General features: G+C 42.5%; 1 protein-coding gene across 1 annotated transcript; it reads right to left on the bottom strand.

Annotated features, from left to right (window-relative positions):
* Positions 1–110951: 110951 nt before the first annotated feature.
* On the bottom strand, positions 110952–234936 carry SUSD1 (sushi domain containing 1; the record flags this gene model as incomplete). The annotated part of the gene is made up of 17 exons (XM_082842320.1): positions 234816–234936; positions 223639–223752; positions 220806–220961; positions 209717–209902; positions 208930–209109; positions 195841–196020; positions 186030–186127; positions 185225–185411; positions 177095–177204; positions 172994–173186; positions 147373–147464; positions 146018–146204; positions 134794–134890; positions 130115–130373; positions 122817–122856; positions 111248–111387; positions 110952–110969 (listed from the first exon to the last, which is right to left on the bottom strand). Exons 1-17 carry the CDS (start codon positions 234919–234921, stop codon positions 110952–110954), a joined length of 2343 nt encoding a protein of 780 aa, XP_082698446.1. The 5' UTR covers positions 234922–234936.
* Positions 234937–251736: the final 16800 nt, after the last annotated feature.

Below are 251736 nucleotides of genomic sequence, written 5' to 3'. Positions count from 1 at the left end.
TTTGAATACAATCAAAACATTAGCAATAATGTATTTTCATTTCTTGTCTTTTATATTTTTATAAATAATCTAACATGTTCCACCATTCACAGCAGAATTATTTGAAGAATTCTGTAGTGTTAATTTTGAAATCGTCCCTCTACCCATGCTACAGGTGAGATGTATAACTTAAAAGTCAGGCTTTTCTGTATTGGTTGCATGTTAGAATCACCAGTAGAACTTAAAAAAAAATACAGATGCCTGGGCCCTGCCTGCAGAGTCTGGTTTAATTATTCTGGGTGGAGCCTGAGCACTGCTCTTTGCTCTGTGCAAGGAGATTTGAGAAGCTCTGGCCCATTATAACATTTAGAAAAGACTCAGTAGTCCTTTAGTCCCTCTCGCCTGCGCTTACAACCTGAACTCAGCCTTTGAGATCTTACCACCCCAATGGCGAGGAAAGGCAGATCCAAGGAAAAGAAAGGAATGGCTTTGCTGCTGGACATCTAACAGAGAAACAGACTACGTGTCATCCCACACACTGTCCAGGGTCAGGCTCCTCCCAAGCTTAGAGGCACCCCCAGGCCTGTTTTACCACCAGCCCGTGAGACGAATGCTCCTATGGAGAGCTCGTCCCAGGGGAGAAAGACTCTAGAAGGGGTTTGGCTGTGGCCTGCCAGGGGCCCCACTCCTAGCACCTTGACCCAGTAAACAAGCTCATTCCTCCTGGTTTGTAAAGTATGCTTCTAACACTAACGTTTAAGAAACGATCAACAAAAAGTTGGTGTAAGTCTTTTAGAGTTTTATAGCTAGGCAAACTTTGAAAGGCCCTTGCCCTTATTTTAGAGTAAAAAGCTGAGACACCCACTGTGAAAGCTGTGGTCACAGAGGGTAGGTGGACAGTTGTCGGCTGAGCTGGGTGTAGCCCCTGCATCTATCAGGTCCCAGCATCGTCGGTCACTCCACTAGATCCTGTTGTTTAAAATTCTGCCTACAACAGCTTTAAAACTCAGTATATAAACCTTAAAATTTTTTTAAAAAGCCATAATTTCAATAACCATCTATATTCCAACTCTTACATTGTTTTAGAGAACCAGATTCAAACCTGCCAAACAAGAATAATTATAAAGCTAGTTTAAGGTAAATGCTTTACATATATTATTTGATAGATAAGATTAGTACATACCACAAGACTGTTAATGTTTATGAAAATAGTTAAGACATTTCCTTCTCATGTTTAGTAGGATATAGTGTTTGGATTATTTATTCATTTCAAGCTATAGTTTATGACTACACCAACTTCTTTTTGTTGAAAAGGAAACAAACATTGCAAAATGGTGAGCAGTTATCCCTGCAGAGCTGCAAGGAATGCGTTTGAGTAATTTGCCTTAAAAATACTAATATCTGGGGGCTTCCCTGGTGGTGCAGTGGTTGAGAGTTCGCCTGCCAATGCAGGGGATGCGGGTTCATGCCCCGGTCCGGGAAGATCCCACGTGCCGCAGAGCGGCTGGGCCCATGAGCCATGGCCGCTGAGCCTGCCCGTCCAGAGCCTGTGCTCCACAACGGGAGAGGCCATAATAGTGAGAGGCCCGCGTACTGCAAAAAAACCAAAAAAAAAACAAAAAACCTAATATATGCAAGATACCTTACAATCACTATCTCCACATTTTCTAAAAACAAATAAAAATGTATAACTTTAACAGTTTCCTAAGCAGCTACTTGCCTAAGAACCAAAATATGCTAAACACTTTACACGACCCCTGCCCTGTCCAGGGAGAGATTGGCAGAGACTGTGGGTAGTGTCATGTGCTTTGCTGTTTAGTCGATTCATCATTAAGACATCCGTGCTAACAGCATGGACTTGTAATTAAACAATTTAAGGATATCATTTCTTTATACCAGGACTGGAAGTATCTGTTCTGCCCCCACTGCTGCCTCCACACCTCTCATTGCCACCTTGTTTCCATTGTTTTCTTACCCTTGTCATCAGCCCTGGAACCTCTGTCATCTTCCCTCATGGCTGACCAACACCAGGCCAGTGGAAGGAACATAGGCAGGATATTAGAGAATTATGCAGACCATTGACAGGCTGCTCTGGAGCACAGAAAAGAGTAGGCTTGGAAGTGGAGACTTGGGAGTCCTTTCCATAGACGTGATGGTTGAAGACAATGAATGTGATAACCAAAGATAGAGTGTCAATGGACGAGAATCTTGGGGACCTATTTAGACATACAATGGGAGAAAAGCATCCAGGGAAAGAGGCTGCCAATGTGGAGTCAGACAGCCTTCTGGTAGCTATGGGATTTAGGGCAGTTTACTTAATCTTTCTGAGCCTACGTTTATTAACCATGTGGAAATGGGGAGCTAATGCATATAAAGTGATGGTTAGCTCCTCTCCCCTTTCAAAGAAGAAGTAGTGAAAGGAGTGCCACGGGTGCCTTAGAGAGGTTTCAAGAAGGAAATGGTCAGGGGGGTCATGGACGAAAAGGAATGATGGCTGGTGAGTTCAGGAGCAGACATACTTCCTGCAGGGTCACCAATGTTGTTGGATTTCAGGCCATTGTGAATCGTCGCATAATGATAGGTGAAGTGTCAGCATGTGAGAACATAGCTTCTTTATGGATGGTCTGTCTTGTTTTACATTATACTCTCTTCAGAGAAAGAGAAAAGGGTGGGACGTTCAGATAGAGCCAGAAATCGCTCCTGACCCTGAGAGTAACCATTGTGCCAAAAAAAAGTTTTAAGAATGGCTGCTCTGGGAATTCCCTGGCGGTCCGGTGGTTAGGACTCAATGATTTCAATACTGAGGGCCTGGGTTCAATCCCTGGTTGGGGAACTAAGGTCCTGCAAGCTGTGTGGCATGGCCACAAAAAACCCAAAAACAAAAAACATGGCTGTTCAGTAGAGTGGAAGGAGCAGAAGTCAGATTATTGGGATTTAAGGAGCATGTGAGGAAGAAATGAAAGCTATGGGCACAGATATTTGGAAATTGCAACAGTGAAGTATTGATACATGCCACAACACAACCTTGGAAACATTATGCTAAGTAAAAGAAGTCAGATACAAAAGGCTACATACTGTATGATTCCACTTGTATGCAATGTCCAGAGTAGGCAAATCCATGGGGACAGGAAGTAGATTAGTAGTTGCCAGAGGCTGGAGGATGGGAGGAAAGAGGACTCCTAACAGATTCAGGGTTTCTTTTTGGAATGATGGAAGTGTTTTGCAATTAGATAGTGATGATTGTTGCACAACAACAAAACAAACAAGAAAGCACCTCTGAACTGTACATTTTAAAAGGCAAATCTTACGGTATGGGAATTATATCTCAATTTTTTAAATAAAGAAAAAATAAAAGTCACTGTTAATGTATTATTTCCTTTCAGTGTGCTGACACGTATTGCCGAAATGTTTCAAGAGAGGTTGTGTGTAAATGCTCGTTACTTGGCATTCTTGCTAGAACTCGGGACTGCCATTTTCTAAATCTTTTTAAATTTGACAGATGAAAATATTGTACCTCATCGTCTAATTTATAGATTTTTAAGTGACTGGTTATGATTGAGTATTCTTTATGTATGCTTTTTAGCCACTGAAATTTCTTCCACTTCTTAACCTTATTTACCTGAGAGTCTTAAGGCTTTCCTATTGCTTATTACACACCTCTTTTCTTTTTAACCATATGAAACAATTTACATTGCCAACCAGAACACACGGCTAAAATCTTTGCCTTTCGGATATTTCCCCAAGGCAAGATGGGGTAGGCATGGAAATAATTGATTAACATTTGTGCAACTAAATGGCCCACGCAGGTGTCCAGATCAAAGATCAGTTTTCCCAAATGTTATTTCCCTCCCTCTTTTAGCACAAAACCCTTTTCAGTTCTGAAGTAACATTATTTTCAGAGTCTACATATATTTACATTTCTGAAATAAGGCTTACTTAAAGCTTTTGGGTGTGAGCCATGGCCGCTGAGCCTGCGCGTCCGGAGCCTGTGCTCCGCAATGGGAGAGGCCACAACAGTGAGAGGCCCGCGTACCGCAAAAAAAATAAAAATAAAAAAAGCTTTTGGGTACTGTTTTTCCAATACATTTCTGAACTTTATTTGCTAGTATTTTATGAAATATTTTCTAGGCTGTAGAGTGAGGTTATGCTAACTACATAGTCAATTGGCCTTTTATTTTTTTTCTTTTTTAATCTATGCTCTAGAAAAAAAATTTATTTAGCTAGGAATTATCTGTTCCTTGAAAGCTTGAAAGAATTTATCCTTAAAACTTTAGGGGCCTGGCACTTCAATAACATTTTCAGTTTATTTCATTGGTAATAGTTCATACTTTCTACATTTTTTTAAAAGTCAGTTTTAGTCAGTTACACCATAGAGATGCACATAGCATTTTCATAATTCCTTACAAACTCTTTCTGGACAGATATGCTGTTGTCCAGGAGGTTTGTGGCCCCTGTGCCAATTGAACTTGGGCCTCTGTGATCTGAGAGCTGAGTGGCAGGCAAAGCCATCATCGCTCCTGTGACACCAGTATCCTTTTAATATGAAGAAAAACTGACCGACCTAGTTACTCTTCCTCTTAAAAAGCTTGAATGGCTTGGTGTGACCTTCAGGATAAAGCTCAAGTTTTTCTCACGCAGAGGCCATTTAAGTTAGGTCCCTGCCAATCCCTCCAGTCTTGTCCCTTGCCACTTGCCTAGCCCATTCACATAAACTCTCCTGGTAGTAAACTTCCTGTAGCTTCCCTGACATCTGCCCTTTCCTGCTCTGGGCCTTTGTTCTGCTCTGCTTCCTTATCAGGGTCCCCCAGCTCCTCTAACTAACCCCCAACCCTGACCTTGGGACTCAGAAGCCAACTCCTCCATGACTTATCTAACTGTGGGTTAGGTACCGTCCCCCCACCCCCCCGCCCCCGTGTCTGTGCCTCCATAACCTCACCCCTCACTTAACGCTCATTATTATTATTATTTTTTTTTTGGTATGCAAGCCTCTCACTGTTGTGGCCTCTCCCGTTGTGGAACACAGGCTCCAGACGCGCAGGCTCAGCGGCCATGGCTCACGGGCCCAGCCGCTCCGCGGCACGTGGGATCTTCCCAGACCGGGGCACGAACCCGTGTCCCCAGCATCGGCAGAAGGACTCTCAACCACTGCGCCACCAGGGAAGCCCAACGCTCATTATTTTAATTGACCTTTCAGTTGTTTGTCTTCATCATTCGTTTGGGAATGCCACAGCAAGGAGGGTCAGTAATATACGACTTTGTGTCCCAAGCACCCAGGTTACGACCTGACACCGAAGTCCATTATATTGAAGGAATTAATGAATAAATAAGGATAAGTATGCCTTGATCATGAATCTTATGCCTATAGTAATCACACAACAGTTAGGAATGCAGACTGTGGAGCCAGACTGCTTGCATCCACTTGTTGGCATCACCACTTGCTCCCTGTACCTCTCTGTGCCTCGGTGGACACCAGCGTTACCTCCTTTTCAGGTTGATCTGAGAATTAAAGGAGATAATATATATGCAAAGGCACATTCTCAATAAAAACTTTGTGTTAGTATCATAAGGATCTCCAGTGTTAGGCTGTGGTCACTAAGTAAAAACGAAAGTTTCGCTACCCAGTCGACAAAGTAGCTCTTCTTTCCTTCAAGGCTCGAGGAAGAGAATTGTTCACAATCTAATGCAGAGGGTTGCGTGAGCTTTTCTAGGACAACTGACCCTCAGCCCTTGATGGTTCAGAGTGAATATTCTAGCATTCAAGGAGAAAATCAATCTGATTAATTTGAATTATTATAAATAGTGCTAGTGTAGCCCATATAATACTGTCCAGAATGTTAGCACCAATGGACTGAGCTGCAAGGCATGGCAGGCAGTTACAAGACTTCAGGACACAGGCCTGCATTCCTGCGAGAATATCCATGAAATCCCAAGGCTGAGAGAACCTGGCGTTTACGGCAGGGCATTGCACATGCTCTGTGGAATGAGTTGCACCCACGACGTGGGCAACACTCAAGGAATTTTACCCAGCTGGAATGTTCCCAGCTATCATTCTTTTAATGGACAACTGGTTTTGTATAATTCAGAGGCAGTTTCCCAGGTGTTTGCTGACTTGGGGCACTCAGAGCAGTGAGTGCGGGGGGCTAGAACTGGCCATCTGAAAGGGAATTTTCTTCCACAAGGCTGTATAGCTTCCATGGCTCCCAGACTGCAGTATGAAAACAAATTATTTAAAATGCCAACCACAGGGCCCTACTCTCCTGAGATGAAATCGAGAACTCTCAGCCTGTATAAGCTCTCCTGAGATTCTGATGCGTGCACCTTCCAGTACACTTTGAGAAACATTTCAGTGGAGGTCTATCACTTGGGGATGCACTTTATGGAAGTCAAGGACAGTGGAGCAGAGGAGGGTGGTGGCCTTGGGCAGAGGAAGGTTGAGACTCTGCTCTTAGGGCCTCATTTCGTCGATCTCTAGGTGAAGTGCCTGTGATATTGTGGTTTATGATCAGAAACATATATTTGGTCTTAATCCCCATTCCTGGCACAAAGCTCCTAAAACCCTTAACATTCCCTAAGGGATGAGAGCCACGAAGGTGTCTTTTGTTTTGTGAATGAGGTGACTTTTGGACCACATCTAAGATGGGGACTGGTTGCCAGGAGAACCAACCCTGTGATTAGAGTGTTGGCACTTTTAGCTCCACCCCTCCCACCCCAACATCCGGGGTTGGGAGAGGGGCTGGAGGTTGAATCAATTACCAATAGACAATGATGTAATCAATCGTGTCTTTGTATTGAATCCTCTATAAAAACACGAAAGGACAGAGTTCGAAGACCTTCCTGGTGGATGAACACATGGAGATCTGGCGAGAATGGCAGGCCTGGAGAGGGCATGGAAGCTCCACACCCCTTCCCCATACTTGCCCTATGCGTCTCTTCCATCTGCCTGCTCCTTTTCTAATAAGCTAGTAATCAAGTAAGTAAAATGTTTCTCTGAGTTCTAAGAGCTGTTCTAGCAAATTAACTGAACCCAAGGAGGGGGTCGTGAGAGCCTCCCATCTATAGCCAGTAGGTCAGAGGCACAGGTGACAACCTGGACTTACAATTGGTGTCTGAAGAGGGGGCTGGGCAGTATTATAAGACTGAGTCCTTAACCTGTGGGATCTGATGCTATCTCCAGGTAGATAGTATCAGAATTGAGTTGAATTTTTGGACACCTAGCTGGTGTCCTGAGCATTGCTGGGCAGTGTGGGAAGAAACCTCCCCCTCCACACGTTGGAACTGTGATCCGGAACCAGACTGTGGCCCAGTAGGAGTGTAGTCCCCAGAGGTTGCCAGGACACCCAGGAGTCTGCAAGGCGGGCCATTCGAAACAGCAGATGTTGATTGGCAAACAAGAGGTCTGGTAACGAAAGAGATGGAAACAAAGGAAAACTAGTTGAAAAGTTAACAAAGTTTTCCATTCAAACATCTTTTCCTGGGCTTCCCTGGTGGCGCAGTGGTTGAGAGTCCGCCTGCCGTTGCAGGGGACGCGGGTTCGTGCCCGGGTCCGGGAAGATCCCACATGCCGCGGAGCAGCTGGGCCCGTGAGCCATGGCCGCTGAGCCTGCGCGTCCAGAGCCTGTGCTCCGCAACGGGAGAGGCCACAGCAGTGAGAGGCCCGCATACCGCAAAAAACATCTTTTCCTTAGAAACTGCAGTATTTTTTGTCTTTTTAAAAAATTAAAGTGTAGTTGATTTACAATGCTGTGTTAATTACTGCTGTATAGCAAACTGACTCAGTTATACATATATACACATTTTTTTCATATTCTTTTCCATTATGGTTTAATCAAAGGATATTGAATATAGTTCCCTGTGCTATACAGTAGGACCTTGTTGTTTATCCATTCTATATATACCAGTTTGCATACGCTAATCCCACACTCCCAATTCATCTATCTCCCACACCCTCCCCCTTGGCAACCACCAGTCTATTCTCTATGTCCCTGATTCTGAGAAACTGCGATTTTGAACTTATCACCAGTGTAACCGGAATTTACAATTTTTACTGTGTTTTCATGGACCAGCCCAGGGGGAAAAATGTGGTGGAGGAGTAACATTGCTGTATCTAATGAGGTTGAACCAGAGCTGCCAAGGGAATGTAGGAAGCAGTCTCTGGCCTTCAGAGTCCCACTGATTTGGGCCAGAAGTGCTGCCCTTGCCCATCCTTAGGGAATTCTGGGAAAATGACAACCTGTGCAGTCACTCCTCATCTCAGCCCCTCCCATCTAGGACAAGTCAGGAATCAAATGAAGAGTCCAGACACAGCTAAGAGCTTATTGTTTGACACCTAGGGGTGAGGATCCCGATCTGGCTGCCTTACCTCCTCTTCCTTGCAGTAACCATCTCTGGGGGAAACGGAGGTGATTCCACTGATGCCAGGAGCGCTAGAAGGGAGGTTTAGCTTTCTTACATCTGAGAACAATGACCTCTCCCCACAACCTAAATCCTAAAGTGAAAAGTCCCAGTACTGCTGGCCCACGTTACAGTGGCAATCAGTCCACTCTGCTTGAGGGATTCCAGCGGCCAAGTTGCCAAATGATCAGGCAAATGGACTACAAACAAAGGGAACATGTCATTTTTAGGGAAGAGCCCAAACTGAATGGCCAGAAGACGTGGGCAATAGAGGCAGAATTCATGGGAGACACAGAAGCGAAATTCAATTAAAACATAATGAGGGAAAAACCATAATGAGAACTTTTGAGAAGATAGAATTAGAGCATAAAAAATGAAATCATGCAACTAAGGAACACGATTTCTAAATTGAGATTCAGTGCAGAAATGAAAGAGAATGATAGTTTCTGAAAACTAAATTAGTATTTGGGGTGGGTGTAGGGGGTTGTCCCAATAACCCAAAGCAAAAGAAAACAAAGCATACTAACTACTAAGAAAAATGCACAAATACAACACATAGAGGACCAATTAGGCAGAGACTTAGTCTAATAATAGGAGTCCCAGAAGGAGAAAGGAGAAGATAGAAGAAAACTAAAGAAAGACTTGATTATTTACATTTAACGGACTCCCCTGGTCCCAGGTGGGTTTAATGAAAAGACACACTCACACAAAGAAGTATCCCGGTGAATGTTCTGAGCTTCAAGGATTAATTTAACCCTCATCAGCCAGAAAGAACAAGTTATTGACAAGAAAAAGAGAGAGGCCATCAGCAATACTGGAGGCGCTTGAGAGACAAAGGTATGATATCTATAGGCTATTTGGGGGGAAAAAGGATTATGATCTGAAGATCTTATATCCAGTCAAATCATTATATGAGAGCAAAAAGAAGGCATTTTTTTAACACACAGTGCCTTGGAAAATCTACACCCCTGTACTCTGAGGAAATTTGTCAAGAAAGTTCTCAAGAAAATAACCCCAAACAAAAACCTCTGCATGGAAGATGACAAAAATACAGGAAAATGGTGGTGATTAATGAACCTTGTATTAGTCATAATCTAAATGGACAGTGCTAGTGTGACATGGAATAATAAGAATTTTTGAATAACATAAGACCTACTCTAGGGGAAATTTCAATAGCCTTAGCTAAAATTCTTTTCTCTCAAAACCTAGGAGTAGGGATGTGAAAGAAGAAAATGGAGAAGTAAAAATGGTTCAAAGTTTTATTTAGGTTTGTGAGTCTTGAAGGAGGGGGTGCAGTGCACAAAAAAACAACTTGAACTTGCCTCTTAGACACGAAAAGTCCTTTGTTCTTTTCTTATTTATTTATTTTTGGCTGTGTTGGGTCTTCCTTGCTGTGCACGGGCTTTCTCTAGTTACAGCGAGTTGGGGCTACTCTTCCTTGTGGTGTGCAGGCTTCTCATTGCTGTGGCTTCTCTTGTTGCAGAGCACAGGCTCTAAGTGAGTGGGCTTCAGTAGTTGTGGCTCGCAGGCTCTAGAGCGCAGGCTCAGTAGTTGTGGTGCATGGGCTTAGTTGCCCCGCAGCATGTGGGATCTTCCCGGACCAGGGCTTGACCTCGTGTCCCCTGTATTGGCAGGCGGATTCTTCATTGTTGAGCCACCAGGGAAGTCCCAAAAGTCCTTTGTTCTTTCACTGAGGATTTCTTACTAGCAGTAGTATCTCTCTCTCTCTCTCTCTAACCTAGCTGTCTCCTTTCTTTACCTTCTCAGCGCCTCGTCTTTTTTTTCTCCCTACCCATATTCATCTCACTCTTCACACAGGCCAAATTAACTACAGATTTCAGACTTAGCTCCAGGCTCACCTGTGCACATTCAAAATCCATCAAGATGCTCAGCTGAGCAAAAGGAACAATTTCTCCTTTAGAGATGAAAAGGCCTAGCAGAAAATTTGTGATTACGGTCTTTCTGTTGACAGCATCCACCCTCATTAGAAGGCTTTGCATTTTTAAAGAACATTTCTCCCCATCTGCTCCAGAGTCCTGTAAGAAGTTCAGTGTCAGCTTTCGGTGAAAAGCTGTAGGGTTGAGAATAGGGGTAAGGATGGAGGTGGGGACAATGAGATGAGGATGGAGAGGTCGGCAAGGATGCAGCCTGCTGAGCCTTGAGAGCCTAGTTAAAGAGTTTGGGCTTTACCCTGAAGGCAGAGTGGAGCCATTAAAGGTTTTGTGTGTTAGAAAGATATCCCTGGGACTTCCCTGGCGGTCCAGTGGTTAAGACTTCTCCTTCTCCACCCCAGGAGGTGTGGGTTTGATCCGTGGCTGGGGAGCTAGGATTCCACATGCCTTGCGGCCAAAAAGCCAAAATGTAGAACAGAAGCAAAGTTTTAACAAATTCAGTAAAGGCTTTAAAAATGGTCCGCAACAAAAAGAAAGATATCCCTGGCTGCTGTGTGGAGATGAATGAGCCTCTAGAGAGAATGAACTTGAAGGTAGAGAAGCCAGCAGGAAAGTTGTTGCTCTAATCCCAGTGAGGAATTCTGTTTATTTACAGAAATCCTATCTACCCCTGTGACCTAAGTGTGGGTGGAAACTTTTGTTTTTTTCCTTTTGTACAGGTCAGATGGGAATGTGCCACTTGTAAGCTGCCTAGTTTCTGCAATGAGAATCCATCTTTGTTTCATACCAACCCTAAGTCTGCCTTTATGAGCGTCTTACCCCCCCCCCCCCGCTCCAAAGGTCCCAGGAGGCTGACACCCAAGACAAGTCCATGTCAGGATCACAGCCATTTCTTCTGACTTCCCACCTTTACCTGAGCTCTCCCGGACATCATTCTCCAATTGGTTCTGCGTATGACTGGCTCTCAGTGCTACTGGCTCTGTCTCCCCATCCAGTCTCCTACTCACTCTTGAATATGATGACCAACTTGGCATTCCCTGCTGCTTCCTAATATTCAAAGTTTGATTCTACAGCATGTTAAATTCAAACCTCCATTAAATTCAGAGCTTCATCAGGTCTAGGGCAAAAGTTAGGGCAGTGACTAGAAAGAAGTAGGTGCCAAGCACTGACCTGGGGGAATTCATGTGACTCAGAGTATCCCACATCCCCACTGAGCCTCTCTTGGCTGCAGGTCCAGCTCCTCCTTCCCCCAGCTATCTGCCCCTTGCTCTCCCCTCCCCCTCCCCTTCCTCCTGCCCTTCCGCCTCCCCTTTCCCCTCCCCCTCCCCTCCCCTCCCCTCCCCCTCCCCTCCCCTCTCCCCTCCCCCTCCCCTCCCCCTCCCCTTTCCCCTCCCCTCTCCTCCCCTCCCCTTCCCCTCCCCTCTCCTCCCCTCCCCTTCCCCTCCCCTTCCCCTCCCCTCCCCTCCCCCTCCCGTCCCCTCCCCCTCCCCCTCCCCTCCCCCTCCCCTTTCCCCTCCTCCTCCTCCTCTCCTGTCTGGGAGCCCACAGAGATCTTGCTATAGGGATTTACCTTGCAAAAGGGAGCCAGTTCTCTCCATGCCCCATCCTTTTACCATCTCTGATTGTCTCCAGACTTAGCATGAGAATTATAGCCTAGCCTGTGCCCAGGGACCCAGCAAAACCCTGGAGAATGTATGCGAGATTAAGGGTTTGGCCAAGGAAAGAGAGACATAAACAAAGATTAGGCTACATGTTTCGATCTGATATTCTTTCCAGAGATTGTTGGATGAAAATGGTAGCTCCAGCAGCTGGAGTGAGTCTAACTGTTTTTCCTCAGTTGGCAGACTTCAAACTGACTCAAAGATGGACAACACCAAATAAAGCCAAGAAGTCAGAAATTCCTGGATATAATAAAGAGGGATGAATAAAAAGACTTAGGAAGACAGGAATCTGGGAATGGATTTTCCATGGGTGATTCAGCCCTCCTCGCAATAAAGATCAAGAATATATAGTCAGGGTTTCCCTGGTGGCGCAGTGGTTGACAGTCCGCCTGCCGATGCAGGGGACGTGCTCCGGTCCGGGAGGATCCCACATGCCGCGGGGCGGCTGGGCCCGTGAGCCGTGACCACTGGGCCTGCGCGTCCGGAGCCTGTGCTCTGCAACGGGAGAGGACACAACAGTGAGAGGCCGGCGTACCGCAAAAAAAAAAAAAAGAATATACTGTCATCCCTCAGTATCCAAGGGGGGATGGCTTCCAAGACGCCCCCACCCCCACCTCCCCAGGCCCTGTGAGTACCAAAATCTGCAGATGCTCAAATCCCTTATATAAAATGGCATCGTACAGTCGGCCCTCTGTATCCGTGGATGCAGAACCCATATACGGAGCCCCCTGTACTCATATCACCAAACCATTGAAAAATACTTTGGTGCAGAAGACCTAGAAACTTTGAAAAGCACATGTAGGCCAAGAATGCAGATGGGAGGAGCTAGCTGTGCTGAAATTGTCTCCTTGATTCCGACAATGGTAATAGGATGAGGGCAGGACACTTAAGCAAGGCCAAACATCAGACTTAACACTCCGAGGCATGGTGTGTATAATTATCATAATTGGCAAAGGTGCTACTGTGGTAATCTGATTGGTCTGACTCTTTGGAACCAATTAACAAAACAGAAGATCCAGAAGTGAAACATAAGCAGCCAACCACAAGGTTTTACTTGATTTAGGAACCACTCCTCCACCCGCCACCCCTCCACCAAAAAAAAACCAGTCTGGTGAAAAGAGACCTTACTTGGGCTGCTGCAATAGAGAATCCCACTTCCTCATTCAATTCCCAGGCCTGACTTATTTCAGAAACTCTGAGCCCCTTAAATGAAAGGAAGGTTGCATACCCCTGACAAAGGACTCTGATAACTTAACAGGTTTGTATGTGCCTCTTCCTCCTCCTCTTCTCCAAAAGACAACTGTTGATCAGGGTAAATGTACACGTAGGGAAAGAAAATATCCCAACCTTTGGCTTTGAAATAATGGGAAACTAGAATGCCACTATCGATTACCAGTCAGTGGCAACCTTATGGCGATCAGATTATAAATGCTTTCATTTTAATCTGCCTCACCATGGGCCCTATGAGACCCCAAACTCATCTTATGGTGACCATAGAGCTGGAATAAATAAATTCAGCCATTGGCATAGTTTCCAGATTTGTTTCCTAACCTCTGTCAAGAGGGCTATTACAGTAAGAAAAGCAAATGAAGCCTTCAAGCAGTACTGCCCCATAGAAATATAATGTGAGCCACAAATCTAATTTTAAATTTTCTAGTGGCCATAGTTTTAAAAGAGAAGAAGAAACAGGTAAAATTAAGTTTAATAGGACATTTTATTTCACCTGATACCTCCAAAATACTAACATTTCAACATATAATCCACGTACAACTTATTAATGTACTTATTTTTGTACTAAGTCTTCAAAACAGGGGGCACATTTTGCACTTACAGAACATTTCATTACAGACTCACCACATTTCAAGTGCTCATGTGACTAGTAGCTATGGTATTGGACAGCATAGCTTTAGAGCTTCCCCTCCCCACCATGAGAACAAGCCAAAAAAATGTCTCATTCCTGGAAGATTCTCAGAAATGCATGTGCAGTCCAATCAAAAAGGAGCTGAGAGTTGCAGGGGTTATGGTTCCTTTCATATTCCTTTTTAACATATCTGTTGTCTATGCAGTTGTCAGATAGATGTCGAAGAAATACAGAGGATTATTTTTTATTGTGATTTTTTAAAAATTGAAGTATAGTTGATTTACAAAGTTGTGTTGGTTTTAGGTGCACAGCAAAGTGATTCAGTTATACATACATATACATCTAGTTTTTTCAGATTCTTTTCCCTTATAGGTTATTACAAAATATTGAGTACAGTTCCCTTGCTGGTTGCAGAGGATTATTAAAGGTTTAATTAGGTAGTGACTCAAATTGTATCTGCTGTTTCAGATGTGGTCTCTTTGCTGGAGTAAATCAGCACAGTTCCTAACATCTGGTATGCAACTGTGGATGCAGTAACTGTTCTGTTCATTCAAAGAGGAAGAAAGCATTAGTTGCAATTTGCTTTCACCTGGCAGGCAGAGCCGTCCACCTCCACTGTTTTGCCTTGGGATTATGTCAACTCTGCATCTGTGCTGTGATTTAGTCTATGCTTAACTTTCTCCCTATTTCACAGGACGTGGTGTTGGCTCATTATGTTGATGACATCAGACTAATAAGGCTTGGAGGCCAGGATGTAGCAGATGCTTTAGATACTTTGGGTAAGATACATTTGTGCCTAGGCACTTCTCTGGTGGTCCAGTGGTTAAGAATCCGCCTGCCAATGCAGGGGACACAGGTTTGATCCCTGGTCCAGGAAGATCCCACATGCCTCAGAGAAACTAAGCCTGTGTGCCACAACTACTGAGCCTGCGCTCTAGTGCCCGCGAGCCACAACTACTGAGCCCACGTGCCACAACTATTGAAGCCCGCGCACCTAGAGCCCATGCTACACAACAGAAGCCACCACAATGAGAAGCCTGCACACCACAATGAAAAGTAGCCCCCACTCGCCGCAACTAGAGAAAGCCCAGGCACAGCAATGAAGACCCAATGCAGCCAAAAATAAAAAACTAAATTATAAAAATGAATTATAAAATTAAAAAAGCACACATCTGGGCCTAAAGTGAGAGATGTATGCCCTGAAAAGATAGGGGGCTGCCACCTCATTAGAGTACAAATCCCTCATAAAGTTCAGGAATTGGGATCTCACCCTCAAAGGAAAAGATGAGTGACTGTACCTTGTAACTTCTACCATTAAGAAAGAAGCACATGTGGGATGGAGGGGTGTAGGAATAAATTAGGAATTTGGGATTAGCAGATACACACTACTGTATATAAAATAGATAAACAACAAGGACCTACTTAGAGGACAGGAAACTATATTCAATATCTTATGATAACCTACAATGGAAAACAACCCGAAAAAGAATAGATCGATAGATAGACAGATAGCTGAATCACTTTGCTATACACCTGAAACATCGTAAATCAACTATACTTCAATAAAAAAAAAAAAGAGAGAAAGAAAGGAAGAAGAAAGAAACACATTACTTCTTTAGATTTTAGAGGCACTATATACCACAATTAAGCATGCTGTTGACCCCTTTACTGCTTTCAGGATTGAGCAGGACCCAGAGCAAGGAACATACTCCACAGCTGTTTTTAACACTCAGCACTTGGGATTCCTGCGGACCCAGTGGTGTCTGAGGTGTGTGTGTAGATATAGGATGCTCTATGGCACCTGTAGTAGACCTCAACTGGAGAACCACAACAGAGTCCCCTGGGTTTTGGAGAAAAGCCAAGCACTCTTTGGCAAGTAACTATTCTCCTTTGGAGAGGCAGTCTCGGCTTGTTACTGGTACATGGTGATTGGATTCCTGTCAGTGAACACCGAGTTCATACAATATGGACTGTCCACTGTGGACTGGAAGTTATCTGATCCACCAAGCCGTAAGGCCAAGCATACTTAATAACACCCCATCAAAATGTCCTGAAGGCACAAATTACAAATTCAGGTTACTCGAATTCTCAGTGTGCCTCTACTCGTCACACTGCCGCCTCTTCCTTGACACATATCTATGATCTCATGCAGAGTTTCTTATAACTAGTTGGCCTAATGCAGATGACTCTGTGATGTTCTGGCATCAGAAGGAAGTAGAATACTAAGCCTTTTAGGCCCCCTTAAGGTTAGGCCTGAAAGACCATCCTTAAGTGAGAGAGAGAAATCCTCCAATAGGCAGAACTTTGCCTGTAAAGTAAGGTGGTCTCAGCATGGATCTATAGCGTAGATTCGTAGGGAACGTGCAATGTAGATTCATGGGAAATGGCTAATGGTTTGGCCAGATGTTCAAGAAGTTGGAATGACCAAAACATATTGATGGCAAAAAGTTAATGGAAGAAGTTTGTTGAAGAACCTCACAAGATATGTGAGAGTGTGAGGCTGTGTCCCATGTGAATACTCACCAAAAGCCTCCACTGCAGAGGAGGTCATGCTGGCAAGAATGAAGGTTTTGCACACCTCAAGAACATGGATTCCCCTCATCAAGGCTGGCCTGGCTACTGCTATTACTGAATGCTCACTTACTAGCAGTAAAACCAAACCAAAACCCCTGATGTGATGATATAACGCAGGGGGACCAGTAGGCTACCTGGTGGCAGGTTAATTTCATTGGACTCCTTCCATTACAGAGGATAGTCCTCCCTGGAGAGACATTTTTTCTGGGTTTTAATTTGTCTTCCCTTCTCTCCATGCTTTTTCCAGGCGTCACAGACTCGATTGGTTCTGACCAAGAAACTCATTTAAACATTTAAGAAGAAAATGGGCTGGTGTTCATGGGATTCAGTTGTCTCACCATGTATCCCAGTCACCCAGAAGCAGCCAGCCTTAAAGACAAGTGAAATTGTTTATTGAAGACTCAGTTATGGCAAGGGTGAAAGACAAGACCTTGAGAATTTGGGCTGAAGTACATGCTCTGAACCTGTGGTGCTATTTCTTCTATAGCCCAAATACGTAGGTTCTGTAGCCAAGGGTTAGAAATGGTGGCTGTAGCATCTTTCACTATTACATCTAATAACACACTTAGAAAAAAAATGTGGTGCTAATTTTCACAACTATGAACTCTGCTAGTTTAGAAGTCTTCATAAACAATCAAGAAATCTGTCCACCAGGGACACAAAAAGGATGCCACTGAAGTGAAAGCTGAAACAGTTACTTGGCCATTTGGGGCTTCTTATATTACTTGAAGAACAAGGGGTTATGGTGTTGATGGGAGTGATGTATCCTGATAATCAAGGAGAAATAGAGTTGCTGTTATAGAACGGAGGCAGGGAAGAGTACGTCTGAAGTCCAGTATATACTTTATACCTCATACCTCCCAGTATTTCTTTGTCCAGTAAAATTTAAGTGAAAACTGCAAAAAACAAATACAGGCAAATAAAGATTTATGTCACCACAGCATGTATAGAAGCAACTAGCCAACATGCTAACTGAGGGCAAAGGAGCATGGGGTAGATGATGGAGGAAAGAAGACATATAAATACCAACTCTGACCATTTGACTAGTTGTGGTGAGGGGAGGATATAATGTGTACTTGTAATTTTTCCCTGATGTGTCATAACTAGTTATCCTTTTCCTTCTTTTCTACTCCCCTACTAATTTATATGGAGGGTGTGGTGACGGTGGCTATCTTTACAATATAATGCATAGGTTACAGGATATAAAGATAGAACCCAGATGGAACTAGAGTAAGAATATACATCACACAGAGATCCTGGGCTTGAAGCTGGATGCCCTAACTGATGAGAACTTGACTTGACTCCTTTTTTGGACAGAGGATAAGCCTGTTTTCATTTGAGGGATAGTTGCGTTATCTCAGGCAGGAAAGTTGTTATTGGTAAGCTTAAGAATACAAAAATGGTATATGCTTTGTTCGCTGGGCAAACAAAAGATTGACTGTACTGTAGATATTTGTCACATTTTCTAGCTGCACAGTAAATTTTTGAGCAGCCCTGGTATATTTTGGAAATTTACCACCTTCTAAGTCCCACTTAACGTCCCAAGGTGAAAGCCCAAAAGACTCTCTTTCCCAGCTTTTCTGGCAACTGTGGCGTAAAATGTAAGTAACCCAGACTCCACCAATAAGGCTTATCCATGTAGACATAGATTTCAAAGTGCCCAACGTAAGGAAGCAGTACTGCATGGTTTTTTCTGTCGATAAAGTAACAAGTAACTTGACTCTCAGAGCCCTCAAGACTGAATTCTTGGTAAAGAGATGCCACAGATACTGGCAGCAGTCGTGTTTGCAATAAAATCGAATTTCTCACACAGAAGTGGCAGCAGAGAAACCACAGTATTTGGTTAGTGCCCAGGGGAAACAGCTTAGATGATTTTCTCATAAAACCAGTTCTGTGGCATGGTTTTGGGTCCCTGGAAATGTGGAACTCTGGCTGATTCTCTTGGTCTGCAAACTGCCCAATATCCAGAGACAGTTTCTGTTGCTTGCAACTGGTGACCCTGCCTGAGCCATATAGGGACTCGTTCCATTGAAAGGGTTGAAAGATACATGAAAAGAAGGAATGGAAGGAAAGTCTAGAAAGTGTAATTGTGGAATTGGTTCAGGTTTCTGACCAGGGAACTGACAATTACATTGGGAGAATTAAACTGGTAGCAGTAGGGAAGCTATATAAAGGAAAGACTTGAGACAAGTTCAGTTAAGGTCACGACAAGGCCAATGAAGAGACCTTCACTCTAGTCTGTGTTGGGACACTGAGGCTTAGACTAGATCAGGTGTCTAGATCCAGGATAGCAGAGATGCCTTGCAGTCTCATTCCTGGTTTGACTGTGGGCAAGGAACTCACATGGCTTTCTAATCACAATTTTTAATCTCTTAAAAGTCACTGCTCATCATTTTTTCTGGTATTTGAATGAAAGAACGATCAAACTCAAATCTGTCTAGAGGTCACATGAGAGTATCTTCTCTGTGTGGATTGAAGGTTGTCTTTGACATTCCCTAACTTCCTTTGTTGTGAGGTCCTCAAAAGTTGCACTTATGCAGAACATGTTCCTTCTATAGGAAACATTTCTGAAGAGTAGTGTCTTATTCAGTGTTTGATGGAAAGAAGAGAAGTAACATTTGATGATCTAATCACATGCCAGACCCATGAGCCTATTTATTCCAAGAATCTTATGAGGTTGGCATGATTATATTCATTTTACAGATGATAAGAGTCACAAGTGGATTCCCCACTGTTTTCAGAATTCCCACCTGCCAGGCTAATCTAGCCCCAGTTGGCCTGGCTGAGGCCCCTGTTCTTCTTTTGCTCTATATTAAGGGACTCATGGGAAACTTAGAAATGCTACAGTCATGGAGAGAACTACTGTGTCTTTTTCACCTCCTGCCTGGGACCACAGGGACCTAATAGGAAAAGCAGAGGGAGGAGGGTGGGTAAGGAGAGTGCGCTCATCCTCAGGATTGATGGCAACCACTCCCATCTGCAGCGTTTACAAACGTGGTTCCCGCTTGTTTTCTCTTGAATGAAATCTTCACAAGGACTCTCTGAGGTGGGTATTCCAAGGCCCTTTTTTTTTCTATACACAGGCCTCTCACTGTTGTGGCCTCTCCCGTTGCGGAGCATAGGCTCCGGACGCGCAGGCTCAGCGGCCATGGCCCACGGGCCCAGCCGCTCCGCGGCATGTGGGATCTTCCCGGACCGGGGCACGAACCCGCGTCCCCCGCATCGGCAGGCGGACTCTCAACCACTGCGCCACCAGGGAAGCGCTCCAAGGCCCATTTTAAAGATGGAGAAGCTGAGTCTCAGAAGTAGACTCACCTGCGTGCAGTTATGCAACTAGTAACCAGCCGAGCTGAAGTTTGAGTTCAAATCCCCTGACTCCGAAACCAGTGTGTTTTTTCAATACATTAAGCCACAAAGGAAGATGAGGGAAGGAGCATCTTTCTGGATAGAGTCATGCACCTGGGACTCCCTGGTTGGAGGCCAGTATTCCTGCGGGATGTCCTTCTTTCCTCATGTTGCTTTGGGAGCCTTAAGGCAAATCGCCATATCCTGTACTCAGAGCTGGTGTGGCATATGCTCTCTCAGCATCGAGGCCTAGGGATGGCAGTGTATTTGGAAAGAGGTAATGCTCATTACCCATACTCCTCCCTCCTAAGCCAGCTCCCAAAGCCACTGAGATTTAATCATAGGCATTACACAGTCCAAGATCAAAATACTAGCTCTCTGGCTGATAAAGGAGACCATAGCTTCACCTCCGAGACTTCCTACTATCTAAACCCTGCATTTTAGTCCTCCCTCTATGAGGGGCAGAACACTGGTAAGTTCACTGCCTGAAGGAGCAGAGAACCTGCGTTTGCTGACAGTAGGCTGCTCCAAAAGAAGATTTCCACATTCTCACTCTTCTGGTTAATCAATCTTCCTCCCCTCAGGAAGCACAGAGGACCTGGACATATCTGCCCATACTTTCTCCTCTTCTCTGTGACAGTGTAAGGGAAGGGGAGCACGCATTCGTCCCTCTCAGCACTGTGCCTCCTACATAGCAATATCCTGAGTCATGGATCATCAGCTGATGCGATCGTATAATCCCTTCTGATGAGGAAAGAGAGACAGTGGTCTTTGTCTTATCTAGAATAGTCAGTAAGTGAGGCAATCATATAGGAGGGAGGACTAGTAGCCTGGACGAGTAGGTGTGTTAGTTGGGGACCGATGGAATCACCAGTCAAGGAAGAACCTTAGAGATGATATACAATAAATACCTGCATACCTGACAGGCCTGTCTGTCAAGGTCATGAGGGAAGCAGTTACCATCATATGGAAGCTGAGATGCAAACCCAGACTTTTAGTCAGTTTGTCCTAAAGAAGTCTAACGACTTCAGCCCCATACTCATGAGCCCCTTCTAAAGCTTTCTCGTTTTTAGGTCCCATGCTCACACTGGTGACCCCTCTAGCCTGGCCATCCCTGAATGGGTATCTGATACAAGGGTAGCCAGGTTATATGCTACTCTCTAAATTGGGCAGTAGGCACTCCAGTGACCGATTGAATCAATGAGATTCTGTCTTTTGAGGATTTTTGAATATGAGACCTTGGACATTGAACAGTTGAATGGAGGGGCAAAAGGCACAGAGAACAGGCAGCAAGAGGCATGAGCTGAAACCATGAGTGAGCAGAGGCTGTGAGGTCAGGTGGAGAATAAAGGGCATTTTTTAGGTAGGGCTGTGGACAGTAGAAGAAAAGATGGAAGAGCCGGATTCAAATGATGGTGAAGCTCTAGGGTAGAAATCAGCTTCTTCTGCTGCTGAGGGAGGGTTAGAGATCACCCAGTTGTCAGACCCACGTAGGATCCTGTACTACCCTCCAATTACCAAACTGTGTTCTGAGCCCTGGGGTGGCTAGCTATTGTGCTGTTTATAGATTCGCCAGAGATCTGGCTGTATGGTCAAGATACCACCCTTTCTTTTTTTCTTTTTTTTTTTTTTTTGCGGTATGCGGGCCTCTCACTGTCGTGGCCTCTCCCGTTGCGGAGCACAGGCTCCGGACGCGCAGGCTCAGCAGCCATGGCTCACGGGCCCAGCCGCTCCGCGGCATGTGGGATCTTCCCGGACCGGGGCACGAACCCGTGTCCCCTGCATCGGCAGGCGGACTCTCAACCACTGCGCCACCAGGGAAGCCCCCACCCTTTCTTAAAACGTATACTTCATAAACTACCAACACTCAGGGTAGCCTAGGTGAACCCCTTTGTACCTTACAACCCAAAGGCGCTAACCCACTAGCTTTTATACTGGCAATGGCACCTGTACAAACCATATAAATTAGTATTATAATTTTTGATCCAATAGTTTTATCCCCTCTGAGGTCTTCTGATTAACCCAGAACTCCCTGTGGTCACTTCTTCCATCTCAAATAATCAATGATACAGCTTTAGAAACCTTCAGCTATAGCCTCACCAGCTCCTTTTTTTCCCCTGACACTCTAAGCAGGGATTTCTTGGGCAGTCATTGCATGCGTGTCTAGTGTCTGTCCTAAGGTCTAAGATGGCATGAGCAGTGAAAATGCTTAAATGCTCAGAGCATAAACTCCCTATTTACAGGAAGTGGAGCTGCTGGGTGGAAATGTTTGTGTTGGATGGAAGGAGGTAAGTTGAGTGGGGAGAGAGCAGGAATGCCCCCATATTAGCTCAGAAATATAACCTCTAGCTTCACTCTGATTTGCCCCGACTGCTACGCTACTTCCTTATCCTCCTCACCCCTTTTTTGCACTCTGCCACTCTTCTCTCCTCTTCCATCCCTTGACCCTGGGTGGTATGAGTAACCCTTAGGAAGCATCTGCAAAATCCAGGTCTCCTTCTCCCAAAGAGTCTCTGGTGGTAAAAACATGAATTTTCACCGTTAGGTGAAATTTAATTTTTAAATTTAATTTAAAATTTAATTTTAATTTTTTTAATTTTAATTTTATTTAATTTTCTCACCTATAAAATTGGCAGTTTAAAAGCTCTTTTTATTTACAAAGGCACAGGAAAACAAGCACTCTCATAGACTGTTGGTGGAAGTATAAATTGGTACAATTTGGGGTATGAAAATTACAGATCACATGCCTTTTGACCTAATGGTTCCACTTCTAGGGATTTAGTCTATAGGTGTACCCCTACATGTAGCAAACTTTATGTTGAATCTCTTTCTTTCAGGGAGTATCCATTAAGGATGGCTCTCATGAGGAAGAAGCAGTGTTTGGAATTCTCTGCAGTCATGATATGAGATGACCAGTGTTGTAGCCCACAGCCTGTCTGGATGGAGAATGGATATAGGCAAGGTGACATCTCTCTCCATCAAACCTTCCTCTGATTTCTCCAGTAGAATGACGTAGACAGCACCTCATTGACCTCTCTTACAGATGGCAGTTGGAGAACTCAAACTGTTCACCAATTCTTCTGCCTTTCTGACTTTCTTTTTTTTAAAATTTTTATTGGAGTATAGTTGATTTACAATGTTGTGTTAGTTTCAGGTGTACAGCAAAATGAATCAGTTATACATATACATACATCCACTCTTTTTTTAGATTCTTTTCCCATATAAGTCATTACAGAATATTGAGTCGAATTCCCTGTGCTATACAGCAGGTTCTTATTAGCTACAGATTTTATATATAGTAGTGTGTATATGTCGATCCCAATCTCCCAATTTATCCCTTCCCCCTGTTAACCATAAGTTTGTCTTCTGCATCTGTGATTCTACTTCTGTTTTGTAACTAAGTTCGTTTGTACCCGTTTTTTAGATTCCACATATAAATGATATCATATGTTTTTCTGTGTCTGACTTACTTCACTCAGTATGACAATCTCTAGGTTCATCCATGTTGCTGCAAATGACGTTATTTCATTCTTTTTTATGGCTGAGTAATATTCCATTGTATATATGTACAACATCTTCTTTATCCATTCCTCTGTTGATGGACATTTGTGTTGCTTCCATGTCCTGGCTATTGTAAATAGTGCTGCAATGAACATTAGGGTGCATGCATCTTTTTGAATTATGGTTTTCTCTGGGTATATGCCTAGGAGTGGGATTGCTGGATCATATGGTAACTCTATTTTTAGTTTTTTAAGGAACTTCCATGCTGTTCTCCATAGTGGCTGCACCAGTTTACATTCCCACCAACAGTGTAGGAGGGTTCCCTTTTCTCCACACCCTCTCCAGCATTTATTTGCCAGAGGAAGAGAGAACTGTGACCATGCAATAAGAGCTATTGGGCAAAGGGGGATTAAAAAGCAATATCTCAACTTACTATGGCTGTAGAGGCATTTAGTAACGGTGCACAGGAGATGCCAGAGCCTTGTGCAAATGGAGAAGTCATTTTCAGTTCTGACCTCAAGCAGGAAGGAACTGTTTTGTCCAGAGAGCATTTAAAACCCCTTTATATCACCACAATCTGTAATGAATACAACTACTAGAAGAGAAGGATCCCAGCAGACTGCATCCTAAGAGTCCCTGGGCTAGAGATTCAGAGTGCCGGCCTCACTCAGCTATTGTCAGACTCAGCATCATAGTACCTTCAAGAGAATTCCCTGGCAGTCCAGTGGTTAGGACTCTGTGCTGCCACTGCACGGGGGCATGGGTTTGATCCCTGGTAGGGGAACTAAGGTCTTACAAGCTGTGTGGCACAACCAAAAACAAAAACAAAAAATCAAAAAACAAACAAAAAAACACAGTACCTTCAGCTTGTGCAGAAAGATGATGTATAGCAAACAGATCCTATAGAAAGAGGCAGACCTCCCAGTGCAGGGCACATGGTGTGAGATGGGGAAGCAGACGCTGCCTACAAAGAATTAGACCCAAACTGCCCCTCTGCTTTAGGGTCATCCCTGGAATCGTCTGAAGAGCTGGGGGTCAGAACCTACCATGGGTTTTTACCCAGTGTATACCATAGTCCCCCTTCAGGCATTCTCACCATTTCATTTAGCTTTTATTCATAAAGTTCTGGGCTTGGTGACTTCCAAGGCAACATTAGAGCCTTCTAAAAAAATAAAGATAGGCACTGCTTTTTACCAATTTCATTCCCATCATTTCTGACACACATTACAACAGTTCTTCCTTTAAGGGAACATGGTAACTGGGTGTCAAGAGCATTTCACTAGCTCTTTTATGTAAGACGAACCTTCCTCTGCTTTATTTCCTTATCTGCAGTAACAATTTTTACGATCCTGTGGTGAAATTACTGACTCGGAAAAAATTTGGGTAGGGGTAAGGGCGGGAACAAAATGATGATGGGGTTTAGACTGCCCGGATGGCAGGGAGATAATTCAGATGGAAAAACAGCAAGTCCAAAAATAAACTGTGCCTTTGAGAGCCTAAAAGGAAATGAGAGATGAGTCCCTGACTGTAATTTTAGCTGTGCTCATTGTGAGGATAGGTTTTTACCCTCTGATAATAAGTAGACTTTAATCCTAGATGTGAGTACATGTCAAGTGGGTGGCTCCAGAGAAATTCAAAGGAATTGCACAAAACAACATCAGCCCACAGCCAAATTCTCACACTGGATTACTAGCAGGTAGGAATGGCAGTCTTGTTATGGCTCATTAGGTAATAGAAAAGGCATTGATTCTTCCAAGTCAACAAACATTTTCCCAATGCTTCAAGAGCCAGCCAGGCCAGCTAATCCAGCAACGGAAAGGCGTGGCTATAGCATGTGGTGACACATGGTGCACACCCAAGCACTACCGTGCCGATTACTTGTGTAATGGATGGATGAGTCAAAGATCACACTTCCCGGGCTTCTCTGGTGGTTCAGTGGTTAAGAATCTGCCTGCCAATGCCGGGGACATGGGTTCAAGCCCTGGTCCGGGAAGATCCCACATGCCACGGAGCAACTAAGCCCGTGCGCCACAACTACTGAGCCCGAGCTCTAGAGCCCACGAGCCACAACTACTGAAGCCCACACACCTAGAGCCCGTGCTCTACAACAAGAGAAGCCACCGCAATGAGAAGTCCACCCACCGCAATGAAGAGTAGCCCCCGCCTGCCACCACAACTAGAGAAAGCCCACGCGAGGCAACGAAGACCCAATGCAGCCAAAAATAAATTAAAAAAAAAAAGATCACACTTCCCAGTTTATCAGCTGCGTGATAGCTCCCAATGACTTGCTCCAGGCTGTCAGTGGCTCCAGGCAGGCAATCCTGGGGCTGACTTATGAGCCTACAGAGTCACCATCAAGACCTGGGTTTCAGTGTCTTAGGTGAAAAGGCAGGATAGAGAGACTCCTGCCTCACATCATTTAATCCAAAGAGGTAGATTCCATCAGGGACTGTGTTTCTGTGAGCATCCTCGTTCTCTTCGGGGCATTATGAATTGATGTTGACAGCACAAGAGAAGGAGCGAAGTAAGAGTGTGGTCCAGCAAAACGGACTCTGGCAACGTATAAAATCTTTCCTACAAGGCATGGGCACCACTGGCCAGTCAACAGAACCCACAGCTATGGCTCCATGTTCTCTCCTGTGAACTTCCTTCCACAAGTCCCCTGACTGTAATATTGATATCGACACTGGTCACCCGGTTACCCAGTTAGTCCTAGAGAGGGTGAAGTGGTTAGCTTTCCTCCCAACCCCCAGTGGTCCAGGAAGAAACAAGGAGTCATATAATCCCAGATTTAAATACTGGTTAAGCTACATAGTAATTGGATGACTATGGACAAATAATTCATCTGAGTCTCAGTTTCTTCATCCGTAAGTTAAGGATAATAGTATCCACTTGGTAGGGAGGTTTTGAAGATTAAATTAAATCAGGTATACAGAGTATCTAACACAATGCCTAGCACAAAGAGAAGCTCTATAAATGATAGTTGCCATCTTTTGTGTTAGTGAATTTCAGAATTGGAAAAATATTAAAGGTTATCCAATAAAACTCTTCTGCTTTTCTGTTGCCAGAATCACCTATTGTACCTCCAAGACATGTGACCTTCCAGCTTCTGCTTTGAATCTATCCAAGAAGTTTCGAGGTTCTTGTTGAAACTGAGCTGAAATACAATCTCAGGGACTTCTGCTATGTGGAATAGCAACCCCTTGCCCACGTGCAGGAGTAGCGCTCTGGTTGTGTAGACACGCACTGCACAGCTCCGGGTGCTGCAGTTCACGTAGCCTACAATGTAAATGGTGCCCCCTGGAGTTGAGCAGTGTGATGGCCCTGTCTCTGTAATAGTCATCCAAATATTTAGTGTCAACATTATATTCCTTTGAGTCTTTTCTTCTCCAATGAAAACCTCCAAATTCCTTCTATCACACCTCACGTAACAAGTTTTATATCTCCCATCACTCTAGTCACTCTTCTCTGAATGCTCAGCTATGTGGTGCCTGGATGTGGACACAGTGCTTTAGTCATCATACGACCAGTTTGGAGAATTGAGACTCACTCTTCACATCTCATGCTGCTAAGCTATATTTTCCCACCGCCACCCCGTCCTGTACATGCATGATTAGTTTTTTTTTTTTTTTTCTTTTCTTTTGTGGTACACGGGTCTCTCACTGTTGTGGCCTCTCCTGTTGCGGAGCACAGGCTCCAGACGCGCAGGCTCAGTGGCCATGGCTCACGGGCCCAGCCGCTCCGCGGCGTGTGGGATCTTCCCGGACCGGGGCACGAACCTGTGTCCCCTGCATCGGCAGGCGGACTCTCAACCACTGCGCCACCAGGGAAGCCCGCATGATTAATTATTTTAGTTTTCACTTATTCCAACAACAGGACTTTATATTTGCCTCTGAAATTTCATCTCACTAGGTTCAGCTCATCCTTCCAGATGGCAAAGACTTCTCTTTTTTTTAATAAGAAATAGACATTTTTTATTGAAGTATAGTTGATTTACAATGTTGTGTGAATTTCTGCTGTACAGCAAAGTGATTCAGTTATAAATATATATACATTCCTTTTTATATTCTTTTCCGTCATGGTTTATCACAGCATATTGACTATAGTTCCTTGTGCTATACAGTAGGAGCTTCTTGTTTATCCATGCTATATACAATAGTTTGCATCTGCTAACCCCAAACTCCCAATCCATCCCTCCCCCACACCTCCTCCCGCTAGGCAACCACAAGTCAGTTCTGTGAGTCTGTTTCTATTTCATAGATAAGTTCATTTGTGGGTGAAGATTTCTTTGTATCGTACAACATACTCATTCTCTCCTGGTGGTACAAAGATTTCTCAAGACTCACAGGACAAAGGACAGAGCTTTTTATTCCACTCTTAGAAAATTCTCTCCAACTTGACGTAGATTCTTTTTCCTTCCTTCCTTCCTCCCTCCCTCCCTCCCTCCCTCTCTCTTTCTCTTCCTTCCTTCCTTCCTTTCTTTCTTTCTTTTTCTTTCTTTCTCTTCACCTTTTGATACTTGTTGCACTGGCAACCAGTTAAGATGTCTCTTTCTTGACCACAATCATACTATGGGACACGGTGCCAAGCTTCTTATTCAGGTTATTTATTGCTTCAGCCAACAGTTATGCAGCACAAGCTTTGTCTTGGCATTGTGCTAGATACTTGCAGTACAGGCAATGTTGTGCTGGTAAATGTTTAACAACCAACAGCCCAGGGGGTGGGCGGGGGGGAAACACTTGTAGTTTGTTTGTAGTACTTGATGATTTCCGTGGTGTGACTACTTCCAACATGGCAGCTTCCAGACTATAAATGTGATGCCACTGAACATGTTATTGGGAAGAAATGTGCACAGATAGCTCTTGTGAGCCAGCATGAGCCAACTCCAGCACACCACTGATGACGTACAGGTGAACCATACAAAACTCTGTGACATATTTACAGTCTGCTGATGTATGATGTCTATCTTCCGTCTAGATCTACCATGGAGAAGCTATGTCAGTGGAGGAAATAAGATTTGTCTGATATGTTTTGTTCTCAATGAACCCATGTTGTTTCATAATTGTGATGAACTCTTCTAGATGCTTTGAACCATTCTTTTCCATACTTCTTTCAAAATTATTTCCAGAAGCAATGTTGAACTCATTCACCTACAGTCTAGAGAATCTATCTTCTCCCTTTTAAAAATTGCTACTTGGTTTTGTCCATTTCTAACTCTTTTACTAGCCCCCATAAATCCTCAAACTCTCCATGAGCAATTTGGAAATCTCATTCTTAAATTCTCTTAGTATCTTGGGGTGAATTCCATTCTGATCCAGGAGCCCAGAGCTCATACTGCCTCTTCACTTATCTTGAGCTTTGAGTCCAAACAGTGTTGATTCTTCTCTTTTGAATCCAAAGATCTTTTTACTTGATGAGAATGATAGAAGGAAATTAAGGATAAGGATACTTTCTCCATTTTTCTATGGCAGATAGTCTTTGTTTACTGTGATAGTCAGGAAAAGCTCCCTCTCCGCCCCCCACCAAAGATGTCCACATTCTAATCCCTGGATCAGGGGGGGATATGTTATGTTACATGTAAACATGTTCTATTGTATGGCAAGGAGAAATTAAGGTTGCATGGGGAATTAAAGTTGCTAAACATCAGGTCTTAAAATCCAAGACATTATCCTGGATTATGCAGATGAGCCTACAGTAATTACTAAGGTCCTTTAAGTGTAGAAGAGAGAGGCAGAAAAGATTTAAGCATGCTATATTGATGGCTTTGAAGATGGAGGAAGGGACCACAAGCCAAGGAAGCAGGTGGCCCCGGAAGCTGAAAAAAGGCAAGGAAACAGATTCTCTTCTAGAGACTTCAGAAGGAAAATAGCCCTTCTGACACAGATTTTAGCCCAGTGAAACCCATTTCCGATTTCTGACCTCCAGGATAGTAAGATAATAACTTTGTATTTTTAAGCCACCAAGTTGGTGGTCATTTGTCACAGCATCCATAGAAAACTCATACAATGACCATCCCAGACCTCCTTCTCCCTTGCCGTCTTCCCTTAGAGAGGCTAGAAATTCCAATACTTGCTATGTCCACAGTTCTGTGCTGTTCTAATCCATCAGCAAAAACATGATGGGGATTAGACACCACTTTCACCAATGTATGGTGTTCTAGAAACCCAGAGGACCTTGGCGACTGAAGAAAGTGCTTTGACTATCAAGACATTCCCTCTAGGGCTTCCCTGGTGGCGCAGTGGTTGAGAGTCCGCCTGCTGATGCAGGGGACACGGGTTCGTGCCCCGGTCCGGGAAGATCCCACATGCCGCGGAGCGGCTGGGCCCATGAGCCATGGCTGCTGAGCCTGCGCGTCCGGAGCCTGTGCTCCGCAACGGGAGAGGCCACAACAGTGAGAGGCCCATGTACCACACACACACACACACACACACACACACACACAAAATGCCCTCTCACCAGAGCCTGATGGGGGATATAGTGCTACTCCTCTACAGTGTTATGCTCAGCTGTTGTCACATCCGATGTGGGAGCCCTCCAGCTACACAGCTCTATCTTTACATGACACATGCACACACAGCCCCTTTTCTCAAGGTGTCTTCATATCACTGAGTGTTACATCTGACAAGTTTCCAAACTTGGCACTTGGCCATCTCATCTACCTGGAACCACCTTTCCCTACAATGTCAGTGTCCCAGCCCCTGAGAGCAGAAGTCTCACCTCATCCCAGTTATTTCTTTCAGAGGGGGGAAAAAAACACACCCTACCTTATGACAGTAAAAGTGCATCTCTGCTTCCTAATCCCCCCGAGGCAATGACCCCATTAGGGCATGGTCTCATGATTCTCATAACTGTCACTTCACTCTTTGATTAGTATTGCTTCTCCACTCTTGCTTCTCTAACCGCTTCCTCTCCCCTAGCCCCTACCATGAAACTATCAGCAAAGCAAGTAAGACTTGGGGTCTTACACGAATGAGAATTTCAGGAGAGGGTGGAGAGGGAGCCATATCTGGCCCTTTCCTTCCCTGCAGCTGGGTGGGCAGCCCACAGTTCTTTCCCACAACCATAGTACTCACTTCTTTCTCCATTTTTGTCCTTCTCTACATGCCCTCCATTGAGTCTCTAGCCTAAGGTAATCAATTTCCACACCACCATAAATTACCCCTTGAGTAGCTCTGCTCCACTCCCTTCCATCTCTGTGTCCCATTCTCTGGTTTCATGCCTCAGAGTCTCTGGAACTGTATTCACTCAGTTGATTACTCATGCTGTGTACTCATGTACCCTCCTTTTATTACTCACTGATACATCCTAGGTGCTGTGGACAATCAAAGCTGCTTCATGTGACCTGAGTCCTGCCTCATAGTCCACAGTCCAGTTGGGAGATTACCAGATGACTATGCGGTGAGGTAGGAAGTGATAGATGCTGTAAGAAAAGAATCGAGGAACTTGCCTGGTGGTCCAGTGGTTAAGACTCCATGCTTCCACTTCAGGGAGCACGGGTTCAATCCCTGGTCAGGGAACTAAGATCCCACATGCTCCGCAGCCAAAAAAGAAAAGAAAAAAAAATTGAGAATTTACAGTGGGAGCTCAGACATGGGCAGAGAGGTCACTCCCAATTTGAAGAGAGGCCTCAAAGAAGAGGGATTTCAAAGGTAGATCTGGAAAATGGGAGTGATTTAAAGATGTGGCATTTCAGGCAGGGGAGGCTATCACGTGAGCAAAGAGGTGTGATAAAGCTGGGCATATCCATGAAAAAGAATAAAGTTTAGCTTGGACAAAGCGTAGAGGGTGGCAGAGTGGGAGATAAGACTAGAAATGTGGACGTGGCCAGACCTTGGAGGGTTGTAAAGTCAGCAAACAGGACTTGGCCTTTCAGCTGTAATCAATGAGAGTCTTGAAAGTCTGGTGAGTAAGAAGTCAAGTCACGTACTTTGTTTTTTGTTTTTTTTTTATTGGAGGATAGTTGATTAACGATGTTACGTTAGTTTCAGGTGTACAGCAAAGGGATTCAGTTATACATATACATGTATCTATTCTTTTTCAAATTCTTTTCCCATTTAGGTTATTATGGAATATTGAGCAGAGTTCCCTGTGCTATACAGTAGGTCCTGGTTCGTTATCTATTTTAAATATAGCAGTGTGTACATGTCAGTCCCAAACTCCCAGTCTAGCTCTCCCCCACGCCCCCAGTAAAGCCAGGTACTTCGAAAAAAAATCTATAATAACCACTACATTTTTTTAAAAAGAGAGAGAGAATGTTGGTGTTCTGAAATTTGACTAAGTTGTATAGGTTGCCATCTAAGTTCTGATAGCTCTCAATTTTTTTTTTTTAACACAAGTTCTGAATTAGGGACTTCTCTGGTGGTCCAGTGGTTAAGACTCCATGCTTCCACTGCAGGGGGCATGGGTTCAATCCCTGGTCAGGGAACTAAGATCCCATATGCCTTGTGATGTGGCCAAAGGAAAAAAAGAAAAGTTCTGAATTTAAAAGGGCCAAGTGAAGAAAGTGTCACTTGGATTCTGAAAGGCCCTGCCTGTGCATACCCCAGAGATCAGGGCTGAAAACACAACCTTACCCAGATCCACCAGGCACTGGCCTCTTCTAAGCTGTGCAGTCGGAGAGGAGGAGGTGGCAATTTTCACATGCAACGAGGGCCGCAGTGAAAATGACCTTGAAATGACATTCAGGAATCCAGTTTTGTCACTGATTTACAGATACCTTCCATTCTCCAAGCCTCAGTTTCCCGTTTGAACCCTGAGGGAGTCCGTCCAGGTGACCCCTGAGCATGGGAAGTTCAGTGACCTCTGCCCTGCTAGCTTCTAGAGCATCTTAGCCTCTCTGCCACTGTCCCCAGCATGGACTTGAAATAAATGCACTCTGCCCTTCTTCCTTATCCCTGGGACTTCTCTTGTCCTAAAATGCTGCACGCAGATGTCTGGGTTCAGGAAATATCAACTATAACCTCCTCTATTCTATTACCTTCCCAGGTAGTTTTGGGCATACATGGGAGAGAATGCAGATGGGAGTTATGCCGGCATGGGAAAACCTTGAAGAAAACCAACTACAACTCTTTCTCCAAGGAAGGCCTGCCATGGAGTACTGTTGAGAAAGTGGCTTTTAGGGAAAGCACAGCTTGGGAATTCCCTGGTAGTCCAGCGGTTAGGACTCCCGTGCTTTCACTGCCAAGGGCAAGGGTTCGATCCCTGGTCAGGAAACTAAGATCCGGCAAGCGGCCAGGAAACAAACAAATGAAAAGCATGGCTTACTCGGTTGTGTTAACCTGAGAAGTGTCAGGTAGGGTGGGAATGACAGTCATCTTCTTTATGGAGTCTGGTCTAGGATGGGAAGTCGCATTAGAAAATGGCCCTTTAAGAAGGGCTTTACTCGTCACAGATTCTTTGGTCCCAATACCTCTAGTTGCAGGTGGGTCTGGGACATATCTAACTGGTTTGGAAATGCAGCTGTCAGTCTTTAGGCATCAGCTGAGGGGCAGGACAATGCTGAGAAGCCGGCAGTGGAGAGAGAGAGTAGAGGCAGAAGTAGGGATGGTGAGGGAAGAGGAGGTAGGCAGGGTCCTAAAACTCCCCAGGATCCTGCAGAGCAGCCTGGCTAGGAGTGGGTCATAGCCCTTGATCTTGCAGAGAAGACACCCCATCTTCCCTGGCAACAATATCTATCCTCCGGAGATAGGTGCCTTCTCAAACCTAAGCCAAGTACTGGGCCGAAGGCAAGGGCTCATCTGTTGGTGGTCTTCCATACAGACCGTTCACAAAAATGATGGCATGGGGCCGAGCCTGGCATGGCTAAGTTAGAGGGCCCTTGGAGGGTACCTAGGTGAAGCCCCCTCTCTACCAAGGGGGAAAATTAGGTTCAGAGACAGGAGGGGGTTTGTCAAAATCATTCATCTAGCAAGTAGCTGCACTAGAACTCGATGGCAAGCCTTCTTATACAAGGTGCAGTGATTAAGAAAACATCGGCTCTTGAGCCGGACAACATGGGTTCAAATCCTGCCTCTACCTCAACTAGCTGAGAGATCTGACCAACTCTTAACCTCCTTCAGGCTCAGCTGCCCCATTTATAAAAATGGAGACTCTAACAGAATCTACCTCGCAGGGTTGTTGCAATGCTTAAATAAAATAATAAATGAAATGCACTTAACAGAGCAGACTCACATATAGTAAGTACTCAGTCCATGTTAGGAGAAAAGAAATCCAGGTTCTTTCCTCAACCCTCTGCAGGAAACACCTCCCACCCTCCATTCTTGCCCCCAGACCAAACTATACTAAGTAGATAATACTGAGTTTTTCCATAGTTGGTCATAGGCACCACTCCTTTGGTTTTGCTCAAAGCACAGGTCAGGGAGAGAAAGAAGAAGAGGGTCTCACTCCATAAGCCCCTACCCCCTTGCATGCTCGGTCTATTTACACTGGGGTTGCAAATGTAAGTATCAGCAGAGAACAGACAAGTATATAAACAAGCGAAGCAGGCCAGGTGAGAGGTATGACTAACTGGAGAGTACAATTTGATCCTGGAGCCATAAAACTGCCTTTGCTTGCACTTCCTGTGATATTGAGGGTTGATAGAAAAACAGCCATATGGGACCAGCCATATTTTGAATCATTAGAATGCTTGCAATGTCACCTTTGTGAGGACAGGTGGAAAATTCTTGACTGATACACCTATCAGTACTAGGTGGGTACCTCTTAACCAATGACCTGGGCTTTTATCACCTTGACACAGTGAACTGTGTAAGCAACAAGATGTACTTGTGTGAGTTGCATTGTTGACAACTCAGAGGAAAACATGTGGCCATGTACAGAGACATGTTGGTCACTATGTGTTTTAGCTTTTTTCCTTTCTTTTATCCTACCTAATTTTTTAAAAATTCCTTACTTCCATTAAGGAAGAAATTGTGCTTAGTGCAATATACTCAAACAAAAACGTATAAAATGAATTGTATAGTTACAATTCCTTTATAGAACCACCCCTTCAGAAATAATCTCAACAAAAGTTTGATAGATTCTCTTCCAGTTTTATGTTACTACCCACACGCTGTATTAATTTGCTGGGCTGCCATAACAAAATACCACAGACTAGGTAACTTAAACAACAGAAATTTATTTTCTCACAATTCTGGAGGCCAGAAGTCTGAGATCAAGGTGTCAACAGGGTTAGTTTCTTCTGAGGCCTCTCTCCTTGGCTTGTAGACGGCCATCTTCTCCCTGTGTCTTCACATGGCCTTCCCTGTGTGTGTCTGGGTCCTAAATTCCTCTTCCTATAAAGACACTAGTCAAATGGGATTAGAGTCCCACCATAACGACTTCATTTAACCTTAATCACCTCTTTAAAGACCTTATCTCCAAATACAGTCACATCCTGAAATACTGGGGATTAGGCTTTAACATATTAATTGGGGGGCAAAGGCTGGGGGTGGGGAGTGGAATCCAACCCATAGTAGTATGTGTGTGTGTGTGTGTGTGTGTGTGACATAACAATAATTTTTCTGTACAGTTCTGCAATTTGCTTCTCTCACTTAAAGTAGTTTCAACATGTTTTCAAGTCAGAAGCTGTATATCTTCCTGAAGAGGCTGAGCTATTGAGTACTTTGCTTTTTCATCCCATATATAGAGCAAGGGAGAAGGGGGTTGAGAACCACCATGGAGCCGACAACCAACAGCTTCAGTCTAAAAGATATTCTGCCTCTTCACCGCCTCTCTTCCTTCTTCTTCTAACTGCTTTTATTTCTTTGTGTTTTCGTCTGAAGTTTACGTGATTTTCTTAAGCTCGTTCTTCACATCTCACATCAAGTCGACTACTGCATAAATTATGCTCTGTTTGCTATTTCTATGATAATGTATTCGTTCTAACATGCTCTTTTGTCCTTGCTTTCTTTTCTTAGCTCTTCTAGCATCCTTGTTTTATCTCATTCAATTGATTTATTACCACATCTTTTATCTCATTTTTTTTTTTCACAGAGGTCACATGCTCTTTCTTTTCTGTGAAAAGTACAAGGCAGGTGTTGTCTGAAAGCCCCTGCTGCTTCCCGGGACATTTTCTCCAAGTCTTCTGTTTGATTCTCAATCGTGGGTGTGGTTCCTCCTTTACTCCCCTCCTGTGTCTTTGGATCCCCTGTAGATTCTGGCTCTAGTTCTTAAAAATGGACAGTGATGTCCTATGTTCAGCCTTTCAATGGTGGGTGTGTGCGTGTGTGTGTGAGTGCCCACGTGCACACATACATGCAGGAGTCTTGAGGGGTTGGTGTTCGTGAATTTTGTCTCAACTCCCTTCCCCTGGAATCTGATCTTGTTGGGGCCCACATGGTCCTGTGGGCACGCCTTCAGCTTTCAGACTGTCCCCATCCCTTTGCAGGCTCAGTCAGGCCCCTTGCACATTGCTTTGATGTGGCAGTCAAAGCTATTTTGGTGTCTTTAATTCCATGATTAGAAAAGATTTTCTTGCCTTCAGATTATATAAATGTTCATCTATATATTCTTCTAGAAAGTCCAAAGGGACTCCAAATTTATATTCTACCCCCCATGGCTAGTCGACTTTTCCAATGTCATTTTTCTGTTATCCAAATCTTTCCTGTCTACAGAATATGCTGAAATGTTTATATATATATATATAGTGTGTATAATACACCGAATAATGTATAGACATAGGACTTTTCTAGGTTTTTCTTTCAGTCTCATTAACATAGCTCTTCTAGCTATATCTATTTTCAGAACACTAATATAGATTCACAATCATATTATATTATATTGCATTGTAGTATGTTATACTTAATTATTGAATAAATATAAAATTTTAGCTTTATGAATACAGGAAATCAAAAATTGGATAAGTTACATAAAATTTTCCACTGCCCTTTCCTACCACTTAGACCCCCATGTGCTAGGTCTCATCAAAATGCTGACCTGATTGGAGCACAATGGATTTGCCCCAAACAAGAAAACCCAGAATTTTTTTCTCTTGCCTGTGGGGAAGGCTGCCTAGAGCAGGGCAAAGGAACCCATGCTGTGACTCAAGAGGTATAAATTTGTCCAAAGTTATCAAATTTTTATTTTAATGTAACAGAGGGGGAAAGTCTTATATAGATATTTTATTATTTTTTTTAGAGATCGTTACTGGAGTATAATTGCTTCACAATACTGTGTTAGTTTCTGTCGTACAACAAAGTGAATCAGCCATATGCATACACATATCCCCATATCCCCTCCCTCTTGCATCTCCCTCCCACCCTCCCCATCCCACCCCTCTAGGTGGTCGCAAAGCACAGAGCTGGTCTCCCTGTACTATGCTGCTGCTTCCCACTACTTATCTATTTTACAGTTGGTAGTGTATATATTGCAGCACTATTTACAATAGATATTTTAAATCATCTCAACAAGTGGTCCCAAAATTTATCTTAGACATGAGCACTCTTTGTTTTAAAAAATATTTCAGAGTCCATTTAAATAGATAACTTTGCTTCTCAGGTTGGATGGCCTGGTCCTGAAGTGTAAAGAGAGAGTTCCAAGGCTTTATAAGAACAAAAGAAATTATTTTAGACTTCTAAGAGGAGAGGACAGAAACAAGACAAGAACAGAGGAAAGTCAGAGGCTAGTGATACAGTAAAGTCCCCAGGGGTGGGAGAGCTAAATGGACTTTTAAGAGGATACCTGATATTCAAAGCTGGGTTGTTAGTATTGTTTTGACGTAAGCTCCACCGTTTCTCCAAGTTCTCGGTGTCATCAGCTCCTCAAATGAAGAGCATGTGTGTAGGGGGAGGGGAGGGGAGGAAAGTATCTGTGTTCATGTCTAGGTCTATGTGTTGTCGTGGGATGGTCTATAATCTAAACGGATTCAGCAGAAACATGGGCTTAGAGCAGAGGTAACCATGAGCAGCTTGGTTCCCCGAACACTTGCAAAAATTTGAAGAAAATCATTGATTTCTACAAGTTATGAAATTGGGACTTTTTTTTTGGCCGTGCCGCATGCAGGATCTTAGTTCCCCCAACCAGAGATTGAACCCGTGTCCCCTGCAGTGGAAGCACGGGGTCCTCACCACTGGACCGCCAGGAAATTCCCTGAAATGAGGATTTTTTTTTTTTTTTTCGGTACGTGGGCCTCTCACTGTTGTGGCCTCTCCCGTTGCGGAGCACAGGCCCCGGAAGCGCAGGCTCAGCGGCCACGGCTCATGGGCCCAGCCACTCCGCGGCATGTGGGATCTTCCCGGACCGGGGCACGAACCCGTATCCCCTGCATCGGCAGGCGGACTCTCAACCACTGCGCCACCAGGGAAGCCCTGAAATGGGGATTTTAGACTGCAATAAATCCTGTGAGCAGGGTGACCCCAGCTGTCATCTTGCAGTTATCTAAAACTTCACTGACTTTATCTGTGTTTGTCTTTCAAAAGAACTGGCATCATTGATATCTTTGAAGAAATGAATCTCTATATTTCTCAATTTACCTCCCAGAAACTAGTGGGGAGAGAGAAGGAATAAACAAAATTTCAAAGTCTCTGTCAATTCTTTGAATGGTCCATTTTTAAGCAGATCAAATTAGATATGATTAGGTTTTCTAATCTATAAAATGTGGCTAATCTTACTAGTTTTTTCACAGGATTGTCATGAAGATTAAACAATCAATCTACATAAAGTGCTTTAGAAGTGCCTGGCACATAGTCAATTCTATTTTTATTTACTATTATGGTTATTAATATTACTGTCATTCTTATGCCTAGTAGGATAAGGGGAATTGAGCTGGGAGGGGGATTCTAAGAGAAAAGGACCCAGAACCTTTAGAAGTAGGGAGAGGATTGAGCCTGGGAAGTTGACTACATAACCCCCACCCCCGATTACCTCAAACCCTTGGACAAGTCTATATTTTAAAAATTCTTTTCTTTTATTTATTTATTTTTAAAAGTGTGGGTAAGATAACAACTATAGGGCTTTATTTTATTTTATTATTTTAATTTTCCCTTTTTATTTTATTTTTGTATTTTTTATTTTTGGCTATGCCATGGGACACGGGACATGTGGGATCTTCCCTGACCAGGGATCAAACCTGTGCCCCTTTGCACTGGGAGCTCAGAGTCTTAACCACTGGACTGCCAGGGAAGTCCAACTATATATATTTTTTAAAAGCCTGTTGGAAGTCTTTTGCGGGCAGTTGCAGGGCAAAGAATCATAGAACAGGAGCTGAGTTATGGAATAGAGAGGAGAGAATGGCTCTAGGAGGTAGGATGCAAGTGCAAGCAAACGTGCTTAGGGAGCTGGAACTTGAACCCAGAGCCAGAAATAACCAGGAGTCAATAAACTTCTCAGGAATCTGTGGGAAAGGACATTAGACCTCCCACTGAATATGGGATTAAAGAAATCATACCAGTTGGAAAAACAGCGCCACCATCGAGTAATGATCTCACCTGACCTAAGATACCATTAAAAATAGAATGTACAAGAAAGTTAGTAAGTTAAAAATATACCAGATGAGCACTTCTGATAAAAGGGGTAGCTTAAATGTACATTTACAAGATCCCTTCCAGCCTATAACCATTAAAATGAACAAAAATATCCAAATATAGAGAAGGCCCCAATCTCATACATATTAAGAAAATTAACTAGCTGTGGTCATTATCCTGCTTCTCCCCCATCTGTGACTAGGAAATTACAACCTAGGACATCACCTCTGCAAAAGATCCATGCCTAGATAAAGTGGTTTAAAGATGGTCTAAGAAGTGGGGTTTCTTGGGGTACTGGGGGTGCACACTGACATGGAGGGATTGAGCCTGCCCATACCACTCATCTGGAGAAGACAGTGACCAGGATTTCACCCCTCCCTGCAGACACGTGATCAACCAAGGTGACCAACAGACACAAAGGAAGATGAAATCACAAGGAAAAAAAGAGAGAGAGAGAGAGACATCTGAGGAGGAAAAACACTATAAAATAAAAATGATAAACTGAAGAGCCAACATCAGAGCAGAATTAAGTGACCAGCAAAATAAATATTCAAATTAAGCATTATAGATGTCCTTGGAAATACAGAGGAGGAAATAGCAATGTGACGGCATAAAAAGATGAATAGATATTATGAGGAAGAAGCAATGCCACTTGAGGAATAAAATGAGTAAATAACTTTAAGTTTCTTGCTGCCTAAGTAAATAATGACAAAACATATTAAAACCAAAAAGTGTGTCCATGACAACACATAACTAGAACTAGAGAATACCATTGGACTTCCCTGGTGGTGCAGTGGTTAAGACTCCACACTCCCAGTGCAGGGGGTCTGCCATCAATCCCTGGTCAGGGAACTATACCCCACATGCCACAACTAAGGAGCCCGTGAGTCGCAACTAAGGAGCCCGCCTGCTGCAAATAAGACCCAGCGCAACCAAATAAATAATTAAATTATAAATAAATAAATAAAACGAGAGAATACCAGCCTGATGGGAGAGAAGGCTGGACCACAGGGATGTGGAATGTGCTAAGATATGTGACTTATTTGGGGAGAAGACAAGATAATTTCAAAAGGTATAAAAAGATTGAAAATAAGGTGACAAGGAGAGACACATCAGATAATTAGAAGCAAAAGAAAGCTGGAGTAGCAGTTTAATTTTAGGCAAAATAGATTTTAAACTCTTCATCCACTCCCGCAAAAAATAGACTAAGGGAAAAAGAACAATGATGTCATAATTGTACAAGTACAGTAAACCAAAAAGACATAACAATTATGAAGCTATACACAACTAACTATTTAGCTGTAAAATATATAAAGCCACAACTGATGGAACTAGGGGAGAAACAGATAAAACCATTTTTGGAAGAAGTTTTAGCACTTCCTTCTCAGAAACTGCTAGAGCCACACAGATTTTTAAAATTAAGGACCCGTATGGAAGATTTAATAAGTATAGGATGGGCCTTTTTAAAACTGGGACTTACCAACATATTTTTCTCTCAACACATCTGAAGGAAGAGGCTCATTATGGCAATGATTCTCAAAAGCAGGAAGCATTGTTGTGAAAGAGACAATATAAACTCACAAAACTCAATAATGATGAAGGAAAATTAACTATAGAATCAGAAAAATGAAAACTTGGATAAACATTTTTAAGTCTGCATGAAATGGGTGAAATTCTAGGACAGTTGACTCAACAAGAGTGAGTCTCTAATATAAACATGGGATAGCTATCTTTTTTTTTTTCAGGTACTAGACCCTGGCTAACTCAGGATTCATCTCCTTTAATTCTTTTATTTTTTTTTAAATTTTTTAATTTTATCTTATTTATTTTTTTATACAGCAGGTTCTTATTAGTTATCCGTTTTATACATATTAGTGTATATATGTTAATCCCAATCTCCCAATTCATCACAGCACCACTTTCCCCCCTTGGTGTCCATACGTTTGTTCTCTACAAACGTATCTATCTGTGTCTCAATTTCTCCCCTGCAAACCGGTTCATCTGTACCATTTTTCTAGGTTCCACATATATGCGTTAATATACAATATTTGTTTTTCTCTTTCTGACTTACTTCACTCTGTATATCATCTCCTTTAATTCTTTTTTTAAATTTTTATTATTTTTAATTTATTTATTATTTATTTTTGGCTGCGTTGGGTCTTAGTTGCTGTGCACAGGCTTTCTCTAGTTGTGGCGAATGGGGCCTACTCTTCGTTGCAGTGTGTGGGCTTCTCATTGCAGTGGCTTCTCTTGTTGTGGAGCATGGGCTCTACGCACGCAGGCTTCAGTAGTTGTGGCACACGGGCTTAGTTGCTCCACAGCATGTGGGATCTTCCTGGACCAGGGATCAAACCCATGTCCCCTGCATTGGTAGGCGGATTCTTAACCACTGTGCCACCGGGAAAGCCCCTCTCCTTTAATTCTTGAAATTAATATTTAGTAAGTACCTACCTTATGCCAAGCACTTGTCCATGTAGAAACCCACTTCATCTTCCTTATGAGCTAGTTACCATTATTATCCCCATTGCACAGAAGAGGAAACAGTGGCCTGGAGAGATTAAGGAGCTTGCTCAAGGTTAATAAGCACTTATAATAAACTAAGTATTAGAATATGAGAGGTGATATTATCACCATTATTTTTATTTTTTAAAATTAAAGAATTAGACTTAGGGAAGTTTAATGAATCTTCCCAAGGCCACAGAGCTAGAGTGGAGCAGGTACTTGAATCTGGTTAGTCTCACTCTAAGAGCCTAAGCACGTGACCATTAATCAGCCTCTCAGAGATCAGGGGTAGCTCTCTATATACTCCTTGTGAAAGTGCCCCAGATACATCATTAGGTGGGGGTGGGCAAGGGGTGGGGGTGGGAGTGAGCTCCAAAAATAGTATGTAAAATATTTCCTTTAAAAATATAACATACCTCTATATATACAATGGAATACTACTCAGCCATAAAAAAGAATGAAATAATGCCATTTGCAGCAACATGGATGGACGTAGAGATTATCGTACTAAATGAAGTAAGTCAGAAAGAAAAAGACAAATACCATCTGATATCACTTATGTGTGGAATCTAAAATATGACACAAATGAACTTATCTATGAAAGAGAAACAGACTCACAGACATAGAGAACAGACTTGTGGTTGCCAAGGGAGAGGGGGTGTGGGGGAGGGGGAGGGATGGATTGGGAGTTTGGGATTAGCAGATGCAAACTATTATATATAGGATGGACTAACAACAAGGTCCTACTGTATAGCACAAGGAACTATATTTAGTATTCTGTAATAAACCATAATGGAAAAGAATATAAAAAAGAATGTGTATATACGTATAACTGAATCACTTTGCTGTACCGCAGAAATTAACATAGAATTGTAAATCAACTTTATGTCAATAAAATAAATTTTCAAAAACTTGCTTCCTATATACATATACACACATTATATTATATATAATACATATTATAATATATAATATAATTATATTTATACACATTTATATTTTTATTTATATTTGCATGTATATATTTATTGATATATTTATAATAGTATTATAAAATTATATAACATATTATATAATTACATTATATAGAAAGAGACAGAGAGAGAGACTGAGATATATACAGCCTAAGAGCTTTGGAATCACACTGCATGTGCTGGATCCCATCTCTGCCATTTATAAACTGGGTAACCTCAGGTGAGCTATTTAATGGCTCCGTGCCTCAGTGTCCTTTTCTGTAAAATGGGGCTGACAGCAATACATAACTCATAGGGCTGTGGAGATGAAACAACTTGCTACACGGAAGTGTAGTTGACCAAGGGCAACTGCTTACTCAATATGAGTTACTTTAACAGTGCTATTTGTGGAGAATACTTCACTGTTATTATTTTTGTAATCAGGGTAAATTATGAAATATTAGGAATAGTAACCCTAATATAATTAAAACCATGTGAGACTGATGCAGAAATAAGTAGATTAATGAGCTAGAATAGAAGCTTCAGAAAAGTCCCGATTATACTGGAATATTAATAGATAATAAAAATGTGAAATCAGTGGAGAAAGTATAGGCTATTTCACCTAGCCATTTGGGGAAAATGCTTGGCTACTTTGGAGGGAAAAGTAAAGCTGAAGTCAACAGAGCATCTCTGTTCCTTCTGCAGATGTGCAGGGCTGTGGTTGGCATCACTTTAGACTAACTGAACTATCCTACTATCTGCAGTGGACCGGTGAGCTTGTTTCATTTAGTGCCACCTAAAGTTGCTTTTTCTTTTCTTTTTTCTGGGGTAGGGTATCTACCTGGGGTGGGAATCAGGTGACTAGAGTCCTGTTAGGACAGTGTTCTCAGCCCTGGCTGCACCTTAGACTCACCTGGTGAGCTTTTAAAACTCCATATCTGTGGGTTCCACATCCCCAGATTCAACAAACCACAGATCAAAAATACGTGGAAAAAATAATTCCACACAAAAGACCCCAAATAGCCAAAGCAGTTTTGAGGGGAAAAAACAGAGCTGGAGGAATCAGACTCCTTGACTTCAGACTATACTACAAAGCTACAGTAATCAGACAATATGGTACTGGCACAAAAACAGATATATAGATCAAGGGAACAGGATAGAAAGCCCAGGGATAAACCCATCCACCTATGGTCAACTAATCTATGACAAAGGAGGAGAGGATATACAATGGAGAAAAGACAGTCTCTTCAATAAGTGGTGCAGGGAAAACTGAACAGATACATGTAAAGGAATGAAATTAGAACACTTCTTAACACCATACACAAAAATAAACTCAAAATGGATTAGAGGGCTTCCCTGGTGGCGCAGTGGTTGAGAGTCCGCCTGCCGATGCAGGGGACACGGGTTCGTGCCCCGGTCCGGGAGGATCCCACATGCCGTGGAGCGGCTGGGCCCGTGAGCCATGGCTGCTGAGCCTGTGCGTCCGGAGCCTGTGCTCTGCAACGGGAGAGGCCACAGCAGTGAGAGGCCCGCGTACGGAAAAAAAAAAAAAAAAAGGATTAGAGACCTAAATGTAAGACCGGACACTATAAAACTCTTAGAGGAAAACATAGGAAGAACACTCTCTGACATAAATCACAGCAAGATCTTTTTTGACCCACCTCCTAGAGTAATGGAAATAAAACCAAAAATAAACAAATGGGACCTAATGAAACTTAAAAGCTTTTGCAAAGCAAAGGAAACTACAAACAAGACAAAAAGACAACCCTCAGAATGGGAGAAAATATTTGCAAAAGAATCTACGGACAGTGGATTTATCTCCAAAATACATAAACAGCTCATGCAGCTCAATATTAAAAAAACAAACAACCCAATCCAAAACTGGGCAGAAGACCTAAATAGACATTTCTCCAAAGAAGACATACAGATGGCCAAGAAGCACATGAAAAGCTGCTTAACATTACTAATTATTAGAGAAATACAAATCAAAACTACAATGAGGTATCACCTAACACCAGTTAGAAACAACAAATGCTGGAGAGGATGTGGAGAAAAGGGAACCCTCTTGAACTGTTGGTGGGAATGTAAATTGATACAGCCACTATGGAGAACAGTATGAAGGTCCCTTAAAAAACTAAAAATAGAGGGCTTCCCTGGTGGTGCAGTGGTTGAGAGTCCGCCTGCCGATGCAGGGGACACTGGTTCGTGTCCCGGTCCGGGAAGATCCCACATGCTGCGGAGCGGCTGGGCCCGTGAGCCATGGCCGCTGAGCCTGCGCACCCGGAGACTGTGCTCCGCAACGGGAGAGGCCACAACAGTGAGAGGCCTGCGTACCGCAAAAAAAAAAATAAATAAAAAATAAATAAATAACTAAAAATAGAATTACCATATGACCCAGCAATCCCACTACAGGGCATATACCCAGAGAAAACTGTAATTCAGAAAGACACATGCATCCCAATGTTCATTGCAACACTACTTACAGTAGCCAGGTCATGGAAGCAACCTAAATACCCAGCGACAGATGACTGGACAAAGAAGATGTGGTGCATATATACAATGGAATATTACTCAGCCATAAAAAGGAATGAAATTGGGTCATTTGTAGAGACATGGGTGGATCTAGAGACTGTCATACAGAGTGAAGTAAGTCAGAAAGAGAAAAACAGATATCATACATTAACGCATATATGTGGAACTTAGAAAAATGGTACAGATGAACTGGTTTGCAGGGCAGGAATAAAGACACAGATGTGGAGAACAAACGTAGGGACACCAAGGGGGGAAAGCAGTGGGGGAGTGGTGGTGGTGGTGGTGGTGGGATGAACTGGGAGATTGGGATTGACATGTATACACCAATATGTATAAAATAGATAACTAATAAGAACCCGCTGTATAAAAAAATAAATAAAATAAAATTCAAAAAAGAAAATTCCAGCAGTTTCCAGAAAGCAAAGCTTGAATTTGCTGGCAACTATTTACATAGTGTTTACATTGCTTTTACAAATCTTTACGCAGAACTTACCTTAGGTATTATAAGCTATCTAGAGATGATTTAAAGTATACGAGAGGGTGTGCATAGGTTATATGCAAACACTATGCCATTTTATCTATGGGACTTGAGCATCCACGGAATTTGGTATTGGAGGAAGGTACTGGATCCAACCCCCTGTGGATACCAAGCGACAACTGTACTGATGCCCCGCCCTATCCCTGAGCATTGAAGTCATCATCTCTGGAATGGGACCCAGATGTCAGTATTTTTCAAATCCCCACCCCTGCCCCAGATGATTCCAATGTGCAGTCAGGATTAATAACTACTGCTTTGCGGGACATTATTTTACCAAAACAATGCATTAAGTGTTGATTTCTTAGGAATAAAACACTTCACACAAGTTGTTTGTTAAGAGGTTCGATTTTCCCACATTCCTCCCCTTAGGGGACCATAGTTGGCAGGTACACTTTGCATTTAAATTTTCCTTCAGGAATGTTAATTGCTCAAACTGTCATAACAGAATGAATTTTTTATGTTTCCCTGGGACAAGTGAGGGAGGATTCTGTACAGCGTGGCTGAACTCTGACCTCTATGTCTGTGTGATGGTCCCTCAAACCCAGCCAAGCAAGTGGCTCTGTTTACTTGCCAGACTTCCGTGCCCCTAGGAACACAAGATTGAGTCAGTTCAGAGGAGCGCTGAGAAATCACCAGGCCACCCTAGAGAGCCTGAGGCGATGAGGAAATCGAAAGTGACTCCAAAGTCAAAAAGTTCTGCCTGTATTTCCAGATCGTCTTGATTTCCAAGCAACCACCACCTGCTCTCAGCTTTCACCTCTGACTAAACATTTTGAGGACAAAGACTATTCTAGCTCAGAAAGGTTCTGGGAAGCTTTAAATAACCTTGCCTCTGGGGAGTACATTTCTTGGCCTCTTTCCCTTGGCAGCCATGTCCATCTTCTGGGTGTGGGAGAAGAAAGCCCTTTATCTTTTCCTAGTCAGTGCCTTTTTCTAGACCTACCTACATGCCCGACCTCAGGCTGAAAGCCCTGTTAACAACTGCTATGGGGAGAGGGGAGCTGCTTAAGGTGAGACCATTCAAGACAAGGTTGAGTGGAAGGTCAGCTGCTGAGTCACGCCTTTATGTATCCACGGCCTCTGGGGTGCCATTCTGTAATAAGCCCACAGAAATAGAAGGTATTGAGGCAGAAATGACAAAACATCTCAGGTCTTTCTTGAAACCCAAGAAAGCTATCCTTCAGAGGTTACGGCAAGTCCCACGTGAGAATGGCCAGATTGAGGCGTTTAAGAAATTATTTGACTCTTTTTTTATAAAATTAATTAGTTTATTTATTTTTTGTCTGCGTCAGGGTCTTAGTTGCAGCATGCGGGATCTTTCATTGCAGTGCCCAGGCTCTTCGTTGCGGTGCGCGGGTTCCTCGCTAGCTTGGTGCTCAGGCTTCTCTCTAGGTGTGGCGTGTGGCCTCCAGAATGCATGGGCTCAGTAGTTGCGGCTCAGCTTAGTTGTCCCGTGGCATGTGGGATCCTAGTTCCCCGACCAGGGATCGAACCTGCGTCCCCTGCATTGGAAGGCAGATTCTTAACCACGAGACCACCAGGGAAGTCCTTATTTGACTTCTTAATATGGACACACTCCTTGCTTTTAGTGCCCGTCACATACTTCTGATCTCTGCATGAAATGGGAGCAACTTCTAGAAAACCAATACTGTGCAGACTAAGTGTTACACATAAAAGTGGAGTTGGCACAGGAAACATGAAAAGAAAAAGTAAAAGATGCATTAAGGCCCCAGCCAGGACTAGGATTCTCTCTCCTGCAGACGGTCCATCCCAGCGGCAGTGGAGTAAGAGTGAGCCCAGGGCTGCGCCAGCCAGATGTGCAGGAAAGGCAGCCTGCCATCTACTGAATGCTTCCCAGTTAATTCCTCAGCTTTATGTCACACACCTCAACTTCCTTCCCCTTTAGAGATTTTCTGGGCCCCAAAGTGAGATCTTTATTATTCAGTAAAAGGACTGAAAGAGTATGAGTCTGGAAAGGAGAGAACCAGAGTTCTGGGATCACGTGACTGAGGACACTACGTTTTCCTTCTCTGAACCTCATTCCCATATTTTAAAAGAACAGAGGCTCGAGATTTTTCCATCCCATCTACGAACATTTACGGCACCCCACACCTCCCTCATCATGACAACTATATTGTAATTGCTTCATCAGTCTCTCCGACCAGATTGAGAGCTCAGTATGGGAGGGGGCCATGTCTGTCTTACTCATCACTGTGTCCCCAGTATGGTGATATGCATATAGGTAGTCAAAAAATATATCTGTTAAGGGAGAGAGAGAGGAAGCAAGGGAGGGAGGGAGGAAGGGGGAGGAGGGTGAGGTATCTCAGTAGGCCACTGGGGGCCTACTTGCGTAAAGGCTCCTAGGAGCCCTGAAATTTACTGCAAAGTAAGAGGCAAGAAAGCTGCTTCTCTCCAATCGCTACAAGAGAAAGTAAATGAGGCAAGAGGCAACTGGCAAAAATGAGATGTGGCCTAGATCTCCAACAGAAGGCTCTGTAAACCTGAAAAAGCAAAGCTACCTTGGGGACCACAATTTTATGACCACCCCAGGCTGGTCCTCCTGAGGGGCTGGCAGACTAGGGGAGGGAAGGGTTTTCTTCCAGTGGTATCAGAGAGGCCTGAGGTCTTGCAAGAGCCAGCAAATGAGGGTTTGTTAGAGCTTTGCAGTTTACACTTATTTTCTTATTCTCAGGAGAACTCTGTAGAATAGGGAGGTCACCTGGGGCTTGGAGAAGCGTAGTGACAGTAGCATAGGGCTGGGCCCTGGTGGGACTGGCTGGAGGGGCCCCAGAGTTTTCTCCCAACCTGGAGGGATCTGGAGGATACTCTGATGCATCCCCTCAACACATGTGCCCTCAGAGGAGTGGGGAAAGGGGAAGCTGGAGGACTGGGAATCTCAGGGCACCTGAGCATAAGCTGGCAAACGCTTCTGAATATAATCTGGGCTCTTGAGTTTTCCAAAAACAGGAAAACTGAGAGAGATTTTTTATTAGATTGTTTTGCAATAACCCTAACCTCATGCTCAAATCACAGTGAGGCATTCATCTTGTGAAAAATGGAAGGGGTGCCAAAAAACCTAGTCATCACAATAAATACTATGTTAATGCAAAACTTTTAAAAAATCAAAATCGATGCCACCCCCCACCCCCAAATTCATGGTGAACAAAATATCAACATGTGAAATAAAGACGGGCTCTAATCCTGCATTTGCTTGACCCTGAGAGTGATGGCTTCACTCACCCACCCTAGTCCTGGCTCTGACCAAACTCCATCCTATTTCAGGGCCTTTGCACTTGCTGTTCTCTCTGTCTGAAATATTCCTCCCAGAGCCTTGCATAGTTGGCTCCTTCTCTTTATTTAGATTTTTGCTCTGATGTCTCATCTCTGCCTTCGCTATTTAAAATCATCCATCCCCTGCCCCCACCCCCGACAACCCCACTCAGTTACTCTCTATTCCATTATTTTTTCACTTTTTTCAGAGTACTTATCCCTAAGAAATTATGTTATTTGTTTATGCATCTGCCGATGTCACTTCACTGCCTAACACGTAGCATATGCTCCAAAAAAAAAAAAAAAAAAAATTAGCTGGTTAAAGTAAATGAATGAAGCATCCATCTATGAGATATCACAGTAAGTCCTTGATGCGTATGATCTCATTTAAGCCTCGAAATAATCCTCTGAGATAGACTTGATTACAGATGAGAAAAATGAGGCTTAGAGAGGTTAAGAGACATTTTCATTTTACATGACAGAAAGGTCACATACCTAGTAAGTGAGTGAAAGCTAAAATCATCCAGAATCTTATTTCTTTTCACCACCCCTCCTCCTCTCCCTCCACCCCCCTTTGGCTTCCTTATTTCTCTCTTCCAAGGAAAGATTTAACTCTTTTATTCCCAAACTTACCTCTGCCTTCTTCACTGAACCGTTGTGAAAATGGTAAAGTCCCAACCCTTTCCTCTGTTGAAAGCACCATCAGCCACCTACACAGGGTTGCAAGCTCAAGGAGGGCTCCAGTGCAATGTGTTCATGGACGGGGCTAATTTCCCCAGTCAGTCTGAGGTTGGGTCAGCTTCCTTCCCGCAAGTCCTGCCTGTAATCACGTAGGGTATAACCAAACTCACCATCCTCCTTCCAACATCTTTACCCCAAACCACTTTTGTGAATTTGAGGTTACGAACTGTCATTCTGACCAATCAGGTTTGATGAGAAAGTAGCACCTCTGGGAAACAGATCATCTCTGTGTCAAGTTAATTTCGTCTTTGGCCTTGTATCAAAGGTGCAATATGTCTGGTTTCTCCATGACGTGTGTGTGTGTGTGTGTGTGCGCGCGCGTGCGTAAACAAGTTTAGATACTGTAAAATTCACCAGCAATTTTACCAAGTTGTGTAACCAACAGCACAATCCAGTTTTAAACATTTCTATCACCCCAGTAAGATCTCTCACGCCATTTACAGTTAATCCCCAGGCAACCACTAACCTACTTTCTGTATCTGTGGATTGGACTTTCCTGGACATTTTGTATCGATGGAAACATTCAATAAGTGATTTTTGTGTCTGGTTTCTTTCACTTAACATAATGTCTTTGAGCTTCCTGCCCGCTGTATTATGTATATATTTCGTTACTTTAATACTGAACAGTGTTTCAGATGTGTGGGTTTGAATGGGACTCAATGAGCAGCTCCTGCCCATGGCTCCCTCCTCCAGGTCTCTTTCCTGGAGAACAAGTCCAACACTGCTACTCACAGGGCTTCCCCCAGCTCTGAGTAAGCTTCCTCCAGTTCTGTCTTCGTGGGAGGGCAAATCTGAGCCATCTCACCTTGCACTTGGGCACAAGTTGCTCTAGACATGTCCTCAACCCAATGTTTTCTGGCAGCCCTGGGTCCGCCTTATCAAACTGAACGCTCTCTGCAGGTAGAAATTGGAGCCTCAGTTGCTTCTAGGTTGTCTCAGTCTTCTAAGAACAGTGCAGAGCAGAAAGCAAGTATTATTATTAGTTTCTGAAATTAATTTATTTATTTTGACCGCTCTGTGTGGCATGCAGGACCTTAGTTCCCTACCAGGGATCCAACCCTCAACCCCTGCAGTGGAAGCACAGAACCTTAACTGCTGGACCACCAGGGAAGTCCCAGAAAGCAAGGATTTGATAGATGCCTGTGAGGGATGCTTGTGGGTGAAGCAAGGATGCAGCGGGGACTGTGGATAATCCCTCTGCTCTTTCCATCCCTTCAGCCCCAGCTCCTGGCACTAGTGTGTGCTTTAACGCCGTAGCACTGAGCGAGGCCAGTGGGGCACACAGAGCAAGAGCTTGGCTGCGTCAGCTACCCTGAGGCCACGGGCCCAGATACCCAACAGTCAGTTCCACAGAATATACTGGAAAGAGCAAGGGCTCCTTCCCATAGGCTCTGGCCCTGAGTGACCTTAGGAAATTTTCACTTCAGGAATGTAGGAAGAGTACCTACCGCACAAGCTTAAGGATTAAACAAGATATCCACGGCATAGGCAGGCCCGGAACACAGTAGCGCCCCTTCCACCCGCCCCCAATTCTTTCATCTTCTCCCCTCCCCTTGTGTGTTCTTACCTCTCCCTTTCCCCCCTCCCCGATTCAGCAGGTAATGGAACTGTGAGGCTGCTTTAGAGTTTTGGGAACAGTAGCACTCACACAATGCCTAAAAGTACTACCGTTCCTGTGGGAGGATTTAACACGTTTGGGGAAGAAGTTCTAAGGACTCTGAATTCAGTTTTGATATCGCCTATAAGTTGCAAGGCAGAGTGGCCGTCGGAGAGCTCTCAGATGTGTTTCATTTGCTTTGTATAATACAAGTCCCAGAGAGACAGTGCTTGTCTGTTTTAATTTTTGTATTTATTGTCCACATTTAACAGCTTAGAGATTTCCTGCTTAATCTGGATCGCTATCTTCTGTTGGGAAAAACACAGAAGATCTGGCCACTGGGTTTCACGCTTTGACGGGAAGCACCCTCCAGACGGCCTCAGCACCCAGGCTTTTCCTTTTTCTTTTTCTTTTTCTTTTTCTTGCTCTGAGGACTGGGGTGGGTTTTTCTTCACACACACTCACTTGCATTACCTGCCTGGCCTGAGGCACTGGAATCTGTGTCCTTTGGCAAGGTGATGCCCAAGGAGGGTCATCCCTGGAATATACAAAGGCTTAGTAAAGAGGTGAGTTGCTCAATGATGCTAGTTTTCCACTTGGGGCGAGGAGACTGTTACTCTGCCTTCATTTCATCTTTACGTCTGATAAAGTGTCATTTTCCTACATAGAGGTAGACGCTAGGAAGAGCTTGAAGGGGGACGGGATGGAGGAAGGATGGCTCACTTGGTCTTAACTTTTGCTGGGGTCTAAGAAGGGGAGGTGTGGTGAATTCCTTTCTATGCTTCAGAGCAGTTGTCCTGGCCGGCCCCACTTAACATGGGACCGCAGATATCAAGCGCTTAGTTTGGTGCCTGGCACAGACACAGGAAGCCCTTCCCACACTTGATGGCCAGTATCACTGTTGTTGTCGTGACCATCAAGAAACAGCCCATTTCCTGCTGCTCCACCAGCTCCCAGCACCCCTGCCTTCCTCTAATCCTGACCCACTAGCAGCCCCCTCCCCTGTACTCTCCCTCCCGACCTCTCCCTAATTCCCGGACTCACTTTGCAGCCCTTACACCTGACCCAGGCCACTACCCCTTTGGCTCAGACCTGTGGCTTCCCTCAGCCACCAGGACTAAACTAGCACAGCCACGGCCTCACTGCTTCTAGCTGCTCCAGCCCAGCAGCTCAGCCTGTCTAGTTCTGCCTCTGGCCTAAATGCAGGCTTTGAGAGCAGTGCCCCCAGTGAGGTTGTTCACAGGACCTGGACATCAGATTCACAACAACCCACCCCCACCCCCAACCCCCAGCTCCCAGAATTGGCTCAGGGGAGCCAGGAATAGCACGAGAGCAGAGGCAGGTCTGTGTCTGACTTGTTCACTGCCGAATCCTCCGTGCCTCAGCCACTCCCTGGTACACAGCAGGTGCTCAATACATACTCATTGAATGGATAAATGAATGAAGGAATCAACGAATGCAGACCGGGGACCAGAGTGGTAAAAAGGATCCGTTTTTTGCTTTTGTTTTTTGCTTTTGTTTTTTGCTCTGTTTACCAAAATTTTTTTTATTTTAAAATTTATTTTTTTGAAGTATAGTTGATTTACAATGCTGTGTTCATTTCTGGTGTCCAGCAGAGTGGTCCAGTTATACGTATATATATTCCTTTTCATGTTCTTTTCCATTATGGTTTATTATAGGATACTGAAGAAAGTCCCCTGTGCTATACAGTAGAACCTTGTTGTTTATCCATTCTATATATGATAGTTTGTATCTGTTAATCCCAAACTCCCACTCTGTTAATCCTACCCACTCCCCTCCTCTTTGGCAACCACAGATCTGTTCTCTATGTCTGTGAATCTGTATCTGTCTCATAGATAAGTTCATTTGTGTCATATTTTAGATTCCACATATAAGTGATATCATATGGTATTTGTCTTTCTCTTTCTGACTCACTTCACTTAGCATGATAATCTCTAGTTTCATCCATGTTGCTGCAAATGGCATTATTTTCTTCTTTTTTATGGCTGACTAGTATTCCATTGTATATATATGTACCACATCTTCTATATCCATTCATCTGTCGATGGACATTTAGGTTGTTTTCATGTCTTGGCTATTGTAAATGGTACTGCTATGAACATAGGGGTGCATGTATCTTTTTGAATTATAGAAAAACGATCAGTTTTGTAACTCTCTTAGATGTGTTGGTTTTGTGATCCTACTGCTCTTTCACGTGGAGCAACACAATCTTTAAAGGGAAGAGGGTCTATGTGCTGGCCTTCTGGAAGAGGAAGCTGGGGAGAATTCCCCCTACACTCAAGCTCTAAGTAAGGCACAGGGTGAGTGGTGGTGAAGTCTGATGGAGTTGGGAAGCAGGGAAGGGAGCACTCACAGCATAGGAAGGATGGGGAGCTTGGGCACCCGGCTAGGAATTGAGAAGCCACCAAGGGTCAAGCAGGAGGGAGGACTGCTGGGGTCTCCTCTTGTGGGCACCACTGGGGAAAGAGCCGCTCTCCACAGATCATAGCCCTGACTCCGTACTGACCTTAGGCAAGGCCCTCACCCCATTAACGGGACACGTGGCTCGTGCTGAGGCTATCAAAAGGCGGACACCTCATAAATGCAGCTGGTTATTGGTGTAAAACCAACAGTGTCACCAGCCACAGTGCATGAACTTCTTCCTCCGCTTCCCTGATCGGTTTCTCTTCCTGCCTGTTTTCTCTGCCAGGCGGGCAGCTAAAGTGGTTCAGGTTGGCCAAGCCCCAGACTGACAAAGCCAGTTCCCTGTCCTCTGAGTGGTCCCAGCGTGGTGAGCCCAGGTGTGGATATTTCCCAGTTTCCTCTCCACCCCACAAAGATGACCCCTGAACCCCTTTGGGCAGTGGGAGCCAAGGTGAAAGAACCAGGCCCCAAGCTCTGGGCAGCAAACTCTTACTGCTCCTCTGTCTTCCGGCCACATGTCTCTCTTTTGGGGCAAAAGTTCATTTTAGCCAACCACCAACTTCTTGAGGCTGATTTCCTTTCACTATGATTTTTCTGGAAATGTGTACTTCCCGATTTCTGGTGCATAGCAAACTCGGGGCGCCCTGAAGGCTGGGGTGGGGGCAGAGTCTGAGCAGCTTCAGGCCTCTGGGGTGCTGCTTTTTCTGCACCCCTGCCTCATCCTGGGGCACGATTTCCCACCACCATGATGGTGCCATAATGGAGGGGGCACCAGGGAAGGTCCTTTGCTGTCATAGGTACCGTTGTTCCACCTTAGAACACTTTCCTCTCCTTTGTTACTCAGGATCTGGAGCGACCGACGTTTTGCCACACCCACATCCTTGCCGAGGTGATGATCAGAGCTAAAAGGTATCGAGCGTCTATTTTGTTTGACCAGGCACTATATCAAACATGCCATCTTCATTCTTTCATTTGATGCTCATGACAATTTCACAAGGCATGTACTATTATTTCCTCATCTTTCAAATGAAGAAACAGGCTTAGAAAGTTTAGGTAATTTGCTGAAAGTCACTAACCAATATGTGGTAGAGCTGGAAATTCCAACCCAGGAAATGAAGCTCCAATGCCCTACATTCTTATTACCATTTCCATGTCCTTTCATAAAGCTGAGGGAGTTGGAGGAGGAGGGGAGATCTACACAGGTGGTTCCTTTCAGGTCTAACCATTAGTGAGCTCTCTCCAGGGATGGGAAACCAACATCTGTGTGGAACCTGAGGCAGCCATCTGGTCTCCCCAGTTCCCAGCCAGTGGGGAATATGTTCATGCCAACTGGAATCCGGCATCCGACACTTACAATACCAGGGCACCTGCTTGTGCCCTCAGAATTACCCCAGCCTTTGGAGAAACATCCTTGAGCTACAGACCCAAGAACAGTTCCTCACCATCCATCAGTCTCTTGCCCCCTGGCTGGCCTCTGTTCATCACTACCTGAGCCACTACCTACCTTCCCTGTAAGGAAACCACCAGGTTACCTGAGATTAACACCACCTGGCAGAACTCTGCCCTCCCACTTATGGGCCTGTAGGAAGACTGATTTAACTGTGCTAAATCTTTTTACCTAAAACTGGGATGGGAATTCCCTGGTGGCCCAGTGGTTAGGACTCCACACTTCCACTGCAGAGGACACAGGTTCAGTCCCTGTTTAGGGAACTAAGATTCTGCATGATGTGTGGCTTGGCCAAAAAAAAAAAAAAAAAAAAAATTGCTAACATACAATCTACCCCCTAGGCGCATGCCCACAGGTGTGCCTATGCACAGACATGCACACATAACAAGTTTATATTTTTCTGGTTACAAAAGTAAGGTACGTTCACTGTGGTTTGAGATGCCTTATGAAGATAGAACTGACAGGCCTGGCTGACAGACTGGATGTGGAAGGTGCAGAGAAGGGAGGAATCAGAAATGATGCTGAGATTTCTGGCCTGACCATGTAGACAGAGAGGAAACTATTGGAAGGAAGTTTCCAATAGGCAGCTCACAATTCCACTACCTGAAAAGGGGGTAGACTATCCAAGAAAAAACAAAGAGTCAACTTGGGAAATGTGTCCCACTCCTCCTTACATGGAAGAGAGAGGCCAGGAAGCACGGGTGGGCTGGGGGACCCGTGGAGCCTCTGTGCCTGCGTCGTCTCTGCCACTGCAGATCAACAGCGGTCAGAAGCAGCTTGCGTGATAACAGCAGACTCTGGGGCCCAGGGAAGGCAGGGGCCCAGGAAGGAGGCTGCACACCACCGCACCAGTGCCTTGAGCAACAGTTGAGAAAGTATACAGGCAACTGGCCCCTGGTGTAGCTGTTTTACCAGACACAGAGAAGAAACTACAGAGGGCAGAATTCCCCAGTTAGGGCTACTCTTGGTCCAGCTCTTTGCAGGTTGCTTTGCACATCAAGTAATGGGTGGTAAAGGCTTCCTCTTACTAAGGAAATATCCCCAATATAGGAATAATATTAATGACAAAAATGCCAGACACAGATGAGGTGGTGGGGCAGATATCTGGGGGCAGTGGGAACCTCCTATAAGGGCATTGCCAATTAGACCACAAAGTGCCCCCTTCTGAACACGGGCAGTTTTTGGAAACCAGTGTAGCTGATGAGAGCGCGTGACACTCCGATGTAAGGAATGTCACATTTCTTTGTTTCTATAAATAAAATCAGTTTGCTCAGGGCCCCACCACTTGGTGAGTGGAATGTTCCATCTCAGTCCCAGTTCGGGTGCTGTCTCTCATCTCATCTCCCTGCCTCATACTCACACATACGCATGCACGGAGGAGGCTACAGATACTGGGGGATTGCAGGGTGCAAGAATGCCAGGGTGAGACCAAGTCAGTCCGGGAGACAAACATTAATGAAAACTCATTGCGGGGCTTCCCTGGTGGCACAGTGGTTGAGAATCCGCCTGCCGATGCGGGGGACACGGGTTCGTGCCCCAGTCCGGGAGGATCCCACATGCCGCGGAGCGGCTGGGCCCGTGAGCCATGGCCGCTGAGCCTGCGCGTCCGGAGCCTGTGCTCCGCAACGGGAGAGGCCACAACAGTGAGAGGCCCGCGTACTAGAAAGAAAAAAAAAAAAAAAAAACTCATTGGGATGGGAGAAACGGGCTGTGGAAACCACTAAACATCTAGAGCAATCAGGTGAGAACCAGATAGATTCCTGCAGAGGGCGCAGCGAATGAGGTGGTAATAAGAGAAGTAGCCCTGGTCCAGGACTCTTCAGGCCGCAGAGTGGCTTCCCCCAAAGAGAGACAGTTGATGTGGGCCCACTAAGCAGCAGGCACCCACCGTGGGTCACACACAGGGGGAGCAGGAAGCAGAGGAGGGAGCCCCGATGGCCCTGCGAGCTGGCCTCCTAGCCAGGGCTCTGGAGGCAGGCCTTTTATAAATGCTCCTTCCCGAACATTCCTCCTGAACCTGATTGCTCTGTTCTCACCTTCAGACCCCGGCTTCGTATCTCATTTCAATTCTCCACTTGACCCCTTAGATATTTAGGCTCTCCACACGCCCTCATGGGGGTTTCAAGCATTAGTGCTCTGTTTCCCCACACTGAACACACAGGGCCTTCCTGCTGACCCCCTTTCTCTGCTGGCTCCAGAAATCAGCCTGGGATAAAGGCACAGCACTCTCTCTAAAGCGAAGGTTTAATGGTTATCCTTGTTGGGCCCCGGGGTCCCTATTTTTCCCAAGCTGCAGCTCACGCTTGCTGTGACACCTCTGAATTGTGAGATCTTTCTGTGGCTGGGCCTCACCCTGTCCTTTTCCTGGGCTCTGGTTGGTTGCATCTCCAACAATAACAAATCCTTCTTACTCAGATGAGGGGTAGAGCAGGGCCTACTTCGGGGCTGGGCTCCCCAGTCCCAGGATTCTGTGCCTACTCTTGAGGGAAAACCACCACGCCCCTAAGGCTAACAACGCCTTCTAGTGGCAGTCATGCACCTGCAGCCGAAGAGGGCACGGAGAGTAATAGCAAACTTTTTTTTTTTTGGTGTTTGTAAGCACTATTTTGTGTATTTTACATATATTAGTAATTTAATAATCACATCAATCCATTGAGAGTGGCATTATTATTATCACTATTTCATAGATAAGGAAATAGGTACACAGAGAGATTAAGTAACTTGCCCAAGGTCACAAAGCTAGTTAGGAACAGAGCCAGGCTCTGAGCCCAGGAAGTCTGGTTCCAAGGTTGCTGATTTAACCTCTATACTACACAGCTGCTCATAATAAACGACAATACCCACCCACTCCACTAAAACCCTCAAACACAGAAATTCCCTTCCCCCTCCTTCAGAAATTCCTCTTATAGGCTCCATTACTCCCGAATGCTACGTATCCCTCTAAAGAGAGAAGCAAGGCTAATAGCTCAGCTGCCAGCTCAGACAAAAGCTAGTACCCAGAAACGCCAAGGGACCACCACAGAGCCTGAAGAGATGTCCAATTTCCAGCCAAGGGTCCCTGTATTCATAGGAGGGGCAATTTAAGGCTCTTCATGTTTCTCTCCCAAGACTCGTCCTGCAGGCTCAGCCCCAAGTGGGAGGAATGTGAAGGGCCTATGAGACGTTCAACTGACCCACATGTGGGGAAGCATGTGATCCCTGTCATTTGAGGATGGAACCCATGACAGTCTCGTGGGCGTTGTCCTCACTCTTGGCTTTCCTTTCACTTTTTCTGCCTGTGTTGCCTGGAGTCCTGCAAAGCTTCATTCTGACTAATATCCCCATGACAGGAGTTCTGGGAAAACACAGCCAACATTTATGAATCTCAAATCCAAGGAGGTATGAAGTCATATTCAAAGAAGCAGACTCCACATGCTAAAAGAACTTTTTAAAGGAAGCCCAATCTTTAACTTGCATCTCTATTGTATTAGGAGGGATTTAATTTATAATTCCCAGCAAGATTTTGTGGGACTGAGCCTTTAAAAGTAAGACTGCCAAGACATAGAAAACAAACTTATGGTTACCAAAGGGGATAGTGGGTGGGGGGAGAGATAAATTAGGAGTTTGGGATTAACATAGACACACTACTATATATAAAATAGGTAAACAACAAGGACCTACTCTATAGCACAGGGAACTATATTCAATATCTTGTAATAACCTATAATGGAAAAGAATCTTAAAGAGAATATATATATGTGTATATGTGTGTGTGCATGTGTGTATATATATATAACTGAGGCTTCTCTGTCCAGCAGCAATGAATCCCTTATCTATACAAACTCAAGTCCCTTCACAACGGAAGACACAAGCAGAAGCGCTCACCTACACAGCACATGAAAAAGGTCCTGCTCAGAATAATGTCTCCCTGTCCCTTTGCAAACTTTACTGCAGCCTTTCCACCTTCTGGAGTGGAGGCCAGAAATCCTCAGAATATTCAGGCAGTTCTGACCCTAAAATGATTTCTGCCCACTTTTAGGATACTTGAGAGATGTCATTTCAGGCCTGATGTCAATCAGGCCTTTCAGCCTCAAGCACAAGAGAGGCAAACTCCAGCTGCCATCACCCATCTCCTACCCACTTCTCACCCTCATCTTCTTCCTACATTGCCCCTTAGTCCCTACCTCCTCCCGGTTGGACTTCAGTCTTCCTAAGGCTGTCTAGGAAGTCCTGAGGATCTCATGCTCAGCAAGAAGGATGCCATCCCAGTCTGAGGTTGGCTAGGCTCTCCAGTTCAGGGAGGGGATGACACAAGACCAGGAAGGAAGGACTATCTGGCTCAAGCCTGCTTCCTCATTGCCACCAACTGTCCCCACATTGACAGTTGACATTTGTCAGCCAGTGGTACATGACTGTGAGGAAAAGAAATCCTTGGTTCACATCAAAACCACTGCACCTCATTTCTGGGTCACAGCTGAGTCACATTAAACCTGATGGCAAAATCCACCATGTCTCATATCCCTATTTTCATTTCTCCTTTTCCATTGCTGTTGGACAACCTGACCTATAAGATTTTTGCTTTGAGGAATGTATGATTATTTTCTTCCCGTCCAAATAAGAGGTGTTGTTGGTATTCCACGGGCAAAGGATTCCAATTTAAAAAAGGCAAATGGAACACATATTTATCTCTCTTCATTAAACCCCCCCTAAAATGACAGTGAAAGGAACGTTCTTCAAAAGGCATAAACCAACAAAGACAAAGAGAATTGTGGAGGAAATAACAGTAGACTTAGAGTCAGTACTACTTTTTAAAATTTTTATAACATTTTTAAAAAGTAATTAATTTATTTTTTATTTTTTATTGAGGTATAGGTGATTTACAGTGTGTTAGTTTCAGATGTATAGTGATTCAGTTATATATATATATATATACATACATATATATTCTTTTTCAGATTACAGTTCACACTTTAGCAGCGGTTTTTGTTTTTCAATTTTTTAAAAATTAAAGTATAATTCATGTACAATGTTGTGTTAGTTTCAAGTGTACAGAAAAGTGAGTCAATTATATATATATATTTTTTTCAGGTGCTTTTCTCTTATAGGTTATTACAAAATATTGAGTATAGTTCCCTATGCTATACAGTACTATTTTTTTAAATGGAAAGCAGACAGAAAAGATCGGAGATAGCAGGAAGGTGGGGAGGCTGCAGGGGGAAGCCAAGAAGAAGCAAAATGATTCCTACCCAAGGAAGGCTTAGGGCTGGAGACATTAGGACCTCTCACAGCAGTACAAGAAGCCAGAGGACAGTTGAACAATGGCAGACAAAACTGCCACAAGTATTCTTTTTGTTAAAGGAAAAAGGTTTGTCTCCCTCATCTTAAGAAAAAAAAGAAAAGCATCATTCAATCAATCTCTGTCATTTTCAAGACTTATCCCCCTTTTTTTTCCTCTTCTGTAGTCAAATTGGTCTTAAATAGTGTCTGCACTCCCTGTCTCGTGTCCTTACCTCCCTCCCATTCCTGAAGGAACTGCAGTCTACTCTTCTCTCGTATCACTTCCCTAAGCTCTTCTTGCTAATCCATTGGGCACTTTGGGCCCATATAAGACTTAAATTCTCTTCAGCCTGTGACATTATTCACCTTTCTTTCTTTCTTGAGACCCTTTTCTGACCTTGGTTTCTGAATCTCCACTCGTCTGGCGTCTGGCTTCTCCTTCTCCTTCATGACCTTCTTACCAAGCTCTTCCTTTTCCTCTCCCTGAAATATTGGTTTCCTGGAGAGATTCTGTGTTGTTCTAGTCTCACCCTGCACACTGTACCAACTATTTATGTATCTATGGGAACTCTACAATGGTTTCTCATTGATGAATTGAAATCAGCTGAATTCATCATCTTCCCAACCATCTTCCATCTCCAAAAAAGGCATCATCACAAAATTCATAAACCTGGAGTTCCTATTATGCTTTTCCCTCTCCCTCACTGTTCTGGTTATCCATTGTTGCATAACAAATGACTCTCAAAGCACAGGGGCTAAAAACAGCAATTTATTTGACTCATGATTTTGTGGGTCAGGAATTCATGAAGGGCTTGGCTATGAGCTATGTGATATCACCTGGGATATCTGGGGTGGGGGATCTACTTTCAAGATGTCTTCTTCACTCACAGTGTGGGACACGTCAGTACTCCTCTCTTTCTCTTCACATGCCATATCATCCTCCAGGGCCTCTCCAAGGCCTTGGGCTTCTCACAGCTTGTTCTGTGGGTAGTCACACTTCTTACCTGGAGGTTCTAAGAGACAGGAAGTGGAAGATACCAGGCTGGTTGAGCACTGGAAATGACACAGTGTTACTTCGTGCATGTTCTACTGGTTAGAGGGGCTAGTCTCAGGGCTCACCCAGAGTTAAGAGTGGGGAGAAAGCCTCCATCTCTTGATCTGGATGGGAAATATTATTGTAGCCATCTTTGGAAATACACTCTGCCATGTTCACCCACACAATCAATCACCAAGTCTTATCCATTCTACCTTCTAAATACCTCTCAAATGTATTTACCTCTCTACTTCTCCAGTGCCATCACCTTCAGAAGGCTGCCATTTTTTCTCTCCTTGATGCTTGTCTTAGCTTCTTAACTGGCTTCTATGATACTTCTAGAGATCCTTCATTCTTGTTCTTTCTTTTTAAAATATTTATTTATTTATTTGGCTGTGTTGGGTCTTAGTTGTGGCACACGGGATCCTTGTTGCAGCATGTGGGCTCCTCTCTAGTTGTGGCTCATGGGCTCTAGAGCACCCAGGCTCAGTTGTTGTGGCCCACAGGCTTAGTTACCCCCCTGCGTGTAGGATCTTATTTCCCCGACCAGGGATTGAACCCACGTCCCCTGCATTGGAAGGCAGATTCTTAATCACTGGACCACGAGGGAAGTCCCAAGCTCCTTCATTCTTGCTGTGACTAATAGAGTGATCCTTCTAAATGGCAAATCTAATTATGCCTTTCCCTGTACTTAAAACTTTTACATAGCTCCCATTGCATTTAAGAAAAATCTAACATAGTTTATTTATAAGTTCTTTCATGACCCTACCCCTACTTATATTTCTACCCTCAACACAGAGGGTACAATGCATTAGTCTATAGCTCTGCATATTTGGAAGCATTTTAAAATAGGTTTTTAACCTTACATAAAATTACTTTTATACTTGTGTTAATGTTTCATCCCTGTCTTTGGGGGTAATTTAATATTTATTATGAATTTCTGGTGCATATAAAATAGCTATCACCCAAAAGGTGCTTAGAGGTGAAGGTAGTATTTCCAAAAGTACATGACTGTGATACCTTTCTATCCTCATACTTTCAATCTTTTTTGGATGTAACTTAAATGATTGTGTTACTCATAGAGATTTTTAAATTTCAACACCTCCAAAACTCTTTGACTGTGTTCATGGCTTCTGATGTTATAACAATAGCTATTTTTGAATGCCTATTTTATACAAATAAAAGTTATTTATCAGACATTAAACATAAATAAACAACAGACCTTTAAAATTAATATGGAAGTCTTTGTCTTTTAATAGGACAATTTCACTCATTTACATTTATTTTTATGACTGATAAATTTGGTTTCTCATCTCAAATTTTGTGTTTTGCATTCTTTCTTATGCTCTTTTTTTTCTTTGTTTTCTATCTTTGGATTTTAGCTTAAAGTTTTATGACAGAATTTTGATAATGCTTGGAAAATAAATCAATGTTTCTAATTCTATTAGTATTTACATTTATTTCTCTGCATGATGAAAAAGTTTTTAAAATTTTGACTAGCTCACATGTTCTTTTCCTCACTGTCCAATTTTGGTTACTGAGAACCTAGCATGTATAGGACACAGATGACACAATGATAGAGAAATAAAAATCTCTTCTCTCACAGACCCTACAGTTTAGCATAGAGATTATAATATAAAAAATGTAAAATAGGCAAGTATAAGTTCTATACTCAGGTTATTGTCATACATGTTTAACCAAACAATCAATTCCAAGAATAATCTTTGGCTTTTGCAGTCACTGTGGAACTATGTGTCCTTATTGTATATACTAAGTGATTTTCAGTGCTTGCATCATGTTCCCTTTCTTGAGTCCTTCTTTATTTCTCTCCTTGACTATAATACACCTTCCAAGTAGCTAGATGAAGGCATTCTTTCATGGGCCCTCCAAGAGCCAGCTAGCAAGGCAAAGGGACCTTAGTACCACACGAAATTGACACTTTCATGATTTTTCACCAGCAGGGGACCATGATACATGCAGCAAGACTGTGGATTAGAAAAGATGAAACTTCTTAGCAAAGTTTTAGAAAGTACTGATCAGTTTTGAAAGGGACATGTTTCTAAGACCTTACGAAACTGAATTGGTTTTAGGAACAATTATTCTTTTTGCATTGCTTACAGGAACAGTTAACAACTCAAGGTTCACTGCACCCATAAAGAGAGCTTAGAGCTAGCCATGCAAAAGTTGAGGCATATTTGGTAGTAGAAGCATGGAGAAGGCTGTCTCAGGAAACCAGAGAGGAACCGAAATGATGGACTCTGATCTCACAGAACCTAGATTGAGGTGGCATCTGTTTCCTCTCTTGTACCAGATGTCTGGGGACTGACACAAGACTGTGGATTAAGGGATGAACTAGATACTTGCATACTGAGTGCTTTGTGAACAGCTATTTATTCTAAGCAAATGTAAGCAGGAAGCTAACTCCCAAACTGTAGAATCCAGAGACTGGGGAAGGAAAAATCAATCTGAGGGTCAAGAAGTACGTGAAGAGATTCAAGTCAGGAAACCAGCCCAAGTTCTATGCCAACGTTGGACACTCTTGCCTCTATGTCAGACACAGCTGTTTACTTTCTGGTTATACAACGCATATTAGCGGCTTGTCTGACTCTGAGAACATTTGGCCTGCTTGCTCATGTGACTCAGCCTCCGGAAGGTGATGGAAGAAAGAAAAATTTAGTGTGAGACAGACGGAAAACCAACCAATATTCAGGCCTACTCTCTTGACCCTTGAAAGGTCTGAAGAAGTTATTACCTACCGCCAAACTCTTAACTTCTCAAATAAGAGATAGTCTTGGAAAAAAAGAGTGGGGGACTTGGGACAGAGGATCATGTCCCAAACTCTTGGGGAAGTCGGGGGAACCACCTGGAAAAGAGGTAAATTTTCTGAAAGGAGACATGTGGACTAATGGTTTTGTGATATAACTAAGGATTTTTTCTGCCAGTATTTCACTCATCTCCCTTTCTGTTCCATTTTCCCCCATCAAACATAAAATACATATTCACAAGTGATTTCCAGTCAAAAGTATTTCCTTTAGGTCTATATCTTTCTATCTACATATCTATGTAGTTTCATATATATTTATAGCTTTACATATATGGTTGTAAAGTTATAAATTTCATTTAACACATTCTATTAATTACTCATACATTTGTCTCATTTCTTAGGAGTTAAAAAAGTCATCATTTTTGTATAGTATATAATAAAGAAACAATTTTAATTTTAAAATATTTTATTTTAGATCAATATCAGTATACTGTAAGTTCATTTTAAGGTACTCTGATAATTTTCATACTATATCAATATAAAGGCAAAACTCTACTTTTTCTTATCTAACAAATGGCACAGTCTAATTTTCTTTAAGTTAATTATGTGAAAAACACTAATTTTAAACAAAAAATTTAAATGACTTGTTATGTTGAGTTTGGTTTGGGGATCAAGCATATACTACAATGAAGAATGAAATCAAGGGTGCATGTACCATCAAAAATAGAAAAAAACATTTTCATAGCTGTTTGAAATTTAAAAGTTTTTTGAACATTAAAAACCCATGGGTGGGACTTATCTGGTGGCGCAGTGGTTAAGAATCTGCCTGCCAATGCAAGGGACACAGGTTTGAGCCCTGTTCTGGGAAGATCCCGCATGCTGCGGAGCAACTGAGCCTGTGAGTCACAACTACTGAGCCTGCGTGCCACAACTACTAAAGCCCACACACCTAGAGTGCACCACAACGAAGCCCCCGCACCACAACGAAGAGTAGTCCCCACTTGCCGCAACTAGAGAAAGCCCATGCGCAGCAACAAAGACCCAACACAGCCATAAATAAATAAATAAATAATCCATGGGTTTACTGTTTTAATTTTTGCATTTTATTTCTGGATAACAAGATTAGAAAGAAAGTTCCAGGCAGCTAACTGGAGACTTTCTCTGAATATAAAACAATCTAGGTGTAGATACTCTTTATTCCCAATAAATGAAAAAGGTAAATGGGACATGAATGTCACTATTTTTTTTTTAACGTCTTAATTTTTCAAGTACAAGGGACTCTTTGTTATGTTATATGAGAATTTGGTTTGGGTGAATGCTACATGATAGGATGAAGATCAGTTTGAGGCAAATTTGCAGAATTATTATTTTATATCCTTCACTAGTTTGTGGCATATATTTCAATGTCCGGGTCTCTTATGCTTTGCCTTTTTTTTTCTTTTGGCTGTGTTGGGTCTTCGTTGCTGCGCATCGGCTTTCTCTAGTTGCGGCGAGCGCGGGCTACTCTTCGTTGCGGTGTGCAGTCTTCTCATTGAGGTGGCTTCTTTTCTTGCAGAGCACGGGCTCTAGGCGTGCAGGCTTTGGTAGGTATGGCACGTGGGCTTGGTAGTTGTGGTTCACGGGCTCCAGAGCGCAGGCTCAGTTGTTGTGGTGCACGGGCTTAGTTGCTTTGCAGCATGTGGGATCTTCCCGGACCAGGGCTCGAACCCGTGTCCCCTACATTGGCAGGCGGATTCTTAACCACTGTGCCACCAGGGAAATCCCCACTTTGCCTTTAATCAGCAATCAGTTGTGAGGATAAATCAAATAATACAGGTGATAAATAATAAAAATAGCGTTTAACCAAGTAATAAGCCCTTTATACAATCCACTCACCAGAGCATTCATCTGATTTCCACTAAATATTGTGAATGTTCACTCCATGTGCTCCTAAAAGCTCTCAAACATTCCATATTGCAGGAAAGATACAGATTTAAAAAATAAAAATCAAACCAGATACCATTAGCCACAGGGAAGAATATCAATGAAAGAAATAGAAATTGAACAAGATGACATTAGCCACCTTTAATGATATGAATCCCTGAAACAGATAACTTGGGAGATGCTAAAGTATTGATGTTCAAGACAGCAAGCCATCAGAACACAATTAAAAATTGCCCAACTTAGAACTTTAAAGCTGATCTGTTTTTCCTCACACATATATAAATGTTTCTGCAAATCATTATGTATGATGATTAGGAGGAAAGTCCCCATAAAATTCCTGGAGAGATGCAAACTTTCAAAATGCATATATAAATTTACCCAAACACGTGGGAGTTGATTTGAATTTAAAATACAGTAATTAGAGACAGGGCAAACCTCCTTCTTTCACTGAGAAAGTAGCCTTCTGAATAATTAATTTTAACCCATGTATTGTTATTTGCATTGGGTTATTGAGCTTATTCTCAAACTGCTTTGTCTGCCCAAGCCTACAGAATATGTAAGACAGGGAAACTGATAGAAGAAGGGCCAGCCCTGGACCATCCTCCGGAAACACACCCTCAATAGCTGATAGGCAATAGCCTAGAGCTGAGAAAGGGATGTGAGTTTTGTCACTGGGAGAAGGGATATTGACACATGTGTTTTTGCATCAGAGATATTTGTTCTTTCAACCTGTAAGGAAACCCATCCAAATTGTCTGTGCTCTAGGGCCCCAAACAGACGACTTAAGAAATAAATTTTGGCATAGTATTTTTTTGTTTGTTTTTCTGTTTTCCTGTAACAAACCACAGTTTTAATACCCTTCCTCCCTCTGCTGTGTTATATTTGTTCTTCCAGCACCTATCATAACTTACTTTAGTAGCAATGACATTGAGTGAAGTAACTTCCCAAGGTGCCCAAAGAAACCAGCCCCCAAACCAAATCCGGCTGCTAACTCAGAATTCTTCTTGCAACAGTGTGCTGCCTCAATTCTCCTGAGGTGTGCGTGGCAGGACTGGTTCCACTACAGCCATGAAGCAGGGGTGAGCTGCGGTTCTCAGAATTGCAGGTGTTCTGCCTTCAGACTAGTTCTTATAATCAAGTAAGTCACTTTTACAAACTTAGTTGGAAACACTTCCAGGAGAAAAGAAAGAAAGAAAGAAAGAAAGAAAGAAAGAAAAAGAAAGAAAGAAAAGAAAGAAAGAAAGAGAGAGAAACAGAGAAAGAGAGAGAGAAAGAAAGGAAGAAAGGAAGGAAGAAAGAAAGAATGGATGGAAGGAAGGATGGAAGGAAGGAAGGAAGGAAGAAACAAAGGAAGAAACAAAGGAAGGAAGAAAGGAAGGAAGGAAGGAAGAAGGAAAGAATGAAAGAAAGAAAGAAAGAAAGGAAGAGAAAGAAAGGAAGAGAGAGGATGGGAGGACAGAAGGAAGAGAGAGTGAGAGATGGGGAGAGAGAGAGAGGGAGGAAGGAAGGAAGGGAGAGAAAGAAAGAAAGGAAAAGAAAGAAAGAGGAAAAGAGAAAGGGAGGAAGGGAGGGAGGGAGGAAGAGAGAGAGGAAGGAAGGAGGGAAGAAAGGAGAAAAGAAAAAAGAAGAGGAAAAAAAGAAAAGAAAGAGAAAGGCACCCAGGAGAGTGTTTGATGTTATTTCACATTGCCTTTTTAAAAGTCCTAAATTAGCCAGTGTCCCATTTCTTTCCCCACTTCAGTCCAGAACGTGGGAAGAAGCATTTCCTGAAGAAATGAGATTGCAGTGTTCCTGAGTCTCCAGAAAGCCCAGAACTAAGTCAGCATCAACTTAGGATGTCTCCTTCCCCCAGCTCGTTGTTCACACTCCCCACCATATGGACACAACTCAGAAGGACAACATCACTTCTGTTTCAGTTTCATAATGATAACAAGAGTGGTCATCAATAAAACACTATCCAGGGACTTCCTTGGCGGTCCAGGGGTTAGGCCTCCAGGCCCTCACTGCCAAGGGCCTGGGTTCGATCCCTGGTCAGGGAACTAAAATCCCACAAGCCGTGTGGTGTGGCCAGAAGACAAAGCAAAACAAAACAAAAAGCCCCCCAAAACAACACTATCCAAAGAAACTGGAACCCTCATAGTCTGCTGATGGGAATGCAAAGTGATATAGGGTGTTTTTTTAAAAAGCCAAACGTATTAGGCTAATTGACAGAAGCCAGACACATAAGGCCACGTATTGTATGATTCCATATTTATGAAATTTCTGGAATAGGCAAGTCCATACATACAGAAAGTAGACAAGCAGTTCTCAGGGGATGAGCTGAGAGAGGAATTGGGACTGATGGCTAATAGGTAGGGGGTCTTTTTGGGGGGTGATGGAAACATTCTGGAATTAGGTAGTACAATGGTTGCACATTGTAGTGAATATTCTAAAAACCATGGAACTGTACACTTTAAAATGGTGAATTTTATGTTATATGAATTATCTCAATTAAATTAAAACTAAAGCACTGGGTCGCACACTCCAAAGAGTCTAAATTAAAGCAACAACTCTGTACGGATATATTCAACTACATAAAGAATACTTTTCTCGATTTGGAAAAAAAAGGAAAAGGAGAGAAATAGAAAGGCCAGACATAGCTGGGAAAAATTATCTATTGTTCTACCTGTATTTTTACAGACAAAAAATAAAGTCAAACAGAAACTTACCATAAATCTTACCATAGATTTCACTCCTGAGAACCTACCCAAGAAAAATGAAAACACGTTCACAGGAATAATTACACGGGAATTACACTCACAGAAGCGTTACTCATAATAGCCTCAAACTGGTCCACCAACTGGTGAGTGGAAGAAAAAATGTGGTATATCCACATCGTGAAATACTAGTCAGCAACAAAGGAATGAAATAATGATACACAAAATACTTCAAAAACATTATGCTAAGTGAAAAAAAAGCCAGACACAAAAGACTGCCTAGTGTACGATTTCACTTGAGTGAATTTCACAGAAAAGGCAAATTTATAGACAGAAAACATATCGTTGGTTGCCTGGGGATGATAAGAAAGTTCTAAAACTGGACTATGGTCAGGGCTGCACAGCTCTACAAACTTACTAAAAACTATTGAAGTGTATATTTACAGCTAGTGAAAGGTGGGAGGAGAGGGAGAGAGGAGGAAAACAGGGAGGGAGGGAGGAAGGAAGGATGGAAGGAAGGAAGGAAGGAAGGAAGAAGGAAGGAGAAAGGAATGGAAGAGGAGGTAGGAAGAAGGGAAGGGAGAGGGAAGGAGGGAGAGAAGAAAAGAATGAAAACACAAATAAATATTTTTTAAAATCAAAAAAATATAAAATAATGTGACAGACATAGCACAAAGTTTTCAGATTAAGACACAGTTAAAGCAAAATACTTAGGAAATCTTAAAACATAGGCAAAGATACATCAAACAAACACAAAAAGGTCCGGCAAGTAATGTACCCCATGGGGAAAATAGTCAATATATTGTAATATCTTTGTACAGTGACAGATGGTAACTAGACTTACTGTGGTTTGTAATGTATAAAAATATTGAATCACGACGTTGTACACCTAAAACTAATATAATATTGTAAGTCAATTTTACTTCAATTAAAAAAAGAAGAAGGCCCTGCAATACTTATAGCAGAAAGCAGAAAAGCGGAATCCAAGGCTTAAGTCTTCAACAAGACAAAGAGCATCATTTTAGATGAATAAGAGGTAAAAGATGAATGAAGAAATATTAAAGCTTGTCATGTAATTTTCTAAATACACAATTGTAGCAGCATGTTTGTGACTTCCTATTGCTCTATCACCAAATGAACAATAAATAAATTTATTAAAGTGTTGACTAATACGTATAATAAGCTTGAATTAGTAGACATATTGAAATGCATATAAAATTGTTTCTTTTTAAATGTCAAAGAAACAGTTGTACAGAGAAAGAGCCCAGCAAGGAAACCTCATTAATTTCTGAGTCCAGAACTTTTTGGGACCATATTCTCTGATCACAGAGAGTTAGGTAGACATGAATAACAAAACGATGACGCAAAGGTAAGCTCTCTACTATATGTAGGGAGGGAACATTTAGCTGCTTCTCCCCATGCCACAGGCTTCTCTGCCCACTTGCTTCCTGCCTCACACTCTTCCCCCAAGCCAGGTAGCTTTACAGCATCTCTGCTCACTTCCTCATCCTCTTCCAGTTCTGTGTGCCTGGGGCTCCCTTATGTCCAGGTGACGATAATCAGGGCACCTCTCAGAGTCCAGCCAGTTCTTGCAGCCGGAGGCCTGAATATTTGGTCCCAAGATTTAGAGCAGGACCTCTGTTAGGCTTGACCCCATTCTAGCTTCTCCAGAGCTTCTCTCTGAACATTACATGAACTGTCTCAGCTATTAATAAAAAGGTGCTTTGATTTCCATTTGATTAGTGTGTGTGTTTTTGTTGTGGTGGTGGGTTTTTTTGTTTTTTGTTTTTTTTTGGCCACATTTCGCAGCTTGCGGGATCTTAATTCCCCACCCAGGGATTGAACCTGGGGGTGGCAGTGAAGCACGGAGTCCCAACCACTGGATAACCAGGGAATTCCCTAGTATTTCTTATATACAGCTCTGCACAAACCTCTAAGGGGAAGTATAAATTGGCTGGGTGAAAATGATTTATGCATTTCTGCAATTTCAGATGTAGATAATATTGGCACGTGTCATCAACATTCCATCTGGATTTTTAATATCCACCATTTGGAAACTAGAAAAGACTTCAGCACTCCCCAACATCAACTTACTGTTGCAAGCTGTTTATAAAATAGAACTTATAAAAATAAATGATGCTTCCATTTAATAATACTTTTATTACTAAACAAAGAATAATGATAAAGGGTGAGCATTTAATGACAGGGATTTAAATAAAATCTGCCCCCAAAGAAATCAAGAAGATCAAAAGAATAAAGATAAAGGCGGAAACTAATTAATTAGGAAACAAAATTGGATAGAACAGATAAGTAAATCCAAGAGCTGTTTCTTTGGGAAAACAAAAAACAATGAGACGAATCTCTGACAAATCTAGTTATTAAAAAACACAATAAGGCCACACAAATAATTACATTTATCTGGAGTCTAAAAGGATTTAATTACGGATACGAAGATTTCGAAATCATTAATGAATACCATAAACTGCTGTGTCCTAATGAATATGAAGATGTCACTGAAACAGACAATTCTCTCATCTGCCAAGCTCCTTTTCACCCATTGCACCCCCTGTGCACCCCAGAACTTCACTCCTCACTTCAACAGCCCTGAAGCAGGAAAATTCCCTTAGAACAGGGCCACTGGTTGACAATTCAGGCTGGACAGCATTGACCCCTTTTTCTATCTAAAAATGCAAGAAGTTCAGTTTACACTGCAAACCTCAGGGCACAATGCCTGTTCCTTTCAAGTAACCTTGACTTTGTCTCTTTTCAAGCTAAACTGCAGCCCCACTTTTAGCCTGATCAGAAAGCCTAACTGAAAAATAAGCTTGGAAAACTTGGAGACCAGAGGGCACAGAGCCCAGGGTTTGATCTGGAAAACACTGAACTAAAGAATTTGTTATAGGCTTCCCTGGTGGCACAGTGGTTGAGAATCCACCTGTCAATGTAGGGGACACAGGTTCAAGCCCTGGTCCAGGAAGATCTCACATTACACGGAGCAACTAAGCCCGTGCGCCACAACTACTGAGCCTGTGCTCTAGAGCCCGCGAGCCACCACTACTGAGCTCATGTGTCACAACTACTGAAGCCCGCGTGCCTAGAGCCTGTGCTCTGCAACAAGAGAAGCCACCGCAGTGAGAAGCCCTCGCACCGCAATGAAGAGTAGCCCTGGTTCGCCACAACTACAGAAATCCCGTGTGCAGCAACGAAGACCCAACGTGGCCAAAATTAAATAAATTTATAAAAAACAATAAAAGACTTTGTTATAGGAGAAGGCAAATGGGGGTGGGGGTGAGGCAAGGGTAATACATGTTCAATGGGGGAAAGTTAAACAATTTTGCATCAGACTTATCAGTTAAATTTCTGATCTAGTTCCACGTTTTCTAGGTTATATAACTTCCAATGTCATCGTTTCTATAAATTGGAGACAATCACCACTTACAGAATTTTTAGGAGGAAATAAGATAGCGTATGTGGAAGTATTTTACAAAGAGCAAAACTTGTTATGATGGTGGTGCAGGGAGATGTCCATTTGGCAATGAGATAGGACAACAGATGCCTGGAATCTGTTCTACAGCAGTCGTGACATTCACCTTTCAAATGCAACAGTGCTTCATCTGCAGCAGTCTTCTTTGGTCTCTCCAGACTGGCCTGCAGCTGCCAGTGGGCTGCTGTGGACTTGAAGACCTATCATTGTCAGAAGGTCCAGTTGTCCCAGTCAAGGAGGGGAGCATACCTTTAGAGCCCAGTAATCCCACAAGGATGTAAATAAGGGCAACACAACACCCTGATTCCTCCCCTCGAGCACCCAGATTTCTTGATCACCAAGGCCCTTGGGCAAGAGGGCCTGCAAAGCTGGGGAACTGACCTTTACCTAGAAAACAAATATCTGAAAACCCTGTCAGGACTCAGACCCTGAGTGGGGAAGCATAGAGCAGCTCAGCCCAAGTGGGACTAGGGACTTATTTATTTGTTTGTTCGTTGGAACTTGATGGAAACCCACTCCTCTGTCTCTTCTAGAAAATATTTAGTAAAATCAGCATTGATCATTAATGGATTGGATTCTTCTTTAAGGACAAGTGCAAAGAAGACTTGAGTCTGGTGTCATGAGAGCAAAATCAGAGGCTGCACTTGGAGATGGAAATTCCTGAAACAGACCATAGTACGATGTGGCTTAAGTTCATGATAAAGGTGCATTTCATATCACTGAAAGGAGGGATTATTCTACAATTGATATGGTTAATCATTTGGGGAAAACTATAAGCTGGCCAAATATTTAGGGGGAAATAATTGATCCTTGCTTTACATCAAAATGCATTCAGATAAAATATAGATTTAAATGTAAAAAAAAAATCATAGTAGCTTATACAGGCAAATATTCATATAATCTTGGCATATGCAAAGCCTTTAGAAGCATGGCACAAAAATCAGAAACCACAAAGGAAAAGAGTAATAAAGCTAACAGTTACATAACAGTTACATAAACATCGCTGTAAAGCAACAACAATAAAAACAATAACAAAGCATAAATAAAAGGCAAACATGAAACTGGGAAAATATTTGCAACACAAATATTTTTTCAAACACCAAATGTGGTTTGAAAAACATATATGTGTGCATATTATATTATATACAAAGATTTCTTACAAATTATAACCAAAAAATGAAAATTCCAACAGAAAAATGGATTAAGTACCTAAATAGATACTTTATAAATGAAGTTATACAAATGTTCATTAATTTGGGAGGAAAAAAATATTCAAGATTAGAGCTATCAAAGAAATGCAAATTAAAACAAGGATTATCATTTTGTTTACTACACTGACAAAGATACCAAATAATTTTAATGCCTAATGCTACTGTTCATATGAGGAAATTGCTCTTATTCATCAAAGATAAAAATATAAATTGACACACATTTTCTGAAGAAATTATACAGTATAAATTAAAAGTCTTTAAAAATCCATTTATTTTGTCCAGAAATGTGATTTTCAGGGATTTATCCTAAGAAAGGAGCAGAATTTTTTATTTTTATTTTTTTTCGGTACACGGGCCTCTCACTGTTGTGGCCTCTCCCATTGCAGAGCACAGGCTCCAGACACACAGGCTCAGCGGCCATGGCTCACGGGCCCAGCCGCTCCACGGCATGTGGGATCTTCCCGGACCGGGGCACGAACCCGTGTCCCCTGCATCGGCAGGCGGACTCTCAACCACTGTGCCACCAGGGAAGCCCTGTTTATCTATTTTATACATAGTAGTTTGTATCTGCTAATCCCAAATGCCTAATTTATACCTCTCCCACCCCCTTTCCCCTTTGGTAACCATAAGTTTGTTTTCTATGTCTGTGAGTCTGTTTCTATTTTGTAAATAAGTTCATTTGTATTATATTTTAGATTCCACATACAAGTGATATCATATGGTATTTGTCTTTGTCTGACCTACTTAGTATGATCATCTCTAGGTCCATCCATGTTGCTGCAAATAACATTATTTCATTCTTTTTTATGGCTGAGTAATATTAAAAATGGAGATAATTTTAACACCCAGTTTATAGGGCTTGTTGTGAAAATTAAATAAAATACACTGTGCAAAGTGCTCAATAATCATGGACTAATACTGCATTCTTCTTTCAACCACATTGCATTATGCTTTCAAACTGACTTTCACTACCTTTGCGGCTAGAACTGATTTTTTTCTAATGATAGTGTTTCGTGTTTCAACATTCCTGCCCGTTAATCAGTCTCTTTCTCCAGTAAACAAAACAAGGATATGTGCTCAATCACAGTTATCTCAATGGGGAGAAACTTTGGAGCCCCCATCTTTGCTCGGGTCCATGTCATCACAGAGCCTGTGCTATAATGAGAGTTTGTAGGTTGCACAGGAATGCCACCAGAAATGCTCTTGGCAGGCTGCCAGGCAGTAATAGCCAGAAGATGGGGGCAGCCATATTCAAGGAGGGCAGGCCCATCCCAGTAGAATCCAGGACAGTGCGGGGAAAACAAAACAGTCATGCTCATCACTACTGCTACCTCCCTACACATGGGGACACCCAAAAGCGTCTGACTTCTCTCTCTACATCTTATGGTTGAAACTAATTTTCCCCCCTCTGGGTTTTTAAGTATCAGCTAAGGGATTGGAATACATTCTTTACCTGGAAGAATATGTAAGTTTGAAACAGAAACTTTTTATATAGTCTTTTTAGTTTCTCTGTATATAGAGACTATGGCTTTGGGGCCACCTCCATCCGCCAGATAGGGGATGCTTTGAAGGTGTAAGTGAAACCCAGAGTAAGAAGGAAATGCTGTGGTTAAACTTTACTTTTTATTAGTAGAATAAATTTTAGTATTCTATATAAAGATCCTAATTTTTATAACATCCTCAAAGATGTTAGGGCAAATTATATTTTCCAAAGATGGCTGCACCAATGTATATCTCAACACACATGCTCTGATTATAGAAATTTGCAAATAACAAGTTTCGGCCAAAAGATACTGATTGCATCTCAGTAACTATTGACCTTTGAGTCATGACCCAAATTTCAGACCTTAACACTAAAGGTCATGTTATATCCTATTCTGCAATAACATGATGTTAAAAGCCCAAGAGGTAAGAGTTAAATTTCCAGGGTTTGATTCTTGATTTACCACTAATTGTATGACCTTGGATGAGTGACTTAACCTTTCTGTGCCTCCATTTCTTTATTTGTAAAATGGGAATAATAATCATTCTTAATTCATAGAGTTGTTGCTAGTGAGTAAATACATGTAAATAATAAACTTAGAATAGTTCTGAAAACATATCATATGCTTAATATATGATACCTGATATTATTATTCTGGGTGTTCTAATTTACGTGGCTGACATGGAAAGAAGGAAAGGAGGAAACAGAGAAATATTGTACCAATATGCAAGTACCAAACTGACATTCTTCATTGCTCTGCTGGGCATTTCTTGGGCAACCATGTTGTAATATGTTATGGCAGGACTGAGGCTACCCCCGGAGGGACGTGGCCTGACCCACATACCTTCTGGAAGCTGAGGTTTGGGATACATGTGGGTGGAGGGGAAGATGGAGAGGAGAGATAAGGACACTGTGAGGAAAGCTAACTCGAAGGAGAGAAAGGACCAAATTCAGGATATTAGCTGCACCAGAGACAAAACACATATTTTATCATTTTTCCCAAGCCTGGGCCCCACCACTCTCAGTCGTGGTTCAAGAGGGGCAAGGCCTGCAGAGTAACTTGTGCCAATGGGGACCCAGGCTGAGGATGCTGGGCCAGGAGTGAGCTTTGGAAGAGAAGAGGGGAAAGGCAGAATGTCCTTCAGAATCTTGCAGCCTCCCTGCTTCCCTCACTGAGGGAGAGGCAGGGGCTGCCTCCCTGCTGCGTCCACCTGAATCCCGCATTCTCAGTGACTTATCCCATCCTGTTCACTCTGAGCACCACGGCATATGGAGACAGTGTCATGGTCAAAGACTTCGTCTGGATTTAATGCTAAAACTGAAACACTTGAGAGGGGGGTTGGGGAAGGGAAAGAAATAGAATTTCTTGAGTGCCTACTAAAAGTCAGGAAAAGAGCTAGGTCCTTTTCCATTATTTCATGCAGCCCTCAAAAAGGATTCTGAAAAGATATATGTATCCCCATGTTCATAGGAGCACAGGACATGGAAGCAACCTAAATGTCCATTGACAGATGAATGGATAAAGAAGATGTGGTACATGTATACAATGGAATACTACTCAGCCATAAAAAAGAATGAAATGATGCCATTTGCAACAACATGGATGGACCTAGAGATTATCATACTAAGTGAAGTAAGTCAGACAGAGAAAGACAAATACCATATGATATCACTTACATGTGGAGTTTAAAATATGACAGAAATGAATCTATCTACAAAACAGAAACAGACTCACAGACACAGAGAACAGACTTGTGGTTGCCAAGTGGGAGAGAGGTGGGGGATGGACTGGGAGTTTGGGATTAGCGGATGCAAACTATTATATATAGAATGGACAAACAACAAGATCCTACTGTATACCACAGGGAACTATATTCAATATCCTCTGATAAACCATAATGGAAAAGAATATGAAAAAGAATATATATATAATATGTATAACTGAATCACTTTGCTGTCCAGAAAAAATTAACCCAACATTGTAAATCAACTATACTTCAATAAAAGAAAATTTAAAAATAAATAAATAGAAAGGATTCTGAGTTTAATATTTTTATTTATTTCCAGGTAAAGTGGGAAACTGAGGTTTAGTATTAGAACTGGAATTTGAATCCAACACCAGTCCCAAGGCTAACGATCTTCCAAGTACACCATGTTGATTCCCCCAGTGAAAAATATTAATGGCAATCTCTATAAATCCAATCACTCCCCTAACTGCAGGCTAGAAAAAGGAGAGAAACTAGTAGATGCCAAAGCAGGACTTGAGATTCACAATAACAGGATGTGCTGAGCACGGCAGAGTTATCTGGTTAGAATACCCGGCAGTCACCTGCTCTCCTGACTGTTTACAAGTCAGGAAATGAAGAGGGGATGGCAAGTATGAGGGGGAAATTGACAAGCAAGCAAACTCTAGAAGTTTCACTGAGCAGTGACAGTTCTCTCAAATTTTGTTAGCAGAGTAGATAAAAGTCAAGGTCACAGCCAAGGTGAGTGTGTAGGCCACGTCTCCCGGTCTACACAGCCTGTAGGCACAGTAAGAGATATGCCATGATGGAAGCTGGCTCAGCAATCTTAGGCAGAACCGCTGGGATACCAGCAGCTCCCTCCCCCAGCCAATTCCTCATTTTCTGACTCAGGGGACTCCAATAGGCTCACAGGCTCAGAAGGATTTAATAGATTCTGGAGGTAGATATATTTGGTTCAAATCTTGGGTCCACTGTGTTCCTTTATAGGGTGGTTGTGAGAAATACAATAAGACAGTATCAGTAAAGGAACAGCACAGGACAGTGTTCACTCACTTCACTTGTCAAGGGTATAATTCTAGACTTCTCCAAACGGTTACAGAGTCCTGCCAGCTCTTAAGGCCTTAAATAGTTCAAACCAGCTTCCTTCCCCAACCTCAGATCAGGCTACCAGAATGCTCCACTGAACCATCAGATCTGACTTCAGCATATAGTCACGGAAATATAGACTTGGAAAAAAAAAGTGTATCTTTCAACTTTAGACCTGTATCCTACTGTCACACTACACACCTGTGGTTCACTGTGAATTAATATGGTTAGAAATCCCCTAGCTGTCTTATAGAATAGCACATTCTGTACACTATCTTAGGGCAAGTTGTCGTTTTCAATCGTTTTGGTAGGAAGAATCAGTTCCAGTGTACAGTTCCTTACCTACTTGTCACAGCTGTGCTTGAATTCATCCCTGGTCTAGGTGGTTTGGTTCAGCTAAAGTGGTTCTTCTTCTGGGGTCAATCCAAAATATATACCTTTTCTACTGTTAGTGACACTTAGTACATTCATACTGTTGTGCAACCATCACCTTTATAACGCGTTTATCACCCCAAAAGGAAATCTCATACCCATTATGCCGTCACTCCCTGTCTCCCCTCCCCCTACACCCTGGCAGCCACCAATTTGCTTTCTGTCTCTACAGAATAGGATTTGCCAATTCTGGATATTTCACAGAAATGGAATCATACAGATAATATATCTTTAAGAGCTAAGGTTAACCCATCTGACTGAGAGGCCCCAGGCCAATCGAGGGTCCCCAGGCCCACCGGCCCCATCACAGTCTAGCCCACCTTGACTGCCCCCAGTGAGTGACTTTCTCAGATGAGGAAAGATATTTCACTGGGTTGCTTCTTCAGTGGTTCTATGGATTGAAACCCCAGTTTCTCTCTCTTCTCTGGGCCTCTGCTCACCCAACCTGACCTTCCACATCAAAGCCAACACCTCAGATACTGCAGCGGGGCAGTTCTGCTGTAAGACGTGAGCTCTCTCGTGGTATTTAAAGCCAAAGAAGTGGATGCAATTTCTTGAGAAATGAGTTTAGGATGAGAAGTGGGTCTAAGACATAACCCTGAGGAACTCCAACCAAAGAAACTGGATGGAGTCGCTGTTGATAAAGGAGACTAAGAAAAAATGGTCAGAGACGTAAGAGAAAAATCCAGGACTGTGAGATGCCACAGAGGCCAAAGGAAAGCATGTTTCAAGGAGACCAAAGGAGTCAACAGAGATCAAATCAACTGAGGACTGAATAAGCCAGCTTCACAAGAGCAGTGCTAATAGAGGCCTCAGCTAGAAACCAGATCGCTGCGGGCTGCAGGTGGAACGGAGGTCAGGAGGTGGAGACAGCAAGGGTAATCAATATTCTCGAGAAGCTTTGCCATATGGAGAGAAGAGAAAGTGAGTTGCAGCTAAAGGGGGGAGCATGGGGTCTAAGGAGGGTTGTTTCAGGGCTTTTCCTTTGTTTGGGGGCATGAAAGAAAAGAGCATGTTTTCATGTTGATGGGAGTCTCCCAGAGAAGAGAAATTTAAGATGCAGTAGACAGGATAACCACATATTATGGCCCCTCCGAAGGCAAAGGACAGAGCCAGGACACAGAGCCTCCAAGAGTGGTTGTGCCCCAGCTGTGAGAGTCTGGAGAGAAGATCCAGACACACAGTCTGTCAAACAGACCTAGAAGCAGGGAGATCCCTGGCCGTGACTATGGGGGAGCAGAAAACAGCAGGTGGAAGGCTCCTCCCGGGACTGGCCTGTCTTCCCATCAGAAGGACTTCCGAGTGTGGTCTTAGACAAGTAATTGGTGCAGGGCTAGTCTGGTTACTGTCAACCACCCCCTCAGGGACTCTCTCACAGCTGTCCTACAGGCAGACAAAGCCCCTCTGTGAGAGGCTCGAATTGTGTAAAGAGTGGAAAAGATGGATTAGAGAAGAAGCCAGAAAGCAGGATTCCTGTCTCCCAAACTTGGATTCCCACCCCGTCTGACAGAGGGGACATCCCTCGATAGAGTGGGCTCACAGAAGTGGACCATCTAAGCCTACAAAGGAGGCGATCAAAGGAAGTGTGTTGTCGAATACAAGTTCAGGTGCCCGGCGCACAGTAAGGCCAAACAAACCTAAAGTCAGAGTTTGGATCAGAGAAGAATTTATTGCAGGTGCCAAGCAAGGAAAACCGGTGGCTCATGCTAAAAAAAAGCCTGAACTCTCCAATAGTTTTGGGGGAAGAGTTTTTATAGGCAAAATTTGGGGGGAGGTCTGCAGGGTGTGTGACCTTCCTCTGATTGGTTGGTGGGGAGGTAAGAGTGGTGTTCCAATAATCTCAATCATCAGCCTTCTGGTTCCAGCCAGTCTGGTGTCCACGTGATTGTGCTCAGCCTAAAGTTACCATCCTTCACTTGGGTGGGGGCCTTAGTTCTTACAGAAGAACTCAGAGATTTGTATCAGATTGTTAGTATATAGACCCCTTGAGGAGAAACTGGGACCCTGCTTCATGCTGCACTATTGTTTTCTGTTTTGTTTTTTTGTTTGGTTGTTTTAAAATAACATCTTTATTGGAGTATAATTGCTTTACATGGTGTGTTAGTTTCTGCTGTATAACAAAGTGAATCAGCTATATGTATACATATATCCTCATAACCCCTCCTTCTTGCGTCTCCCTCCTACCCTCCCTATCTCACCCCTCTAGATGGTCACAAAGCACTGAGCTGATCTCCCCATGCGATGCAGCTGCTTCCCACTAGCTATCTATTTTACATTTGGTAGTGTACATATGTCAATGCCACACTCTCACTTCGTCCCAGCTTACCCTTCCCCTTCCCCATGTCCTCAAGTCCATTCTCTACGTCTGTGTCTTTATTCCTGTCCTGCCCCTAGGTTCATCAGAACTTTTTTTTTTGGAGATTCCATATATATGTGTTAGCATACAGTATTTGTTTTTCTCCTTCTGACTTACTTCATTCTGTATGACAGACTCGAGGTCCATCCACCTCACTACAAATAACTCAATTTCATTTCTTTTTATGGCTGAGTAATATTCCATTGCCACATCTTCTTTATCCATTCATCTGTTGATGGACACTTAGGTTGCTTCCATATCCTGGCTATTGTAAATAGTGTCAACAAACACATGAAAGGATGCTCAACACCGCTAATTATTAGAGAAATGCAAATCAAAACCACAGTGAGGTATCACCTCACACCAGTCAGCATGGCCATCATCAAAAAATCTACAAACAATAAATGCTGAAGAGGGTGTGGAGAAAAGGGAACCCTCTTGCACTGCTGGTGAGAATGTAAATTGATACAGCCACTATGGAGAACAGTATGGAGGTTCCTTAAAAAACTACAAATAGAGCTACCATATGACCCAGCAATTGCACTATTGTTTCTTGACTGCCTTTCCTTTGTTTCTGCATTCCCTCACTCCTCTAATTAGTAGCTGTTTGAATCTGCCCTTTGGAACTCAGGGATGGTCTAGGAGGCTGAAAGCCTTTTTCCTACAAATAAGAAATGGGGGACACAGAAAGACTTTTGGACCCAGGAGGGCCCTGAGGGGTCCTGCTCTATTTCAATTCCCCCCCCACCTTTTTTTTTTTTTGCGGTACACGGGCCTCTCACTGTTGTGGCCTCTCCCATTGTGGAGCACAGGCTCCAGACATGCAGGCTCAGCGGCCATGGCTCACGGGCCCAACTGCTCTGCGGCACGTGGGATCCTCCCGGACCGGGGCACGAACCCGTGTCCCCTGCATCGGCAGGCGGACTCTCAACCACTGCGCCACCAGGGAAGCCCCCCACCCCTTTTTTTGATACTCCTCAATCTTGAGGGGAACAGGTGTTGGACAAGAAAGGTAATAACTTTTTGGATAGAGAGGTTCTCATAAACTCAGCAGAGGATCTCGGTTTTAGGGGGGCTCAGTTTTAAATGCACAGAGCATGTTTCGCAGGAGGAAGTACATACACTATCTCAGTTATTTAAAATAAATGAATATGGAGGGTTTTGAATCATGAATTATCCTGTCTCTGAAGGATGTACATCCTGAGATTTCTTTGGCCTCTCCAGGAGAGTTGGCTCCGTTCCTAAGGAGATTACACGAAAGCCAGGGCCAAGCAGGAGCAGAGAGGGAATTGTTACATCTCCTCTGGTAAAGTCGTCTTATCAGCTGTGGCCCTGGTGACTGGTTGCCTGAGGCTGCAGCATTCAGAAAGGGCTGAGGGGTGGCTGCACATCTGCCCGTAGCATCTGCTGAAGCATTTGTCATCTCTGCTCATCCGCCTCTGCTGGGAGCCCCTCCAGGCCTCCTTCTTACCCTGGCATTTACGGTCCCACCTGGTCCAGTTCAAACTCTCCCCTCCTCTCCTCTTGGGTGGTTCCACCACAGCTATGATCATGTGGTGGTGATGCAACTGTGAGGACCAAGGTGGGGGTCAGAGGGAATGCTGCTGCTTCTCAGGACTAGTCACAACCCTCAGGAGAAAGAGGAAATGCTGGGGCAAAGTGCTCGTTTCCAAAGCCAGGGTCTCATCTTGCTCCCAGTGTGACTGCCACAAACAATTTCAGCAATTTTGGGGGCCTCCTGTGCTCTAGGCTCTGGGTTGGACTGCAAAGGGTACTGGGGCAACTGATTCCTAAAAAGCACTTTCAAAGCACTATCTCATTTAGTTCTTACATCTCTAGGCACAGAGAGCATTAATGGAAGTTTTCAGATGATGAAACGGAGGCCCGTAGACGTTAATGATATGTCCGTGGTCACACAGCTAGCTTTGGAACCAGAATTTGAACTTGGTTGAGCCAATTCTTTTCCAGGATGGCTTAGCAGGCTTAGACTCAGTCCCTGAACTCAGGAAACTCACAAGAAATGTACACAAATTACCAGAATGTGATCATGTGTATCAGAGTCCAATGAGGATTTACAGGATGGAAAAATCACAACAAAACTTTAATTTGGGAGAAATGGTCCAGCTGTCTGAGGAAAAGCAATCAGGATATTTGAAAGTATGTTTGTTCTGAAAAATGTTATTAGGTGGACCTGCAAGCTGAATAAACAAAGTTAGACTTCCAGGGATGGAGAGGAAGGTGAACATTTAAGTTACTATCTGATGGTAGGATTTGGATGTGCAGAGATGGAAGAGACCTATGAGTGTTACTTCCAAAACAGGATCTGTGAAACAAAAGCCAGGAAGGCCTATGAGATAAGAATGAATTTGTAACACAAACCTGAACGTGCAAGAAAGATAATACTGTTTATCTACTTTACATAAAATTACTGTAGGGGTGACACTGAGCCCTATTGTATTCAGCTGTCGGGAAATTAAATTTCAGAGATTGAGAAGGTTCTCTTCCCTCCCCACCTCCCAGTCCCATCCCCACTCCCAGAGCTAATGACCAGGAGTCATGATGTGAAGCAAAACATTCAGGAGCATCTCTAGGCATAGGCGTGCCTCAGGGGCCAGCAACTTTTTCTGTAAAGGACCAGAGAGTAAATATTTCAGGTTTTGCAGGCCAGACGGGACTGTGTCACAACTACTCAACTTTGCCACTGTTGATTGAAAAGAGCCATAGACAATAGGTAAATGAATGAGCTTTGTTGTGTTCCAATAAGACTTTAATTATGGACACTGAAATTTGAATTTCATATCATTTTTATATGTCACAGTCCCACCTGGTCCAGTTCAAACTATATATATTTATATATATATTTATTTATATATTATTTATAATATATTTATTTATTATATATAAATATAAAAATATTTATATTATAAATTATTTAAATTTATTTATATATTATTTATAATATTTATTTATTATATAAATAAATATACAAATAAATATATAAATATAATATATTTATTATTATAATATAATTATTTATTTATATATTATTTATAATATAAATATATATATTTATTTATATATAAAAATATTTATATTTTTATATGTTTTATATTCTTCTTCTTTTGATAGTTTTCAAATATTTAAAAATATAAAAAATGTTGTTAGCTTATAGGTCATACAAGAACATGGCGGGCCAACTTTGACCTATGGTGCAACCCCTTCTCTACATGGTTTCCGCCAAGTTGCCTGTAGACCAAGCTTACACAGATCGTTAAAGTTGGGTGACCCAGTTGCCCCATGGAAATCTTTGCCAGGGCCAAGAGCCTCGGTAGCCAGAGTCCGGAAGACCTTCCTATACTTAACATGGAAATGTCATCTTCCTGGGGTTCTACGGAGGATAGGCCCCAGAGCCCATTACTTACAAAAACTGCAGACATCCATCTCTTCCCTTGGGGAAAAATCTTTGCTCTTTCACAGCCAGGAACTGTATCCTTCAAGCCACTCTTCCTAGCATTGTATGCTCAATCCTTCAGGACAAAGTCAGGAAGGGAGGTGGCCTGCAGACTGCTTCTTCTTTAGGCCCTGCGGCAAGGGAGCACAAAGACTTGGTCACCTGCTGGAATGCTGAGTAAGGTACAAAGGAAACAAAGACGAATACCTAAATAAATTATTCTGTCTAGGACCAGAGCTTTCTAGCCCAGGAGCAAGTTCAGGCCTCTACATCCCAAGCTTAAAAGATCAGGCTGTCCCTCCAGACCTCAGTGGGTACTGGTCTTGGGTGCCCTCAGAAAACCTCTGAAGGGAGGTCAGGATCCTGGTGACAAAGAGGAGAAGTATGTGATTTGGACTTCCCCAGGACACCAGGCTCCACTGAAGATGACTCAAGGTCTTGGCTTGGAAGCAACTTAGCAATCACTTTGAACCAACCACTGGTCCTACCAGCCGCCCACTTCAGGAAGTCCTAGGATATCTTTGGTACAAAGAACAAACACCATCCAATTTCTACTTTCCCCGCAGAAGTTTTTGTTTCTACTTCGGATGAATTGCTTAAGGTCTGTGGGACTTTAGCCATAATTCCAAGAAGGAGAGGTCACATGCCACTTTGGTTCTGAAATCGTCTCCAATCCCCCAGCCTAAAGTGGCCTCTTCCCTCCTGATTTCAAAGCACACATGTGTCCATGTCATCATCATCCCCTTGGCCTATCTCAGACCCCTATGGTAGCAGAACTGGCTTCAAGCACAGTTCCTGCAGCCACCTGCTCCCCAGTAAGACATCCGGACTTACTGGAAAAGAATGTTCTCTACGCAAGGCAATTTGAGATAGGAAAGGTCATCTCAGTGGGTAGGGATCCGGTAGACATCCAAGCCCAGGAAATGCAAGCAGTTTGCTGGGAAATCACTCTTGTAAAGAGCCCACAGGAGGCAGGGGTCTACTGCCCAGACTTGAACGTCATTGTGTCAAGTGAAAACCATCATCCAGGTTGATTTCTCGCTCCTTATCTGTACACCCATCAACCTTTGGCGATAAGCTCACTTTTTATGCTCACATACGTCAAACAGGAAAGACTCAACCAGGCCTTATTACATGGATGAATTAATGAAACTCACTCTCAGGAGCTGAGCCAATATTTGCCTAATTTCCCCCACAGCTCTAGAGAAAGGACATTTTATAATATAGCCCTATTATAGAGCTGTATAAATTCCCCTGGCTTTACTTTTTTTTTTTAACTTGACAAAATGATTCTTAAGTTCAAGATGGCTGCCACATATCTGCTTTCAAGACAGGAAGAGGCAGAAAGGAGAGGCAACAGCCCTCCTTTCTGCTGTAAAATAAAAGCTTTCCCAGAAACTCCCCTCGTAGACCTCACTTCAGCCTAATTGGCTGGAACTGTATCCTCTGTCAAACTGGGGCAACAAAGGAGGTTGGGGGTGGATACCTTGAGTGTTCACTTCTCCAGCCTCTAACAAAAAGGCGATAGAGGATTTGGATGGGGATAGGAGAAGTCAACATGAAATTCTGCCACAAATCGCTAAACAATTTTGAAAAATTAAAGCACCGAAGGGGAAACTAGCTCTGTTGTCTACTAAAATATATTATAAAACCACAGGAATAAAATCAAAGTGGTACATACAAGATTTAACAGAAATACGTAGAAAAGAAGGAATGAGCTCAGATCCTAGTATATGTAACAATTCAATATATGATTGTTTTGTTAAAAATTTTCTCACCCCCTGAGCTGGATGATGAAATATGCTTGATGCTGAGCAAACTTGTGAGACCGAATCGGCCATAGGTATCATTGGAGGGAAAAGTAACCCAGAAGAGGAGAACTCACCATCTACTGCACTGATAGGCTAGACCCCTTCCTCCCTTTGAAACTGACAAAGCGTGAGCAGAGGATGCTGGCACTAGCATCCAGGTGATGTTTGAAGATCCCGGAGTCTACGGCTTCTATCTCCCCTGCAACGAGGTTGAGCTTTCCAAGAAAACTGAAGTGGGAGCTAAGAACAGTGGGGACTTCAGAGGAAGTGGGAAGAAGAGCTAAAGAGAGTTTAAGGAAAAGAGGGCTCTGAGTGGAACACTTTCTTTCTGAAGGTAGTAAGGACTTGCCCCTTAAGTTATGTTAGAGAAATGAGTCACCTGAAAAAAGTCTCAGTTACTGCTCCGTGATAGTAAATTTACTCTTCATTAATAGATCTGTGAGTATCCCATTACAGGCCAGCATGTGTTTGGTCCGTGGGAAAACTCTGAGCAGAAAATTCTAGGTGAAGAGAGCAACCATTATTATGCCACTTTGTCGAGCTCTGGTAGAAATGATCTTTAAAGGTCATCAATCCCCTTATCAATCCCCTTTTACAGATGATGATGATAAAAATAATAATAGCAGCTAACATTTCATGAGCATTTAGTATGTGCCAGCGTTATGAATTATGTAATTTAATCCTGAAAACCACCCCATGGAATTCAGAATTCTGCTGTTGCCAGCCTTTTTTTTTTTTTTCCAGATTAGGAAGCTAAATGTGTTAAGTTAATCACCCAAGTAAGTGATGAACTCACTCAGGATGCAAACCTTGGTGGAGAGACCCCAGACCTCATGCTCCTAACCCCCATCCTGCTTCCTTTGACAGAACCACAGCTGGCAGTGAGAGATGAGATTGACAGCAGTAGAGATGGTTCCCCCTGGAATGAGAGATCATGAGGCCAAATATCCTAATTTCCTGCCTCCTTCCATCTCATAGGTTAATACAAAACACCCGCTTGTATAAAAACAAGGTCCACTGTTACATTCAGGATCCACCCAGATTTACAGTGTTTCAAGTGCTCTGACAAGAACAAGGAGCAGCAGATGTTTTCTAAATTCCTCATATTCAATAAGGAAAGCACATTTCCCTCCTTAAACCCCATCGTTGACAAACAGGGAATTGTCGCTTAATGACTGCTTCCAAAAATCTTAGCGGAAACCATAAGCAGAATTTAAAATGTGATCTATGACATCCAAAACCTAAATGTGACACAGAATAGTAAAAAGATGGACGAAGAAATCGGACGCAAATGCCAACTAAATGCAAGTGGAGACTATAGTTGTTGTTTTTTTTAATTAATTTATTTTATTTGTTTATCTTTGGCTGTGTTGGGTCTTCGTTGCTGTGCGCGGGCTTTCTCTAGTTGCGGCGAGCGGGAGCTACTCTTTTGCGGTGAGTGGACTTCTCATTGCGGTGGCTTCTCTTGTTGCGGAGCATGGGCTCTAGAGCGCAGGCTCAGTAGTTGTGGCGCATGGGCTTAGTTGCTCCGCGGCATGTGGGATCTTCCCGGACCTGGGAACGAATCCGTATCCCCTACATTGGCAGGCGGATTCTTAACCACTGCACCACCAGGAAAACATGACAAAAATATAATAAAAAGTAGTTATTATTTTAGATAAAGTAGAATTCAAAAAAAAGAATCAAATTGTAAAAAGGTACATAATTTATAATTAATATTTAGTAGCTGTTATCTTTTATGTATCAAATAATATGACATCAGCAAGTATAAAATAAAAATTGCTGGAAACTTTTACTTAAAAAGATTTTTAAGTATTTCTACCAAGTGACAAATCAAATCTGCAATAACAGAAAAGAAGCAAGGAAAGGAGGAACTGAATAATAAATAATAAGATGAAGATCAACTATGAAGAGTATGTTGTCTGTAAGATTTGTTTCAGGGCCCAGCCCCCCAAGTCTAACTGACAGACCCCATGCCTCTCCCCTCTGACATTTAGCACAATTGAAGCTGCAGCAAAGATCCTTGTACACATATACTTACATACCAGTGTCCTTATTTCTTGGAGGTGGATTCCCAAATGTGAGATTTCAAAGCCAAAGATAAATATGTTTTTACTTGTAATGGATAAAGCTGGATTCCATTCCTAAAGACTGCAGCAACTCACGTTCCTACCGTATCATTGGTGCTTTAATGTTTTGCCAATCTAAGTGAAAAATGATATCTCATAATTGCCTTAATTTGTATTATCTGCCTTCCACATTTATTGGTCATTTGCATTTGTTTTTCTATAAATTTCCTGTTCATGTCCTTACCCACTTAAAATTTGTCCTCTTGGGGTATTTTTCTATTAATTTGTAGGAGCTCTTTGTATATTAGGGCATTACATCTCTATTATATGTATTACTAATATTTTTTTCCAACCTGTCATTTGTGACTTTGATTTTGACTTTGGTTTCGGTGTTTTTCAGTATATGAAACAAAATTTTTAATGTAGCCAAGCACATCTGTGTTTCCTTTTATAAATTCTGGGCTTTCTGATTTGCTTAAGAATTCTCCCCTTTTCTAAGTTCATGTATACAGTCTTCAAATTTTCTTCTTTTTTTCACATTTAAAGCTTATATCCATCAGAGATATACTTACCATATGTGATGTGTCAGGAAGAGGTCCAATTTCATTTTCCTCATGATGCACAGCGAGTAATTAAATAGATGGGTGCTTTTCCCACTTAATTAATTAATTAATTTTTAATATATTTATTTATTTATTTTTGGCTGCATTGGGTCTCCATTGCTGTGCGCGGGCTTTCTCTAGTTGCGGTGAGCAGGGGCTACTCTTCGTTGTTGTGCACGGGCTTCTCACTGCAGTGGCTTCTCTTGTGGTGGAGCACGGGCTATAGGTGCGCAGGCTTCAGTAGTTGTGGCTCGCGGGCTTCAGTAGTTGTGGCTTGCAGGCTCTAGAGTGCAGGCTCAGTAGTTGTGGAGCACGGGCTCTGCTCTGCGGCATGTGGGATCTTCCCGGACCAGGGCTCGAACCCGTGTCCCCTGCTTTGGCAGGCGGATTCTTAACCACTGCACCACCAGGGAAGCCCCCCACTTAATTTAAAGGCCGCCTTTGTCCTATGTTAATTACTCACGCGTACTCAAGGTTATTTCTGGACTCAATTATGCTTCTCGGATCTATGTATAGATTCTTATGTCGAGTACATATTGTTTTTATTACCATTGCTTCAGAGAATTTTAAATGGTGTTAAATAACAGTTTAGGCAAAATGAAGAGTGAGAAGCTACTGGATTTGGATTTTGGTCCCAAAACCATTGATCACCTTTGTGAGTGCAGTTTCCATGGAGATACGGAGATTGAAGTTAGCTATGGTGGTGTCCAGGAAAGAATGGAAAGTATAGATATTACTCTTGAAGAATTTAGCAGTGGGAGGATGGAAGAAGGTGGTACGGTGGGTTGAGTGGAAAGCAGGAAAAAGGAAAATGTTTTAAAGCCCAGGGAAGATTTGCACATTTGTGGCCCAGAATAAAGGAATCAGCGGAAAGAGCCTAACGGATGACTGAGGATCCACATCTACCAAAGAGTTATAAACATCCCTAAACTTCTTCCCAAAAGAACTAAAATAATGTGATTATCAGAAAATGGTGTTACTTAGTTTCAGGCTCTGTATAATGTATATTGCCATTAAGGTTTGCCGTGGTCTCAATTCAACATTAAGCCCTACATTAAAAGACTGACTGACTGAATGAATGAATGAATACATAAATACAATAAAATCAGCTATATCCTCCCTTTTGGTGAAAACAATGATAAAGTTAAGTACGATTCTGAGGACCAACAGTGGGGGAGGAAGCTGATGGAAGGAGGCATCACAGGGACTCTGCTTCCTGATAACCAAGGTAGTAGGAATGGTTTTACCTAACATTTGCTTGTTCCCTTTTATTCTGTTTCAAACAGGATTGTGGCTAACCCTGCACCCTGGGGCTCTGGGCAGTGGTTTCCAAACTCAGCTGCACAGTAGAGTTACCTGAGGCCCTTAAAAAAAAAACTCAATGCCCAGGTGGCACTCCAGACCGATTAAATCAGAGTCACGTGAGACTTGTGTCAGTATTTTTTTGAAGCTTCCCAGATAACTCCAATGTGCAGTAAAGCTTGTGAACCACTAATCTGGGGCCTTGGAATCAGCTGACAATGTAATGTTGTTTTCTGAAACTGGGACATGTGAGCTTTGGCAAGGTCTAGTGTGAAGAAATATTAGAGACAGATGACCAAGACTGTGTCATGGGACAGAATATAGTCTCTGCGATCCAGTTTACTTAGAATGTCCTTCAAAGAAAATGCTATTGATACCTTGAATGGGGGTGTTTTCCAAGGGGGGTTTAACATGCGCAGGAATCAGAGTGTTTGCATAATGGGGCGTTTTGGTCACTGTGCAGGAAATAAAAAAGGGTTTAAATATCACAGGAAATGAAAGAGAAGCTACTTCTGATATGGAGTTGAATGTGAGAATTTAATTACCAGGAACAAGAAAGGAGTCATTCATTTTGTAGTTTCCTAGGAAGCAAACTCATTTATTTTTCAACTCACTCAGAGGCTAGAATGTTGTTTAAAACGGCTGCCAAAAGGCATTTAAAAATTAACTGTACAACAAATTGTTTTGAAACACAAGCACCTAGAAAAAACACACATTCACACCCACCTTAAAATCAGAGTTTCCAAAACTAAAATCATATTTACTGGGAAACAAAATGAGTCATATTGAAATTTGAAAAAATAGAACACTTAGGTGTCACCCTGACAGCTGAGAAGCAAAAAGAAATGTTTGCTAGTGTTTGAATTTTATTTCCAGGGGTCAGTCTTCTTGTGATCTCTTAACTAGAGAACAGGAAATTGAGTTTCTCACCCAGAGAATCTTCTAATAATGAGAGATTTTTGCTTTTATGTAATTGTGTGCACACAAAGAATTTCCAAGCTTAAGATTTTTTTTTTTTTTTTTTTTAAATTTTGGCCGCACCTGAGACATGCAGGATCTTAGTCCCCTGACCAGGGATGGAACCCATGCCCCCTGCAGTGGAAGCGCCGAGTCTTAACCACTGGACTGCTAGGGAAGTCCCCAAGCTTACAAATTTGCAGTACAAAGATCTGGGTTAGAATTCCAACTCTGCTAGGTACTGGTAGGTGACCTTGGATAATGATTTAACTGCTTCTAAACCTCAGTTTTATCATCTTTAAAGTAGGGATAATGATAATTATGACGATGATAACTTAGATACCCACAGCATACGTTGTTCACAAAGTGCATAACTCCACGCCTAGCACAAGATAAGCATTTAATAGATGGTGATCATCCCTCTAGTCTTATCCTATTTATAAACGAAGAGACCCAGAGAAATACCCCTGTCACTATCTGTTATGTAAAGCTCATAGAGACACAGCTGAAATGTTTTGGCTTTAATAAAAGACACGTGGTGGGGCCACTGGGGTAGACAGGGCAGGGGGCTGGAGTTGCCAGCTGCCTGCCGTTTATTTTATTTTATTTTATTCATTTATTTATTGGTTGCATTTGGTCTTGGTTGCTGCGTGTGGGCTTTCTCTAGTTGCTGCGAGTGGGGGCTATTCTTCCTTGCGGTGCGCGGGTTTTTCATTGCGGTGGCTTCTCTTGTTGTGGAGCACGGGCTCTAGGCACGTCGTCTCAGTAGTTGTGCCTCACGGGCTCTAGAGCGCAGGCTCAGTAGTTGTGGTGCACGGGCTTCAGTAGTTGTGGCTTGCGGGCTTAGTTGCTCTGTGGCATGTGGGATCTTCCCAGACCAGGGATCGAACCCGTGTCCCCTGAATTGGCAGGCAGATTCTTAACCACTGCGCCACCAGGGAAGTCCCTGCCTGTCCTTTTTTTTTTTTTTCTATAAATTTATTTATTTTATTTTTATTTTTGGCTGCGTTGGGTCTTTGTGGCTGTGCACGGGCTTTCTCTAGTTGCGGTGAGTGGGGGCTACTCTTTGTTGCGGTGCGGGGGCTTCTCATTGCAGTGGCTTCTATTGTTGTGGAGCACGGGCTCTAGGCACACGGGCTCAGTAGTTGTGGCACACAGGCTCTAGAGCTCAGGCTCAGTAGTTGTGGCACACGGGTTTAGTTGCTCTGTGGCATGCAGGATCTTCCCAGACCAGGGCTCAAACCCGTGTTCCCTGCATTGGCAGGCGATTCTTAACCACTGCGCCACCAGGAAAATCCCCTCCCCGTCCTTTTAATGGAAGTTTTTTAAAGTATTTCTAGGAAATATTTACTAAACTAATCCCAAGACTCCAGTCCCTTGGGTATTCTGGGATTTGGGGCCAAGCGCAGTCAGGTGCTATCACGTGAGTAGATGGAGCAGCGACTGGGCTCTGCCTCGGGGCTCATGGTGTGATATGAGAAATAACTCAGGTAAATTAATAAATAGGGTGATTTCAGAAAAAAAAAAAAGCCATGTGGTTTCATTTAGACATGCAATATGCTGAATCTTCACTCTGATTCCTCAGCTGTGACTACTCTCATTCTGAAGTCCTGCTCCTGTCTCTTGGTTACCCTAGTGCCCTATATCCAGTGAAAAACTAAAAATACACTGAGTATAAACTATTGGTTTATTTTAAAATTTCCAGATTCCCTTGGAGACATACCATCTCCCATCAGCATATCAGCTCATGCCCGCTTTCTCCTTAATCTCTGCTGCCACCACCATTTCCATGATCCAAACTCCTTTGAACCTCGAATGCCCCATCTTCAGTGCCATCAGGTACTGCCCTTTGGGACATTCATTATTTCAGTACTATTTTCACAGTCTTTCCGTCTGCCCCAGATTCCTCCATCAATTCATGGCCTTTCTAACAGTTTTTCACACTCCCAAATATGGGGACCCTCATCCTTACTTCATTTTATTATTTTTTTAAATTAATTTTCATTTTATATTGGAGTATAGTAGACTTACAACTTTATGTTAGTTTCAGGTGTACAGCAAAGTGATTCAGTTATACCTAGGACTTTATAAACACCTAAATCTCAAATTTTTCAAATATTGCTTCTCCTCCATTCTCTTTATTCTCTCTTCTGAAATTCTGATTATATGTATTTCAGACCTTCACATTCCACCTCCGTATCTCAATCCCTCTTTATATTTTACACAACTTTTTCTGTCTGCGCTTTAGATTTGCCTTCTTGGTTTGCTAATTTTCTCTTCAGCTGTATTTAATATTCTGTTTAACCCATCTACTAAGAAAGGTTTTTCTAAAAATATTTATGTGTTTCATTGCTAAAAATTCTATTTGATTTTAAAAAAATACTTTTCAGCTGCTAAAAAAGTCATACGGGGGCTTCCCTGGTGGTGCAGTGGTTAAGAATCTGCCTGCTAATGCAAGGAACACAGGTTCGAGCCCTGGCCCAGGAAGATCCCACATGCCACGGAGCAACGAAGCCCGTGCGCCACAACTACTGAGCCTGTGCGCCTAGAGCCCGTGCTCCGCAACAAGAGAAGCCACCACAATGAGAAGCCCACGCGCCGCAACGAAGAATAGCCCCCGCTCGCAGCAACCAGAGAAAAGCCTGAATACAGCAAAGAAGACCCAATGGAGCCAAACATAAAATAAATAAATTTATTTAAAAAAAAATGATGGCAGAAGTACATGTTAACCCCAAACCCTACACCAACACAAGCAGGAAAGAAAATGAACCAAAAGCAAGGAAAAGTATTAATACTTTAAGTAGGCTGTAGCTGGGAAAGGCCTCAACACTATACACCCTGAGGAACGCAGCCTTTATAATGCCGTTTGGAACAAACTGATTTGCATCACCTGACAGCAGTTTCTAGCTCGTGACCACAGTCTGGTGTTACTGACTGTAAGTGGAGTCAGTTCTGAAGGTTCCCACCAGCATGGGTCCTGAGGGCATGGATTAGCTGCTGGAAGAATAAGAAACACTCCCACTGGGGCCCACTGGCCCATTATTGATTGCTAAGGGACCCAGTGTTGCAAGAGATACTTGCCTGCCAAGCACATCATTTTTTCTCTGTCATCATTTCCTATCAGATTGGGGCAGTGTCTAGAGGCAAGGACTACTTCACAATCCCAGGGAACATTGAATAATCCTATGCTGACACATTTGGAAAACTAGATGGGAAGAGATGCACGATTACTATCTATCTACGTAGCTGAAGTAGCATATTTTAAATGTCCTCGGCCAGAGAAAGAAGGAATTCTTGCCAATTAACAAATACCAATGTACTGCTGCTTTGAATAGGTAACGCAGGAGAGAAAACCAGAGATATCAAAATTGATTTTTTTTAAGTTCTCAAATAAAGTATTGGGTTGACTAAAAGGATCGTTCAGTTTTTTCTGTAAAATGGTCTAACAGCAGTTAGTTGTCTTTAACTGCATTCAAAACAATTTTGTTAGATTGTATGTGACAGCTGTCATATCAGCGTGCATTTAAAAAAAGACATCGAAATTGGTGAACTTTTGTGTAGCCATTTTAATATTGAAGATGGAAGAAAACAAGCAACATTCTCGGCATATTATGCTTTATTATTTCAAGAAAGGTAAAAACACAACCAAAACGCAAAGAAAGATTTGTGCAGTGTATGGAGAAGGTGCTGTGACTGATGGAACATGTCAAAAGTGGTTTGCGAAGTTTTGTGCTGGAGATTTCTCACTGGATGGTGCTCCATGGTAGGGTAGACCAGTTGAAGTTGATAGCAATCAAATTGAGACATTAATTGAGAACAATCAACATTATACCACGCGGGAGAGAGCCGACACACTCAAAATACCCAAATCAAGCGCTGAAAACCATTTGCACCAGCTTGGTTATGTTCATCGCTTTGATGTTTGGGTGCCACATAAGCTAAGCGAAACAAACCTTCTTGACCTTATTTCCACATGCGATTCTCTACTGAAACGTAACAAAAACGTTCCGTTTTAAAACAAATTGTGACGGGCCAAGAAAGTGGATACTGTACAATAATGTGGAAAGGAAGACATTGTGGGGCAAGTGAAATAAACCACCACCAACCACACCAAAGGCCGGTCTTGTTGCAAAGAAGGTGATGTTGTGTATATGGTGGGACTGGAAGGGAGTCCTCTATTATGAGCTCCTTCCGGAAAACCAAATGATTAATTCCAACAAGTACTGCTCACAACTGAAAGCAGCTACTCGATGAAAAGCGTCGGAATTAGTCAACAGAAAACACATAATCTTCCATCAGGATAATGCAAGACCCCATGTTTCTTTGATGACCAGGTAAAAACTGTTACAGCTTGGCTGGGAAGTTCTGATTCACCCGCTGTATTCACCAGACATTGCACCTTCGGATTTCCGTTTATTTTGGTCTTTACAAAATTCTCTTAATGGAAAAAATTTCAATTCCATGGAAGACTGTAAAAGACACGTGGAAGAGTTCTTTGCTCAAAAAGATAAAAAGTTTTGGGAAGATGGATTTATGAAGTTGCCTGAAAAATGGCAGAAGGTAGTGGAACTAAATGGTGAATACATTGTTCGATAAAGTTCTTGGTGAAAATGAAAAATGTGTCTTTTATTTTTACTTAAAAACCAAAGGCATTTTTTGGCCAACCCAATATTAACAAATAGAATCTGGGGGCAGATTTAAATAACAATTTACCATGACTATGACTGTGTATTACAAGAATGCAAAGGTGGCTAAATGTTTGAAAATTTATATTAATGTTGACCAAAGGGGGAAAAGTATATAATCCCATGATAGATTTCAATAAAACATTCATAAAATGTAATGTCCATTCTTGATAAATGTTCTTTGTAAAATGGGATTAGGTGAATAATTTCCTTACTATCAAAACATATCTTATACCAAAAGCCAATATCAAGTTTAGCGATTAAGCACTTATAATTTCTATAATGTGACATTGCTTTTATGTGATAAACATTGCAATTAGACAAAAGAACAAAATAAGAGGTTTAACTATTGGAATGAAGAAGACAAAATTATCATCATTTGCAGATAATAGAAAGCCTAAGATTCAGCAGAAAATTACTGAAAATTAAAAGAGTAAAAGAGAGTTGAGAAGGTTTTGATGATATATTAATATTCAAAAATCAAAAGTCTTATAATGTATAAGAAATATAACCCAAATTTAATCCATTTTAAAAGTACAAAACATAAAATTATACAAATAAATTTGAATTATGTGAAAAAAGATAAAATTACCAAGAAATAGAAGATAATATATGACTAAGTGAAAAGGCATCCCCTGTGAGTGCACAGAAATATTCTAATATAAATTCTTCCAAAATAATCTAGAAAATCCCTTTTCTGGTCAAAATCCCAACATGATATTTGCAGAAACAAGCATATTTCAAAGTATTGTATGAGAAATATGTGCTATCTCAAATCAGTGGTGATTGGGAAAAGATAATCATGTAAATAATTGTGCTATTTTAACTGCAGTGAATAGTGTGAAAGAAAAATACAGGTTGGTGTGAAATGTTTTAAATAAAATGTGGGTTCTTGTTTCATTCATTACACAAAGTAAATTCCAAATACAGCAAATGTTTTAAAGTAAAAACCAAAATTACATAAGAACTAGGAGAGAGACTAGACAAATATTTTTATAATCGTGGGTGGAAAGTCTATCTGAGCATGTCATGACAGCCGGTGATCACAAACAAAAGATTAATAACCTCAACTATGTAACAATGAAAACTTTCCAATGGCAAAAACAGACAAGAGCCCTATAAGTAAAGTTGAAAGACAAAGGACAAATGTGGGAAAATATGTGCAATACAAATGACAGACAACTTGCTGCTACTCTGGTATGAAAAGAGTTGTGTAGTCATTGAGAAAGCATCATTGTTACTCCCAAGGGAAAAAGTATCGGTTCTTCAGCTGATAGAATTTTTCTCCTTTCTCTACTGACCTGTTCCCACAGACTCTGAAGATGTAGGGAGAGGGATGACCAATGGCAGTTCCTATCACTCACTCCTGCCAGGATCGTCCCAGTGCCCTTCACACACACACACACACACACACACACACACACACACCCCACGTGAACATATCATACACACATACACCACACAATACAGACATGTGCACATACAACAGACAACACACACATGCAGCCATGTACCATACACACACACCACATGAACATACACATGCACCACACAATATACACGTGCGCACACACAACACACGTACCATACACACCCCACTTGAACATACCATACACGCATGCATCACACAATGACACATGTGTGCACACACAACAGGCAACATAAATATGCACACATGTACAATACACACACACTCATGCCCTTTGGGCAATTTATTGAGGAATCACAACTGCCTGTTTGCAGTGTGTACCTTCCAGGAATACTGTTCAGCTGTCTCTAAGCTTTGCATTCTTTCTGGATCCAGAACATTGCCCTGGAATGTTGTTGTGGATGGGACATGTCCTGTCTGCCCCAGAGTGGATTCAGTGCCTAGAGGAACACCGCAGCCTATTTCCCCATTCCAGTCACCAGAAAGGCTTTCCTCCCTCTGCAAAAGGGCTCTGCTTTTGTGAAACGAAGCCAGAATGGACAGTGAGCTGAAGTCCGGTCCTCCTCAGACTCTGCCGTTAGGTGGTCTTAGTGTCCGATGGTTTTAGGAAACCCCCTTCTCTTCCCAGATTTGGCCAGGTCTTCACGGGGGACTTGGGGAAGGGGGTCTCTGATCATGAGTGACTGCATAGAAAGCCAACATGGACCATAAACTGTCATAAGACAACTTGTCCAGCCATGATGACAGAAATTCCCCAGAATGTATCTAATCGTGGGACAAGGTCCCTGTGGCAACAGTCACCTGTGGAGGTCACCTGTGGAGGTCCACATGACTTCAATTCTGTGGAGGCTCAATACTGCTGGAATCCCCCTTTGAAGATTGCCGTCAGAGCCTGAAGCACATTTTTTGGGGGTGTTCTGAGTCCATAAGTGAAATGTTTTTCAGATTGTATTCAATTTTTGGAAATAGGTAAAAGCCATTTGCCACATGTTCTAGTGTTTTTGTTTTTGTTTTTGGCCATGCCAAGTGGCATGCGGGATCCCTACCAGAGATTGAACCCATGCCCCCTAGACCTCCAGGGAAGTCCCCCCACATGTTCTAGCTTGTAAAAGAAATGTCCATAGAGAACAGATCTGTGGTTGCCAAGGGGGAGGGAGGGTGGAGGAGGGATGGAGTGGGAAGTTGGGGTTAGCAGATGCAAAATATTTTATATATACAATGGTAAACAACTAGGTCCTACTGTATAGCACAGGGAACTATATTCAATATCCTGTGATGAACCTTAATGGAAAAGAATATGAAAAAAGAATGTATAGGGCTTCCCTGGTGGAGCAGTGGTTAAGAATCCGCCTGCCAATGCAGGGGACACGGGTTCGAGCCCTGGTCCGGGAAGATCCCACATGCCGCAGAGCAACTAAGCCTGTGTGCTACAACTACTGAGCCTGTGCTCTAGAGCCCGCCAGCCACAACTACTGAAGCCCGTGCACCTAGAGCCCGTGCTCCACAAAAATAGAAGCCACTGCAATGAGAAGCCCGCGCACCGCAACGAAGAGTAGCCCCACCTCGCGGCAACTAGAGAAAGCCCCCGCGCAGCAACGGAGACCCAACACAGCCCAAAATAAATAAAACAAATTAATTTTTTTTAAAAAAAGAATGTATATGTAACTGAATCACTTTGCTGTACAGTAGAAATTAACACAACATTGCAAATCTACTATACTACAATAAAAAAATAAAAGAAATGTCCAACTGGTTCAGTTTTAATGATACATGTTTTATATGCATATATAATGTTTTCACCGTATGTAGAGAAACAGAGACAGAAAACCGTGAGGTAATAAAACTGCTTGATGTTCTTTGGTAGCTCATAAACAAATTCTGAATGCAATTCCCAAAGGGGATTTCTAAAGATTTTTCAAACACTAATAGCACCACTGGAATAAGTGTGTATTTAGTTTTTCAAAGCAACTACTTCGAAGAAGTATATTTAAATGAATAACTAGTATGTTCGGGGGAAAGAAGTCTCATTAGAGTCACAAATTTTGTAGCAGATGTTCTTTCTAAATGTTATTTTCAAAGGCTTAATAAGCATATCTTCCCCTTCCTATATGTACCTCCCTGCATCCCTCCAGCACCCAGCCAATCCAATGCACCATCAACTCCTTCATTTTTACTTTGGTAATGTCTCTCTTATGTTGGTCCATCCCTCTCTTGTGATCTTTAATGTCTCTTCATGAAATTTCCTGCCTTTGTTCATATTTTTATACCCCTCCCCCCTTCCATTACTGGAATTTCCCTTCTAGTCTTCTCTGCCTGATAAAACCCTCCTAATCCTTCAAGGTCCAGCTCAAACTCCACCTGGGTAACCTTTGCTACCCCCTTCCCTCTTCTTCTTCTTTGCACCCCTTCCCTCTTGTCTTTATGCTTGTCATTCTGCTTGTAGTGTAGAAACTCCATCACTGAAGGCATTCAATAAAATATTTGCTGGGTGTTGTGAAATGAAGGTTGGACTGATGTCTCAATCAGAGGGGAAATTCAGGGTCAAATGAAAGCAGATGACGTCAGCTTCTTTCAGCTGGGCAAGAGTCCAGTCTGCTCACAATGAATGCTAAACTAACAGGACGGGACTAGATTTCACACTTCCAGTCTCATTTCTTTGAAAGAGTACTGGGAAGTTTCCTGGCTATACTCCAGATAGAGGACACACATCAAATCCTCCTTAGGGTTTAAGAAACACACCTCAGACAGATATGATCCATTGGAAGCTATCAATTAGGGAAGAGTAGTATTAGGCAAGAAAAGAAAAAAGTGTTATCTGGGACTAGAAAGGTCGAAGACACAGGCTGTGTGAGCTAGGATGGAAATCACACCTAGCCTTTGGACAGTGAACATTTTGATCAGCTGTCTGATGTCCACCTGGCTTCCTACTCCCATGTTATGTTCTTCGTTTCTTGCTTCATTTTTGCTGGTGCAAGAAAAATTCAAATATAGGTGTGACTTCCAGAGAAAAATAACAGCAGAACTTGTGAATTGTCTGATCATTCTTTTCCCCTTGCAAGAGGATCTTACAGTTTTTGTTATTGATGTGTAAGACTATTGTACAGTAAGCCTATTAACTCATTTTTTAATTGATTTTAAACAGCTTTTATTCTTTTTTTAAACTAATTTTTATTGGAGTATGGTTGCTTTACAATGTTGTGTTAGTTTCTACTGTACGGCAAAGTGAATCAGCTATACGTGTACCTATATCCCCTCTTTGTTGGATTTCCTTCCCATTTAGGTTACCACAGAGCACTGAGTAGAATTCTCTGAGCTATACAGTAGGTTCTCATTAGTTATCTATTTTATACATAGCATCAATAGTTTATATATGTCAATCCCATTCTCCCAATTCATCCCACCCGCCCCTTTCCCCCTTAGTATTCATACGTTTGTCCTCTACGTCTGTGTCTCTATTTCTGCTTTGCAAATAAGGTCACCTATACCATTTTTCTAGATTCCACATATATGTGATAATATACGATATTTGTTTTTATCTTTCTGACTTACTTCACTAAATATGACAACCTCTAGGCCCATCCACATCTCTACAAATAACCCAATTTCATTCCTTTTTATGGCTGAGGAATATTCCATTGTATATATGTACCACATCTTCTTTATCCAGTCCTCTGTTGATAGACATTTAGGTTGATTTCATGTCCTGGCAATTGTTAATAGTGCTGCAGTGAATACTGGGGTGCATGTGTCTTTTTGAATTATGGTTTTCTCAGGGTATATGCCCAGTAGTGGGATTGCTGAGTCATATGGTAGTTCTATTTTTAGTTTTTTAAGGAACTTACATACTGTTCTCCATAGTGGCTACATCAATTTACATTCCCACCAACAGTGCAAGAGGCTTCCCTTCGTTGTTCATCATATTTATTGCAAACAATGGTTCCCCAAATGGTTAGACATTGATTCCCACACTTCCTTAATAATCAGTCATCCCCCACTAATTTGAAATCGCTACCAAGCTCTATACGTAGCAGGAAGGACCACCAATAATTCACTTTGCCAAGTGACAGGCTCAAAAGGTGGGCTCTAGGGTGGACCTAGAGCAACTCCAAGCCAAATGGACAGTGACATTCAGCACACTGGTAGTTAAAAAACCAAAAAGCCTGTGGCGATTCAGCAAGCTTACTCCTGAGAAGAAGAATAATAAAAAAATCTGCGTACTTTGGTCTTAGAGTACGTGGCATAAGTATTGAGTTCAGAGCATTTCCAAAACACAGTATAACTCAGGGTAACTTAAGCTATGATTTCTTTCACTGGGTGTCATATCTCATCCCTGTGTGCTATGGATTTTTTTTTTAAAGCTTTCTTTTCACTGTAAGTATTCAGTTTATACTGAATACTTATAAATACTTATAAATCTTATAAACACAGATTTAAATGATTCTAGTGGCCTATCACCACCCTCAGAGTGGGGTTCCTGGGGGATCTCTTCAGAATTAGATAGGAATTCACTAAGATCAGAGAATTTCAGAGCTTCTCAGTTGAAATGCTTAAAAGTTCAGCATAGCTGGGCAGCCTCTCCTTCAGGCTCAAGTCTCAGACTCTCATTCCACTCAGAAAGCATCGGTTCAAAATAAGTTGTTTTCCCTGTTGCTCAGTTCTAACAATTTCTTTTTCTTTCAGTTTACCAGAATGCAGCGTGGTGGCTGATGAAGCAAACAGTTATGCAAAGCAGGAGTCATATAGCAAAAAAAGGTAAGTCAGTTTGGAAACTTTATCAGAGTTTCCAAAAATGCAGGCTAATACACAGCAGCAGACTAGAAGTAGTCCAAACAATTTATTCTTGGGAAACTGGTGAAGGCCCAGGAATTAAGGGCAATGACCTGGGTGACGAAGCTGACAACAGCTGGGTGGGCAATAAAGGGCCAGTTGGCAACTCACTTGCAGGCAGAGGCTGAGGATGATGTGTTGGCCAGCCAACCTTGGAAAGCTATGAGTGCAATGCAATCAATACAGACCACAGTCCCAGGTCAAGTGTAGAATAAACACAAGTATCCCTCCAATGCACATAGGTAGCCCTCCGAGACACACAGGCAACTCCCCAAGTCTGTTCGGCACTGTGTGTCCCTCCAGGAAAGCAGACAGCCTCCTGCCGTCCAGAAGTAGGTCTCTGTTTCTTCTATCTCATCCAGTGACAAGCCTTGGTCTTTCCATGCCTGGCTCACAGTGAAACTCATGTGCCCTCCCAGCTGTATCTCCAGTGTAGGTTCCAGCTCTGTTCTAGCTCCAGCCCCATCTGAGTGATCTCTTTACAGAGGTCTGCAGGGGTCTGCAGCAGCAGCCTGCAGGTTGAGGGAGAGAAAGTCCGAGGAGTGGCTGCAGAGAGGAGGGGAAGTGGAGAAAAGGGGCTGACACCAGGGGTGTGTTACAGCTGGACACTGAGATGCAGTCTCACGAGGTCGGTATGGGGGCTGGTCCTTTTACCCTTGTGGAGTTCCTTCAGCCTCCATCTAATCCAGTGAGCTGTTCCAGATGCACAAATCCAGACCAGAGAGCTATGTGTTAATTTTCTACAAGAAATCCAGTAAAAATGCTCATGAATGCTGACCACAGGCAGTCAAGTCAGACTCAGCTCTTTTGTGCCCTTGGCAGCAAGCTGCAGACAGGCTGGAGTCCTTGAGTCTGGCAGCCCCGTGCACCACCTCCCTCACAGGGCCACACGCAGTATGGACATTTATACTCTCCGACCAGGACCAAGACACTGTCTTCCTTGTTTGGTGCAAGAGATGCGCTGCCCATCTGCTGCCCCTTCCTAGGTCTTGTGACACTGATTCCCCTTTCCTGGGCTCTGCCCCTCTTTGCCCCTCATGGTTGTCCCTGACCATCCCAGCACAGCAAAGCAGCAGTGTCTGCATCATCTGGCGTCCATCCCTGTGAGATCTCAATTCACAGTGATCATCCCAAGACAACCCCAGTTCCCTCTGGTTCTTGGAGCTGAGCCCTCTTTCAGGTTCTAAGGTTCACTCTTCACTGGAAGGCCCCTTGGACAGAAGGAATCACAACTTGTGGCAAGAACCGTACGCGCTTTACGCTCAGTCTCAGCCATTCTCGGCTGCACACAGCTACTGCCAAGTCCTTGGTTATGGAGGGTCTTGGGACTGGGAAGGACCTTTGTGCTCTCCCAGCGCTGGTCCCTGGAGCTCTCACCACCCTCTGGAAGCCTTGAACCTGGTCAATATTGCCTTACCCTGCCCAGCCCAGCCCACCAAGACTCAGGATGGCCCTTTATAGGGACTATAGGACAACTCACCCTACAGGCCGTACACTAGGCTCACTAGAGTTCGACGGGAATAGACTTTTGCAGGCCAAGTTCACAAATCCTGAATCCTGCTAACCCAAAGGCTAGGAGATGGGACACATGCCCATGGACCCAGGGAAATGGTGTTCTTTCCCTTCCCCAAATCTCTGTGCCTCACTCAAGGGAACGCATCCAGTCCAAGGGGAGACGGCAGTCTTCCAGACCCGGTTACCTTCCTGAAACCTCTGGCCATTGGTCACTTCCACCCCTGGCAGCCTTGGTACCTCTCCATAGAGAAAATAGAAGTATTCCTAGGCTTTTGCTATAAAGTTAAGTAGCCCTGTCAGAAGAACCTAGGAAAAATCGTGGTAGAATTTAAAGTCTATAATTGATTTTTTCTTTAGTAACTTACGGTAGGCAAAATTCTATGAGATGACCCTCATAATCTCTGCCACTTGGTGTCCACAGCCTGTATAATTTTTTCCCCTTGAGTGTGACTTAGTTCTAACCAACAGAATATGGAAAAAGTGAAGGGCTTTTGCAGATGTAATTAAGGTTCCAAATTAGTTTATTTTTGGTTAGTTAAAGGTAGATTATCCTGGGTGGGCCTGACTTAGATGAAAGCCCTTTAAAAGAGGAACTGGGGGCTTCTCTGGTGGCGCAGTGGTTGAGAGTCCGCCTGCCGATGCAGGGGACACAGGTTCGTGACCCGGTCCGGGAAGATCCCACATGCCGCGGAGTGGCTGGGCCCGTGAGCCATGGCCACTAAGCCTGCGCATCCGGAGCCTGTGCTCTGCAACGGGAGAGGCCACGGAGGTAAGAGGCCCACGTACCGCCAAAAAAAAAAAGAGGAACTGGGCCCTCCCTGTATTCAGAGATTGTCCTTGCTGACTTGATGAATTGGGCCGTCTGTGTAGGAAGCCCACCTGGCAAACAACTACAAATGGCCCTCTAGGAGCTATGACTGGCATCTAGGACCTGAGGACAGCTTCCAGCTGACAGCCAGCAAAAAGTTGGGACCTTCAGCCATACGACCACAAGGAAATGTATTCTGTCAACAATATGTATAAGCATGGAAGGGGAATCTTCCCCAGTCGAGCTTCTTGATGAAGATGCAACCTAGCCAACACCTTCCTTGCAGACTTGTGATACCCTGAGCAGAGAAACCAACTAACCAAACCTGGATTCCTGACCCATAAAAACTGGAGGATAATAAATGTGTACTAGTTTAAGCCATTACGTTTGTGGTAAGTTGTTACACAGCAATAAAAAAATAAAAAAGCATATATAGCCTTTGCTATAATTCTCTCTCAAATACTTCATCTTCTAGTTTCTAGTTGTCCCCCAAAATCACATTACCAAAGATTCACAAAAAATTGTAAGAAATCTGAATCAGCACTGTGAAACAAGGAAGAATACATTCAACATTCAGAAACTTTGGGAAATTTTCAGAAGTTTTTCAAAAATATAAAGTTTAAGTTAACAGCTGGCAACAGAATTTTTAAGGAGGAAACTACTCTTGTTTAAAAAATTACTTTGGTAAATTACTTTGGTTAAAAAAAAAGAAAGACATAGATGAGTTGTTCTGCATTTCAGGAATTTAGGGGATTTGATAAAGAATGAAGATGGGAAGGGATGGGAAAGGAAGGAAACTTCGAGGAACAAAGATAACTAACATCCACTTTTAATTATTTGCGTATCTAAAATATAATACTCTCTCGTTATAGGCAGAAAAATGGCCACCAAAAATGTCCACGTATTAATCCCAGAGCCTGTGGATAAGTTATCTTCCATGGTAAAAGGAACTTTGTAGATGTGATTAAGTTAAGGATCTTGAGATGGGAGATTATCCAGGGAGGCCCACTGCAATCTCCTATAAATGAAGTGGGGGCAGGGGTGGACAGGAGAGTCAGAGTCAGATTCAAAGATGCCACACTGTTGGCTTTGAAGATGGAGGAAAGGCCACAGTCAAGGAATATAGGCAGCCTCTAAAAGCTAGAAACGGCAAACAAATGGATTCTCCCTCGAGCTTCCAGAAGGAACACAGCTCAGCCAACACTTTGACTTTAGCCCAGTGAGACTCACGGCAGACTTCCGACTTCCAGAACTGTAAAATGATAAATTTGTGTGGTTGAAAGCTACCAAGTATGTGGCAACTTGTTACAGCATCAGTAGGAAACTAATACACTCTCCATTCACGTTATCTAAATGCCCCAAGTCCTTAGTGAAACTTTGGGTGGAAATCATGAAAAGGAGCTGAGTTCCACAGGTGAGTCGATGCAGGCGGGAACAGGGACCCCCACGTAGGAGGATGAGATGATCCATCTGCTAAATTAATTCATAGGAAGCAGAAAGTAGGCCCTAGAGTTGATCATGGGAGTATAACACATCCACCTTTACCCCCTCATGGAATTTTCAGAAATCTTAAAAGCACTGGATGCCCCACCAATTTTGTGATGGAAAATTAAACCAAACTTATCCAAATCTAAGTGTCTTGGGTTTAGAAGGAAACTAAGCAGTACCTATCATATTTTTATTTGACACATGTGAAATAGGATATTAAATGGAACACTTTCTTTTCCTTATGAAATTTTATTTTTATGTTTTTGAATAGTAATATACTTACATGTTTAAAAATAAAACAAAATAAGATAAACACTTAAAAGGCTCACTCTCACCCTGTCCACCTCCACCCCATTCTTCCTTGCTCCATTTGTAACCATTTACATCAACTCATTGCTATCATTCCTGTGTTTCTTTATGTAAAATTGAATAAATATTCTCATTCCCTCTCTTTCTTACATAAAAGATAGCGTATGATATACACTATTCTCCATCTTGTTTTCCTCATTAAAACAATACAGCTTAAAGATCTCCCCATTTCAATGCATAGAGTCCTTCCTCATTCCTTTTTTACAACTCAGGGTATTCCATTGTGTACACAGAAGTATCATAGTTCATGTAACTACTTTCCTCCTGAGAGGCATTTGGGTTGTTGCTAAGCTTTTGTTATCATAAGCCACGTCATAATGAATAACCCCGATCATGTGTCATTTGGAACATGTGCAGGTGAATCCATAGGATAGGTCCCAGAGGTGGATTGCTGGGTTAAAGACAAAGGCAATGTAAATATTGCCAGATTTCCTTCCATAAAGGTTGTACCGTTCTGTACTCTCACTAACAACGTTTGAGTTCCTATTTCCCCACAGCCTCAAAAGAGGCTGTGTTGTTAAATCTCTGGCTTTCTCATTGACGGGTGAGAAATGATACCTCACTAACTTGCACTTTTGTTAAAAGTAAGGTTGAGCATCTTTTCTTACGTTTGGGAGCCATTTGCATTTCTTTTTCTGTGAACTGTATTTTCCTATCATTTGGCCTCAAATTGGACCCTTTTTGTTTCAACTAAAGCTCCAAAAAAATGAAAATAATAGGTTGCAAACACTCCCATATTCTAAAATAAGGATTTCCAAATGGTCTCGTGATCCTTAGCCCAATACCCAAGATATAAAGGGGTTTAAAATTGAAAAGGCCAAAAGAAAGTAGTTCTTTAGGGAAAGCTGTTGGCATTCTCTGCATTTTCTATCCCCCACGATGACGGTAGGAGGTAAGGGGACCTTCCTCAGTGCAAGTCAGGAAAGAGGAGCTTCAAGGGGACGTCCACTCAGAGACTTTGTGTCCCCTAAAACTTCAGAGGACACAGAGGCCTGGTACCTGACTCCAAGGATAAGAAACCCAGGGGTCAAGAAGCTGAGGCTGTCAGGCCAGCATCAGGACAAAAAAGTGGGAACCACATTGGAATGTAGTAGAAGCTACACTTCCACTGATGGAGGCCAAAGGGTCTAATGGGTAAGAAAACTAAAGTCTGTGGCTGGAGTGATCTGCCATGGTGGGGCAATCCCTCATTTGCATGGCAAGGGTCTGTGAGTTTCCGTGAGTCAAGTAGATACCCAGGAAAGTAACTGAGCTGGAGGAGCCATCTTGATGTGATTTTTCCCAAAAAAGGCAGATTGCCAGGGCAAGAGAACTCTAACAACGCCAGCAGTAAGGGGCTGGGGGATGCACTTTCAGGGGCAGGATCAGAGGTAGTGACATAAGAGTTCAGGATAACGAGATGTAAAATATCTAGACACACACAACCAAAAATAAGAATGAATAACCTTGTAAGTTGAAAATTAGAACACGCTAGACAGGAACACACACCAACATTAAATGGAGACACATATTGTGTTCTGGGATAAGAGCACTCTTTATTTAATACATCCCCAAGAAAAATATGAAGATTTTGGGGGGAACTTGACCAAATAATTCTTTAGTTTATGTATAATAAATATGTATACATGAATAAATATATAATAAAACCTGAGAATACTCTGAGAATTAACAGGAAAAGGGTGGTAACTTACTTTTAGTTGGTACTAAAAAAAAACCCCTATTTTAAACTTATAGCAGGTGGTACTGGCACAGAAATAAATCAGCAGAACAAAAGAGAAAGTTCAGAAATAGACTCTAGTATATGATTCAGTATACGAGTCAAATCACGAGGGGAAAAAAATAACAGTCAAGGAATATTCATAGAACTGGCTAAACCATGAAAAATGTGTCCAATGCATGTTACAAACCACATGCCTAGTTTGACCCCATTTTGGTAACCTTGAGTTATGCCCAAAAAGTTTGGGTATGGATACACACACACGGCACCAGAATGACTCAGTCATTCTCTCTCTTTCTGAAACAATGGACGTACACTTTTTTAAACTGACCTGCCTCACTGCATCACCTGCCCACAAACGGACACAGAAAAATCCACACGCACTTTCCTCTCCAAAATCAGGCACTTGAGTTTAACCAACGATGGCTGTGGGAGGCAAATGGTCCTTAAAACACCATTTGATTGACGTCTACTACCCACTGGTTTTCTCTCTGATGAAGGGAATGGAAAAATTAAAGGGTTAGGAAATCGGGATATGAGATTAGCCAAAAAAGGGAGCCTTGAGAATTCTTTTTTACCTCCTTTAAAATCAATTTAAATACTAACTTTATTCCAATCCACTATGGAATTTCAAGGTAATGACTTTTGTTCTGGTCTTAATCTTAAGGGCCCAGCTGCAATTTTAGGTCTGGGGTCATGGATGGACTATTACCTATTTCCCCTAGTTAACCTCCATCTATTTTGGTTGCTTGTGGCTCCTTCTAGAAGTGATGGGAGAAGGTATATCACAGTGAAAAGATGAGTATAAAAAGACACAGGTGCTATAATAGTAAAAGCAATGCCTATATATATATATATATATATATGTGTGTGTGTGTATATATATATATATATACACACACACACACACACACACACACACATATATATATATATATATATATATAGTTCAGAAATATAAAGGCCTAGCTCTCCCAGGAACCCAAATGTCCTGTCAAGTCCCAGGAATGAGAACTGGACTTGCAGGCAGAATATCTGGCCCCACAATTGAAGTTACATCTCTGTCTGAACCCATCTCTCCACTCTAAAATGGGAAAATGATAACTCCTAACCTTCCCACCACACAGAACTGCTGTGAGGATGGAATGAAAGAACATGTATAAACAAAAACTATGGTGGAGATAAATAAAAACTATGGGCACCAAAAAAAAAAAAAAAATTCAGCCAGGGAACACTCTGCTCCATATCTGGGCAACCCTCCGTTTTGATTCCTAGTCTAGAAGGGAGCTCAAGACTGGATCCTGGCACTCACCTCTACACACTGTCCCCAAGACAGTTACTAAGGAAAAGATCCTTCTTCCATCACTATCTGAGGATCCAGCTTTATTTAGTGGCACTCATAACCCAACTCTGAATGCTACCTGATCAGTCCTTCAACAGAAGGACCCTGCATGCTTCTAGGAAGACCCACTATTGGTCTCCTGAGATGCTCTCCCCGCCTTAACCAGGAATCCACTTGGGAAAAAAAGGGACGGTATTGTGGTTAAGCTACCAGGCGAATTCAGAGAACTTAAGGCTGCCTTCATGTGCATGAGAAAATGATCAGAAAAGAACTGCAGGAAAATGGCGCATCCTTCTTGCAAATGCTCAGCACCTACTTCTGTTAAGTATTAACACTGAGCAACTCTGTGCTATCGTTTGGAACATTTAGAGGAAGGGACAAAATCTATGTTTTTGTTATTTCAGTATTCTTTCACGAACTGCTTTTACATTTCTGCACTGTACCCAGAAGTACATTTTACTTCATATTTAGTCAGTTTTCTTAACGAGAAACTTTTGACACCAAGCAAATAGGACTTCTTCCTTTCGATGACAATTATGCTAAGTTCCCATGTAGACAAAGGTAGCTTCTTTGACAGTTAATTCTAGAACTTGAAATTAGGGGGACTACAGAAACATATGGTATTTACAGAGCTGGTAAAAAATAGTAATAAGGGGGAGAAACTCAGATTCTCTCTTTGGTTAGAGGAGGCTTGGAGGAAAATCCTTACTCATCAGAGACCCTACCTAATACTAACCAAATAATTTGTAAAGATTCCAAATTTAATTCAAGAGCTGTGAAAACTGTATGAGTTTGAATTGTTGCACATAAAAAATAAAAGTCAGAAGCTATTTGTATTAGTCTATTGAGAGTTCTACTCTACAGTTCACCTGAATGAAAGCAGGAAGTGTTCTACATGTTGATCCTAAGTTGTAGTCTGAGACGACACCTCAGAGGACAAAGGACAATTATTCCTAATACTGCCCAGTACTGGCTGGGGCCAGGGCTGACAGCTGGCCTTGAAAACTCAAGCATCAGGGTATCACTTCCCTCTCTCTGACTCTTCCCAGTTGAGAGGATATGCTTTGGGTCAGATCCCCCTGGGGAAGCAGCTTCATAGAGAGTTGCCACCTGTTCTATCATTGCTCATGTCTCCTCATCCACCTGCAAGCCCAGGCTGCTCAGATGTGTCCCTCACTGGTGCCCAGTGAGCCGGTGGAGAACACACCAGCCCACCATGTGGGAAAGGCTGCCCCTTTTCCTCAGGACTGTGGTGTCGCCCAATACTAGGACCACGTTCATATATGCTTCACCCCGAGTTGGGCAATATCACTGTCCCCCCCACCCCTCCCCATGATTTCTAGTCTCTAGGCCTGGAGAGGGAGGGAGAAGGCATAGGAGGACACCACCATCACTTAGAGAAGCCACAAGCCTCCATCCTTCTTCTCCCTTCGTTCCTTGCTGAGCCTTGGAGTTACGTTGTTGGTTAGGGAGGAAAGTTCAAGAACACTGATTCAGGCTTTAAAAGTCAAATCGAATCCACTCCATCTGTAAATTCGGCATATTGACAGTAGTTCCGGGACATGGTTCATGATAAAGTAACACTCATAGCTACTGACGTTGTAGATAAAAGGGACGATCGTGTCGCCTGCATTGTTCCCCTCCCCTATAAACACAGGACTCTGGCCATGGGCTTCATAATGTTGCAACCCATTGTTACCACTCCACCCCCAAGTCTAAAAGGAGGCATGGAGCATTTTTAGGAAATGTTCAGTGAAAAAAAAAATTGCCAAGGCTGTTCTAAACATTCATGTGGAAGAGAACTGTCTAACTTAACAGAATATTTTTACTGGAATGAAGGCTTATGGCTTTTGAATACATATAAGACAAAAGGAACTGTATCAAAGCAACACTGCCTAACAGATATTGCAGGGAACTTACTGGAGTGGCCAGGCTAGCATACTTTCTAATTAGTGTGTCAACCAATTGTCGGAAAAGGGCTTCTGAAGTGTTTACCGTATTTGCCTATGTCAATGATCTCTAGCCTTTGCAATGACCTCCTTCATAAAGTCAAATTCTAGCCCACACTTCAGTCTATCTCATTACTTATTGTAAAATAATGGATTCTGAATTAATGACAGAGATGCTACAAAGGAAGAGGCAGACAGTCTCTTGCATTCAGTGCCTAGAGGAGCTGACTCTCAGGCATCACTCAGAGGAGAACACAGGCCAGTCCATGTGACCTGTAGCCTGTGGTCAATATTACATTGTACATCAAGGTTCTCAAGTTCAGAGACACAGAACTGGTCGTGTAGCAGGGAAGACATCAACAATTCCCGAGCGTCCTCCTTTTGGGGGATTCCAAAGAGATAGTCACCGTCTTGAATCCAGGAATGGGATTGCAGGCCCACGCACACACAGGGCCTCTGTGCAGACACCTGAGAAGCTGTCATAACATCTGCCCCAGCAGCAGCGCATCCTCTTCACGCAGCATTGGCAATCTAGACATGGCGGAGGAAAAGAGAGTTCACTGACACTTAGGTTCTCCTGCGGTGCACCCCTGTGTGCATGGGAAGTGGTACAGGAGATGAGCCACCGCTCCGTGAGTTGTCAGGGTGCCATCACTGACCCTGCTCTCTTCCTGGGACTGGAGGGCATGCCCCTCCCTCCTGAGGTGCAGAGTTACCCGTGCCTTTCACCTGCTGAGCCTGGGACAACCTCCCGCACTCCCCCTCTGACCCTCCTCGATCCCAGCTGTTCTTCCTGACTCCAGCCCCACCCTCCCTCCATTCCACTCATTCCTCAAAAGTGACAGTCGCACATACCACACTGCTGAGAAGGAGAGGAATGCGAGGACAATCACAACAGCCACGGAGCCTAGCCCGACGCCTACCATCTGCTGCAGCGTGAGCGATGAATCTGCGGGACAAAACCACACGCTGAACCCACAGAGCACAGAATCACGGCCCTCCACAGAGGTGCACACCCACCTGACCTCACTCTCTTTTAACCAGAGGTTGGCCCCATTTAACAAACCATCCCAAGAATGCCCAGAGTTCCTCTGTGCCCCCTCAGTTGGCCCTGAGACCAGGGCATCAGGAAAAACCGTTCCACGACATTTTTGAAAAGGAAGCGTAAAACTGGGCCACATTCAAGTTACAAGTGATAAAAGTTGATTTGTTGGGCACACACGTACAGCACCCTGTGTTGTGTGTGTTGGTCTTCTCTCAAGTCAATTACACTTCATCGATTTTTACCGGCAGTTTTCCTTTGCGTCGAGGAAGATGTCATTCTGACGTCATTTGGACTTTTGCTCCAAAAATGGTAGCTCCAGTGATCAAATATAGCAAACAGGGACTTCCCTGGTGCTCCAGTGGTAAAGAATCTGCCACTGGGGGACGCGGGTTTGATCCCTGGTCGGGGAACTAAGACCCCACATGCTGCGGGGCAACTAAGTCCGCGCGCCACAACAACTACTAAGGTTGCTCGCCTCCACTAGAGCCTGCATGCCGCAAACTACAGAGCCCATGTGCTCTGGAGCCTGCGCGCCACAGCTAGAGAAGAGAAAACCCGCTGCCACAAATAGAGAGAAGCCTGAGCACCACAATGAAGAGCCCGTATGCCACGACGAAAGATCCCTCATGCCTCAACAAAGATCCCGCGTGCTGCAACTAAGACCCGATGCAGCCAAAAAAAAAATAAAAATATTAATAAAATAAATAAATCTTTAAAAGAAAAACAAACATAGCAAACAAATCCTCTCTGTTGGGTAGAGTCATCTGTCATTTCCCCTACAGGAAGCAAGGGTAGTACCTCCCTGCTCTGTTCAGCAGGTTGCCATGAAGATAAAATAAGAAAATTGATGTAAAAGCTCTTTGAAAGACATTCATATATTCTATTCAGAGGTGCATCGCATGTCAACTCCAGGGAGATCCCTGGCTGTTAACTGAAAAACGCGCACATTTGAGTTGTACATTTGGGCCAAGTGACTAAGTCAGGGCATCATGTTCTAAACTAAAGATCTCATTTTAACTTGCAAACACTTACTTAGCACTTACTATGTGCCAGACACTGTTCTAAAACCTGTCCTAACCACCCACTGGGTACCATAACAATAGCACCAGGGATTATTACACTGGGTACTGTTATTATTCGCATTTTATAGATGACAAATCCAGACATGGAGTGGTTAAGAAACTTGCCCAAGGTCACCCAGCTAGTAAATGACAGAGCCAGGATGCAAACCCAAGCTGCCTGGCTTCAGAGTCTGCTTTTGACCACAGCACCATGCTTTCCCAGTGCAGATCTGAATCCAGCTCTTTCTGCAGCAGAGTGGGTCATGTTCTCCCCCAGAAGTCAGGGGTGCTGGCCCGGATCTTTCCTCCACAGGCTGATGATTATGGGGCCTCGGGCTGTGGTTGCTCAAACTCCTCTTTGGAAGAACAAAAATCTGTACGATGGTGCCACCAGACATTGAGAAGATCTTGGGGGGCTGACTTTGCATGTATAGAATTAAAAATAAAAATACTACCAAGTCATGGAATAAGTTTAAGGGAGTGCAATCAATTCCAAATTTTTCCAGATGATTTGTTGCAGTTGTCATGGTTGGAATATCAAATTACAGTCATCCCTCAGTATCCATGAGGGACTGGTTCCAGGGCCCCCCTTGGATACCAAAATCCTCAGATGCTCGAGTCCCTGATATAAAAAGGTGTGGTATTTGCTTATAACCTACTGTATACTTTAAATCATCTCTAGATTATTTATAATACCTAATACAACATAAATGCTATGTATATAGCTGTAAATACAACATATTCAATAAATGCTAGGTAAATAATTGCCAGTGTGCAGCAAATTCAAATTTTGCTTTTTGGAACTTTTTGGAATTATTTTTTCTGAATATTTTCAATCCACGGTTGGTTGAATCCATGAATGTGGAACCCGCGGATATGGAGGGCCAACTGTATTTCATTTGTCTGTACCCTCCTTTTACCAATGCACCAGGCATATGCTTACTGCTCCCCCTGGGTAATCCAACACCGCCATTGAAGAGCTGAAAACAGCAAAAGCAAACATCTGTTACCGTAAGGGGAGAGGGGCTTAAGAGGAAAAATAGTCCCTGGACTTTAGACCCTCAAAATGTAGATGACTTATTTCCCTGGCAGTAAATGTAGCACATTTGAGAACCGTTCAAGCTACTTAACTTTTTCATCATCGATTCTGTGCTGTCTAATACAGTAGCCGCTAGCCACAATGTGGCTATCTAAATCTAAATTGATTTAAATTAAATTAGATTTAAAATTCAGTTTCTCAGTCATACTATTTTAAGTGCATATTTCAAGTGCCCAGTAGCCACAAGTGGTGAGTGGCTACCATACTGGACAACACAGCTTTAAAATCTTTCCATCACTGCAGAGAGCTCTACTGGTCGGCACTGCTCAGATCTCTACAACCAGGTTGAGAGCAATTTGATTCTACTGGAGACTCTACAGGAGAACTGGCACCAGCAAAAGCAGCCATGGAAAGTTATCTCTTGCTAAAGAGCCTGGCAAATCATTACCTCAGAAAATGTTGTCAAGAGACTTTCTAGAGGGACTTCCCTGGTGGCTCAGTGGTTAAGAATCCGCCTGCCAATGCAAGAGACACGGGTTCGATCCCTGGTCCGGGAAGATCCCACATGCCACGAAGCAACTAAGCCCGTGTGCCACAACTACTGAGCCTGCCCTCTAGAGCCCGTGAGCCACAACTACTGAGCTTGTGTGCAACAACTACTGAAGCCCGCGCGCCTAGAGCCCGTGTTCCGCAACAAGAGAAGCCACCACAGTGAGAAGCCTGCGTGCTGCAACAAAGAGTAGCCCCCACTCGCCACAACTACAGAAAGCCCGTGTGCAGCAACGAAGACCCAACGCAACCAAAAATAAATAAAATTGATTCTTTAAAAAAAAAAGAGAGAGACTTTCTAGAAAAACATGGCATGTATTGTTTGGCTACTTTTGGTATTCAGAAGAAAAAAGCCTTGACATTTTTAAGAAGCCATATTATAAAACGGGAGGAGGAGTTCTGGTTAAATTAGAAATTAATAAAGAAAAAAAATTAAAGGAGTGACTTGAATTACTAGATATTAAAACAGTACAGTAAGCTCACAGTGCTGTGAGCTTACTGCTCACAGTAAGCTCACACCCAGCCCTCATTTCCCCACACTGTCCACCGGGCATTGTTAAGTATTGGCTGAAGTCAAAATCCATTGTGCTTGCCACAGTTCCCTGACCATTTAGTGACTCTGTGCCAGAAGAAAGAAGAGCAGTTTCATCCAATCTGCTCATAGCTCCCATACTGACTGCTGGGAACTACGGCTTCTTCTCCCAGGTGGACACAGAGCCATCTCTTAAAGACCGTGCCTGGCCTTGACTTCAAGTTATCATCATGCACACTTTGCAAAATCTACCTCCCTTTCACAAAGTTCCATGCCCTTTGCTCATCCTCTGTCTTCCCACTTTTCACTTCTTCGTCAAGATTCCTCAAAGATCACTTGCAGTGGTTTACCCATCTCATTTGCAAATTGTATGAGCCTGCTAGAATTTAGTGCTTCATCCATGGCAGAAGACTTTAATGTATGCAGAGCAGTTAGCTCTTCTCTAGTTTTCAAATATCAAAGAGGACATCTTTCACCCTTAGCAGGAAGCCCAACTATTCCTTACTCTCGAGGTATGTACTGGGAAATCATCTTTATTCATTCTGTATAACATGACTTGGGTTGTAGCTCCAGGCACAATTTTTGCTGGTAGAACAGTTCCTGGTTATATGTCTTTTTTTCTACATTATATATGTACTCTGTGAACATGAGTCAATCCAATCATGGTATAACCACATGCTTCTTTAGGGACTTCCCACATTAATTCCTTACTGAGAAAATGTATAACTGGCCAATGTGAATTACATTTTTCAGAGTTTTGCCATCCTCTGGTTACCTTCCCTTCCATGGTCACATGCCATGTAACCATACTTATTTTTCTTCTCAATCACTTGTAGAATATCCTTTTAGAAACCCAAGTGAGTGAGCCATGTGTTATATCCCAGATTCTCAGTGATTCATTCTTTTTTTTTTTTAACATCTTTATTGGGGTATAATTGCTTTACAATGGTGTGTTAGTTTCTGCTTTATAACAAAGTGAATCAGTTATACATATACATATGTTCCCATATCTCTTCCCTCTTGCGTCTCCCTCCCTCCCACCCTCCCTATCCCACCCCAGTGATTCATTCTTAAAGCGAGTAAATCCATGAGGCTTAAACTCCACCAGTCTCTGTAGGGTGGCTCCCCGAAGAGGTATAGTGCTCAGGAAGAGTGATAGGGATTCCCTGGGCTTATCTTGAACCTTTTCACTAATGGAAATATCACAGGTGTTGAAGAGCCAGTTAGAAAGGCCCTATTCCTACTCTCAGACTTCGTGACAGCTTGAGGACTTCCTATGGCTGTGGACATTTTTTCATGAATTTACACCAGCAGGGTCATTTCCTGAAAGCAACAATTCTGTTCTCCAAAAGGCACAAATAATTAGCACTGTGACTTCTATTTAGTGTGTTAAATTTCTCTCTGCTATTCTAGGGTTCCCTTGCTTGAATCCCCTGTGGAGTAGGAGATGGCAAAGGAGATCAAAGCAGAAAACTAATTTAGAGATAAGTAAAGCCTGATGAGTCAACAACATTATTGAATTCATTCTCTATTGCAGCTTAACAAATTACCATAAGCTTAGCAGTAGCAGCCATTTATTAGCTCATAGTTCCATGGGTCAGAAGTTCAGGCACACTGTGACTGGGTCCTCAGCTCAGGGTCTTACAAGGCTGAAATAAAGATGTTGAGAGGGCTGCATTTCCCTCTGGAGGCTGTGGGGAAGAATCTGCTTCCAAGCTCATGCACGTTGTGGGCTAAATTCAGTTCCTTGCAGTTGTAGGACTGAGGTCCTCATATTCTTACTGGCCGTCAGCCAGGGGCCGCTCAGCTCCTACAGGCTGCCCGCATCCCTGCCACGTGGTCCCCTCCATCTTCAAAGCCAGCAGGAGAAACCCTTAGGTCAAATCCATCTCTCCCTTGGAATCTCCAATTTCCCCTGTCTTTGACTTCTAGACACAGATTTAAAGGGCTAATGTGATTAGGTCAGGTCCATCCAGATAATCTCCCTATTTGGGACTTTAATTACATCTTCAAATCCTTTCACAGCAACAACTAGAATGGCCTTTGAATGAATAACTGAGAGAAAGTGGGTGTACCCCAAGGACCAGGAATTTGTGAGGCCATATTAGAATTCTTCCTACCACTATTATGAAGGTTTAAAATGAGTGTGACTTCCTAACATCATATACAAAAATAAACTCAAAATGGATTAAAGACCTAAATGTAAGGCCAGACACTATAAAACTCTTAGAGGAAAACACAGGAAGAACACTCTTTGACATAAATCACAGCAAGATCCTTTTTGACCCACCTCCTAGAGAAATGGAAATAAAAACAAAAATAAACAAATGGGACCTAATGAAACTTAAAGGTTTTTGCGCAGCAAAGGAAACCATAAACAAGACAAAAAGACAACCTCTGAATGGCAGAAAATATTTGCAAACGAAGCAACTGACAAAGGATTAATCTCAAAATATACAAGCAGCTCATGCAGTTCAATATCAAAAAAACAAACAACCCAATCCAAAAATTGGCAGAAGATCTAAATAGACATTTCTCCAAAGAAGATATACAGATTGCCAACAAACACATGAAAGGATGCTCAACATCACTAATCATTAGAGAAATGCAAATCAAAACTACAATGAGGTATCACCTCACACCAGTCAGAATGGCCATCATCAAAAAATCTATAAACAAGGCTTCCGTGGTGGCACAGTGGTTGAGAGTCCGCCTGCCGATGCAGGGGACACTGGTTTGTGCCCCAGTCTGGGAAGATCCCACATGCCACAGAGCAGCTAGGTCCGTGAGCCATGGCCACTGAGCCTGCGCGTCTAGAGCCTGTGCTCCACAACGGGAGAGGCCACAACAGTGAGAGGCCTGCATACCACTAAAAAAAAAAAAAAAAAAATCTACAAACAATAAATGCTGGAGAGGGTGTGGAGAAAAGGGAACCCTCCTGCACTGTCAGTGGGAATGTAAATTGATACAGCTACTATGGAGAACAGTATGGAGGTTCCTTAAAAAACTAAAAATAGAAATACCATATGACCCAGCAATCCCACTACTGGGCATATACCTTGAGAAAACCATAATTCAAAAAGAGTCATGTACCACAATGTTCACTACAGGTCTGTTTACAATAGCCAGGACATGGAAACAACCTAAGTGTCCATTGACCGATGAATGGATAAAGAAGATGTGGCACATATATACAATGGAATATTACTCAGCCATAAAAAGAAATGAAATTGAGTTATTTGTAGTGAGGTGGATGGACCTAGAGTCTGTCATACAGAGTGAAGTAAGTCAGAAAGAGAAAGACAAATACCGTATGCTAACACATATATATGGAATCTAAAAAAAAAAAAAAAGGTTCTGAAGAACCTAGGTGCAGGACAGGAATAAAGATGCAGACATAGAGAATGGACTTGAGGACACGGGGAGGGGGAAGGGTAAGCTGGGACGAAGTGAGAGAGTAGCATTGACATATATACACTATCAAGTATAAAATAGATAGCTAGTGGGAAGCAGCTGCATCACACAGGGAGATCAGCTCAGTGCTTTGTGACCACCTAGAGGGGTGGGATAAGGAGGGTGGGAGGGAGACACAAGAGGGAGGGGATATGGGGATATATGTACACATATAGCTGATTCACTTTGTTATATAGCAGAAACTAACACAACATTGTAAAGTAATTACACTCCAATAAAGATGTTAAAAAAAATAAAATGAGTGTGAGTGTATATGTGTATACATGCATGCACATCGCATATTCATTGATAATGTACACACTAAGCTTATACCTTGATGTTAATCTTCTCTGGCTTATTTGATAAGTATTGCACCCACTATGCTTCTTTTCTCACCAGACTGTACTGTTGGTTCCCCAGTAATCATTCAACTCAATTCAATAAATTCTGACTGAGCACCTACTGTGTGCCAGGCACTGCCCCAGCCTTCAAATGCTCTCTCTCAAGCGTATGAAATCTAGTAAGAAAAAACAAGTACACCAGTGACTCAAAAGTGTGGCAGAATGGCTAAAGAGAGGGAGGGAGAGAGATCCTGCCCTGTTGAGGAAATTTTAAAAAGCGTCAAGGAGGAGATGGCATTGATTTTAATCTTGAAGAACAGGTGGGGTTGTAATAAACAGAAATTACAGGAAGGTTATAGGGCAATCCAGGTGGAAGTAAGTACATAATCGTATGAGCAAGACATTAAGGAGAGAAAGCAAGGGCCATATCCAGAGAAGAGCTGCCACATCGCTTTGAATGGAGAAGAATGAGAGATGCAATCAGAAGGGTACATTGGTGTCCAACTGAGGCCTTGGAAAGAAGAAAAAGAAATACTGGAGAACTGTGGAGGGAACATGTCAGCGGGTAGTGTAGGCTCGAGTGAAGAGGGAAACCTGAACACTGTGATGGGAGAGGAGAAAGAGGCTTGGCCAGCCATCCAAAGGCCTCTGCTCAGGGAGTGAACACAGAAATGACAATCAGAGAGGTCTGCCCAAGTGCAAAATGTGGGCTAAATGGGAAAGAGGAGTAGTCACTAATGACTCAGAGCTTTCATGCCTATGACTAACGGATGTTCCCTGGTTACAGTTTATCATCATCTCACGTATATCAAATGACCTTGCTCTGTGACTCAAGAAAGCACAGTATCATAGTACTTTGTGGCTGGAAGGGATCGCAGAGATTTTGGAGGAAGGCAACAGAGAACCAGCCAAGTTAAATATAATTTCTAAGACACTCAGCTGATTAGTAGCAGGACTCGGGCAAAGAAGCCCAGGCCTCTGCACTTCCCATCAAACCGACTGCTGGCTCCCTGAGAGCCATCACAAAGCTCTTTTAGGGGCAATGTGCAAAAGGTAAGTAGCATAATTCATCAGAGGGCAAAGGCAAGAATGGGGCTGTTGCTTGGCATGAGTGAAACTGAAACAATTTGAGGACTTATTTGGATTCTAGTTCTCTCCAAATTACTTTCTGAAATGGCAGGCTCCAAAATTTTGGCAAAAGGAGACTGCCAGGTGAGCGCACAACCCATTCTGTATGTAGAAGTATACCCACTCGAGCTGCCTTCAAAATTTCAACATAACTGGGTTTTCTATTATCTCAGCTCTTTCCAGTAGCTTGAAGTCAAAGGTTCAGACTCTCTTTCAACATGAGGGGAAAAACGCGCGGCCAAAAGCCACTTAGATATTTCCAAAGCAAAATCCTTCCTGTTAACTTAATCACAGTAGAATGACTGTAGCCAGCTCTTTGGCCATTACTTCTACCCAGTTTGAGTTTGTTAATCACACTGAACAGCTGCTGAAAGCAGTGGATTCTGGAAGCTATTGTATCTGTGCCTGTCCATGATGCTCGCACATCTCCATTCTTCTGGTAAAAGCACTTCTTTTCCTGTAGGAACTCCATCCCGCCCTTAAAGCTTCAGGGAATGGACTGGCAGAAAAATTTCCAGATGTCGGAATGCATGATTGTTTTTTGTGGCCATCATTCAATTCTAAGAAAGGGGGCTTAGTCTATCTGCACGCAGAAATGTAAGAGCGCACATCTTTGTTAAGAGAGGCCCTCACTCATGGACATATATACACTACCAAATGTAAAATAGATAGCTAGTGGGAAGCAGCCGCATAGCACAGGGAGATCAGCTTGGTGCTTTGTAACCACCTAGAGGGGTGGGATAGGGAGGGTGGGAGGGAGACGCAAGAGGGAGGAGATATGGGGATATATGTATATGTATAGCTGATTCACTTTGTTATAAAGCAGAAACTAACACACCATTGTAAAGCAATTATACTTCAATAAAGATGTTAAAAATATATAGCGAGAAAATGCAAAAAAAAAAAAAAAGAGGCCCTCACTTATGATGCTAAGTGAAATAAGTCAGACAGAGAAAGACAAATACAGAATGATCTCACTTATACATGGAACCTAAAAAAGCTGAATTCATAGAAATAGAGAATAGAACGGTGGTTGCCAGGGGCTGGGGGTGGGGGAAACGGGGAGATGATGGTCAAAGGGTACAAACTTCCAGTTGTAAGATAATTAAGTTCTGGGACATATTCTAATGTACAGCATGTTGACTGTAGTTAACAGTACTGTACTGCACACTTGAAAGATATTAGGAGAGTAGATCTTAAATATTCACACATACATATACACAAATTATATATATAAATATATACATATACCTATATACATAAATTACATATATATATGGTGATTATGTGAGGTAATGGAGGTATTAACTAACCTTACTGCGGTAATCATTTTGCAATAAGTACGTGAATCAAATCATCACATGGTACACCTTAAACTCACACGACGTTATATGTAAATTATTTTCTCAAGAAAATTGAAAAAAGAGAGAGAGGCCCTTGCAGCCTGGCAATCTTCAATCCAAGCTGGCTGACAGTCAGGTAATGTGCCTTGCCCAGTTGAAAATCCATGCCCCCTACCCTTGTTGAATTTGGTGTGAGTAGATATAAAGACATGGGAAATGAGATTAGGGGATAAGCAGAAAACGAAGGAAGCTTATTTCTCCAGGTTCCTCCCAAACATTTCCTGCTAGGTACCCTCTACACACAGGGTAACAAACCCCCCAGCTGTAAGGCACCATCCACTGGACCCTCCTGGGAAGCACCCCAGCCTATTGTTTTATGATGCTCTGAGGTGAGGGACAGGATGTAAGGAGTTAAACCGATACTCTGGGCTAAGAGCAGAATTCCTCAGGCTGTTGCTAGGATTCATGAACCACAAGGAAAAGTTCCAGACTCAAAGGTCATAAACTTGACAAGATTTCTGGTATTAGCTACAAACTAATGGAATTCTTATGAATCAAATCCAGTGGCTGGCTGCCTGCTGGTTTAAAGAAATGTACTGCCAGGGAAATCCCAGCCTGGCAAACAAGGACCTGCGATTGCTCAACCCCTGAGGCAACTCCACCACCCAGATAACTGCCCCCGTGAAGCAGACGGTTTAAGTTGTAGGCACTCAGAGGGGCTCCTTCTCTCTGTCTCTCTTAGGGAAGGCTCTGGAGGAAAGGGACAAGGCTGCTCTCCCATCAGGCAGAGCCCGAGGCAGCCAAACTAACTGACCAAGTGACCCATTCTGCTGCCAGGGCAGGAGATGCTTGCCTTTCCTGTCCAGCAGGATGTGGTCCTTGTTGTGGGCCCCCTGGCCACTGCACGGTTCTTTATCTTTTCTTCCTTTCTAAATGAACGTACTTATTGTGATTATCCACCTTTCCCTTTCATATTATATACTGTGGTTTGAGAATGGTTAAGTTTGCCATTAATCATAGATTGCTAACAGATCATGAGAAGCACATCTAGATTAATTAGATCAAGAGAGACGGATCACCCCCAGGAACCCTGGTCTTGGAGCTGGATTCAGTAAGAGACCCACCTTTGAGCTGTCTTCTCCTTGGGTTCCAGTTTTGGTTGTATGGAGGATAATTTCACTTTCTTAATGGAGGGTGTTTTTCTAAATAGTGTATGTGTATGTGTGTGCACATGCTAAGTGGCCAAATGGTTGAAAGTAGTGGACTCCTGGTGGCTCTTTGTTTTGGTCCGCCAACAGGGTTTTCTGTGCTTCTTCCTGATGGGGATCCTGTCCCCCTCTCAATGCAACCCTGGTGAGGTTGCTGATCACATTGACCTGCCCCCAACCAGCCATACCAGTAAGCCCCAAACCCAAGGTCGGCTAATCATACTACCCTATCTCCTCTTAATAGTGATTCATCCAATGGAGAGTCACTTAGCTAGGAGAAGAGACTCCCTGAATTGAAAAACTGTCTGTTCCCACTGAAGTGGCTAAGCTGGGGCAGCTGGTTCCCCCCCAACCACCACCACCACATAGCTTATAGTAGAAGAAAATGAGGCCAACTCACACTTAGAGAGGAGATAGAGACAGATAGAAAGGGACAGTCCTACTTCTGGTGTTGAGTCCCAAGTCCCAGTTTCTGGAGGCCTGGTGATGCCACTCTGGTTCTAATTCCATAAGTTCCCACCCCTCATCCTTTTCAGCTAGGGTTTTTTGTAGGCTAGTCTGAGATGTGTTTTTGTCACCTGTGACAATTTAAAAAGAAATCTCATTAACGTACACTTGATGCTGCAGAGTGGACAGAGGAGAAATAAGGAGAACAGTCTTAGGCAGAAAATGGTTTTACCTTTTACCTGAGCCCAAACTGCACAGGAGCTTCTTCTCACCTATAAAGGAAAACACAGCAACACATATAATTGGGTGGCATGTGATGTCAGTTTAAATAACACACTTTAGCCCTCCAAGTTGCAGGGTTTTATCTCTTATTTGGACCAAACGATCGTTAAAATCTCTTCTAGCTCTAACATCTTACAATTTAGCCTTATGATCACCAAGTGTTCAAAAGGACTGGCGTGGGCAGCAGAGACAGAAGTGATCTTAGGAATGGATGACCCTAAAGCTTTCCAATGTATCTCAGAAAGCACATGCTATGAGGAAAGAGCAGGGATGGTGGTAAGTTCCATGCCCCTTGCCAGCTCTCAGCAACTGGCACTGACTGCCTGGAGAACTACAGTATGTTGAAAAGGATTCTGGGGTCACATCCAGGTTCAGCAAGAAGTAGTAATGCATGTTATGTGCAAGGCTATGAGACGGCCTGGTATATACAAATACTTCACTTCTCTAGATGATATTTACCAGGCAAACTCAGTTACCCAAAACATAGCCAAGAACCAGGAAGAAAGCTAAAGGAACATGTATGAAAGCTCATCCATGGTAGAAGCAACCCACAAACTCACTGGAATGAAATAGCTTCTCTTTTTCTCCCCTGCTGATATTATAGGCATATTTGTCTGTTAGGAATGCTAGGATTACCATTGATTTATGATACAAGTCAGCAAAAAATTCCCCAGAGGAAACCAAATAGTAGAGGTTAAAGAAAGATTCCTTCAACTTCATTAAGTAATTCTCTTTCAAGTGACAACCTTAGTCATTCTGGGTTTATTTTATTAAATATTGAAAAACTATATTTACACTGATAAATTCTGGGAAAAGCTTAAAATGTCCACAAGGTTTTGAATGTGACTAAATTTTGCCTTGATGCTTAGTGCATCAAGTGCATTTAATAAAAGATAACATGCAATTCCTATACACTAATGATGAAAAATCTGAAGGAGAAATTAAGGAAATGCTCCCATTTACCACTGCAACAAAAAGAATAAAATACCTAGGAATAAACCTCCCTAAGGAGACAAAAGACCTGTATGCAGAAAACTATAAGACACTGATGAAAGAAATTAAAGATGATACAAACAGATGGAGAGATATACCATGTTCTTGGATTGGAAGAATCAACATTGTGAAAATGACTATACTACCCAAAGCAATCTACAGATTCAATGCAATCCCTATCAAACTACCAATGGCATTTTTCACAGAATTAGAACAAAAGATTTCACAATTTCTATGGAAACACACAAAAAAAAACCCGAATAGCAAAGCAATCTTGAGAAAGAAAAACGGAGCTGGAAGAATCAGGCTCCCTGACTTTAGACCATATTACAAAGCTACAGTAATCAAGACAGTATGGTACTAGCACAAAAACAGAAAGATAGATCAATGGAACAGGATAGAAAGCCCAGAGATAAACCCACGCACATATGGTGACCTTATCTTTGATAAAGCAGGCAAGAATATACAGTGGAGAAAAGACAGCCTCTTCAATAAGTGGTGCTGGGAAAACTGGACAGTTACATGTATAAGAATGAAATTAGAACACTTCCTAATACCATACACAAAAATAAACTCAAAGTGTATTAAAGACCTAAATGTAAGGTCAAACACTATAAGACTCTTAGAGGAAAACATAGGCAGAACACTCTATGACATAAATCATAGCAAGATCCTTTTTGACCTACCTCCTAGAGAAATGAAAATAAAAACAAAAATAAACAAATGGGACCTAATGAAACTTAAAGCTTTTGCACAGCAAAAGAAAACATAAATAAGACAAAAAGACAACCCTCAGAATGGGAGAAAATATTTGCAAATGAAACAACTGACAAAGGATTAATATCCAAAATTTACAAGAAGCTCATGCAACTCAATATCAAAAAACAAACAACCCAATCCAAAAATGGGCAGAAGACCTAAATAGACATTTCTCCAAATAAGATATACAGATTGCCAACAAACACATGAAAGGATGCTCAACATCACTAATCATTAGAGAAATGCAAATTAAAACTACAATGAGGTATCACCTCACATCAGTCAGAATGGCCATCATCAAAAAATCTACAAACAATAAATGCTGGAGAGGGTGTGGAGAAAAGGGAACCCTCTTGCACTGTTGGTGGGAATGTAAATTGATACAGCCACTATAGAGAACAGTATGGAGGTTCCTTAAAAAACTAAAAATAGAACTACCATATATGACCTAGCAATCCCACTACTGGGCATATACCCTGAAAATACCATAATTCAAAAAGAGTCATGTACCACAATGTTCATTGCAGCTCTATTTACAATAGCCAGGACATGGAAACAACCTAAGTGTCCATTGACAGATGAATGGATAACGAAGATGTGGCACATATATACAATGGAATATTACTCAGCCATAAAAAGCAACGAAATTGAGTTATTTGTAGTGAGGTGGATGGAGCTGTCACACAGAGTGAAGTAAGTCAGAAAGAGAAAAACAAATACTGTATGCTAACACATATATATGGAATCTAAAAAAAAAAAAAGTTTCTGAAGAACCTAGGTGCAGGACATGAAAAAAGATGCAGACATAGAGAATGGACTTGAGGACACGGGGAGGGGGAACGGTAAACTGGGACAAAGTGAGAGAGTGGCATGGTCATATATACACTACCAAATGTAAAACAGAGCTAGTGGGAAGCAGCCACATAGCACAGGGAGATTAGCTTGGTGCTTTGTGACCACCTAGAGGGGTGGAATAGGGAGGGTGGGAGGGATACACAAGAAGGAGGAGATATGGGGATATATGTATATGCAAAACTGATTCACTTTGTTATAAACCAGAAACTAACACACCATTGTAAAGCAATTATACTCCAATAAAGATGTTAAATAAATAATTAATTAATTAAAATAAAAGATAATATGCAAGAGTAACCAGTGAAGGGTATAGTTCAAGACACTGAGGAAGAAAAAGGACCTCAGACAGCAAGGCAGTTACTAGGGAACCGAGTGTATTAAAAGAGAGAAATTGAAATGGCAAGGTGAAGAAGGGAGTTCATAAAAATGGAGTGCCTTGATCAGATGTGCATTTTATGAAATACATGATGGCAGTAGTATGGAGCAAGGAGATAGGTAGAATAAGAAACAAGAAAATGAGTTAGAAAATTGATGTTCAGACAAGAGATGTCAAAAGCTAAACAGTGTTAATGAAAGAGAGGAAAGGATGATCTTAAATGGCATTAATGTGATAGAATTGACACAATTTAATGATGGACTGCACAAGAAGATAAGAAAAAAGGGAGGAGACAAGAATTATTCCTAGATTTCTGTCTTGACAACTGGGAACATGGTAATGATGTTTATTGGGACAGATATACAGAAGGAAAAACAAAAAGGGGAACTGGAAAACTCACACTTCCTGATTTACAAAGCTACAGTAATCAAAATGGTGTGGTACTAAGAATCTAGTATATAGCACAGGGAACTCTACTCAATACTCTGTAATGACCTATATGGGAAAGGAACCTAAAAAGGAGTGGATATATGTATATGTGTAACTGATTCACTTTGCTGTACAGCAGAAACTAACACAACATTGTAAATCAACTATACTCCAATAAAAAGTAATAATAACAAAAAAAAAGTGTGGTACTGGTCTAAACACAGACATACAAACCAATGGAATAGTATAGAGAGCCCGGAAATAAACTCTTGCATATATATCAAATGACTTTTTTTTGGCTGTGCCTCACAGCACGCAGGATCTTAGTTCCCCGACCAGGGATCGAACTCATGCCCCCTGCAGTAGAAGCGTGGAGTCCTAATTACTGGACCGCCAGGGAATTCCCTCAAATGACTTTTTTTTTTTTTTTCGGTACGCAGGCCTCGCACCACTGTGGCCTCTCCCGTTGCAGAGCACAGGCTCCGGACGCACTGGCTCAGTGGCCATGGCTCACGGGCCCAGCCGCTCCGCAGCATGTGGGATCTTCCTGGACCGGGGCACGAACCCGCGTCCCCTGCATCGGCAGGCGGACTCTCAACCACTGTGCCACCAGGGAAGCCCCCCTCAAATGACTTTTGACAAGAGTACCTAGACCATTCAATGGGCAAAGGAAATCTTCAAAAAATGGTGCTGGGAAAACTGGATAACCACATGCAAAAGAATGAAGTAGGACCATTACCTAACACCATATACAAAAATTAACTCAAAATGGATCAAGCCTAAATATAAGACTTAAAACTCTTAGAAGAAAACACAAAGGAAAAGCTTTGGGAAATTACATTTGGCAATGATTTCTTAGATATGACACCAAAAGCATAGGCGACAAAAGAAAAAATAGGCAAATTGGATTTCATCAAAATTAAGAACTTTTGTGCATCAAAGGACACTATCAACAGAGTAAAAAGGCAACTCACATAATGGGAGAAAATATTTGTAAATCACATATCCAGAATATATAGCAAGCTCCTAAAACTCAACAACAAAGAAATAAATCACTTCAAAGATGGGCAAAGGACTTGAATAACCATTTCTCCAAAGAAGATATACAAATTGTCAAAACCTGAAAACAAGCTCAACATCATAAATCATTATGGAAATGCAAACCAAAACCACAATGTGAAGCCACCACACATCCATTAGGAAGGCCATCATTAAAACAGAAAAGAGCGATTGTTGGGGAGGATGTGGAGAAAATGGAACGCTTGTGCACTGTCGGTGGGAGTGTAAAATGGTGCAGTGGCTATGGAAAACTGTATGGGGATCTTCAAAAAGAATTAATAAAATTACCAAACGATCCAACAATTCCACTTGAGGGTGTATACCCAAAAGAAGTGAAAGCAGAGACTCAAAGAGATATTTGAACACCCATGGTCACAGGAGCATTATTTGCAATTGCCAAAAGATGGAAGCAACCCAAGTGTCCATCTACAGATCATGGATAAACAAAATGTTTATCCATACGTACAATGGAATATTATTCAGCCTTAAAAAGAAAGGAAATTCTGAAACATGCTACAGCATGAGTGACCCTTGAAGACATTATGCTAAATGAAATAAGACAATCACAAAAAGATAAATACTGTATGAGTCTACTTATACAAGGTAACTAGTCAAATTCATAGAGACAGAAAGTAAAAGGGTAGTTGCCAGGAGTTGGGGAAGAAGAGGAGGAATGGGGAGTTGTTTAATGGGTACAGAGTTTCAGTCTTGCAAGATGAAAAGTTCTGAAGATTGGTTTCTTAACAGTGTAAGTGTACTCGACACTACCAAACTGTTAGTTTAAAAATTGTTAAGATGGTAAATTTTATGTGTATTTTACCACAATTAAAAATAAATATAAAAAATTATCACTGCTAAGTGTCTGAGTATTAGATGGTGATTGCTGCATTACCACCATCTTGTAAATATATTAAAAACCATTGAATTGTACACTTTAGAATTATATGAATCGCATCTCAGTAAAGCTGTTTTAAAAAGAAAAATAAATAAATAAATCACTACTGATTTTAATATGTCTGCAACACTAATATATTTGAAACCCAGAGGGGAAGTAATAGCAATTCAAATATGTGAGTCCAAATATAAATTATTTCAAAGAACAAGCACATGTTCCTCTTAGCTGTATGAAAAAGAGTCATCAGTGACATCACAGGAAAGTTCCCTATAAACTAGAATTCTTATCGTAATCTCCCACTTCATTCCCTTTGTGCCCCAAATTGTTATTGATCCATATTGAAGCCCTAACCCCCAATGTGATGTTATTTGGAGGTAGGGCCTTTGGAATGTAATTAGGTTTAGATGAGGTCATGAGGGTAGGGCCCACATGATGGGATCAGGGTCCATAAGATGAGGAAGACTGATCAGAGCTCACTCAGTCCCCACCACATGAGGACACAGCAAGAAGGCAGCTGTCTGCAAGTCAGGAAAAGGGTCCTCCCCGGGGAACCAAAGTAGCTTGCACCTTAATCTTGGACTTTCCCGTCTCCAGAACTACGAGAAATAAATGTCTGTTGTTTAAGCCACGCTGTCTATGGTATTTTGAAATGGCAGCCCAAGATAACTAATACACCCTCCCAGACCAAAGTCTCAATCTGAGACAGCAGCTCTCTGAGCAATCTCTAAGTTGCACACATATGGTACTGCCCGTGTTGTCTATGGCTAGAAACACCAAGTCAGGATCTCTGGGTAATTTTCCAGCAAGGAGGCCTTGTCTAACTCATAAACACCTTTGGAACAAATTCAGGGCAATATATTCTGGACTTTAGTCTTCCAATTCTTAATCCCTACATAATTGCCACAAAACACCACCAGAACTTTTTGCTACTTGGACCTATTCTTAGCTTTATATCAAGCATGATAATGGCACATGTAACTTGTGTCCTATACAGAATTTAATTGCATGTTTCAGTTTTAAATATGTGATGAACCTTACACGCAAGATGGCTCAAATTCATCAGTCAAGAGATGTTTCTATTAATATTATTTTTTCTAGTTTCCATTACCAACCGATATGAATTGATACCAAACCTTGAGTCCTCCTAGGGCAACCATCACAATGTTTCTTCTAGATCTTCCACCCCTGACTGACCCATCCAGCTCTTGCTATGTCTAGCTCATTATATTTATCTATTCTTTTCTTTTTTTTTTGGCCACACTGCATGGTAGATGGGATCTCAGTTCCCTGACCAGGGATAAAACCCGCGGCCCCCTGCATTGGAAGCACGGAGCCTTAACCACTGGACCACCATGGAAGTCCCCATCTATTCATTCTGTAATGAATATATCGTTGTATGTCTCAAGAAAGAACCAGCACTGGAAAAACATAGCCTTTCTAAGGATGGAGAGAGGAGAGTGAGGCTTACGCAATAGCCAAGGAAATAACGGAAGCAGAAAATAGAGCCAGGAAATAGTGCTGAACTTAATCTGCCCCTCCTGCTGGCTTCCTGGAGAATGAGGAGAGGCAGCAGTCTGGCAGGAGTATGGGGAAGTGACAGAAAGATCTAGATGTTCCTCTCCAACTCAGGCTTCAGCAGTGCAATAGGATGAGGGCATTCTTGAAGCTTCTTAAAGAAGAACCCAAACTAGTTCAGTCCAAACAGGTCCCCCAGCAAGTTCAGAACATCAACCTCCAAAAAGGTTTCACCTGCTCATCCTTTATAAAGTGAAAAGATTCAACACATTCTTATTGTTCTTACAAGCAGTGTTCATCTCAAATATTGGGAAAACAAATGTGCAAATATTTAACTTTCACATGAAGAGGAAAATATAGAATTCACCTTATTCCATTCACTTGTGATTCGTAATATAATGCAGTAATCATTCCCTATTTTCAAGGGTGCATTATAATATTTCCCATAGTACAGCCTGTCTCCGATAGATATCTCCATGGCATCATCAGGAACATCCTTGGCCAGCAGTTCTGCCGTCACATATCCATCAGCACCAGAAGCATTGCTAAAGAATGAGGTAGCCTCTTCAGAATCACAAACAAATGTGCTTTGGAGGGCCAGGGGAAGCACTAACACCTGATATGAACTGGAAGAGAAAAGAAAATGTCTATCAGATCCTTGCTTGGGGGATTCGTTCATTCATTTATTCGTATTTGTTGAGCACCTGCTATGAGATCAACACTTTTCTAGACACTGGAGATGCAACACTGTATAAAAGTCCTTGCCCGTGTGGGATTTATGGTCTGACAGCTCCCACCGTCATGGAACTCCAGTTGGAACCAGCAGTGTTAATGCCAGATGACACTGGGTGAGGGATCTCTCCAAGTTCTGGCTGCAGATGGCTATCCGGTAAATCCTCTTTAGCTGGGAGAAGTTGCTGCACGTATAACTACCTGGAGTATATGTGTCTTAAAGTTGATCTAATCAGTGATTTTCAAATGGGCAAATAAAGCCCAGCTGTGGAAAGGGTTTAGCAGTCACATGAAGGCCAAATGCCTACAAGAGTTAATGCACTAAGTCTGCAAAAAGGCTCCACGCAATCACATGGGGTACCTAAAACGGAACTCACGTGATTTACATTCCCTCCAGTTCTCGTACTGATACCAAAGTTCCTGTGAAATGAATGAGAAGCATGGAGTACAGATCACCATGAGTTCATCTAGTCTAACAATATCCTGAAAGAGCCGGAAAGGGAAAATCTCATATGTTCCCTAGATGTGGACAAAGAAGCAAACTAGCAACCAGGTGTCATTTTTGTCATGTGTTTTAGTATTATTTATCCCACCAAATACAAAATCTGTCAGTGAAAGGAAGTGTAAGAACAAAAACACTCTGAAAGACCTACTAGAGCATGGACTTGAGGATATGGGGAGGGGGAAGGGTAAGCTGTGACAAAGTGAGAGAGTGGCATGGACATATATACACTACCAAATGTAAAACAGCTAGTGGGAAGCAGCCGCATGGCACAGGGAGATCAGCTCGGTGCTTTGTGACCACATAGAGGGGTGGGATAGGGAGGGCGGGAGGGAGGGAGACGCAACAGGGAAGAGATATGGGAACATATGTATAAGTATAACTGTTTCACTTTTTTATAAAGCAGAAACTAACACACCATTGTAAAGCAATTATACTCCAATAAAGATGTTTAAAAAAAAAAACCACTCTGAGAATGAATCACGCCTTTCTTTTTATTCCCATCTATTTGGGACTCATCTCCTGCCTCTAGTATAGTAGGTGTTGGGATGTCTGCTTTTTCTATCAGGCTTGATAGCAGGGATTTGAATGATTTGCTCTTTTTTTTTTTTTAAGTTCATAGGGGTGCTTTTTTTTTTAACATCTTTATTGGAGTATAATGGCTTTACAATGGTGTGTTAGTTTCTGCTTTATAACAAAGTGAATCAGCTATACACATACATATATCCCATATCTCCTCCCTCTTGCGTCTCCCTCCCACCCTCCCTATCCCACCCCTCTAGGTGGACACAAAGCACTGAGCTGATCTCCCTGTGCTATGTGGCTGCTTCCCACTAGCTATCTATTTTACATTTGGTAGTGTATATATGTCCATGCCACTCTCTTTGTCCCAGCTTACCCTTCCCCCTCCCCGTGTCCTCAAGTCCATTCTCTACGTCTGCGTCTTTATTGAATGATTTACTCTTGTATCCTTGCAAATCCTTGCACAGCTCTTTGGCTGTGACTGATTCCTCACTAATGTTTCTTGAGTTGAAATTTCAGTAAAGAAGAAAAACATGCATCAGCATCAAATACGATTAGGGTAATTTCCAAAACTCATTAGCACACATAATTCTATTTTACCAATAAGTATACGCTTCCTGCTCCACATTCCTAATGCCCCATCTCCTGCTTCCTAAGAGCTCATGAGTTACTAGGTTAAGAAAAGGGAGTCCTCCCCAACAGCAGGTGTTGGATTTGGAAACTATCCACCAACCAGGCTCCCCAAATTCCTAGGTGTCCTCAGGCCCCTGATTTCCACAAAGTTTCTGGGTTCACTTTCAGCATAGGGCTTTCTACAAAAGGGACAAAGTAAAGTCTGCAGGGCAATGACTTGCCACTGCCATCACCAGTAAACATTTACTAAGCCTCCACTGCCGACAACGGAACACTTATAACAACAAAATTTCCTGGGGACTTGAAGACATCCCTATGGATCATGGCCACAGGTAAGAAAGTAAATAGGCAGCAGAATCCATGCTTTCCGTAAGCACATCTTCAAGTCCCTCTCACCTTTCCATGTAGGTGGTGATATTCAAGTGCAAGTTCAAGGCTCACCTGAACTCTTTTGGTTCTGAACGTTGCCCAGTAGAGGCACCATTCATGACGCATAAAGCGGTATCCCCAATTAGCATGATCATAATCACCTGAGTTGCTTGATAATTGTACAAATTCCCAGCCCCCATCCCAGATCTACTGAATCAAAATCTCCAGTAGAGTCTGAGAATTCATACAGCTGATAAAGCACCCCAGGTACACTTGTAATCTGGCAAGTGTGGGAGACACTAGCATTAAGAGAGCCCAGCCACAGGCTGCATCATCCGCCCAAGATCACCAAGCCAAGGAAGGGAGCGTGGCCCCAGAGCCCCTGCTCCGCCTTGTGCCCAAGCCACTGTCCCCTGACAACGTGCAAGGCAGACTCCGGCCTGTCACACACTGGCGGTGCTGCTACCCCCAGCTCAAACCAGGTAGTCGGGCCAAGAAAACCCCCCAACTGCCTGCTGGTAATTAGCCCCGATGATGTTGGGGAAGCAGCTGTGGCTGTTTAGAGCATGACTGCTCTGGAAGGACTTCTCCCCTCTTTTTCACCACCACCCTCCCTTGAATGACTCACAGATCTCCACTTCCTGTTTTGGAGGCACTGGCCGGCACAGAGCCACAAGGATAGACTGTCATTTGGCTTTTCTTTCTGCCTTACATAATCATCTGGCCTAAATATCACGTACGTCTTGCAAATTCTCTCAGGCAGTGAGATCACAACTTCTGTTCTCCTTATAGCAACAGAATTACAATGCCTTCCAGTAACTTGTCAGGAGTCAAGAAACAGAACAACTTAGGCCATATCCATGCCTGGAAAGACTTTTGAGCACTTACTGAACTCAAACTAATAGATAAAAAAGCTCAAGTTTCATTACAAATGGACACATAATATCGATAGGCTTTCTTTTTTTTTTTTTTTTTGCAGTACGCGGGCCTCTCACTGTTGTGGCCTCTCCCGTTGCGGAGCACAGGCTCCGGACACGCAGGCTCAGCAGCCATGGCTCACGGGCCCAGCCGCTCTGCAGCATGTGGGATCCTCCCGGACCGGGGCATGAACCCGTGTCCCCTGCATCAGCAGGTGGACTCTCAACCACTGCGCCACCAGGGAAGCCCCTATAGACTTTCTTTTTTATAGTTTTGTGATACCTCACGGATTTTACCTTGATTGTACAGCAGGGTCATTAGACTGAAGGGTCAGGAGAGACACAGGCAGTATAAGTTCGGTCAAAGAAACAGGTTGTTGCCATCTCCTTGATTTCTTACTGTCACTAAGTTACTCGTCTCTCCAGGCAAACCTCAATTTTCCTCTCTAAAAAGGGAATAATTCTGCTTTCCTAATCCTGCCATGACCTTTGTAAATAAAAAGCTTAATTGCACACAAGGTAGTCCAGCAACTGAGGTAAATTCATTCCATCCTAAAACCACCTGGAGTCCCAGAAGCAGTTGTTAACAATGCAGTGTCTTGCTCACATCTCAATACATGAATGAATTAAAAGAATTATCCAAATGACTCTTCCAGAAATCACTACACACATGGGAGTGGGGGAGGGAGAGGGATGGACTGGGAGTTTGGGGTTGGTAGATGCAAACTGTTACTTTAGAATGGATAAACAACAAGGTCCTAATGTACAGCTCAGGGAACTATATTCAATATCCTGTGATAAACCATAATGGAAAAGAATATTTAAAAAAAAGAATGTCTGTACGTGTATAACTGAGTCACTCTGCTGTAGTGCAGAGATTGTAACAACATTGTAAATCAACTCTACTTCAATAAAAAAATAAATAAATAAGAAAGCACTACACCCCCCCCAAGATCATCCTTAAATAAAGGACAATATATTTTTTTTTTTGTAAATGAAATGATGTTCCTGATCCACCATCACTAAAGGATGTACCTGGAGGCGTGAGTGCAAAGTGATAGCCTGACATGTCACGGGCACCCAACCAGTGCTCATCTAATGACCAATGGAACGGATTTAATTTCTCGAGCTCAGCTGCCCAAATGCTTGTCTCTGGTCCTTTACAAGTCTCTCTATTCATTAGGGAGGGTGCTAGCTGGAATTAAAGGCCCAGTCTGTACCCAAGGAAACAAAAAATGAGGTACTGACTGCACTGACTCAACTACTCCAGTGAAGCCACCTAAAGAGAAGTCTCCTCCTCACTCAGACCAAAGTTTTCAAAACACTCCATGGAGATCACTGGGCAGCCATGGAAAAGAGGCCACTACTGACCTGATGGGTCCATTTTTCTCCTTGGCTTTCCTCAGTCTCAGGCGTGGTAAAGGCCCTCCGTGCACAGTGAAAAAGTCTACTTCCGGAAGGGGAGGCTCTGAAAACATGTTGAAAAGAAGAAAGGGGGTATGATCAGAACGAGCAGAAGCATGAAAAAAGTGGTCCTCATGGGGCATCAAGAGGAAAGTTTTCATGTAAGAAGAGATGAGCAAATTCAGACACATGCTCCGACATGGATGACTCTTGAACACATTAGGCTAAATGAAATAAGCCAGACACAGAAGGACAACTATTGCGTGATTCCACTGACATGAAATATCTGGAACAGGTAAATCCATAGAGACAGAAATAGATTAGAGGTTGCCAAGTGTTGAGGGGGTGTGTAGGAAATGGGGAGTTATTGCTTAATGGTCAACAGAGTTTCTGCCTGGGGTGATAAAAACATTTTAGGAATAGATAATGGTGATGGTTTACAACATTGTGAATGCACTTAATGCCAATAAATTGTGTCCTGAAAAAATAATTAAAATGGTACATTTTATGTTGTATATATTTTATTACAATTAAAAAAAAAAATGATGCCCCAGCACTGACAGATGGTGGATGCTGTGGGCCTTTCAATTAACTTGGTAAATAGGTCCTTATTTGGTGGGGAGACCAGCTTATCAGACTTCTAGATCCTTTAGGAACAGTTTATTTATTATTATTATTATATATATATTTTTTGGCTGCGCCGTGCAGCTCGTGGGATCTTAGTTCCCCCACCAGGGATCGAACCTGTGCCCTCGGCAGTGAAAGCATGGAGTCCTAACCGTTGGACCACCGGGGAATTCCCTAGACTTCTAGATCCTTTATAATCACACAGCTGTCTGTCCTTATCTTGCTCTCCCCAGCAACCAGATTTCCCAAATAGGTATTCCACAGGGAGGAGAATGTTGGTTGATTGGCTGACACCAGCGTTCTAGCATCTAACTGGGAGTTATATTCATGGTATAAATGTACCAGCTGCCACTCTGCCTTGTGAGTAACACAGCTTACATGTGTTGGGCACACAACACATATATAGATGTGTCCTATATATGCCTCATCTCATTTAATCTTCTCCACAGTGCTATCAAGTGGATGAGGTTTATAAAGGGAGGGAGGAAGAAAGAGAAAGAATAAAATATGAACACCCCCTCCCCTGAAATTCCTCTGAATCCTGCCACAGTGAAATTAGTACTAAGAGGCCAAAATAGACACTCAAGACTCTATTTACCCAATTAGAAAATAGCTTTGGGGTGGAAATTCTCAATTCAAATCATAATAAATAAAAACTTAGACCTTCCTAGATAATTTTTAAAGCTCTACTGAATATGTTATTCATACACTGCCTTTCAACAAATATTTATTAGCCACCTCTATGCACCTCTATGTGAGGCTGGGAGAAACAGCTATGGAAGACATGGTTTCTGCTTTCCAGGAGCTCAGAGTCTAATAGTGGAGAAAGTCTTATAAACAGGCAGTGCTTGGAACTACGATACAGTTCCACAAGAGGGTGGTGGGAGTGCAGAGGAAGAACACCAAGGGCAGGGGGGTGAGCCTATCAAATACAGAAACAGACATACGCAGGGGCAGGAGGTAAGAGAGAGTGAGGGCAGAGATAGAACTGCAGGAGTCCAGTGTGTCCGAAAGGTTGAGTCCCAGCTGGATAGAAGTGGGCAATAAAGTGAGACATGTGAGTATAGGCCAGATCTGAGGTCCTAGAAATAATGAGAAGCCATCTAACGATTCTTAGCAGGTGTGTATTTTAGAAATACAATTTGGACTGCCTGTTGGAGGATGAATTGGAAAAGAGCAAAAGCACAGGTTCTCCAAAATCTAGACAAGAAGTGCCTGAGGTCTGAAGTGAGTGACGGCACTCGGAAGGGAGAAGAGGGGGCAGGTGGGGGAGACCCGTAGGGCAGAGACGGAACAGAAGGTGGTGGAAGATAAGGAAGGGGAAGGAATCTGGGCTTTGGTTTTGGCTACTGAGTCAGTGGTGACGTCATTCATCAAGGTCTGCAGGGAAGGTTCAGACACAGCTCACTTCTAGACCTGTTAAGTTTGAAGTGCTTGTGAAATCGTCCAGCAGGCAGTTAGAAATGCGGGTCTAGAGCTTAGGAGCAAACTGTGATGGTGATATGGAGTCAGTCATCAATAGAAGAGGCGACGGCTGCCCATGGGGGAAGGTATAAATGCATCTGAGAAGAGATGAGGGCCTAGGGTGAACACCGGGGAAACTCAGGCATCTAAGACCAGGTGGACGAGTGAGAGTCCCCTATAGCTCTTATTAAACAGTGCTAAGTCTAGAATTTCTTCCAAAGTCACCCAGATACGCCACACAAATTATGTTTTCCATAAATCCGTGGGTTTGTTAGGGAACAATCCCCCACCTACAGTTAAGACCCCACACTATGGTGTTGAAGGTCTATGCTGTTTCCAAGAGGTGTCCAGTAAGAGATTCCATAACTGACACCCCTGAGGAAGACACGACCAGCTCCCTGCAGCGGTAATGGGGAGAGGGGAAAATGCAGTTTAAAAAGCCCCCACCAGGTTTCCCAGGGAAATGTGAGCATTTGAGTACAGTAAGTCCCCTGCATACAAACAAGTTCCGTTCCAAGAGTGAGTCTGTAAGTCCAATTTGTTCGTAAATCCAACAGTTAGCCTAGGTACCCAACTAACACAATCGGCTATATAGTACTGTACTGTAATAGGTTTATAATACTTTTCACACAAATAATACATAAAAAACAAACAAACCAAAAATAAAGAAAACATTTTTAATCTTACAGTACAGTATCCTGAAAAGTACAGCAGTACAGTACAACAGCTGGCATCCAGGGGCTGGCATCGAGTGAACAGGCAAGAAGAGTTACTGACTGGAGGAGGGAGAGGGGGTGGGAGATGGTAGAGCTGAAGGATCGTCAGCAACAGGAGATGGAGGGCAAGCTGCAGTGTCACTCATGCGTGACGCTGATGGCACAGGTTCTGGTTCCTTGCTGGATTCAATTCTATCTACCCTCTTGAAAAAACGATCCAGTGATATCTGGGTAGTAGCTCTTTTTTTTCATCGTAGATGACATGGTAGCACTGGATTGCATCCTGAACGGCTGTTGCAACCTTCGTGTACCATTCTACGTGCAGGTGCTGTGCCTCAAAAACTAACGGTGCCTCCTCACATAAAAGAAATCCCCTTGCCATTTCCTGTGTCGTGAATCTCTTCGGTTCTTCAGTTACTTCTTCTTCCTCTTGTCTCTCTTCACCCTTTCTCTGGGCCTCCAATTCCTGGCGCTTCTTAGCAGTACCAGCTACATCACCGCGGCTTTTACACTTGCTTCTGGTCATCCTGGGCTTGAAATAAAGATACCGTACTACTGTACTCTATACAGTTCTGTAAAGTACGCAAAAGCACAACCACTCGTAGAGGATGCACGCATGTGACAATGTCCGCCAGACACGTGAACTAACTTACATGATTGGACCTGCGAATGCACGTTCTCATCCTTGAAAGCTCACAACTTGAAGGTTCATATGTAGGGGACTTACTGTATCTCTGCACTCAGCCCTTCAGGCTATCAATGAAATGCCCTTTCATTCATGATGTTTTGTCATCACAGTAAAGTAAGTGGTTTTTATCACAAATTTCCTGTTTTCAGCCCAGAGGGAGATTAACTGTTTACTCTTTTCTGTGTGAGAACTCTCCTTAAGCTCAAATTATTCCTCTGTTTGCTCTTCTCTGAGATTAATAATTCTAGGTCCTCTAATCTGTTGGCTAACCTTTTATTTTATTTATTTATTTATTTAATTTATTTATTTTTTTACGGTACGCGGGCCTCTCACTGTTCTGGCCTCTCCCGTTGCAGAGCACAGGCTCCGGACGCGCAGGCTCAGCGGCCATGGCTCACGGGCTCAGCCGCTCCGCGGCATGTGGGATCTTCCCGGACCGGGGAACGAACCCGTGTCCCCTGCACCGGCAGGCGGACTCCCAACCACTGCGCCACCAGGGAAGCCCTCTTGGCTAACCTTTTAAAATCACCAGGTTTCTCACCCACCCCAGGAACAGCAGAACAAAGTGCTCGCCCAGCTTGGAGAAGGCGGGCCCACAGCAGGGGCAGGAAGGCCATCGCCTGCTTGTTCTGTACCACGCTGCCCCTTTTCAGTCCCAGCATCATTCTTGCCATTCTAAATGTGCCACTACCATGCAGTTGATTCCATCAACACGTGACTTCTAGACTACTTTCTGCTCTGCCTGCTCAAGGCCTTCCCCACCTTAAAAACTGTCTGCCTTTTCTCTCGAATGTGAAAGCCTGGACTTCATCAGGCTGGTTCTTCGCCACATTTTTGAGTTTAAATAACCTTAACTTCCAGCCATATTTTCCAAGGTACTGTTTCCCATCCCCCAAACTGCTGTCTACGGCAGACCTGCTCTCCTTTCCATCGGCTTCATTACTGATTTAAACCAAATCAGACCCAAGGCAAGAAATGGGTCGTGTCTAGGCTGGAGTTCTTTCACCCTGAGTATGTGAGATGAGGGGACATACTCATTACTACCCCTAGGTGTCAACAGCATCCATTCTCTACTAGAAGCAAGTGACAAAGGAAATTATGGAGGCTACCATCTGAGAAAACTTTGAAGAGTCAGGAAAAAAGCAATGAAGCAGGACTTGTCCTACAAAATATTAAATATATTATAAATTTACAATAACTGAAATAGAAAGGTACAAGCACAGGATAGGCAAAGCAATGGAAGAAGCTAGACAATCGAGAAAGAGACCCAAATAAATAGATGAGAATATAGTGTGTGGCCTGGACAGTCATTCCAAAGGTGATGGGGAAACTGGCTTATCATCTGGGGGAAAAAAAATTCCCATGTAAATTTAGCCTTATACACTCATCTAAACAAATTCCAAATGGGTCTAACCTTCGATGTGAAAAGCAAAACCATTAAGAAGCATTTGAAAATAGTAGAGAATAAAAATTATTGATCTGATTTTCAGGGTGGGGAAGGCTTTTCTTGGCATGACCAGAGGCAGAAACTATAAAAGAATCAATAGAATTGATTACATGAAAACTTAAAATGTCTAAATGTCAAAAAGAATATTGACAAGAAAGTTAAAGAGTAAATAACCTGGGGGTGTAATATGTAGAACAAAAGATTAAAACCATTAACGTAAGCAAACTATTAAAATCAATGAGAGGAAGGAGGTAACAGAAGTGCAAATGTGTTAAAATGCCTCTAAAACGCATTAAAATGAACCAAAAAAAAAGTAAAAGAAAATTTTATCTGCACCAAATCTAAACAAAGGTCTCAACCTTATGCTATAAACTTCAAGTAAATGCAAGGAACTAATACATATAAATAAATATATAAAAATAAAGACACCCAATGGTTCTTTTCTAATCCTCAGCATCTCCCCAACTGGACCACAGCCCCCACTGAAGGCACGATAAATTGAAATTGATGGCAATAGAGCAAATGGAGCTTACACCATAAGTCATCAGATATCGCAAGGTGAGCTGCATCTCCCCCATCAATAAGGTTATGAGACTTGGCTTCCCAGGAAGAAGGAACAATCTTCTTTTTATCTTTATCTCCCCTTCAGCACTTGGCACCGGTCTCTGTACATAACCAATCAATAGGTATTCACTGAATTAAAGGGGTAAGTTGCAGCATACCCTTCCCCCACTTCTATAACACAGAAACCTGTGTTTCTGTTTTATAGATGTGGGGGAAGGGTATGCTGCAACTTAACAATTTATTGTTATCTTCTGTTATCTTCTATAACAGAAACCCTGTTTTTTAGGCTTCTGATATAAAGAAACTTTCCCATCCATATTTTGTAAAAAGCTAGCATTAATATAGGAACATAACACATCCAGCCCATTTTCCTCTGTGGTGTACCATCTTGTCTCAGTGGGGCCTCAGCAGGGATGCAGATGCTTTCAGTGAGAAGAGTGGGGAGATATTCATCCCCATATAGCCATTTCCTTGAGAGGCTAGGTTTTGATTTGAAGCTGGAAAGTAGTTGGGAGATTTCTGGGGATGAGAGGAACAGGTGGCCCATGGAGGTATGGAAGGACACATGTGCCTCCCTCCTGGCCTGACCTAACATTAGGTCCTCAGATGTCAAAGAACCTGTGTCCGTGAAAGACTCGAGAGAGCCTGGATGAAGAAAAACAGTTGGGATGAAGGCCAGCTCCTCTCCTAACCTCCGGGGCAGTTCCTACCCATTCAGAGCCAGGGGAAACAGCAGGAATAAGTGTGGTACCCTGGAACCAGCCTGAGAAAACAAGGTCCTCACTGAGGACACAGGAGTGCACAGTCCTTGGATGGTTTGTGGAAGAGAAGCTCACAGCAGAAGAATGTCAAGACACCTCGTCCTGTACGGTCCTTCCTAAGGACACTTAACAGTAAGAGAGGAGGGGTCAGAGGAGCGGGCAGTGGTCCCCAGCCCTGTAGGAGGAATTAGAGCTATCCTGACTGGACCTCTCTGTTAGAGGGATAGCCTGAGAACGCTTGGGACATACTTGTGTTTTCAGTGGCTTTCCTGAACATCTGAAAAAGTACATTGTTTTTCTTATTACGAATGCAGGTAGAGATGGGAAATTCCCATGTACATTGCCAGCCTTGGAATTGAAGGTGGACTTGGGAAGGAATGATTTCCTTTACATATTCGTTTCTCTTTTCTCTTCCAGCATTCTTGGTTCCATACTAAACCTTCAACCTCAAATGATCACCACATTGTGTGGAATAAATGGTTTATCTTTACATTCCTGCAGGCACTTGCTTTCTCTCTCTCTCTCTTTCTCTCCCTCCCCCCACTTCCCCCTCTCTGGTTCTCTCCCTCTCTCTATGAGAAGAAAATTTTGCCTACAAGCTTTTTGACTTGGCTAGAAAATAGCATAACCAGTGTGGGGCAGCTCTTCTGACCCTTTGGGTCTACATCAAGGATGGAAGTTTGTTCTTACATAAGGGAGTATAAATGGTGGCACTGTTCTGATGAATTCCCATCAATGGGCTGCCTGCAGAAGCATGTGGGCCATGAGTCAGAAGCGCTGTGATAGCCTCTGCATCTCACCACCTTGCTCACCAGCACCCTCTTCCATTGCCACTACAACACTTGCCTCTGTCCTTCAACATTCCAAAAGCTTTCACTCTCCTCTGAGGTCAGCAATATATTTAAAGCGCTCGTTTTCATCCTGTTCCCGTCGGTAAGATTTAGTTTAATGTAAGACACTCAGAAGGGAAATTCCATCCACTTTTCTTCTGGGAAATCAGCTTCTGTGTATTCCACGTCCAAACCCCTTGCCTCACATTTCTGGTAAAATTCAAAAGTTCATAATTTTGCTGAAACAAAGCCACATCTTAGGCAAACAGGCATACCTCTTCACATCAGTATATGGTTCTCTTATTAAAGACAGGGCTTGGGGTTTGTTCTTATTTTGTTTAGTTACTCTTTCATAAGATCTTAACAACTTGAATTTTCACACTTTTTAAAAATTGCTGGGCTTCCCTGGTGGCGCAGTGGTTGAGAGTCCGCCTGCCGATGCAGGGGACACGGGTTCGTGCCCCGGTCCGGGAGGATCCCACATGCCGCGGAGCGGCTAGGCCCATAAGCCATGGCCGCTGAGCCAGCGCGTCCGGAGCCTGTGCTCCGCAGCGGGAGAGGCCGCGACGGTGAGAGGCCCACATAACGCAAAAAAAAAAAAAAAAAAAAAATTGCTAATTCTTTAAAGTAGAGTGAAAAATATGCAGTCGTGGTTTCAATGAACTTAAACAGCTCAACAGTGTCCCCTGGTGGCCATGAACACAGACACAGGGTGCTTGAGCTACGGGGCAATGTTTAGCGTACAAAACAAGGTAGAAGTGTGTCTCATCTAGATGAAACTCCCTCTCCCCAACTCAAAAAATAGGAAATGCTAATGTGAATCAGCAATGCAAACCTTCAAAACATGAGAAGGACCAAAGAGTAGGAGACTGAATAGCTATCCATTTTGATAAGTCACCATGGGAAAAAATGCCCAAATTGAACATCTCTTTCCAGCCCCAAAGTTGGTAAATTCTTTTCGGTCTAAAGCCTTTATTAACTAACCAGGCATTTCTTCAATGCCAATACCACCCGCTGGCCCTTTGGGGGTTAGCCCTCGTATGCATTCATTACAAAAATATTCTTTTGTTGTGCTATCATTGTCCTTACGTGTGCTCACACTGTCCTTACGTGTTGGGGATTCAATGTAGAACACACAGACAAAAATCTCTGTCTTCAAAGAGTGCCTATTTTAGTAGGGGAAAAGAAAATAAACAAGTAAATTTTTTAAAATACAAGTCCTGAAAACGAGTTCTATGAAGAAATTCAAGCAGAGGAAGAGAATAGAGTGATGGGGTGGCAATGGCAGATGAGTTTTGAAAGGACGGGCAGGGAGAGGCTCTCTAGGTAATGGCACTTGAGCAGAAACCTGAGTGATTATAAAGAAGCCATGGGGAGAGAGTGTCCCACGAAGATTACGCAGCAAATGGAAAGACCTGGATGCAAGAACAAGTTTGACCCGTTTGAGAAATAGCAAGGAAGGATGCTGCTGCTTTTAGTGAGAAAGGGAGAGGGCAGAGGGAGATGAGGTCAATGAGGTAGGCAGGGGCCAGACTCCATGTTCCATGGTAAGGAACGTGGATTCCATTAGAACACTAATGCAAACTCATAGGACCGTTTTGAGCTGGGGATGACATGTTCTTATATGATTTTAAATTAATTTTTATTGGAGTATAGTTGATTTACAATGTTGTGTTAGTTTCAGTTGTACAGCAAAGTGAATCAGTTATACGTATATATACATCCACTCTTTTTTAGATTCTTTTCCCATATAGGTCATTAGAGTATTGAGTAGAGTTCCCTGTGCTATATAGTAGGTCCTTATTAGTTATCTATTTTATATATAGTAGTGTGTATATGTCAATTCCAATCTCCCAATTTATCCCTCCCTTCCTTTCCCCCTGGTAACCATGAGTTTGTTTTTTACATCTGTGACTCTGTTTTGTTAATAAGTGCATTTGTACCATTTTTTTAGATTCCTCATATAAGCAATATCATGATATTTGTCTTTCTCCGTCTGACTTACTTCATTCAATATGACACTTTGAGTGATATTTTTAAAGTTATGGTGAAGATTAAGACTTAGGGCAGCAGGTGATAGGCAACGGTGAAAACAGGGAGAAGAGTTAGAATGCTATTGCAGGAGTCCCAGCAAGAAGTTGCTGGCTTGGATTAGATTGCTAGTGGTAAAGGCAAAGGTGGGGAGAAGTGGCTGGATTCAGAACGTTTATTTCAGAAACAAGCCAGCTTGTTGATGGACTAGAAATGGTGGGAGAGAGAGAATCAATTATGATTCCTTTTTGGCCTGAGCAGTTGGTGAATAGGAATGCCAATAACTGAGATAGAGAAGCCTGGGTGGAAATGGATTTGGGGGTGAGGGAAGAGGTGAGAAATCAAAAGTTCTACTGGGTTTGCCTATTAGATGTTCAATAGGATATGTTTAGGAGACAGGTGGATACATATTTGGGAATGCTCAGCACATAGGTAATGTTTATAGCCGTGAGACTGGTAGAGATCACCTAGGCAGAAAGAGTAAATAAGGAAGAAAAAGGAATAGAAGAAGGTGAGGCGAGGGGCATCAATAAAAGTATTCGGTTGGCCAAAAAGTTCATCTGGGTTCTTTGGAAGCTCTTATGGCAAAACCCGAACGATATTTTTGGCCAACCCAATAGATGGACCTAGTGAAAAAAAACTGAGAAGGAACAGCCAGCAAGGTAGAAGGATCCAAAAGCCAAGAGAAAAGGTGTGTCAAGGATGGAATGCCAAATGCTATGAGAAAATCCTATAAGAACAAAATTGGACAGTGGGTTTTGCAAGATGGAGACACTTCCAGTAAAGCATTGAGGACAAATGCCTCTGGACTGGAACCAGTTAAAGAAAGAAGAGGAGGTAAGGATGTGGAGCCTACACAACATTCTTACAAGGAGTTTTACTGTACAGAGGGGCTGAGAGAAGGCAGAGTAGCTGGAGGGAATATGGGATCAAAAGAAGTGTGTTTATCTTTTCTATGTTTTCATTTAAAAATGAGATATTACAACATGCTTGTGCAGTGTTGGGACTAATTCTTTACTGGAGGGAACTGAGGATGAGGCAAGAAGGGATGACGGGGTTGAGGGAGGATTCACCTTAGGAGTGGGGACAAGAGAGAAGATAAAATATAGGTTCTGCATGAAGTCAACAATGGGAGATTTGGGAGTGGAAAGTCCTCACCTGATTACTTTTTTTTTTTTTTTTTTTTTTTTTGCGTTACGCGGGCCTCTCACCGTTGTGGCCTCTCCCGTTGCGGAGCACAGGCTCCGGACGCGCAGGCTCAGCGGCCATGGCTCACGGGCCCAGCCGCTCCGCGGCATGTGGGATCTTCCCGGACCAGGGCACGAACCCGCGTCCCCTGCATCGGCAGGCGGACTCTCAACCACTGCGCCACCAGGGAAGCCCTGATTACTTTTTTTTTTAAATTTTTATTTATTTATTTATTTACAAAAGGTTGTTATTAGTTATCTATTTTATACATATTAGTGTATATATGTCAGTCTCCCAATTCATCCCGTCACCACCCCCTCACCTGATTACTTCTAATTCCTCAGTGAGATAAGAAACAAGAAGCTAATAGTCTGAATATTAGCTCAGAGTGTGTGTGTTGGGGGATGGAGTGAGCATCACAGATTTGAGGAGACATGAGAAAATGAGTGGAAAGTGAATTTTCTAGGGGACTAGAGTGGGACTGCCAGTCATTTTTCCCTGAGAGTAACCTACTCTTAAGGTACTTGTAACAGAATGACAATTAAATATGTTACTGAGAAAGAAAGAGTAATAGGAAAATTTCTTTTTAAGTATGAAATATTTCAAATATCCAGAAGGAATTTAACCAACACTCATGTACACACTACCCAGATTTCTTCAATGTTCCTATTTTGTTTCAGGTACCTTTTTAAGAAATAAAACATTGCAGTTCAGGCTGCAGTCCCCTTAGTTCCCCTCTCCAATTTCACGTCCTTCTTCCTCCTTCTCTTAAACTTCATTATATAAAGATAGAAAGTAATAGTGTGCCTCTTTATTTGAGCCTATACAGCTCTGCAGTGACTTTGTTCATCCAAATGCTGTTATTCAAGATTTACCTGTTATCTGCGTTGTCAGGGAGATGACCGCAGGAAGTTCAGAAGACAAAGCCTGGATGCTGACACTGTAGTTGGTACCTGGCCTCAGGTCCAAACACGTCTCAGGAGCCTGGCTGCTGGCAGTGATATTAAAGACCATTTCCTGGGCAAATTCCTTCTGATACCATCTCTGGCCCCAAATGTGGAACTAAAACATAGAAAAGTTCACCAGGTGAATTGCTAGCTTGAAAGGCTCTGAATGCCTGGATACCTACCCTTTCTCTCACACTCTCTCACTCTTGATTCTAAAGTGCCTTCAGAAAGTGAAATATGGCAGAAAGCAAATATTAGAGTTGTAATACCATAAATATTGTAATTACAGTATTATCAGTATCATAAACATATTTTTAAATCAAAATGCACAAAAACTCGAGGCCCCAACACCGACAACTTTCTCTTTCTTGTTCTCACACATATAACGGCACATGCCCAATGTGAAAGTCTGTTGTTAAAACCACAGGAGCAAAACCAAAGAACAATTTCCTAGAAAGAAAATTAAGAATCTGAACTAAGGCTTCTCCCAGGGCAGAACGTGCATTAGGATAGGGGTCCCCAACCCCCGGACTGCAGACCGGTACCAGTCCACGGCCTGTTAGGAACCAGGCCACACAGCATGAGGGGAGCGGTGGACCGAGCGAAGCTTTGTCTGCCGCTCCCCATCGCTCACATTACCGCCTGACCCATCACCCCACCCCTGGCGGTAGAAAAACTGTCTTCCACGAAACCGATCCCTGGTGCCGAAAAGATTGGGGACTGCTGCATTAGGGTAATCCTAGTCGGTTTGGTAAAACCTGGGAAGAGTTTTTCTCCTCTGCTCGCCCCCTTCTGACATTCCCTATACTTTACTGTAACATCCCAGCACCTGGGCCAATAGATGCACTTTTCTTCTTACTTAATTGCTTCTAGTAGCAGCTCATCCCATGGTCTTTACCTTTCTTACTCACAACCACATCTAGCTTTAGAAGTTCCCCTTGACTCTCCAGGCAACAATTCAGACCCTGATCAGAGGCACTGGTGTGGAGAGACACACACTTGCAAAAGCCACTGCCTTCCTTCCATGACACTGCCTGAACATCAGCTCTGCATCAGGCTATGTTGCACAAAGAACCTCTCATGATTTTCTCATCAATCCCCAAGGTCTCTGTCTTCAAATATGCAGCAGAAGTTCCCACTTTCTTGTTTCTTACTGCAATTGTCACTATAAATCTTCCACTGATAACAGCAGCTATATAAGTAGTTTTTTTGGTTTGTTGATATTTTTTGAACCTCCCACACAAGACAAACACCTATAAACAGAGTAACTTTCAGTAACTTACTAAATACATCTCCTCTATATCAGCTGTCTTCATACTTCTCCATCTCAAGCAGGTTTCATTAAATATTGAAATGTTACTGATGGTCTGTTTTACTGCAAGGGGAAAAGAATGAGAAATCAACTTACACCTTATACCAAAATACTACCTTTTAATTGAACAATATTCCAAGGATAAGCATTTACAGCGGATGACTTCAGCAGTATTTTAATTTAGAAATAAGTGGTAGCAGTCCAAGAAACACCATTTTTATATTTATGTAAACACAGTCCTGATGAAAGATTTAAGATCAAAAGATACCCAGTCTGAGAATCCTTCTTAAAAAATTAGTTAAGTCGATCCACTGCAAATTCCCTTGGTTTACTAAGCTAAAACAGCGACTCATTGTCCTGGCCTTGGACAACCTCATTTAGACAAACAAGCATCAGTTTGAAATTCTGAGCTGACAGTAACATTTCCGCAGAGAACTGAGAATTACTCCTTGAGGAAATGAAAAAGGCTACCTCAAGCAGTCAGGCTTTTCATGATGAAAAGCGGGGAGTGGTCCCTCTTGGTTTGGGCTTCCTCATCTCTTATGATCAAAGAAGCATTCAGTGGTCTCTGCTCAATTTCATGGTAATGAATCCAAAAGATAGTTCAGTACTGGTACCATATAATACAGAGGCACATCCCCCAAGCTTTTTAAAATAAAGACTAGTTATTCAAACAACACTGGAATTCAACTATACTTCAATAAAAAATAAATTTTTAAAAAGACTGGACTTGAGGCTATGGGGAGGGGGAAGGGTAAACGGTGACAAAGCGATAAAGAGGCATGGACATATATACACTACCAAACGTAAGGTAGATAGCTAGTGGGAAGCAGCCTCATAGCACAGGGAGATCAGCTCGGTGCTTTGTGACCGCCTGGAGGAGTGGGATAGGGAGGGTGTGAGGGAGGGAGACGCAAGCGGGAAGAGATATGGGAATATATGTATATATATAACTGATTCATTTTGTTGTGAAGCTGAAACTAACATACCATTGTAAAGCAATTATACTCCAATAAAGATGTTAAAAAAAAAAAACCATAAAAAAAAAAAGACTGGTTATTCAAAACTCTGGTATCAAAGGTTATTTCCTTCAACGATGATCCCTGTCCTTAAACTGAAAATAATACATCAGACTTGCTAAGAAGTTTCATAGGAGCACTGTGATGATTAATAAGTGATAAAGAACTCCCAAAGCATGTGAAAAAAAGAGAAAATCTCATGGGAGCCAAACCTTTATTGTGTAAGCCCCTGGACCAACAGGTTCCTATGAATGAAGCCTAGTTGATACATGCGACCCCTCTTTATGGATGGGGCAGCTTTGCCCAGAGAAAACCTGTTCCACAGGTCACAAGCTATTCTTCAAATGCTGTAAGACCGAGTAAGGAATAAAGTAGGGATGATTCAGGATAAAGCAACCTTTAAGGAAGGTAAGGAAGATGTTTTTAGAGATAAGTAGTAGTGGCCCAAGGAAACTCACATTTATGAAACTTTCAAAAAGCATATAACTTCAGTAGTATTTAAACAGTTCCAGACCATACAAAAAGGTAGAAAGTTTCCCAATTCACTCAGTATGACTGGATAATCCACAATGCCCAACGTGTACAAGGACAGCACAACCAATTACTAAACACACTATGCCAAATTCACTTATTAATATAAATACAAAAATAAAATATTAACAAATAGAAGTCAGCAGTACGTTCAAAGAACAATACACTATAAACAAGGGAGATTTACTCCAGGAATACAGAGATGATCATTACTAGGAAAGCTATTAATAGATTGAAAGAGAAAAACCATATGGTCACTTTTATAATCATAATGGTTAATACATCTAATGTACATTCCTGCCTAAAAATCTTAGCAAACTAGGATTTAATTTGATAAAAACTCCTTGATTTAAAAGAATGTTTATTAGAAACCACCACACTCAGTGGTAAAACAATTTCTAATAAAGTTAAGAACAATCCAAGGATGCATGGTTTCACAGCTATTATTTAGCTGTGTCAGGAGATTCTAGACAATGCAGAACGAGGCAAGGAAAAAAATGAGCTATAAATACCAGAAAGAAAGGGAACAAATTATGCAACTGACAGTAAATTTTAAAAAAAAACAACTGAAAAACAAATATGCAATTGTTTGAAAACGACAGAAAAATAATAGGAGTTTGGCAAAATGCACCCAAAGACAAGAACATAGAAAAACTAATTGTTTTCTACATATCTGTAAGCACAAGTATGGTAGGCTGAATAATGGTCCCTTCAAAGATGTTCACATCCTAGTCCCTGGAATCTGTAACCATGTTACCTTACATGGCATAAAGACTTTGCAAATGTGATTATAATAGGGAGATTATCCTGGATTATCCAGATGGGCCCAATGCAGTGACAAGGGTCTTTTAAAAAGGGAGACAAGAAGATCAGGGCCAGAGAGAACTGAAGGTTGAACTGATGAGCTTTAAAGATGGAGGATGGAGCCACAAGCCAAGGAATGTAGGCAGGGTCTAGAAACTGGAAAGAACAAGGAAATAGATCCTCCCTTTGAGACCCCACAATGAACACAGGCCTGCTGACACAAATAAACTAAAACCACAAATAAAATATAATAGAAAAATTAAAAGATTTCTATTCACAAGAGAAGAAACCATGAACAAACTTCAGATACCTAGCAATAAATGTAACTAGAAATGTCCAAGACTTACAAGAAGATTTTTTTCCCCCAGAAGGACATAAAATAAAACAATAAAGAGAAAATGCCACATCCTTGAATGGAAAGATTGAAAAGTGAAAAGATATCAATTCTCCACCAATTAACCTGTAAGTGGAATGTACTTCCAATGGTGATTCCAATGGACTTTCTTGGAACGTGATAAGTTTACACATTATTCAATGAATAGAAAGTTCTTACCATGTGCCAGGCATGCTTTGGGGCTAAGGATAAAGTGGTGAGAAAACAAAGTCCCTGCACCTAATGGAATTCATTCTAGTGAGAAAGGCAGAAAATAAACAAGTGAAAAAATAAATTTTAAAAATATAGGGCTTCCCTGGTGGCACAGTGGTTAAGAATCCACCTGCAAATGCAGGGGACATGGGTTAGATCCCTGGTCTGGGAAGATCCAACATATGCTGTGGAGCAACTAAGCCCGTGCACCACAACTACTGAGCCTGTGCTCTAGAGCCACAAGCCACAACTACTGAAGCCCACATGCCACAACTACTGAAACCCGTGCACCGCAACAAGAGAAGACAGCGCAATGAGAAGCCCGTGCACTGAAACAAAGAGTAGCCCTGCTCGCCGCAACTAGAGAAAGCCCACGCACAGCAATGAAGACGCAACGCGACCAAAAATAAACAAATAAAATAAATAAATTTATTTTTTTAAGTATATATATATATAATTTTGTGTACTGGTAAAGACTATGAAAAGCATCATACAAGAATAGAAAGGATGGTTAGGGAAGGTCCTCTGTGGAGGTGATATGTGAGCGGAGACCTGAAGGATGAGTGAGTGAGCATAAAGAGTGGAGGAAGAGGGGTCAGACAGAGGGGGCTCCAATGTCAAAACCCCACATGCAGGAATCAGCTTGGCACGCTCAATGAACAAAAACACAATTACTGCTACATTTTGGGGGGAAGATTAATGAGAATAACAAGAAAAAATTAAAATAAAAATATTGAAACAGGACATAACCAGGTTTCAGTAACTATTATAAAATTATGACAGTATTGCTCAACCTTTTTTCATTATAGCCCTACACGGAGCCTTTTTAAACATTTTTTTCCCTAATCTCTCACACTTTATAAAATTTTAATACCACAGGTATGTATATGTTTCTTATTTACTATATGTTTATCTATAATTCATACATATATATATATTTTTTAGTGTAATTTCCTGAGTTTTGTTTGTTTGTTTGTTTTGGCTGTGTTGGGTCTTCATCGCTGTGCCCAGGCTTTCTCTAGTTGCGGCGATGGGGGGCTACTTTTCACTGCGGTGCACGGTCTTCTCATTGTGGTGGTGTCTCTTGTTGTGGAGCACGGGCTCTAGGCATGCAGGCTTCAGTAGTTGTGGCTCGCTGGCTCTAGAGCACAGGCTCAGTAGTTGTGGCACACGGGCTTAGCTGCTCCACAGCACGTGGGATCTTCCTGGACCAGGGCTCGAACCTGTGTCCCCTGCATTGGCAGGCGGATTCTTAACCACTGTGCCACCAGGGAAGTCCTATGATTCATATATTAAAAGAATAATATTTTTCCACCCCTCGAGAAGCAATTTTTGCCTGTTTAGCTGATTTTGCCCCCCCACTCCCTGGGGTGTATTGAGAATGCTAAATTGCTGGTTTGTTGCTAGCAAAGGAATAAACAAAGAGGTCAATGGAGCAGAGCAGAACCCAGAAACCAATCTATCTATGCATCGGAATTTATATAAGATAGGGGTGGACTTTCAAATCAGTGGGAAATAAACTGAGTTGGGAAATAGTTATCCATAGAAATAAACTAATATTAGATCCCCACCTTGACATACCAGCAAAAATGATTGCAACGGTAATAAATTTTTAGTTAAAAAATATACTAGAAAAGAATATAGGAAAACAGTTCTGTAATCTTGGTTAGGAAAGAAATAATAAGAAAACTAGGAAAAATTTTTTTTAATTTGACTAAATAAAATCTTAAATTTTCTTTAGGGCAAACGATTCAACAACCTAAGTTTGAAAGACAAGCAACAAAGTGTGAAAAAAAAATTGTAACATATTTGAAAAAGTTGATGGCCCTGATATCTAAACAACAATTACCATGAAGAAAAATACCACCAACAACACATGAAAAGGAGCAATAAATAGAAAAAGTGATTCATAGGAAAACTGTAATAGGACAATCAATAAGCAAAGAGGCACAAATTAAACCAAAATAAAATATGCTTTTCACTTATTAGGCTCTCAAACATTAAAAAACTGGAATATCCTGCATTGGTGAAGGTGTTGGAAAGCAGGTGTGTGTGTACATTGATACAGTCTTTGTGGAGAGGAATTTATGAGGCTCTGTATCTTGGTAATTCCACTCTTAAGACTTAATTCTACAGAAATATCCTGCCCAGTTATGCAAAGATACAGTACATTTCATCAAACCTAAGATACCATTCTTGTAAGATGCACTATTATTTTGTTTTATTAAGAAAGAAAAAATACTGCCAAGTAAATTCTGTCATGATTATTTTCTTGTCTCAGAATTATTTTATACTGGTTGAAAGAGTTTTTTCAGACCTATAGAAACATTAAAATTTTATAATATATAATAAAAGAAAAATCAAAAATTGATTGAGACACTACTAAAATTTCTCCATATTCAGTATGTAACAATTCTCAATCACTTTTCAATTAAGAGATATCAGTGTACATTTCCACAACCTATGTTCTATCCTGAGTCTTGGTGAGGCAGTATTTCTTTTAAATGTTCTATTTTCTTTTTCTTGCAAAAGCCATTCTGATGCTGACACTTGCTTTTATACATTGCTGATCTATTTCCATGGTTTTCTACATACACAATAACTTTTTTTTTTTTTTTTTTTTTTTTTTTGGTGGTACGCGGGCCTCTCACTGTTGTGGCCTCTCCCGTTGCGGAGCACAGGCTCCAGACGCGCAGGCTCAGTAGCCATGGCTCACGGGCCTAGCTGCTCCGCGGCATGTGGGATCTTCCCGAACCAGGGCACGAACCCGTGTCCCCTGCATTGGCAGGCGGACTCTCAACCACTGCACCACCAGGGAAGCCCCACAATAACTTTTTGTTTCAATGTCAAATCATTGGAAAAGTTCTGAAAAAGTTTTAGTAAGCAAAATGTTAATATGTCACTAATGTCCAAAACTAAATAAAGTAGCAACACTGCAAGTAGCTATGACCAATTTGATACATACATGAGTAATGACAATTATGTTCATGGCAGCCACCTGACTGTATAACACTTGTAAGAATTCATAGGTATTAAAATGTGAAAAAATGTGCCTCTGAGTATCGGCAAAACATAATATATGTAAGTATATTAAAAGTAGCATTGTCTATAACAACAAAAATTTGAAGGGGGAAAAAAAACCCTAAATATCCTTCCATAGTGGACAAGTTAATAAATTTGTGAACCTCCACACAGTGGAATACTATGCTTCCCTCAGAGAAGGAGATGGCATTATAGGAACTGATACAGAAGTATGTCCACAGAATATTGTAAAGCCAAAAATGTTTTAAATAAAATAAAAAAGCAAGATGAAAAATGGTACATATATGATTCTGTTTTTTTTTAAAGGACACACATACACACGCATATATACATGAACATGTAAATGTTACAGTAATGGTGGGTCTGCAATTCCTTCTGCTCACAGAAACATCCCACTGGTTAAGTTCAATTCCATCTTGGTCAGAGAGGGACTCTCACTCTAGGTCCCCTTCTCTCCATCCAAGGGTTCACAGTTTGAACCACAGGCAGGTTGAACCCATGCTGAGCTCACTGGAGAGAAAAGGATCCCCAGTAAGAAGACAGCTCATCCTGAGTCCCTTGCTACCCCACTCTCTGCTCCTTTGCTATGGAAAGTAAGTACATGCCCCTCATTCAAATATTCCTTCTTTGCTCCATTTTCAGTGGTCACTCTGCCTTCTCTCTCTCCTTTCCCCACCCACAGGGCTTCTAAGCTAGAAGGCTGAAGTTGAAAAACCAGACCTGCAAGAATGCCTCAGAGAAGAGAAAATTAGGCTCTTAGTTCATCAGATTTTTTTGAAACTTTGTTTCTGTTTCATTAATGTGGGCAAGCAACTCTGGGCAAAATCAGTCATTACTGTACTTCCTCAGGGCTCCCACAGTCCCCTGCAAATACCTCAAACTACATTTTATGCATTGTAATATTATGTATGTATTATTATGCATGTGTGTATCATGAGAGACTATGTCTCATTCATCTTTGTACTCCTAGTGTCCAGGACAGTGGCGGGCACAGCATTCCTGGTTGTTTAAATGTAAACAATCAGGGGCTTCCCTGGTGGCGCAGTGGTTGGGAGTCCGCCTGCCGATGCAGGGGACACAGGTTCATGCCCCGGTCCGGGAAGATCCCACATGCCGTGGAGCGGCTGGGCCCGTGAGCCATGGCCACTGGGCCTGCATGTCCGGAGCCTGTGCTCCGCGGCGGGAGAGGCCACAGCGGTGAGAGGCCCGCGTACCGCAAAAATAAATAAATAAATAAAAAATAATAAATAAATGTAAACAATCAGCAATAAGGGGAAAGCTAAGCAAATGATATCATATTAACCAAATAGAATACAGGTACTCTGAATAAGACATGGTTTCTGCCCTTAATATGTATTTAATCTAGGAGTTACACCCTATATTAATATAACAAAAATATGAGAGTATATAATAAATGTCATAAGGTAAACTTAAGTAACAGTTAACTTGATAGATAGTTAATTTGATAGATGCTTATTGTGTATCAGGCACTGTGCTGGTTCTCCATATGCATTAACCCATTTAGTCTCACAACAAATCCATGATGTTATTCCCATTTTTACAGTTAAGGCAGCTTATACACATAGAGGTTAAACAACTTGCCCAAAGGCACAGAGATGGTAAATAGCAGAACTGAGATTTGAATTTAGATAACCTGACCCCAGAGTAACTGTGCCAAACTCCTACCAATATTTCCTCCTGAAAGAGAGTATGGGAATTTAGAAAGAAGAAAACTTACCTTCAGTTGAGGGGATCATGAAAGAAGGGAATACAGAAACTGAAGAAAAGAAGAGGGGAGAGGGTTCCAGGTAGAAGAAATGGCATGAGCAGAGATATGGAGGGGGAAAGTTAGCACTTAAGGGTTTATTACAGATAAGACTTCCAACTAGTTCAAGGATAACGGTGGCCCCTTAAATCCAAATCTCTCCACACATTCTCCAAAATATTCTTCAGATCAACTGGAAAAGCAAATAAAACAACATAAAACCAATGCTGTCATCACCACTGGAAGACAGAGAATACTACAAACTTTAAATTACCCTTTAATGGAACAATAAATACCAAATTCCAGCAAAGCTTTCTCTCAGTCTCCCACAAGTCATTCTAGAGACTGAGAGGGCTCTAGAAGAGCCCTGTGAAAGAGAAGAGGGAACAAAGGGCCCAATCATGAGTTAGAGTCACTCCCAGAAAGAGAAATTCCACCTTAAGTATGAAAATACTGAAAAAGAGACCTGGTATATCAGAGTACTGACTACAAGCAAAGGATGAAAAGTCTGTGAGACTTCTATGGGACCTCTGGGAGGGAGCTGTGAAGGAGGAAAAGTTTCCACACACTAGGGAGCCCCTTCACTTTCCCTCTGGGGACAGGGGGTAGGGGGAGAGGGAAGCTTTGGGGCCACGAAGGAGAGTGCAGGTAGTAGTATGAGAAAGGTATTGCTTCTGGGAAAGAAGAGGATAAAAAGGAAGGAATAGGTGTTCTTTGGAAACTAAGTGGTGACAGGAAAAACAAGTGCAGGGGAAAGACAAGATCTTACAAGTCAAAAGAGTACCCAAAATAGAAGAATACAGAATTCATTCCCACTCTCGCTAAAAAACAAAAACAAAAATATCCTTTAAAAGAAACTGCCCTTCGTTCAGTGACAGAAGAAGGCACTCTTAACCTAGAAATCTTCTTGACCCTCCCAAATGACCAATTCTGTCTGTGGAATTAATAAACAAAGGAGTGTTCATTTAAAAACAGAAACAGAAAATTATAATCAAAACATTTCTGCTTGTGAAAAACTCCACTTTAAAAAAAAACACACAAAATGGGGGGGGGGGGGAAACCTGTAAGACAATAAACAAATAAATATCCTCAAAAAAGCCTTTGGAATATAAAGAAAACACCTTGAGTTAGAAATTCAAAAATAAGAACAGAATGAACAAAAAGCAGGAAGGAAATGAAACACAAGTGACTAAATTCAGGAAAAAAGCAAAAGACAAAATCACATCAGAAATAAAGACTAAATTTCATGGTGCCCAAAGAAGGATAGATTCGAATATAAATGTATTGAACAAATACAAGAAAACCACCAAAAAGAATAAAAATGAGATTAAAAAGGAAGTAAAAAGGATCAAAAATAAAGTGGTTGACATGCGATATAGGCAAAGATCCAACATATGTATAATTAAAGTCTCTAAAGAAGAAAAACATGGAAACAGAATAAATATCTAAAACTATAATCCACGACAGCCTTACAAAAATAAAAAGACCTGAATATAAATACTAGAAGGACTCATCAGATACCTGAGAAAACTCACCCAGAACAATCAGCCCTAAGATTTAGCTAAGTAAAACTATTAGACTTCAAAGATAAAGAAAAACTCCTCAGCATCTCCCCATAAATAAATAAACAATTAAGATCCAAAGGCAAAAGAATTAGGCTGCACCAGACTTCTCAAAAGCTACATAAAAAAGCAACAAAAGAAGTTATTTTAAGGAAATTCAAACAAAGAAAGTGTAAATCAAGATTTTTATATCCAACTATGCTCTCTTTCAAGTATCAAGACCATAGAGAAACAGTTTTAAACATCTAAGAACTCAAGGAATACTGTACTCTTAAGGAATCTACTAGAAAATGAGCTTCATCCAAGAGGTAACTGAAGAAACTTCAGTAAAAAGACTGATGGTGAGCATCTGATATATTAAACTGTAAATCTAAGACTAAAATAAAGGTGGGGAAAGATGGAAGGATAAAATATAAACAGTATATGTTGTGAAAGTAGAAATAAGGCACCTGAAAAATTGAGAGGAGAAGGAATAAAGAAAAAGGGAAATAGAATAGACTAGTTTGAATGTTATATAGGCAATACATGGAAGTTACAGTATGCCATTTAAAAACTTACAAACCAGGAGAAGACCTTCAAGATGGCAGAGGAGTAAGGCATGGAGATCACCTTCCTCCCCATAAATACATCAAAAATACATCTACATGTGGAACAACCCCTTCAGAACACCTACTGAATGCTGGCAGAAGACCTCAGACTTCCCAAAAGGCAAGAAAATCCCCACGTATCTGGGTAGGGCAAAAGAAAAAATACAGACAAAAGAATAGGGATGGGACCCCTACCTCTGGGAAGGAGCTGTGAAGAAGGAAACGTTTCCACACACTAGGGAGCCCCTTCACTGGTGGGGAGGGGGGATGGGGGGAAGGGAAGTTTTGGAGCCACAGAGGAGAGTGCAGCAACAGGGGCGCAGAGGGCAAAGTGGAGAGATTCCCACATAGAAGATCGGTGCCAACCAGCACTCGTCAGCCCGACAGGCTTGTCTGCTCACCTGCCAGGGCAGGTGGGGGCTGGGAGCTGAGGCTCAGGCTTCAGAAGTCAGACCCCAGGGAGAGGACTGGGGTTGGCTGCGTGAACGCAGCCTGAAGGGAGCTAGTGCATCACAGATAGCCAGGAGGGAGTCTGGGGAAAAGTCTAGACCTGCAAGAGCGGCAAGAGGCCATTGTTTCAGGGTGCGCAAAGAGAAGGGATTCCTTCCCAGAGTGCCCACAGAAGGCAGAGTACCACCTAAACGAGCTCCAGGGACAGGCATGACCCACAGACATCAGCTCAGACCCCAGAGATGGGCATGAACTGCTAAGGCTGCTGCTGCTGCCACCAAGAATCCTAAGTGCAAGTGCAGGTCACTACCCAACCCGCCCCCTGGGATCCTGTGCAGCACGCCACTGCCAGGGTCCTGTAACCCAGGGACAATTTCCCCGGGAGAACACACGGCGCGCCTCAGGCTGTTGCAACATCATGCCGGCCTCTGCCACCTCAGGCTCGCCCCACATTCCAATTATGACTACCGTACCCGTCCCTCCCCCTGGCCTGAGTGAGCAAGAGAGACCTAATCAGCTGCTGCTTTAACCCCCTCCTGTCTGGGTGGGTAACAGACTCCTGAGGGTGGCCTACATGCAGAGGCGGGGCCAAAACCAAAGCTGAACCCCAGGAGCTGTGCGAACAAAGAAGAGAAAGGGAAATTTCTCTGTGCAGCCTCAGGATCAGCAGATTGAATCCCCACAATTAACTTGATAAACGCTGCATCTGAAAAATACCTGAATAGACAATGAATGTTCCCAAAACTGAGGTGGTGGACTTTGGGAGCAACTGTAGACTTGGGGTTTGCTTTCTGCATCTAATTTGATTCTGGTTTTTTGTTTATCTTAGTTTAGTATTTAGTACTTATTGGTAGATTTGTTTATTGGTTTGGTTGCTCTCTTCCTTATATATATATATATATATATTTTTAATCCTTTTTCTCTTTTTCTGAGTGTGTATGCTTCTTTGTGTGATTTTGTCTGTATAGCTTTGCTTTTACCATTTGTCCTAGAGTTCTGTCTGTTTGTTTGTTTTTTTCTTCCTTTTCTTCTGAGTCATGGGGCTGGCAGGGTCTTGGTGTTCCGGCCAGGTATCAGTCCTGAGCCTCTGAGGTGGGAGGGCTGAGTCCAGGAAATTGGACCACAAGAAACCTCCTGGCCCCACATACTATCAATCAGAGAGAGCTCTCCCAGAGATCTTCATCTCAGCACTAAGACCCAGCCCCACCCAAAGGCCAGCAAGCTCCAGTGCTGGATACCCCATGCCAAACAACTAGTAAGACAGGAACACAACCCCACACATTAGCATATAGGCTGCCTAAAGTCATACTGGGTTCACAGACATTCCAAAACACACCACCAGATGCAGCCCTGCCCACCAGAAGGACAAGATCCAACCCCACCCAACAGAACACAGGCACCAGCCCCCTCCACCAGGAAGCCTGCACAAGCAACTGAGCCACCCTCACCCACTGGGGGCAGACAACAAAAATAACGGGAACTGCGAACCTGCAGCCTGCAAAAAGGAGAACCCAAACACAGTAGGTTAAACAAAATGAGAAAACAGAGAAATATGCAGCCGATGAAGGAGCAAGGTAAAAACCAACCAGACCAAACAAATGAAGAGGAAATAGGTAGTCTACCTGAAAAAGAATTTAGAGTAATGATAGTAAAGATGATCCAAAATCTTGGAAATAGAATGGAGAAAATACAAGAAACGTTTAAAAAGGGCCTAGAAGAACTAAAGAGCAAGCAAACAATGATGAACAACACAATAAATGAAATTAAAAATACTCTAGAAGGAATGAATAGCAGAATAACTGAGGCAGAAGAATGGATAAGTGACCTGGAAGATAAAATAGTGGGAAAAAAATGCTGCAGAGCAGAATAAAGAAAAAAGAATGAAAAGAATTGAGGAACAGTCTCAGAGACCTCTGGGACAATATTAAATGGACCAACATTCAAATTATAGGGGTCCAAGAAGAAAAAGAGAAAAAGAAAGGGTCTGAGAAAATATTTGAAGAGACTGTAGTTGAAAACTTCCCTAACATGGGAAAGGAAATAGTCAATCAAGTCCAGAAGCGCAGAAAGTCCCATACAGGATAATTCCAAGGAAAAGCACACAAAGACACAAATTTATCAAAGTATCAAAAATTAAATTCAAAGAAAAAATATTAAAAGCAGCAAGGGAAAAGCAACAAATTATATACAAGGAAAACCCCATAATGTTAACAGGTGATCTTTCAGCAGGAATTCTGTAAGCCAGAAGGAAGTGGCAGGACATATTTAAAGTGATGAAAGGGAAAAACCTACAACCAAGATTACTCTACCCAGCAAGGATCTCATTCAGATTTGACAGAGAAATTAAAACCTTTACAGACAAGCAAAAGTTAAGAGAATTCAGCACCACCAAACCATTTACAACAAATGCTAAAGGAACTTCTCTAGGCAGGAAACACAAGAGAAGGAAAAGACCTACAATAACAAACCCAAAACAATTAAGAAAATGTTGGTAGGAACACACATATCAATAATTACCTTAAATGTAAATGGATTAAATGCTGCAACCAAAAGACACAGACTGGCTAAATGGATACTAAAACAAGACCTGTATATATGTTGTCTACAAGAGACCCACTTCAGACCTAGGGACACACACAGACTGAAAGTGAGGGGATGGAAAATGATATTCCATGCAAATGGAAATCAGAAGAAAGCTGGAGTAGCAATACTCATATCAGACACAATGGACTTTAAAATAAAGACTATTATAAGAGACAGAGAAGGACACTACATAATGATCAAGGGATCAATCCAAGAAGACAGTATAACAATGGTAAATATTTATGCACCCAACATAGGAGCACCTCGATACATAAGGCAAATGCTAACGGCCATAAAAGGGGAAATCAACAGTAACAAAATAATATTAGGGGACTTTATAACACGCCACTTTCACCAATGGACAGAGCACCCAAAATGAAAATAAATAAGGAAACACAAGCTTTAAAAGACACAGTAGACCACATAGACTTAATTGATATTTTTGGACATTCCATCTAAAAACAACAGAATACACTTTCTTCTCAAGTGCTCATGGAACATTCTTCAGGATAGATCATATCTTGGGTCACAAATCAAGCCTTGTTAAATTTACAAAAATTGAAATTGTATCAAGTATCTTTTCCACCCACAACGCTATGAGACTAGATATCAATTACATGAAAAAAGCTGCAAAAAATACAAACACATGGAGGCTAAACAATATGCTACTCAATAATCAAGAGATCACTGAAGAAATCAAAGAGGAAATAAAAAAATACCTAGAAACAAATGACAATGAAAACACAACGACCCACAATCCTACCTCAAGAAACAAGAGAAATCTCAAATAAACAACATAAACTTACATCTAAAGCAATTATAGAAAGAAGAAGAAGAACAACAACAACAACAAAAAACCCAAGTTAGCAGAAGGAAAGAAATTATAAAGATCAGATCAGAAATAAATGAAAAAGAAATGAATGAAACAATACCAAAGATCAATAAAACTAAAAGCAAGTTCTTTGAGAAGATAAACAAAATTGATAAATCATTAGCCAGACTCATCACAAAAAAAAGGGAGAAGACTCAAATCAACAGAATTAGAAATGAAAAAGGAGAAGTAACAACTGACACTACAGAAATACAAAGGATCATGAGAGACTACTACAATTAACCCTATGCCAATAAAATGGACAATCTGGAAGAAATTGACAAATTCTTAGAAAAGTACAACCTTCCAAGACGGAACCAGGAAGAAATAGACAATATGAACAGACCAATCACAAGCACTGAAATTGAAACTGTGATTTAAAATCTTCCAACAAACAAAAGCCCAGGACCAGATGGCTTCACAGGCAAATTCTATCAAACATTTAGAGAAGAGCTAACACCTATATTTCTCAAAGTCTTCTGAAATATAGCAGACGGAGGAACACTCCCAAACACATTCTACGAGGCCACCATCACCCTGATACCAAAACCAAACAAAGATGTCACAAAAAAAGAAAACTACAGACCAATATCGCTGATGAACATAGATGCAAAAATCCTCAACGAAATACTAGCAAACAGAATCCAACAGCACATTAAAAGGATCATACATCATGATCAAGTGGGGCTTATCCCAGGAATGCAAGGATTCTTCAATATATGCAAATCAATCAATGTGATAAACCACATTAACAAACTGAAGGATAAAAACTATATAAAAATCTCAATAGATGCAGAAAAAGCTTTTGACAAAATTCAACACCCATTTATGATAAAAACTCTCCAGAAAGTGGGCATAAGGGAACCTACCTCAACATAATAAAGGCCATATATGACAAACCCACAGCCAACATCATTCTCAATGATGAAAAACTGAAACACTTCCTCTAAGATCAGGTACAAGACAAGGTTGCCTAATCTCACCGCTATTATTCAACATAGTTTTGAAAGTTTTAGCCACAGCAATCAGAAAAGAAAAAGAAATAAAAGGAATCCAAATTGGAAAAGATGAAGTAAAACTGTCACTGTTTGCAGATGACATAATACTAAACATAGAGAATCCTAAACATGTTACCAGAAAACTACTAGAGCTAATCAATGAATTTGGTAAAGTAACAGGATACAAAATTAATGCACAGAAATCTCTTGCATTCCTACACACTAACGACGAAAAATCTGAAAGAGAAATTAAGGAAACACTCCCATTTACCATTGCAACAAAAAGAATAAAATACCTAGGAATAAACCTCCCTAAGGAGACAAAAAACCTGTATGCAGAAAACTGTAAGACACTGATGAAAGAAATTAAAGACAATACAAACAGATGGAGAGATATACCATGTTCTTGGATTGGAAGAATCAACACTGTGAAAATGACTATACTACCCAAAGCAGTCTACAGATTCAACACAATCCCTATCAAGCTACCAATGGCATTTTTCACAGAACCAGAACAAAAAACTTTACAATTTGTATGGAGACACAAAAGACCCCGAATAGCCCATCTTGAGAAAAAAAAAAAAGGAGCTAGAGGAATCAGACTCCCTGACTTCAGACTATACTACAAAGCTACAGTAATCAAGACAATATGGTACTGGCACAAAAACAGACATATAGATCAATGGAACAGGATAGAAAGTCCAGAGATAAACCCATGCACCTATGATCACCTAATCTATGACAAAGGAGGCAAGGATATACAATGGAGAAAAGACAGTCTCTTCAATAAGTGGTGCTGGGAAAACTGGACAGCTACATGTAAAAGAATGAAATTAGAACACTCCCTAACACCATACACAAAAATAAACTCAAAATGCGTTAAAGACCTAAATGTAAGATCGGACACTCTAAAACTCTTAGAGGAAAACAGAGGAAGAACACTCTTTGACATAAATCACAGCAAGATCTTTTTTGACCCACCTCCTAGAGTAATGGAAATAAAACCAAAAATAAACAAATGGGACCTAATGAAACTTAAAAGCTTTTGCACAGCAAAGGAAACTATAAACAAGACGAAAAGCCAACCCTCAGAATGGGAGAAAATATTTGCAAACGAATCAACGGACAAAGGATTAATCTCCAAAATATATTATCAGCTCATGCAGTTCAATATCAAAAAAACAAACAACCCAATCAAAAACTGGGCAGAAGACCTAAATAGACATTTCTCCAAAGAAGACATACAGATGGCCAAGAGGCACACGAAAAGCTACTCAACATCACTAATTATTAGAGAAATGCAAATCAAAACCACAATGAGGTGTCACCTCACACTGGTTAGAATGGGCATCATCAGAAAATCTACAAACAATAAATTCTGGAGAGGGTGCGGAGAAGAGGGAACCCTCTTGCACTGTTGGTGGGAATGTAAATTGATACAGCCACTATGGAGAACAGTATGGAGGTTCCTTAAAAAACTAAAAATAGAATTACCATATGACCCAGCAATCCCACTACTGGGCATATACCCTGAGAAAACCATAATTCAAAAAGACACGTGCACCCCAATGTTCACTGCAGCACTATTTACAATAGCTAGGTCATGGAAGCAACCTAAATGTCCATTGGCAGACGAATGCATAAAGAAGATGTGGTACATATATACAATGGAATATTACTCAGCCATAAAAAGGAATGAAATGGGGTCATTTTTAGAGACATGGATGGACCTAGAGACTGTCACACAGAGTGAAGTAAGTCAGAAAGAGAAAAACAAATATCGTATATTAACACGTATATGTGGAATCTAGAAAAATGGTACAGATGAACTGGTTTGCAAGGCAGAAGTAGAGACACAGATGTAGAGAACAAACGTATGGACCCAAGGGAGGAAAGCAGGGTGGGGGTGGGGTGAATTGGGAGAGTGGGATTGACATATATACACTAATATGTATAAAATAGATAACTAATAAGAACCTGCTGTATAGCACAGGGAACTCCACTTCGTTGTACAGTAGAAACTAACACAACATTGTACAACAACTATACCCCAATAAAAAAATTTTAAAAAAAGAAATTATATCAAATTAAAAAGTCACAAGGAAATGAAATAAAAAAGAACATCTTGTAGTTAGCTTTCCTTCGCATTGTATTACTGGATAGAGTAGACTAAGAAGCAAGCGGTCTTTGATTTCAGCCGAGAAGATAGTCTTGGAGCCTCTTTGTCTGTACACATGATTAGAATATCGTGGCCCTGAAAAGAATGAGATGAACCCATTGCTTCTAGAGCCATTTAAAACCCATTTAGTGATGGGCTTCAATTCCAAATAACTTATTCATCTTTATATACCCCATGGGTATGGTTCTACCTAGCGGGATCTTACAATGTCATTATCTTAAAAAGAACAACCGTTTACTCTCCCCAGTTTTGGCGTGTTACAGATGATTGGATATTCCATACAAAATACATGCCAATTTCTGGCTTGGCCAACTGCAACTGTGAGTTTCTCAGGCTGATGGTTTATAAGAGAAGCAGGCTGCCTTCAGACATAAATTTCCACTACAGAATACCATTACAATATTTATCATTTTGTGGGAAAATATCAGGAACAATGTTAAAATGTTTAGTCTTTATTATCTTTTGTTTGGACTTCGATTCTGTGAACAGGAATCAGTTATGGGGAAAGTTTTATAAAGTCCCTGTAGATCTCAAATTACGCATGCTGTTAGAAAACCTGCCATCATAAGCCACCTCATCGGTTAGGCGTTCTACCAGGGAATAGAGGAAAAAAGTGGTCTGTCCCTTCTTTAGATTTTTTTAAATTTACCAACACTATTTTAGAAGTAACTAAATGCATGCAGTCCCCTGCTAAAGAGAACAGAAAAACCAGTATTCTCTTGATCATAAATGATATGGTTTTAAAACCTCCAATTAGGAGCAGCCTAAATAGACAGTTGGTTTTGCAGGGTAACTATTGTTGGAAAGAATGGTTACAAGCCAACTATTTTGAAAGCAAAGTTACTATTTTTATAACACCTCTATAGCTCTATAAATAGGGGTATCATTTTGTTATCCTTTAGTTAGTTGTCCTTGATGTACATTTCAGTTTGTCTTAGAAGGATATAACATAGTTTAAAGTTGGGAGTTCGACTGTTATTTTGTTGAAATTTTTCTTAAGACAAATTTGGTATCTAGTTACAACTACCATGAGATTTTCAAGCTAAAAGTATGTGGTCACATTATATGGAGAGGAACTGGGATTCAACCATGGAGAAGCAGATTCATACAATTCCCTTAGCTCAGCTCCCTAGGCTCGGCTCCGCCTTCTAACCGAGGTGGCCAGCCTTCTTTTCAGGCACAGATTCTTGTTATTCAACTGGCAACACAGACCAACTGCTCCCTTGGTACAGATGAAAGAGGACTGTCTGAAGCACAATGGCCCCATCATTTATCAAATCTGAGTTGAGAGAAACAATATTTAGGAAACATTGTCTGAAAAACATGGACTCCAGTCATTCCTCCAAATAATCTAAAATAACCTAATCCTACCCCTGAATCAAGCCAGGTCAGCAGAGCACAGGCATTTCTAAGGAGTCTTTCCTTGTCCACCCCACAATGCACTGTGCTTTCCTCAAATATCATGAGCCATGTTGAGGGATGATGTAAGAAACAGCATCATAAAATCCTCATAAAATGCTGCTCATACATGGAACTATTTACGAAACCCCCCAGAATCAGAAATTCCTATCTGATCGTGGTGTTGAAAATAATTGTACTTCTCCCAAAAAACACTGCTTTGTTGGAACCTTATGGATAATATAATGGCTCCCTTTCTGACTGGATGGGCTGAAAACTTAAACCTAAACGCGTGAGCCACTAATGAACAGGTAAATAGGTTATAAGGATATGAACTATTCTTAGCCTTATCTGACATCTTTTTTTATGTCCCTGACTTTGTTTTCATTCTTCTTTAGGTTACCTATTTAACTTATTTTCTTTTATTTTATATACCTATGCAGGTCACTTAAAGTCCTTCCTAGAAAAAAGATAGGATATAAATTTAAAATTTTGTTTACAAAAATTCTAGGGCTTCCCTGGTGGCGCAGTGTTTGAGAGTTCGCCTGCTGATGCAGGGGACACAGGTTCATGCCCCAGTCCGGGAAGATCCCACGTGCTGCGGAGCGGCTGGGCCCGTGAGCCATGGCCGCTGAGCCTGTGCGTCCGGAGCCTGTGCTCTGCAACGGGAGAGGCCACAACAGTGAGAGGCCCGCGTACCGCAAAAAAAAAAAAAAAATTAATGTAATATCACAAAGGAAAATATCAATAGATTGGACTGTTTAGAAATCTAAAAACTTTACATGTCAAAAACACCATAAAGAGAATTAAAAGAAATTATAAAACAGGAGAAATATTTGACACAAATAGTAAACTCTTACTATATGAATAACTTGTATATATCAATAAAAACACAAAGTAGAATAGATAAATGAAATAATGATGGTAAATAAATCAGTCAAGAAATTTGGATGTCGAAATAAATGAATTTGAAGAAACTTAAAATTGCTTTCCTAACATAGACTCCTAGAACTAGAATGGACCTTTCCTGATCAACCCTCTAACATTACAGAGGTCATGTGTGTTCAAGGCTGCTATTTACCTGTCTTCTCATTTTTATAAAGGAAAGGACAATTTTGGCCTCTCTCCACTCCCTACTCACTAATCCTCAAGGAATGAACTGTAAGTATGTAATCTGACAGGTAAGAAGGAGACTACTATTCCTTGGGTCACATTCCCTAGTGGGTGGAGTTCATATATTACAGGTCACTGCCCAAAAAAGATGCAGATTTTTGCTCTCTGGGACCTGCCTGTGCTTAGGCACAAGGGGCATGTGTACCTCCAGTCTCCAGGAGCAAGTAACCTGTCTTTGCCCACTCCCTCTCCTCAGATCTTCAGCCTAAGACTGGGTGGGTAAACCAGCCAAGGTCTCCATGCAGATCCAACTGCCCATACTTCCAGGGGGAGAGGCAGTAGAAAACCCCATTTGGCCATTTCTAAGCTTCATTCTCCAATGTAACTTTTAGTACTAGAAACTGTGTTGGGGGTAGTTCCTGGGAACTTGCTCAGGCAATAAAGTTGATACTTCACTTCTTATTTGTCAGTCTGTAGGAAGGAGGGGTAAGATTCAGTCTCTCCCCCCTGCAACATGTGAATACACTGACTGGGACTCTGAGTTTATATAAAGAGAGGAGTCGCCACAGGGGAGCAAAGCACCATCAAGGAAGATGGAGGCTCTCGGTCTCTATAGCTGGAACTGCAAGAATAGATGAGGCAGATATTCGATTACCAGGAAAACTTCACAAATCAGGCAAAACACATAGGTTTCTTAGGCATGAGCCCTTTGAATTATTTTGGTTATCACTTTTTTTTTTTTTTTTTGGTCTTTCTCTTTATCGGGTCTTTTCTTTCAAGTGAGGGCTTTAAATTGCCGAGAAGTAGCTGAGGTCTATGTGGTTAGAGCAGTGCTGCTCAAAATATGGACTGGCAGCGTCAGCAAGGCCTGGCACTTGCTAGAAATGAAAATTTGGGGTCTCCACTCCAGGCCTGCTGAATCTGAACCTCTAGCATGGAGCCCAAGGACCTGCGCTTTAATAAGCTCTCCAGCTGATTCTTTGTTCGCTAAAGTTTGAGAAGCACAAAGAGAGCATTAGTGGAAGATTTTGATAGATTTCAGAAAGCATCTGGGGGAGTCTGACATTAGCAGACAACAGGAGATTAGCTGCCCAAAATTCTGTCCCTCTTTATCTTGTTCAGAAGAAAGAGATCTGAGAAAAGACTGAATCCATGGTCTGTCTATAGGCTCAGGAGTCACCCCAACACCACAGGCTCTCAAATTGCTCTGGATTGTTTTACAGAGCCCCAGACTGGGGATTCTACACCAGGGATGCTTCTTGGGTGGAGAGGATAAAATCCAGTGCGATTTTACCAACTGAAGTGCTGGGAAGGAGTCATAAAAGGTGTACGCCTGGAACCCTCTGTTTCTAAAGATGAGATCCGCCCAACCTCTGAAAAAGGAATGAAATCAGTTTACAAAACAGGTTTTGATCTTGCAAATGGGACAAGATTAGGAGAGAATGGAATAAAGTGAAGGAAAGCACACCAAGGAGGAGAAGAAAATTTGAAATCATATTAGCCCAGCTAGAAATCTATGACAAGGAAAAGGAGCTATATCTAAACATAACTGCTCTAAAGAGATTAGAAAAGCAGAAATATTTACTAGGTCAGGGAAATGGCTGAAAATCATCAAAGAGAAGAATAAAGGGACTATTTTGGAGAACAAACTAAAATGACTCCCCTAAAAGGCTACCCAGAGTCAGGTATTATTCTATCAAAAAGGATCCTCTTACAGTTTTAAATAGGGAACCCAGAGTAGGCATTTATGGAGAACTCTTTAATAACTGGAGTTGTGGTGCTATGTAGTTACAGAAAATGTGGACATATTTAAAAAGAGAAATACTAGAAGGATCAGTGCAGAATTCTTCAGGTATCATTAAATGAATTCCAAGGTGGCATTGTTCTTAAAGATGAAATAGAGGGTATAGCCCAGGCTATAAGGAAGCCTGCCTGGGAAATGCAAGGATTTAGAATTTGAAAAGAAGGAACACAAAAGCAGAGAAATGTTAAGGAGGATCCAGAGAGCATGACCCTTGATCAGGGCTGAGGTTATAGGCTAAACTGAATAAAAATAAATACCTCCTAACAAAAGGGAAGGTTGGCAGAATTTACCTGAACACTGGGTGAACCGTGGCACCATTCTTGCTCTATAGAGACCTCACAGGCAGAATCGAAAGTAATATGTTAGGAGAACAAAAATATAAGTACGAAAACAAAAAGCAAATACAGAGAAGGAAAGTACTAAGACCGAGCAAAAGGTATTAGCCAGGCCTGGGGAGGAAGGAGGAACAGAAACAGCTGGCATGGAAGGTTGAAAGCTTACTACTCAGCTGGCCTGCCGGAGCAGTAGGAATACTTAGAAGGACCTGGAACACTGGAGGATTATCTCTCCTGATGCAGAAAAGGAAATGGTGGCAGGAAAGAATGCTTCAGTTCCCATCAAAGAAGCACAGGCAGTTCAAGTCTCAGAAATTCAGTTCTAAGGAAAGGTGGGGCTTGGGTGAAAAACCACTAAAACTAGGGGACTTCCTAGACCTCATTAGACCAGTGAAAACACAGGTTCCAGAAACTCAACAGCAGCTCAAGGATCAGCTGAGGGTGATACTCCAGGGAAGACAACCTCCTAACCAGGAAGCAGGACTCAGAAGTAAGGCATTCAATAATAGGAAGCCACGCCACTCAGAATTAAAGCAATACTTAGGATCTTTCTGGGGATAGAGAAATTCCGAGAAAACAGCAGGAAACTGGGAGTGTGAAGGAGGCAGGCATGCAAGACAATGCACTTCTTTTTTTTTTTTTAGTTAAATATGAGCTTATTGAAGTACTTTTCTCCCCATTTGGTGTGTTCCCTCCTTTTTTTTTGTTGTGGTATAATTAATTTACAATGTTGTGTTAGTTTCAAGTGTACGATTCAAGTATACAATTTTACATATATATCTATTCTTTTTCAGATTCTTTTCCCTTATAGGTTATTACAAGATATTGAGTACAGTTCCCTGTGCTATACAGTAGGTCCTTGTTGTTTACCTACCTTATATACAGTAGTGTGTATAGGTTAATCCCCAACTCCTAATTTATCTCTCCCCCTGCCCCCCAGCTATCCACCCCCCCAGCAACCATAAGTTTGTTTTCCATGTCTGTGAGTCCATTTCTGTTTAAGACAGTGCATTTCACTTGAAGAGCTTCCTACTATAAATATGTGATGTCCTGCTCACAAAGAAAGGAGGCTCCTTTCACTGCACAGATCAAGATCTTCAGCAATGGTGGAGGGTAGGTAGAAAAAGGGCTCAAAGGAGACATGAAAATAAAAGGTTCTAAATACTTGGGATAGACACCAAGAAAGACCTGGAACCACCATTGGCAAAGTTCCAAAATTTTCAAAAAGCGTAGATTTCCTTCCCCTACAACAGATGGGAAGCCTGGTGTCAGACTGAATCCAGTAACCTCAAGAGAAGAGATTTCCCAAATTAAGTTGAAATTCACAGGAGGTGGGCTTCAGACAGCTGAGTAACCTATAGAGGCCGTCACATCACATGCTAGATTATACGCACTACTGATAATCTGGGGTCCACACTGCAAAGGAGGAGGTAACAATAGTCTCACTTTCTGAACTTGACACCATGCCCCCCTCATTATACTGAAGCTAAGACTTCATCAACCACCACTTTCTCCAGCTCACTCTGCTCCAGCCACGCTGGCTCCCTTGATGTTCCCAGAACACGCCAAGGACATGCCTGTCATTTGGTGTTCCCCCTCACTTCCTTCAGACCTGTGCTTACATGTCTCTTTATAATAGAGGCCTTCCCTGACCAACAATTGACACTCCCTTGGCCAAGCTTTATTCTTCATCTTACCCCTTAGCCCCGCCTAACATATATTTCCTTACTTGTTTATCTGTCTCCTCTCCAACCTCCTGACTCCAACCCCATGACAGCTGAGTCTGTTTTATTGCTGCTACCTTGTCAGCTATCAGAACCTGCCTGACACACAGTAGATAAGAAATGAACACTTATTAAATGAATGCATTTACACATCCATGGCATTTGAAGTTTTTGCTCACGGTCCAAGGTGGAAAAAAGCAAGGTGGGTCCAGACTGACTTACGCACTAGGTTCTAGGAACAAAATTTTCCTTTTTTTCTTTTTAAGCACTAAATATTTAGTAAAAAGCAGTAGATGTACTGATTAAAAATGAGGGCCCTGGAGCCAGAATGCCTGTATTCAAATCCCAGTTGTACATCTCACTCTGTGTGATCTTGGGCAAGTTGCTTAACTTCTCTGTGCCTCATGATCCTTAATCTGTAAAATGGGAATAAAATAATGCCTTCCTCAAAAGGTTGGGTAGGTTTGGATTGCCCGAAGGATAGCACTTTGAAAAATTCCTGGACATCCTCAGTGCTCAATAAACAAAGCCAGTATTGTCATCATCATTATTATGTACTAGGAACCGTTCTAAACATTTTACTTGCAGTACGTCACGTACGAATCACTCAGAAGGTAACTGAGGCCCAGGTGCAAGAAGAACGTATCTAAGCCATTGGCTTTTCTTTTTTAATTGAGGTGAAATTCACACAACATAAAATTAACCACTTTAAAGTATACAATTCAGTGATGTTTAGTACATTCACAGTGTTGTATAACTATCACATAACTTTGCTTTTCTAAGTTTTGTATCTCTGGGACTCATGTTGAGAAATGGGACAATGAAACTTGGAACAAGATTAATTCAACTTTGGAGGTACCTAAGAAGTAACATCTACTACAAAAAAAAAGATTTATAGGATGTAACAGTTAGAACACACTCGCTGTCTCAGGGAGGCCACTCTAATGGAGGCTTAGCAGAGAAGGCACTGGGGAGGAAAGAACCTGGGACTTGAGTGCCTTTACACGTTAATTTACAGGGAGAGGTGGGTGTTATTTTTAGACTTTAATTTCTCTGAGGATTTAATAATTGGAGGAAATGCATATTCAAATTGGAGGAAATGCATATTCAAATTGTGAGCATTATTCTGTAGCTCACAGAATAATGGGGGCTAGGTTTATGCTGTCAGGAGGTCTTCATCGTGCAACCTCTGCTGATACAAGGCACAATCTGAGATGAAAAATCCAATAAAGAGTGAATTTTCAGCCGCCGGTGCTGCATGGCCCTCATTTGCGTCTACTGCATGTCAGAGCCTTCCAAGGACAAAGACCAACGTGCCCACTACTGACCCACAAAGATCAGTCGGTGAACAGGATAAAGGCCTCAGGAAGGTAGGAGCGAGACCTATCTTATTCTACTGTTTTCTTTCAATGGTTGCCCAGAAATTTGTCCATTAAACCCAACTGATGAGGGACTTCCCTGGTGGCACAGTGGTTAAGACGCCATGTTCCCAACGCAGGGGGCCCAGGTTCCATTCCTGGTCAGGGAGCTAGATCCCACATGCATGCAGCAACTAAGAGTTCGCATGCCACAACTAAGGAGCCCGTGAGCCACAACTAAGACCCAGCACAACCAAATAAATAAATAAATATTTTTTTTAAAAAAGCAACCCAACTGATGAAAGAACAAAAGAAATGGTAGAGACTTCTGCATCCCTCCCCACCAGGGAGGGCTGTGGAGTTGACACAGCCGCCTCTATTTGGCTTCCTTGCAAGCAACAGAAGGAGGCTGACCTGCTTTAGGTCACTGTTCTCTGTGTCGGGTTAATGTGCTCATACGGCGCTGTCAGGTGGCCTCCTTGTCCTACCCATGTCCAACACACTGCAGCTCACATTTCTGATCTCCTGGAAGTTAGTTCTAGTTGCCCATAATAACTACCCTTAGGGTTCAGCTGTCTTAAATTGGAAGTGAGAGATAGGAAGCCTTACAGTATTCTCAATCCATCACTCCTAGGAATTCCTGAGTAAAGCAGTCCACTCCTGGTCTGTACCGTCTCTGAGCCTGAACCCAAGTGGGAAAGGGGAGAGGTGGTAAGATTCAGGGACACTGTGCCCCAGAAAACATTGGTAGTTTGTTAGAACTAGAACCCAGGTCTCTTGACTCTGAGACTATCATTCTTTATGCTGCCCCATGTTGTACAGTTCAATACACATATTTAACTTGTTGTCTTAAGATACCAAACAGAAAGACATCTACACCCACCTGCTGGTGCGGTTGTCATTGTTATTTGCACTGAGTGCTGCTCGGGAGATCCCAGGAGGGTGACATTCACTGTGTACTCAGTTGCTGGATACAGATCTAAACACACCACTGCGGTTTGTTCCCTCGTTGTGAAGTTAAATGATGTTGCGTGATAAAAATTATTCAGATACCGCCTTTGACCTAGAACTTTAAACTGTCGTGAGATTAAAAGAAAGGGATGCATTAAATTCATTTGGCTTGCAGATGTCTAGACTATAAGCAAAATGGAAAGAAAGCAGGAAGGTTCCTTCTACTTGTCCTCACCCACACAGAATTATTTTTAATACAATAGCAGGCTAAACTGGACAAGAACTTTACAAAGCTACCCTACGTACCCTATTCAACCTCCCTCTCAACCAGCTATAAGACTAAGCTTAAAATGCATAACTACATCTCAGATGGACAAAGTGTCAGGCTATTCTAAAGTCACCCCTTGAGCCTTCCCAGGTGAAGGAGACTGTACTGGAGTTACTGGGAAAAATTCTTTTCATTTTTTTTCATTCATAAGGAATCCACAGACAAGCCTCATGGAACAGACTTTTTACACTGTATGAGGACTACCCCAAATTATGCGTGCAAAGCAACTGAGTCATGGTACTTCACTGGAGCCTTCCTATTAGAGTTCCAGAAAACAGTTCTTGGTCCACAGAGTCATCACACACACTGGTAATCCAATAGTACTCTAACCACTGCCAACTCAAGATGTATGTATAATATAGGGATTTATAAGAGAAAAAAAAACATGTGAAGGTCCCATAAGTAATATGATCATCCCTTGATCAATCACTGTGTTTTAGCTGAATGTACATGTTTTTAGTGTTTCCTTTGATGCTTGTGTCATTGGCTATTCTACCCTCTACCCTTCCTCATCACTGTCATTCTTCCACAGACATCCAAGACCCTGGCTCATTTGGGAGATTCCTCTCTCCCCCAATTCCTAGCATTCTCTTGGGTAACATAAAGGTCCTTATAGGTAAGCCATCAAAACTTGGCCTCAGAGTTGCTTGGGTTCAGTGCTGTGAAGTTCCTCCACTCTGCTTCAGCTTCCCACATCCACCGCCACATCCTTGACTGTCATCCTCTGAGCTGCTCCACCAAGATCTCACAATCCCTTGTTCTTCTGGACCACTCATTCCCACTCAATCTGATCTCTCTCAGGATATACCCCAAGATTTCCCCACTCAAGATTTTCTACCACTATTTTAACACCCCCATCCTCATCTTCCCACCTATCTTGGATACCGTTGTCTATCACTTCCACCATTCTCTTTGCCTGATACCCTCAACACACTTGCCGCTTTGTTCTCAATTTCACCCATTCTTGAAAACTCAAAGCCCTGGGCCAATCCAGATGTTTGACTTCACCACTTCTGCATTCAGACTGCTGCCCTCTGCTGGAGAAAAACCTCACAACTATGGAGGCTGCATTTCTATAGAAAGTCAGTCTCATCCTAAACTACACGTAGTTCAGTCTATAAACGAAAAATTACTTTCTAGTTAACGAAATTTGGATCACACTCTCTGTACGATTTTATAATATAGTCCTTTTACTTAAAAACATATTAGAAAGTTTTTCTCTATCATTAATTCATTCTGTAAATAGACAGACTTCCTATTATTTACCAGCCAGAGTATACAGTGTTGGTTATACAATAAGATACAGGTCCTAACCTCAAGGAACTCACAGGTAAGTATCTAGGCAAATAAAATACCCAGGGATAAGTGTTATAATACATGAAGCTGGAGGAGTACATGAAGCTGGAGGATCAGGGAAGGTTTCCTCATCTTAATTGTGGACCGAAAGAGAAATTAGCATTAACCAGGTGAGTTGGGGATGTGAAAACTAAGGGTAGGAAAAACAATTCAGAGCAGGGACAGCGTTTGGGGGAGGAGGTCAGTGAAGGCCTCCCACCAGGGAGATGACTGAGCTGAGCACTGAAGGACGAATAGGAGTTATCCAGGTAAAGGAGGGAAGGGCTTTGCAGGTAGGAGAGTCACCTATGTGAAGACACAGTGCTAAAGGGAGCACAGGAGCCTTGTGGGGGGTACAGGGCCCAGAGCTTAGAGAGCAGATTAGCCCTAAAGAAATCGATTTAGGAGTCTTCAGCATGGAGATGGTCAAGAGAATGGGTAAGACAACCAAAGACGGGTATAGAATGACAAGAGAACAGGGAAGGCACAACCTTGGGGGTAATCAGATTTAACTTGTGAAAGAGACTGAGAAGGCTCAGACCAACAGGAGAAAAAGAGACCATTTCAATGGGAATATTGGTCCACAGCAACAAATGTTGTCCAGTGGGAAGCAGAAGGTATTTCATGTCTGCATAGTGTTCTATCCAATAAATGTATGATTATTTATTTAACCAAATCCCTATTGATGGACACTTGTTTCCAATTTCCCCTATTATAAATAAAGCTTCGGAGAACAGTTTAATCTTTCTGTGTATGTTTGAATAATTAATTATAGTACACTTGTGGAAGTTTATGGATCCTAACAAATAACTATTGCAGAAAAGTCATGCCAATTTAAGGGCCTACGGCTGTGTGTAGTAATACTTTCTCCAGGTTTACAGAAAAATCATGGTGTCTCATGATTTAAAAATTCTTTTCATGTGTGTATTCATGTGTGTTTTGGCAGTATCTATATTCTCTTTTGCAAACTGCCTTTGAATGTTCACTTCCTTCCAATGGATTTGTTAAGAGTGTTTCACATGTTACTTAAATTAACCTTTGTCTAACATATTAAAAAATAGCAATTTTTTTCAGTTGAACTCTTTAATCATTTTAGTGTAGGACATGAAGTGAGAATCATTTATCTTCTTAACCAAGTAGTTAACCAGTTGTCCCAGAACCATTTATTTCTGTACCCATTCGAAAAATCATCTTTGTTTTATATTAAGTTATTTGGGTACCTGAATATATTTCTAGGTCCAGTGTTCTTTCCAATATTAAAATTTGAATATTTCACTCACCTGCTTAAAATCCTCCAGTGCCTCCATATAGACATAAAAAATAAGATCCAAGCTTAAAAGTACGGGATACAGGGATGATCACTATTCAGATTTTTGCCTCATCTCCTCCTACTCCCCCTTGCTTTCTCTGTTCCCCAAGAAAGCCACATTCTCAATTATCCAATAAGCTACTCGACTTGTCCACACTGCCCTTCTTCACCTCATCCAACATCTTTTATCTGGTTAATTCCTACTTACTGTTTATGACTCTGCAATGTTTTTGCTTCTTGTTAAAAAATTGTACCTGGACATGGGGACTTCCCTGGTGGTCCAGTGGTTAAGACTCTGTGCTCCCAATGCAGGGGGCCCAGGTTTGATCCCTGGTCAGGGAACTAGATCCTGCATGCTGCAACTAAGACTCAGCGCAGCCAAATAAATATATTTTTTAAAAAATTGTACCCGGACATATATACACATACATGCAGTCTCCTATTCCATTTATTTACTTTTTATCAAAGCTCTCATTACACCATATTGTAGTTGTCTTTTTACTTGTATGTTCATATTAGTTCGAATAGAACTTCCAGGTCCTAATACATGATATTCTTTTGGTAAATGGCTAATGAATTAATTCTAATTTAATACTTACTTAGTCTACTCTCTGTCAGATGATTTGCTAGGCACTAAAAATGATACAAAAATAATAAATTTCAGTTCCTGCCTGAATATACTTATAATTTTACTTGAGATTTGTGATGTTTATAAATTCAAGTTAAGTGAGGACCAAGAGCCCTGCAATAAGTTTCTTAAAAACCCACATCCGAGTGTGAATTTGATGACAAAATAAGCTGCAACTATAAATGAACCAAAATAAAATATCAGACATGTGAAATACCAGACAGAGAAAATGAGAGCAAATCACCCAATAGTGTCTTCCTTCAATTTAGTCCCTCACTTGCAGCCATCTCACATCCGTCTCTAGAAACAAAAATCAAACAATCTAGAAGTTCATTCCATTCGTGTTTTTAAATACTCTGGATCCCCACTTGGAGAGCACCCAAAGTTTTAAGTGACACAATTCATTAAGGAATAGCATAAGAGATCTTCTTACTTGGTACATTCGTTCTGATCCAACTTTCCTAGAATGCCTGTTCAATTTCAAACAAGCTTCATTAAGTACTGAAATATTGAAAATCCTGTCATCTTCTAAGAGATCATCACCTAAAAGATAAGAGAGAACACAGGGAAAGGTTACATCTTCTTAGCAAAACATACCATGGCCAAGGACAACTGAAACTGAGTGTTTAACAGCAGAAGCATCAAATCTGGCTTCAAGTCCTAGCTCTACAACTTCTTAATTGCATGACCTTAGCTAAGTCACCTAACCCCTCTGAACCTCAGTTTCCTTATTTGTGGAATCAAGTAATCAGGTTTGCTTTTCTTATATCATAGGCTGTTGAATCAAATGAAATAATGCATATTTTAAAACTGTTGTAGGGCTTCCCTGGTGGCGCAGTGGTTGAGAGTCCGCCTGCCAATGCAGGGGACATGGGTTCATGCCCCGGTCCGGGAAGATCCCACGTGGTGCGGAGCAGCTGGGCCCGTGAGCCATGGCCACTGAGCCTGCGCGTCCGGAGCCTGTGCTCCGCAACGGGAGAGGCCACAGCAGTGAGAGGCCCATGTACCAGAAAAAAACTGTTGTAAACTAACAAGGTTGTGAGATTTTTAGAGAGTTAATTCTATCACTTGGATGGTCCATAAGTAAAATGTCATGAAGGTAAGTATATCAATAGCCAGAAAGTCTGAGAATAAGGAAAAAGCTGAATAAAGTCAAAGGTCAGGGATTAGAACTCTCAGAGCAGGTGTTTCCAACCTAGAAGATGACCAGAAAGTAGATGACCAGGCAAGATGTTTATTCTCACAGCAGACAGTATTTCAAGAGCTACTCAGATGAGGCAATGAAATAATCAGAGAGCTGATATATTTGCATTGCTATATAGAAAAAAAGTCATTTCATGCCTCCTGCAGCCTAATACATTCCTTTGATGTTCTATTTCCTTAATACAGGAAATGAAAAAGAAGAAGAAGAAAAAATTTGTTACTAATGAATTAAAGAAGCCACAGAGAGTCTAGTAGTACCATGGCTAATTTTCAAGGAAAAGCAAATTTCCTAACAAACAGGTCTGTGCATTTTCTACAAATGAGAAAAAGTTAAATGTCTACAGAGAGAAGGTTTTTATTACTATAAGATAGTTATATTTCTCCCACGGGAGTCTTTGCTACCTAAGAAGTAATAATGATAACAATAAATTATTCTACTCAAAATTGGAACTGTCCACAGCATTTTAAGTATCACTGACATAGGCAGCACCAGGCAATTAGCCGTGGGAGAAAATATTCTTGGTTAGCTATAACTGGAAAATGTAAGATATGGTTATGAGAGAGAATTTGAAGACCTATCACAATGTGCTCTCCGTTATCTTCACAGCTTTCATTTTCAAGATTTCATAAGGACACCAGAAACGAAAATTTCCCCATGTACGCACATGATTTTGAGGTATACCAAATATATGTATGTGAGAAATACCACATATAGTATATGTCTGTACACAAACAGAGCATAAAGCAGAAGTATTGTCTGCAGAGTTCCCATCTCAATATGATTTTCCCACTTATAGCCATTATAGTCTGAAAACAAAAGCATCTGGCTCCCACTTCCCACCTCCAACCCTGACAGAAGTGACTGCGAATAGTGAAAATGGGTCAAAATTTGCATCTGGGTTGGAAAGGAGGATTGACTGCCATCCATAAGGCAGAAACATGAAGATATTTCTGCTTAGCACAATGTGGAAGAGACTAGGTAAAGAAAGATGCTGAGAGCTCTAAGCAACATGCCTTCCAAGCAAAGGAGCAGGGTTCCAAAATCTCAAAGGAAGGAATAGGGGAGGACTGGTGCCCATAGAGGTAGGGGCTGGAAGCAAGGATAGGCCACAGGACTGCTCCAGCTGGAGCCATTTAGCCTGCGGGTTCCCAATCCTAAATGCACATCAGCCTCACCCAGACATGGCAGATCTAAAGCAAAGCTTGGACATCTGTGGCGTTTTTGTTTTTTGTTTTACTTCACCAGGCAGTTCTGATAGGCACCCAGGGTTATATACTCTGCTATCACTATTTCTACTTCTAATAATAATAGCCTTTCCTTAGCACAATGCAGATCAGTAACAGGGAAGGACTTCTAAGGGGAGGCCTAGGGACCTGGAGGTTCCACCTGACAGACAACCCGGGTTGGCAAAAGGAGAGACTTGGTTCCTTCCTGCCTCTGTAGGCTATAGCACCATAATGAAGCCAGGCAATGCTGAGCTGGCCCAAGGGCTACAGCTTCACCACTCAAGATAGCAAAGTGCTCAGAAATAAAACTTGGGCAGTAGGTTTTCTCACAGCTGCTCTCCAAAGGATACTGGATCATCCAACCAGCAGTAAATCCTTCAAGATGAGATCTGAGATAAGCATACCAATATCATCCAATAAAAAGTAAGATCAAAGGGAATGCCATCCATTTTATTATGAGGGAAATATCAAACCTAAATAAAACTTTTATCTTCCAAGGATAAATAATATAGAAAGGGAGGGGGGAAGCCCATGAAATGATTTTACAAAGAAGAAGAGGGAGATCGCGCCTAGAAGGCAAAGAATGAACACTGTTGAAAAAAAATAGTGAGCAAAATAATGGTAAAATTCAGCAACATCTGTTCTGTACTTTCAGTAAAAAAATTTTAAAGATGATTCAAACAGATTAAGGATGAGATGTAAGAGAATGTGATAGCAGAGACGAAGCTGGTTGAGAGAGGCAGAAATAAAAAGGGAACTAGAAGAGACAAAAAGAAATGAAAGTGCAACAACAGAATTTAAAGTGCATCAGAAATGTCAATGCAGGGACTTCTCTGGTGGTGCAGTGGTTAAGAATCCACCTGCCAATGCAGGGGACACAGGTTCAAGCCCTGGTCCGGGAAGATCCCACATGCCATGGAGCAACTAAGCCCATGCACCACAACTACTAATCCTGGGTTCTAAAGACCGTGAGCCACAACTACTGAGCCCGCGTGCCACAACTACTGAAGCCCATGCCCCTAGAGCCCATGCTCCGCAACAAGAGAAGCCACCGCAATGAGAAGCCCAGGCACCACAACAAAGAGTAGCCCCCACTCGCCGCAACTAGAGAAAGCCTGCGTGAAGCAACGAAGACCCAATGCAGCCAAAAAATTAATTAACTAATTAATTAATCTTAAAAAAAAGAAATGCCAATGCATATATGCATAAATGCATATAGAGAACAAACTTGCTACATACTCACAGAAGGCAAAGGAAAAAGGCACGGATATAAAAAAAGAGAAAATAGAAGACCAATGCAGACAGACAAGGAATTCCACATAGGAGTATTTGAAGAGCAAAAACAAACAAACAAAAACAATAATCAGAGATTTAATGAAAGAAAATATTCCTAATGTGTAGATAGATTGAAATTTGAAGATCCAAAACCTCACAGGGTACTAGGAAAACTTTGTGAAAAACATTAACATGTATATAACCCATGACTGAAATTTCATGCAATAAAGGACTCCTGTCTCATTCACTATTGAATTCCTGATGCCTAGAACAATGTCAAACACGTAGTAAGTGGTCAATAAACATTTACCATGTGCATGAGTAGATGATTAAAATCTTGAACTTTGCACATAAAGAAAGCTTCTATGATATCCAGGCTGAAAAATCAGATTGTCTACATAGGATTTTTTTTTTTTAATCACACCTTCAAATTCCTCTTTCAAAACTTTAAATTCCCAAAGCCAATGTGAAATGCCACCAGAATTCTGACAACAAAGGTTTTGGCCCAAGAATTTTATCTTCAATCAAGTTCCTATTCACTTGTGAAGACAACAAAAGGATATTCTCAGATAATCCTGGGCTCAGAAAGTATCCCATTTCTCAGTAAGAAGATAGAAATCACTGTGCAGAGAGAGAAATAAAAATACAGAGAAAGACAAAGATACTTTGGTGTGAAAGAACTGGTAGTAAACACTGAAACTATTAAAACATATACCTATTTAAATAATTTTTATGAATATTGCTATAAATTAATATAAAACTGAATCCTTTAAAGATGTAGTACATGTTAAAAATAATTAAAAATAAGAAGCTGGCAATAAAATGCTGCATTAAACCAATAACATAAGGGAAGCAAAAGGGGAAGGAGTAAAAGGAAGTAAAGAATGCTAACTTCCTTATCTTACTGGGGGAGAAGTTAACATTATTTCAGTCAACACAGGCAATAAGAGAAATACACATTCAAATAGGATTTTTTTATTTTTGTTTTTTAATGTGTAATGCAGAATAAAAGCAAAATCTATACTGTCTGAATCACTGAAAAAAGAAAATCTGGGGCTTCCCTGGTGGTGCACTGGTTGAGAGTCCGCCTGCCGATGCAGGGGACACGGGTTCGTGCCCTGGTCCGGGAGGATCCCACATGCCACAGAGTGGCTAGGCCCGTGAGCCATGGCCACTGAGCCTGCGCGTCTGGAGCCTGTGCTCCGCAACAGGAGAGGCCACAACAGTGAGAGGCCTGCATACCGCAAAAAAAAAAAAAAAGAAAATCCGTGCAGCAAAAAGAGAAAACAATGGACATAACAACATAGCATAAAAAAGAGAAAAAATTAAGATGACAGAAGAAAGGAAAACCATATCACAAACAACACTAATGTAAATTGCTTAACTACTATTTTTCTCAAAAAGGTTTGCAACATATGCTGTCTCCTAGAGTACACCTATAGCAATGTTATCCAGATAGCTTTTAAGAAGAACAAAAGGGGGACAAAGGCATATCATGCAAATAGAGCACAAAGAAATCAAGAAAATCGGGACCAAAAAAAAAAAAAATTAAATAGGCTAAAGTGAGCCACTTCTTAATAGTGGAAGTTAGAATCTACAGTTAAGATATCAATCACGGGGCTTCCCTGGTGGCGCAGTGGTTGAGAGTCCGCCTGCTGATGCAGGAGACATGGGTTCGTGCCCCGGTCCGGGAAGATCCCACGTGCCGCGGAGCGGCTAGGCCCGTGAGCCATGGCCACTGAGCCTGTGCATCTGGAGCCTGTGCTCTGCAACGGGAGAGGCCGCAACAGTGAGAGACCCACGTACCGCAAATTAAAAAAAAAAAAACGATATCAATCACGAACATAAATATCATAATATCAAAATGTGTGAAACAAAACAATTAGAATTTCTAAGAGAAACTGAGAAGAATGGCAATCCAAGTAAGCATAGAACAGTAACGACAACAAAAACAGAAGTCCTGAAAAACCTTACTACTAGAGCTGATTTAAGACTAGATCTTACCTTACAAGCAAACACTCTACCTATTATCACAAAACTTTGCCAAATAGTAAGCCCCAAGAAAATGTTGATAAATTCCCCACAAAGAATACTAAAATGTAAAAAAAAAAACTAGAAATCAACAACAAAGTGTAAATGTTAAAAATATTTTAAACCTACCACTTGATAACACACATAATTAATCCTTCAATCAATGAGGAAATCAAACTAGCAAGTAGGGACTTCCCTGGTGGTGCAGTGGTTAAGAATCTGCCTGCCAATGCAGGGGACACAGGTTCAAGCCCTGGTCCAGGAAGATCCCACATGCTGCAGAGCAACTAAGCCCCTGTGTGCCACAACTACTGAGCCCATGTGCCACAACTGCAGAAGCCCATGCGCCTAGAGCCCATGCTCCACAACAAGAGAAGCCACCGCAATGAGAAGCCTGCACACTGCAACGAAGAGTAGCCCCTGCTCGCCACAACTAGAGAAAGTCCACACGCAGCAACAAAGACCCAATGCAGCCAAAAAATAATAAATATATAAATAAAAAATAGCAAGTATATAATAAAGTAAAGTAAAAATAAAGAGAACATATATTAACACCCTCATAAATAATTCTTTGATCAAGGGAAAATCAGGATAGCAATTATACCATGTCTTGAAAGTAAAGATAAAGACAACATGTATAAATGCCTAAAGAATTCTGGCAAAGCTCAAATCCGGAAGGGAGAAAGAAGCACTGAAGGCTTTTATTATCAAACAGAAAATAATGGAAATAAGTTGAACTATGCATTCAACTCAAGAATTTAGTAATAGAACAATATAATGAAGTTAAGAGAACTAGGGAGAAGGAAATAATAAAAAAAAATAAGGGGAGAAATTAATAAGACAGAAAGAAAAACAATTTAAAAACCCAAGAGATTACTCTTTGGGGAAAACAACAGTAATAAAACAGACAACCCAAGCGAAGCAGATCAAGTGTTAAAAAGAGAGAAACACAAAACTACAAATCAAAATAACCTGGGGTTATATAATCTGTAACCCCAGAGGAGTTGTAAACAAATATTCCATGTGACATTCTGCCAATATATCTGCCAATATATTTAAAATCACAGCGAAATGGACGTTTCTTAGGAAAGTACAAATTATAAAAATTGACTCAAGAAAATGTAAGAAACATAAACAGACCCCAAAAAACATAGAAGAAACTGACAAAGTTATCAAAGAATCATCTCCCAAAGGGGTGAAACTTAAATAATATTAAGAGCAACGTGTCCAACTTTAAGGGAAGGGGATAATTCTAAAGTGATATAAACTTTTCCAAGGTATAAAAAATATGGAAAACTTCCCAATTCACTTAAAGAGAACTAGCATAACGCTAATAATGAAATCAGATGGCTAAATGTGCAGGATAGAGAGGCGGGAATGACAGAGCTTCACAAGAGTGCATAAGGAAACAGCAAAGACAAAATTTGAGTAGATATGGAGTAAATGTAGAAACATACCTTGTTCCCAGTTGGAATAATTCAATATAAATCCCAATTCTCACTAGGTTAATTTGCAAATTTAATCCAATTCCATTTAACATTTCAGACAGAGGAAGGAGGTCTGGCGACATTAAAAAACTCAGCCATGGTCACCCAACTCTTAAGCAGCAGAGTTAAGATGCAAATCCGGGTATGTCTGACCCAAAAGGCCACGCTTTTCTCAGTGGAAATTAACTTGAAGAGGTTGAAGAGGATATTAGTAAAAACAGCTGACACTGAACAGCAAGCTCTCATTCTGACTGAACAGAGACAGATGAGTTTGGAGTCCTGGGATGCTCTTTTAAAGAAGACATATTCCTAATAAATCCACAGCAGTTTATTTTTAACTTTGAACAGCTTTCTCTAGTTACTATATTAATTTGACAATATCTTTCCCTACCTAGTATTTACTTAGAAATAAATCATTTTGTTTTATTTATATACAAGTACCCTGAGACCTATTTTGTATAATTTCATAGTTGGCTTGATATTGTTAAGACTGGCAGACTTCAATTATTTCTGCAACATCCATGTTACTTCCCAGTTCCTAGTGGCAGCAACACCTAAAGGTTGAGTTTTCTTAATTAGGACATCAAATAGCTAGTTGAGAACTACCTCAACTCATCCAAAATAATAAATGACACCAATGGCTTTTCAAGGTTTGCTTATTAGGAGTTTAATTAGTCCTGACACTCCACAACCAGAATTATGAAAAAAAAAAACTTACTGTAATTGTCATGATGATATAAAAATCCATGTGATAACTATGTGCATTGGGGTTTATTATGACTTCTTGAAGCTCCTTCTTGTCCACGCCTCTTTTCACCCCACATCTACCCTCCTGCATCCTAAGGCTGCCTCCCCCTCTCCACCTGCCCACTCTGAGCTCAGTTCTCCACCCCCAATCAGTCCTAGGGTCAGTTCCCATCCTGGAGCACAGCTCCTGGGTCAGCCTCCCTGGCTCCACCTTTACCATAGGCAAGAGTGAATGACTTTTGAGTTTCCTACCAAAGATAAGCCGTGTGGCTACCCTCTATTGCCTTGGATAACTGAAATGGACTGCATCATCACCTACTGTTCTCCTCTTTTAAATGCCTTATTACCTTCCACGTCAACCAGAGGACGCAGCTGAGAATCAATACATCAGTGACCATTCAGCCTGGCATCAATAGGAGAGGAATCTCTCCTACCAGACCCGCTCTGGTTCTGAGCCTAGAGCAATTAATCCCCTGCCTACAAATCTCAGAAAGCAACCGTGAACTCTCCTGACCAGTAGATTCTGAAGCACATTTTCCCACATCCTGTGCTTAGCATTTTCTAGGAGGAAATGAGACTTCACCTCCACCTACCAGCTGTCTGGAACTCAATGATGGCTGGCACAGAGCGTCTGGGAGAGGCAATAGAAATGTGCATGGTGTAGTTGGTGCCCTGGTACAGATCTAGGCACACGTTCGGGGTCCTGTTGTCTGTGGTCAAATTAACTGTCTCCTCATGAACTGTTTCCATGGGGTCCAACCGTTGTCCTTTTATGTATATCTTTGTGAGGGGAAAAGACAAGAGAACCCCCCAGGACTTCAGTTAAAACAAACAAGAGAGATTTTTGTGGTGCTGGAACCTACTCCCTTACCACTCCCTTTAATACTGCACTGCTCACCCCAGGGGAGATAAATAGGGCACACCTCTGCTATCAGGTATCTGACGATGAAATCTGATCAGCCCAGTAATCCATAAATGCTGAGAAGTAACATAAAATGAGGAGTATCTCCAGGGAGTGCTATCCTGCACTCAAATGACCAGCGATCAATGGAGGCAACACAACCTGAGACCCGCTCACTGCAAACTGTCACCGAGGCAGCAGATGCTTCTAGGCTTGTTCTGGGGGAGTGAAATACAAGAGCTTGCAAACAAGCGATAATGAAGATGCCAAATATAAATACATCCCACACACATATATGGAGGATGACAAATAGACTAAACTCAAAATGTAAAATAAAATAATCCAGATATCTTTAAAGTTCTGTTCACTTTTTTAAAGGACTATGGGATTTGAAAGCTATTACATTGAGAAGCACTTCCGGAAGCAAGTCCCTCCTACTCTTATTCCCATGGTAACCATTTCTGCCCTAGCAGGAAAAAGGAGCTCACTTTACTTACCACATATACGATCTTGGAGTTTATTCTTCCTGGGTTTATTTGCCACCTCACACAAGTGTTATTAAACACTGACACGTCATTAATTTCTATAATTATTTCTAAAATAGAAAAAGAGAGAGTCCACTCACAAAATGCATGGATGGGCTTTGGAAAAACCCTAATGGCCACCACAGTAGAGGGCATGACTTAGTTTATCTGCCCAGCTGGTCTCTCTGATGATCACCATTCATGCTCTGATTCAGAAACCGAATCAGCAATTCAAGCTATCCCAGGCCATCACCCAATTTAACTTCACCATGAGTGAGCTTGGCCCATTACCTGATTTGGAGGAAAAGGAAAGATTCCTGCTTAAGTATGGGTGAGAATTCCAACCTGTGATTGGTCTGACAGGCCACTGGATGCCACTGGTGTTCCACTCCTGTGGGATAGAAAGCGGCCCAGAGTTGAGCCCTGAATCTTCCCTGCAGTTGCACAGGTAAGATCAGCAACCGGCTTCCTCATCCCACCCAGCTGATGGAGCGTTATTTCCAGGTCACTGCTGTTCCCAAGAGGGAAATGACACGCATCACCACATGGGGCCATTCCTCAGGAGTAACCCGCCGGGGTAAACTAAATAACTTCTCCACAAAGTCCCTGGATACTTCCAGAGCTCCTTTAACTGAAGCTATTTAATCCTGACTTATTCCGAAGCCACTAATTTCTTCAAGTTGTTCTGCTTTTTTTATATATTCTGTGTGTATTTCATGTAATATATTTGGGAATGTGGGAAACAGTATTAGGACCTCGGTTCCTGAGGTAACACAGTTTCCAATGAACGTAGTAAACCACCTAGGAAGTTGTCCAGATGGGAAGGGGTCAAGGATCTAGCTTTTTATCCATTTAATAAATTCCCTGCAGATAAGTAAAACCATTTTTACTTGCAGTTGACATACTCTTGTCTATAAAGAATCCTAAGGAATTCACATACACACACACACACACACACACACACACACACAAGGCTAAGAAAGGAGTTCAGCCAGGTTGCAGGATACAAGGTCAATGTACAAAAATCAATTGCATTTCTGTCCACTAGCAAGGAACAATCCAAAAAGGAAATTAAAAAAAAAATTTCACTTACACCAACATCAAAAGGAATAAAATTCCCTGCGGGTAGAAGTTACCAAACCATCACCTCTGGAGAAGGGAATCATCACCTCACCACACAGGAATGTTCCTCAGCCCAAATTCAAGCTTCCCCACTGAATCAGACATCCCTTGTGGATGTTCTAGAACCTCTCAGCTTCTCCTGTTCCTTGTTCCGGCCGTGCATGGGCTTTGACACCATGATCGTGTCTTGTCTCCCATGCTGGGGCTTCCCTGCTGCACACCCTAGCACATGCAACCTGGAAGTGGGGGGGAATTAACACCTCCTGGGGGACAGGAGGTACTAGATAAGTCTGCCCCTTATCTTTCTTCCCCTTGAAGGGCAGACCTACAAAGACCTCTCAGGGCGCTGTCGCACTGATGGAGCAATACTTGCACTCAGTGAAGATCGCTGCAACAAGGCGTCCTTACACTGGCTCTGCTTCCTTCCCTGCTCTACTCACCTTAGCCCTCACTCCTGCTTCCTGGGATAGCACTCCCTATTGTGAAAAAAATATAAGCCCTCTGCCTCAGGCCCTGCTTTCTGGGAAACCCAAGGTAAGACTCCCATCGAGAAGGGTGAGAAAGATAAGTCTCCGCCCCAGAAGATTCCTCTCTTCATCTCAGCTCCCATCCTTCCCTTCTAGTAAATCTCTTCTCAGCCTCCAAGTGGGAAAGGGAGCCTGCACCTCAGGCACCTGCAGGGTTGACTAATTTCTCCTCTACTCAGAACCAATACTATCTTTAGACAGACCCTAGTCTACTGCTCTCTTTGCCTATGGAAGAGTTTATATCTTTACTAAATCATCCCTTCAGCAGCATTGCCGAGATTCTATGTCACACATTACCTGGTCTTGGGTAAGCCCAGGTCAGCTGACTATAAGTGGGAATAAATGGAGGCAGAGAGAGGAAAACAGGCAAACTTCTGGAGAGACACCAGAGGATCACCTACGGCTGTCTAAAGCACCCCTGGGTCTCTACATCAATGTTTCTCCCTGGAGCACAGATAATTTGAAATCAAAGAAATACTCCAGTTGTGGACATGGGTATCCTGATAGATGCAAAGACCTATCCATTCACCTCCTTGGGTAGCATAATGATGATGCTGGCACCAGTCTTTTATCAGCTTGAACAAGCCCCAAATATTCCTGGCCCTTTCCCTCTCCACTGACCTTCAAAGCCCTAGAGTTCTAGATTCCTCTGCTCATTCCCACATCCCTCTGATACTCACCCCCTGGTCCAGAAGGAAAAGCAAACATCCCACCCCTCACCTTCTCTCTGAGTTGCCAGTAAAGCACATTTCCTTCCCACTCGGGACCTCTTCGCCACCCAAGCAGAGGTTAGAAAGGAAACATGAAAGTTTCTTTTCTTGTTCTTCCTTTTTGCTCATTCACTATGACAACTGCAAATAACATCTCAAAAATGCTATCTGCCTCCAGGCTGTGCCATGCTCTCTGCACAGAGGGACCCAGATCTGATTATAGGGATGTCAGATATTTCATCCCAAGGAGTAGCATAACAAAATCCAGTTGCTTTTCCCTCCAGGTGTCTACGAATCAGCTGGAAAGACTTCGTTATAAAGGTATCAGCTATTAAACATCCATATCCATGCTGTCCCTTTAAAAGAGATGACTTTGGAGGCTATGCCCTAATTCTAATAGTACCGAAAACTGAAAACATCTCTGGAAGTTCTCTTTGGAACTGACTCCAGGGCACTTTATTCACCACTGACCCTTAACTGAACGATTATCGCATGCCAAGCATCCTCCCATGCCAGGCACTGGGCTGTGACGATGATCAGAACAGAAGTCCTTCCCTCAGGAACATGGCTTCTAATGGAGGGAGCAAACATATAAGCAGAAAAATTACAACTTGGTAAATATCAGGACAAAGTTGCACACAAGTACCACAGGGTATAGAGAAAGAAGCCACCAACTCTCACTGCAAGACCTGGGGAAGCCGGCTTCGTGGAGGGCATGACCTTCAGGGCTGAATGGCTGAAGAGTGAGGAAGACAGAAGACAGAACAGCAGGTCCAATGCCTGCAAGCGTAAAGGGTGTGGCAGATTCAGACAGAGACGTGTAACGTGCTGGGGAGGAGGAAAGAGGGGAAGCAAGGTTGCAGAGAGAGGAAGGGATCAGACTTGGGAAGACCTGCTCGCTAGACTAAGCGCAGACTTACTCCGACGAGCCTTGGAGAGCTAAAAGCAGGCAGATGATGGGGACTTCCTTTTTTTTTTTTTTAAACAACTTTATTGGGGTATAATTGCTTTACAATGGTGTGGGGGACTTCTTTTTTTAGAAAAATAACTCTGGTGTATTTTGAAAGAGACACTGGAGGTCACAAGGAAAGAATGTGATACCCTTTACTCAGTGATTACAATACATCAAACACTGATACGTAGGTCTTTATAGATTTGATCACATTTTCCCAGCAGTCATAGGAGGCAATCATAAAATCAATAACGAGTGAACATTTATTGAGTTGTTACTATGGACCAGATAGCATGTACGGTACTTTAAATGTATCATTCATCTAATCTTCAAAATAACACCATGAATTTGACATTATAGTGTCCATTTTACAGGCCTAAGGCTTAGACAAGTTAAGTAACCTGCCAAAGGTCACACAGCTAGTAAGCAGTGAAGTCAGGATTCAAAACTAGATCTGCCAGACTCCATAGCCCAGAGCCTTTGCACTGAAGTAGCTATTCAGCAAAAAGGTGAAAAGATGAAATCAGGGCACTGGATTTAAAACCGTGAGCAATTCTGAAGGAAAGCAATAGGAGGCAAGAGATAAGGAGTCTAGGCTGACTGCCAGTCTCTGAGCCTGAGAGTCTGAATAGATCGCCTTCTACTGTACTCATAAGAAATACAGGAGGAAGCAGACTGGGTTTGTGAGAAAGAGACGAACGAATTGTGTTTAGAACATGCTAAGTCTGAGTTCATCTACCTGGGTGAGAAAAACAGTCTTGAAGGTCATCAATGGGTAGATGGTAGTTGAATCCCTGGGTGCAGGTGACATGCCCAGGTAAGACATGGAGAGCAGGTGGCATGATAGCAGGGCACTGGGACACATGGAAACCAAAGGGGAAACTAGAGGAGAAAGAGGAATGCAGAAGGAGGTCAGAGGTTGGCTGGGAGAGTGTGATGCCTCGAGAGTCAAGGAAAGAGAAGATCTGAAGGAGTGTCTGCTTCCTCGAACGTTATCTCCCTTCCTTCCCACCAATCCTCCCGACCTCCTCGCTCCCACCCAAGAAGAGCCTGGAGCAGAACATAAGCACTGGGGGCTCGACCTCTTGCCCTCCCCTCACATGGCTCTTTCTTCCCCAGTGGAGGGCACATGGTGCCATGATCAGATCTGAGGTCTGACTTTGGACAGAGGCAGGCAGAGCAGGTCTCTGCCTTGTCCAGTTGTAGGACGTTTAGGCTCCTCTGGCCTAAACAAAGTAGGCCCCCACAGCATCCAACTGAACTCTGCATTGGGTTATAAAGTACCTTTGCTTTGCTTTAGATTCTGCATGTGGTGCATGGGTGCGTATGTGTGTGTGTGTGTATAAATGTACACATATAAAGTTATGTATTTTAGTATTCTATTAGCATCCAGTATTTCTCTGTGGTACTCATCATGTTTGTAACTAAATAATTTTGTGATTAGTTATTTAATGTCTATCTCTCCTGAATGTAAGCTCTATGACAGCGAAGACAAGATCTATCTACCTCTCCAACCCCAGAAACGAATACAGTTGGCTGGACATAGATATTTTTAAAATATTTATCATTTGGTTGACTGGTTGAATAGATTGATAAATGTATGGATAGATAATCAACAATGCTAAATGTTGTGGAAAGGTTAAGAGGAAGGAGGACTGACACTAGACCATGGTCATTAGTGACCTTGAGAGAGAGCAACAGTGAAGTGGGGTGTTGGATGCCTGATTCTCCTTCAGGAAGCTCAGAAGAGAACAGGGTGGGAGGGGACAGAGACAGTGAGCACAGACTACTCTCTCAGAAGTCCCATTGTGGTCAGGGCCTAGTCTAGTGCACTCTCTTGGTTTCCAATTTTATATCCATTTTCTCTACTTTTGAAAACAGTAAAAGGTCCTACAGAATAAATTCAAGAGACCTTAACAGAATGTCGAGCTCAATGTCATTTCTAGTATCTGCTTTCAAAAGTGATATGACCAGTCTTCTAATATGACTCATAAACTACCTCCAAACGCAATTCCCAAATAGATTACAAAACCAACACATTTTGATAATAGCAGCATCCCTGAAATGAGGGTATGGCTTCCCAAGGTGACAACTTTGAATAAATGCATGTTTGGCTATAAGAGTTTTGCTATGCTTCCTTTCTTCTTTTTAAGTCATTAGAGTCACATAAAATAGGTGGAAGCAGCATGGCTTAAAGTAGTGCTTTCCTAAAATGCGTTATTCACTTTAGGATGAGTCTTTTGGTGGCACATGAATATATTTTTATATGTTTGCTTTGTATTGATTTTTGTGTATATTTGAAAAAGCCCAGGTGTTCATCAAACTCATGATATCACATATATTACTGTGTCCTTGATCAATAAATTTAAAATTTAAGTTTTAAACATAAGTTGTTTTAAGAAACTTATTAAATTAAAAAATACTTTAGTTCTGGCAAACATTGTCAGGGTGGTCTACAAATAATTCAAGCTTAGGAAAGTGGCAGGAGACAGCTCGTGGGCTTTCCAGGTCTAAAGGCCTGAGTTCAAATCCTGTCTCTGCCATTTACTAGTCATTGAAAGACCCTGTGAAAGTTGCGTAACTTTTATGAGTCTCAGATTACTCATCTATGAAATGAAAACATCAATACTTCACAGGGTTTTTCTGAGGGCAAAATGAAATCAAGCATCAAGGCTCCTAGCAGAGCCGTGGGTGTTTAAGTTGGTGCACGATCAATGGTAGCTATAATGCTTGACAGTCTAAACATTACGCACATATTCAAACAAATCCCAGCCCTGCGGCTATTTGCATAAATGTGCCCATTTATTCCGGCTGACCTTTCTCTTCTATCTGAAATATGTCCAGCTGCAAGTGAGCACTCACTGGGCTGAAGAGGAGGATCGACCACAAAACAGAAGGGCAGGAGCTAACAGGAGGCCTGGAGGCATTTGGACTCGGTCCCTGAGTCGGGTGAGGGGCCCAGAAAGGATCCCAGCAGCCACTCTGTGTTTCCATAGAGATGTTGCTCTTTAGAGAGCCTGGAGTGAGTGAGCGTCCACTTCATCATTATTAACTCAGATTCTAAACGTAAAAAGCCAAACGACCTGTGCAGAATGAAAGCCAGGGACAGTCTTATCAAGAATGGATCAGTCCCTTTGATCTTGAGGTAAACCGACTCACTGAACATCAAGCTTCCACCTGGGGTTTTTCCAGACACTAAAGTAATTGCCTAATTCTCAGCTCTCTGGAGTTTCCAGTCTAAACTGGCCTTTAAAAAAAAAAAAAAAAAAGTCCCACCACCTTGCTGGAGTTCACACTCCATTAAAAACATATACATATCTAACTGAATCACTTTGCTGTACAGCAGAAATTAACACAACATTGTAAATCAACTATACTTCAATAAAATTAAATATATATGTGTGTGTGCGTGTGTGTGTGTGTGTATATATATATATATATATACATACACATACACACAGATCTGTCCTATTAATCCAAAGAAATAGGGACTCCAAAAATATTTTTAACTAACAACAACTCATGTAAAGTGAAGATAAATTATTCTACCCAATTTAGAATGAAACACTCATGTATAAAAAGATGGGTAAACAGAATGAAAACAAAGGACAGTGGTAGAAGGCATTCACAGGTTAGGCAGAAACGTAAATGAAGATGGGGAAAAAGCCCAAAAGTGAACATTGAAGGAGGTAAATACAAAATACACAGAGAGATTTGGGACAGAAGGCAAGGTGTGAAGAAATAGGTGAAAAACAGGAAAAAGAAGGAAGGGAGGGCAGCTGAGCGTGAGCCACGGTAATCAGCATCTCTCACTACAGTTCCAGAAGCCTCTCGTACCTACCTACCCAGCGATCATGTGCACTGTGCCATGAATTAATCAGCATGTAAATCGCCCCCTTTATCTGCGGAAATTGAATTTAGCTGCCAATCTTGATTGAGGGCATAGAGGCCTCCTCACAGAAAGATCACAGCCCTCAGGGAGAAAGCCTTTTCTCTCCTTAAATCAAAGCTTGCATAAACCCATGGAAACAGCTGCAGCTGGAGCCACAGACTTTGTGAACGGTGGCAGGCTGAGGTTGGTAATTATAATTAGCAGTTACATAACATGTTTGTTCTTCAAAGTGCTCTACAAGCATCAGCTAATTAATGGCTTACTATGCCCCATGCAGATCCACTGGTTTTTCATGGAGTGACTAATCCTGGTGCCCCCACTGAATTCTGATTGGTGGAGGCACAGCAGCTTGAACAATGAAGCAAATGGCTGAGGGTCCAGAAGCTGAGCCCAGCTCTCTGACCAAGTGACTCCATAGGCAGCTCTGGGCCAAGACCACCTCCCCAGATGTGGAATTCAGCAACCCACGAGGCAGCTGCCTCACTTCCTCCAAATAACTCTTAGAGGTGCTGCTGGAGGTGCAATAATAGTTTGGAATGACCATCAGTCTGGTTCAAAACGGCATTAGCTCTTCTCAATGTCCCCAAGTATGAAGACTGGGACTCTGGAGTCCTTGGCATTAGTTACAGGTTTGCCCTTGCTTCTCTGTGCGAGTTCGGCCAGTCAATGGGACCTAAGAGAAGGCCGAACTCGATCTCTGGGTTCTCATCCGTGTCTGCCCTTCCTTGTTACTATGATTGCAATCTCTAGCCTACAGCCTGCTGCAGTTGTGGTGGAGATAAATGAATGTGGGAAATGCATGGCACAGGCAGGGCCTCAGCAGCAGAGATAAGTTCTTCATCTACTCCTGGGATGCTTTACCCAAGGCCTTCAGAGGTCCATGATTTTATAAAATATTATATCCGTATGTGCATTTCCTTGGAGAAAAGTCTATTTACCCTATTGCCCTGTAAATTCCAGAAAGGTAGTGTCCAGCAAAGTACCTCACACACAGTGTATGCTAAATAAACATCTACTGAACAAATTGATAGATTTCATCAGATTCCTAACCCCCAAATGGTCATGAACCATTCCTCTATGGAAAATAATCACCAGCAGTCTGCATGTTGTATTTGCTCTGGTTAGACTTTCCTATGGAAAACTTCGATTGGCAACACCCAAGACATTCTTCCATAATTCTGCTACAAAATCAAGCCAGAGACCTAGACTAAAGCGACCTAGAGATTTCACTCTTCAGAGCCAAGCAGGTTAACAGCTTGAAATAAATTCCCAGAGCCATTCAAGACCAGGTGACAACCATGTGTCACACCCACGACCAGCCACCACAAACCTAAGAATCATTGCCTTTTCCCATCTTATTTCTTGGAGGCCGAGGTGTGAAATAAAGCGTGTGGAAGTCTACACTTCTGACTCATGAGAAGATCCTCTTCAAGCAAGGTTAATAATTTCAGTAAAAGACCTAACATGGGCACAGTGGTTTAAACTTCAAAATGCTCCCCATAGATTATCTCATTTGATTCCCTCTCAACAATTATTTGAGGTAGGAAGAGCAGGTTTTATTTTCTCCCTTTTATAGATGAGGAAACTGAGGCTCCGAGAGAATAATGCCTTACCTAATGACACACAGCTAACCCATGGCACTGCTAGAACGTGAACTGAAGTCTCAAAACTCCTTTTCACCGGTAATTTCATTTGGGGGTATATATCCAAAAGAATTGAAAGCAAGGTCTCAAAGAGATATTTGTATACCCATGCTCACAGCAGCATTATTCACAATAACCAAAAGGTGGAAGCAACACAACTGTCCATCAATGGACGAATTGATAAGCATAATGTTTATATATATACTACAAAATATTATTCAGCCAGAAAAAAGAAGGAAATCCCACCATTGGCAGCAACATGAATGAACCTGTAGTACATTATGTTAAGTGAAATAAACCAGTCACAGAAGGATAAATACTACCTGATTCTGCTTACATGAGGTCAATTAGTCAAACTCATAGAAACAGAAAGCAGAACGGTGGTACCAGAAGCCGTGGGAAGGGGGAAGTAGGGAGTTACTGTTTAACCCGTAGAGAGTTTCAGTTTTTCAACATGAAAAAGTTCTGGAGATTGGTTGCGCAACGTGAATCTACTTAACACTGAAAAAATCGTTAAGATGGTAGATTTTACGTTGTTCGTATTTTACCACGATTAAAAATAAACATTAAAAACCTAGATATACATTACACCACCTTCTCTCTGAAAAGCTGTCAAATGTGCTTAATTAGGACTTTTAAGGATTCCCCCCCTGAGAAAATGGCTCATGGCGAAAAATCTCTCAGGCAACCAAGCAGAAGAGAGAGGAATCACTGTGACTTAAGGTGGGTTTCAAAAGATTAGATGCATAAAATTTCCTGTCCAACTTATTTTCCCAATCCACCCTCTAAATCTTTAGGGTTTAGCTGACAAACCTAAAGCCAGGTACCTGCCCAGGTAAATGGCACAGCCAGGGCAGTACACAGGGTTAGCAATCGAAGGTTTTAGGTTCTGCTGTTTGCTTCCACGAGACAGGAGACCCACAGAATGGAGTCTATACCTGTGCATGACAAAGTACTTGTTCTCCAGATCCCTTTCTCTGTGCAAACAGAAGTGATCTTTCCTCCAGGGCTCTCAAAGCCCTCTTGACAGACATAGTGAGCCATACCGCCCAGTCTGGAGCTGTGATTCCCCACCAGGACCGCATGCTGCACTTCCGGAGGGCGGCCACAGTTGATCTCTGCAATGGGAAGTAGCACAGTACTTGTTATGACCCATGACTTCTACCCCATAATTCACCTTTTAGAAATAAATATCCAGTAATGATAGAGTCTAGTCATATGGGAGAAGAGAAAACACTAACCCCATCAAATAAACCAGTTGCAAGTATTTAAAATTAGATCGTTCAGAAGTAAGGAAAATAGAGATCTCTGAATTTAATAAAATTTATAAACATGCATGTATAGAAAATATTCCAATTATGAGATTATTTATACTATAGAGAATTCCTTGGTCAATGAAATAATCCATCTCAGGGTTATTTTACATATTAAGATTTCCTGGTACCTTTTAGTATGTATCTTCAGATCATTAACTCCTGAGTAGATAATAATGCAAATGTAGTTTTTTGGGGGTTTTTTTGCTAACTGAAGAGTAAATGAAATATATACAAAATCTCTGAACTTTTTAAAGCAAATTAATGGGGAAAGTATTTATAGTTTAAACATGCAATATATATGTACCTTTCAAAGAAAAATAAATCAGTTGCATAGAGTGAGACAAACCTGGAATTATAAAATTGACATGAAATTTCTTCTCTGCAACTCTGACTACCAGAAGACACTGGAATATTTACAGAAAACAATCTGAAGGACAGGGATTATGACATTACCATTTTAGACCCAGCCAAACTCTACTTCATATAAGAATAAAAGAGTCATTTTCAGATATTTACAATTTTTAAAAAAATCTATACATATATCTTTTCTGGAAAAAAAAATTTAAAAATAACCTCAGACCAGCAAAAAAAAAAAAAGAATCAGAATAAATGCCCTAAGAAAGCAGGACAGAGCTTTAGAAGAAACACTAGTAAGCAATGAAACCAGCAGGATGTACAGGTAAGTCTCCATAATTATTTAAGTGTGACTGTAGAGCTGGATAGAACTAGCAGTAAAGGATTCTAGAACTAAAGGCTGAACAATGTAAAAAAATTAATAATTTGAAAATTAAATTCCAAACTATTTCAATAAAATCTGAGCAGCGAAGTGAAGAGAAGAAATAAAACATGCTAAATTTCCCATACAGCAGTGGGGAGCTCATAGACACAATTTTATTCAAGAAAACGTAATAAATATAAAATATAAAGTAACGTAGTCATAATAATTGCAAATGTAATCCAGTTATACCTAAATCCAGAAAGAAAAATACATAACTTTTGGCCTTCATTCTGATTTTTAGTTTTCTCCCCCATCTGCAGAAAGCCAAGAAAATTAAGCACTCTTGATATCCAGACTTTTAAAACATGAGTCCATTTACGGAGATAAAGCATACAAAAACAGAGAAAATGTTACGATCTGTTCCCAACTCCCCATTAACCATTCATGGCGTTAGAAATAGGTGGCTTCTCTTAAATGAGCTTCTGATACAGAATTGGTAGATTTACTGTAATTGTACTCTTCTCCAACCCTTTATGGATGTCTGGTCTGTTCTAGAACCCCAGAGTTACTTCCCTGAGGGAGGCCTCTTGGAGCAGGGTTTCATCTGTTGTCACTGGAGTTATCATAAGACTCTCAATATAACAGCTCAACCCACTTGACCAGTCACTTGGCTCTGAGATTTTTCAAAAAAGAGTTAGGCTCTGGTCAGTGCAGATGCAAATCCTGAGCAGTTATGGGACCAGAACGAGGTGGTCATTAAATAAATCCTCCAACCCTATCTATCTCTCAAGTCCCATGTTTGCTCATAGGAATTTGTTCCCTTCTCATACATGTTGACCAGACACAAGACAAGACCCCTTGGCCCTCAGAATGTTTTCCCAACATCAAACCTTTAGACATGTTTACTGGCCCAAAACATTCCAAGACATGAGTATATTTGTGTGTACATGAGCAACCAACCGAACAGGTGCTTAATGTTTCCTAAGACTGCCCAGTGATTGTTGACATCAAAAACATCTAGTTTAAGCCAGGGTTCAGTTACAGCAGGAAATTAGAGGGATCATCAGTGAATAGATTGAGGGTATAGGTTTATGCAGGTCTATTGACCTTGAAGCTGGAATTCTAAACAGCATATTGGAGAGATATGGGAGGGAACCTGGTGACAGATAGTCGGATTAGGGGAGAAGCATAGATACTAAAGGAATAAGAGTACAGAAGATAACTAAATTGGCTCCTATATTGGACATCACCAAGAATAATGGAAGGCATGGTGGCTTTAGCTGGGACGACAAGATTTTTTTTTGGCTGTGTTGGGTCTTCGTTGCTGCACGCAGGCTTTCTCTAGTTGCGGTGAGCAGGCTCTAGAGCGCAGGCTCAGTAGTTGTGGTGCACGGGCTTAGTTGCTCCCCGGCATGTGGGATCTTCAGGGACCAGGGATCGAACCGGTGTCCCCTGCATTGGCAGGCGGATTCTTAACCACTGCACCACCAGGGAAGTCCCAAGATGTTTTTAAATTAATATTAACTTGGGGGTAGATAAGAAATCAATAGCCTGTCCTCTAGGGACTCAGGTAGATGTCCAGTGGCAGGCAATCTGGACCCAACTCTGTGAGTTCCCATCACAGAGCTATTCGAGTTGGACAGTCCCTTGGCAGGAGATATTTAGAGAGCATTCCGGCGTGGCTTGGATTAAACACATGGTTCTAAACAATAGCTATACAATCTGAATCACCTGGGGAGCTTTTGAACAAATCACCCATGCTGGAGTCTCACACACACATCCCCACCCTCACCCAGAGATAACTCTTCTGAATGATTAGTACTGAGTTGGGTTCTTGGCATCCACATTTCTACAAAGGTGCAAATTTGATTTGTATGCACACCCGCAGCTGAGAATCTAAATTAAACATTGGTATGAATAGCTACCATTTAGCATCACATGCATCCCAATAGGGCCCCAAGTATATATCATTACTTCTTACAGTAACCCTCCATGGTAGAGATTATTTCCCCCATTTTACAGGTAAAATGGCTCAACACGGTTAAATAAAACATCCAAAGTCACATAGGTAGTCATGTGATGGCTAGGAGCAGAATCCACATCCTTCAGATTCCTTCTCCTACACCCACTGCCTCTCAAGAGCAGCTCCATCTCTGAAAACCTACAGTATATGCCCCCTTTCTACCCCCTTCCACCTTGCTCATCCTCTCTCTCTCCTCGAGGTACACTCTATCTCCCTGAGACCTAGCAAAATCCTTCCCAGTGATGAATCTGCTCCATGACTAATAGAGGGATTCCTTTTTCCTCTGAACTTTCGTGGCCTATGTTCATTTGTTCATTTATTCATATATTTACTGAGCACCTAGTACATGCCAGACACTATGCTAGTCACTATAGCAGAGAACAAAATGGAAAATATCACTACCCTCGCAGAACTTAGGGGGAGAATAATTAGACAAAAAAATAAATCAACAAGGTAATTGTAGATTGTAGTAAATGTTATGTAGGAGGAAAGATAACGTGATAGGATAGGAAAGACTTTTTAAATAGAGTGGTCAGGAACGGTTCGAGCTCTCTGAGGAGGTAACATCAGAGTTAGGACCTGAAGGATGAGAATGAACCAGTCATGTCCAGGACCAGAGGAAGAACATTTCAATCAAATGAAATAGCCAATGCAAAGACCCTGAGGCGAGAAAGCTCTTGATGTGCTCCAGAGAGGGAAATGCAACCTGTTGGCTGGAGCACAGTTAGCAAGAGGGAGAGTGGCATGAGATGAAGGTGCAGAGAAGAGCAGAGCCAGGTCACAGAGGGCCTTGTAAGCCTTAGGAAAGAGGCTGGGTTTTATTTAAAAGCAGTGGAATGCCATTGGAGGATTTTAAGCGAGGGAATGAAATAATCTGACTTAGATTTTTAAAAGACCATTTTGACTGTTGGGTAGATAAGGGATGGGAGAACAGGAGTAAAAGGAGAGGTTGGTTAGTGTCTACAGCAGTAGCCCAACAGAAAGAGAGATGAGGTCTTGGATGCACTTGAGAGGTGATGGCGGAGACGGAAAGAAGAGGATGGATTCGAGATGCATCCTGGAAGCAGAACAAGGTTCTTGGTGATAGACTGGATGTGAGAGTGAGAGAAGAAGTAGAATCAAAATACTTATCTATCCTATTCATTTGACCTTAATTTCCTCCTTGAGGATTTTGTGGGTTTGTTTTAATGACTATGTCTTCCCAAATATATGGACAGTTCCTAAAGGGCAGAATCTTTATCTTATAATCCCTTGCTTCCCCACAATGCCTACTTACGATAGTAGTTTTTACATAGTAAATAATAAACAGTTGTTCACTGTTAGCTTGCTACTACTTTATCATTGTTCAAGATGCAATATATGTTACTTCGATATGATCACAACCCCTGAGGAAGGAAACACACATCAGTAAATTGTAAGTATATATAACAAGACAGGAACACATTACCTCTATATTTTGTATCCAAAAGAGGTAACATAGCTACCAGACACCAAGTAGATGAAAGCTGAGAAAAAGACCCACAAAAACTAATACGTATCAGTCTTGTACCAGTGAATTCTGGGAAAGCTGTTTAAACTGCAATAATTTTAATTATAATAGCAGGCATCAAAATCCTACTAAACACAAGGTAGTCTATTAGATATACACTATCTTATTTATTTCTCACAGAAAACCCTACTGCAAGGTAGATGGGTTTTTCTCATGTAGTTTATAGATACAAAAATGGAGGTCCTAAGAGTCTGTCACATTCAAAAATTATACCACTACTAAAAGACAGAGCCACAGAACTTCCCTGGTGGCACAGTGGTTAGGAATCCGCCTGGCAATGCAGGGGACACAGGTTTGAGCCCTGGTGCAGGAAGATCCCACATGCCGCAGATCAAATAAGCCCGTCTGCCACAACTACTGAGCCTGCGCTCTAGAGCCTGCAAGCCACAACTACTGAGCCCACGTGCCACAACTACTGAAGCCTGCACACCTAGAGCCTGTGCTCTGCAACAGACAAGCCACCACAGTGAGAAGCCTGCACACCGCAACGAAGAGTAGCCCCTTCTCGCCACAACAAGAGAAAGTCTGTGCGCAGCAACGAAGACCCAATGCAGCCAAAAAAAAAAAAAAAAAAAAAGGCGGAGCCAGTATTCAAACCATGGTTTTTGTGACCCCAAAGTCCAGGTCCATTATATCTGGGCAGCTTCACACTGAAAGGGGTCCACTCTAGGCTCCGACTGGGACTGACCTTATAGTTTAGCTAAAACCTCAGAAGAAAAGGTTGCATGAAAAAGCATTTAAATCAGTCTGGAAGGGTTCTATGACAACTCCCTCTGCCCCAATCTCGTCTCCAAGAACTTTCCCAGAGAACAGAGCTGCTGGAAATGGAATTCCTCTGCCACTGTATTTGCCCTGAAGCCTTCTTGGTAATGATGTTTAACCCTATGACATGGGGGTCTGGCCCAGGTCTTGCCTGGAACATAAGCCCATCACAAATATTCCCACCATGCTTAAGAGAGATGGCAGCCACTGCCACTTCTACTCAGACCAAATGGTACCCAAGAAAGCAGGTGATCCCTATTAAGACATATTCAAAAATCAATCCAACAGATACTGCAATAGGTAATAAAAATATCATTATCACAAGGAAAGAAGCCATTTAAAAACAGTTAACATCCAAAGGAAAGAAAAAAAATAAGCATCACAAATTTTGTATTGCATATGCATAGGGGTGTTCATTAAAGCACACGTTTCTCTGGCTAATTACATTATGAACAACGTTTGGATCTGCATCAGGAATACAGTCAACTAATTATGAACATGGCCGGGAATTTTTCCTTAGTATCCTATTATCTGTGATTTTATTCAAATAATCAACTTCAAAATAGGTCTGTCTCCCTGGGGGGAAATGTGTTGTGCCAGTTTCAAGGACGACATTGATATTGTAACTCTTGTTTCATATCTTGAAGGTAAAAATGTTTATCCTCACTGCTAGCTTTAAAATTTTACCCAAGGGAAGAAAAAAAAAATTCTACCCAAGAAAATATTCCAGAAGGAAATCTGTTTGATGAAAGGTGTAGGCAATTCATGGCATCTAATCAACAACTGACTGTACCACCAATGACTGCTATTTATGACACATACCAGCACAATCATGTGAGTGATGACAGAAATAACAGAGTAAAATAAGGCTTCATCTAAGACTGTTTTAGAGACTAAAAAATACCAAGCTGAGAAAGAAAAAAGAATGACCAATAATGTCTATAAATTGAGGCAGACATTTTGCCAAATGCTGGGGGAATAAATGATTGACCTATTCCACTTATTGATATTGACCAAAGGGGGGGAAAAAAAAGATCTTCCCAGAAAAATAAACTACTAGATGAAAAACTCCAGTAAAAGGGCAGATACAAGTACGAAAATGGAAGAAAATCACATTAAAGCCAGTGTTCATCTTTACCCAACAATAATAGGAAGACGTCTCTATTGTGCCTTAGGATAAGATCAGAAGGTTTATGTAACACCTGGAATTTAGTGCAACACGGTAGGTGGTAAGGGCCCAAACAGTCTAGGCGGATGAAACCAGAGTCTACACTACATTCATGTTCTAGATCGGATAATTCAGCATTTATACCTATACTTTCTTCATTTATAAAAATGTTCTCTTCCCCTCTTAAGAGTAAGCTCTTTGTGGGCTGTGTCTATATTCTATATCCTTAGAATATCCCCTGCAGTCATGTGAGTTATTAATATCATTAGGAACATTAATTTTGGTGAAGTTTATATGTAAGAAATATGGCCTAAGGAATAAGGCTGAAAGCGTAACCTTACGACAAAGTTTCATGCACTTTATGGCATGTTCTGAGTTTGGCCAAATTTAGTTAGACCCTCAATCCAGGATCACTTGGGCATTAAATTACGTACATAACTGATGTTGGGTGTTGGAATCTAACATCACAATATGTGGCTACTTGAATTGAGACAATGTTATCACAGTCATCAAAAGGAAATGGGAGGGTTATAGCATTCCCTGAAGCACATTCCCAAAAGTGTCGATAGCTTATTAATGGCTGTAACTTAAGCCCCTTAGTAACAAAAAGTGTACTTGCCCTTAAGACAGTAGAAAGAAAAATATTACTTTTTGATGGAGTTTTTATTCTAAAGTTTCCCATGAACTTTAACCTCAACTAATAATACATTTCCTTCAGATCGTATTCATAGATCATTTGGAGGAAAAAGAAAATTTTCCATTTCACATTAAAACACTTACTGTCAACAAATAGTGTCTAATATGGAAACAGCTAGAATCTGAACACTTCAGAAACTGCAGAGGAGGTGATGGGGTAGGTAGAAGCGTGAGTGCTGGAAGAAAACAAACACGGGTTTATCAGCATGTCTCTTAAAAAGATCTTCCATTCATAGAGGTGAAATGGTTTTTGATGCTTTGAGCTGCATAGGAATCTTTCTTTTTTTAAAAAAATAACATTAAAACTCTTCATTTTAATGTTCTAGCTGTAAACAGAACACTTGAATCAAAAACCAATCAACAGGACTTTCCTGGTGGCACAGTGGTTAAGAATCTGCCTGCCGATGCAGGAGACACGGGTTCGATCCCTGGTCTGGGAAGATCCCACATGCCGTGGAGCAACTAAGCCCGTGCGCCACAACTACTGAGCCTGCGCTCTAAAGCCCACGAGCCACAACTACTGAAGCCCATGTGCCAGGGTTTCAGCAAGGCTCAGCCACAGGACAAGCTGGGATGCAGTCTGGAAGCCAATTCCACTATGCCTGCCATCATCTGGGCCACCTTTTGGGGGTGATTCACGGTGCTTCTACAGGTCTTAGGTATGCCAGGCACTGTGCCAGGTGCTGAAGAGATGATACTGAAGAAGACTACATGGTCACTGAGCTCCCAGATTTACAGCCCAGTAGGGCAGACTGATAAAAACTATGAAAATAATGATAAATAATATACTTACGTGTTGGGAACTAAGCAAGAGAATGTCAGAGACGACATTTCAGCTGAAACTTGAAAGATGAGAAGGAACTTCCTGGGCAGAAAGCAGGTAGCCTCCCTCAACAGATGAATGAATAAATAAAACGTGGTATACATATACAGTAGAAAATTATTCAGCCTGAAAAAGGAATGATATTCTTCAAAAGGTACAAACTCCCACTCATAAGATAAATGAGTACTAGGGATGAAATGTACAACATGACATATGAATATTGTTGAGAGTAATTCCTAAGAGTTCTCATCACAAGGAAAAAAATATCACTTTTTTATTTCTTTAATGTTGTATCTATATGAGATGATGAATGCTCACTAAACTCATTGTGATAATCATTTCATGATGTATGTGAGTCAAATCATTATGCTGCACACCTTAAACTTATACAGTGCTGTGTGTCAATTATATCTCAATAAAACTGAAAGGAAAAAAAGGAATGAAGTTCTGATACATGCTATAACATGGATGAACCTTGAAAATATTATGCTCAGTCAAATAAGCCAGATATAAAGAAGACAAGTATTGTATGAGTCCACATATATGAGGTGCCTACAATACAAAATCACAGAGACAGAAAGTAGGTTACCAGGGGCTAGAGGGAGGAGGGAATGGGGAGTTCTTGTTTAATGGGTACAGAGTTTCTGTTTTGAGATGATGAAAATGTTCTGGAAATGGACAGCAGTGTTAATTGCACAACATTGTGAATGCACTTAATACCGTGGAATTGTACTCTTAAACATGGTTAAAATGGTAAACTTTATATTATGTGTATTTTACCACAATAACAATTTTTAAAACAGGTTGGCAATTATTTCAAGTAGAGAGAAAAGGCCCTGAAGCTGATAAGAGATTGACATACTGGTTGGGAGAGAATGATGGGAGACGTAACCTGTATAAAAGCCAAAAAAGACAAACCCCTGTTGGCTTCAAAATCCATGGTTAGGAGTTTGGATTTTATTCTAAGTGCAGTGGTCATTTCACTGTTTTTAGAAAGGTTTTAAGAAGAAGTAGTAAGCTTGGAAGCGGATTCTTAAAGGGACTGTTCAGTACCAGACACATTGCTGGTGAGAATTCCCAGCCCGAAAGGAAGGTAAGGCCCCAAAAAGGATGGGAAGAAAATCTGGAAGACAGAGAGTCCCGGAACCCTCAACTGGTCTGCTTACACTGCAAACCACTCATCACTGGACCCTTCCATGAGAGGCAAACTACCAAAGGGAAGAACACAAATGCCACCCCTTCCATGAACCACCCAATCCCCCCACCTGAACTCTCTTAGTCTTTACCCATTCTTCTCACATGATACTTAGGAGTTCATCCTTACAGAACAGTTCGTGGTGTACCTGTCTTTACTCTGCTCCCAGACTCCAGACTTACCTAGTCACAGGATCTATCAAGTATGCTGGACTCTGGATTTGTTGCTAATGATAACACAGTTAAAGTGATTCCCTCACCTTGCTCCTGCCTTGGTTGAATTATAAAAACTCAAATTTTTTAAGCTGTCACTTACAACTGGCACCTTCTCTGAAAATCAAAAATAATAATAATAATAAGGGACTTCCCTGGTGGCGCAGTAGTTAAGAATCCTGCCAATGCAGGGGACACAGGTTTGATCCCTGGTCCGGGAAGATCCCGCGGAGCAGCTAAGCCCGTGTGCCACAACTACTGAGGCTGCGCTGTAGAGCCCACGAGCCACAACTACTGAGCCCGTGTGCTGCAACTACCGAAGCCGGCGCACCTAGAGACTGCGCTCCGCAACAAGAGAAAGCCCGCGCACAGCAACGAGGACCCAACACAGCCAAAAATAAATAAATTAGAAAAATAAAATGTTCAGCAGAAAAAATGTTTAAGAAAGTAATAATAATAGCAAAATAATAGGAAATGCAAGCTAGAGATTGTGTCCTTTCCAGAGAGCGCATGGAAATGTGTGATGGATGTTTCCACAAATTCCTACCCATTTTGGAAGATTTCATCCTCACTTCCAACATGCACTTCTGAGGCCTGCTCAGGTGCGGAACTTGTGTCACAATGCCCCACCCCCCACCCCCAAGGCAGCAGCAGAGCCTCCAGGGACACGGTAATTGGGAAAAGGCAAACAACAGGAGCCGCCAGCTGTGTCTTCTCTAACGGGGAAGTCCGTTATCCGACACACACGCTGCCGTCTGGAATGCACGGCTGCTCCTTTCAAAAGTACCTGCTTCTCAGCATCCAAGTTCACAGTTTGCTAGTGTTTTTAGTGGAATTCCCAATTCCTGTGGCTTCATAACGCTGAGCTAAAAATACAGTGCCGGCTGGCACATAGCCCAGATTCTGGAGCCCCAAAGAAGAATGAGGGATAAATAAGAGGGGTGTGTTTAGAGAGAAGCAGGCACAGCCAGGAGAAGCCGGTGGCCATATGGTGAAACGGGGGAGGAAGAGGGGGGAGGGTGTCAGCAGGCAAAGGGAACAGTTATTACAGCAGGGAAAAAAGAAGTGAAGATCTGCTAAATGACAGTTCTTTGGGAAATGGAACAAGCCTTCTCCTCTAACTTTCTACATTCTCAGTACAATAATCCGGATGACTACTGATTTTCAAAGTAATACAAATGGTCTTATGTGGAGTTTCTTATATAAATCTCTAGGGGGTTCTTTGATATACATTATGGCACATTTTAATCTAAGTTCTGTATTTTAATTGATCCATGGAAAGATAATGTTAGAACTCAATTGTACGTTTAGAATTTCTTAACCCACAGGATGATAATGATCAGAATGTGTTTAGAGCCTGAATTGCAAATCAATATCAAAAGGATTAACTTAGCCAAGTGCATCACTGAGGTTGCTTAGCTACGCAATAAATTCACTGAAAACTTTTATTTTTTCTTTTTTCCAAAATGGAAACAACTTCGTTACTTTTTCTAATGCATTAAAAAAAATTCCTTCAATACAGGAAGTATATAAAATATAAAAATCATCCAGGACTTCCCTGGTGGCGCAGTGGTTAAGAATCCGCCTGCCAATGCAGGGGACACGGGTTCGAGCCCTGGTCCGGGAAGATTCCCACATGCCGCAGAGCAACTGGGCCCGTGTGCCACAACTACTGACTCTGCGCTCTAGAGCCCTCGAGCTACAACTGCTGAGCCCGCGTGCCACAACTACTGAAGCCTGAGCGCCTAGAGCCCGTGCTCTGCAACAAGAGAAGCCACCGCATGCCGCAACTAGAGAAAGCCCACGCACAGCAACGAAGGCCCAACGCAGCCAAAAGTAAAAAACAAATAAATAAATTTATATAAAAAAAAAATCATCCAGGATCCCTCCCAGTGGAAACTACCATGGTTAATGTTTTGATATATAGCTTTCTAAACTTTTTCATAAACATACATGTACATATGAAACATTTTCATGTACATTTACATGTACATTTTTCAAAGTTAAGGCCATGTTATTCATACAGTTTGTAACTCAGTAGTATACTGTTAATACTTACTTATGTCAATAAAGATTCTTCCCAACATAATTTTTATTGGCTACAAAATATCCACTTTATGTACATGCTATGATTTATCTAACCAATTTCCTTATCAACAGACATTTGAAATTGTTTCCAATATTTCACTATTATAAAATAACTACAGAAAATCAAAAACGTGAGTGCCTTACACTTCTCTCTACAAATAAATTTGAAAATAAACTTGAAATAGATGATTTTTCTTAGAATATGTAAATTACCAAAATGGATATCAACAAGAATAGGAAACTTAAACAGGACCAGTAAGTATTAATTTTTTTAACTATCCCAAGGACTGCCTCTCCCTAAGTGCCACATCCAGATGGTTTTCTAGGTGAAATCTTTAAAAATCCTATTTATAGTATTCCAGAGAATAGAGAAAGAAGGAAATGTTTTCACATTCTTTCCTCAAAATTTAGAATAACATTAATACCCAAACCAACAAAGATGGCATAGAAAAGGAAAATAGACCAATCTGACTTATGAATATCAATGCAAGACTTCTAAGTAAAATTTAGCAAATATAATGCTGATTAAAAGAAAAAAAACACCAAAGACCCAGAAGAATCCATTCCAGCAACTAGTATTGATCAGGAAATATAAGCCAGCATATAACTGGTTAAAAGGAGAAAAAATATATATGATCACCTTAATACATGCCTAAAAGACGTGATAAAACAACTCATTTCTGATTTTTTTTAAATCCCAATAAAATGGGAATAGATGAAGTCTTCCTCAATATTATGTACATATAGTCAAAAACTGGTGAACTGATGAAGAGAGAGAAAGCCAAAAGTAGAAACAAACCAAAAGCCAACATCATCACAAAAATGGAAGCAGTATACCAGAGTGATTAAGCACACAATCTCAGAAACTAGAATTCTAAGTTCAAATTTCAGCTCTATTACTAGTTGGATAACCTCAAACAAATTACTTAACTTCTCCATGCCTCAGTTTTCCCATCTGTAAAATGTGATAATAATAGCACACACTCATAGGGATATTGTAATTGAATGAGTCTATATATATATATATATATATATATATATGCTTAGAACAGCACTTGGCTCACAGCACTCTCTCCGTGTACATAAGAATATAAATAGATGTATGTAACATCAAAAAGCCAAGATCATGAATGAATAATGAAACACTCCCATGAAAGTCAGGAATAAGAAAAGAATATTCAAAGTTAATACTACTACTTAATTTTTTGTTCTGAAAACACAAGCTAAGTGGTCAGTCAAGAGAAAAATATAACTTTTATAAACATAGAAAAACAAAACATGGAATTATCATTATTTGCAGATGATAAAATATTATTCCTATAAATATCAAGAGAATCAACTGAAAACCTATTAGAAACAATAGGAATTTACTGGATTTATTTAATTCATTCAGTACCCCAAAGAGAGATTTAGAGAGAAATATGAAAACAATCTCAAGATGGTATAAGCTGGGAAGCTGGACCTTTGGAAAACTCACCTTGGCAATTTAATTTTGGGGATTCCCATGTGCCCAAGGCTGTGCAGCTTGAAACTGTATCTTCTGGGCCACTGAAGAATCCTTCTTTGCAAGCATAACGAATCTGGCTGCCAAGCCTAGAGGTATAATTTCCTATGATATAGCCATCTGGGACCTCAGGAGGGGTGCCACAGTCTATTTCTGAAAACAAATTAACGTCAAACTCATTGCTATATGAATGTGAAGTTTCAAAATTCATAATCTCTCTCCACCTCTACCTCATGCCCTCTCCCCTTACCTATACACACCCGAGCCATATTTTAAATAGGCTGGTTCATTTCCACATGACTTCTGGGCATGTTTCCAGTGAGTGTCTCTATTCATTCTTCTGGCCTTCCACAGGTAATAGCATTTATACATGCACAAAACTGAAAGGATTTGGCAATCAACCCTCACTAATTGATACTAACTAAAGAGGAGAAGCCCAGCCCAGCAAAGTAAAACATCTGAATTGCACAATACCTTAAGATATATAGGCTTTTGTAACTTCCCTGGTCACTTTTGAGATGGTGGCTCTTACCAGATCAGCTCTGTTTACTATCTAACATAATGGTTAACATCTGAATATCTATTAACAACTCAAAATCCCCGAAGCATACTAATTTTAACTTTTTTAATATAGCCCCTTCTATCTTGACTGTTATTTTATTTCATAGGTTACAAAGGAACAGATCCAACACACATCCCCAACGCAGACCCACAGACTTAGGCTCAGAGCAGGAGAAAGTCACCACCAACAGACTCTCACCTTCGGATGCTGCATTCTTTGACAGAAACCCACCTGTGCACGACGTGGCATCTCTGGTTGGATGGAAAGGCTCAGGCCCACCCTTTGGCAAGTATCCATCCATACAGTAGCATTCAAAGCTCCCATGAGTGTTCACGCACCGTCCTCCATGCCTGCACCGGCCAGAAACCTCACACTCATCTATGTCTTGAGACCCATCCCAAATATAAGAAGGGACAGAAAAACAGAAAAAAGAAAAAAAGTGGGGGGTCATTGTGACAGCCACTTCTCACATTCCCAATCTACACTTATAAGTGAATGCATTCGCTTGTAATTGTATCATGAATTTTATTTTCCTCCTTAAGAGTTCTTCTCCTGTATCCTACACATCATAGGCACAAAGAGGTGCTCAATAAATATGTCAGTGTGTTCTGAAAATTTATAAAAACCAACAAGTATCAACAAAACAAATAACCCAAGAAAATGAACCAAAAAAAGTATGCTAAAAAAACTCAATTACTATAAAATAAGGATAGCCTCAATCTCGTACTAAAATATCTGAAGCAGAACTCCTGATACAAAACAATTTAGACCAGAGTGAAAAATGCTTTCCAGCTCATGAGCATAGGACGATGCAGCAAGAAGTAAAGAAGATAACTCAGAAGGGTCTCGCTAATTTTACCAAGATTAGAAGGGCTTAAAACAGCCTTCAAGAAGGACAAGACACGCTCCTTAGCCGACTTTTCCCCTTGACTGAAGATTGCCGGTGGTAGCAGGTCCAGGAGTAAAAACCACACAATAATTCAGAGGCTGAAAAAGAAATCTCTCTGCCAGTTAGCAGTCTTTTCCCTCCAGAGCTGGCTTAGTGAACAAAATTTAAAACTTTGGAAACTCCATCAGAGCCACACACACACCAATTTCATTTAGAGAAAGAAAAGTACTAAGTAAAAGGGGACTTTTTCCAGGACATTTGCAAGAACCATCGGGGGGCAGAGGACAGGGGGGCATCGTGACGGAAGAAAGCCTGGTTGTTCCCAGACTCTGGGATTTCAAAGAGCAGTCATTTTGGAAGGACTGATATAAGGTGGCCAATATTCTATTTTGCCAGTAAAGACTTTTTTTTTCTTACACTAGCACTATGATTTCATTTAAAAAAAGAATATTTTAACAACCCCCCCCAAAAGGAAGAATATAATCTCAGAATCCTTTTAAATTGTTTAGTGTGATTTTATTAAAATTCACTACATTCTTTATATTGGTTTGTTTGTTTTTTGGTTTTGGACCAAGGAACACCTCATCGCTTCCTGATTGTTGTCTGGGAACCAGGAATTCATTCAGTTGCTGGAGGAGACCCAAGTTACCAATTCTGATCAACCTACATCTTTAGTGCAGCAAACTTTGGGAACTCTGTGGGAGATCAGCTCCAGAGATAGCTGTCAACAATTCCCCTCCTTCCTTTCTTGCATGCTTCTCCTCCCATCAGGAATGCAAACCATTTCCCCTCCCCTTGAGCTGGTCTTGAGACTTGCTTTAGCCAATAGAACTCGGCAGAAGTGATACAGTGCCTGCTCTGGACCCAGCCTGAGAAGATGGCTGGTAGCTTCCTCTTTCCCTCATTTATTTATTTATTTTTAAGATTTTTTTTTTTTTTTTTTTTATGTGGACCACTTTTAAAATCTTTATTGAATTTGTTGCAATATCGCTTCTGTTTTATGTTTTGGTTTTTTGGCCGTTGAGGCATGTGGGATCTTAGCTTCCCGACCAGGGATTGAACCTGCACCCCCTGCATTGGAAGGCAAAGTCTTAACCACTGGACCATCAGGGAAGTCCCCCTCTTTCCCTCTTTTAGAATCCAGTGTCCATGCTGAAGAAAATCCGTGCTTGGGAGAGAGGTCCTAAAGATGAGATGCCATGTGAAGACAGAGGCCACATGGAGGAGAGCTAAAGTGGCCTGGTGAACAGCCAGCATCAAGGCCTGAGCCATGTGTGAGAGAGGCCTTCTTTTTTTGGCTGTACCAGGCGGCATGCTGGATCTTAATTACCCGACCAGGGATCGAACCCTTGTCCCCTGCAGTGGAAGCGCAGAGTCTTAACCACTGGGCTGCCAGGGAAGACCTGAGAGAGGCCTTCTTTCACCTGCCAGCACAGCACAGCCTCGCCCAGCCACCAGCTGACTATGTCTACACATTACAAAACCACGCAGCCATGGAATTGTGCCAAATGATAAATTGTTGTTTTAAACCACTAAATTTGGGGTAGTGGTGGGGTGGGAGGAGTGGGGTTATGCAGTAAGAAATAACCAAGACACTCTTGACATAGGAAGAGACTGTGAAGTCCAAACAAGGTTAAGAGGATACTGTATTAATGAAAAAGAGGGGAAGTTCTGAGAAAACAATGAAGTCTTAGAAATTAAAAACAAAATATGAACGCCAAAAATAAAAACCCAGTGGAGGCATTGAATAATAGGTTGGTCACTGCTAGAAAATAAATTCACAAATTTCAACCTGAGGAATTCTCCAGAGCACATAGAAATCTTAATTATATAAGATAGAAACTATGGGACAAAAAAATGATATGAGGACAGACCCAAAATATTCAATATCTATTTAAAAGGAATTACAGAAGAGAATGGAGTAAATGTATAAGAATTAGTATCAAGAGAAAAATCTCTCGGCTTATGTATTCAAATCCAAATAGCCTTTTAAGGTGACAGGCATGAATGTTGAAAAATGAGTCATTCTGAATTTCATGGAATAAGAGAAAAATCTATAAACCTCCTGAGAGAAAGGAATGGTAATTTATGAGGAAAAGAGAACCAGTCTGACCCAGGACTTCTTGTCTGAAACACTAAATGCTAGATAGCACTGGAAAAATATTTATAGAGTTCTAAGGAAAAGAGAGCAAAACATCGTGCTATATTTAAGCAAAGGAATGACATTTTAGAACATGAGTGATCTCAAGAACTACACTACTGACATTTCCTTTCTGAAAAAGATTTTGAGAAAATACTCGAGCCAGTGAAAAACATCAGAATAAATAATGTCAAGAAAGGGGAAGACATCATAAAACACAACAAAGAGTGGTAAGAAATGAAACCAGTAAAACACACAATTGTTGATAACAGAATCATGGAGGTTTGGGTAACTGTTAAGAAAGGATTCTTAAAAGTAATATAAAATAAAATCAATCTCAATCTAGTACAAACTTTAGAAATGATTTCAACACTGCAGGATCTAACATGTGTTCCTAGATTGGACCCATTATTTTAGCTTATCAAGATTTTTTTATTCCACTGAGGAATTTGTAAAATGTGTTTATGTATATACCTTTAACACAGAAGCCATATTCCAGCCTGTCCCCCTGCCTCAGACTCCTCAAAGACAGTGAGTGGGAAAAATGAATTTTTCAGTAGACTGCTAAAAATAAGGGCTCCAAGTATTATAAGGCAAAGATGCAGTGGTATGGAAAAGACCTGGAGTTTCTAGATACTGATTAGCTCTGTATGAGTCACTATAGGCATTAATCAGTTTGCTTTGTGTACAACCATTCAACAGCCTAATAACAATAATTATTATAATGATTGTTAATAACAATAACTCCTGCATGTCATCTTGTACATGCCAAGCACTGTTCTAAGCACTTCATTATTTATTACTGATTATTTTCCATCTTATTTAATCCTCACAATAACTCTGGGTGATTGATGCTATTATTATCCCCATTTTATAGATGAAGTAACTGAAGGATAGAATGGTTAACTGGACTGAAGTCACACAGGCTAAGCAGTGCAAAAGCCAGATCAGAAGCCAGAAGTCTGGCTTCTCGGACCTTATTCTTAACCACTATGCCACACCCTTTCTCCCTTTACAGTCTAATTGTACCATCATCCAATCAACAGTTCTCTATCTTGTCCACAGAGATTGTCAAAGGTATCAATTGCCTTAAGGATGTCTAGATGTATCTACCCTGTATCACTGAGATGAGTATGACACAATTTTGACTTTTAATCCCCTGCTACCTCCTAATGCTCACAAACCAGCCCTTTTCTAAACTTCTAGAGGGACTTCTCTGGCGGTCCAGTGGTGAAGAATCCACCTTCCAATGCAGAGGACGAGGGTTCGATCCCTGGTCGGGGAACTAGGATCCCACGTTCCGCGGGGCAACTAAGCCCACGCGCCACAACTACTGAGCTCATATGCCTCAACGAGAGAGCCTGTGTGCTGCAAACTACAGAGCCCACGCGCTATGGAACCTGTGGGCCACAACTAGAGAAGAGAAAACCTGCACACCGCAACTAGAGAGAAGCCTGAGCACTGCAACGAAAGATCCCAAATGCCTCAACAAAGATCCTGCCTGCCGCAACTAAGACCTGACACAGCCAAAAATAAATTAAATAAATAAATAAATTTTAAAAATAAGTAAATAAACTTCTAGAATCTTGGCTGGATAAACACGTTAAATTCATCAGAACAGCTTCTCCACGTAGTGGTAGATTCCATGGGGTGTCCAAGGTTACCACATGTTTGCTTGTGAAGAAAACATGTTCTGAGCAACCTTATTAACATACTTAACTAATCAAGGGAGAAAATTCCCTATGCCCCATTCTATATATAGGATTATTTAATTTTACCCACAGCCAGAACAGCTCCTTGGTAGAAAGTAGCAAAACCGAGCAGGACACTCTGACCTCGTGCCAGGGCCCTAGTGTTCTATATTTAAAGTCTTTTCATGGATTTGAACATCAAACAGACCCAGGTTTGAGAACTGATTCTGCTACTTACTATTTGTACTAATACCTGTTCCTTGACCTTTCCAAATCACTTCTGTAAAATGAAGTTAATTATAGTAGGTCTTTTTGCAGAGATTAAATAAAACATGTGGAAAGCACTTAGCACAGTGCCTGGCTGACCTTTGGTCCTCAATACGTGTTAGCTAATAAGTGAGTGGACCTTGCCTCTCTACTGACTCAGTTCTTCCTGGAGCACAAGCCACTCCTTCATAACCCTGACCCTGACCATGAGCAATGAGCGTGCACATGCATACACTCACTGTCACAGGATTCTTGGCTGGAATCAGGGGAGTGGCCACATGACTTGTTGCACTAGATCTAAATGCTCTAAGACAGAGGCCACATTCCCTCCTCAAATGCCAAGTTCAGCTCAGAAACCTACATCTTAAGAAGCCACATTAGAGGAACACAAACACCCATTTAGAATCAGAACTGTTAAATTCATATCATTTATTGATATTATCCAGTGTTGGCAAGGATGTGAAGAAATGAAGACCTTCATGAAATGATTAGTGAGACAGAATATTGGTATGAACTTTCTGGAATACAGTCTGGCACTATGCATCAAAATGTAAAATGTGTAGGTATCCCTTTGACATAGAAATTATTTTCCAGAATTTATAACAAGGAGCTAATTACTTGTAAGGATGTAAGTACAAAAATGTTCATTAGAGCATTACTTATAATGACAAAAAACAGAAAAACAATCACAATAGGGAAAAAATGAGTTAAGTAACATGGTACAGCCATGTAATAAATTCCATTCAGGGACTTCCCTGGTGGCTCAGTGCTTTAGAATCCGCCTGCCAATGCAGGGGACACAGGTTCAATCCCTGGTCCAGGAAGATCCCACATGCCATGGAACAACAAAGCCCATGCACCACAACTACTGAGCCTGTGCTCTAGAGCCCGCGAGCCACAACTACTGAGCCCACGTGCTGCAACTACTGAAGCCAACGCGCCTAAAGCCTGTGCTCTGCAACAAGAGAAGCCACCGCAATGAGAAGCACGCGCACTGAAACAAAGAGTAGCCCCCGCTCGCCACAACTAGAGAAAGCCTGCGCACAGCAATGAAGACGCAACACAGCCAAAAAAAAAAAAAAAAAAAAAGAGTTTGTTGACTCTGGGTTAATATTAGGTAATCTTTTTTTCTTTCTCCTTTATATGTGTCCATAATTGCTTGACTTTTCCACATAAGTATTTTTTTAAATAAATGGACAAGATAAAGCTATATTTCTTCTCTGGGGGGAAATATTGACTTAGTCTTCTGTCTCCTTTTGGCAAGAACAATTTTGGATCATCATAATCAGAAGTAAACTATGGAAAGTGGGGAGGAGGGATAAATTAGGAGTTTGGGATTATCATATATACACTACTGCATATAAAATAGATAACCAGCAAGGACTTACTGTATAGCACAGAGAACCATACTCAATATTTTGTAATAACCTATAAGGGAAAATAATATATATATATAAAGTTATATATATAACTGAATCACTTTGCTGTACACTTGAAACTAACACAACATTGTAAATCAACTATACTTCAATTTAAAAAAAAAGAAGTAAATGACCCATTCACCCAGACTCTATTCCAGAGCTTCATCCTAGGGTAACAGCTCCATCCTTTCTTGACACATAACTTTTGCAAAAACAGTAGCTGAATAAGTGGAAAACCATTTTCAAACCATATTCATGGGGACTCCTCTGGTGGTCCAGTGGGTAAGACAGCGGGCTCCCAACGCAGGCGTCCCAGGTTCGATCCCTGGTTGGGGAACTAGATCCCACATGCCCAGCTAAAGATCCCACGTGCCATGCAACTAAGACCTGGTGCAGCCAAAATAAATAAATAAATATTAAAAAAAAAAAAACATATTCATGCTCAGAGATGCGCTGGCCATGAACAAAGAGCCTGAACTTAAAGGGCTAAGCACCTCCTTCACAATCTTGCTAATATTGATAGTTTGCTTAGGAAAGCCTACTTTACAGACAGTTGTTCAAAAATAAACTTAAGCCCAGCCTCTGTCCCTATTAGTCCTCCCAAAACTTTAAATTAATAGAGTAAAAAAGAACCCTGTGTATATATTTTACTATACTCAACAGGGCCTTTGGAAAGAACCTGGGTTATCTATATCCTGAGGCTTGAGCGAGTAAGAGGCAAGAGTAAAGGGTGGGAGATGTTAACCTATAGGGGGAGCTCAGGCACGGCCCCATCACTCCCCAAGAGTGACAATGGTGCCTTAGTCAAGGCCTCTGGCATTTGGGGGGATGGAGCTTTGTTTTAACCACCTTTTGATTGAGAATCTTTGGCCTTTCCTTCCAAGGCACTGGGGCAGTAGCAGGGGTCTGAGGCCGTCACCCACCACAGTTGGAGACCTAAGCAGGAGGCAGGGGATTCCACAGGGAGTAAGGCAAGGAGCTAATGGCTATGAGCACTGCTCTGGGCCGTAGCGAGCAACACGTCCCCAGTGTGATTTTTCCCTTGGGTTTAACCTTCCTGGCTTCTTCTTTCTTCCAGAGTGGTAAAGCATGACTCTAGGGATAAATCCAGCTAAAACAAAGGATTGGGATTTGGGCAGCAAAGTTCTGTTGGAGACAGCACTGGGAGAAATCTCAGGATGGCTGCAAGGCTAGTGAGCACAGCCCACGTCGAGCAAGCAACATCTCGATGGGGCTGAGCATTTGTGTCTGAGACCCGGGACCCGAAACAACAGGGCAGCTGAGAAACTTGTGGGCAGAGGCTCACATGGAAAACAAGGCTCCTGACCTGCGAGAGACACCAACAGACTACACTGGTCTCAGTTGTGGTAGTGATTTACGTGTAGGAATGAAGGTGTTTACTTCACCATGGGCAGACCTATGGGATGCAGGTTTGGGGCAGCAGGTTCCAGGAGATGATAAATGGCAAAGCAAAGCATTCACTCCCTCCAGGTTCTTTCCCCCACACACACCCAACCCCCATTTTTCTCATTTCTCAGCCAAAGCTGAAGTGCTGTTACATTTCTCTAGAAGAAATGGCATTAGGCCCTTATACTGCAGGAAATGAGCTTATGAAAAAGAACGTTGCTGTTGTCAATAGAGCCAAGATGGATTCCCAAGAGCTGGGGAATTCAAAGGCACAGAAAGAGTATTTTGCAGTTTTCAGCAGACCCTGAACGCTGGGGTCAATGCCTATTTGGCACACACACCAGGGCCATGCCTATCTGGAGTCATGCTGGTAGAGAGATGACAGCCCTGAGCCTTATTTTCACATCAGTCTCATCTCTCTCCACTTACTCTTTTATTTATTTATTTGGGCTGCACCGGGTCTTAGTTGCGGCATGCAGGATCTTTAGTTGCGGTATGCGGGCTTCTCAGTTGCAGCATGCACGTGGGATCTAGTTCCCTGACCAGGGACCGAACCAGGGCCCCCTGCATTGGGAGCACGATTCCAACCCACTGGACCACCAGGGAAGTCCGTCTCCACTTACTCTTGACCCACTCAAGTCAAAAGGCAGGGGAGAGGCAAGAGTAAAGTGTGGGAGATGATAAACTGCAGGAGGAACTCAGGCATGGCCCCATCACTACCAAAGAGGGACAATGGCATGTTTGTCAAGGCCTCTGGCATTCTGGAATGCCCTCACACCACAAGTACCACAGAGCTTCTTCCTCCGGGTTATGGCTCATAGCAAAGTTCCCATGATCGCCAGGAGTCATTCCGGGGGCAGCCTGGGGGCCAGAACATCTGCAGGTTCTCCAGCACTAGAACCCCTGCAACTCATTCCTCATCTATACGCAGTGACATCCAGAGGCCTACCTGCAACAAGCTCCTGAACTTGACTTGAACCCTGCAGAGTACAATAAACACCAGGTCCCAGGATGTCTCAGAATTCAACAACTAGGATTCACAATCTTCTCGTTCCAGGCAAGCACTGGATAACTGCTGATACCCCAAAACTTGCTAAGCTTCTGCCCCACCTAAAGACACTGATGTTTCTGTGGCAACTGTGATTATGGAAGAAACTCAGTGTCATCAGGAAAAGTCATCACTCGGCTTTTACAAAGTGGTAAATGGGGACCTCAAAAAAAAAAAAGGTCATGGGGATAACTGCCAATGGATATGGGACTTCTTTTTGGTGTTAATAAGATGTTCTAAAACTAGATAGTGGAGATTATTGCACAGCTTTGTGAATTATACTGAAAACAACTGAATTGTACCCTTCAAAAGGGTAGATTTTATGGTTTGTGAACTATAGCTCAATTTTCTTTTTTTTTTTAAGAAGGGGAAGGTCACTAAATAATTACAAGGAGTAGAATAAACAGAAGCAGAGCCTAGATCAGGATTTTATTCCAGGAAGATTGGTTCTTCCTAGGCTGACATCTCTTTGGATCTTGCATAAAATATTTTTCTTCTTCTTCTTCTTCCTACCTTTTTAAAAACAGAAAGCATTCTGGGAAACTATACTGATATATACAGTTACAAAAGTTTTTCCTGTCAAACTCCCACAGCCTTGAAAACACAATTTCAGGTATCATGTCCTCCAGTCTCTCACCCACTTCCAAGGTAAGTGCCCCCACAGATTCTGGATTCTGGAAAGCGCCCTTTGCTTACCTATGACTAACACTTGATATGAAATTAGCTGTCTGCCGTCACCTCCCACTAGCATAACCTTGGCACATAGAAAGCGCATGAAAAATGTAAATATATTGAATGAACTGAACACCAGATCATCATCTTGTAAGGGTTGTTTTTGTTTGTTTGTTTTTGTTTTTGTTTTTTGCGGTACGCGGGCCTCTCACTGTTGTGGCCTCTCCCGTTGCGGAGCACAGGCTCCGGACGCGCAGGCTCAGCGGCCATGGCTCACGGGCCCAGCTGCTCCGCGGCATGTGGGATCTTCCCGGATCGGGGCACGAACCCGTGTCCCCTGCATCGGCAGGCAGACTCTCAACCACTGCGCCACCAGGGAAGACCAAGGGGTTGTTTTTTTTAATATTTATTTATTTGGCTGCGCCAGGTCTTAGTTGCGGCACACAGGATCTTGGTTGCCCTGAGCAGGATCTTCCTTGCAGCATGTGGGCTCTTAGTTGCAGCATGCAGGATCTAGTTCCCTGACCGGGAATTGAACCAGGCCCCCTGCGTTGGGAGCACAGAGTGCTAACCGCTGGACCATCAGGGAAGTGCCGAGGTTGTTTTATTTTTTAATTAGTATCTTTTTTTTTTTAAGGCACCTTATTTAAATCTGCAACACTGCACTTCTGCAATCATGTAGCAAGTAATTTGCTACCTAAAACAACAAGATATTGTAAAATGTTTTCTTTGAGGGAATGTGTTCATTCGTCGTGCCAAGAATAAATCAAATGTTCCCTTTGAGGGATTTTTACCTTGGTACAGGTCAAGAGGGAGAATGAATCTGAGCATCAAAACCAAAGATAAAAAATGCTCTCCCCTCTCTTTTTTTCTCCCCCAAACCTTTAAATATCACAAAGCTTTTAAGGAGAGTCATTAAGACTATGCAAAGCCATCTTAGAACCAGGAGTCTTTTCCTGCCTTTCCTCTTCATTACTGTTCAAAGATGTTCTTAGAAAACCTAAGAGCTATATTATCATGACAGGCTGTAAATAGAGTTCAGATAATACAGGAGCTACTGAAAATTAGGAGGGTTTTGCCCACCCCTTGTATTTGACCAACATATGCCCAAAATCTGACCTTCAAAGCTACTGAGATCCTAAAAGCTCGACGTATTCACTCCTCACTCAACTTATTCCTCCAGGAGACAAGCCCGCATTCCTAACAGGTGCAGCACGCCGCTGCATCACAGGGCCCACCCCGTGGGCAATGTGCACAGAGCTGGCGGGTACCAGAGTCACTCCAAGGAAACTGCAGATGGCATACCATCTCGGAGAGCCCCCCCTTGTTGTTTGTTATAAAACTTTTCAAACACACAGAACAAGAAAAAGAATATTACAGTCTCCCCTAGTGCCACCCCTACCCTCAAGATTCAACAATCGTTCACATTTTGCCATTTAAAGTACCTTACAGATAAAATAACACTAGATACTTCATAATAACACCCCTAGGTACTTCAGCATGTAGCTCCCAAAATAAGAATATTATCCTAAATACCCCAGTACAGTTATTCCCTCTAACAAAGTGAACAATAATTCCCTAATATGAACTAATACTCAGTCCAAGTCCAAATTTCCCTCATAGACAAAGGAGAGTCCCTCCCTTAAATCACACTATGTCCTGTCTCCACCCTCACCCTCCTCCACATCCCAGGTACCAGGCACCGTCCTGCCATCACCATGTTGCCATCACTGCAGCCCCCTTCCCGAGTACCTGTGCAAAAGGTGCCGTCATTGGGGATGAACACCTTGTTGTTGTTTGTGGCTCGATATCCTTCTAGGCAAATGCAATAAAATCCTCCAAGTGTATTGTGACAAGACGTGTGGTTCCCACAGACCACAGTGGCTCCGAACTGGCACTCATTTTTATCTGTTGATACATTGAGACAACGCACAGAAAGGGCTGTCAATCCATACCACGATCAATCACCCAGACTGTTCTCCTGCGTTATGGACTTGAGAATCAATATTCTGTGACAACAGCAGAAAGATCTATTTCCCCAGCCTCTTCTCCTCTCACTATGCTTCTCAGACTACAGGACACGGGCCCCTCGTAGTCTTGCACCAGGTGTAGTACAAAACCACAAGAGAAACCCAACATCTCAATCTGATAGTCCATCTTATTTGAAGATTGGGAGAAGGGAATGCTTTTTGAACTTCTCCACACTTAAAAAGATCTTGTCATAGGCCTGGGAAAACAAATCCAACAGAATCCCACTTTTCCAGCCCAACCATTCTCTTGCTTTTTTTTTTTTTTTTTTAACAAAAACCAGCGTAGGATGATTTTACATCCAATGATTAACTGGAAACTTTGTTACTTCTGAGTTACCGGGAGACACAATGGAATTAGTGCTCAAGCCTCGCCCAGGGGCAGGGCTAATGTTGCGGCAGAAGCAGCTCCTGCTAATCGTCAGTGATCCATATAAATAATGTTAATCACCCAGTGAGGAGGGGCTGGAACATGGGATGCTGGATGAGACCACAGAACCTGCCCCGAGTAGTTCTAATTCAACAATTTGACATCAATGTAAAATGAAAGTAAACCTCCCTCCCATCTCTGTCCTCCAGCCCAGGGGTCAGCAAACATTTTCTGTCAAAGGCCAGTCATAGGTCTCCGATTGCAACTACTCATGCATACTTTGGAGCACAAAAGCAGTCCCAGACAATCAGTAAACAAATTAGTAATGAAAAACAGGCAGCAGTGAAGTTCGGCCCCCAAGCTCCAGTTTGCTGACTCTGCCCTAGCCTCTACCATCAGAGGAAACTCCTGTGACCAATTTCTTTTGCATCCTTTGAGAGCTGATCTAACCAGCTAGTTTTTTTGGCGGGGGGATATCGTCAGCTTATGAACTGGAGTTTTCTTCTCTGTTATTTAGTGTTTTATTCCACTACTGGTTCCCTCAAAACAGTTCAGTCGCCTCCCACAATTGCACTCCATTCCTGCTAACTCAAGAGCCAACCCCCCCTGCCCCCCGCCAGCCCCACTCAAAATCTGGTGGGGTTTTATTGTTTTCATTTTTCTTATATTATCTTTTTTTTAATTTAATTAAACCTGGAACACTATTCATCATTAAAACCATCTGTGGTAAGATCTGCATGAGACCTCAGACTAGCAGAACAGACGCTCAAGGCATTGCCAGGCCAAGTGTCCAGTCAGTCCAACTTACTGAGCAGGGCACGGGGTTTCAGATACAAGTCCACCTGTGCATAAGATGGACTATTCCTGTTCTTTGCCATTGTTTCTGAGTCGTATCTCCCCTGCAGACTTCATCAGAAGGGACATCTGTGTTTGTATGAGATTCTAAACTTCTTAGGTCCCTTGACGTAACACCATGTTATAGCACCTCTGGCACACCTATGATCTTACCTGTAACCTACGGCATGGTCTCATCAGGCCAAGTACTGGGATATGCAGTGTGTAGTGTTTGGGAGCAAGTACCACATAAATTAATAAAGCCCCCTCCACCCACTCAGAGACGCTTCTATTGCTCAGAAGTCAAAGAACAATCAAGATTGCAGTGAGCTTTCACGAAAGGAGGACTTCAGTAGGGGAGGGAGTAGAAGAGCCTTGCCCGTGCTCCCCAATCCCAACTTCATTTCCAAGCACCTGCTCGTAAGCAGTGGGGGAAGAATCTTATGGGCAGAATTCTAAAGAGAGAAGGCCCAACTCCAGCCTGCAGGAACGGGCAATGGTGTGCGATTGTGACAACGTGTACCTGTGAAGTAGAATATGGCTTTTTAAACTCAGGACTTAATTGCCATTTTTCTTTAGGGAGGAAAAACAAAACAAAACAAAAACAAAGATACCACAACAAGGCCGTATATACTGTCAGTCCACAGCTACAAGGCAAAACTATCTATATTTTTACTGCAGGTAACATGGCTGCTGGGAGGAAACTGTGATTATCTTAACATTCACTACTGCAAAGTTACTATGAAACTCTCCCTCTCTCTGAACGGGGCTTGAACCTGGATGTTGTCTGACTCTCACGGCATGGTGAATGCTATGAGACAAAAAATTATCCCAGATGTTTCTAGCCCAAAGGTGTCTGTATTTCTTTAAGTCATCCAAGACCCTAAAGGGTCACAGCTACAAAAAATTTGGAGGATGGATCCTGGTAGACATGAGACGCAAAGCAACAGTATTTCACTAATCAGCCAAAACATTGGCAACTGTGTTTTGCTTTTCCCCACGGTACTAAATAGTTTCCTATCAAAACAACTAGAGAAATTAAAAACTGCAATACTCGCTCGAGTTGTTAAGTTAAACTCAAGAGTTAAAACAGATTGCAAATCTGTGTTAGGTCAGAGAGTTTCCAGAGATTCAAGTTCAATGACCTCTAACATGAGGGATAATTCCTTGGAAACGCTAGAGAAAGGATACATCCCAACACTAAAACAAAGACTTATTATAACTGACAAAACTTCTTGTAATAAAAACACATGAACAAAATAATGTTTTCCCCCCAAGGACATCAACTCTTTAACTCTAGAGAATCTTGTTTCTTGACTCAACTTTTCAACTTAACCCAGGATTCAGAACTTACCAATACATTGAGTCCTCCCATTGCCCACAAATCCGTATTTGCAAATACACATCTTCTTCCCTCCTCTTTGCAAGCAGGTAGCATGTTCATGGCAAGTGGCACAGACATCTAAAGCTGAATCATAAATTATATATATCAGGAAAAGAACATTCCAATCACCTACTCTAGGTGAGTCACATTTTGGGTAATAAACAGTTAAAATGGAGAACCAAAATTTGAATACCAAAATTATGAAGGGTAGACCTTATCCCATTCTTAGCTACCCATTGCCCATGGAGTAAAGTGCAAATCCCTCTACCTGGCAATCAATGCTCTCTTCCGTCTAACCCCAGACTAACTCCTGCAGCCTCACTGCTCCCAAACCCAAATACACACAGTGTTCTCCAGGCAAGAGGCCAGCTACTCTTTCCCATACATACATGCTATCCACTGTCTTATGTCATGCCATAGTCACGATGCTCCCTTCGTCTAGAATGCCTATCTTTCCTTCTCTGTCCAACTAGCACCTGTTCCTATTTCAAGACCCAGTTTAATCATCACACTCTCCCTAAGGTCTTCCGCATTCCTCCATTCTTGAGGAAAATTAAATCTTCCTCTGTGCGCCCCTAACACTTGTACATTTCCATATCAACCGTATTAATTTGTCAGTATATTCTATTCCACCTCTGTCTTCCCAGCTTGCTATTATGAACGAGCGTCTCAAGGACAGGGATTATGTCATTTGCCCATACATTATTATGGCATGGTATAAACATTCAGTGTATTTTTATTGACCAACTGGATAAAGGAAACTGCAGTCCTACTGCCTACAACTTAAAAAGCAAATGGAAGGAAGAAGAACTCGTCTATTGCCCTATCCATTTTCCTTATAAGGAAACAGTGGTGAATGTGTTTAAAATGTCAGTGAGATAACAGCCAGGTCCCAGCAGGATGACCAGATCCCAATTATTTAGATAAGCAGCAAAAATGTTTGGGGCTAAAATTCCTGAAACATTCAAATCTACCAGATGGTGATACATGGCCCAAGATCAAACACGAATTTCTACCCGAGGCTATGTGGGATACTGTGCTGCACTCCCAGTGTCTATAATATCAGGCGTGGCCCAGTAAGGAGAACATATCAGCATGGAATTTCATCTTAGTCTTGGCCCCATTACCACCCAGGTAATAAAGACTTAGGTCTCAGGCTGCTCTAGGCATGAAACCAACTGAGAAAGGGATATATATAAATTCTCTTAACCACGCTTGGTTTTGTTTTTTTTGTTGTTTTTTTTTTTTGCTGTACGCGGGCCTCTCACTGTTGTGGCCTCTCCCGTTGCGGAGCACAGGCTCCGGATGCACAGGCTCAGTGGCCATGGCTCACGGGTCCAGCCGCTCCATGGCATGTGGGATCTTCCTGGACCGGGGCACGAACCCGTGTACCCTGCATCGGCAGGCGGACTCTCAACCACTGCGCCACCAGGGAAGCCCACTTTATTTTTTTTAAAACAAAATATAACACAAAAATGAGACAAGCCATGCTTATGACTAATACTAAATTAACCATAGGATATTTACAAAATTTATTATATCCCAGACCATAAAGAAAAATGCAACAAGTTTCGAAAGAGTAGAAATTATAGAGGTTGTACTGACTACCATGTAATAATGTAATAAAACTACAAAATAAAACATAAGACTTGCATTCCCAAAAGAAAACCTACTTGGAAACTACAGAACACTCTCCTAAATAATTCTTGGGGCGAAGAGGATATCAACATTGAAATGTTTAATACCAGACATAAAAGCTTATCTACACCAGAAAATTTGAGTTTGACATGTTTTTATATTTTAAAAGAGAGAAAGAAAAGCAGGCGGCTGGGGGAATGGGGGAAACTAAAATTTTAATACAAGAAGTTTGAAAAAAAGGAAAAAAACAAAATGGGGGCTTAAGAGGGGGGTGGTTAGGACTCAGTAAAGATTAAAAAGATGTTAAAGAATTAGAAAATATATTCAAATTCATTGGAAAAACAAAAAACTTTTGCCAAAGTCAGTGCATCATAAAGACCAGTAGTCAAAACTCAAGACCAGTGAAGGAAAACAAGGGTATATACAAACATACAACATTAGGAATAAGAAAGAGCTTGTAACAAAAAATACATAACAATTTCTTTTAAAGTACAAATGAAAGACTTCCAGTTAAACACAGCAGATTTAATACACCTGCAACCCTCACCAAAAATTTAAAAATGAAATCAAGGACCAGAAAGGTATAAACTCTGGGAGAGAAGATGACAGCAGACAAGGATGTTGACAATATTTCAGAAGATGAAAGAGATGGACATATGGGAACTGCCTGAGAGGAAGAAGTAAAAGCCAAGGAAGGAAGGAAGCAAAGAAAGGAAGAAAGGAAGGAAGGAAAGAAGGGAGGGAGGGGACATTAATTAAAATAAAATTTAAAACGTAAATAAAAGCCAACTTGAAAGGCTCAGGAATGGAGTCACTTAGCACCCCAGAAGGCAAGCATAAAGGGTAGGGGCTGAGAGTTAAGCAACAAGCTGAAAATATGGAGAAGTAGTTAGATGCTCAGATCCCCTAACTCACCCTGGCATAAGATGGAGTTTTACAACCTGGAGAAAACAGATCAGGAAGGCTCCTGATTATAGGGGCAACAGAGCTGAAGGGAGAATGAGTCCCCGTACTAAATGTCCACCAAGATGGGGTAAATTTATTTAACCATTTTAACATTTTAATACACAACATTTTAAAACAGTACCATAAGGACACTGTCAATCCATAATCACCTGCAACCAAAATCCTGGAAATACCTTCTAAATAATGGGTCCTGGGTCACCTCCACAAACCCAGCTGTGGTCAACCATATAATGATGGCCACTCACCCCAGCGTGTGTGGGTAGTACAATAATAGATCTATACACTAAACTTTTTTTTTTAAGTATAGTTGATTTACAGTATTATGTTAGTTTCAGGTGTACAGCAAAGTGATTCGGTTATACATATATATGTATGCATCTGTATTCTTTTTTTCTATTGACACAAACACTATACTAACGAAATAATAAAATGATAAGATGTTTGATTTTTTTCCTATATGGAATACTTATCTTTATAAAGATGGCAGCATTTTTATATCCATCCAGTTCCAGAAACTAACATTAGATAGAAAATGATTACTTCATGTAACTGTTGAAAGAATCTAATAAACACGAAATATTAAGAAGCAAATAGTACCACCCACAGGCTCTGATCTTGTTAAACCACAGGCTCTGATTCAGTTGGTCTGGGGTGAGACCCTATATTTTGCATTTCTAACAAGCTGCCATGTGGACTACATTTTGAGTAGCAGGGATTCAAGGGCCCCTGAAGTCCTTTCCCTCTAATGTTCTGACACTTCATTCTTAGGGTACATGTTTTAATGACCAATTAGGAATAATTTAGCATAAGTGTAGCCCCAAGGACAGTACCTGTCATGTTTGGCTCAATAAATGTTTTTTTGTTTTGTTTTGTTTTGTTTCTTGCGGTACGCGGGCCTCTCACCGCCGCGGCCTCCCCCGTTGCGGAGCACAGGCTCCGGACGCGCAGGCCCAGCGGCCACGGCCCACGGGCCCAGCCGCTCCGCGGCACGCGGTATTCTCCCGGACCGGGGCACGAACCCGCATCCCCCGCATCGGCAGGCGGACTCTCAACCACTGCGCCACCAGGGAAGCCCTCAATAAATGTTTGTTTCCCATACTGGCGAAAAAGACAAGATGTGTGCCAGTCTACCAAAGGCTTCCCAGACCACCCGCAGAAGAGAAAGTGGTTTCCAGAGGTAGAGGGAACAAGAAGCTTCTTGTTCAGCCATGATTAGCCCAGTCTGCAGGGCCTAGTAGGGAGGCCCTCTGAGTTCTAACTGCTTGAGGGACAAAGTTGTCTTCTGGGGGGAAAGAAAGCGGGGTAGGAAGCACAACCTCAATACAAGGAAAGGCAGGGGCTGGGGTGGGGTTGGGGGCTGCTTCTGACCACACAATACTGTCCATTGGTCAAAAGCTCAGTTAAGAATCACTGGAGAAGAGCATAAATGTATACAACTAGTCTACAAAGCAATTTTGCAACAATTGTAAATTTTGCAGACATTAATTACATATGTATTCCTTTCTAGTTTATAGTTTTTTACTGCTACATAATGAATTACTCCAAAACTTAGCAACTTAAAACAATAAACATCTGTTGTCTCTCTCACACACACACACAGAATCACTGGAGACAGAGTAACCAATTCAACCCAGTTTTAATACTAAAAGTCCCCTGCCCAGGAAACCCCTCAGTTCGGTGCAAAACAAGACAGTTGATCACCCTACTTGGAGACCTTGTTAAAACAGAATCCCCAGAGAGTTTGATTCAGTAGGTGTGAGTGGGGCCTGGGAATCTGCATTTCTAAGAAGATCCCAGATGCACCACACTACCAGCAACACTGAAAGTCTCCCTCAGTCTCAAGGACTTACGTCAGAATCCTGGGGAAAGAAAAGGTAATATCGAAGACATCTTTCACCAAGCCTAGACTGAGGCACAGCATAGCTATGGGACCAACGTGACAGAGAGAATAACCCAATGGAGAAGAATTCTCCAGGCCTGTGTCAAGACCACTGTGCCTTCCTTATAACCTGGGGGCGGAACTGTGTCAGGCAGCAGCTTCACATCCGAGTCAAGGATGACTTGACTTCTGTCTTCAGCAGATTCTGCTCAGGAGAGCAGAGAGGTGGCTGCCACATAGTAACTGAGGGGACTACTACAGGGGCAAGGGATCCCCCCTCTTCCCCTTGCCCTAGGGATGCCTAGAATTACTGGCAGAGACACAGGAGAGTGCGGACTCCAAAAATCTAGGAGGAGAAGCCTGACAAGTACTCTTTGTTACTCTTATTGTGTCCCCCAGCTGAGGGTTGCTGAGGGTTGCTGAGGGGCCCTCCTTGCTGAGGGTTCCCTTCTCTACCCTGTAGTGACTAAGCCAGCTAAATCCACATCCAACAATGAGAGGACCAGGCAGGTTTTGGTGTCTCGACCTCGGTTGGAGTCTTCTCTCTTGTTCCCTAACTATGTGATCGAAGGCAAATGAAACTGTCAGAGCTCTGGTTTTAATCTGTAAGACGGAGATCATGTTGCGAAGATTAAATGAGAACTATAAATGCTGTATGAGCTCAAAGCACTAGACAAAGAGCTAATTTACATGAATATCTATGTCTCTTTCCATAGATATTGTTATTGTTGTTAGAAACAAGTCATGCATGATGCAGTGCCTGGTAGGAGACACACTGGTTCAGAGCAGGGTTGAGAGAGAGAGAGATCACTTGGGCTACAATCCTAGCTTGGCCACTTGCTAGCTGAGTAATCCTTGATAATCTCCGTGCCTCCGTTTCCTGTAAATCTGTAATATGAGGATGATAATAAACCTACCTCATATGGTTGTTTTGAGGATTAAAGAGTAAATGAGTTAATATGCATAAAGCAATTAGAACGTGAGACATTATTAATACAACCACTCAACAGCTCTTTGTTAATGAGTAAATGAAGGTACTGACAGCTAGCCAGCTCCCAGTTACACTAATGAAGAGAGTGATGGAGAGCTGCATTGATGCAAAAACCCAAAGCAACATCACTGTGTGGACAGATGCCCAGCTATTCATGGGGCTGATATTCTGGGAACCATAATACCTTCATTTCCATGATCACTCCTTGCTTCCTCCACATCCTCCCAGCCTTCTGGGTAATACCTGACTCAGAAGTTGCAAATTCAGCTTCCTCACCCTTTCAGCCCTGCTCACCCCTCCCTTCCCTCCCCCGCACACCACGTAAACCTTGACATCAGGATGGAGTGGAGGCTGCCAGCCTGAGACTGCTCCTCTCGCTCTGTATTTCAATACTCAAGCAACAACTTACATGCACTCTTTTTTTTTTTTTTAACATCTTTATTGGGGTACATGCACTCTTGAAATAACAGCAGCTGGACTGTGACAAAACAGTGAAGAGATTTTGTCCACTGTCAAGGGAAGAAGGAAGTGTTAAAAGCACAAATAGAGTGCTTGAATTCAAATCTTAATCTCATCCCCAGCCATTCACGGTCAGACCAAACAAGCCCACTGCACAGCCTTCCTGAGACCCTGTCTCTCAAACTCGTGGAGACATGTGGAAACAGATCCAATGACCTGAGGAAATAAGCAAAGGGGCGCAAAGCTCAGGAAGAGAAAGCATTCCCAAGTCTTCTGCAACACTATGGAAAATTGCATTGCTTGTAAGAGACGGCATCAAATTCCAGAAACAGAAGGAACCTGAGAGACCTCCTCTCCAACATCCCTCACAGAAAAAAACAAAAACATAGCCTGTGCTTTAAAAATCCGCCAAAGGACTTCTGTGGTGGTCCAGTGGTAAAGAATCCGCCTTCCAATGCAGGGGACGTGGGTTCCACCCCTGGTTAGGGAACTAAGATCCCACATGCTGTGGGGCAACCAAGCCTGTGCCACAACTACTGAGCCTGCCCACCACAACTAGAGAGAAGCCCACACACTGCAAGGAGGAGCCTGCGCACCACAACGAAAGATCCCGCATGCCGCAACTGACACGATGCATCCAAAATGAAAATAAATAAATAAAATATTTTTAAAATAATAATAAAAAATAAAATAAAATAAAAATCTGCCAAGACAGAGAGCACTCTACTCTTTCAAGCAGTATAATCCTTGTGGGGCAATGGGAACCATCATCCCGTCCCCTCCTCCTCCCCAACCCAGGGCTGCCATTCCCTATCAGGAACCCAGAACCTTTCCTTGTGTAAAACGGTTATCAGCCCGCAGCTGCTTTTGCTCTTTTGCCCTCTTCTGACCATTTTCCTGTTTGACCGAGACCAACTTGCAGAGGGGGTCCCACACCTGGCCTCCAGACTAGGAACCAACCCACGCCAGGCACCCCAATGTCAATGCTTTAGAGCTCTGAGCAAAGCAGCCACACCCTAGGTTTATGTCCTGAATGTCACACATGAACAGGCTGCCCCACATTCTCGAGCAAGCTGAATACCTTTTTTTTTTTAAGATCCATGCAATTCAACACCCCTGTCTCCTCTGCAGAGCTAAGGCCAATAGGCCTCTTGCCACCTTTGGCTGCAGAGACCTAGGAGCCCATTTTAGGATTTGACCAGAAGCTGAGGATGTGCTCAGGGCCAAGCCCTTGGAGGGGGAACACAGGCCGTGGCGGGGATCGTCTTCATTGGCTCTAATCCTGCTACGTTACTTTGAGCAACTGTAAGTCACTCCAAAACCACGCACCCGCTCCATTTCCCTTCTTTCCTCCTCTTCCTCACTCTGAACAGGGAATACGCTGCTGTGATTCATGATGACGGAGTGAAGACCAAGCCTATGGAATGCACGATTCAGGAAGTCAGGTGTACTTTACACAGTAACAACTCCCCCAACCCTCTCTACCACCGCTCCCCAAGCCTCTCAAGGCCTCTGCCTGCCCTCTGCACACCCTCTGGCCTTCCCAAACCCCAGCCGCTCCCAGACTCAGAGCAATGCCAGGAAAGGTTAAGAAACAGGACTGACTGGTTCCAGCCCTCCTGGCCCATTCCTAACCTCTCTGTTCCCCTAGGGCTTGGCACCGTGCCCACCACCAACACCCTCCTGCTCTACCAACTACCACTTCACACTTCCCTCACACTCAGGCCACCTGACTTTGGCTCCCCCACTCTCTCCTCCCTGAAACGCGTTGGATAACAATTAAATGTAATTCAGCAATGTTACTGCGAGAGACTGAATATGCAAATGGACAACCCCAGACCACACATAAAAATAGAACTCTGACCCATAATCTGCAGCCATCGGTCTAGGAAGTCAAACCACAACCTCTGTAGCAATAAGTCCCAAGTGGTCAGGATTTAATCAATATTGGACAGCTTCCATAATTTTTGCCCACGCTTCAAACTTAGGACCAATCAGAGAAAGCCAAATACACTCCCCTAACCAATCACACGAGATGCCTACTGTCAGAGAGGAGCTATCTCCAGCTTCCCAACGGCAACATCCTCCAACCAACCCGGGCATACCTGAAACCTTCCTTTCTGTTCCACTGTAAAGTCTTTACATTCCCCGGCCTGCCTGTGAGTCTCTGACAAATGTAAATGACGATCGCTGACTCTTTTGCTAGAGCAAGCTCTGAATAAACAGCCCTTTCTCATTTGAGTGGTCTTCGTTTATTTCCATACCAGATTCCTAATACAAGCCAAGGTCCCTACGCACAAGGAGCTCTTAGTCTAGTAAACAATTACATTGCAATATGGTGTAAGTATATAGAGCAAGGGTACCTTATAAATATGTATGTATATAAGTAAGTGTGTAGTGGCCCATGTAATACAGTACAGAGGGGCCTCCAGGAGGGAGGACAATTGGGCTGCTTTTGAAAAATGAACAGCACTAAGTAGCTAGCTGTGGGGGAAGGGAAGAGCTGTTCTCCATTCTTCTCCTTCCCTCCCCTCTCCCTATCGAGCTTTCCCACTTGTAGACCAACTTTGCTTTTTGACCTGCTCCAATAAATATCTCCTTTATTTTTCCATTTTCAGTTTCTCCCTCTACCCAATAATTCCCCTCATTCGTGCCCGAGTCTGCTTTACCACTTCCCCCAGCAAAAAACTTTCTTGCACTGACCTGGCCAGCCCAACTGAATGCTAACTTCTCTTTCCTTCTATTTTCTATCTTCTTTAAAGAATATCTACTCTGCAGCCAAAGTCCTGCCCTCACTTGAGCCCTCTGCATCTGGCTCTCACCCTCAGTGCTCTGCTAGGTCTGGCTTCCACTGACAGAGTCACCAAATCCAAAGCCTTGTTCTCAGTCTCCACTCACTTGGCTCCCCTTCCCCTGGTTTCCTTGATGCTCTACTAGCCCGGTCTTCCTCCAATCTATGTGGCCACTGCTCTTTCTCCTCCATGTGCATCTACCATCTGAACTTAGTCTTTCCAAGAATCTGTCCTTGGTCCTCTTACTCTTATCAACCTCAAGGCTTCAAGTGACCATCGAGTCTCCATCATTTGCACACACTTACTGTCCACAGTCTCAACTCCCTGTTGGTTTCATCTCTCCGAAAGTCCTAGCATTACCTCGAATTCAGGATCTCCAAAACAACTAGGCATCTTTCTTCCAAAATCTTTTTTTCCCCTCCCATAGACCCATATACCCAAGTCACCCAGTCCTAAACCCTTAGTGTTCCAACTTCCCTTTTCTGTTCCTTTGCACCTTAACATCTGTCATTAAGTCCTTCCAGTTCCCTTTCTACCTTATCACCTACATGCAGTCCTCATCTCCCGCTGTCATGACTGTGGGGCCAGTCTTCTGGCCTCAGAACTTCTAGAACAGATATTACAACTTCCTCAATGGCCCTAAGCATCCAGTCAGTTCCCACATTGACCACTGCAAGGAAACCTGCCCTTAATCAAACCAGGTTCTACACAGTTGTAAATGATGGGAAAATGCCTGCATAAGGAGAGGGGGCTCATCCAGGTAACCCTGGCTTCCATTTCCCAAAATTCACCCCACAGCCGTTAAGCTGCTGCAGATGGATGGCCTTAGGTAGTTACTTTGTTCAACCATCTCAGATCAGCGAGCCAATGGGACCCCAGTGGACAGTTTCCTAGGCTACAGTCTTAACACAAAGATTCTGAAATAGGCTCCAAGCATCTGCAAACTTTTACGCACACTGCCGTGGGAGACCAAGTTAGAGAAGGAAGTTAGAAAGCCCACCAGAGCATCTGATGGATAAAAATGGCCACTCCAGGAGGTTTGGCTGTCAAGAAAAACACCGTCCAGTGATGGTAAAAGTCCCAAGGTAAAGAGAATTGAGGGGAACGGGAGTCTGAGCCACAAAGTCCCCTCATATCTCCTTACACAGAATTTGCCATCCACTACAGGAGGAGTGTTTCATTTTATGAAGAAAGCTGGAAGCTTTTCTTATACCAGCTTTTACATCACTCCCTGTACTAAAAGCTGCAGTGATTTCCAATGGCTACTCACTGCCCAGGAACAACTAAGTCTAAATGCCTTGGTCTGCCAGTCACAACACTTTGCCTCCTGGTTAAATCCAATCTGCTTTTCTGCCCCCCATTTCCCACGCACCTCCTACATACCAGTCAAACTGAAACACAGCCCCCATGCTTTCATGCCTTCGTGTGGTTCCTTTGGCCCCTCCACCTGGAATTCATTCATTCTACACGTATTTGCGGAGAGCTGCTGTGCCCTCTGCTCTGAGTTGGGATGCCTTTTCCTCCTCTTCCCATAACCAAATATTACCAATCGTTGTTGGCCCAGTTCAAAGGTCACCTCATCCATGAGGCCACCAGATTCCCTTGGTCAGAAGTCGTCTTTCCCTCCTCTGACCACCCACCTCAGAACGCCTCTGACGGCGTTCTGCCTTTATTACAGTTATTTGAGTAAATGCCACCTCCCCTCCGTGTCTGAATCCTCTGCGTAACTCGTACCACGTTCAACACTGCGTTCTGCAGGGGGAATAAAAACTACTCCAACTGCCTAGAAATGGCTTATTTGCTTGTCTGTCTTCTGCAGAATATGAGCTCAGTAAGGACCAGCACAAGGCCCTCACACCCTTCACAGGGAAACTATTCAAGGACCCTTCATCTGTTGAATGAATGGCTTAATAACTGCTTTATTCCCGTAAACTTCCTTACACTTCTTCCTCACCCTATTAGCATCTGGTTCTTCATCAAAGGGAAAAAATTAAAAGGTAGAAAGACAACTGCTCCGGGTCAAGAATTTGTCGCGGAAAAGCTACAGCCGGGCCGGAAGCGTGACAGTGCAGGCGGAACGCCCTTCCACGCCCTCGCGCGCCGGGCGCGGCTCTCCTGGCGGGGAGAGAGCCTCTCCCCTCGCTCGCGCCCGGCCCCCACTCGCGCCAGGTCCCCCGGGGGCGCGGGCCGGGCCGCTGCGCTTTTGTTTCCCGCAGCCCAGGACCGGGCCTGAGGCGGAGAAGCCCGCCCGGGAGGCCCTCCCGCTTCTCGGAGCCCCGCCCTCCGATCCCCCACCTGCGCCCAGCTACCAGGCTCCTCGCCAGCCCGGCCCAGGGGCGGCGGAGCGTCCGGGGCGCGCCCGGCATAGTCCGGGCCGCCGCCCCCCGACCCCGCGCCGCGCCTGCTCCCCGCCTGCACTCACCGTCCGCGCCCGGCGCTCGGGGCACGCCGAGGGCCAGGCTGAGCAGCGGCAGGAGCGACAGCAGGCGCCCAGGCGGGAAGCCGGCGCCCCGGGGCCCCCGGGCCATGCCGCCGCCGCCGCCGCCTCCCTCCCGGCGCGCCCGCGACTCCTCCTGCGGCCCCAAGGCGCCGAGATAAGGCGTCGGGCGCCCCGGGGAGGGGGCCGGGCGGGCCGCTTCCGGCGCCAAGCTAGGGAGCTGAGGGCTCCGCGGGGTCCCGGGGAGCGGCGGCGGCGGCGGTGCGCGGGCCCTTCCTCCCCGCCAGGCCCGCGCGCCGCGGGGGACGCTCGTTCAGCCACTCGCGGCTTCACCTGGCCGTGCCCCCTGCTGCGCGCCGGGTACGCGGGGGGCCCGGGGACACGCTGCGGGTCCGGCTTAGTGACACAGCTGAACGTAGAGTCCCGGACTGTGCCAGAAGGAAACTGTCTCCCGTGCTCTAAGCGTGTGGAACGATCGCGGGATCCAAGGCGGTCGGGAGCTCAGGGAGGCACCCCCGGGGTGGCAAAGGAAGAGGGGTGAGGGGCAGAAGGAGCGGGAATCTTCTAGAAGCTGAAAGCGAGCCGGGCGACGTGGCTGGAGCTCCAAGGGCGAGAAGCCGCCAGTCCAGGCCACCCAGGGGCGACAGGCTTGACCAGGCGACAAGACCGTCTGGGGCGAGAGAGCTGGCAGGACTTCCTGCTGCTCCGCGGACACTCAGCTTGGGGCGTCAGGGAGGCTTCAGGAAGAAGTAAGCGGAGACCTGAGAGTGAGAAGGGCGCGGGAGAGGAGTCTAAGCGGTGAGAGGCGTGGGCAAAGAGACAGACTAGAGTGTATTCTAGCAATGGCGAGCAGGACCGCCTCAGATGGGAACGGACGGCTGGAGAGCGGCAGTGAGCTGCGGAAATAAAGACTTCATAAAGCATGTCAAGGAGGTTGCTCAGAAGCTGTCACGGGGTTTTCAGAAGCGCGACCTCATCAGGAAAGGCTCCCAGGGTCGGCTCTGTGGGATTGGGATTGGGTCTGAGGAGGCCGGGCGACGGCCTGGAGCTGCTTCAGGGCTCCAGACAAGAGAGGACACGTCCAGGAGCAGGGCACTGACAATGAGTGTGGAGAGAAGTGGCAAATGAGAGTGGTATTGGGTGGAATCCACTGGATTTTATGGCCTGTGGACTGTGGTGGACAAGGAAAGAGAAATTACAGATGTCACCGAAACTTTTGGTTTGGGCAACTGGGTTGATGGTGGCAGGAGTCACTGAGACAGAAACACAAAGGGAATTGTGGCAAGTTAGGGTAGAGAGGCTGCAGGGGGAGAAAAAATAAGTTCCAGGTTGAAGGCTTTCAGCTCGAGGTGTCTGTAGGGCTCCCCAAGAGCAGAGCCTTCCACTCCTTCACCCATATCCTCACTTGCTTTCTCTCTGTGCCTTGAGCCCACTCTAACCCTAACCACCCATGAACACGCCCATATAAGGGTTCCACTTGTGCAGCCTTAAAAAGAAGTCGTTAAAAATACACTTCCGAGGCCCTTTTGCAGCAGGCTTTCTTGCTAATTATGTTTTGCTCAGCAAAGATAAGAGCCTGCTTTGGGGAGTAGGAGATGGACAGTGCAGGTAGTGCAAACTATCTCCTATTATTTAGACAGTTTCTTTGTTAAGCTCCGCTCTCCATGAACTTTGAAATCATGTCACTGTTTCAACAAAAAATACATTCAAGACATTTTTAAGCCAACTATACTTCTCCTTCTCTGCCATGCTCCCCTGAAAAATAAATAAATTTAAATACATTTGTGTATATATGTGTATAAGTATATATATATATATATATATATATATTTTTTTTTTTTTTTTTTAATTGGTGATGTCGGAAAAATATCCAAAATTTGGAAATGGGCAAAAGAGATTACTGGGTGTCTTTTCAGTGGGGTGCTGGGTGTTGTGTAGTAGCCCTTCTGGAGATTGATTCTAGAGGGTTGTGCACCTTTGATGGACTTTCTATTGACTAGGCTATTTATAACTCTGTAGGGGTAAAGTTAACTTGCAGAAAGTTGATGATAATGCAAAAGGTTCTTGTCCATAGCAATGCAAGTTAATTTTTCCAGTAGAGATATGGGTGATTTCTGCCAGATAAAAAATAAGATAAACCTAATTAGATTTTGTCTTATATGATATAAATCAGTTACCCAGTTTTGCATCTATTAGCAAATTCATTTCATCATTCCTAACTGAAATATATGTAATATATATACATATATGTTCTTCACATTTTCCTTTAAACCTTATTATCTTACTAGTTCTCCTTTGAAGTCAACATCTTGCTGAGTCCCTCGTGAATTGGTTAAATAAAATCTTAGATAAGTTTTCATTGTATGTTTGCATGAACCATGTTTTTTAAATTTTGAAAATTTTACGTTAGTACAATACATTATACTCATATTCTACGTTAGATTGTGTGACTTTCATCGGTTCTTTCTTTGGCTCATTTTTTGCTTTCAAACAAATATTTTTTTGCAAAAAAAAAAAAAAAAAACTACATCCTACCCAATGATGAGTTCATGGAACCACAGAATAAAAAATTATCTCCTCATCAGTATTTGTCACTAGAATTAAAAGAGAATATTGAACCAGTGTTAAATTTGGAGCAATGAGATCATTGCTGAGAAAATATTTAGCTTAAGCAAAGTGTTCTTCTTTTAAGAGAGCATGACCAATACACAAATATCTTCTAAAAGAGAATTTAGAGAGAGCTCTTTTTTTCCATGATATCAAGATTTTAATGACTTAATCTAAGAAAAAATTGACTTTTGGTTTCAAGATGGCATCATAAACCCTGAAAGATCTCTCTCCCCTGCTTCCCAAATCCCAGTAAATACACACATACACATACCCAATTAAGTATGCAGAAGTGCTTTCAAACAGCAGAGAATGCCATCAGTGAAGCAGATAGCTTTGAGAACTGCACTGGATTAGATTTGCCACGTGGCCTCCACAAAAATGTCCATTAAAAGAGATGGGAGGTGGGGTTAAAAAAAAAAAAACTAAAATACATGTAATTTAAAATTGTTTTAAATTATATGCACACTTCAAGTTACTATTTGTACATATTAACACAATGTTCATATTTTTAGGGGTTTTTTGTTTTGTTTTCTTTTCTTGGCTGTGCTTCGTGGCATGCGGGATCTTGTTTCCCCCACCAGGGCTTGAAACTACACGCCCTGCAGTGGAAGCGCAGACTCTTAACCACTGGACTGCCAGGGAAGGCCCTGTGCAGGTTTTATAATATTTTCAGATTTACTCCAGAACCACTATGTAGGAATTGTTGGGGAAAAAATGCATAGTACGCTTTTTACCAGTTCAAAGCATTTTATTTTCCTCATCTGTGTATATATTGTTCACTACGATCTGCTTCTTCAGGCTTCGGGCTACCAAATGCCAGTTTCCTGGCTCTCCAGAAAAACTATAATTTTCCACACTTAAAAAAATAACTTCTAGGGCTTCCCTGGTGGCGCAGTGGTTGAGAGTCCACCTGCCGATGCAGGGGACACGGGTTCGTGCCCCGGTCTGGGAAGATCCCACATGCTGCGGAGCGGCTGGGCCCGTGAGCCATGACCGCTGAGCCTGCACGTCCGGAGCCTGTGCTCCGCAACGGGAGAGGCCACAACAGTGAGAGGCCCGCGTACCGCAAAAAAATAAAATAAAATAAAAAATAACTTCTAACTTTTTAAAAAGTTTTTTTATAGTAATTTACTCATCAGTGAACCTTCATATGATTAGACAAAATATTTAAATCCTACCTAAAATATTGAGATTACTGACCGATCCGTGGAAGTGATCTTAAAGTACATCAAGCAGGTATACATAATCCAGAGAGCTTCCCGATTTGTTCCTGTTTCCCATCATCGAAGGTTAAGAAATATTGAAGTCTATCTTAATGCATCTTGCTACACAATCAAAACATTCAATGACAACAAAGAACACCCATGCTCACAGCAGCATTATTCACAAGAGCCAGAGGGTGGAAACAACCCAAATGTCCATCAAAGGATGAATGGATAAACAAAATGTGGTAGAGCCATACAATAGAATATTATTCAGCCTTAAAAAGGAAGTAAATTCTGACACATGCTATATTGTGGATGAACCTTGAGGGGATTATGCTAAGTGAAATAAGCCAGTTAAAAAAGGACAAGTACTGGAAATTCCCTGGCGGTCCAGGGTTTAGGACTCCACCCTCTCACTGCCTAGGGTCCTGGGTTCTATCCCTGGTCAGGGAACCAAAATCCCACAAGCCTCATGGCCAATAAAATAAAATAAAATAAAATAGGATAAGTACTGTAAGTTTCCACTTATGTGAGTTACTTAGAGTAGTCAAATCCATAGAGACAGAGAGTAGAAGAGTGGTTGCCAGGGGCTTGGGGGAGAGGGGAGTGGGAAGTTGATGTTTAATGAGTAGAGAGTTTCAATTTTGCAAGATGAAAAAATTCTGGGGGTGGGTCATGCTGATGGGTGCAAATCAAGGTGAACGTATGCCGCTGAACTGTACATTTAAACAAGATTTTAAAAATCAATGAGAAATAAAACGTAGGTACAAATTTTTATTTTACCAGGCAGGCACTAACATGTAGGACTCCCCATATCAATTTTGGATCCTGGGAAATCAGAATTATAGAAAAGGTCCCTTGGAAAGCCCCATCCCCCAACCCCTGAGACGTAAATGGATAGGATTCCTAGAGATCCCTGAACGGGCTATGAAGCAGCCACGGGTGTGGGCAGGAGGAGGGCAGGAAAATACAAAATGAACACCGGCCTAGTATCTCTAGCGTTTTCCCCCAGGCAGCTCTTCAGTGTGTCTGCTTACAATGTAAAGTTTGGGGTTTGCCTGGTGGGTTACCATCTGGATAAAATATAAAGCCAGAAGGAGAAGAGGGACAGGGAGGCTGGATACCATATATCCTGGAACTTTCCTGGAAAAGTCCCTTGCTTGGTCATCACACTCCTGACCAGAAATGACGTACTGCTTTTCCCAGAGGCTGGCTTGGGCGTGCTACTAGCGGGCTTGCAAATTGTAAATAAATTGCTCATCTGTGGGTGTTCCGGGAATGGTTCGAATATCTAATTCTAATGAGTTGGATATACTCTGGTGTTGAACTTATTGCTTGAAGTTTGCATTACCAGGAATGATTTAAATGTTTGAAGCCTTTGAATGATGTTGGTTGAAAATTAGAGTGTTTGAAACAGATAAAAGTCACTCCCTCTGCAACTCCACGCTCACACACATTTGTCACACACGTCTATCCCTAGCTGACATGACATCTGAGAACACCGCAAGGCCGCCTGAAAGGGGCCACATTGACCCTCCCAGAATGGAGTCATCCTCTCAAGCAGATTTGTCCCATTGATAACAGGGACCTGTCTCTATGGAGAAATGCCCTGCTGATGACTGTCTCTAAGTCAAGTACTGGTAGACTTACCATTCTTTTTTTTTTTTTTAAGATTTTTTTGATGTGGACCATTTTTAAAGTCTTTATTGAATTTGTTACAATATTGCTTCTGTTTTTTTTTTTTTTTTTTTGCTTCTGTTTTATGTTTTGGTTTTTTGGCCACGAGGCATGTGGGATCTTAGCCCCCTGACCAGGGATCGAACCCTCACCCCCTGCATTGAAAGGCAAAGTCTTAACCACTGGACTGCCAGGGAAGTCCCGACTTACCATTCTTTTTTTTTTTTTGCGGTACGCGGGCCTCTCACTGTTGTGGCCTCTCCCATTGCGGAGTACGGGCTCCGGACACGCAGGCTCAGTGGTCATGGCTCACAGGCCCAGCCGCTCCGCGGCATGTGGGATCTTCCTGGACCGGGGTACGAACCCGTGTCCCCTGCATCGGCAGGTGGACTCTCAACCGCTGAGCCACCAGGGAAGCCCCTGACTTACCATTCTTAAAGCCACCATCACTGTTGGTTATTTTGTTTGTTTCATTTTTTTAAAATTTTTTGGCTGTGTTGGGCCTTTGTTGCTGTGCGCGGGCTTCCTCTAGTCGTGGCGAGTGGGGGCTACTCTTCGTTGCGGTGCACGGGCTTCTCATTGCGGTGGCTTCTCTTGTTGTGGAGCACGGGCTCTAGGCACGTGGGCTTCAGTAGTTGCGGCACATGGGCTTAGTTGCTCTGCAGCATGTGAGATCTTCCCTGACCAGGGCTCGAACCCATGTCCCCTGTATTGGCAGGCGGATTCTTAACCACTGCACCACCAGGGAAGCCCCAGACTTATCATTCTTAAAAGCTCAATGACTCTCAGACACTTTGTTGCCATGTGAGAAACAGCAGGATTATTCTGCCTTCCTCATCATGCCTCTCCCTCCTCCAGAGCACACACACACAAACCAAACACCCTACCTGGAGTTAGTTTGTGGAGCGTGGGTTACAAGTAGACTATTGGCTACTGTACATGGCTGTGCTAGACAGAAGCTGTGCTGTCTGATGTGTCACCCGTCCAGGACACCAGTGTTCTCAGAAAAGCAAAGCAAATGTGGGTGGGAAGTGATGGCTCAGTAGAGCAGGCCCTCCCTCCTCATTTTGCACTGGCAAGGGCACTCTGACGGGGCTCAGACATCCTGTGATCCCACCAGCAGAAGCTGGAGGAGCGGAAGATTTGAATTTGGAAGCAAACTTCAGGCACTCCAATTGCAGTTCAGGGAGCAGCTGGCATAGTATTCCACCATCCTCCTCCTGATCTCAGGAGGCAGGGGCAACACCAAGCGAGACTGGGGCTCTGTCACCCAATTCTCTCCCTCTCTCTCCTTCTCCCTCTCTCTCCTTCTCTCTCTCTCTCTCTCTCTCTCTCTCTCTCTCCCTCTCTCTCTCTCTCTCTCTCTCTCACACACACACAACACACACACACACACACACACACACACACACACACACACACACAGTCACCTGCCTCACTTGAGGAAGCCTCAGCTGTTGGTCTGTTTGTCCCACAAACCCCAAAAGGAAGCCTGCTGACAGCCCACTTCCGGACCTAGAATCAGCCTGAGGACCCTTGCAGCCACCCACAGCCTTGAGGAGAAGTGGGGCACCTCTAACCATGACTGACACAATTGCTGAGGAAGCCCACAACAGCTGTGAAGGCTGATGGAGCTAGACTTTGCTTGATAAATACCAGCCAACAGTGAAGACTCATATCACCGACCTTGGTAAATAGTGCAATCTTCAAATTAGAAACAGTGTATTCAATTATTTTGCAATGGACTTAGCTGCAGGTTTTACTGGTTTCTTTACTAACTGCTGGTTTTTGTGCCCTGTGTCTTCCTGTTTCAACCTCCTCCTCCTCCTCCTCCTCCCCCTCCTTCTTTACTAACTGCTGGTTTTTGTGCCCTATGTCTTCCTGTTTCACCCTCCTCCTCCCCCTCCTCCTCTCCCTCCTCCTCCCCCTCCTCCTCCCCCTCCCCCTCCTCTCCCCCTCCCCCTCCCCCTCCTCCTCCTCTCCCCCCTCCTCCCCTCCTCCTCCTCCCCCTCCTCCTCCTCTTCCTCCCCCTCCTCCTCACCCTCCTCACCCTCCCCCTCCTCACCCTCCTCACCATCCCCCTCCTCACCCTCCTCACCCTCCTCCTCTTCCTCCCCTTCCTCCTTCTTCTTCATCTTCTGGTACATCATATCTCTTTCAGAAACTATTCCTGGATGATAAACTTTCAGAATCCTTGCATGTCCAAATATATCTTGATTTTGCTCTCATCATTTACTTAAAGATTAACTGAGTTGAGAATTCTGAATTCAAAATAATTAAATGATAGGGTAATGGTGTCTAGAATCTGGATTCAGAATAATTTTTCCTCAGAATTTTGTTTTCTGTATTAGTATTACAGATTTGTAGCATTGGATGACACTTCTGCTGGTTTTCCTCATTTGTTTCATGATTTTCAATTGCCCATTATTTTTTACATGAGAGTCTCATCTGTTTAGAATTAGTAGTTTGGATATATTTCCCCAGGCCAGGTGAGAATCCCTGCTTTCTTAGGAGTAAATGGAGATTTGTTTACAGTGGTCCTAGCTCTAATGGTTTTGAGGGTAGGGGGGGAAAGTGCACAATGGCTACTCTCTCTGGCTCCAGGGCCTTCTATGGAAGACTCATGTATCATAAATCTCATCTTATTTGATAAGCAATAAGCTTTACTCAAAATTTTCACTTAGGGAAAAAATCCAGGACCCACCACTTCTAAGGCAGGAAATGGGTGCCGATGTTTGCGGTTCATGAATTAATTACCAGTTCACCATCATACCAGTTCCTTCTCCCTGTCCCTGCTGTCTCTGAACTTGAGGTTATTCTGGTGTTCTAATTACAAAGTTCACTTTTTTGAAGAGCCTCTTTCTGCTTTCATGGGTTGGAGGTGCATTGGCTCTTTCATGTTTTTATTAATCTGACATCTGCTTTATATCTTCCACAAATCATCTCTATTTTGGTGCTCTGATGATACCCTGCCTGGATTTCCAGTACCACTTTTTTTTTTTTTTTTTTTTCAGTACGCAGGCCTCTCACTGTTGTGGCCTCTCCCGTTGCGGAGCACAGGCTCCGGACGCGCAGGCCCAGCGGCCATGGCTCACGGGCCCAGCCGCTCCGCGGCATGTGGGATCTTCCCGGACCAGGGCACGAACCTGTGTCCCCTGCATCGGCAGGCGGACTCCCAACCACTGTACCACCAGGGAAGCCCCCAGTACCACTTTTTAAGTGATTCTTTTTTTTTAATTTCTGTTTTTTAAAACTGAGGTATAATTTAAATACAGTGAAATACACAAATATTAAGTATACATTTCTACTTCCAAAGTCGCCCTATAAGTCACTTGCAGCATTTAATTGTCTGTCCTTCCCATTAGACTATAAGTTGCTCAAGGCCACTTGAGTGCTGTATTAACCAGCTATCCCTGTATCTGGCAAAACTCCTGGTACCTAGTAAGTATTCTACATATTTGAGGAAGGAAGGAAAGATTGGAGTCAGTCACTGTCTCTCCTAGGTTGCCAGTGGACATTAATATTTGGTTCAGCTGTGCATCCTTGGAAGAAGCCAATGTAGACAATCTTCAGATTAGTCATCTCCCTACATGCCTCATTTCCTGTTCTTTCAAGGACTTGGTGGCTCCTAGATGATCTATCCCCAGGTGACTGTCTCCTAGACTCTGAAGACAGTCCACATTGTACTGACTTGTTTGCACAGTGGTGTTTAAAATGGATATGAGTGAGAAACTTTGAATCTCTGCCAAAGTGGGTTATGGAAAATGAAGCACGTATTAGCCAGTTCAAAAGATTTCTTATGCTTTGATTTTCTCTGGCAGGTTTGTGGAATAAACCTTAAGCACTCACGGGTAATTTTTAAATCAAATTATTCTTTCTCATCATGGTAGCTACTTCTTAAATAAAATTTGCCAACAACAGGCACACTATTAGGCTGACAGGCCACAAACCTTAGATGCGCGCCTAAAACACAGGTGTCACACATCCTCGAAATCAAGCCACCTGCACCTGCTCAAACCGACTAGCTCTCCACATTACCAACTCATCAGCTGCTGTCAAAATTCCTCTTTCCTGGGTCCCTCCGTTTCATTTCCCTGCTGTGTGCTACTTAGGAGACTTTTGGTTCACGTGACTTCATAGGACGCGAAATGTTGAAAGCAAAACTGGAATTTATTGGCCCCCATAACCTAAGAGGTTCACTGACAGATCTAACTTAAGGTGGGACTTGACCAAACACAAACAGTGCCCCTGGAATCCAGTTTCTTCTTCTTAGCTCTGCTTGCTCTGTTCTGCAGGTTTTCCCCTCACGACTATATGATGACGGCTGCAAAGCAGTTCTTACATCCTCTCAGCTTCAAATCCAGTGGAGAGAGAAAGCTCTTTCCCAGAAGTGACACAAAAGCCTGAAGCCTATTTCTCCCTGGGGACAGGTGCCTATAGTAAACCAAACACACCATAGTCCTGGACAGGGTCAATAATTAACCTAGAGCTACCAGGGCTCAGCCTGAGCGTGGGGTCAGCCTCACCCAAACCCCGAGGACTGAGCTGGGAAGGAGGGGTTCCTGATGGAAACACAGGGTAATGTTTTATCAGAAGGGTAAATAGTGCCAGGCAGTAAAACCAGTAGGTGTGACTGTAAGTTGTGAGCACGCTGGCTCTTCAGAATCCCTCCCTTCTCAACTTAACTGATATGCCTTTTCACAAATCAAGGCTTATTTGAGCTGGACTCCCTCTCCATGTGGCATTCTAGGACGTGCCTTTGAGTGTCATCATTCTGGGTCACTACTTTTTGTTTTACTGTTGCTGTTGTTTTAAATCTTTATTGAATTAGTTACAATATTGCTTCTGTTTTTTATGTTTTGGTTTTTTGGTCATGAGCCATGTGGGAATCTTAGCTCCCTGACCAGGGATTGAACTCGCACCTGCCCTGCGTTGGAAGGCGAAGTCTTAACCACCGGACCACCCGGGAAGTCCCTGTTGTTGTTGTTTTAAGCTACATCTACCTATAGAGTTATTTATGCCCCAAACTGAGCACTATACTTGAGGAATAGTCTGACCAGTGTCGAATCAAGTGGATCTTTTCCCACAGGTCCTAATAGTAAACCCTTGTAACAGACTCACATCTTGTATAACTCAAGTGTACGACCTTAAATGCCTACCCATTACATTTAACATTGTTGGATACAGTCCATTGCACTTACCTCTGGTCTTTTAGAACATGATGACTCCAGAATACACTAGAAATGGCTTTCTGGAGCCCAGCTCTCCACCTCACCCAGAAGTAATGAGCCTGAAGGCATCTCAGGCTGGCTCCCAGGACCTGTTTAGAGTGGCCTAAAAGGGGAGGTTGCAGGCAAGGAGGCTCCGTGTCTTCCTTAAACCACGTACTACATTTGTAGCCTCCGCCAAGATGTAGAAAGGACTATGGCTTCTAGATCAACCTAGTTTCTAAGAAGCATTTGTCTGGCTTAAACAAAGGCCTATGAGACCTCAGATAAGGGGCCTTCCAGCTGCCCAGATCAAGAAAGATATAATTAAGGAGGAAGCCTTCAAACTAGACCCTAAAAGATGGGTAGATTTTCAACAGACAAAAACAGGGACACAAAGGAGAACACAAGACAGACAGAAGAGGGCTTTTCTCTGAAAAATACCCCCCCCACAAAAAAAAATAACTGCAAAGAAATTTCCTAAGGCTTGGAGATATCTGGTTTGCCACAGATACCCAGAGAAGAGAGTCAGAAATTGAAAGGAAAATCCTGCTAATGTCCAACCCTAAGCCTCCAGTGCTCTCAAAGGCCTTCCCCAGGAAGTGCCTCCAAACGAGGATGCTCTTAAATTGTAACAAGAAGAACGCCACCCTGAACCCCACTTTTCAGAGGGCCCCGCCAATTACAGGCATATTCTTAAGAATTACATTTATTAATGTACAAATAGCACTTTCTGGTTCATCATCTGATTATGAAAATCATATGGGTGAATTATGGAACTTTTTCTTTTTTTTCCTTTGAGGAATAAACAGTCTTCATTAGGCTCAGACCAGGAATCTGAAAGTCTTGAGGACGTCTGCGTATTCATCAGTTTTCTTCTCCATGTTCTTTTCAGCCTATTTCCGTAGCCTCGTGAGCTGCCCTTCCTTCCTGTAACCGACCTTGGTCTTCTCCTTCCTCTTCTCCTCCAGAGGCTGCTGTCACTGCAAACGCCACGAGCCAAGCACCCCAGGGAGGCACACTTTCACACAAGTTTCACACGCATGGCCTTGAGGGCGGCAGGAACCATGCTTTGATTTTTCTGGCCATAGGGCGGTGGGGTTCCATCAAACACCTTGAGGGCTCAGGGCGGCTTGGCATCACTTGGTTTTGGGGAAAGCCGTCCATGCACCGTCCGAAAGATGCGGCAAGGGACTCGGGAGCTGAGGCAGCTGCACGTTCGTTAGTTAGCGTTCATCCGCTTGCAGAGGAAGGTCAGGAATCTTACCTTGCTTCTGTAGAAACTGCCAGAAATGTCGGTGCCCTCACAGGGCATGTCCACCACCTCCCAGCCCCGCAGTACTTGCTTGACCAAGCTGCTTGGGGAGACGGCTGGGGCCATTAGCACCAGGACCTGACCCTCTGCCACCTTGGGCAGCCGCCTGGGAAAGTGAAACATTTTAATACAGAAAAGTTAGCAAGAAGAAAAGAAAGACAGGAAAAACCTGAAAATTAATTTATTAAAAATCGCTCAGGCTTTTCCTGTTAGCATTGTCATAAGCAACCTGTAACTCTAAACATTACCCCCATGGTCAACCCCACCCAGACTCAGGAAATGTTTCTCCACATCTCTTGCCCCACATGCTTTTTTTTTTTTTTTTTTTTTTGGCTGCGCTGGGTCTTCGTTGCTGCGCATGGGCTTTCTCTAGTTACGGCGAGCGGGGGCTACTCTTCATTGCGGTGCGCGGGCTTCTCATTGCGGTGGCTTCTCTTGTTGCAGAGCAGGGGCTCTAGGCACGCGGGCTTCAGTAGTTGTGGCTCACAGGCTCTAGAGCGCAGGCTCAGTAGTTGTGGCGCATGGGCTTAGTTGCTCCGCGGCATGTGGGATCTTCCCCGACCAGGGATGGAACCCGTGTTCCCTGCATTGGCAGGCGGATTCTTAACCACTGCATCACTTGGGAAATCCCTGCCCCACATTCTTGAAACAAGAGGTGGCAGCTTCCAAATACCCAGAAATACCCAGCAAGTTTCTCATTATATCGCTCCTGACCTCGGAGGTAGATACTTCAAAGGGTAGGGAGGATTGAGAACTGAAAGTACATAAAGGAGAGAGAAGACAGATAATTAACTTATTAAATCCTTTCTCTGTGATAGTACGGATGTAACAGATTCTTTCATGATGAAATACCATTTTCCAGCAGTGCTGAGTGTCCGCTATCTGTTTTTCTTTCTTTCTTTTGTCAATCAACTCATTTATTTGACTTCGTCTGTTGGGGGATGGGGTGGGATGGGATCAAGGCTGTAGCTTCGGCCACACCCACTGGAGTGGGGAGGGGGCCTGTCAGGCTGCTGTTGGAGCCTTGCCCTCAGGAAAGCCTCACAAGTGCACTGTCACGCTCCTCTCCCCTGGCCTGGGAGCAAGATCCCAGGGAGAGATCGTTCCCCCTACTACCCACTTTAGAGGCCTGTGCCACACACTGGTGCTACCCCTCACCCAGACGCGACACCAGCAGGCCTGAGCAGGGCAGGAGAATAAGGCCACGGTGGTGACAAGAATGGCCTGGCGGTGGTTGTGACCCTCCAACAGCCCTCTCCGCCCAGCCCCTGCCCGAGGTCAGACTTGGATCCAAGAAGCGACTGCTGCTTCTCCAGCTGTGCCGGCAGGTGTCTGGGGAGGGAGGCCAGCTCTGTGGTCCCAGCTCCCCCTCAACATGGGTGACAGTGGGCACAGCCTGTTTCAGCCACCAGGCCCCTTGGCCCTATTGAAAAATAAAGTGACTTGGACTTCCCTGGTGGCGCAGTGGTTAAGAATCCACCTGCCAATGCAGGGGACATGGGTTCGATCCCTGGTCCAGGAAGATCCCACACGCCATGGAGCAACTAAGCCCGTGCACCACAACTACTGAGCCTGTGCTCTAGGGTCCACGAGCCACAACTACTGAGCCCGCGTGCTGCAACTACTGAAGCCGTGCACCTAGAGCCCGTGCTCCACAACAAGAGAAGCCACCGCAATGAGAAGCCCACGCACCCCAACGAAGAGTAGCCCCTGCTCGCTGCAACTAGAGAAAGCCCGCACGCAGCAATGAAGACCAAAGCAGTCACAAATAAAAACAAATAAATTAAAAAAAGGAAAAGAAAGTGACTTACAAAAATATATACATTTTAATCCCACATAAATTACTGGCAATAGACACACAGCAGCAGCTGGAGGTGAGTGCGCTCAGCAGGGGGACAGAGGAGATAATAATTTAGGGGGGAGGTTATCTTCATGTTATACCTAATCCATGGCTCTAGAGGTACTCACAAATTTGCACAGTTTTTGCAACCATGACAGTTGAGTATTTTGCAACCTTAACAATTCATATGGCGCTTCCCTGGTGGCGCAGTGGTTAAGAATCGGTCTGCCAATGCAGGGGACACAGACTCGAGCCCTGGTCTGGGAAGATCCCACATGCCGCGGAGCAACTAAGCCCATGCACCACAACTACTGAGCCTGTGATCTAGAGCCCAAGAGCCATAACTACTGAGCCCATGTGCCACAGCTACTGAAGCCTGCACACCTAGAGCCCATGCTCCGCAACAAGAGGAGCCACTGCAATGAGAAGCCTGTGCACCCCAACGAAGTGTAGCCCCCGCTCGCCGCAACTAGAGAAAGCCTGTGCACAGCAACAAAGACCCAGCGCAGCCAAAAATAAATAAATAAATAAATAAAATAAAAAAACAATTCATATGACTTTTTTTGCGGTACGCGGGCCTCTCACTGTCGTGGCCTCTCCTGTTACGGAGCACAGGCTCCGGACGCGCAGGCTCAGCGGCCATGGCTCATGAGCCCAGCCGCTCCGCGGCATGTGGGATCTTCCCGGACCGGGGCATGAACCCATGTCCCCTGCATCGGCAGGCGGACTCTCAACCACTGCGCCACCAGGGAAGCCCCATATGAGTTTTAAATTTGTAAATATATTGGTCTACATCTAATGCATATGATGCATGATCCCAGCTCTTTACTGTTGGCAGCTAAATGAGTATTAAAGGCTAGAACTGTGAATTGTTTTAAGTTTATAGATTTATTTTTTAGATTTTATAGACTTAATCAAATCTTTACAAAATTAAATTAAAAGTCAGCTTTTTAAAATGATTTTGACTTCAAATGTTGATATTAACCCATCATAATGCATATTTTACTCTTCATTTTAACAGAGGATTTTGACTATTTTAGACGACAACTCTTTTGCTTTTGGCTGTACCTCGTAGCATGTGGAATCTTAGTTCCCTAAGGATCCAAACCAAGCTGCCTGCAGTGGAAGTGCAGAGTCCTAACCACTGGACCTCCAGGGAAGTCCCTAGAAAACAACTTAAATTGTAAATATTAAAATAATTTGAATTTTTTATTTTGATTTACTGTTTTTGATAAAATATATTCAAAATTTGTACCCTGTGAACACAATTACATTGTATTTTTAAAAAATAAATTTATTTGGCTGCATTGGGTCTTCATTGCTGTGCACGGGCTTTCTCTAGTTGTGGAGAGCAGGGGCTACTCTTTGTTGCGGTGCGCAGGCTTCTCATTGTGGTGGCTTCTCTTGTTGCGGAGCATGGGCTCTAGGCGCACGGGCTTCAGTAGTTGTGGCACGTGGGCTCAGTAGTTGTGGCTCATGGGCTCTAGAGCGTAGGCTCAGTAGTTGTGGCCCACAGGCCTAGTTCCTCTGTGACACGTGGGATCTTCCTGGACCAGGGTTCGAACCCATGTCCCCTGCATTGGCAGATGGATTCTTAACCACTGCGCCACCAGGGAACTCCTACACTGTATTTTTAATGCTGCAGAATTAAATAGGTCCCACTATCTGTTTTTGTTTTGTAAATAAATAAAGTTTTATTGGAACACAGCTACGCTCGTCATCTACAGGTTGTCTATGGCTGCTTTCATGATATAGTGGCAGAGTTGGGTAATTTTCACAGAAACCGTATGGCCCACAAAAACCTAAAATTTTTACTATCTGGTCCTCCATAGAAAAAGTTTGCCAACTTCTGCTTTGGATGTTTATTGTCTTAACAGTACAAATTATGTGAAAATCTTTAGTATGTCAACATAATTTTGCTGAAATGAATAGAAAAATATTTTTATGGGGTACATATACAAATCTTATAAATTGTGTATGTCTTTATTTGATGACTCATCCAAACATCACTCACTGGCTACTCAACAGAACACCGAGACATGTGCAGTAATAATTAAATTCCGTCACCTTAACCGTCTGCCAACTTTCAGCCATATAAAAGTCAGAGCGGGTCCCATATTTTTCAATTTTGTAGGAAGATGTATTATTCAATATGGGGTATGTTTACTCTTGCCCCAGGCTCTGCAAATACAGCGTCGGGGCTGGCGGCGGCTGCTCTGAAACCTGCCCGTGTTCTGGGGCACTGGGGGCTGGGCCTGGATGCTGGAGCCTGGGAGATGGACCCTGTGCCTTTGATGGTAGTTCGTATGGAGGGTGCAGGGTTGGGTGGCTGCCAGGACATTTGGACAGACACAGCACCTTCTGTGTCTCCTCTCCCCTTCTGCAACAGACCAGGTGGGACCAGCTTTGACCCTAGAAGCCCATGTAAGCTTCCAGGCCAGGTGTGTGGGAGGCTTGGCCCTGGGAAGAACTCCTGAGGGACTGTCAGGGCAGAGACGGTTCTCCCGCCCACACCCGCAGCCCTGCGTTTCTTCCAACAGCTGTGGCCTTCTGGCCACTGTCCAGGCTCTGAACTTACGTGCCAGCAAGAGCCATTGCAGCCTGTGGCGACTGTGCAAGCTAAAAATGTCAGGCTGGTGCTCAGGGCCCATACATCCCGGTGGTGGCAACCGTTTGGAAAATGTCGGCAAATCTTTCCTTCACTGATGCCCAGATTTAGCAAATAAAAATACAGGATACCCAGTTAAATTTGAATTTCAGATCAACAACAGATACTGTTTCAGTACAAGTATGACCCATGCAATAATATTGCATAAAAAGATATAAATATCTCATGCAATAATATTGCATAATATGATATGAGTATGTCCCATGTGTCACTTCTCAGACAAGCAGCGGGGCATTTGAGAACCAGGGCCTTGGGACTTCCCTGGCAGTCCAGTGGTTAAGACTCTGCGCTTCCAATGCAGGGGGCGTGGATTCGATCCCTCATCGGGGAACTAAGATCCTACATGCTGTGTGTGCTGGCCAAAAAAAAGAAGAAGAACCAGGG

Source organism: Leucopleurus acutus, assembly GCF_964270905.1.
Source record: "Leucopleurus acutus genome assembly, chromosome: 7".
In the NCBI taxonomy this organism is placed as follows: Eukaryota; Metazoa; Chordata; class Mammalia; order Artiodactyla; family Delphinidae; genus Leucopleurus; species Leucopleurus acutus.
The sequence above is the reverse complement of the archived record's forward strand: the minus strand, read 5'-3'. Positions and strand labels throughout refer to the sequence as shown.